This window comes from Sarcophilus harrisii, chromosome 1 (assembly GCF_902635505.1).
Source record: "Sarcophilus harrisii chromosome 1, mSarHar1.11, whole genome shotgun sequence".
Classification (NCBI taxonomy): Eukaryota; Metazoa; Chordata; class Mammalia; order Dasyuromorphia; family Dasyuridae; genus Sarcophilus; species Sarcophilus harrisii.
In genome coordinates this window covers 261,930,660-262,219,017 of record NC_045426.1, presented here as the reverse complement: position 1 = coordinate 262,219,017, position 288,358 = coordinate 261,930,660, and the positions used below count along the sequence as shown (strand labels likewise).

General features: G+C 39.8%; 1 protein-coding gene and 1 long non-coding RNA gene across 4 annotated transcripts; one reads left to right on the top strand and one right to left on the bottom strand.

The window, feature by feature from the left end:
* Nucleotides 1-81,065: 81,065 nt before the first annotated feature.
* ELFN1 (extracellular leucine rich repeat and fibronectin type III domain containing 1) lies at nt 81,066-281,060 on the top strand. 3 transcript variants are annotated; one of them, XM_031941260.1, is made up of 6 exons: nt 81,066-81,642; nt 87,952-88,200; nt 98,248-98,321; nt 163,377-163,439; nt 195,540-195,705; nt 276,183-281,060. In XM_031941260.1, the coding sequence occupies exon 6, from the start codon at nt 276,613-276,615 to the stop codon at nt 279,010-279,012; it is 2,400 nt and encodes a 799-aa protein (XP_031797120.1). In that variant the 5' UTR covers nt 81,066-81,642; nt 87,952-88,200; nt 98,248-98,321; nt 163,377-163,439; nt 195,540-195,705; nt 276,183-276,612; the 3' UTR covers nt 279,013-281,060. The 3 variants fall into 3 exon arrangements, with proteins under 3 accessions (XP_031797120.1, XP_031797119.1, XP_031797121.1); XM_031941259.1 differs by lacking the exon at nt 81,066-81,642 and adding an exon at nt 87,157-87,497; XM_031941261.1 differs by lacking the exons at nt 81,066-81,642; nt 98,248-98,321 and adding an exon at nt 87,157-87,497.
* On the bottom strand, nt 90,081-137,361 carry LOC116419703. Its single transcript, XR_004229992.1, has 3 exons — nt 137,253-137,361; nt 101,207-101,341; nt 90,081-90,538 (listed from the first exon to the last, which is right to left on the bottom strand). It is a non-coding gene; the product is annotated as an uncharacterized LOC116419703 (long non-coding RNA).
* Nucleotides 281,061-288,358: the final 7,298 nt, after the last annotated feature.

Sequence of the window (288,358 nt, the reverse complement as noted above, 5' to 3'; positions counted from 1 at the left end):
TTCAGTCCCTGTCTCCTTTTGAACATGGACTGAATTTGATCAAACCTGTGATGTCCTTGCCAGTGCTTGAACTCAGTAGTGCCCCATTTTTGCTCAGAGAAATACCTTCATTCTAAGCCCTCTTTCTTATTTCCTGGGGGATTTCTGCTTCCTACTTTCCTCTATCGCTAATCAGATACTTGACTTGGGGAACAGCTCTTTCCAACTTCCTTCCATCCTTTCAGAAAGTTTGAAAGGAGAATTATTAGTGACTCTCAGCAAATCACTTAATTTCTGTTTTCCTCAGTTTCTTCAACTGTAAAATGGGGATAATATTTCCCCTACTTCTCAAGGTCATTTTTAGACATTATTTGTAAAGTGCTTAGCACCCCATCTGGAATATAAGTATGCACTTAGTAAATGCTAAGTAGAAAGAAACCTGGAAAATGTATTCCAGTGAATACTGAGGGCTCTCAGACTGTCACTTTCTTAGACAGAGGGGTATCTCCAGAGAAGCACTGCCCAAGGGAGGTGAGTTGTCAGTACCATGGACAGGACTACAGTCTAGAAGAGTAAAGGTAAACTCCAGTGCTACCTTTGAGCAGGTCCTTCTGGTTCCCCTCCCCCACTTTGCTTTCTGAAAGAGCACATTCTATTTAGGAGCTTTCCTCAAGCCTTTCTCCTATCTGTTTTCTATTGCCCCTTCCCCTGTTGACAGTGATACTAATTCTATGATCTTGGGCAATAAAGGTAGAAACTCTAACACCTTAGATCTCTCTAGTATTTTATAGTTCACTAAATCCTTTTACATGTTCTTTTTCAGAAATTCACAACAATCTTTTGCAGTAAGAAGGGCTTGTATTAATAATAATTTTTTATTATTGTTTTGTTGTTATTATCATTATGATTGACAGGAGGCTTAGTCTAATGGATGGCAAAGAAGATGTGGCTTCAAATACTATTTTGGATGAATTTTTTTTTGGAAACCTTAGCATCATAGATTTAGAGCTAAAAGGGACTTTTTGTTGTTCAGTCATTTCAGTTGTGTCTGACTTTTCATGATCCCATTTGAAGTTTTCTTGGCAAAAATACTGGAATAGTTTGCCATTTCCTTCTCCAGTTCATTTTACAAGTGAGGAAAACTGAGGCAAACAAGGTTAAATGATTTACCCAGGGTTACAAAGCTAGGAAGTGTCTAAGTCACATTTGAACTCAGGAGCATCTTCCTAACTCCAGGTCTGGTGCTTACTTCACTAAATAGAGTTGTGCTTATAGCCCAATCAAAGAGTAGTGCTCTTCCTCTCCTCCTCCCTGCTTTAAGGTGGATTTCTCACTTAGTCCTTGCAGAACATTAAGGGACCTGGGCTGGGGGCCAATCTTCCCTGCTGGCCAGCTGTGTTTTCTGGCCCATTGATCTGGTGGGTCCACAGGGAAACAGGAGGGGAATGGTTTCCAGCAGGAAAATGCTATTGGGAAGCTGTAAAACATGGCCAGGGAGCCTTGGTCAAGGGTGAGAGCTAGTGCAGGTGTTCATTTTAATGACATGCTAATTGGGAAATAGGTGACTATTGGCAAGCTCCCTCAGAGGGTGGGGACTCCAGAAGGAAATGTTAACAACAGGAAGGAGAAGGGGAGGAGATGTTGCAAATTCTTTTGCCTTCAGGAAGAAGCAATAAGGGAGATAAAGACCCAAGGGCAGACTTATATGAAGTAAAGAAGGCATAATCAGCCAGGACAATGTGTATACCATGATGTTAACACTTAATAAGCACTTGTTGAGTGACTAAATGAACTTCACTTCAATTCTATTATGCCATATATTATGTATTATAAAGGCAGTTAGTGCAGTAGATAGAGTGCCGGACTTGGAGTCCAGAAGACTCATCTTCCTGAATTCAAATCCAGTCTCAGACACTTACTAGCTGTATGACCCTGGGCCTAGTTCACCTTTTGCCTCAGTTTCTTCATCTGTAAGATAAGCTAGAGGAGAAAATGGCAAACCACTCCAATATCCTTGCCAAGAAAACTTCAAAATGGGTCACAAAGAGTCAGATATGACCAAAATCACTGAACAACAACATGTTATATATTATATTACTTCTATTTTGCAGATGTGGAAGGTTAGATTTAAGGAGGGGAAAGAACTTACCTAATGTCACAGAGCTGAACCAGGTCTCCTGATTCTAAATTCAGGGCTGTTTGCATTTTGTAAGGAGACTACAGATGGGGAAAAGAATAAGCATTTATTAAGAACCTTCTCTGTGCCAGTCACTGTGCTAAGTGCTATACAAATATTTCATCTGAGCTAACAGTGCCAAGCAGTGCAATATATGATAAATGTTGAGTTGATAGAAGGAATAAGAAATGCTACAGGAATTCTGGAGAAGGGATACAGTAAAATACAGCCCTTTTTTGGCACCAATTTCTACACTTGTGAGATAAATCAGAAGATCCGAACTGACCAGTGGTCTGGAGTCCAGTCCCTCTGATTGCTGGTCTCTCTTTTGAGGAAAAAAAATCCTGTTGCTGAATATGGGCTTATACATTTCTGTTTCCAGTTACCAGGAAGGCTGAGGGGCTGGTGGATCACTTGAGTTCTGAAGTTCAGAGCTGCAGTTGGCAAAGCCAATCAGGTGTCTAAACTAAGTCCAAAATGACAAAATTCTAAGAGTAGGCAGGTGGGGAGTGAGGGAGAATCAGGCTCTTTTAGGAGGCTTAAAGATTGGAAAAATGGAGCAGAGCAAAGTTCCCATGCTGATCAGGAGTCAATGAATGACCCCTGTACCTTCACCTTGGTTGAGGTTGGGAGATCCAGTCTTTAAAAAACAAGAAAAGGGTGTGTGTGTGTGTGTGTGTGTGTAAGGAAGATGTCAATGCTTGAGTTTCCTACCTTCCAGAATAGTTCTGAGGAGAGCATTTTGTAGCCTTTAAAACCCCATACGATGTGAGAAGTTAATATTTTGTTTTACAGAACCAGGCCTACCACCTAAAATCAATGTCAATGGAAAAGAATATCACAAAAGGTTAAGCCTAAGTCTAATCTTTCTCTACCAATATTATAAGCTCCTTCAGAGAAGGGAATCATGTCTCATTTTCTTTCTGTGTTCCCAGAACAAAGATGAACATAAATGAATGCGTGTACAATTAACAGAGTGCCTAGTTCTTAGGAGGAGTGTAATAAAAGCTGGCTAATTGATTGAATGAAAGAAAAGGCATTTAGCAAATATGTATTATGTGTCACGTACTGTGTTTAGACTGGGAATCCAAATACAAAAACAAAATCATCCCTTCCTTCAAAAAGTTTACATTCTGATGGGGGAGATGACATGTGTAGGGGAGGGATAACCAAGGATAGAAAGTTTTATTTTGAGAGTTATAGGGATGATGAGTTGACCTATAGGTCAGCCAATTGATACACTCTTCCTAAAATCAATACTAGTATTGATTTAATTACTGGGTCTAGAGCAGGAGGCAGAAAGAGAGGTATATATGGGTAAGGGGCAGAGTAGATGGTAGATTGGGGCCTGCTAGATAACTGCATTGAAGTAAAGCATGATTAGAAAGATAAAATGAGCTCTCTTAGTTTGTACTTTTACTCACCAACCATAGGATCATTGGCTTAGTTCTATAAGGGACCTTACGGAACATTAAGTCTAACCTCCTCATTTGAAAAAGGAGGAAACTGAGGCCTAGAGAGATTACGTTACTTGTTCAGGATCACACAGCTAGTGAGTGTCTGAAGCACGATCTGAACCCAAGATATTCTACTCCAAGTCTGGTATCCTGTCATCTGGGCCGAACTTAGACCCAGGGAAAGAGCTCCAAAGCTGTACTAATTAATTACCCCAGAGAAATAATGATAACAATTCACATTTCTTTTTTTAAAGTTACAAGTATTGCCTTTATTTTTCAATTAAATTTTATTATCAAAAATCCACTTCTCCCTCATTACTTCCTCCCTTATCAATTAAGAATGAAACAACAGCAACAGTAAAAACAACAGAAAGATAAATGTTTTACAAACATATATAGATAAGCAAAAAGAATTCTACATTGACCATGTCTAAAAATAAAATATACATCATGATGAATACAGCCTATCTATGCATATACATGCACTCAGACATATATAGTTACATGGACGTATATAGAGATCTATATAAACATATTGTGTATGTGTATGTGTGTGTATATATATATATATATATATATATATATATTCATTTATCAGTAATCACCTCTCTATGAGAAGTTGGGTAGCATGTTTCATCATTACTCTGACATCATGGTTGATCAATATATTGATAAATAAGCAGTTGTAAATTTTTCATAATTGTTTTTTGCAAGATCTTTCTCATTTCATTAATTATTTTTTCTTTTTTTAATAATAGATTTTTTATTTTCAAAATATATGCAAAGATAGTTTTCAGCATTCACCCTTGCAAAACCTTGTGTTCCAAATTTTTCTTCCTTCCTTTCCCCCACCCCCAGACATCAAATAATCCAATATGTGAACAACTCACATTTCTATAGCACTTTATAGTTTAAAAAATGTTTTCTTCATAGTAAACCCATGAACAGAGTTAAAGCATAGAGCATCTAGGTGGTTTAGCACATAAAATACTGTGCTTGGAATCAGAAAGATACATCTTTATGAATTCAAATCCAGTTTCAGATACTAGCTGCATGACCCTGGGTGTAAGCCACTTCATCCTATTTGCCCCAATTTCCTCATCTATAAAATGAGTCACTCCAGTTACTCAGTCAAGAAAACCCCAAATGGTGTCATGAAGAATCTGAAATAACTAAACAATGATCACAAAAATACATGAACTATTATTTCCATTTTGCAAATAAGGAAAGTGAGTTAAACTGGGAAAGGGGTTTATTCAAAATAATTGCTTTTCAGATATTTTTTGATCTGAATCTTCTGACTTCTGTTATCTCATCTTGACCTAACTCAGTAACAGATCCTACTCTGACGTCTTCCTAGAAAGGACTGTGGCAGACTAAAAAAAGGAATTGACACTAAAAAGACGTTGTTGTTCATTATTTCAGGCACATCTGACTCTTTGTGACCCCGTTTGGGATTTTCTTGGCAAAAATACTGGAATGTTTTGCCATTTCTTTCTCTATTAAGAAGACAGATAGGGACAATAATGTATAAATGGGGAATTTAAGTAACATTTTCCATTATTTTGAGGTTCTTGATTGAAGGTATAGCTGTTGTTCTGGTCAGCACCATGGTGAAGCAGAAAGAATATTCAACCTGACGTCAACTGATCTGGGCTCTGCTACCTGTGTAACCTTAGACAATTTCTTCCCTCCCTGAGCCTCTCTTTCTTTCTCTGTCCAATGGGAGAACTGGTCCAGTTGATCTCTAAGATCCCTTCTTATTTTATTTTTTAAAAATTTTAATAATAGCTTTTCATTTTTCCAAATACATGCAAAAATAGTTTTCAACATTCACCTTTGCAAAACTTATGTTTCAAATTTTTCTCCCCTCTTTCCCTCCTTTTCCTTACCCAACACAGCAAGCAACCCAATAGAGGTTAAACATGTACAGTTCTTTTATACATATTTCCATGTTTATCATACTGTACAAGAAAAATCAGATCAAAAGGGCAAAACAGTGAGAAAATAAAAACCAAGCAAACAAACAAACAACAACAACAAAGTAAAAATACTATGCTTTGATCTACAATCTGTCTTCATAGTTTTCTCTCTGGATACAGATGGTTCTTTCCATCACAAGTCTATTGGAACTGTCTTCAATCACCTCATTGTTGAAAAGTCTGTCACAGCTGATCATCACATAATCTTGTTGTTGCTGTGTATAATGTTTTCTTGGTTCTGCTCACTTCACTTTCCCTTCCAACTTTAAATCCCAGTAAAGTCAAAGAAAAGTACATCTACCCATTATGGTGTTGATCAGCACATCGCCATCTCCTCCAGCAGAATAGGCCCTGAGCAAAATTGAAAAGCAGGCAAAATTTGTTTATCACAACTAAATTTGTTTGTGTCACCTGAAACCCATTTCTCCTAATCCAGCTCCCTCACAACCTCCTCTACTGCCTAAGACCCATAAAACCATCAAGTTCCAGTTTGAAAAGATCACCTAATATTCTCATTTCACTAAAGAGGTGCTGGACTCTAGGAGAAAGAAGGGAGAACTGAGTGCCAGGGGACAACTCTACCAGGATTTGGATCGGGTGATAAATCTAGTCAGAACAGACCTTGAAGAAGGTGACAAGGCAGGGATGGGGTTGGAGAAGCCTATGTATTTTCCCAAAGGCCTTCTGGAAATAGCATCCTTACCTTTGATAATAAAATCAGAAGCAGGGCTATAATGGTGCAAATTTTAGGCCATAAATGGTGGAAGGATTAATGGAAAGGAAAACCAGACAGCTGGAAGTCTCCCCCAAGCAAACCTTGTGGGTGGCCTCCTATTCCATCCAAGAATAAGGCTTGGAATTCAGCTGAAGTCCGTGTTCCCACTTGCCTTTAGCTCTTGTTTCTATTTTTCTGTCCTTTGTAAAATATTCTTAGGTGAAGAATCCGCCATAGTCCCTACAGGCTCCTTGTGATCTAGGAAGCTGCTAATTATTGTTCCAGTTTAGAAACCCACAGGATCACAAGTAATCTACCTGGTCAAGCTTGAACATTCTATGAGTCTGTAACTCAAAGAAAGCTGGGAGGTTTCTCCCAGGGGAGCTGGTGTAGAGAGCTAGGGAAGGGCAAGGACTTGGATAATTTTCATCGGCTTCATTCCTCCTGCCAGATTGTTGATAAAAATGTTGAAAAAAAGGTTTAACCTACCTTTGTGCCATCTCAAAATGGCATAAACCACCCTTGGCCAGCTAGGCTAACAGCTAGATGGCATAGGAGGGAGAGAACTGGACATCGAGTCAGGAAGATCAAAATTCAAATCCAGCTATGGACACTTACTAGCTGTGTAATCCTGGGCAAGTCACTTAATCCTGTTTGACTCAATTTTTTAAATTGAAAAAATGGAAATAATAATACCACATGCTATTATTGTTGTAAAACTCAAAAAATATTTGTAAAATGCCCAGTGCCTAGCACATAGTAAGTGCTTAATAAATGTGTGTTCTGTTCTTCCCCCCTTTTAGCCCTAAGTCACAGGAAAGGCTGTCCTGGGTTTCCAACAGCCCGAGAGGACCCAGCTTGATGAGTTGTCTTCACAGCAAACAGTTACTTTCAGAGCTGACCCAGGGGTATCATTTCTGACTCGGTTTGCCTTCCTCAGGGCTTCCACACTGTATTACTTCTTCCCCATCAACCCGAGTCTTTTGATTTCATTTAATAACTTAAATATCATAGAATATTAGAGCCAGGAGGCTCTTAGGGAACAAACAGTCCAGCTCTCATTTCAGAAAGCAGGAGAGGAAAGCCTAGAAATGGCTTATCCAGAATCACACAGCAATAAGTGGTGGAGGTGATGCTCTGACCCCCTTCTTGACCTTCACTTCTGTGCCATACTCTTGTTTCTGTGCTGGGTCAGAGAAACTCCCCTGGCTGGGGAGACTGGGAGAGGTGTTGTCGAGATAGTGTCGACATGACTTGGCAGCAAAACGCTGAACGACTTTGTAAAGTACATTCTGGTGTGGACTTTTTCCCCCAGACTGAAAGGATTCTGGGCAGTTTCCAGGAGCAAGAGAAATCCTGTGTGTGGCTGGAAAGGGCACATTTGGGGGGCACTGGAAAGGCATCCTTGCCCAAAAGCATCTTCCTCACTGGCTCACCAGTAATGCCAAAAATTCCACCATTAGAGAATAATTCCTTTGGCGATATTGTCTTCTCTTCAGTCTTTAACCATTAACTGACACTAAAATACAAAGAGTGGGAAAAGTCTGGGCCTGGGAGACAGGATCACTGTAGGAAGTTCAGTTCTCCCAGCTGCTGCCTTAGGAAAGTTACTGAAATTCATGACAAAATTAGTTGATCTCTAAAGATCTCCCAGTTCAGACATTCTGTGATAGAATTATAGCTTCAGTGAATCAGACATCTTAGAATGATGTCCTTCAAGAGGGAGACAGCATGGGGGGGGGGGTCACTGAATTTAAACTTATCGGAATTCACAATTTTACCTCATAGCTCAATCCTGGATCTAGAGGTCTGGTTACTGTAACCCCCTTTCTCTTCTTGGAAATTTTTTTCCCTTTATCCTCTGGGGCTACTGGACACATGGGAAGTTCCCCATCCTAAGTCCAAGAAGGCTTTTCTCTTCTATCCCAAAGAACAACCCTGAAACATTCAAGAAATATCCTGATTAACTTATTAGGGGATAGGTTTTTCTTTCTATCCTGAAGAGCATCCTAGAAACAATCAATTTATAGGGGATGGGAAAGGTGGGAAGAGTCTCTGGGACTCCCATGTTCCCCTTAAAGATTCCTATTCTAGGGGAAAGTGAGGAGAAAAGATTACAGTTAAGAGTTCAGTTTCTTGCTTTTTAAGTCCTGGTGAGATCCTTGGGAATGCCACAGAGTTACCTAATGACTGTCTGGGGACCTACCTGGCCCTGCATTCCCAGAGTATACCCATATTCCAGGCTGTTTCCTCTATCCCTTTCCCAGTCAATCTTTTGCTGTCCTTCTCTCCTTCCCTTTAGCCTAAACACCCTTTCCCCCATTTTATAGATGAAGAAACTAAGGTCAGATAATTAAGTGACTTGTCCAGCATTATACAGTTAGAAAATTTCAAACCTATGCAGCCCATATAATTCCTCCTTGTCCACAAAAACTCTCTCTGACACTGTTAAATATGTTGCAATTCAGGTCAAGAATCCAAATCACTCTTCTAATCTACTGGTCTGGTAACTGTCAACAGCAAACAATCCAGTCTTCAAACTGTTAGGAGAATAAATGCTATTTTCTAAATGAACCAAATCTGTGATTTCATTAATCTAAGGAATTTCAAGTGAAGAAATATTCTCTACTAATGCAGATCAACATGTGCTTACGGCTTTAACTCTGAAGTTTAAAATTAACTTTAGAGAGTTACCTGGGCCAGGGGGAATAAGGGGGAAGTGAAACACTGAAAAGGCAAGTAACTTATTGAGGGTCACATATGGATTCCAATCCAAGGCTTCCTAGTCCAGAGATCAGCTCACTAGCCACTTGGCTTTGGCATACTTTATAGGACTGAAACCAAGAGAGGGAAAAGAAGGAAGATACTATGGAGGGAGCTCTATTTGGTATATGAGAAGCCCAACAAGGAGGAAAATGCTATATGCTTCTGTTGTAAGCTGCCTCTCTTCCTGGTCCTCAGTTTACTGTTCTGTAAAGTGAGAGAATTAGATTAACTTCCTAAGATCTGTTCACATTTTTTGATTTAATGATTCTCCCCTAACTAGGAGAAGAGAATTACTAACTTATTTTTAACTAGTAGGAGATACAGGAACTTTGGAAGCAAGACAACAAGAATAATTTGAGAAGGATAAAAGGGGTCCAGCCTTGCCTCTCTCTTTACCATTTTTAGCCTCTCAAGGCTCTAGCAAGAAGAATCTTACTAATCACGACTCACATTTACATAGCATTGTAATGTTCATAAAAAGCCTTTCTTTTTTATTAAAGCTTTTTATTTTCAATCCATAAGCATAGATAATTTTCAACATTCACCTTTGCAAGACAGCATGTTCCAACCCAGTCTCTGTATTTTGGGCAATGTTCTAAGATTATGTTAGAGATAAACTGCTGAACTGCAAACATAGATGAAGTTTCCACACTGGAAATACCTTCAGTTAGATAAAATCACAATTTTGGAACAGAATAAATAACAAATAAAAAACCAAACACATCCACATAACTTATCTTGCAGAATTGTTTTAAGAAAAGTTTTTGTCATAATCACTAGGTGTTTTTGTCCAGGGTTACACAGAGGCAAATCTTGAACCCAGTTCTCCATGCCATGGAAGATGCCCCTATCCATATTCTGTTATTATTGTCCCCATTTTATCTCTGAGAAAATACTCAGAAAAGTTAAATCTGTCCACATAGCTATTCACTGTGTCTGTCAGTATTCAAACCCAAGTCTCCTGACTTTAAATCAATTGCTTTCTACTGCTCCACACAGCCTTTCTAAAAAAGGGAATCTTTCCCCCCCCCCCCTTAGCAGGAAGGGTACCTTGTCCTTCTAGCCTGGGTCATTCTCCATGGACACTGAGGGAGGGATCCATCATTCCATTCCTGACAAATGAGCTGTCCCCTCCTCCTTCCACACAACCATTTTTTCCATGTCTATTACAGAACAATACATTTCACTTTATAGAGTAAGAATAGGACTTTTCTTTCATTAGTGCAGGAAATTCATGACAAAGGCCAAACAATACAGAAGGCTATTGATTCAGGCCAGATATTTGTAGCTCTCTTCCTCCTATTTCTATGATCTTAATTTGCCTTTCCCCATCTCCCGCTTTTCCCTTCTTATTACATTTCTGGGTTTTTTTTCCTTAGGCTCCTGAAATGAACAAAAAAAATTTCCTGGTGATATTTTTTAATAAAAACCATCATTTATGATTATTTTTCTTCCTCACTAAATGTCAACCTCCTCATTTGATTTGTTATAAACCGAGTTGGGTGCACTTTTTGTCGCCGACTCAAAATGGGATTTGAATATGAGAGAAAAATACATTCTAGCTTTGGATGAAATTGTGTTTGAGCAGATGTGCTTCCTTCCATACAGAGAAGTTCCCTGTGGCAGAAGAACCAGTGAGCTAAGACTCTGTGGTGGCTGGTCACTGGTATTACTACCTCCAACTGCTGCCTTCCCCCAGACTGGAACCTGAAGGGACAGCCAATCCCTCAGTCCCCAGACCAGGAGACATGGGAATTGAGCCAAAGATGACCAGGGGCAGAATAACTGCATATCTGAATGAGTCCCTGTTTGGAACCAGGGGACCTGCATTCAAATCTAGACTCAGCCATTTACTAGCTATGTGACTTGGGGCAAATAGGTGATAGAATGGCTAGAGTACTGGGTCCTGAAGTTAGGAAGACTCATGTTTTTATGTTCAAATCCAGCCTGGACAAGCCACTTAACCCTATTTACCTCAATTTTCCCATCTGTAAAATGGGCTGGAGAAGAAAATGGTTAACCACTCCAGTATTTTTGCCAAGAAAGCCCCAAATAGAGTCTGAACAGCAATAGCTATGTGACCTTGTGACCTCCAAAAGTTATCTTATCTCTCTGGATCTCAGTTTCCCTCTTGATAAAATGAGGTGATTGAACCAGAAGATCTCTGAGGTCACTTTTAGTGCTAGATTTTATATTTTATGCTTCCCAGTTCCGCAGGTATTTCTGGTCAGATTCCTCCCTCAAAGCTGACAGTTCTGAGCCTCCCCCACCTAACATAATGTTTCATGGTTGTACTCCAGTAGAGGCTAACAGAAAGGATAATAAAGTTAGAGCTCATTTTTCCATTTCATCTTACAGTTTACCCACTTGTTCCCATACAATGTCTCTATGAGATAAATGATTATTTCCATTTTACAGATGAGAAAACTGAGAGGCAAGTGGTTTGATCAATTCCACAGCTAAGCTAGCAAGTAGATCAAACGCAGGTCTTCTGATAAATCTTCTGAGATTTAGGATGGAGCCTCGACTTCTTTTTCCAGTTCTTTGATTGGTGAAGTGACTGAGCCTCTCTAAGATTCTGTTTCTTCAGGAGTGAGACAGGTAACACTTCTGATGCCTGCAAAATTGGGATTATTGTGAAGGAAGCCTTAAATCATAAAATCTCAGAGCTGGGAGACCCCGGAGGCCATCTGGCGCAACCGCCTCCATTTATAGAATAGGAAACAGAACTCAAAGAATGACTTGTCCAAAGTCACCAGTCAGTCATGGTTCGAATCCAGGGCCTCCCATCTCTATGGCAATAAGCTGTTTTCCACTTTGTAAATTGTGAAGTGATGTGGGAGTAGGAGCTATCCTTCTTCCCCACTTGCAGCCACTCCCTCTCCCTGAGACAGAGGGTCTCCCTAGGGACCGGGTGTCGGGCACCCATCAGGTTGCCTTTGCCTTCTGATGATCCCTGCTTTCCCCACCAGACACAAGGGGCCACGCTCGCTCACAGTGCCTGACATTCCCCTGCCTCCCCACCCCCAGCAGTCCCCAGCTCCCCTCGCTGCAGGCCTGCCAATTACCCCTGGAGAAGACTGATCCATCTTGTGTCTAAACACACTAATGAGGCTCTGTTTTTCATCACGGTGCAAACAGAGAGACCGCTCCTCTGATTAATCTTCCCTCCGTGAGCCTGGAGCCTGCAAACACCTGGGCCTTGTCGAGTCAGTTTCCGGAAACGTGTGTAGGGAGAGAACGCATTTCGTTCCCGCCGGGTCCCCTAAGGACTGGAAGGGCTGGCAGATTCTGTTCCACTGATGGACTGGCCGAGCTTCCATTAGGACTGCCCAAGAGGCAGAAGATGATGGCCTTTTACTGGCCCTATCTGTCCTGCTTGCCTCCTGTCACAAGTCAAGTACGGTTTATGGGGGGAAATGAGGCGATCTGGACAATGTCTCTTTTTTCTTTCTTAAAAAGAATTTAATTCAATTCAATGAGCACTCAATAAGCCCCTACTATGTGGAGTGTAGGGTGCTAGGGTATTGATTCTCTCTGTTCTTACTCTTCTTAACCATGGTTTTATTTCTTTCTTAAAAAGAATTTAATTCAATTCAATGAGCACTCAATAAGCCTATGTGCAGTGTATGGTACTAGGGTACTGATCCTCTCTAATCTTACTCTTCTCAACCATGGTCAGTTAAGCTCCTGCCTCAAGACTAGGGGTTTCCTGAGGGGTCGAGGTTGCCTTTTTCTAACTTGGCTCAAACCTTCATTCCAGTGAGTTCTGCTCCAGTTCCTTTTAGATAGTTAACGTCAATTAGCTTTTATCCCAGGGTATTTACTTTGAAGACATAGCAAAAACAGTGGGACAAACCTTTTCCCTCAATACCTACGGCACATTCTCTGCTATACCACTTTGATATAGGGAGAGGGAGCTCAGACTTAACACATAGTCTTTATCCTACAAGTAAATATCCAAATGTAGCTGGATGTACAGGGAGCCTTTTAATTGCCCACTATTGGGCAACCTATCTAGCTTTGCCTTGGGATGTCAATACTGGACTGGCATTGACTCCACTCCCAAAGTTCCTGGGCACTTACTCTCTTGACTTTTTGAAACTCACATGTTCATAATCATATTAAGGCTCTTTTGCCTAGAACAGGAAAAAATAAATGCAAAGACAAAGATTAGTGCCATATTCACAGTTCACATTTCAGACTCGGATGGGGAAGGCCTGAGACTTCTCATTTTACAGCATCGTCTTAACAGAATGCAAACAGATGGGAAAAAAGATTGACCAAGACAAGAGCCTAACTCTCCTCTTTAGCCCAGAAAGCCTCCCTATCATATCCTATTCTTCCCTCTAATTTCTGAGGATGAAATCTTCTTTGCCCAAGTATCTTTGATCCTGTCTCCTATCACTTCTAGGATCGAATTCCTTCAATCATTTGTTTCTCATTTTCAATTTTTGAAATTTACTAGCCTTTTCTCCCTCACCCTAGGGAGAATATACTCATTTTTTGCTCCAGGCATTTTCTCTGACTGTTCCTCCATGCCTAGAATGCTCTCCCTCCTCAGCTCCCATTTGTTTCAATTAAGCTCAACTCAAGCCCCATATTCTAAGAAAACCTTTCCTAACATCTCTTAATTCCAGTGTTCTCCTCTTCTTTCCTATTTATCCTGTGTATATTTGTTTGCAGGTTGTTTTGCTTTGTATATATTTGTTTGCATGTTGAGTCCTCCACTGGATTGTAAGTTCCTTGAGATCAAGGACTATCTTCTTCTTCTTCTTCTTCTTCTTCTTCTTCTTCTTCTTCTTCTTCTTCTTCTTCTTCTTCTTCTTCTTCTTCTTCTTCTTCTTCTTCTTCTTCTTCTTTCTTCTTCTTCTTCTTCTTTCTTCTTTTTCTTCTTCTTCTTCTTCTTCTTCTTTCTTCTTCTCCTTCTTCTTCTTCTTTCTTCTTCTTCTTTCTTCTTCTTCTTTCTTCTTCTTCTTCTTCTTCTTCTTCTTCTTCTTATTATTATTATTATTATTATTATTATTATTATTATTTTTGCTGAGGCAGTTGGGGTTAAGTGACTTGCCCAGGGCCACACAGCCAGGAAGTGTTAAGTATCTGAGATCAAATTTGAACTCAGGTCCTCCTGACTTCAGGGATGGTGCTCTCTCCACTAGCTGCTCCCAAGCGTTTCACTTTTTAAACAATGCATAGATAATTGTCAACATTCACCCCTGCAAAACCCTGTGTTCAAAACCTCTTTCTCTCTCACCTTCCCCCTCCACCTCCCTCAAACGGCAAGCAATCCAATACATGTCAAACATATGCAATTCCTCTATACATATCTCCACAACTGCCATGCTGCACAAAAAAACTCAGATCAATATGTGTGAAAAAATGTTTGTGGCAGTCCTCTTTGTAGTGGCCAGAAACTGGAAACTGAGCAGATTCCCATCAATTGGAGAATGGCTGAATAAATTGTGCTATATGAATGTTATGGAATATTATTGTTCTCTAAGAAATGACTGATTGACCAGCATTCAGATCATAATGATGATATGTGGGGAAAGGACCCAAAGACAAAACACAATAAACACCATTAGTCCACATGTCCAGTTTTTCTCTCCACACATTTTTTATCTCTACCACACAGATATAACTAATGCAGATAGTGTGATATAGTAGAGAAAGCATTAGATGTAAAGCTAGACCCTTTTGTAGTGGCAAGGAACAGGAAATTGAGTGGATGCCCATCAGCTGGGGAAAAGTTGAATAAGTTGTGATATAGGAATGAAATGGAATATTATTGTTCTATAAAAAATGATGAGCAGGATGATTTCATAAAAGCCTAAAAAGGCTTATATGAACTGATATCAAGTGAAGTGAGCAGAACCAAGAGAACATCATACTTAACAACAATAACATTATTATCAACAATGAGGTGATAATTAAGGCAATTCTAATATTCTCAGGATGGAAAATCCATCTTCATCCAGATAGAGAACTATGAGACTGAATGTGCCTCAAAGCTTAGTGTTTTCACCCTTTTTGTTATTGTTTTTATTTGCTTGGTTTTTTTTTTGCATTTCTTTTGCATTTTTCCCTTTTGATCAGATTTTTCTTGTGCAGCATGACAAATATGGACTATGTTTAGAAAAATTGCATATGTTTAACCTATATTGGATTGCATACTGTCTTTTAAAAAAGGAAGAGGGGAGGAGAGAGGGAGAAAAGTTTGGAACACAAGGTTTTGAATATTGAAAACTATCTTTGCATGTATCTGAAAAAATAAAATACTATTAAATTTTTTTAAAAGAGAGAGAAAACAAATTGGACAAAAGAGATTTAAAACCAGAGAATCTGGGTTCAAATCCAAGCTCAGCTACTTACTACCCCAAGCGATTTTGGGCAAGACATTCAAACTCTCTAGGCTCCACTTTCCACATATGTAAAATGAGGATGTTGAGAAGGAATTCTAAGTCACCTCCTCCCCACTATCTCTAGATCTGTTTCTCTAACCAAATGTATTCTCTCTTTATTCACATTATACCTCCAGATATCAGCCTCTTTCTATATCCATTACTATTCACCATGTATCTTCAGCCTCCTTGCTTCTAGCAGTCCTAAATGTCACCACAGAAATGCCAGTGTAATCAATCGCTTTCTTCCTCAGATACTCCTGGAGTGGTGAGAGCTGTGCAGGGAATATCTCAATCTCCTGACAGTTCTTTTTCTCTCTCCTCCCTGACATGAAGCTGGGAAGGATGGCTTACACACTGGATGAGAGTCAGGATAGAAGAGAATCTTGACAAGTTAGAGCATTGGGCTGAATCTAATAGGATGAAATTCAATAGGGATATGTATAAAGTCTTGCACTTGGGTACAAAAAAATCAAATTCACCAGGACAAGATGGGATAGGCTGGGTTAGACAGCCAGCAGTTGTTTTGAAAAAAAAAAAAAAAGAATGAGAGGACTTTATGGACTTCAAGCTCAAGAGGAGCAAGCAGTGTAATGGGGCAGCCCAGGAAGCTGATGCAGTCTTGGGCTGCCTTAAGAAAAGCACGGCTTCCAGCAATAAAGAATTGACAATGCTGCTGTTCTCCACCCTAGTCAGCATTATTGCTCCTTACCTGAAATATTATGTTCTGTTCTGGACAGAATAAAGAAGGATGTTGACAAGCTAGGGAATGTCCAGAGGAGGCTGGATGATGAAGGAACATTTGTCATAGGAGGATTAGTTGAAGGAGCTAAGCTGAGAGAGTTTGAAAGTTAAAGTGACAGAAGAGAAGACTTGGGGCAAGATGATAGCTATCTTCAAGCATTTGAAAGGTTATCATAATAATATTAATCTATATAATCTAGAATATGTGATTATATATCATAGAATTACTATGTAATATTATAATAATAGATAATATTTACATAACACTTACTATGATAGGACACTGTCCTAAGCACTTTACAATAATTATCTCATTTGATCCTTAAAACAACCCAGGATGTTTATTAAATTATTCCTATTTAACATTTGAGCAAACTGAGGCAGACATAGGTTAAGTAATTTGCCTAGGATCACATAATTAGTAAGTGTCTGAAGTCTCTTGACTCCAAGCCCAATGCTCCATCCATGGCACCACCTTGATGCCCAATATGGGATTAGACGTGCTCTCTTTGGCCCTAGAGAGCAAAACTAGGAGCAACGAATTTCTTCCACTCTTCCCAACCTCAGCTGTCTATTAGCTATGTTAGCTGCTTTTGTATGTGTTTATCTAGCTGAATCTGAGATTGGATCTTAACGTCCTCATTGCCTCTTCTGCTTTGTATTTCTTTCCCTGAACACTTCTGTCATAAGAAATGGACTTTTCAAGTCTGAATACCAGTTTGGGAGTTCAGGCATTCCTGGGTTCCTCAGTCAGTGTTGATTTGCTCTGCTTGAAGGATTCCCTGCAGCTACAAATTCTCAGAGGAAATGGCCACTAATAGAAAAATGAACCACCCATATACAAACCTACTAGAAGAAATGTCTTTTGAATGATTTGCTTAGACCCTGAAGTGCGGAGGTAGAAAGGTGAAATGTGTCCACAGCGATTCTCTAGGCAGGGGTCCTCAAACTACGGCCCACGAGGGCCAGATGCGGCAGCTGAGGGCAATTATCCTCCTCACTCAGGACTATAAAGTTTCTTTATTTAAAGGCCCACAAAACAAAGTTTTTGTTTTACTATAGTCAGGCCCTCCAACAGTCTGAGGGACAGTGAACTGGCCCCCTATTTAAAAAGTTTGAGGACCCCTGCAAGTATTGCATTTCTTTTTTGTTCACTTAATTGTATTTTATTTTTCTAATTACATGTAAAGATGGTTTTCAACATTCATTTTTATAAGATTTTGAGTTCCAATTTTTCTCCCTCTCCTCTTTACTTCCCCCCACTCCAATAGAGCAAATAATTTAATATAGGTTATATATCATTTTAAACATATTTCCATGTTAGTCATGTTATGAAAGAAAAGTCAGAACAAAAGGAAAAACCACAAGAAAAAAGTGAAAATAGTATGCTTTGATCTTCATTCAATCTCAGATTTTTTTTTCCTCCAGATGTGGATGTTATTTTCCATCTCAAGTCTATTGGAATTATATGTGTTACATTGCTTAATGTTTTATGTATGTGGATACTCATATGCTGATATACTCTCTCAGGAGAGTGTGGGAGTTTAGAGTTATTATATTATGTTTTAAGTATTTGTCAATATATGCTTATGAATCTTTTGTGCTTTAAACATTTCTTGAGGAAATAAATAGCTGTCCAATATCTGTTCTAATTTGTACATTGAGTACCTTTCTGGAAGAGGAAGAAAAACCCTACAAGGGGCAGCTAGGTGCCCAGCCCTGAAGTCAGGAGGACCTGAGTTCAAATCTGACCTCAGACACTTAATACCTCCTGGCTGTGTGACTCGGAACAAGTCACTTAACCCCAATTGCCTCAGCAAAAAAAAAAAAAAAAAAAAAAATCAAGGAAAAACCAAAAAGAAATGTTTTTTAAAGAAATCTATTCTGTGATGGGTACATAATGAACAAGAGAGTATAGGAAGAGATGATTTCCCTCTTTCAAGGATCAATTACTGTCTATATGAGTCTGGAAATGGGGTTCCTTAGTGGAAGAAGGTGTCTTAGATCCCTGGTCATGGGCTTTCTGTTCAACTCCCACCTCTCCTATATTTTGTATTGGATATTTCATGTATATTCATGGGCAGAATTCAATGGTACTATCTCTTCCCTCCTTCTGGATACTACCATGCCATTAAAGCATCCTAATCTAGGCTCCTCCCTTCAAACACACATTGTTCTCCCACATACACACACACAGATTGCTCCGTAGCTTGAAATCTTTCCTACTCCCTGAACCAGAATGGGCTATATATATATCAGTAGTGTGTAGCCACTTACATGATATGACTTCCTGTTTCTATCTCTCTCCTTCTAATCCATCCTCCACACAACCAACAAATTAACATTTGTAATACACTCCTCTGTAGGTAACAATTTGTAACATTTTTGTACCCAAGTGCAAACTTTATACACTCCCCTGCTCAAAAATCTTCAATGGCTCCTTATTTCCTCCTGGATAAAATGCAGACTCTTCCAGTGAACCTTACAAGTCCTCCATAAATGGCTCTCTCCTTCCTCTCCAAGTTGTTCATGTTCTTTTCTTCATACACTCTACATTCCAATCAAATGGAACCATTTAGTTATTATCCAAACCCAACATTCCATCATCTGTTTTCTGTTCTTGTACAGACTGTCCCTTATACTTGGAATATGTTCCAACCTCAGCTTCTCTTTTTAGAATCCCTGGTTTTCTTCAAGGCTTGGCTCAAGTGCCACCTTCTACATGGAAAATTATTCTTCATTCCTTCTTTGTGCTCTACTAAAGGGAAATTAAGTGGTTCAGTGGATAGAGTGTAAGACCTGGAGTCAGAAGGACCCACGTTCAAATTGGACCTCAGATCCTGGGCAAGTCACTTAACCTTGTTTGCCTCAGTTTCCCTCACTTGTAAAATGAGCTGGAGAAGGAAATGGCAAACCACTCCAGTGTCTCTGCCAAGAAAATTCCAAAAGGGGTCATGGAGAAGAATCATGTGACTGAAAAAAAATGATATTAACAGCAAATGCTCTCCCTTTTGCTCAAATGACATTATATTATATTTACTTCTTAATAAGCATTTTGTAATCCACCTCCCCAAGAATTTAAACTTGTCAAGGGCAAAAGCCACTTTATTTGTGTCTTTGTATCTCCAGTACCTGGTATTATGTTTATACATAGCATGGAACTTAAATCGGTTTAATTGCAATTGAATTGTTCCCCTTCCTATTGTTTTTGGGATCTTATCCCCCATTTCCATTTCTAGAACCAAGCATTCCCCCTACAACTCAAGCCATAGGACAAATGAACATCTTTCCACCACTGACCTTCTGAACTCTCTGGGATGTCTGTCTTATTCAGTCTTGCCCCGCTTTCCTCTTGAGGTAGAAACACTTTAATCTATTTCTAGATTCCCCCTTATCCAGTCCCAGGCCAGGGTCCTTGTGTCCTGGGACATTTAGGCTCAGAGATTCAATAGCATTGCCAAAGTATTGAGAGACAGGGACCAATCTGACCTTCTGTGACCTGATGTGCTGATGGTTGGAAAGGATACCGGATAGCCTGTCTCTCTAATTACTTGAACGCCCAGAGAAGAAATGAGATCTGGGTAACTTTATTCACTACTTGTCATACACACCAGGAAACCCAAGTCTCAGCACATTGTTTTCTCTTCTGAAACCCTGGATGAATAGACAATAGAGCTAATTAGGAAAGTATATTAGAAAGAATAGGCATTGTTCCCTAGAGAAGGGTCATAGAATCAAAGAATTCAGTTCTGGAAAGAACCTTTCAGGATGTCCAACTCCCTTATATTTAGAAAAGGAAAACTGAATCCTAGAGAAAGGAAGGAGCATCTCCAAGCTCGCAAGGAGTTAGTGGTAGAGCCTGGTACCCAAGTCTTATACTTCCCCAAGCAGGAAGGGCTCTTTGGACACCAAAAGGGCCAAGGCTTTTTCCACAAGCTCAGGTGCAGGGAGGAGATGCACAAAGAGTGATTGTTCTGTCTTCAGCCTTCTCTGCTTAAGAGGCTTCAGTTTGTTCCCTGCTGCCTTTAGGTTACAATTCAAACTCTTTTGTTCTGCAATTAAAGCCCCTCACAGTAAGAGCCCAGCCTGTCTTTCTAGTTGGAAAAGGCATTGATCTTCCTACATACACTCCTCTGTGAGCTCCAGCTAAAGCAGTCTGCCTGCGGTTCCCACACATAGCAGTCCATCTTTTTACTCTTGGCCTCTGCAGCCTGGCCCCCACATCTGGAATGCACTTCCTCATCACCTGCCTCTCTTAGAACCCCTAGTTCTTTTCAAAGCTCAACTCAAAAATGCTAACTCCCACATGGACCATTTTCTGGGTCCCCTCCCCCACATCTCTTCCTCCTTCTCTCTGTTTTTTGTCTTCTTTCTCTCTTCAAAGTGAGAGATAGAGAGACAAAGAGAGATAGAGACAAAGATAGATACATACACATACAAAAATACACAAACATGTGTAGATATATTCCTCTGTCTGTCTGTCTTTCTCATTTGTCTGTCTGTCTCTGTCTTCTTTCCATATTTGAATCTCTTTCTCTTTCTAAATACATACATAGTCCTCTCTCTATATATGTGTGTATATATGTGTATATATAAAATCTTTCTATATTCCTCTTTCTCCCACTCTTCCTTTCTCTCTCTTTATCTCTCCTTCCTTCCCCTCTTTATATATATATATATATATATATATATATATATATTTATATTCTTTTCTTTCTAAGTATGTATCTGTAGATAATAGTATTTTTTCCCTCTCTCTCAATATACATGTGTACATATATATGCCTTTATAGATGATCTCTTTCTATATTATTTTCTTTCTTTTTCTTTCTTCTCTTTTTTCCCCTTTCTCTTCATCTCTATATCTACCTATTCTTTCTATATAATTCTTTCTCCTATTTTTTCTATATTCCAGTCTCTGTATGTATACATTTATATTCCTCTCTCTCTCTCTCTCTCTCTCTCTCTCTCTCTCTCTCTCTCTCTCTATATATATATATATATATATATATATATATATATAGAGAGAGAGAGAGAGAGAGAGAGGGAAAAGAGGGATATATATATATATATTCCCCTCTTTTCATTTTCACTCTGTGTATATATTCCTCTCTCTACATTCTCTTTCTTTATTTTTTCTCTCCCACTCAGTATACATATATATATTTCTTTATGTTCTCTTTCTCTCCCTCCTTTTCTCCCTCCTGTCTCCTTTATCTGTCTCTCTCTGGATTTCTCTCATGTGTTTGTGTGTATGTGTACACACACACACATACACTAATTTAAATGTTCTAATATATCATATCCTATATTTGTTTATCTGTGAATGTTTCCTTATAGTAAAGTGTAAGCATCTTCAAGACAAGGACTGTCTCACTTTTCATGTATCCCCAGCATTTGCTACATAGATTGATTGGTTAACCATGAGCCCCATGGCCCACATGTCCTTGGCACACCATCTGTCTCTTACCAAGATCCAGCCTCCCAGGATAACCTTCGGCACCCCCCCCCTCCTGCCCAACAGATTCCAGGTGAGACTTCTGTGAAATTACTCTGCTTCTCCTTCACGCCACCCACTCCTCCTAACATCAAGCAAAAAACTGGGGCAATGAGAAGCATTTATATAGCACTCTAAAGTCCTGCTCTTTCAGTGTTTTCAGATCTACAAATAATAGATCACAATAACCTCCTAATATTTTAGTACAATATGAGGAAAAGGAAAATCAGTAACTGAAGTGACTTGTCCAAGGTCACACTGTAAATGGCAAAGCTGGCACATTAGCCTGAGTCTTTCAAATTCTGTACCCGGCTCTCTTCTCACTGCATTACACTAAAGCATATTGTAATGGTTTGCTTATGAATTCAAGAAAGAAAGACATGGCTCATATGCTCAGGGAACTCACCTAACCATAATTTATTGATATCCAAACAAAGGATACAGCAAGGACATATGTACTTTTGTCACAGTCACCTGAGTCCCAGGCTTTGTCCTGATTTTGGGATATTCCACAGCACACATGAGGTACAGCTAGGAGCTGGTCAGCTCTGCCCAGCCTGCATTCTAACCCTGAAAAGGCTCACTGCCCTAGTCATTGATCTGGCCTGAATATTTGTACTATTCCTACTACCAAATAGCATTCATATAGAGCTTATTATGTTTCAGGTACTATGCTAAGTGCTGTACAATTAGTACTTCATTTGATCTCTCAACAACTCTGGGAGGTAGGTGCTGTTATTATTCCCCTTTTACAAATGAGGAAACTGAGGCAAAAGGGGCCAAATGACTTTCCCACTTAGATCCAAAATCATATTTAATAAAAAATGTTGATAATAGTTAACATTTACATAGAATTTATTATGTGCAAGTCACTGTGCTTTTTACAATTATTATTTCATCTGATCCTCACAATAATCCTGAGAGGTAGGTATTGTTTTTATCTACAAGTTAAAGTTAAAGAAACTGCTAGTTTCTTACAGCTATAAGTATCTGAGGTTAAATTTGAACTCATATCTTCCTGCCTCCAGGCCTGGTACTCTGTCCATTGCACCATCTATACTTGGCCATGAGTGACTCACTAGTCATTGGCTTATCCTGGATAATGCATCACAATATACACCAAGGTTGATGGTACAATTTTTTTTGCGTGTGCCTGGGATGCATCTATCTCCTTGGCCATTTTTGTTGTCATTCCAGTGAAAGTACAGGCCTGTTCAAATTTTGTCATAAATAAACTAACAAACAAATGAAAACAAACTAACAAACAAATAAAAAATAAGAATGGGTATCTCCTGCCCAGAGAAAATCCTTTGAAAAGCAGAGTTTTCAGCATCTGGTCATTGGCCAGTCACTTGACTAATCTAATCATTGATCCTATAAATCCCAACTCTTGGTGTCTACATATAGTATTAGGTCCAAATACCTTAGCCAAGTTATGTAGCCTTAGATTCTTCCCCAACTTTTTCACCCACTACTTTCCAAACATAAACCTCCTGTCCAGCAGAAAGGGCTCCCAGCCCTACACTTTTGTTTCTCCCATGCTATTCGATGTCCCTGGAAGTTTCTTCCCCATCATTGTCTAACTCTCTCCATCCTTCAAGACTTATTTTAAGTTTTTATTGGAGTTTGTACATATAATGGAAAAAAGGTTGGTTTTGAAGTCAGAGAATTTGTATTCAGATTCTATCTTTGCTATTGTTGTTTAGCTATTTCACTTGTGTCTGACTCTTCATGGTCTTTTGTTGGAGGCTGGAGTAGTTTGCTATTTCCTTCTTCAGTTCATTTTACAGAGAAGAAACTGAGGCAAAAAAGATTAAGTGACCCACCCAGGGTCATACAACTAGTAAATTTCTGAGAGTGGATTTGAATTCAAGTCTTTCTGACCCCAGATCACTCTATCCACCCTATCATTTGCCATCTACTAGCTGTATGAAAAAGTATAGCTTTACCCAGAGACCAAGCCAGCTAACGAATTTCTTCATCTTCTTTGTCTATAGTTTTCTCATTTCTGATTTTCTCATTTTTCCTTTTAAAAAAACAATGAGAGTTGTATGAGATCACACTTAAGGTTCTTGCCAGCTCTTGGTCTATCATCCTCTGATCTTATGATCTTCCCTACTGAATTAAGCCATACCTGATCAGTCTAGCTCCCAGTGAGGGTTCTCTTTTTTTTTTTTTTCCTGAATTCTTGCAGACTCTTCATTTGGCATTTAGAACATGCTACTAGTACTGCAGCAAGGTGACTCGGTGGATAGAGCACTGGTTCTGGCATCAGGAAGAGTGGACTCCCTGAGTTCAAATCCAACCTCAGACATTTACTAGCTGTGTAACCCCAGACAAGTCATTTCAGGTTCCTCACTTTATTTGTCTTATGTGTCTCAGGTTCCTCACCTTTAAAATGAGCTGGAGAAGGGAATGGCAAACCAATATAAGGCAAAAAATCAGCATCCAAGAAAACCCTAAATGAGTCACAAAGAGTCGGACATGACTGAAAATCTATTGAACAACAGCTGGTACTGCTCATTATCACCTTCCGTGAAGTTGTCTTGTCATCTTTGCCATACTAGCAACCATAATCCAACGATAGTGATTCATTTTTCTATAATACTTCAAGGTTCACAAAGCCCTTTCATCCAAGTGCTTTCTGCAGTTAGCAAAGAGGTGCAGTGGATAGAGTGTTGGATTTGTAGGCAGGAAGAGCTGAATTCAAAACTAGTCTTAGACACTTACTAGCCATATGAACCCAGAAAGCTACTTAATCTCTGTCTCAGTTTCCTTAAATATGAAATGTAAAAATAATAGCATTTCCTTCACAGTGTCATTGTGAGATATCTGTAAAAGTGCTTAGCACAGTGTCTGACACACAATAGGCTTAATAAACATTTCATTCCTTCCCCTAATGACCCTATAAGCTATATAATACAATATTTTTGTACAACACAAATACAATACTAATACAATATTTTTTTCTCTCCAGCAACCATTTCCCTTCCAATTTTATTTTTTTTAACTTTTGATTTTTCTTGCTAATATAGTCTTAAAACCCCCATTTGACAGATGAGAAGACTGAGGCAGATGATGGTGAAATGGCTCGTTTAGGGCTATGGAGCCATTAAGTGCCGGGGCCGGGATCCAGTTTCAGCTACTCTGATGGCAAGCTTCTTTCCCCTACCCAAGCTGCCTGGCTTATACTTCTTTGTCTCCCCATATGCAAACTCAGTGGTGCGCGCCTTGGGTAAATGTTTGATGATGGTGATGATAATGCTGATGGTGATGATCCCGGACTGGCTCCCCTTTCCCTTTGGGATATCCTGGTTTCCTTCCAGGCCAGTCTCCGCTCCCCTGCTTCCATTTCTGACCTTCCCGAGGAGAAGATGAAGGTGACCTCGCTGGTGAATGCCTTCCCCTGCCCTCGGGGCCTCCAGATACAAGCCCCTGGAGGTTTTCTGCTGTCTAGGCTCTGTGGCTTTCTGTGTCTTCTGATGGACTGGCATTCAACCTTGTCTTCCCCATGTGTGTGGACAGCGACACCTCCAACATCTGTGGGGATGCAGAGCCTGCATGCCTAATGAGGGCTGCAATCAAAGCCCCGCAACTGAACAAATACGAAGGACAGATGGTCTATCATTACCCATTTTTATTAATTACCGGCTCTACAATCTTTGATTGGTCCATATGGGGGAGGCTCGTCAGACAAGAAGCAGTTTCAGCTATTCAGGAAGAGGGGGAAGAAAAAAGTCCCCTTAATTAAGCATATCCCATTCCTCCTAGATCGCTTTGAGGCTGGTAGATTGTTTTGGTTAAATGAAGTCTCTTGGGTAATGGGCTAAGAGACTGGGTGGGGGCTGGGAGGGAGAAGGCTGGGAGAGAGAAGGAGAAAGGAAATATTTATCTAATGGATGCATAGGGAGATTGGTAGGTCAAAGAAAAGCCCACCTCTGGGCTTGGTGGCCAAGCAATCCAGATGTCAGCATGACCCTACACCAGCACTGGCAGTAGTACTGGGTTCTGTGCTGGGGTCCCTGCTGAAGGTGGGATCTATACCAAGAACCTCTCTCCCCTTTGAGAAGCAGCAGGGCAAGGTGGTACTGGCCCACTATCTCACTGGCTTTGGGGCCAGGAGAAGTGGGTTCAAGTGTACCTTCTAGTAGTGTGACTCAAAACCCATCTGTGCCTTATATCCTTAGCTGCAAAATGGCAATTGGGTGGGACTTGAGAACTTCTGGAGTCTCTTGCATCTTTAAAAGTATGACCCTCTGGGGCAGCTAGGTGGTGCAGTGGATAGAGCAATGGCCCTCAAGTCAGGAGGACCTGAGTCTGGCTTCAGACACTTAACACTGCCTAGCTGTGTGACCCTGGGCAAGTCATTTAACCCCAATTGCCTCAGCAAAACAAAACCAAAAAAACTATGATCCTCTGATCCAGAGCTGTACTGCTAAATGTTTAACAACCATCTCTTGGGGGTAGGGTGGGAATCTATACATTTAAAAATTTAATCCAAATTATTAACTATTTTCTCCACTTTCTTAAATCTAGACAACCAACAAAGCCATAAATCAAGCCCTGATTTGTAGTATTACCAATTGCCAGGTGCGAATATTCATACTGAGCATTCAACAATCAACTTTCAGTGCTTTCACCCTTTATTGGAATCACCAAGAACATAGGTACTTAATTTGTCTTCTGTTGTTTAGTTGTGTCCAAATCTTCATAACCCCACGTGGGGTTTTCTTGGCAGAGATACTGAGATCCAGCTCATTTTATAGATAAGGAAACTGAGGCAAACAGGGTGAAATGACTTGCCCAGGGTTACACAACTAGGAAGTGTCTGAGGACAAATTTGAACACAGGAAGATGAGTCTCCTTGATTCTAATCCCAGTGCTCCATCTACTGTGCTACCTAGCTACCCTTATTCTGTCTTCTATAATCAATCATTTGTTCATTCCTGGACTTGGTTCCCTGATGAGACTGGAAACTTCTTGAGGGCAGACATTATCTTTTCCTATTATCTCTTCTCTTTTCTTCTGACCCAAGCAGAGACACATAGTAGGTGTTCATTCAAATTTTTCCTCTAATTGAGTTCAGCTCTTTTACTCCTATATCTTCTGGGTAGTCTATCATCACACATTTCTAAAATTACTAAATAACATTTCATTCTATTCCATTTAGAGGCAGCATCACACAAGGGGAGAAGAAAAAAGCAACAACAACTGGCTCTCAAATCAAAGGAACTGGATTCAAATTTCATTTGTGGGACTTTGGATAGGTCCCCCAACTTCAGTTTCCTCGTTAATTAAAGTTAGGTTCAATAATATCTGAAGTCTCTTCCAGCTTCAAATCTATCTATCGCTTCCAGCTTCAAATCTATCAAATGATTCTATCATTTAATTCAGATGTAGAACCGCACAATGGGATGGAAAATGCTCTGGGTTTGGAGTCAGGGGATTAGGAATTTGGAACTGAATCTGCAATTTACTCTGTACAACCTTAGACTAATCAATTAGCTTCTCTGGGACTCAGTTTCCTCATCAGATTAAATAATCTCTAAAGAATCTTTCAAGGAAAAGGTATCATTCAATTGAATAGACATTAAATGTCTACTTTATGTGCAAGGCAAAAAGCATATTAGTCAGTACAAGATACAAAGAAAGATGGGGAGTGCTGGGAGGAAGGAGGGAAGTCCAAGAATAGAAATATCTCCACCATAGGGGAAGGATAGATCATGAGAAATGCTCCCACTTGGGGCAGCTAGGTGGCGCCATAGTGCGCAGAGTGTCAAAGAGATTCGGCTTCCTTAGTTCAAATCCAGCCTCAGACACTTACTAGCTGTATGATCCTGGGCAAATTACTTCTTTCAGTTTGCCTCAGTTTCCTCGTCTGTAAAATGAGCTACAGAAGGAAATGACAAACCATTCCAGTATCTTTGCAAAAAAAAAAAAACTACAAATGGAGTCGTGAACAGTTGGACATGATGAAAATGACTAAAAAACAACAAAAGAGACCCCAAGGGTTATAAAAAAGGGTTTCAAAACCCTTGTGTTAAACTTGAAGAAAGACTTTTCCACAAATGTAGACTGGAATTAATGCATCGCAGGCAGCAAGTATGGCATGAGTAAAGGCATGGGAGAGGGAGAAACACAAGACAGGAGGGACAATAGCCCAGTTTGCTGAAAAGCGAAATGTCCTCAGTGTAAGAAATTCTCAGAAAGGAAATGCCATTTTATGGAACATGGTCTCAACAGCTGTGTAAAATTTTTATGTCTGGAGCCCTGAGAAGTTGTATTTGTTCAGAATCGTAATAGTCTTCCTGACTCCAGGACCGAACAAATGAGAGAGAGAAAGAGACAGATAGACAAACAGAAACAGAGAGAGAGAGAGAGAGAGAGAGAGAGAGAGAGAGAGAGAGAGAGACAGACAGACAGGGTCAGAGAGAGACACACAGAGAGAAACAGAGAGAGAGAGAGAGAGAGAGAGAGAGAGAGAGGCAGAGACAGAGAGAGACACAGAGAGAGTTGTCACATCATGTCTAATTCTTCATGACTCCAATATGCCAGAAATACTGGAGTAGTTGTCATTTCTTTCTCTAGTTCATTTCACAGATAAAGAAACTGAGACAAACACAGTTAAGTGACTTACCCAGGGTCACAGTTAATAAGTATCTGAGGCTAGGTTTGAACTCAGGAAGATGAGCCTTCCTGATATCAGTCTGGCACTCTATCCATTGTACCAATCTAGCTGCAGATAGATCAGTCACTAGACAGATAGATGGATGAGTGAGTAAATAAATACATTTGATAACTAGATAAATATTTATCAAACAAATCAAATGTGACAATAATTATAAAGAGCTTAGCCCAGTGTCTGTCACATAATAAGCACCATATAAATGTTAGGTATTATTAACATTAAGCATCTGCTGTGTATTAGACTAAGCCCCAGGGATACAAATAAAAAGAAAGGTAGTTGTTACCCGCAAAAAGTGTATAGTTGAATAGGGGAAACACACATAATAAAGCTGAAAATGGGGGGGGGGGAGAGGGAAGGAGGGCTCAAAGATGCCCAGTGGGGAGGTGCTGGGGACAAGCACCTCTTAAATGGAGGTTTTGGAACTCATGGCTCTGCCCTCTAATCAGAGAAACAGAGGACACTGATGAAATGTCAGCATCGGAGCTGATTTAATCTTGCAGAGGAATGAGATTTCCCAGTGATGTAGTTCCTGGGTCAAGGATATATTATAGAGAAGTCTGAAGTCTGAAAAGCGTCTCAGCTTCTATCCCCTATTGCCTCCATCACTCTGTCTACTATGTCATGCTGGACAAAATTTAGAGAATATGAAACAAGGAAGTATTTAGATGATATGAAATCAAATGAAATACTATGTAAAGTGGTTTGGGAATCTTAATCTGCCATATAAATCCTAGCTAAAATTATCATTTTTCTCATGAGACTGGACAAGTAGGCTAAAGTTAGACAATATAAGGGCCTGAATGTCAGAATCATAAGCTTAAATTTTACTTGATAGGGGATCAGGAGCCCTCCCTACCCCCAATCCTATCATTTCTAAATAGTACAGTTATATGATATTGAGCTTGAAGGAAATTTAGAAATAAGTTTCTCTGCTCTTTTTTTTAACTGATGAAGAAACTGAGGTCCAGAGAGAGCTCATTTTACAGATGAGGAAACTGAGGCAAACAGTGATTTTTCTTTCCCACAATTATACAGAAAATTACTGACAAAGTGAGTCAAGGTTAGATTCTATTGCTTCTCCAGTCCAGTCAGCTTGGTCTTGCTGCCAATGTGGTGCTTTCTCCCCAGACCCCCTCTCTCTGGAGATGCTCACTTATGGGGTCTCTTTAAAGGGGTCTTGCTCACTCCAGCCTCCCCTCCATGACTGCCCAGAAGACTAACCTGGAGGCATCTTGGGAAAGGGACTTAATGTGATTCAGTCTGCGGTGGGGACCTAGGTTTTATGACAGGCTGTCAAGTGGTCAGCAGATAAAACACCAACACGGTATGACAGAAGCAAGATATAAAAAGCCTCTGAGGTTTCTTTTTTATTGACTGGGAATTTTGTGTTTCATGTTCTATTATCTCTCCAACTAAGAGGCTGTACACCAAACAAGAAAAGAATTGAATATGATCATTGGCAGAAAGAAGCAGACACTTGGTAAGTGGCTGACGGGCTGTCACGGACTTAATATTTTACTGAATCTGAGAGATTGGGCCTGGGGGAAATCTTGCAAGGTCATAGCTTCCAACCCCCTGCCTCCATGCAGGACTATGTCCAACAAAGCCAGGTAGGTGAGAATACGACGGACATTTGATGAATCGGTCTCTCACATCTGTTGGATGCTTAAAATATTTCAGAAAATGATTTCTGCTCTCATGGATTCTCACAGCACCCAGGGAGCTAGCTAAGATAGGGATTCCTGTTCCTATTTGTCAGATGAGCAGACTGATGCCCCCAAAAGGAAATCACAATGCACAAAGTCACACAGTCAATGAGTGACAGAAGTGCATGACTGTTTCCTATAAGCTACAGAGACAGAGGAGCTGAGTCCACTTTTGGGAGTTACTATGTGACTCCCTAAGCCTCAGTTTCCATATCTAGAAAATGAGGAGTTTGGATTTGATGGCCCCAAATACCTTCCAACTCTTTTTGTATTCCCAGAATTTAGCGCAGTACCTGGCATATAATAGATGCTTAATAAATGCTTGTTGACTAGATCATCCAAGGCCTAGGGTATGCTGTTGTTTTCAGTCATGTTTGAATTTTTGTGGCTCCATGAACCATATGGCGCATGGAGGGTTTTTTTTTTTTGGCAAAGATATTGGAATGGTTTGCCTTTTTTTTCTCCAGTGGATAAAGGTAAACAGGGGATTAATGACTTGCTAGTAAATATCTAAGGCTGGATTTGAACTCAGGCCTTCCTAAGACTGGGAGCCCAGGGCTTTATCCACTGAGCCACCTTGCTGCCTCCCATGCAAACAGGAGTGGGCCAAAGCCATACAGGTCTTCTAGATTCCAGCTCAGAGCGCTATCCAATGAGCCCTCGAGCTGCCTCCTATGGTGAATTACCAAATCTATGGAAAGTTAGCCAGAATAAAACTCTTTCTACTCCTAGTCCTGGTTCCTCCTAACATACTTCTAACATCAACTAGAATGTTTTAATAGCTTGAAGGTCCAAATCTATGCTAGGTCTTTGAGCTGTACCAAAGAGCCTTGACACTTCTGAATGACAAATGTTTCTTAGCACACTCCCTGACTCATATCACTCACCATACTTGTAATTTTCTAAACTAAAATAATCCCTCCCCGGCTACCATTTACCTGAACACCGATGTCTTCCCCCATATAAAACATGTAAGCTTTGCTTTAGTAGCTGTATCCTCAGTGCTTAGTACATAGGAACTGCTTAAATAATGCTTTTAAATTTCATTCATTTTTTCCATTCATCCATCCATTTATTCACTGATGGTAACATAGATTCTCCATTAGATCTCAGCCTGTGACAGGATCAGATTAGATAGCCTTCTTCTGGGCCCTGGCTAGCTCTTAACTCTCTCAGTTTTGGTCCTTGGAGTTATTCAAAACAACTGTGTGTCACAGAAACTCCCCTCCCTCCATATCTCTCTCTCTCTCTCTCTCTCTCTCTCTCTTTCTCTCTCTCTCTCTCTCTCTCTCTCTCTCTCTCTCTCTCTCTCTCTCTTTTCTCTCTCTCTCCTCCCTCTCTCTCTCTCTCTCTCTTTCTTTTCTCTCTCTCTTCTCTCTCTCTCTCTCTCTCTTTTCTCTCTCTCTCCTCTCTCTCTCTCTCTCTCTTTCTTTTCTCTCTCTCTTTCCTCTCTCTCTCTCTTTCTTTTCTCTCTCTCTTTTCTCTCTCTCTCTCTCTCTCTCTCTCTCTCTCTCTCCCCTCTCTCCCCTCTCTCCCCTCTCTCCTCTCTCTCTCTTTTTTCTCTCTCTCCTCTCTGTCTCTCTCTCTCTTTCTTTTCTTTCTCTCTCTCTTTCTTTTCTCTCTTTCTCCTCTCTCTCTCTCTTCTCTCTGTCTCTGTCTCTCCTCTGTCTCTCTGTCTCTGTCTCTCTCTGTCTCTCTCTCTCTCTCTCTCTCTCTCTCTCTCTCTCTCTCTGTCTCTACTCTGTCCTCTCCCAGAGACAGCATTTCTTCTTCCTTGGATCTTACAGGATCCAAGGCACCAGAGGAAGCCACATACTTTGAGGTCCACTCCCTATGCCACAGCAGCTGATTCCTTTTTGCGCCCCACCCCATCCTCTTCTGGTAAGTAGATGGCTCTCTGTTTCCTACCTCATTGTTTCTGACTAGTTAGAAACCCCTGCCTAGAGTGGCTGGTCAATTTTTCCCTCTCAAGCAGTGCTTCTAGTCAGTCAAATTTCTCATTCCAAGTCTGCTGCTGTTTATATGTGGACAAGTCATTTTCTAGAGAGAAACTCTAGAGAGAGTTTCTTCAGGCAGCTAGATAGGGCAGTGGACAGAGCACTAGGACTGGATTCAGGAAGACTTGAGATGAAATCTACCCTCAGATTCTGTGTGATCCTGGCCAAATTGATTAACTACTATCTACCTCATTTTCCTCACTGTAAAATGGGGATCATAATAATGACACTGGAGTTAAATGAAGCAATGGATAAAGTGGATATTGGATAAAATTTCAATCCTGAAGCCCAGAATACTAATCTAACTGAGTGCAAATCCAGTCTCAGACAATTCCTAGCTGTGTGACCCTGAGTAAGTCACCTAATTGCCTCAGTTTCTTCATCTGTAAAATGAACTAGAGAAGGGAATGGTGAACTACTCTAATATCCTTGCCAAGAAAAATCCCCAAAACAAGGTCACAAAGAATTGGACATGGCTAGAAATGATTTAACAACAAAATTACAAAGAGAGGCAGCATGGTATAGTGGTAAAAAGTCTGCCTTGTGGTCAAGAAAGACTTAAATTCAGGTCTCATCTGTAATATGGAACAACTATGTGCCTCTGGACAACTTAATTAACTTTCAGTGAACAGGCAACTCTCCAAAACTATGCATTGGAAAATGGGTACTACTCTGCACTGATAGAGAGAGTCCCCATGCTGAGAATTCCTTATGTCAATGGAATCCCAGGTTTTGCACTGTTCCCACCCCAAATTGCAAAAGTGTATGGTTATAGTAGATGGTAAACAATCTTTTTTAGTGTTCTGGTAAATGGTTGTCAGGGAATACCTTTGGGGACAATTTGTATATTTGGAGTGTTAAAACAATATATTAATATTTGTTAAAAGGGTTCATCCTAGACAGAAAATTGAGAAATCTGACACATATGAATATATTCTGCTAAGGAATAGAACAGAATTTGATGTTATTTAAATCATTTCTGTTAAATCACCTTGTTGAATCCATCTTAATTTTTTTTTTCTAAATCCTGTTCTTCTCTAACATGGCTATAACCTAGGCTCAACTATTCATTAATTCTCCATTCACTATGTATGCTGTCTCTCAATTATGTTATCCTCTTAATTGAACTCTATCTATAGTCTCCCCTCTCTTCACTTTATCTTTCACTTGTCAGATTAACACTCCTAATTCACCAGGCTGACTTTTCCAGTTCAACAACCTTCAAGGTTCCCAATTTCCTATAGGATAAAATAAGAATCCCTTAGTGTCTGTCTCTGTTTCCTTCTGTTGCTTTCTCTGTCTCTGCTTCTCTCTCTCTGTCTCTCTCTGTCTCTCTCTCTGTCTCTCTCTCTCTCTCTCTCTCTCTCTCTCTGTCTCTGTCTCTCTCTCTCTCTCTCTCTCTCTCTCAGTCTCTCTCTTTCTCCCCACTCCCCAGTTAAGAATTAAGACCTTCCATATCTGGTTCTATTATTGTTTAGTTGTTTTCAGTTCTGTCCAACTCTTGGTGACCCCAGTTTTCTTGGCAGAAATACTGGAATGGTTGCCATTTTCTTTTGCAGCCCATTTTACAGATAAGGAAACTGAGCCAAACAGAGTGAAATGACTTGCCCAGCATCCCACAGCTAAGAAGTATCTGAGGCTGGATTTGAACTCAGGTCTCCCTGACTCCAAGCCTGGCACTTTATCCACTACACCTGACAGTCCTTAATCATTTTCTAGCCTGACTTTATAACCTTATTCCTAAATCACCTTTCTTAGGATCTATTTCCCACTCAGATTAGGCTCAATATCCCATCTTTTCTTTCCATGGTTTTGTCCAGGCCTTTCCCTGATTCTTTCCTAAGAAATTTTCCTGGAACATTTTATCTACATCTCACTTTTATTTCTATTATAGTCCGTAATTTGAGAATAATGGTCTAACTATAGCAACTTATGACTAATGTTGGTCATCCATACTTTAGTATGAATATGAGTCAATCTCATCTGCCATAGGTTTTTCGTTTAAACCCATCCATAAGTGTGAAAGGATTGTCTCTTTTATCTTTGTACCCTCATTACCCAGCTGAGTATTGTGCTTATAGTGGGCTCTTAATAAGTACTTGTTGAATTGAATGTTCGCCATTCTTTAGTAAGCACAATAATATTCCATTATGTTCATATGTGACAATTTGTTCCACCATTTTCCAATCATAAAGCACAGTGTTAGTTTCCAGCTTTCTGTGACTACAAATAGTGTTTCTGTGAATATTTTGATATATATAGGACCTTTCTTTCGTCTTTGACCTCCTTTAATACCCTTGATTATACTGAGTATGAATCCAATAACAAGATTACTGTATCAAAGGATAGGAACATTTTAGTAATTTTTTCCTTATTATTCCGATTTTTTTTCCTAGGATATTTAGACCAATTCACAGCTCTACCAAACAGTGAATCAATTGCTTTTTATTCCGAGAACTAGACAGTTTTTCCTGAGGGCTAGCCTAGAAACGTCTAATCTTTATTTTTTAAGTGCCTACATGCTGACTCCACCAGCTGGACCCAAATATTTGCATCTGTCCATGACAGAGGTCTTTTATGCTGTATGGTCAGCCTACAATTTAGAAATAGGTTATGTTCCAAAAGTTCATTTTTAAATGGCTCATTTGGGACTCTGAATACGTTTTCCCATAGAAACAATGTTAGTATTTATAACAGCTGAGTTCTCAGGCTAGCTCATAAACAACTTATTTAAATTATAATGTGCCCATCGTTTCCTTCAAAATCTAGCTCAAACATCACCTTCAACATACAGTTTTGCCTGATTCCTCCAGAAACTAGTATCTCTCTATCCAAAATGACCTTATATTTATTTTGTTTTTTAAAATAGTTTTTATTGATGTGTTTTATTTTTACTTAGATTTCCCCTATATATCTCACTCTTAGATTTACTTACATGTCTACAAGTTTTCTCCTCCAATAGAATCTAAACTCTTTGAGGTCAATGACTTTCATTTTTGTCTGTGTATCCCCAGCATCTAACATGACAAATGCATAGTAGGTGTTTAGTAAATGTTTATTGAATGGTTGATTATATAATATATTACCAGCTGAGGTCATGGGAATAGGGATATGTGATAATAGACTCAAACTCACACCCAGGAAAGGAAAGAGAACAAGGGGAAAGGAAGGTAGAGGAGGAGAGGGAGTAGTGAAGAAATGTGCTTCTTCTCCCTCCATTATGGTCACTAGGATAGGCCCTAGACAAAAACAAGAAAAGTGTGTCTGTCTCTCTGTCTGTCCAGCTTAAATCTCCAGGGTTCTGCTGCTAATGAAGCCATTGTCTGGGAGTCTCCTCCCAAGTTAACATCTAAAGTGCACTGTGCTTCAAACTTGTCTTATCTGACTTTTCACTGATCCAAATTCTGATTTTTCCAATGTAGTTATCTCAGTTAGGGGCTAACACTCCCAGGGAATTTGATTTGTTGTGAGAGGAAGCCCATTAAACCAAGATAACTTATGGCACAATAATATTCCATTACATTCATATGCCATAATTTGTTTAGCCATTCCCCATTTGATGGGCATCCCTTTAATTTCCAGAGTTTTTTTGCTACTCTGAAACAAGCTGCTATAAATATTTTTGTACACACACATTTTTTGGCCAGTGTGGGAATTTGCTTTGCTTGGCTCTGCATATTTGTTACAAGGATTTTCTTTTTCTTTTCTTTTAAATTGAGGGAGAAGCAGGAGAGAAGAGAAAAAAAAATGCTTGTTATAAGAAATAATGATGATGGTGATAAAAGAAAAAAATCAAGATTATTCTGGAACTAATGGGGTTTGAGGTATGTCACTAGCAACAAACTGCAGACAGTGTAAAACGGGAAGATGAAGGGATGAATTAGGCCCTGGTTTTTAAGAGGGACATTGAAACATTAAAAAGCCCTGGTCAGAACATATTTGACATGTTGTATTAATTTCGGGATGCCAATTTTTTAAAAGGACATTGAGAAGATGGAAACTGTCTATAAAATCACAACCAAAATGGTAAGATCTACATTATCATAAATTTAAAGCTGGAAGAGACACATAGGCCAATGCCATCATTTTCCAGATAAAGAAACTAAGTTCCAGAGACAAGTCTATAGGATAATAGTTTTGAAGCTGAATTCAGAGGCCATTTAGCCCAACTTCCTCATTTTATAGATGACGTTCTAATTGCTAAATGATGTTGAGCCTCAATAAACTTAATAAACTTCAATGGTTTCCTATCATCTCCAAAATCATATATAAATTCCTCTTCTTGGTATTCGAAGTCCTTCATAAGTTAGCCTCCTCCTACCTTCCAGTCTTCTCTATATTACACCCTGCCTAGTACTCTTTTTATACAGAGACTTTAAACTCCTGGTTATTCCACAAATATGACCCTCCATCTCTCAGCTCTGGACATTTTCTCCGGCTGTCTCCCCTGTCTGGAACCCTCTCTCCTCAGCTCTGCCTACTGACTTTCTTGGTTTCCTTTAAGTAAGTCCTTATTAAAATCTCATCTTTTGTGAGAAGCCTTTCTTGATTACTCTTAACTCTAGTGCCTTCCCTCTGCTAATAAAACATTTTTGTATGTATTTGTTTGTCTCTTCTATTAGATTAGTTGAAAGTAGGGGTTGTCCTTTGCTTCTTTTTGTATCCCTTGCACTTAGCACAGTGCCTGGCCCATAGTGAGTAATTAATGTTTGAAGGTGGGAGAAAAGAGAAGATGAGGAGGGTATTGCAATAATTAATAGCTTACATCTCCAGCAATGAGATGAACCAAATCAGTTCCAATGGAGCAGGAATGAACTGAACCAGCTACACCCAGCAAAAGAACTCTGGGAGATGACTATGAACCATTACATATAATTCCCAATCCCTCTATTTTTGTCCACCTGCATTTTTTATTTCCTTCACAGGCTAATTGTATACTATTTCAGAGTCCGACTCTTTTGTACAGCAAAAAAAAAAAAAAAACATGTTTGGACATATATACTTATATTGTACTTTAACATATTTAACATGTATTGGTCAACCTGCCATCTGGGGGAGGGGATGGGGGGGAAAGAGGGGAAAAATTGAAACAAAAAGTTTGGCAATTGTCAATGCTGTAAAATTACCTATGCATATAACTTTTTTTTTATTTAATAGCCTTTTATTTACAGGTTATATGCATGGGTAACTTTACAGCATTAACAATTGCCAAACCTCTTGTTCCAATTTTTCACCTCTTACCCCCCCACCCCCTCCTCTAAATGGCAGGATGACCAGTAGATGTTAAATACATTAACATATAAATTAGATACACAATAAGTATACATGACCAAAACGTTATTTTGCTCTACAAAAAGAATCAGACTCTGAAATATTGTACAATTAGCTTGTGAAGGAAATCAAAAATGCAGGTGGACATAAATATAGGGATTGGGAATTCAATGTAATGGTTTTTAGTCATCTCCCAGAGTTCTTTCTCTGGGTGTAGCTGGTTCAGTTCATTACTGCTCCATTGGAAATGATTTGGTTGATCTCGTTGCTGAGGATGGCCAGGTCCATCAGAACTGGTCATCATATAGTATTGTTGAAGTATATAATGATCTCCTGGTCCTGCTCATTTCACTCAGCATCAGTTCATGTAAGTCTCTCCAGGCCTTTCTGAAATCATCCTGTTGGTCATTTCTTACAGAACAATAATATTCCATAATAGTCATATACCACAATTTATTCAGCCATTCTCCAACTGATGGGCATCCATTCAGTTTCCAGTTTCTAGCCACTACAAAGAGGGCTGCCACAAACATTCATGCACATACAGGTCCCTTTCCCTTCTTTATAATCTCTTTGGGATATAAGCCCAGTAGTAACACTGCTGGATCAAAGGGTACATGCATATAACTTGTAAATAAAAAGCTATAATTAAAAATTAATAATAATTAATAGCTTAGGTTTCTAAGACTTTCTCAGGCTAAGGACAATCAGAATTGTCTTTCATCCACTTGGCCTTTGGTACAAATAGAATTCTGATGGACAACCAGAAAGGATATTCTCTGGTTCAATTTTCAAAAATCTCTTTCACATAGAGCTTGGTATACAGTAGGTGCTTAATTAAACCAAAGTCCCTTCCAACTCTTTAAATGTATCATTCTGGGATCCTGAGGCAGCTAGGTGGATAGAACTCTGGACAAGGAGTCAGGAACTGAATACTATCTTCAGATACTTATTAACTGTGTGACCCAGAGCAAGTCACTTAACTAATATTTGCCTCAGTTTCCTTATCTGTAAAATGCTGATAAAAATAGCACTTACCTCCCAAGGTTGTTGTGAGGCTCAAATAAGAGAATAAATGCACAATGCTTTTTTTTTTTTTTTTTTAAGCAAAAAGGATTCATTGTGATAGCAGTATTCTGGATAAGAGTGTAAAACACAAATTGTAAAACACAGGTTTTTATAGATCTTAAAACCCGAAAGATCTCCCACCTCCACTTCCTGACCTTTCTTCTCATATGCTTTTGCACATACTACACAAATGTTGTTGAGTAGCCCTATGAGGTTGATTACCTAATGGTGAAAGGCTCTAGTTTACACCATATAAGAACTGGTGGAAGGAATGAGTTGGTTAGCCTGAAGAAGGGGGCAAATGATACTTATCTTCAAGTATCTTAAGGGCTGTCATATGGATGGATTACTCATTTTGTTTGATCCTAAGGGTTAGAATTAGGAACAATATAAGCTGCAAAGTGGCCAATTCCAATCAAATATCAGGAAGAAATTTCCTAACAAATACAGCCATTCAGATGTGGAATCATCTGTTTTTCAAGGTAGTGGGTTCCCTGTATCTAAAAGTCTTTAAGTGAGCCTAGATGTCACCAGTCTGGTGTGCTGTAAAAGAGATGCTTATTCAAGTGTGGACTGGACTGGATGGCCTCTGAAGTACTTACCAACTCTGAAATTCTGCAATTTACAGTTACATAATGACCTTGAACTTCATGGTGTATGCAAAGCAGCATTCACCCAGTGGCCTCTCTTCCTGGTACATTGGCCCAGCCCACTGTCCTACCCTGCCTGGAGGCTCAGGACCTGTCTCCTACGCCCTCCAATGTCACACTTCTCCTTTAGATAATACCTGTATACCCAATTATAACCCACAATAACTATATAGGAAGTCTGCCAAGCAAGTCAAAGGGAGACGCCTAGAATGCATGAACAGTGTTTTTGTTTTTTATTCAGGAAGCAAAATGCTTATTCAACAGGAATGGATTCTTATGTCAAGACAGGGGATTCGAAGATTATAATAATAGCTAACATTTATATAGCACTTAAAGGTTTTCAAGGTCTTATAAATATGTTGGCTCATGTGATCTTCACAATTAACCTATGAGATAGGTGCTATTATAATCCCTATTTTACAGAAAGAAAACTGAGGCAGAGTTTAAGTGACTTGCCTAGAGTCACATAGCTGTTGTTTGAGATAAATCTTTCTAATTCCAAGTCCATTTGTCATCCCCGCTGTGCTACCTAACAATCTCCAGATAAAAAATGACTTCTTAAGGTCATTTATACACTAAGGGGGTAAGGATGAGTCATGCATACTTTTAGTCACACTGACACTTACATCTCTTCCTATAGAAATCTTTAATTTGAATTGTATTATTAAAATCTCAGCTCCCCCATAAAGATTTCTCTGTCAGAGTCATTACTAACATGGGGGAGAAATAGGGTTGTGAACCTGAGTACCAGTATCTGGATGGATGTACCACCTCACTGGGGATACCTTGCCTCAGGTACCTCCAGAGATACGAGTACCACCCAAGTATCACCTCCAGAGTCCCAGTTCCATGGACCTCTTTCCTGGGGTCCTTCTTTCCTCCCACAAACTTCCATAAGGACAAGGGCTGGGCGTGGAATGCTTCCTCCTAACTCAACTATAGTCTCAATGGGGCCTTTCTGTGCACCCTCTCTGCTCTGTTCATTATCCATTTTCAATCAAACCTGCCCCCAGTATGGTTTGGGCAAGGTATGGTTCAGCCACCATTGTTGGTTGTCCTTCCTTCTCAAAGAGGACCAATGACATCGGGGAGGGGATGCCATGAAATGCAAGTGAATTGGATTTAAGGAGGGAAGGCTGTGCAAGGTCACCTGCCCCACTTTCCCCTTCAGAACCACCTGGGTCCAGTGGCCAGATGTACATCAGGAGAACCAGAGATGGCCCTGGATGCAGTGGGAGACTCTGGCCATTCTAGCTGAAGTCTTCAACAGGTCTCAGTTATGAGGCAACCCCATTCAGTGACAGTTGTTAACCTGCCTTTCCCCATTTTTACAAAATGAGGGCCTAGCTCAGAGGGACAGCATAGATAAAGCATTGGATCTGGAATCAGGAAGACCTGAGTTTAAATTCAGTTATTTATTAGTTATATGACCCAGGGCAAGTCATTTAATGTGTTTGTCTCAGTAATATGGAATGATAATAATAGCACATACTTTCCAGGGAGGATCAAATGTGATAATATTTGTAAAATAGTTAGTACAGTGCCTTGAACATAGTAGGCATTTAATAAATGCTTATTTCTTTCCTTCCTTTCTTCCTTCTTTCCTTCCTTCCCTCTTTCCTTCCTTCCTTCCTCCTTTCCTCTTTCCCTCCCTCCCTCTCTCCTTTTTTCCTTTCTTCTTTCCTCCCTCCTTTCTATCTTTCCTCTCTTCCTTCTTTCCCTCCATCCTCCCTCTTTCTTTTCCTTCCTTCCTTCCTTCCCTCCTTCCTTCCTTATCTTCTTCCTTTCTTCTCTTTCCTCCTCTTTCTTTCTTCCTTCCTCCTTTCCTCTTTTCCTCCCTTCCTTCTTTTTTCCTTCCTTTCTTTATTCCTTCCCTCCCTCCTTCCTTTCCTCCTTTCTTCCTTCCCTTTCCCTTCCTTTCTCTCCTTTTCTTCTCTCCCTCCCTCTTTCCTTTTCTTCCTTCTCTTTCTCTCCCTTTCTCTCCCTTTCCTCCCTCCTTCTCTCCTTCCCTCCCTCCCTCCTTCCTTTCCTCCTTTCTTCCTTCTCTTTCCCTTCCTTTCTCTCCTTTTCTTCTCTCCCTCCCTCTTTCCTTTTCTTCCTTCTCTTTCTCTCCCTTTCTCTCCCTTTCCTCCCTCTTCCTCTCCTTCCCTTCCTCCCTTTCTCCTTCCCTTCCCTCATCTCTCCCTCCTTTCTTCCTTCTTTTCCTCCTGCTTCCCTTCTATACATATATACATAAACACTATGATTTTTAGTTCATGTAATCCAACTTAATCTCCTATTACCTGAAGTAAATCTCTAAGATTATAAATTGCAAAGAAGATACATGTATTCTTTGGCTAAAAAAAAAAAAAAAAAAAAAAAGGGGAGGGGAGACCCTTACTAGGAACTTTCCATAGAATAAAATCACAGCATTATCTCTACTCCTAGACTAATGGTGGCTGGCTCACTCTCCTAATCTTTCAAAGTTTCCAAGGTCATAGCCATCTCCAATCTCCTTCAGTTAAAAGCAGGAAAGCCTAGAATGAATAGTCAGAAGAAAAATCAGAGATATGCTTTCTGGGCATCAGTAGGTAGGGGTGAGGGGAAGGAAACCATAGGCTTCTCTTCCCTCCTCATCTCCTCCAACACCAGCCAGATGGTGAAGGGCCTTAGATAAGAGACTGGCCCTGGCTGACCTTTCAAATACACCCCAATTCTGGCTATGCAGCAATCCAAAAGGTTCTTAGTGAACCAAACCCAATTACAGAATGTCTGTGCATATTGCAAATCTGGGAGCAGAGCATGGTATCATGCAGTCTCCCCAGCCTCTTTCAGGTGAAGGATGGCATGTTGAACATAATCTCCTTAAGGGCAGACTTCTTTATTTTTGTCTTTATATGCCCAGAATAAATACTTGTTAATTAATTGATTGACTCTGTATGTGGGGAGTGGGACTATGTGTATGTGTGTGTTGTGGGGGGAAGTATTCTCCCTCCAGTGAGACAAATTACATCTTTTCTGTGCCTTAGGAAACTGTCTTCATGAGCTGCTGTGGCAGAAAAAAAGATTCACTTATAACTCCCCTGATGAAGAGCCCCCTAAACCTTAATTAAGCTGTTCATTAAATGATAGAAATGCAGTTTGTCTTTGGGTCGGTACTTCCCAGCTTGGTAAGACCTCCTATAGGCTGCACTCTTTTGGCAAAGATTTCTAGAACCCAGGGTCACCTCCACACCTTAATGAAGCGTCAGAAGAGGACTTCTGTAGAGGAAAGTGCTATAAATACGTGAGTTATTATTATTTTCATGGTTCTTGGCCCACCTCTCACACTTGCTAATGCCCAAGATGAATGATGCAAGAGTGAATATGCACGGAGGGTTGGTTTTATGGGGCTCAGTGATAGGATTATGAACTTGGCAGACACAAGCAGCTATTTTCTTGGACACTTGATAAATCTGGAGACAGTTCCCAGCACAGGTCCTGGATGGTTATAGTTAGAAATGCCAAGAGCCCATGATGTTAGACCCCCTGCCATTCCAAGACACTGAATGCCAATAAAAAGGCAACCAGAACAACCAGATTGGCAGAGCCTGGTGCCACATCCAAGCAACTATGAATATGAGCTGATGCCCAGGCTTTTATTTACAAGCCCCGTGCCAATCAGATTAGGCAAGATTAAGAAGGATCAAGCTGAGAGAGAACTATGGGTACTGTCCTCGGAGGAAATCTAATAAATAAGCCTGCTGGAGTAGAGATAGATACAGCATGACTAAGATATCACTAACTCCACCCCATCATGTAACCTTTACTTCAGCTGTAGTGATCACTCTATGGCTCCCCATACTCTCCTACCTCCCCACCTTTGTTCATATTCTTCTCTATTCCTAGCACATCATCCTCTTCCCCTCTCATAACTAGCTTTACAGCAGAGATTTCTTAATATTGAATCTGTAATTTTGTTTTAAAATTTTTTGTAACTATTGTTGAATGTAACTAACCATCTTTGCAATTCTATGTATTTTATTTTATTCATTTGAAAACATGATTCTGAGAAGGGATCTACAGCCTTCACCAGACTGCCCAGGGGATCCACAGCCAAAAAGATTCAGAAACCCAGTTCTGTGGTCTTTGATCAGCCCACACAGGAAAGTCTGTCAGACAAAGAGTAGATTCAGCTTTTCAGAAAGATGGATAGAAGGCACCTTGATTTAAACCCTATAATCACTTCCTTCTAACACATTTTAAATTTGGGAGATTATTTTATTTAAATAATGTTGTATAGGTAATAGGTTGGAGGCAAGGAGAAAAATATATTCAGATATGGTCCAGAGGAATTTGGTTAGAACCATGAAATGATTCACCTGTGGTTTCTCATTGGAATTGATTCTTCTCTTTTACCTGAAAGCAGTTTTCATTCAAGGAAATTTCCCAAACTCCCCCTGTCTACAGGTACCTGTTTTTCTCTAAGCACCATTTATTTGGAAATGATTCTCAACATAGATACCAAATATATCCTGGAAATGGAATGTAAACTCCTTGAGGGCAGGGATTATTTCATTTATGTATTTGGTTTTGGGGGGTTTGTTTTTGCTTTGGTAACATCAGAGCCTAACACAAAGACCAGAAAATAATAGGTTTAATAAGCATTTGCTGGGTAGAATTTAATTGAATTTGCTAGCTGCATAGGAGAAAATTCCTGCCATTTTAGAAAAAATGTTCATTCATTTTTGTATCTTTGAGGTTCTTCATGTATCAGGTGTTCAGTAATGTTGGATCTATGAATGAATGAATTCCTAGGGCACTTAAAGGCAGCATTGCAGAATTGATAATGACTTTCCCCCACCCCTAATTCCTTCATCTTGCATCCAACGAGATTGTAACTTGCTTAAAGGCAGAGATTTAAAAATCAAACTCTGTGACATAGGGCAAGTAAAATGATCTCCATTAGGAATCTGAAAGAGCTTAAGTTATTTGCCCAAAGCCACATGGTTAAGAGCACAGTTGATATTTGTAGTCCTATGAAAAGATGCTCCAAATCACTATTCATCAGAGAAATGAAAATTAAGACAACGCTGAGGCACCACTACACACCTGTAAGATTGGCTAAAATGATAGGTAAAGATAAAGACGAATACTGGAGGGGATGTGGGAAAACTGGGACACTGATGCATTGTTGGTGGAGTTGTGAACAAATCCAACCATTCTGGAGAGTAATTTGGAACTGTGCTCAAAAAGTTATCAAATTGTGCATACTCTTTGATCCAGCAGTGCTACTACTGGGCTTATATGCCAAAGAGATATTAAAGAAGGGAAAGGGACCTGTATGTGCCAAAATGTTTGTGGAAGCCATCTTTATAGTGGCAAGAAACTGGAAACTGAGTGGATGCCCATCAGTTGGGGAATGGCTGAGTAAATTGTGGTATATGAATGTTATGGAATATTATTGTTCTGTAAGAAACAATCAGCAAGATGATTTCAGAGACTTGGAGAGACTTACATGGACTGATGTTAAGTGAAATAAATGATCAGAACCAGGAGATAGTTATACATGGCAATGAGACTATACGACGATCAATTCTGATAGACATGTCTCTTCAACAGTGAGATGATTCAAACCAGTTCCAATTGCTCAGTAATGAAGAGAGGCATATACACCCAGAGAGAGGACTGTGGGAAATGAATGTGGATCACAACATAGCATTTTCACTCTTTCTGTTGTTGTTTGCTTGCATTTTTGTTTTCCTTCTCAGGTTTTTTTTTCTTTTTAGATCTGTTTTTTCTTGTGCAGCAAGATAACTGTATAAATGTGTATACATATATTGAATTTAACATGAATTTTAACATTTTTAACATGTATTGTACTACCTGCCATCTAAGGGAGGGGGTGGGGGAAGGAGGGGAAAATTTGGAACAGAAGGTTTTGCAAAAGTCAGTATTGAAAAATTATCCATGTTTTGTAAATAAAAAGCTACAATAAAAAAAATAAATAAATAAAAAGAGTACAATTGAAATTAGTAGCAAAAATAATGTATATTAAACATGATGTATGTGACATAATGTATATAAAACACTTTGCATCTGTAAATCACTAATATAAATGTGAGCAATTATTTCACTTGATTTGCATCAGAGAGATATGGCATTGTTATTCCTATTATAAAGATGGGGAAACTGAGGCTGAAGCCAAGTGACTTGCCTGCAGTTAGTAGCAAAGCCAGAATCAGGATCTTCCGATTTCCAAACCAGGGCCTTTTCTACTACATTCTGCCATCTCTGACGCAGGGAGTCTGCTTTGTCACTGCTGGTTGAAAATAACCTTGTGAAGGGCTGTAACTCGTGCTTTCAGGGACCCTGTTACTTGTGGGAAGTCAGGCCCACTGCAGTTTGGTTATCCCCTCCCCCGGTTCTAAATTTTCCCACTGAGTTGAGCTAGATTTTTATTTAACGTGGAAGATTTTTTTAAGGAAGAAAAAAGAGATGGCCTGACTGTTTGATGCAGGAACATTCACTCAAGAAGAGGTGTCCTTTTATTTACTGGTTCTGAAATCAGCAATCTATAAATGTTCAGGGCCCCCAGAGGAATGGTTGCATCAGAAAGGCGCCTGCATGTGGGATGGAATAACTGTCCTTAGTGTTAATGTACCGATTGTCTGGCTGCCTCCAAATCTTCGACCATTGCTATTAGCTGAAGGACTGTTGGATGTCCATAACTCTGTGTCCTTTGAGCTAGAGACAAAGCTGACTCAGGGCCACACACCCTCCCCCACTAAAATGGTAAAATCTCTGACATTGTTTTTTAAGGGTTTCCTCTTTCTGGTACCTCTGGCTTCTGTCTACTTTCCCTTTCTTCACTAGAGATAATGCTCATCTATCAATGGAGCCTGCTTCCAAGACCTTATCTGGTGTTATTCCTCCCAGAAAGGGCTAAAACCAGAATAAGGTGAAAGGGGTTTTGTTTCAGAGTGCTGAGCTGGGGAGAGTCTTGTAAAAGGTGGAGTAGTCTTGTTCCCTGAGATGGTGCATCTTACCATCCCTACCTCCTACTTCCTAACATTAACATGTCTCTGTATGTTGCTTTCCCTTCCTCTAGGGGTGATCTGCTACCCAACTGTCCATCCTAGATAGAAAAAAATACTAGTCATGGCTCTCTTCCCAGGAAAAGATAGGTATTGTGATATACAGTACTAGAAAGCACACTGTTCTGACGATCAGAGAATGTTCTTATCTGTGTTGCTTACTAGCTATGGGATCCTGGTTATCTTGGAGCTTTAGTTTTCTCATCTGTAAAATGGGAAACAATAATATTTGCATTATCTACTTCCTAGAGATCCTATGAAAAAAGTACTTTGCAAAACTTAAAGTTTTCTAGGAATACAATCTGTGATAAATCTATCTGCATTGTGATAGAGGTTCTTGAAGAAACAGTCAACAGGTTTTCACTTAGCAGACACCATGTGTCAGACCCTCTATTGAGGGTCTGACCATGTACTATCTCTGTGAGAGATTCCCAGAAGCACAGGATCTTTAGGAACTTAGAATTAATTTGAAGAGATGTAATGTAGACATATAAAAAGATGATTAATACCATTGAGCTATATATAAGGGGGACAGACCCTCTTTAAGGAGAGTTTGGGGATGGACAGGGTGAATGAAATTTCAAGGGGACTTTAGGAAGGATGTGGAAATTGAACAAGACTATGAAAATTGAGTAGCACATATAGAGAAGAGACAAAAAATTCCCCAGCCTATTTTAATCTTTTGGAATCAAAGAAATAATTCTAAGGGTAAAATTCTCAAGGAACTGAATTTCTGGTTAATGAGGAGATATTTCAAGGCAGGGGAACTTGCTGGTACCCATTCACTCTGTCTATATATTTCTTTGTCTGATCCAGAGCCGATGTAGCCTCTGGCTAAAATACTAATGTCTCTCCTCTACCACAAACTTCTGAAGATTATGAAACATTTCCCAGACATTTTATTAAATCTCCCACCCTCCCATCCTGATAATTTCTCCATAACTTAATGGGTGGCCTAGTACACAGGAAGCAATCCTCTCAGATCCTATAGGAGTTCTATGGCAGAGTTGAGAATAGGACCCAGGAGACCAGAGTCCCAGTCTAATCCATTAGTCACATCCCTTCTCTGCTTATTGGTTTGTGGGTTCGTGCTCTCCAAGGCACCACAGCCAGGAGGAATCTCATGCAGTTCTATTGGATTTCCGTCGCCTGGACAGATGTGGCCAATAAATAGGAATATGTGCTCTTAGGTTTGCATTCAAAATCGATGGGAGGGAGGGTTCGGGGAACTGAATTTGTTTCACATTACAGCCAGCTGGAAGGCAGATCATTCATTAAACAAATGTTTATTTAAAAATAAATTAAAAAACCTACTGAGTTCCGGCATGCAACCAGATGGTAAAAGTAGATCTAGTAGCAGCCTTAGAGTCAGGAGGACTTGAATTCAAATCTGACCTCAGATACTTCCTAGATGTGTTTCCGTAGACACACTTCACCCTTTTTGCTTCAGTCCTCATCTGTAAAATGAGCTGGAGAAGGAAATGTCAAACCAGTCTGATATCTTTGCCAAGAAAACCCCAAATAGGGTCATGAAGATTTGGACAAGACTGAAAAATGGCTTCACAAAGTAAGTGCCATGCTATGTTAAGACTAAGGAGAAATACAAAAATCATTAATATAGGCTCCCTAAACTCCAAGAACATATAATATAACAGGAGAGATAAGACAGGAACACAAACAGCAGCTTATATTGATTGAGGCTTTAAGGTTTTCAGACAATTTCATTATCTTCATGGTTACAACAACACTGTTATCTCCATTTTGACTGATGTGAAATCTGAGGGTCAGAGAAATTTAATCAGTGGAGGTGGTGTTCTAGTCTAGTTTTCTTTTGTAAATTTATTCTTTTTTTGTCTTTTGTTGTTATACTGGGACATACATACTATGCATGTTGTTTTTCTTAGCTATGCTTACTTCATTCTGCATCAAGACAGATAGTTCTTTCCATACTTCTCTGAATTCATCATATGCATCATTTTTTGGAGCACATTACACTCATGTAGCACAATTTGTTTAGCCACTTCCCAATCAAAGGGGATCTACTTCCTGCACACATCCCAAGTGATTTTCTATCACAAAAAGTTCTGCTATAAATATGTTGGTGTATATAGGGACTTTATTCTTATCAATGGCCTCCTTAGGGTAAAATATAATGGAATATCTGGGTCAAAGGGTATCAACATTTTTTGTTTTTATTTACATAATTCCAAATTGCTCTAAAAATGATTGTATTGATTGCCTAATTTTTTTGTTTGTTTTTTTGCTAAGGCAATTAGGGTTAAGTGACTTGCCCAGGGTCACACATCTAGGAAGTATTAAGTATCTGAGGCTGGATTTGAACTCAAGTCATCCTGACTTCAGCACCACTGTTCTATCCACTGTGCCATCTAGATGCCCCTTGCCTAATTCTTTTGATCCCAATTCGAACATCATTTCTCATATACCACATATCCTTCCTAAAGCAAATTGAACTCATCATTGCCTAGAGGCAACTTGAAGTAGTGACTAGAAAGCTGGCCCCAAAATCATTTTGTCTTAGCTCTTACTTTGGACAATTAACAACCTCTTGTACATGTAAGTAATTTTCAAAGATTGTAAATTGTAAAGAAAATTTCCATCTCTGAGTTACGTGAACTGATGCTAAGTAAAACAAGTAGAACCAAGAGGACATTGTACACAGCAACAATAAGATTATGTGATGATCAGTTCTGAGAAGGTAGATCTTTTCAGCAATGAGGTCCTTTGCACCAATTCTTATAGATTTGTGATGGAGAGAGCTATCTGCATCCAGAGAGAGGGCTGTGAAGACTGAGTGTGGATCACAACACAGCATTTTCACCTTTTTTAATGGTTGTTTGCTTACTTGTTTCTTTCTCACTTTTTCCTTTTTGTTCTGATTTTTCTTGTGCAACATGATAAATGTAGAAATATGTATAGAAGAATTGCACATATTTAACAAATATTGAATTACTTGCTGTCTGGGGGAAGGGATGGGGGGGAAGAGAGGGAAAAATTTTTGAAATAGAAGGTTTTGCAAGAATTAATGTTGAAAACTATCTTTGCATGTATTTTGAAAATAAAAAGCTATTCTTCATTTAAAAAAAAGAAAGTTTCCATCTTCATTGTTAGAATTGTTTTGCTCACAGCAAGGAAATCACAGATCCAGTTTTTAAAAAGTATTAACAAAAAAAGTACTAATAAAGTGCTAAAGCGAGATAAGTTAGAAAAGACTTCCAGGAAGAAGTGATATTTGAGCTGAGTAGGAGAGGTGGCATTTTGAGGCGCAAGTGCTCAATGAGTGCCTGAAGTCAGCCTTGATAGATCTACTGAAAAGAGTAGTGAAGATGTCTTAATATCCAACTTACTATTATGCTTTGCCTTGATCCATCACACTGGGGATAGGACTAGAAGGGGCATAGGATCATCAATTTAGATCTAAAAGAGACTTTAAAAGTAATTCATCAAGCTCAACCCCTCATTTTGCAGGTGAGGAACTGAGACCTAGAGAGTTTGAGTAATTTACCGGTCATATAGCTAGTGAAGTCGCTCAAGCAAGATTTGAATTCAGCTCTTCCTGATTTAAGGCCAGCATTCTACCCACTACACTGTTCTGCTCGAGACTCTCCCCTGGAGCAGGAGGGTAACCACAGAGGTGAAAAGAGAAGGGGTCATTCCTGTAATTCTAGAAGGTAGGGTTAGAGATGCCATTCTTCAGACAGGGTTGAAGCTGGGATTTTTGTTGTTGTCCAGTCATTTTCAGTCAATTTCCAGTTCTCTGTGACCCTATTTGGGACTTTCTTGATAGAGATACTGTCATAGTTTGCTGTTTCCTTCTCTAGCTCATTTTACAGATGAAACTGAGGCAAATAGAGTTAAATGGCTTACCTACAGTCACAGAGCTAGTAAGTATCCGAGGCTGGGTTTGAGCTCATGAACATGAGTTTTCCTGGCTCTCCTCCCCGAACTCTATTGACTTTGTCACCCAGCTGCCCAGTAGCTCTCAGTTTCAGTTTCTGATCTCTCAGCCTCAGTTTCCTTCTCTATAAAATGGGAATAATAATAACACCTACCTCCCAGGAGTGTCAGAAGGATCAAATGAGATAATATTTATAAAATGCTTTGCAAATTTTTGTCTGTATTATGATTATTATGAGGATCTGATAGTTGAGCACTCAATAAATTCCTCCAGTCACTTTGCAAGATGTTAAAGTTCCGTTCAGAACTTAGCATTCTATCAACTCCTTTCTCTGGGATTTTGTATTTGCTTTCTTTTTTAAAAAAATTTCCCAATAAATGTCCCTGTTGCAAAATTCTAAACCTGTTTCTCCTAAACTAAGAGGGAAAATCATTTGTCTCCACCTTGCTCAGGACCTTCTCTGTCAATGGGAAGAGGAATTAGATTTGTTCTTCTTGGCCCCAAAAGGCAGAACTAGTAGCAATAGGGAAAAAGCTAGAGGAGGAAACATTAAGCTTGATATAAGGAAAATCTTCCTAATCATTAAGGTTGTACAAAAGTGGAACATGCTAGGTGTGTTCCACATTACTGGAGATCCTTAAATAGAAACAATAATAGGAGCTTCAATAAACATACATAAAGCCTTACTGTGTGCCAGAAACTATGTTAAAGGCCAGGGATATAAAGAATAAAAAAAGAGCTTTGGTTGTTTGTTATGTTTTGTTTTGGACAGGTAGATGGTGCAGAAGATAGAGTCCTGGGCCTGGAGTCAGGAAGATTCATCTTCCTGAATTTAAATCTAGCCTTACACATTTACTAGCTGTGTGAGCCTGGGCAAATCACTTAACCCTCAAGGTTTAACCCTTAAGCCTCAGTTTCCTATCTGTAAAATGAACTGGAGAAGGAAATGGCAAACCACTCCAGTATCTCTGGGTCATGTCATCTACAAAATGATTGAACAACAAAAACATTTTGTTTGATCTGACCTGTGATTTAATCAGCTTACAGGACTTCTAGTGAGAAATTTTCCCTCCCTACTCAGGTTAGCACTTTCTCTGCTCTTTCTAGTCTTAGTGAGTCACCTGAAGCACTGAGAATTACAAAATACAGAACACTGAGAATTACAGAAGAGGGAGAGATTGTTTCATTGTAAGAAATCAAGGAGAGCTTCATGGAAGAGGTGGCATTTGGGGGAAAAAACAGAGACTTCAACAGATAGAGGTGAATAGAACAGAGAACCTCTTCCAAATATGGGACCATTACTAGTCCTGGTCAATTAGCATTTATTAAGTGCCTATTATGTACCAGGACTAGTATGACATTCCCAAGAAGGTAATAAAGGGGATGTGGATTAGAGTAGATGACAAGCTCATATATTCAAAGTTAAGAGCTGGAAGGAAGTATGGAGGCCTAATTTCATGCCTTCATTTTACAAATAAGGAAATTAAGGTGAAATGCTTACTGAGGCTCACTCACTTGCAAAATTTGAACTCAGGAGCTGGACAACTCCCGAACAAGTGCTCTTTCGGTCCTATCCCACCTCTCTTCTATGTTCCAACATTGAGATTCCAAGATTCTATATATCAAGTTAGATAAAATTCTGGACTTGGGCTCAGAAAGACCTGAATTCCCCTGGCATTTCCTAGTTAATGTTACCTTAATCCAAGTCTCCAAGCCTATTTCTCCACTTGCAAAATGGGGAAGAATAATAGCACTTATCATTTCACAAGAGATGAATTATAAATAGATAATGGAAAGTATTTTGCAAACTTGCAAAAGTGCTATTACTCTAATGATGATACCAGGGTAAGTAGAAATTGAGTAAGTAGTTGTTATACAATTATTTTTAGTTGTGTCCATCTCTTCATCATCTGAATTTGAAGTTTTCCTGGCAAAATTGTTTGTCATTTTCTTCTCCAGCTCATTTTACAGATGAGGAAAACTGAGGCAAATGGGGCTAAAGTGACTTGCCCAGGGTCACACAACTAATAAGTACCTGAGGTCAGATTTTAACTCAGGGATTCCAGACTCCAGGACTAGCACTCTTTATTTCCACTGAGCCATCTAGTTACATTGTCAGTTAGTCAATTAGCATTTATTAAGTGCCTATTACATACCAGGAACTGTGCTAAATGCTGGAAATACCGAGAAAGTCATTCATAAATATCTTATTTATCCATCAGCTAGTATTTATTAAGTTCTTATTATGTACCTGGAACTGTGCTAAATGCTGAAGATACCAAGAAAGTCAATTATAGATACCTGTATTTCTATGTGCCTACTAAGTGCCAAGCACTATGTACTAAGTGCTTGAAGAGAAAAATAAAAGCAAAAAGCAGTCTAATCAGAAAAACAACCATGTACAAACTAGATAGAGACAGAATAAATTAGGGGTGTTCTTCAGAGGGAAAACACTAAGATTAAGGAGGACTGGAAAAGCTTTTTGCAGAAAGTGAGACTTTAGCTGGGACTTGGAAAGCTAGGAGGTGGAGATGAGAAAGATAGCATTCCAGGTCTGGTAGATAGCCACTGAAAATTCCCCGTAATGGAGTGTTGAGTTTAAGGAACAGCAAGGAGGTCTTTGTCATTGTATCACTAGAGATTTGGGAGGTATTTGAAGGTTGGAGTCTAAGATGTAAGAAGACTGAAAAGCTAGAAAGGGGCCAGTTTTTAAAGTCTGAAAACCAAACATATTATTTGACATTTTATTCTGGAGTTAACCAAGATTGACATTTGATCCTTGGATGTAACCAAAAATCATTCAGGTTTTTTGAATGGGAGGTAGAGGTAATTGGGATCTGTTTTAGAAACATCATGCTGACATCTGAATGAGGGATGGGTTAAAGAAGGGAAAGACCTGATGGAGGCATTGTGGGAACAGTGCTACAAAATAACAATGAAAACCCTTTCTAGTCTAGAATTTTTGATATTACAAAAACTGTAACAGGAGAATTTGGAAGACTTAAGTTCTCATCCTAGCTTCCTCATTAACTTGCTGTGTGACTTTAGGCAAATCACTGCCTCTCTCTGAGTGGGGAACCTATGTCTTGCCACTGGACCCAGATGGCTCTGGGAAAAAAAAAAAAAACTGAGGCTGATGGCTTTGCACAACCCAATCTCACTTAAATCCAATTCACTTGTGAGTCAGGATATTTTCCTGCTGATGTCATGGGTTCTCTTTGAGAACGAAGGACGAACAACAATCCCCCTCCCTGAGCTTTGATGGCCAGTTCTGTAAAATAATGGACTTAATAACGTTGAAGTTTCTTACCAAGCTTCTATACTTCTACTTGGTCATCCTGGGAGACTGACCCTGTTTCTGAGCCCTCCGTTACTCCCCCACTCTCCCTCCTAGCTGGACTATGGATGGGCTTCCAACTTAACATGCATCTTGTTGTACCAACTTTCCCTCCATCTGCTAATGTTTACTTGGCCACATCCCTAAAATAATATTGCAGTATTGTGTGCAGCAGGCGTGTCCTCCTCTCCTTGTAGAGCGGCTGCCTGTGTGAAGTTAATGAATACTGCTGGTTTAGGGAGCGTTCAGAGATAAGGGTGGTTGTGCGTGTGTTGGGTGAGAGGGGGATGAGGTGGGTGGGGGGCAGTGAGATAGCCCTCATTAACGGGCAGAGAGTCAGGCTGCATTAAGAGGACTATTCTTCCAGCAAAGTCCTCAAATCTAAATAAATGAGGCTCTGGAGCTGTTCCAGGGAGAAGGTTTGTTAGGAGAGGGCTCTTAATTGTGGAGCTTCTTTCCGACCCATCCCTGGTCTAGGTTGGACTCCTCCACACCAAGATGCTATAGCTACTTAGCTCAGAAGGCTAAGAGGTATCCCTATCAAGGTCAAGTTCATCAGTTTGTCTCCCAAGTTACTTTGTGTATCTGTACCCTGGGGAGGCCAAGTAGCATAATGGATAAAGCACTGAGTTAAGAAGACTCGCGTTCCTGAGTCCAAATTTGACCTGACAGTCACTAGCTCTGTGATTTGGGGCAAATCACTTTATCTTGTTTGCCTCAATTTCCTCATATGTAAAATGAGCTGGAGAAGAAAATAACAATTCACTCCATTATCTTTACCAAGAAAACCCCAAATGAGTCAAGTGTGACTGGAAAAAGACTGAACTGAATACACATGGATGTTTAAAGTTCATAGACCCAAGATTAAAAACTCTATCCTAGAGGCAACAAGAAACCACCAAACGTTTTGGGGCAAAGGATAACAAGATCAGATCCATTCATTAGGAAGATTGTTTTGGCAGCTGTTTGCTTGGCCCAAATTTAAAAGTTCTATTAAACAAATACCAAGATCCTACCCCTATTTAACATTTCTTCCTGAGAGAATCACATTATGTACATTGTTTCTATTGTCTCTTTAAAGCTATCTTTATCTTGTCATCTAGGAATAGGGATATAATGAGGGATAGAAATTTATAGTATTAAATTTTTCAATCCTTTTCAAGATGAAAGAAGCATATCTAAAAGCCCACAAAAATCCTAACCATTACATGCCTTTCAATACAGGTCTTCTTCCTTTCTTCCAGATTCTGGGTCAGGTCCCTTTCTGGACAAAGTCTCGAGAGGGGACAAAATTCTTGAGCACCTCTGGTTTTAGGCTCATCGGGATCTGGGGAAAATTAAAGGCAAAGTCTTGCAGGGTGTTGATAAATTAAGACTCCTAATTCTATATTACTGAGAAGTGTAGCTTGAAACCTGTTCAGAAGGAAAAGCATTAGAGTCTATTAGAAGTCGCTTTTAGAATAAAAGATGAGGCTAGAAATGATGTGATCCCAAGAATATCACCTGCATGTTGCTCCCCACATTCAGGAGTTCACCCCATCAAATGGAACCCAGTTTACCTTACCATCTTATAATCACCTCTCACAACTGCATGCAGATGTTTACAATTTGTTACTTGTGTGTCCCATGAAACTTCAGTGTTGGTGCCATACTCACCTAGTGAACTTGGATGGGGGAAAAAAATCACATTTTAATTTTCTCTTCTAACTTAAATTTAGTTTTTCCTTCAATTGTGATTTTTTAAAAGAATTAATTGTAGGGACAGGTAGATGGCTCAATGGATAGAGTACTAGCCCTGAAGTCAGGAGGACCTGAATTCAAATTCAGTCTGAGACATTTAACACTTATTATCTGTATGACCCTGAGTAAGTCATTTAACCCCAGTTGCCTCCAAAAAAGTTAATTGTTTAACATTTTTTTCAAGCAACAAATATTTAAAAAATTAATTGGTCCCTGTTAATATGCCTTTTATTATTCTTCTGAGAAGGGTCACTAGGCTTCACCAGACTGCCAAAAAATCCATGACAGAAAAAGGTTAAGAATAGGGACTAGTCCCCAGTCTCAATAGTTCAATATCTAGAATTATGGTGCTCAGTTTCTTCTTCTATAAAATGAGATGTGAGTAGCTACTTTTTTAAGCTTAAATTTATTTTTTTTTCAGTTAACAAAAATCTGTTCTTTCTCTCTCATCTCATTCCCTATCTTCCCATTGGGGAAAAAAAATCAAAACTCTTGTAACAAATATGCATAGTAAATCAAAACAAATTTCTACATCAGCCGTATCCAAAAACATATGTTTCATTCTGCACCAAGTCCATTATATTTTTCTGTCAGGAAGAGTACAGCATGCTTCATCATCAATCTTCTAAAATTGTGTTGATCAGAGTTCTTGGGACTACTGATTTTTAATTTTTATATTTTTTCAATTATATGTAAAAACATTTTATCATTTAAATTTCAAATTCTTTCCCTCCCAACCTCTTCTCTTACCTCCTTTTTGATGACTAGATGGTTTTTAAAGATTCCCTCCAAGTTCTCTGTCTTTATAATTCTCTGTTACTGAGGGGGCAGCTTTGACTCACTAGGAGTTTAGAATTCATTTCCATGCTGGTTTCTCTCACTATTCCTTGTCTTCTTGATGAGACTGTAAATATTTGAAAGACAGAAATCATAAGCTAGGTCCTGGGTTTAAAATTAAAAGGAATATTACTATGCTGTAAGAAATGATGAGTTGGTTGGCTTTAGAAAAATATAGAAAGACTTGCATGAAAAAATGAAAAATTAAATGAATAGAACTAAAAGAACATCATACATAATAACAGTAATATTTTGTTCAATGAACAACTGTGAACAACCAAGTTCTTCTGAGTATCATAAATACTCAAATTCAAGTACAAAGGACTGATGAAGGAGGACACTATCTACTTCCAGAGAAGTAATGAATAAATAGAAGTAAGTACAGTATGGTTTTACGTATACTTATATGTCAGGGACAAATGATGGTCTCCATTGCAAGGTGAGGAGGGAGACAGTTTAAAACTAAAAAATAATTAAGATAAAGTAAATTAAACTAAAAGGAACTTTATAAGAAACCTAGTCTGCACATATAATTTTCCAGAAGAGGAAACAGACTTAGGAAAATTAACAAGATCATTACAAGTAGGGTTATATAATCATAGGTAGAATCAAATCTAGAGTTAGAAAAGAACAGCAGAAACCGTCTGGTCCAAATCCCAACCATTTTATAGAGAAGGAAATTGAGGCCCCCTAAATTTTGTGATTTCATCTATTAAACTCTTCAAACATTTTAACCTTGATGCATCCAGAAATAATAATAAACCATTATATGAGGAATTTTTCTTTTGTGAACTACTTCCAACATGAAGTACATGTTGATACTTCAATAATATCCTTCTTTGTATTATTTTTACCTGTATTCCAGAAAAACCAGTTTGGAATTCTATTTTTATCTGTATTCTGTCGATAGTACAATGTAGATTCCTAGAGGGCCAACAATATATATATATATATATATATATATATATATATCTTACCCACCACAGGATCTTGCACAGCTTAGATACTTAATAATTATTGAACTGAATTATTTATTGAGACATTCCACAGCTAATATCTTTTTCAAGGATCAAGGAGTCAAGGTTATACCACATAATTTTTGGATATGTAATGGGTGCTTAATAAATGCTTATCAAATAATTAAAATACAAAGAGTGTGTAGATTATTGTTGTTCAATCATTTTTAAGTTGTCTCCAACTATTCATGACCCCATCTGGAGTTTTCTTGGCAAAGACACTGGAGTGATGAGCAAACTGAGGCAAAGAGTGTTAAATGAATTGCCCAGGATCATACAGCTAATAAATGTCTGAGACCAGATTTGAACTCGGGAAAATGGAGTCTTCCTGACTCCAGGCCTGATACTCTGCTCTATCTACTGTATAATGCAGTATGTGTGTGTGTATATATATATATATATATATATATATATATATATATATACTTACATATATAATATACAAACATATATGATATATGTGTGTATATGTATACATAGATATCTTTATTTCTATTTATAATTTTATTTCAATATAATATATTTCCTGTGTATTTTATTTTACACATTTTAAATATTATTAAGAGAAAGGGTCCATAAGTTTTACCAGCTTGCCCAAGGGGTTTATGACACACTCAAAAAAAGAATTAAGAATCCCTGCATTTGGATAACAACGCAACAAAACTCTCAGATGACATACAAGTTCCCTGACGTGGCATCTAGGGCCCTCTACAATCTGGCTCCATCCTATATTTCCAATTTTATGCTACATTGCTCTTTTTTACATGCTCTATACACTGGCCGAATTGGAATGCCAGATGGTTTTCTGACTCGACGTCCTATTTCCCACTTCCATGTATTTGTAGAGATTGCCATTTGTGTTTGAATGGATTTCCTCATTTAAAAAATTTTAAAATCCTTATTTTCCTTCCAAGTCCACCTAGGGCGCACCCCCATCCCAGAGCTGGGTCCTTCCTTTTATCTCTCTTCATTTCCTCAGATTTTCCTAAACATACTTTGCCTGAGTCTGTCCTTTGCCCCCAAATTCTCTATCTTGTATTAGGCTTATTATCTGTGAATATTATGTAGGTGACTGTAGAAGACTGACGTATATTTTTTTTTCATTGTTATATCCCTATCACTGACTTGAATCCCTATCAGTGCCTTGAATATGGGGCACTTGTTATATGTTGAATTGAATATCACTTAGTCAACAAGCACCTAGTATAGGTAAGATACCATACTAAATATGGGAAATACAAATATAAACAAATATAAGCAAAAAGAAAAATAGATAGTCCCTTCCCTTGAAAAGCTTATGTTCTGATGGGAGAAAACAACACATAAAATGAAGCTAAAAAAGGGAAAGGGGTACATGGAGAAAGTCTATAGAGTCAAGAATGGCTCCTAGTGAGGAACTGGACTGGCTGGGGAACATTCTTTAAAATGGAGGTTTGAGAAGGAATTAACCAATCAGAAGAGGGGACTGAGGGGGCAGAGTGAATTTCCAGGGTGAGACAGCTGCTGATGCCTTATAAAGAAAGTCTAAAGAGTTAGTAGGAGAGCCTGGAAAGGAATATTTGTTAAGATACTTCTTAGCGAGGCTATTTTTCGGGATTCCAGATATTGCCTTTTGGTCATATCATTCTAAGCCAAAGGGGAATGTAAAGATTCATGAGTGTTAACAAGCTAACTTCCCCACCCAGGGAACAAATTCTTTTCAATTTTGGGGGGAGGAGGTCACATCACCTCACCGGATAAAACTTGGAGACAAGATTCTTTAAGGTATGAAGTATGATAGGTCCCTGTGGGGAAGGTCCCCCTGTAGGGGGAGAATGAATGCCACAGATACCAGGGGAAGAAAAATCCTTAGCACGAGTTCCTTAAGAGTATGACCATTTATGAGAGAAGGTATAGATCTTGAGTTTGTCTTGTTGAACTGAATGCTTTATTAAGACAATCTACAGCCATGATCCTATTTCAATATTAATTTAAAAAAATAATATTTTAAGTTTCAACTTTTTTCTCCCTCCCCCTTCTCCAAGATGGCAAACAATCTGATATAGGTTATACATGTGCAATCATGTAAACATATTTCCACATTAGTCATGTTGTAAAAGAAAAAAATAGAACAAAAAGGAAAATCTACCCAGAAAACCCCCAAACCAAAATGGAAACAGAATGTTTCGATCTGTATTCAGACTCTAGAGAACTCCAGAGAACATCTCTGGATGTGGATAGAATTTTCCATCATGATTCTTTGGGAATTGTCTTGAATTATTGTATTCTGAGAAGAGCAAAATCAGTCATAGTTGATGATCACACAATGTTGTTGTTACCATGTACAATGTTCTCCGAGTTCTGCCCTCTCAGCATCAGTTCATGTTTTTCCAGGTTTTTCTGAAATCTTCCTGCTTGGCATTTCTTATAGTACAATAGTATTCCATCACAATCATGTACCACAATTTACTCACCCATTCCCCAATTGATGGACATCCCCTCAATTTCTAATTCTTTGCCACACAAAGAGAGCTGCTATCAATATTTTTGTACATGTGGATCCTTTTCCTTTTTTTACGATAGGATCCTTTTTCAAGTCTCCAAGATTCTAGGCTCTATCGTTACTTAATTACATGGCCTTGGGCAAAAAAAATTTCCTTTTCTGGAACTGTTTCCTTCACTTCAAGTGAGGAGAGGGTGAATCAGTCCCTTTTTCATGAGTATGTCTGGTAGGGGCTGGATATTGAGGTGGAACGTGAAGATAATGTGAGAACAGCAGAAGAAAACCTTGGTTTACAATTCTATCCAGGGAGAACGAGTTCTATTTGCCATGCTGCCTGGCTCTCCTCAACCTTGGTTCATCAAACTTTTCTGGAGAACAGCCATCTTATTGAGTCCCTAAGACTCAGCTCTGTTTTGCATTCTGGAAAGGATGTAAAATTTTACTTTTGACCTTTTTTCTCAGGAAGGGATTGTGGGGAGATGAAGGAGAAATAATAGGCAGCCTCTCAGGCACCTATGTTAGGACTGTCTACAGTCTGCTCATCCTTCACTGTCAAAATAGATCCTCCTTTCTCAGTTGGGGCTCCTTGGGAAGAGCTGTTTCATTTACAGAATGGTTTTTACTTGTTCTGGCTCAAAGCTTGGTGTCTATGTGCAGCTACTGATGCTGGAAGGCCCATAGAACAGAGAAACATTTATTGGATTGCTGACTTTCTGGGGGAATCTAGAGCTAAGGCTGAATATCTTCCTCTGGTTTACCATTCATGTCACAAAGGAACATTAAGTCACAGCTTCTTAACCTTTTTTTGCCATGTACCCCTCTGGCAGTCTGGGGAACCCCATGAAGCCCTTTTCAGAATAATTTTGTTTTTTTAATGATTAAAATAAAATATATTATATTATAAAGAAAAACAATTCTATTGAAATAATTATCCAAAAAAAATTTTTAAAGAAGTTTATGGACCCTCGTGTAGAATCCATGTACTAAGTGAAAGAGAAGAGGTGGAAGAGAATGTAGGAAAAAAGGTGGGGTGACTTCTACCTAAAGAAATGAAAACTATCTTCCCATAGCATAGGATCATGAATTTAGAATTAGAAAAAAAAACTCTTTTTTTAAACACTTACTAGTATTTTTCCTATTAAATGTAAAGATAATTTCCAACATTTTTTGTAAGATTTTGAGTTCCACTTTTTTTCCCTCCCTCCTTTCCCTTTCCCCTTTTCAAGAAAGTAAACAATATATTAGAAAAGATCTTATTGGAAAATATTATGGAAGCTGACACTATGTTGAAATTGGTTGGAATTGCCAATTATTATTTGTGTGATCTTGGACAGATTATTTTGTTCTTCTTGGCCTTAGCTTATCTACATTGGTAGAATAAGGAGAATAAAGAGATCAAGGGTCCTTAACTTTCTTTTGTGTCATGAGCAGTCTGGAGAAACCAATGGATCCTTTTTCAGGAGAGTGTGTTGAAATGTTTAATGTAAAATACAGGGGATTATAAAGAGTAGTGAAAATAAAAATCTAATATTTTATCCATGTACCCCTAATGAGTCCATGTACCTCAGATTAAAAATTAGATGACTTCTAAAGTCTCTTTTAGATTATCAGTTGATATCCTTTAAACTCCTTCATTTTCCTAACCAATGAGCAAGCATTCATTAAGGCCCTGTGCTAAACACTGGGGATGCTAATAGAAAGAATTAAATGATCCCAACTTGTAAGAGATAGGTAGGTGGTTCAGTGGATAGAGTGAAGGAACTGGAGTCAGGGCCAGTTTCAAATCAAGCATTAGACATTTACTAGATGGATGACTTTAGGCAAGTCATTTAACCTGTCTGCCTCAGTTTCCTCATCTGTAATATGGGGATAATAATAGCGCTTACCTCCCAGGATTGTTGTGAAGATAAAAGGAAATATTTGCAAAACATTTTGCAAACTTTAAAGTGCCATATAAGCAGTAGTTATTATTAAGTATCTTACATTCCAATAACTAAGACCCAGAGAGGTTAATCTGCCTTAGGTAACACAGCAAAGAGCAAAGCTGGGATTCAAATCTAGTTTTCTTCACTTTATTCTGAAAAGCTGTCATATTCTAGAGGGAATAAGACCTTTTGTAATTTATTTAGCTCCTGAATTAGAAACTCGAACTAAGGAGTAGAGGTCACATCTTTCAGCTCAGTATAAGAAAGGAGTAATGATAAGACCTAACATTTCATTGTCACAGGGACTTCTTCTACCCATTCAGCAACATCTTCTCTGAATTTTTTTTTTTTGAGGGGAAGTCATTTGGGGTTAAGTGACTTGGCCAGGGTCACAAAGCTAGTATGTTGCTGAGAGCAGATTAGAACTCAGGTATTCCTGGTCAGTGTTCTATCCACTCTACCATCCAGCTGCCTCTGCCCTTTCTAATCTAATCTAGCTGCCCAGATTATTGCGTTAAGTGATTTGCCCAGAGAAACACACAGGCATGTAGGATTTTAACTCAGATATTCCTGGCTCTATCGTCTACTCTCCTTAAGTAGAGAAATCCCTATTGCTGAATTTGTTTAAGTAAAGACTGAATGATCACCTGCTGAGTATGTCCTGGATAGAATTTCTCCGGTGGGTATGAGGCTGTACTTGGCTGTCCTTCTGATGCTAAGAGTCTGAGATTCCCCAGAGGACAATTGAGCACTGAATCAGACTCATGAGGTAGAAGCAGGCGATTTCAGTCTTTCCCCTATATGGAGTTAGGAGCTTACTACTAGCCTTTCCTCTGAAGAAGCTTTCTCTGACACCCCAACTTTTATAAAGGGGCACAGTGGCTGGAGTGCTGGGCTTGGAATCGGACTCAAATCTGGCCCCAGACATTTCCTACGTGTGTGACCCTCAGCAAGTCACTTGACCCTGTTTATCTCAATTTCCTCATCTGTAAAATGAGCTGGAAAAAAATAGTAAAGGCTCCAGTATCTCTGCCAAGAAAACCTCAAATAAGGTTATGTGGGATATGCCAGAAGGTCATGGAAATAGGGGAAGCACTGAGGTGTGCAAAAAAAAACAAACAAAAAAAAAAAAACCCTACTCATTGGAGTCTTTAAAAGCTACAATGTGTGTGTGTGTGTGTGTGTGTGTGTGTGTGTGTGTGTGTGTGTTCATGCACTATGGATGTGTGGGTGAACAGAATTCAATTAAGCAGCTGCTGGGGAGAAAGCATGATGTATATTAGAGCAGTAAGCAACAGATTTCTCTGTTTAAATCTCAGTTCTGTTGTTTAAACTGTCTAAACTGTTTGACTTTGGTCAAACCTTTTCTTTTTCAAAATCTTGATTTCCTCATCTATAAAATAAGAATTTTATCTCTAGAGTTGGAAGGACTTCAGGAGGCTATATAATATAGTCCACTAATTTTATAAATGAGAAAACTTAGACATATAGGAGTTAAATGACTTTCCTAATATCATACAGGTAAATAGAATTTGAACTCCAGACCCTTAGCTCCAAAGATAGTGCTCCTTCACCTGAAGGATACCCTTGCTATATCTACCCCCATCTTGCCAAAAGTTTCAAATTCTAGCAGACCAAGAATTTTAACCTATGTGCTCTGATTGTGGATTGTACATGTGCTTGTACTGTGGATACAGAGATGACAGATGACATGGGTTAAAAAACAAATAAACTTTTCTCTGATAATTCTCGTGCAACATTAAGCAAATCACAACCTCAGTTTCCTCATCTGTAATATCAGAAAGGTTTGGATTTTGAAGTCCTTTGTCATTCTCAGCTGATGATATGCCATGAAATCACCCGCTCTGTCTCCTTCTCAACATGTAAGTTATGAGGATTGGATGGAAAAAAAATGGAATTGGAGAGGTAACATAAAAAACAAATGCTATTAGTACCATTAGCTCCTAGCTTCTATCTCCTGGTACTATTAGTATTCTCCTCTCTCCTTAGAAATTCCCTGAACCATTTGTCTAACTCACTTCTTTATCCCATTCACTCCCTAACCCATGTTTACTTAGCTTACATATTGGGCAACATCAACAGAATGTAAGCTCCTTAAGGACAGGAATTGTTTCATTTCTGCCTTTGTATCTCTCCTTAGTGCCTGAGTTCAGTAGTCTCTCTCACATACTAAGTGGTTAATAGATATATTGAATTAAAGATCCTCTTCACTTGGGAACTCAAGGCAGGGCAATTGAAAGAATCCTTTGGCTCACATAACAGGGGTTAATGCCAGGCCCAAGATAGAAATATCCAGCAGGGAAGGAGGTGAGGAGTTCCTCTATTCTGACTCAATCCATTCCCTGAGAGTACACTTTTGTTTCATTCTATTGGGGGAGAGGGAAAAGAAGAAAAATCTTTCTGGATTTCAGTTTCCTCCTCTGGGAAGAGAAAAAGTTAGATCTGATGATGTCTGAAGTTCCTTCTTCAGCTCTAAATCTATGATTTTCTATTCCCATAAGAAGTTCTGAAATGCCCTCAGTGGACAGGAAGAAAAGTCTTGCATACTTGGTTAATAAGTGTGGAGGATAAAAGATGAAATGGTTTAACCCAAAGGTTTAATCTTCTGAGCATGTTGATTTATTAAGCAATGCATGCCAATTGCATGACAAAATGAGATCAGACTTTCTCAACTTAGACCTGAACTCAAATACAGGGGGATACAGGTTTTTTTTTTAACTACACTAACAACAATTAAACAGACAAGGTCAATGAATTAAAAGGAATCAATACAACACTGGTAATCTGATTTCTAGTTGGATGAAAAGAATAGGGACTTTCCAGATTGGGAGGGGAAGAGTAAACAGATGCAGTTGCTAGCATTTATATAGCAGTTTACATATATTAACTTGTTTAATCCTCCCAGTGATCCTGAGAAGGAGATGCTATGGTTTATTTTTACAGATGAGGAAACAGAAGTAGACAGAGGTTAAAGAATTTACCCAGGTTTGCCATGACAAGAGTAAAGGGCAGCTAAATGGTGCAGTGGATAAAGTGCCAGACCGCAAGTCAGGAGGACCTGAGTTCAAATTTGGCCTCAGACACTTAACATTTTCTAGCTGTGTGACCCTGGGCAAGTCACTTAACCCCAATTGTCTCAGTGCAAAAAAAAAAAAAAAAAAGCCATATAACTAGTATTTGAAACAGGATTCTAACTTAGATTCTAAATTGTGCTCTAACCACTTTGCAATAGGACTCCCAAGTATGGAGAGAGAGGATTGAGGGGAAAGGTTCAACTCTGTAAGTCTGGAGAATGTTACTTTACTGCACTTTACATGTAAATCTATGACACAATTAATAAACATTTATTAAGTGCTTACTATGTATCTAGCACTATTTGAAGTATTGCAGATTCAAAGTCAGAAATGAAACAGATCCTTCAGGAGTTAACATTTTATCAGTGGATAATACAAAAGTGATACAAATAGATAAAGCCTGGTTTCGCATTTCTCACTGAGTCACTGTGCAACATTGGAAAACTATGCTTTCTCATCTGGAAAGTTTGGATAACGCATAGGGTTGTCTGGCTCCAAGGGTCAGGAATACCATAGGATTATCATGGTAGAAACCAGTGGTGGGCTAAATGATTGTGGACTCCTCCTGCTCCGCAGGGCAGAAGTAGCAGCTCAATCTGTTTCAGAGACTAGTTGTGTGTTCCTCAGTTCCCTCATTTGCAAGAACTAGATTAGATCACTTGCAAGTCCATTCCATCTGTGATTTTGGAAGAAAAGAACGCTAATGTGGGAGTCGGGAAATATTTTGTTCTAGTACTTCATTCTCTCCAATCCCGCTCCAAACCATCCTCCACTCAGCTGTCAAAGACATTTTTCTCAATGTGCATTTGTGACCATGTTTTCCCTCTCCCCAATAAATTTCAGTGGCTCCCTATTATCTCAAGGACCAAATCTCCATTGAGCATTTGAAGCCTTTCCCTCATGGCCCCCTACCCTGACAGTCTTGACTCCCTCCATGACACTAACCTTCTCCATGTTCTTCCCACACTTCCTGATTTTCTGTACTTGGACTGGTTGTCCCTCGTGCCTGGAATGTTCTCCATCTTCCCTTCAGCTTGCTGGTCTCCTTTATCAGGAGGGCTTCCCAAGGTCTCCACACCCCATTCTGCTGCTTGGTCCGTTCCTTTTGAGAGTACACTCTAGTGCACGGTCTGTGTATCTTACACATGCATGGTTATTTGCTCATTGTCTCCTTTATTAGAACATGAGCTTCTTGAGAACAGCTCTGATTTTTCCTTTTATTCCTTTAAAGTATGCCAGGGATGTAACTCTTAATATAAAACACTTGTCATTGACTCTGTGACCCTCCACACTCTGTAATAACAAAGCACCTGGAGCAGTAGAGAACATTTTGGGAAGAGATTGCTGAGCCTGCCCTGCTTGTCCTGCCATACCTTGGACATGTCCTGTTTTTCCCTTAGTGAGTTTGCAAGAGTCCATCCCTCACCAGCCTCTCTTAGGACAGGGAGAGAGTTCATTTATAAGATCACTAGCCTTACATAATGGATTATGATTATGGCATTTGGAGGAAAATCACTTTTCTCTGGATAAGTTTTATGATTGTACAAAAATCAGACCAAGGATCTGGTCTCAGCTACAGTCAGGGATCTAACCATTAGCCTCCAGGTGGTACAGACTCGAAGTCAAGAAAATGAGAGTTCCACATAGTTATGTGGTCAAGTTACTTAACTACTCTCAGCCTCTGTTTCCTTATCTGTAAAACGGGGATAATAAAAGCACCTACTTCACAGAATTGCTGAGAAGATTAAATGAGTTTATACAGTTATCTCTTTCCCCATCAAGATTTCAATTGCAAGTTGGCATGAGAAGTTAAATGGGTGTTTTAGGGGAATTTTGCAGAAGATGCAGAAAATATACAGAGGCCAGCAATCAACACACACACACACACACACACACACACACACACACACAAATTTAGAAATTCATAAATGCATAAAATATTTGTATAGTATTGATAAAATTAACACATTTTAATTTTTAATAGCATAATAATTCAGACTTCTACTATGTTATCAAGAAGGGAGGGCCAAAAAATTTTACATGGATTTTCCAGATTTCCGGGGTGCCTTGCCCCTCACCCCTTCAGTGTGGGATAATTGTATTTGTAAAGTTCCCTATAAACCTTAACATACGGTGTAAGTTCTTGGTATCATTAGTAGCAGTGGCATTTTCATTTAATTTCCACTGAGCAATCTGAACTTATAGAAAGATACATTTATATATGGATGAATTAATGCATTTAACAGTCATTCAAGAAATATTTATTAAGCGCTACTGTGCTAGACACTGGGAGTGATAAGAATTTAGGCAATTGCTATTCAACTTTGTGATCCCATCTGGGTTTTTTCCCATTGTTTTTGCCATTTCCTTTTCCAGTCCATTTTACAGATAAGGAAACTGAAAAAAAAAAAGTGTTAAGTGACTTGTCTAGGGTCTAATAAGTGTCTGAGGTTAGATTTGAACTCAAGAAGATGACTTTAGGGCTGACACTCTGGGCACTATAGTGTTACCTAGCTGTCCTTGAGAAGTACTGGAGAGAGTTTCAAAAGCAAAGAGCTCTTTGCTATCCAAGAGAGGAAGGTCATTTTGTCTACAGGGAAGGTTTCATAAGGGGGATAGCGAGGGCACTGTGTGCCCACAGAGTGAGGGCTTGAAAGGCTGGAACATGGAGTAATAACAGCTAGCATTTATCCAGTGCTTTGAGGTTTACAAGTGTCATCTCATGGAAGGGATCACTGGGATCAATGGCTAGAAGAATATGGATTTTGTGCAGTAGAATGGAAGCGAGCATGAGTTTCTGGAGTGCCAATTGGTAGAGTTTTTCAGTGCAAAATCAATTTGTTTCCCCACCCAATTCTCCAATATATGGTTCATCTTTCTGTGTTGGTGTTTTTTAAATTTTTAAATAGACTTAATATTTTTTCTACTACTTAAATATTCTGGCTGTTTAAAAACATTTAAAAATACCCCAGGGTCCCAGTCCACTTAAAAGCCTGCAGAATATCATTTTTATTGGCTTTCTAATTAAACTAAGTTTTAGTTGGAATGTACCAAAGTGGATCATAGAAGGGGCAAAGGAATTGGGTCTGTTTCCCTGACTGATGCTTAAGTGTTATTTTCTTTTAATGTCTTTAAAGGGGATCAGGGAGATGAGATATGCATAGCAGAGGGCATAAGGGGATACTAGACAAGTTTGTGTTCCAAATAGTCCCCCCAAAAAAGGAACTATTAATTATTCATCAGATTAGATTATAAACATTATTCACAGAGATTAGAGACCTAATTCTTAGAACAGAATGAATGAATGAATGAAAAAGTATATTTAATCAATTGTACATTAACAATATAATATACACAAACAAAACAGGAAAGAAGATATCAATGGATTGAATGTGGATTTTTTAAATTAAAAAGCCAAAAAATAAAGAAAAAAGGAAATATTAAAGATTAAAAGAAAAATAAATTGAAATAAAAATTATTGAAATATAAATAAAACCTAAACTTGATTTTTTAAAAGATGATATTTATAAGCTTTTAGCCAATTTTATTAAAAATGACAAAAAATAAAATCAACAAAATAACAAATAAAATGAAATCACAACAAAATCAGAAGAAATAAAAAAGAGAACTTAAATTTAGTATGCTCAGTTACATGCTGGGAAAATTGAAAATAAAATTAATAAGGGAATATCTCCAGAAATATAAAATACTAAAACTAACAGAAGATCAAATAGAGATTCCAATGAATTCAACAGCAGAAAAGAAAATTGAACTAGCTATAAAGGAACTTTCAAGGAAAACAGCTCCTGTTCTTGATAAATCCACAGGAAAATTCTAGCAAACTTTTAAAGAAAAATTAAAACCAACACTACAAATCATTCTCAAAAACTGATGTTACTAGGTTACTTTTATGACACAAATATAGTCTTAATATCTAAATTAAGGCGAGATAAAGCATAGAATGAGAACTATAAACAATTATCATTAACGAATATCAATTAAAATTTTTTCAATAAAATCCTGTCAAATAGATTGCAGCAATTTATTCAAGAAATTATGCCTCATGCCCAAGTTAGATTTATACCAATGATGCAAAGATGGTTCACTATTAGGAAAATAATCAACATAATTAATCACATATTTTTCAAAAATCCAAAATTCCATAATTACCTTAATAGATGCAGAAAAAGCCTTTGACAAAATACAACTTTTATTTACACTTAAACATTCTACAAAATATAGGAATAGAAGAATCTTTAAAAAAAAATCTTTAAAAGTGTCTGCTCAAACCAAAAGCAAGCATCATATGCAATAGGGATACTCTAGAATCTTTCCCATTAAATAGAGAAGTAAGACAAGGATATCTAATTTCCATACTATTATTCAATATATCTGGAAATTCTAGAAATTGTAATAAGACAAATCAAAAGGCAAAATAATAAAAAAGCATAAGACAAAAGAAAGTAAACTATAGAGATAAATATAGGGGAGATACTCATTATTTGATATGATGGCTTATTTAGGAAATCCTAGGGAATCAGAAATATTAATTGATATAATAGCTTCAGAAAAGTTGCAAGTTATAGATTAAGCAATCAAAAATCAGTAACATTTCTATACAGTAATAGCGAAATCTAAGAGATGATAATAAAAAGGGAAATCCCATTCCAAAAAAAACCCCTAGAAAACACAAAACTAAAATATATAAAATATAAATTATATCTGGGAATCAGTTTCCTAAAGCACTCAAAATAATTGTATAGGTTCAGTTTATAAAATGTTCCTTAAAGAAACAAAGAACAACTCAAGTAGCTGGAGAAATAATCAATATTTGTGGGTAGTACATATCAATATAATAAAAATGACAATATTACCAAAGTTAGTTTACAATACTATACCAATGAAATTATCAAAGGGATTACTGGCCAATTTTTTCTCTCATTCAACTCTTTGTGACCCCCTTTGGGGTTTTCTTGACAAAGATGCTAGGAAATTTTTCCATTTTATTCTTCAACTCATTCTATAGATGAAGAAAATGAGGCAAACAGGGTTAACTGACTTGCCTAGGGTCACACAAGGAATTAGTATTTGAAGTAATATTTGAACTCAGGTCTTCCTGATTTCACTCCATTTACTGCTCTCCATAGCTGCTCCATCAAAGGAATACTTTAAAGATAAAAATAACAAATTCATTTGAAAAAAAGCATTCACTGAGGTGTTAAGCACTGGGGATGCAAATGGAAAACCAAATCAGTTCCTGTTCACAAAAAGCTTACATTCTTTTAGGGGCAGGTAATACTTATTGGGGAGTAGTAACCAGAGAGGGTTAATTTGTCCAGTAAACACACAGGACACTAAGTCTGGAGCGATAGGGAAACTGAAACAATTTTGCTAAGAGCAGTGATAAACTTGATTTAATCATGGTTCCCAAACTGAGAAGGTATGAGAGGTATACCAGGCAGCTGGTGAAATGGTCTGGAGAAGAAATGGTCTTATATATGGTAGGTGTCTCAAACAACTATTAATTGGGAAGATGGCTCCATGAGGAGATGGCTAGAGGTTCCTGGCATGAAAGGGTTAAGTCATCCCATGCTTGCTTTCTGGCTCATGGTTGCTGTTCCCAGTTGAGAGGAATTTTGGGGCAAAGACCAGTCAAGTCACTTTTCTAAGGTCACAGAGCTGAGGCAGTAGAGTTGGATGCTGGTACCATGTAATTCTTCTCTTCTTTACCCTTAGCTTTCTTTCCAAAGTTCTGGAAAATCATTCTGTTGAGCCATTATAGTGTTCACCACCTTTCCCTTCTTGAATCATTTCCTACAGAGTATGAGAATCAGCCTCTTTCATTTTAAAAAAGCCAAAAAAATTATATGTGGGATCCATTGCCTGCAAATAACAGAGCAAGCAAAACAAAAAGACTTGGAGCCACAATATAACAGTAGGATTACCTACTAATAAGCCATATACAGAAAACAACATGTAAGCAAATAAGCTATCAGTAAGACTAAGCATAGATAACAGAAAAAGGTAAATATTGCACTATGAGCTTCTTTTCCCTTTGCTTTTATAATAAAGATCAGCTTTGGATTTCTAGGACACCTGGGTCTTATGTGGGCGTGGTTTAGTCCAGAGACATCATACATTGACCTGGTGGCCTTGTGTCTCTGGGCAGCATTTTCAAATGAAACCCAAGCCAGATTAAAATGTCATTGAGAAGGGTAGCTAAGTGGAAGAGCATCAGTCCCTGTGGTCAGGAGGACCTGAGTTCAAATTCAGCCTCAGGCACTTGACCCTTACTATGTGACTCTGGGCATGTCACTTAACCCCAATCATCTTCACCCCTCTCCTACTAAAGAAATGTCATGGAGAAAAATGTGTCAAAATAAATGAAAATACAATAAAACATAGATAACATCCCATTTTAGGGAACAGTTATGTAGTATAGTGCATAGAGCACAGGGTTTGGAGTTCAAATCAAATCAGACACTTATTAGCTGTTGTGACCCTAGACAATTCAATTAACCCTGTTTGCCTCAGTTTCCTCATGTGTAAAATGAGCCAGAAAAGGAAATAGCAAGTCATTCCAGTATCTTTACTAAGAAAATACTAAATAGGGTCACGAAGAGTCAGACTGTACCAAAACTACTGAACAACAATAACACTACATTTTAAAACTAAGTTAATATGTGGCCTGAGGGATATGGAGTAGTAGATGCATTTCTATTTGAGTTTGACACTGCAGTTCTAAGCTATTAGTGTCCATTTGTGTGGGTAACCTGCAGGAAATTAAACCCTGAGCTTTGCAGGGATCTGGAACAGAGAGGTTGAGAGGGAAAGCTTGAAAATAAGGACTCTTCTTAGAATCTATCTCTAAGCCCCATTGGCTTTATTTGTGCATGGGTGCACGACTGCAGGGTTGGGGCCCATGATATCTAGATGCATCCAGGGACAGAGCCCAAAATAGTAGAGGCTTCTTTTTGAAAAGATGTTTTATTAGTGTACTTTATTTTCTTAACATCATTATCACTTTTCAACCTTTCCTTATAATAAATCAAGCAAAGCAAACAAATTAACCATTATCTGAAAACGCATGTTTCATTCTGTACCTGTAGTCCATTACCTCTCAAGAAAAAAGTGGAAAATATGTATCACCATCAGTCCTCTGAACTTACTGTATTGTTCATTTCTTTCAGTCCTGTCTAATCTTTGAAATCCCATTTGGAGTTTTCTTGGCAAAGACACTGGAGTGATTTGTCATTTCTTTCTCCAGCTTATTTTATGTATGAGGAAACAGCCATACAGGATTATGTGACTTGCTCAGGATCACACAGCTAGTAAGTGTCTGAAGCTAGATTTAAACTCATGAAGATGAATTATCCTGGTGCTCTATTCACCCTGACTCTTAGATGCCTTTTTATTTTTATGGTCATTATGTAATGTTTTGTATTCCTGCTTATTTAGTTCCATATCCATTCATATGGATGAGAAACTTGCCAAGTTTCTCTTTATTCTTCATATTCATCATTGTGATATTACATTCATATACTACAATTTGTTTAGTCATTTTCCTAGTCATGGGTATCCATTTTCCTTAGAAAGTTTTTTCAAGAAAAGGTACATAAAGTCTCTTTGAGAAATAAATAAAAGTTAAGATGTCTCTACTTTCCTGTAATATATACTGAGTTTAGACTTCCTAAAGCCTGATGAAAAGGACCTTGGACTTGATTTGAAGATGAGTTCAAGTTGAAGCTGTGACACTTATGTGTCACTGTATTGCTACATTTAAATTTTTTTGAGCTTTAACTTCTTTATTTGTAAATTGGAAATAATAACAATATTCATACTATTGACTTCTTAGAGTTACTGTGAAAAGAGTATTTTGTAAGTGCTTAAAAAAGTGCACAAGAACTATAAAGCTGTGAGTTCTCATTACCATCTTCCCTCTTCCCTTCCTTCTCTCCTCTCTGTCCTCTCAATTGATCTTACTGTTACCCCTGAGAAAGCTGCTTGAAGAGAATGTCCTCTCTTCCTCACATTTGTATCCTGGGAACATCAGGTTTAAATGAACACCAAACATATGCAGCCTGGAAGGTGAAAGGATGTTAAGAGGCAAGGGTTGGCAAAGGAGTATGGAATCCAAGAACTTGTGTCCTGGTCATATGGGAAGACTTATGAACTGATATATACAAAGGAATTTCAAATTTGTTTTTTTCCTTAAAAATAAAAATTTTATTCATGTTTTTTGTTCTTACATGACATTTATAACCATTAACTACCTCACCCCTTCCCAATCCCCAGACAGGATCATTCCACATGAGAAAGAAAAACAGTTAAGTAAAGCATCTGAAACAGAAATTTTTTCTGGAACTTTATGTATTATTCTGATCTGGTAGTCTTGCATTTTTCCACTTTGAAGAAGATGTATTTCTTTATCTCTTAAGTATTTTCATTTTTTTCCAGGACTCAAATTCTCCTCAATGATCTTTTAATTTACATTGTAGTTGTATGTTATATTCTCTTGGTTCTGCTGTTTTCCTTCATATCAGTTTATATAAATCTTCCCAAGTTTCTTCATATGTCATTTTTTGTTGCATAATTTTATTCTATAACAGTCATAGACTATACTTTTTTCAGCCATATCGCAATCAATAGACATTTGCTTTGAGTGCTGTTATGAATATTTTAGTATAGAGTAGACGTTTGTTTTTTTTTAAACTTCCTTGGAGTATATGCCCAGAATGGTTATTGCTAAATCCAAATCACTTTTCTTACATAATTCATATGTAAAACCTAGAATAGTTAGACCATTTCACAGCTCTACACAAACATTAGTGTGCTAGTCTACCCACAGCCCTTGCAACATTGACCAAATATCTATCAATTTGCATGGAATTAAGTAAAACCTCCTCATGGATGCTTTACTTTGCATTTCACTTACTCTAAAAGATAAGGAGCATATTTTATGTGGTCACTTATAATTTGCAAATCTGTGAAATCCGTTTGTTTCAGGGATATTTTAGCACCAAGTTGGAGCTATTTCCTTTTCTTCACATCTGGCTGCCTCCCTGAGTCATTGCCCAAGAGCAAGCATTGTGGAATCCCTAAAGCACAGGGTTTGGGGCAGTGGCCCAACTATGTCAATTCTTTGGGATAGCTGGATTTTTGACAGCCTATTAGATTCCTTCTTTGGAAACCAAATGCCAGAGCAAGACTTGTCACCAATTTGTGCCAGGTCTACATATCAGAATCAGTCATAACAGATTCATGAGACAGAATTCAAGAAGTAAGGAGGAGCAGGCCTGAATCAGGAAGTAGGCAGAAATAAATGATGTATCCCACCAAACTGAAACATACAGAAGTCAAGTCACTTGACTAGAATCAGAGAACTATTAATTACCAGAGACTAGATTTGAACTTAGAAAATCATCTGTAAAATAAGGGAATTGGATTAAATAATTTCTAAGTCCCTTCCCAATATTAACATATTAAGAGTCTATGTTTATCTCTGTGTACTTGGTTAGTGCCACAATTACTCTGATCTGGGCTTTAGGTTGTTAAATTCCTTCAACTGAAAGCCCATTTTTCTTTTTCCCTTTGGGTTTAGAAGCCAGTGTTACAATGTCTTAAAATAAATCCCTGGGAAAATTATATCTGTAGTAGATGTTCAATAATAATTTATTAATGATGATAAAGATAAAAGATCTGATGAATTTCTAAATTCCAGGTTTTTGTTTCTTAGTTTTCTTATGAAAAAGTCTTTAGAGATCAATTGTCTAATCTCCATTCTTTCTCCTTGTAGTGATGTCAGTAAGGGAAGTATTCTTTTCATATCAACCTTCTCCCTGCTCATTCATTTCAATCTGCCCCAAGTTCCTCATTCAGATTTTGAGGGTGAAATGTTAATTGGACTCAAGGGAGTGTCAGTTATTCTAATTCTTTCAATGGGCTAAAGTAAGCCTAGAAATATTTTCAAGCCAGAAGCTATAAAGCCATGCCATATGAGAATTGGTAGAAGGAACTGGGAGGTCTTAGCAAGGAGAAGATAAAACTTGGGGGAGAATAAAAATAGCTATCTTCAAGTGCTTGAAGAGATATCATGGAGAAGACAGATTAGATTTAGTTTTCTTGATCTAGGAGGGCAGAATTAAGAGTGAAATCTTCAGAGAGGCAAATCTCAGCTCCACAAAGGGAACTATTTCTTGGTGATGAGAACTCTCTATCACAGTGTGAAGACTGGATGATCATTTGTAACTAATGCTAGAGGAAGAGATTCTGCAAAAGGATGAGGCCCATACAGGATGGATTAGGTCTCTTGAGGTCCCTTCCAATTCAATTCAAGAAGCATTTATTTTCCATTGTACCCAAGGCACTAGATGCTAGAGATGGAAGAACAAAATGAGAAATAATCCTTGCCTTCAAAAAACTTACATTCAACTAGATAATGGGTAAGTGGAAACACAGGTGCAAAAATAAACCAATACAATATAATCTAAAGGGAATAGTGCTAATAACTGAAGTTGGGGTGGGTTGAAGGATCAGGGAAGGGATCAGGGAAGGCTTCCCATAGAAAGTGGCCCTTTAGTTGAGCATTAAAGGAAGCTAAGACTTCTAAGAGATGGAAGTGAAAAGGAAGTGCATTCCAGGTATGTGGGATATTCTCTGCAAAGGCACAAATAATGGAATGTGAATGCCAAGTTTGGGGAATAGCAAGCAGGTCAATTTGGCTGGAATGTAAAGTGCTTGAAGGGAAATAATGTGAATTTGCTACAGACCAGTGACTCAGAGATAGGTCAAGGCAAGAGCACAGAACCATGGATTTAGAGCTGAAGGGGTCCTTAGAGGTCATCTATTCTAATTGCTGTTCAGTCATTTCAGTTTTCTTGGCAAAGATACCGGAGTGCTTTGCCATTTCCTTCTCCAGTGGATCCATTTTGTTAGGCATTCAGAGGTTAAGTGACATGCTGAGGGTTACACAGCTAAGGCGCTTTTTGAACTCGGGTCTTCCCAACTCCTGGGTCCAGTGCTCTATCCACTGAACCACCAGCTACTTCCCTCTATTCTAAACACTGCCCTCCCCCCTTTTACAGATGAAGAAATTAAAGTCAAATAAATTAAGTGGTTTGCTCAAAGTTGTACACGTATAAAGTATCAAAGCTGGAATTTGAATCCAGATCTTCTAACTTCAAATACAACATTCTTTCCACTGATGTGGAAAAGAATTTTTCAGACAGGAGCTCTCTAGGGCAATTCTGTGTTTTTGTTCCTAATTTTGTTCAACTTGGATTTCCCTCTCTGTTCTTTAAATGTTCTCATCCTCATCTATGTTTCAAATAAATGAGGAAAGGAGGATACTTTTTTCTTCCTGCATTTGCACCAGAAGTTTTCTGGGGGAGACTAAGTGTCCCAGAGATCAGAGATCAGACCAAGTCTGGTAGGAAAAAAGAGGACTGATGCAACCCTTTGTTGTAGGGGCCTGGAGCTTCATAAGATGTGATTGTGCACACCCCAGGAATGTTGCTTTCCACTGTCTCTTAAATCCAATTCCCCAAAAAGACCCTGGGCTCCATGGAATAAAGTTGTCCAATTCTTTGCAGAGTGAGCCTGAAGCAAAGCCCTGGATGTTGCCCTGGTTAATGGGTAAGACTATTTTGGGGTGGGTCCATATTCCTGAAGTTTTCTGATCCCTCCACAAAAGTAGGCTTTCTATTCATCTTTTCTGGAGAAATGAGGGGAAATGGGGGAGTGGAACTGAAAGAATAAGTTAAGTTTTTTTCCTTTTTTTTTTCTTATAAAAATGTAAATCGCAGTGACGCAGCTGATGTTTGTTCTCTCTAGAGCATAACTGTCCCTTTCCGTTTCCTTCATTTGGTCCTAAGACTCTGTGTGTGTGTGTGTGTGTGTGTGTGTGTGTGTGTATGTGTGTGTACAAAAAAGATATGGACAAAAATAGATATAGAATGTTAAGAGATTTATTCAGAGTGTACCCAAGTGGGATTCTAGTGACATGAAATAAAAGTGTAGAGTCAAAGAGTTAGAAGTTTGGTCCATGGACCAGAAATAATAAACTCAGTCTAATCAATTTTTCCTCTTTTCTTTTTCTTTTGTGCTCAGAATTAGTTGGTTATGAGGCAATGTTATATAATGGAAAGAGTATTGATTGGATTAAGATTCAGAAAACTTGAGTTCTAGCCCTGCTGCTTCTAATTACTGACTCTGTGACTTTAAACAAAATCCCTTCCTTTCCTTGAGCCTTAGTTTCCCTTAACTCTAGGAAAAAGGAGTTGGTGTAGAAAAGAAACTCAGTATCTTCAGAGATTCATTCCCACCAGAATTGATGTTCCAGTTTTATGACTATTGGTTTTGGCCTCCTGTATTTATTTACTCGCTCAGACACTTTCAGTGTCCAGTCAAATTCAGTCATTTCTGTCATGTCCAATTCTTTGTGATCCCATTTGGGGTTTTCTTGGCAAAGATACTGGAGTGGTTTGCCATTTCCTTCTCCAGTTCATTTTACATATGAGGAAACTGAGGCAAACAATGTGCCCAAGATTACACAGCTAGTAAGCGGCCAGATTTGAACTCAGGAAAATGACACTAGGATTGGCACTCAGTACTTTCCACTATATATTTAAAATAGCAAGAAACCTTAAAACCCATTTAGTTTGATGCCCCTTTGGGCATCAAATTTAGTAGCTTGCTCAGGATCACAAAGTTAATAAATTTGATTGTGAGCTCTTTGAGGGCAGGGATTATCTTTTGCCTCTTTTTATATCCCTAGCACTTAGCACAGATACTTCACATAGTAGACACTTAAAAAATGCTTATTGACACACATTGAGTATATAAGATGGGATTTGAACCCAGATCCTCTGAATACAAAACCAGTGCTCTTTTTCCTATCTTATACTGCTTTTCTGCAAACTAAGCTTTAGTGCCTTCTGCCTCTTCTCCAAATATAACTGCTTGTTAATTTTATAGATGCATTTATTTGTAGATATTGTTTCCCCAGAGAGAATGTAAGCTCAAGGAGGACAGATATCGTTGCTTTTTTGGTTTGCATTCCCAAGGCTTACCACAGAGCTTGGCACATTGTAGGTTCTTAACACATATTTCCTGATTGGTTGATTTGAGATATAATCCAAACCAAATCACATAACCTCAATGAGTTTGTTTTCTTTTTTTTCCCCTTGAGGCAACTGGGGTTAAGTGACTTGCCCAGGGTCACACAGCTAGGAAGTGTTAAGTGTCTGAGAACAAATTTGAACTCAGGTCCTCCTGACTTCAGGGCTGATGCTCTATCCACTATACCACCTAACTGCCCTAGAGCTTGTTTTCTTAATCTATAAAATGGAAATAATACTATACTACCTATCTCACAGGGTGGTAAGAAAAACCACTTTGAAATCCATAGCCTGTTATCTACAAGTGAGCTGGTATTCCAGTGTTGTTGGCAAATCACAGCCAGTGCCTTTAGTCTGTGTAAAAAGAAGGCTCCACAGTTGGGTCTAGGGCTGCAGAAGAGAGGGGTGTGTGAAGGTATATGTGGGGCGTGGGTGTTTGTGTGTATGCCTGTGTCTGTGACAGAGCCTGAGTTTGGGTGCCTGTGTGCCTGCGTAGGAGTTCTCAGTAGATGAGTGTGTGTATCTGTGAGAGAAAAAAAGAGAGAGAGAGAGAGAGACAGTGACAGAGACAGACAGACAGAGGGAGGGAGGGAAGGAGAAGGGAGGGAAACAGCACAGGGAGGGAGAAGGAGCTATCAAGAGTATGCTTTGTTTTACTTAGCTAAGAGAGACGATTATAACCAACCACTCATTCTCACCAGAGCTGCTTAAAGCATCCTTTCTCAGTACTCCGGAAATGGAGAAGCCTACTTTTCAGAGGTTTTTGATGTCAAGCTTAAGGCTGAAGTAGGAAATAAGGTTCAGATATCCACCGGGGAAAAAAAAAGCATATGGCCTCTGGGACATGAATTTTCCCAAATGATAAAGGACTTATAGAAGCAGCCAGCAGTAGGTTTTCCCTCCTTTCAAAGCATAGCAGTAGTAGACTGGCTCCGGGTTCCTGTTCAGCTTATGATATTGAATAAGAAACAGTGCCGATATCTAAAGTATTATATACCCTACACCTCCTGCAGGTACAGTATAGTGCAAACTGTCCTGGGAAATCCCAGACCCTTGCTATTCCTTACTGCAGTGTCTGTCCTATTCCTGTAGGACACTTGGGTCCCTTAAAGGACAAATGTCATTTCTCCCTGCTTCTCCCCATCCTTCAGGCAGCCAGTAAGGCTCCTTGAGTTGAGTCCCATTCAAAAAAAGAGCTTATAGCTAAGCTAAGCAAGTTCTTAGACTGCAGAAAGCTTCCCTGTCTTGCCCTTGCTCCCCAAAACTGGAAACCTAAATAAATATCCCTTTGCCTTCATAGGCCCATCTGACTACTGGAGATATTAGAAATGGAAAAGAAGAAACATTCTTTCCTGCCAAGTGTTCTGAGTCTCCCTTTCCTCTAGACAGCTTTGATGTGAATCTTTTGCTGCTTGCCCATGAAAGAGGGTCTGTTTGTCATAGAGCCTCTAAGATTTCATCTAATTGAAGTAATGAATTCTCCCAATAATGGCTGTGCTTTCTACATATCTGGTCCTCTGTTTCCCCATGAGCTCATTGGTTTCTAGAGAAGGAAGAAATCTACCCCCTCTTGCTCAGGTCCTCTTCCTCCACCTATAGAACCCCAAGTCTGAATTTTTCCTTTCTTCTCTACTGGAAAGACATGTTGGTTTGGCTGAGTTTAATGAATGAGATATGGGAACAGAGATAGAGGGAAAAGGAGAGGAAAGGAAGAGGCAGAGGAGAAAGGAAAGGGAGGGGAAATCAGGGGCTGGGCTAAGGGACAGTGCCCAGAGGAGCTGCAGACTAGGAGGGAGTTTATAGGCTGCGGATGGGGGCTGATTTTATAGGATTGGCTTAATGGGCCAAGAATGCCTTGGCTTGTTCCTTCTAACTGGAAGTGTCAGCTCTGTTTCTCACCTTCCCCTGATTTTAGACCCCCAAAAAATTATCTTCTAAGGGTAAGGAGAGTGAGAACCCTTATCCACCCTTTCCACCCAGCTCCGCAGTCCCCACCTGATCGGGGATCGCTGCTCCCAACTCCCGCGCAGAGCGCAGCTCCAGGACCCGCCGGTTCCGTCCTCAGCGGTGCACAGCTCAAAGGAAAGCCCGGTTTGGGAGGGAAGTTTGCGCGGCCTAGATTTCCCTTGCAGAACCTGGGAGTAAGGGGACCCGGGAAAGCCCAGGAGAAGAAAAATGAAAAAAGAGAAAGAGAAGAAAGGGACGGCGGCGCCAGTCTTTCCCCTGAGCTAGGGGACCTCGGTCGGCGTGTGGAAAAACTGCAGAACCGAGCTCGGGCAGGGTGGGGTGCTCTTGAGCCTGGATTGGATTAAAAAAAAAAAAAAAGTAAAGGAGAGGGGGAAGGGGAAAGGAGGAGGGGGAAATAAATGTCTTTGCCCGGGGTTTGAGGTCTGGATCACTACGTCAGGTGAGATAACTGAAGGTTTCAGAATAAAGTCCTTCTGGTTCGTGGTTTATGTCTCAGTGGGCCCTTGGCCTTGGGACAGCCACTCAAGTCTGGGCATAAGGAATGCGAGGGCATTTTAGAAGGGATCCTCTTGGAGGATTTTTCTCAGAATTTGCCCAGATGCCACACAAAATCCCCCCTACCGCTAGCACGAGGGCAAAGAATCCTAGAAGTGTTCTGTCAGCTCCCCTCCTCGCTTTTTATCTTGATCTGGGCTGCGACGGGTTGGATATAGAGAGGGTATCGTATTAGACGTGAGCTGCTTACAGTGAAGTGAATCAAAAACATTCTCCCTGAAGGGAATACCGGAGGAAATTTCATCCTAGGCGACTAAGAGAAATCTCATAAGCCTTCGAACAAAACCTTCTCGGAGGGGTGAACCCGGTCTACAGACACACATACCTGCCTTAGGCATATGCGGACATATATGTTATAAAGACTTCGAGCCAACTTTTATGGTGTCTCCTCTGGGTAAGGGATGTCTGTGTGTATGTGTCCTCGAGTGCGCGTATACTCGGTCTTGCTTTTGTGTCACACAAACCTTATACGTGCAAATGGGCTTCTACTTTGCCCCAGTCCCCTTCCTCCTCTCAACAATTCCCGAAGTTCCCTCGTATATCCAAAGTAACTGAATCTGGAGTGCGCCCCCAACTAAAAACGAGTCCTGTGTCCCCCTCTTCGTTCACCCTCCCGCCAGCAGTTTGGGAGAAGAGGGGTCCGGGGAAAGAGAGGTGTCTGAGAGGAAGAGACACTCGGGGAAGGGGAGGGGGAGGAGCTCTCTACTTCCCAGCCCACCCTATACCTTCCTCCCTTCCCCCCCGCCACTTCACCATCTTCCTTTTTCCAACTTCATCTCCCAACCCCACCCTTTAAAAAAATATCCTAAACCTAAATCCAGTGGGATGCACTCAAGTCCACTCAAGGTTTGGGAAGCTACACCCCCATCTCCTTCCACGTCCCCCTCCCCCCCCCCCCCCCCCCCCCCCCCTCCCAGCACGGGCTCCTACATTAAACCTTTGATCACGCACAGAAAGAATGTGCTACTATCCCCGCGCTGCCGCTGCCGCCGCCGCTGCCGCCGCGCCGGAGCCCGAACCTGAGCCGGAACCCGCGGGCCCCTCTGGAACGCCGGCGCCGCCTCTCGGAACGCTCGCGCCCGGGGTGGCTCCACGGCTGCCGGACTGGGCTCTCGGCGCACCCGGAGCCGCCTCGTTTGCCTTGGTGGCCGCCACCTCCCCGCGGCTTCCCGGGTCTCTCTTTGGCTCTTGACGCAGTCTGGAGCTGCAGCTGGGTTTCCTCTCTTCTCTCTTCTCCTCTCTCTCCTCTCCCAGTCTCAGGCCAAGCCCAGCCCGGCCCCGGGAGGGGAGGGGGGGGAGGGAGATTTGTCTTGGAGGAACCTGCCACCGGAGCTTGGGGAGGAGGAAGAGGAGGAGGAAGGAGGGGAAGCCGTAGCAGTCACCACAGCCGCCGCCACCTGCCACCTCTGCCCGCTGCCTCTGCTGGGGATCTCAGCGCGCGCTCTCCGGGAGCTGCACCCCACCCCCTCCCATAGCCCGCCCCAGGACACCCCGGGTTCAGGTAGGCGAGAGGGACTGGGGCTGGGACGGGATGGGAGGGGGAGTGTTTTAGGGTGAAGAGGTCCCTTCACTTGCTGCAATGAGGCAGACCAACAGGACCCCACCTCAGAGGAAAGCATCGCTTTGATATAGGAATCGTAAAGGGAGAGCTAGAAAGAATAGGGGACGCCTCTTCGCTACCGTCACCGCCCCCCAATCGCTCAGGACCCTGACTCTTCGTCCCCTAAAGCTTTAGCTTCCGCTCAGCCTTCTTTCTCTCACGTTGCTGCAGCTCTATCCCTTCACTGTGCCCGCTTCCCTTCTCGGTCTCCCTCTCCGGCTCCGGGGCTCCCCCCCTTTGGGGGGGGTGAGTACCCGAAGTTGACGGCTGATGAACTCGAATCAGACCGATTTTCCCCACCAGCGCCCCGAGACCTATCCCCTGAGTCCATGGTACCCCCAGACCCTTCGAGGAACCCTCGGGAGCAGCAGATACCCAAACTTTCAGGGTCCTATGGATCCCCGGACTCGGGGAACTGGGGCGGGGGGGGTGGTGGTAGTGGTGATAGAAGGAGGCGGTACCGGTCTGGAGGGTCTCGGATCTCCTGTTCGCTGTCTCGTCTGTGGAGAATCCGAACCAATCCGGGCTACCTATCTCCTCCCCATTCTCCCACCTCCTCACCCTCCCCTCGTGCTCACACACACACATACACTCATACATATCCTTACCAATTCTCCCCCCCCACACACACACCCTCGTTTAGAGAAGCAAAGATGCTTTGGGATCCAACTACAGGGAAGGATGTGGGGGAGGGATGGAAAGAAGGGGGTAGAAAGGAAGTGGTGCGCCCCCATCCCCATGCACAGATTGGGGGGCGCCTCCTGCGGGATGCAGAAGCTAGCTGCTCTTGGGGGCTTTGAGTCCCAGTATAGGGCATCGTTGGCCCCAAAGGCTGCATCGCCGAAGTGTGAAAAACCAGCACTGGGCTATTAATAGGAGCCTGTGACCTGACTGGCTCCTTCAGGCTGCTTGGGGAAGCCGAGCCGGGCTCTGGTGGCCACAAGCTCCTTCAGTGTTCACCTCTTTCTTTCCTCTCTCACCCCCTCCCAAATTCCTCTAGTCTACCCCACCAATTCTTCCTTTTAACCTTCTCTATTCCCCCACCCTGCACTAGTCCCCACTCTCACTCTCTTCCCCCTTCCCCCATCTTCTTACCTCTTGCTATTCCCCCCTTTCAACTCACTGTCGTTCTCCCAACCCCCAAACTTTTCCTAGCCCTGAACTGGATCAAATAGCGCTTCATTACTCGCTCAGGATCTGCCGTTATGAAGGGGTCCCAATACCCTCTGGGCCTAGCTCAACTCTACTCCCCTGTCCAGGGTACCCTTCGCAGGTCTTTGGTTTACTGGGACTCAGGGATGTGAAGGATTAGGTGAAAGAGAGGGGTGGCCGGTTGGGAGCTGCCGCCACTTCTCTGCTCCGCTACAGCTGTTTGCCCGACCAGCGGGGACGGAAGTTTCTCGCGGACCAATTACTGCCTCCCCTTCCCGTCCCTTGTTCCCTCCACCCACCCTTTCTCACCTCTTGTTCCGTTGGACTCCTGCTACCCAAAGGGTTTGAGGGGCAGATTAGAAGAGAAACTGTTGGGGATTTAGGAGACCTGGGGGGGCGGAGAGGGGAATAAAAAAATCGTGAATGTTGATGAGGGAGCGAAGAGGTTGAGAGGGAGTAAGGGGATAGGAGAAGCTCTTAGGAAGGGGGGTTGTCAGGCAAGCTTTTGGGAATAGAGGGGAGAAGAACCCAGTAGCCTCTGCAATAGACCTAAGGCCTTGGGTCTCCCTCAGGAGGATGGTGCTATCATTGCGCCTTAGGGTATTTATTCCAGTTTTCTCAGCTTTTAAAAATAAATCCCCTGTGTATTGTTGGTGGTTCACTTGTCTGAGCTGCAATCGGTCTTTCCCCCCAAGCTTCCTCTTCCCTAGAGAGCTCTGTCCCCTCTCCTTTACACAAAAGACTGGTATGGTCCTTTCCCCCTGTTGTGGGACGACATTTTAAAAAATTATCTTCTCTACCCCCCCTCTCTTATGTGTGTGAAATTTCTTGGGGCCTAAAGGAGTGTGTGGGTTGCTGGTGCCCCCACCTTCTGCCCTCCCCAAGCATCCCAATGCCATCCTAGTCATCGGAGTTAAGGAGGGACAAATTTTTTCTCCCCTAAGTTTACCTTAGTGGTTAGTAGCAGGAAGGAGGGGGACGGAAGTGTGTATATGGGGGTGTATATAGTTGCTTTAATGTGCCTGACAGATGTGGCTATAGCGCCACCTTCTCTGTAACAGAATTCATGATCAGCATGGAGGATGCCAATTAGGAATACGGGCATGAGGGAGGAGAGGAAAGGGGGATAGGAGAGGCAATGAAGAATTAACATTTTTTAGAAGGTCAGATTGTAATTTTTTGGGTAAGGAAGGGCACTTGGGTTGGAGAGTACTGTCCAGCCAAAAGTAGTTGGTGGAGAGATTGCAAAGACAGAACTGAATCAGATCTCTTTCCTCATATGTATCCCAGTTTGGAGTAGGATCTCTTCCCTGTAAGGCTCCCCCTCCCCAATAATGTTAACTGAAAATAATTAGTTGATTTACTTTGATATCTGCTAGTATCCCTTCTCTTTCTCCAGGGATTCTCTCTATAGGCCCAGAAAAGCCTGTTTATTTTCTCCAGTGACTTTTGGAACTTTTCTGTCTTAAACTAGTGGTCTTTCCCTGGGCAAAGATAACCTTCAGAAGCTCTTTACCCTGCTTCTAGGTGGAGGGTAGAGTGAAAATAAGGCTTTTTTGTTTTCCAAGACTCCTAGAGAGATAGCTTTTCCTTTTGCCTCAGCCCAATACCTAGAGCCTAGGCCTGAATGCTCTGGCTTGCTCTCCTGAAGGCTCTGTCCATTGAAGAGGGAATACAAATCAAAGACTGAGATGGGGCTCAGTAATTAAAGAAGGGCTTTCCTTGCACTTAAAGATACAGATCCAGTGAAATCCTAAAATTCAGATGTCCTTGAGACCTCACCCTTAGTATAACTTCATGATCTGGGTAAAGACATACTCTTGGGTGAACTCTTGACATGAGCTGACCAAGTGCTTCAAAATTTGGGGGAAGGGGACAGGAAAGAGAAGTAAGAACTCTATTCCAATGTTCCAGACAAATAGTAACCCTATATCACTTTCTATTCTATTCTTACTTTTTTTTTTTTTTTTTACTTTGGAAAGTAGAAGAAATAGCAAAAGGGAGGACCCAGCAACTTGAAGGAGGGGAGAGTTCAAAGCAGGTGGAGTTGAGGGTTCTTTGGCTGAAGGAGAGGTTTGAGGAGAACCACAAGACTTCTAAAAGCCCTTTTGAGTCTTTTGTAGTCTGCAGTGGGAGGCCAGGAAGACAAGAAAACTAGGAAGGTCAGCTGTTCACTGTTATAGAAAATTCAATTCCTTTATCAACACTCACCATCCCTTCAGCCCTCCCTCACCCCATTATGACTAAAGCTACCCCAATTTTGGTTCTGCCTCCTTCTGGGAAGTCAATGATCATAGGGCTGGACCCCCAGAGGAGAAAAAAAAAGGATTTTAAAGCTAGTTTCTCTAGAAATATCCACTTTTCCTTGTGTTTTCCCCTTCTCTTTCTTCCTGAGATGGATTTGTTAGGTCAGGTGGGAAGCAGAATGAAACCTCTTAGAGACTTATTAGGCCCTGGAGCCAAGGGAGAAGACCTGTTTCCCAGAAGAGAATTTCCAGTGACTGCCAGTTGGTCTTTCCTTATAACAATTCTTAAGGACCTGCTTTGGACTCTACCTTGAAGGACCCTTCCCTTTGCTAGCAATCAAGTAACAGCTCAAGGAGGGTTGTGAAGGCAAACTATGAGGTTATTTTCACCTTCAGATGTTTAAAAACAACAACAAAAACTGAAGGGCTTATCCATAAGGAACTTATAGATTCTCATTGGTTACCGGGAAAAGATGGTGGGTTTGTGCCATCTTCCTTTTCACGTTGCTCCCCAGTCTATTGACTTTTGGTGGTTTCATTATAATTTCAAGGATATTCTTCCTATTCATTGGAAGCTGAGTTCCTCAGAGTAAAATGGAGGGAGCCTGAGGAAAGATACTATGATTTACCCCTTTCTCAATCCTCCTAGGGATTACTGTTCCAAGATTAATTTTATAAGACAGACCGTCCACTAAATTAGAAAAACTAGCCCCGGGTTGGGGGGGGGGGGGAGAAGGAGTCAGCCTTGACCAACTACTATCCGAACCCAGAACTGATCATATTAGGTGATCTCATCCTGTATTTAGAGAGCTGGAGCAGTCCATGTTTTGGGGATGGGCCAGTCAATACAGGAATTAGTTTTCTTGTGGGGGATTCATTCATATTCTCTCTCTCTTCCTCATACACTATAGGATTTATCTTGATTTGCTGCCTTTGAATTGAGTCAACTCTTTTGTATGCTGCGTGAATTGGCCAGCTGCTTTGTAGAAAGAGGAAGAGAGCGTGCAGTGGGTACAGAGGAAAAGGGGAATCAGTGCTGGTGATAGAAGGAGACAGGAAGGGGGGTGGGGGAGAAAAGCGACACTTACAAAGAAAGCAAAATAGCGCTGACCCAAGACAAGCAGGGGGGAGGGGACAGAGAAGAAGAGGTCGGAAATTGCATCCTTAGCTGCCATAACTAGGGGAGGTTAGGAGTGTGGATTTGGGAAGATAAATGCCCTAGAGCACAGAGTGTAAACTCTTAGGGGGTAGTTTTGTTTATCTCTGTCCCTTTCCGCTCTGCACTCCACCCCCGACTCCCATCGCAAGAACCTCGGAACTTGGTACAGAATTCCAGGTCTCAGCTAATTCGTCGAATAAATCCTGTGGTAGTGGGAGGAGCCCAGGGATGGGAGCAGGTGTGAGGGGGCCTTTGTGCTGAAAACATCTACCTCCCTACCCAATCCTCACCCTCCTGATCCTGAATTTATAAATGTCCGGTAGTCCCAAGAGTCCAATAGGGAGGGAAAGCTCAGAGGATCCCCTGCCTGACATTTAGTAAGCGCTTAATAAATGCTCTGTCATGGAAGAGGAAGGTAGGGGCGTGTGTGTGTATATGTGTGTGTGTGTGAGAGAGAGAGAGAGAGAGAGAGAGAGAGAGAGAGAGAAAGAGAGAGAGAGAGAGAGAGAGAGAGAGAGAGAGAGATCTGGATCAGAGAAGGGAAGAAGTTGGCCAATCAATCCATATATATTGAGGCCCACCACACCCCGGCAGAATCCCATTCTTAGTACCCCTCGATAACCGAAAACAGTTAATTTGTGTTCCCTCTCCCTACCCTCCTCCAAACCCACCAAAATCCCACTGCATCTCACATATTACCTCCCTAAAGAAGCTGCCTTGGGACAAACTGAGAGAATAGCTCAATAAGACAGATTACTTGGTTGCTTACCCTTCCTATTCCTTCCTCCCTCCCCCCTCCTCCAGTGTAAGCAGTCGAGGAGGGATGAGTGGGGGCGGGAGATAGGGGACTGGAGCCCAGAGGAAATCCTCCTTTTAATGCTAATAGATCTTCAGGCCCAACCCTCTCCCCACCCCACCCCCCGTAGTCGCCCCCACAGCTGTGGGACTCGGAGATCGCTCAGTGGATATAGATTGAAGAGAGGAAAGACAGATGTACCGACAGAAAGAGAGGAGAGGAAAGTAGAGAGAATGAGAATTCTCTTTGCCTGACAGGGGAGGGGAGGGGCCGTGCTCTCAGATCGATGGGAGAAGCTGGGGAGGAATTTCAATATCGAGAGCAAAGTTAGAGACTGAAGGACGGGAGAGAGGGAGACGGCGGAGCCGAGGCAGTGGCGGCTCGCAGCTAGCCGGCTCCGCAGGTAAGGAGATAGAACCTGGCTGTGCTGGCACCTTAGAATGCTGAGCGACGGGGACCGAGATGAGAATGGTGGCTGGAGTTAGGGATGGGAGAGAAGGACCGGGATGGGAATAGTGGCTGGCTCTGAGAATGGGAGACGAGGCATTCGGGGCTGAAGCCTAGGAAGAGAAAGCCGATAGCTTAGTCTAAACTCCCTCCACCCCTCTCCCCCATCCCCTTTGCCTTCAGGTGTTGCACCTGGGCATCAGGTACAACGTGCAGCTATTTTTCCTGCCCGGGGCTCAGGGAATGCTAGCTCTGCCACTCTCTCCAGCTCCCTTACCCTTAGCCATTCCTAAAAACTAAGTTCGGAGGAACTTTGCAGCCCCTGGGTGCCCCCTTGGTTTCCGAGCGCCGAGGTGGGAGGGGATGGCCACTCCTCTAGCTAAACAAACAGTCGGGTTTGCTATCCACAGTCACCGACTCGCGTGGGAGCCCTGGGACTGAGCAGCGGCTCTCTTCTCGCCCGCGCCGAGGGAGAAGGAGCGAGTGAGCGAACGCAGGACACGTCGTCCTACTGGGGACTGAGTGACCATCAGCCGCGGGGTACTGGGGGAGACTCCGGAGGCAGGCCCGGAGCGCCCCACCTGTCTAGACTCGACTCGGAGGCTACGAATGCTCTAGGAAAGAAGAGGAGGAGGAAGGAAGCGGTGGCTGTGCTGCGCGTAAGTTTGTTTGCATTCACTTCAGAGGACCGGGCTGGGGGTTGCGGCGGAGGGCATCTGCGCCCTTCCCACGTCACCTCCTCTATTCCTTGGCTGGATGCGTGTCCTTTGACCTCTAACTCTGTGTTGGGTTGGGGCTGGAGGGACAATAGGCTCTGCCTGAGGAGCCAAGAACAAGCTCTCTCTCCCTGCTCTATCCAGCCGGGGGAGGCGATGGTTCTCCGGTCAGTCCCAGGGAGCTAAAACCAATTGCTTTGAGCTAATACTGTCCAAAACTTGGGTCTTCCATTAGAGCTAAGGAGTATTAGCTGCTTGTCAGATTTCCTCCCTGCACCTTAGGGTAGGGAAGAAAATATTAGGGATAGCAGGGGCGCGGTACCCCGGGAAACTAGTTTTAGGTTCTGGCCTCTGAGGGCCAGGAATGGGTGTGTTAGCAACGTTCTCGGCTTAACTCAGGCAAGCCCAATGGAGCTGAAGCTAGCTCAGATTTGTGGGGGAGGAAACCACTCTCTGGGAAACCTCTGGAGCAGAATGGTAGGTACCCAAGAAACCATCTTTGCCTTCCCTCAGCTTCTTTCCGGGACATCCTCGACCACCCCAAAAGGCCAATTTCTAGCCTGGGGGCCCTTGCAACTGGAGTATAAAGAGATCAAAGTTAGTGATTTTGTTGTCTTTCTTAATTCTTTACTTTGGGGTTTATGTTTTACAAACAATACAAGCTCTTTCCTTATAACTTTTCTGTGAAGCAATTAGTGAAAGTATTATCTCCATTTTCCAGATAAAGAAACTGAGCCTAAGAGGATCGATACACTATTCCCTGAGTTATGTAGTAAAATGCCGAAAGGGAACAACAATTGTCTTTTTGACTCCTCCTGCACAATAGTTTCATGTTTGAATTTCATAATATTATTGAGATGTTATCTGTGCTCCATTTGACAGATGGAGAAACTGGGTCTGGAAGAGGTTCAGTCACTGGTCTAAGATCACAGAATAAATTATCGTAGTGAGGGAAGGCCAATAATAGAACTCTGGTGCCTTTACTCCCAGCTCAGTGTTCTTATGTAAGAAGATATATGTTCACCTAGGAAAGCATGAAAACCTCAGTGCTCTTCTAGGCAAGCAAGAAAGGTTATGACAGAGCTATTGCAATAAAGCCCTATTAGCACTCAGCTCATCAATCTCTCCCCCCAGGCATCCTGACTCAAAATTAGGACCCTTTTCAAGTTTAATATATATGTTTGTAATGCAGCTAAATGTAGAATTCAGGATGATACAGCAGCTTGGGAATAAGGAATAAGTAGATTCGTGACTCTGGAAAAGCTCAGCATGGACATGAAGTAAAAGGTATCTCTATCAACAGAAATAGTCTCTAGACTCATAGAGCAAGGCAGAAGTTGGAAAGGGGAGGAGAGATGAGAGTGGAGGAAATTGGAGAAAGGATAGGCCGGCCTTCGATCTTGAAGAACAAAAAGTGGGAAGCAAGAAAGAAGAGGCTTATTTCTACAAGAAAGTCCAGTAATTTTTATAACTATTCCTCAAAGCTGTACATGCAAAAGGAAAAGGACAGACTGACGATCTCAGAATCCCTAGAAGAATCCCTTCTCTAGCTAAGATGATCTCATAGCCTGGAGCCGATGGTCCCACAGGTTTGATTGACTTACGTGCTTTTCCCTTATCACTTTAACATGGAATTTTTGGACCCTGGATGTCCCCAGTGGGTTTGCCTCAGTTCTAAACAGTGAATGAATAAAGAATTAGGTGTAAAAGTGACAGAGATGCAGATTCTAGGTACTTTATTGCAATGTTCAACACTCTCCCCCCTCCCCATAACCTGCTACACACACACACACACACACACACACACACACACACCCCTCAGCTCTTATTGGTGAATTTTTTTCCTCCAACCCTTCTGTGCCAAGGGAATGGAATAGATGCCAGAAATACATTTCAATTCAATAGCATTTTAAGTTCCTACTATGGGAGGCAACATGATGTGGAGGAAATAGCACTGACTTTATGTCCGGGTTCTGGGCTGGCTGTGATCATTCATTATCTTAGGTAAGTTGCTTGCTTTCCTCCTCAAGGCCTCAGTTTTCTCATCTCCAAAACAGAGGGTGCTAGGGAAGATGATCCCGGAGCTCCTTTTTTAGCTCTGAAGCCTCTGCAGGACACTGTGCTCCCCATGTCTCTGTGGTTAACAGCGAATGGAAGCAGAGGAGAGTTTGTTTTTCTGTATGGGTTGTTACAGACGTTATTGGCTTGAGGGAAATTTATCACCATAGTTGCGTAGATTCTTCGTGTCCATATTTCTCTGTAGAAAATGGATGGGCAGATCCTGTAGATACACCAGTAGATGTATATAACTATGTATATATGTATGTATAAATTTGGAGTGGTTAAATGAAATATACCGGTGAATGACAAGCATGCAGATATATCTCAGGGTCCAGGTGACACAGTAATAAATTTCACAGCATGAACCAGAAACAGTCAGTAGTGTTACCAGGGAGCACTGGATAAATTTTATTATGTGTCTTTCAAAGCCCCACCACCACTACCATGTTGTTCTCCCCGAAATATTTCACTTTATTTTCTTTCACTAATTCATGAATTCTCTTGCTGGTTTCCATGGATGCTTCTCCCAACCAAAGAAAGACTCGCTCATTTGCTATCTTGCATTTGAGGCAGTTTGATATAGTTTCTGATAGTTCAATACTAACTCCTAGAAAAAGAATCTCAGAATGGTAAGAGCTGGAAGAAAGCTGCCTTCTCATTTTACAGGTAAGGAAACTGAGGAATATCCTAGATTCTGAACTGAATGGAATTAGGTCTAGTCTTGGGTTCTATTCCCCTAAATCACTGTGTTTTTGAATCCTGCCTCATATACTCATTAGCTGTATAACTCTGAACAAGTCACTTAAACTCTTTGGGCCTCTTTCTTCATCTTTAACAGAAAAGGACTAATTTTGATGGAGCTCTCTCCCCAACTCTAACTCTGTGATCTTCTGATGCTCTTCTGCTTTCAAGAAAAGTCCCTGTCACTTTGGGGTTATTTAGATTGAATTTCAGACAACATGGTTGTAATCTACATTTTTTGTTCTCACCTGAAGTTTTCTCTTGAGAATCTCAGCATACAGTTCAAAACCAGCAAATTTCTAGGTGTCTGGATAAAAGGATCCCAGGTTCTATATAAGCACATAAGATAATAATTCACATACAAAGTGTAGGACAACCTTTATTCCATATGTAAAAACATATGAAAGGACTCACAATAGTCTGTAAATGATCAATCTTTTCCCCTGTCAAAGGCAGGACAAGACTCCAAATCTCCTAACTATCCAGTTCTCTTCCCATTGTACTGTTGGTTAGATAAACAGAATGGCTGAGCTTCTGGAATGTCCCCTTGTTCCTAGTGTTGGACATGATCATGTCCAACATTATCATGAATAGTGAGATGCCAGCTGGCTCTGCTGAATAGAGCAGATACTGTAATTAGAGAGCCATGACAGAGTCCTCTTCATGTGCTATTTTTGTTCATCTACCCTTACGTATACCTGTGTGGCTGGCCCCATACATAGCATTTCTACAGTGGGGAAAAGTATGGAATATCACAGTGGTGACATCAAGAACATAATGGACAACAGTGCATGTTGCCACTGGATTTCTCCTTTCTTTGTACCCTATCTCTGTTTTCCTCTGAACAATTTTCCTTAGTCACTTATTCTACATGTACTCAATGAGAAGAGCCATTTTATCTTTAACTAATTCTAGAACCTTTCTTGACAGGCAGAAGGGAGAGATCTTCATCCTGGGCCAATTAAAACAAAAATATTTGTAAGAACCAATACTTGAAATCCTAGAAGACTTTTTAAAAATTCCTTTTAAAAGAAAGACACATAAAAGATTAAAAAGATACTTTTGAGGTAAAAAAAAATCTTATCTTTACAACGACCTATGAAGAAACAGGGAAAGTGACTTCCCCAAATTACACAGTGAAGTTGGTGATAGAACAAGAACTATGTTCTCAGACACTCAATCCAATCTTTTTCCCCAGTTACTCCACATGACTAGGACTTTTATTGGAGACAGAAGGACACCAGAAGAAAACTATAGAACTAGAAGGAATCATAGAGAGCATCAAAATCCATCAGTTAGGAAATAGGATCAGAGAGTTCAAGTGATTCGACTGGGTCACACAGTAAATGTCTGAATTCAAACCCAAGTTTAGCACTATCCACAATAACAGGACTTCTTAAATTTTTTCCACTCACCATCCTTTTTTGCCCAAGAAATTTTTATGTGATGTAGGTATAGCGGTATAGATAATAGGTATCCAAGTCAAACCTTTACTGATGATAAATCATAATTTTGTGACTCTCTTGTTTAATTATGAGACCCTAAATGGGATCATGACCCACAACTTAAGGAGCTGGACACTATATCATCCTACTTTAGAGGAGAGAAAAATCAGAGGATTCAAACCACTTAAATTCACTACTTTTCTTTGGTTTCTTTTTGGTTATTTCCTAAGAGGGTCTCCTTTTTTCTTCTACTTTCTGTCATTTTGGAAAGGAGGACAGTGTTGTCAGTTAACACACAGGCTGTGTGACATCCAAACGTTATGCTAGTGACAGTACCTTGAATCTCTAGAAAACCTGTCTTTGTAGAATTTCAGAGCCCTTCTACTTCTATTACTAGAAGGATAGAAACCCATTTCTTAAACCTGGCATACCTGGAAGGCAGGAAAAAGCAATGGATAAATTGTAAAGCAAAATGATTGGTGCAGGGCTGGAATATGACTCTTGTGGACTGGTTTACCTCTCAAGCTTCTGACCTAAACTGTTACCTCCCTTTCAACTTCAGTGTTCCAGTCCCATCTCTCATACTCACACCCACCCCAGTTCTTGCATTTCACCTTTCTCCACTGTTTTATGAATCCTCTTTCTGTTTTCCAAGTGGAGGATTCCCACAGCCAGACACTTGGTTGCCAGTTAAGGCTTGCCATTTGATGTTGCTGTATTCCTTTTATAGAAATTATCTACCTTCACCTCTTTACTCCTCCCTTCTTTATACTCATTGCCCCTTAAATGTTCTCATTTTCCACTCTAGAGCCTTTCCTTTGTGAACATCAAGCATGGTTCAGCTGCTTAAAGAAAGTATTCAATCATTTTCAGTCGTGACTCTTCATATCTTTCTTGGCAGAGATACTGGAGTAGTTTGCTATTTCTCTGTTCATTTTACAGATCAGGAAATGGGTTAAACGACTTGTCCAGGGTCACACTGCTGGTAAAACTCAGGAAGATAAGTTTTCCCTGACTCCAACCCTGGTACCCTATTCACTGTGCCACCTAGCTGCTTTATAGTTGAATAATAGCTCTGAATAAATTAAATTAATGTTAAAAGAAATTAGAGGAGGGAGAATTTACCATGTTCAGTATAGTCAGGGAGTAGTGAAGGAGGTAAGATTGGAGCTGGGCCAAGGGATGGGTAGGGTTCAAGTTAAATAGAAGGGAGGGATGAGAAGACCTTTTTAAGCAGAGAACTAAGGGATCAAAGACTCGAGTCAAGATGAGGTTGAATTTTGGAGGATCAGTGGGTAGAGCAGTATGGCTCTGTTAGAAAATGATGGAAGCTGAGTCTGGGGAAAAAGAAAAAGGATTGTGGAAGGCTTTTGTGCTCTACTGTTTTCTTCTCTTCTTATTCTATCTCTTGTTTCTCCTATTCCTTTTTCTGTTACTCCACCCCAGACCAATGGATTAGGCACATGACCAAATTAGATCATTTCTTTCCAGACCCCTTATCTCCAGAAGAGCACTGAATTCCAAGAGTCTCTAAAGGCCTATGGTCAAATCTGCATGGGTTCCTGGCACATCTGGGGGATATGGAAAGGAGCACAATTTCCCTTTACTTACTGAAAAAGGAAAAAGGGAGCTTAGGGTTAAAGACATTATCCATAGTAAGACATCCTTTTGATTTCTTGAATCCAATTTGCCATATTTCTTAAAAAATGAGGGTGAACTAGTGTATGTTGCATGTAATAGCTACTTAAGATTTATTGAATGGATAGATGGATGAATGAATAGGTGGATGGGTAGGTGAGTGGGTGGATAGATGAGAAAATGAATGGATAGATAGGTGAATGGATGGATGGATGAATAGGTAGATGGATAGATAGATGCATGAATGGATAAATAAATGGGTGGATGGATGGATAGAATAGGAAGAATAAGAGGAGACAAGGGGTAGATAGAATGAACTTTGAACTATGAGGGACTGGGAAGTTCCTTATAGATCAGTTAATTAATAAACAATTATTAAATATATACTGTTTGCCAGAAACTATGGCACTATGTGCCAGTTGAGTGTTAGACACTAAGAATAAAAAAAGAGAAATAGCTCTTGCCTTTCAGATTCTTACATTCTATTAGGGGAAATTACGTGAATATATAGACACAAATATGAACTATATCAGAGTCGGGAGGGTTAGATTAGCTGAAGGTGTCAGGAAAAGCCTCCCAGATGGGGCTAAAGCCCAAACTTTGAACAGTTAGAGATTCTAAGAAGCATAAATGAGAGAGTGCAAATTTTAGGAGGGGGGAACAGCCCTTGCAAAGTCAAAAGATGGGTATTGGAATGCCATGTAGGAGGAGTCCAGTGTTTCTTAAGCTAAACTATACTGAATACTAAGAATATAGTTTAATTCTGTTTCATGAATAACTTCTCCCTCTAGTGTACAGCTCTTGAGAATTAAAAGAGCAGGCTTTGGGAATGGGAGAGAAACAGGGAGTTAGAGATAAGGCAAACAAATAGAAAGATTTTTATGTTTCAAGATTTTGAGAAGTCAGAACCTGGGGTAGAAGTATAACATGCAGACCAAGAAAAATTTGCTTGGAGTCAGAAACCAGGAAATACTGGTCTAGTCCCAACCATTTATTTTATAGCAGAAGTTAATGGGACCTATCATTTAACTTACAGATTTAAAGAAGTAACAATCTCTGGATTCTGTCTAGTCCAGACCCATTTAGCATAACTTCTCCCTCCTTCCTTGTTCTATCTGGATTTATAGACCCAAACCATGGGAAACTAATAACTCTCTCACCCCAACCCAAGACTAAATGACCAAGTGTGCTACCAATCAACACGCCTTGACCTCTACTGAACACTTAAAGGAATCAGAAGCCATTAAGGAATCAAGCCTTGGAGGACTGAAAGGAGGGTCATGGTGGAAACCTAGCCATGAAGCTGAACCCCCTTCTGGCCTTGGATCCTATGCAGCTGCTCCTTTGACAGTTGCCTCGTTCCACGATGCTTAAGGCTCTTTGGAAAAGTTCAGATAAATCAGAATTCTGGCACCACTGAGTTGTTAGTGCCTGGGAAATCACTGTCAGGCAGGCTGTTCCCTCATATTTACAGTAAGCTTTTAGTTTTATTTCAAGCAGCATCAAAATGAGGAACCACTTAGTCATTAGCTCCTTCTAGTTAAATATATTAACATGTTCTTATATCCCTCTCCCTCCTTCTTTTCCTCCCTTTCCTTTCCTTCCTCTTCTCTCTCTCTCTCTCTCTCTCTCTCTCTCTCTCTCTCTCTCTCTCTCTCTCTGTCTCTCTCTCTCTGTCTCTCTCTTTGCCTGTTTCTCTCCCTCTCTCTGTATCGCTGTCTGTCTGTCTGTTTCTCTATCACTGTCTGTCTGTCTCTACCCCCCTTTCTTTTCCTCCCTTTCCTTCTCTCTCTCTCTCTCTCTCTCTCTCTGTCTCTGTCTCTGTCTCTCTCTGTTTCTTTATGGCTGTCTGTCTGTCTCTCTCTACCCCCTTTTCTTTTTCTCCCCTTTTCTTTCACATACAAACACACAGGTATGTACCAGGGAGCAGGCATCTATAAGGGGTCAAGGCCCGGGGAAGAAGGCTTCCCTCCCTCCCTCCCTGTCACTCTCCCCAGGCTAATCAAAAGGAATACTTTTCAAGAACAGCACTTTGAGAAAATGTCACTCTGCTGAGTTGGAATTCATCACATAGCCCGCCACAGCAGCTATAATCTTTAATCATCCGGAGCAATCAAAACAAAAAAAAAGCCAAATAGTGTTGCAGGCTATGGCTCAGTGCTGGCTCATGGTGAAATGCCCCGTCACTGCAGTGACGGGAGCTGGAAACTTGGGAGCTAAGAGCTGGGGTTCAGCCAGGACTGTCACCTTCAACTGCCACCCACTCCCTAGATAGATGGTTCTGTAGTAATAATGATGAGGAGCATGAGAGCTCATTTAATATAATGTTTTTCAGTTTACATTGTGCTTCCCTCCCAATATTCCTGTGAAGTAGGGAGTGCTGTACCCATTTTACAGATGGAGAGACAGGCTCATTTCAGGCCAGATTCTGTCCTAGAAGAAGAGTTCTTATCTTCAAGAAGAATTACAGTCTAGTCATAGAAACCAAATGTCACCCCTGCCAATAACAACATGGAACAGAGATTCCTTAAAGACCACTTTCTCCAGGAAGAGTTTTAAAATTGAATTCAAGGTGATTTCCTTCCTTTCCAGTGACTTCAGTCCATCATCCTCCCTTCCTCTCTCTCTCTCCCATCACAACTGAACCATGAACATGAAACCCCATACTTAATGTTAGCTTTTTGAGAGCAAGCATAGTTTTATTGTTGTGCCTGGCACCTAGTAAGCACTTAATACTGCTTGAATTTAAATAGGAATCTAAGTATTCCTGGATGTGGCTTTTGCTGTGGTTTCCTATGAGTTTGTCATATTACCCTGTGAATCCTCATTCTTGGCTCTTCTGAGGATTTCAAAAGTGAAAGAGAGGGGATGCTAGAGATTATCTAGATTCCATTCTTCTCAACCCATAGACCCACACACCCTTGTTGTTACAGAGAAGAATGAGGTTCATGTATAGGTTAGCCACTAACTGGCTGTGTGAATTCACCCTCCCCAACTCTGGGCCTCAGTTGCCTTATCTGTAAAATGAAGGAGTTGAGCTCTTTTGCTAATTAATGTTCATTAATTAGGGTCCCTTCCAGAGCTAACATGAATTACGATGCTATTAGTTATAAAATTATGATTCTATTAATCTTAAGTAACTGTGCCATTTGTATTTTTTGCTGCATGAGGATGAGCTTTTCTGCACTCTGAAAAGGGACAGGCTTAAACTGTGTCATCAGAGTTTTAGGATGGGTCTCTGTCACCCAACTATATCTCTGATCTCATTGATTCAGATCTTCCATCTAATAACATAGATTACAACCCATCTACACTTGCCTATTGTGTGAGATTCTTATCTACATTCTCCCTAAAATTCATTAGTGAAACAATCTGGACACCTTCCCTTCTTTCCTTTCCCTACTGACATTACATGAAAATGAAGTAGGTTCATTTTATTTAATCATGATTTTTTTTAAATAAAAAAGGTTTTATTTATTACTTAAAAAATAAAAAATTGTTCTCACTCTTCAAAGACTTCCTCATCCCTGTGCCAAACCTTTCCTTATAACAAAGTACAGTTGTTTTGCTTAACAAATAAATAAAACTTGTTTTGAGAAATCATTTTCCATAACTGATAATGTATGTCACATTCTGCACCAATGTCCACCACCACTTTTACAAGAGATGGAAAACTTTTAAGTTATGTTTCAAGGAGAATCTTTTGCCAAGTAAGAATTGTTAAATCCTGTTGAAAAGGAGGCATTATGGAATTGCCTTCCAGACTAATTTTTTTGTGATGCATTAACTTTATTATCAACACATTAAATAGACAATACATTTTTTTAAAAGAAACAAATTAAATTTCATTTTTTAAAGACATCATTCTGGAAGCTGGGTCTTAGCTTGACTAAAAACATTCCAGTGGTGGGGGTGTTTCCTGACAAAACAATAAAAGGCTAATTCTTAAGAAACATACATTTGCATGGAGAAACAGATGCTTAGAGTAACCCTGAAGGCTTCATATATAATTGTTATATATTTGTTGATATCTGCACAACTAGCCTTTGACTAGATTGTGAAATCAGAGAATTTGCCTCCAGTCTTCTCTTTCTGCCCTTTGCAGGACCCTTGCTAATATCTTCAAGTCAACAGTGTCCTTCATGCTCTGTTCTTCTTTCTATCAAAATCTGCTCCCAGGTAAGAATTTTATGTCAGTCATTTGTACCTTAATATAAATAAGTTCTCTGTGGTCCCTCTCCTGAGATACCTTTTAGTTTGTGTCATCTCTGAAGGCAGAATGAAAAGCTTCTTGTTTTTTCTTTAGAGAGGTATTTTTGGCTATCTATTCTATCTAGAGACAATTCCTGCACGTGTGAATTTTCTAGAGGGCAAAGACAATCAGAATAGTGCACGGTATCATGAGTTGCTTGGGTCTAATCTGTTTCTGTCACTAATTATGTGAATTTAGGCAAATCTCTTCACCATTATGGGTCCTAGTTTCCATTTTAGTCAAATGACTGATTTCTAAGGTCCCTCTTAGTTCCATCTTCCTTTTTCATTTATTTTGTTAAAAAAAAAAAACACAATCCAAATCTTTATTGAATGAGTATCTCTACTCTGTGCTGAATTAGTTCTGCACAGAGGGGTAGTCACATGAGATAGACCCATGGCATTTCTGCAATGTGATTGTGTAAGTGAAACTAATGGGTAGTGAAGAAACCAGAGGACTCTCACTGAGAACGTTGACCCCTGTTCCCCTTGGTCCTCAGCACTGGCATTTGGGGAAGGTCCTATAAGAGACAGAGCTTTGCTGAAGACTGTTGTAGAGGATACTTTCTGAAGATGCAAAGAGACTGTTCCTATAACCCAGGATCAAAATATGGGTTGTCATTGCTTCACTACATAAGTCTGTTCTAGCTGCATCCATGTATAAGTAGATTTCTGTAAAACAAATCCTATTTTCCTGTTGATATCCATAATAAAAGCAGAGATGCCTTCTTTTGAAGGGAGAAAAAATTGTGTGGAAAAGACTGACTTGAAAACCCAGAGGGTTAGGAATGAAAAAACAAAACAAAACAAAACCTCTTTGGTAGGTTACATCTCGTACTGGGAACATTGCTGTGTCGTCTAGGAATTAGAGTTCCCATCTAGAAGTTTTATCTTTTCTTTGGTATGGGATTCTGGAATGGGTTGTGGGGGTATTGAGGACCTGAGTTCAAATTTCAGCTCTTCCATGTATTACTTGTGTAATGTTGGACTACTCATTTAGGCTCCTTAGTCTTCAGATTCTTCATCTGCCAAAAGAGAGATTTGGACTAGAAGTGCTCTCAGGTTCCTTTTAACTTTTAAGTTAAGATTTTGTGGTCCTTCCAAAACCTCCTACCCTTTCCACTTTTCCAGGACTGTAATAATTATGGATAGCCTCAAACCAATAGAGCTATAAAATTTCTCAATCTAATACATAAATAGTAATAGTAATTATGGATATTCTCAATGTAATAGAGCTATAGAGCTCAATTTAATACATAAATAATAATAGTAATTATGGATAGTCAACCTAATAGAGCTCTATAGAGCTTCTCAATCTAATAAATAAATAGTAGTAGTAATTATGGATCTTCTCAATCTAATAGAGCTATAGAGCTTCTCAACCTAATATATAAATAGTAATAGTAATTATGGATATTCTCAACCTAATAGAACTATAAAGCTCCTCAATCGAATAAATAAATAATAGGGTTTTTCAATCTAATAAGGCTAATAGAGCTGTGTGGCAATATCAGATGCTGTGTATAACATATGATTGTATTTTGGCTTGAGGATTCAGATTCTGTAATGTGAATTAATTGCTTGCTGGTTTTTTCACTTTGGGAAATTCAAAATCCCAGCTACGGTTTCCAGTTATAGAGAATCAGACTTAGATCTGGAAGGGACCTCAACAGCCACCTTGTCCATTTTGCAGATGAGGAAACTGAGGCCCAAAGAGACTAAGTAACCTGACCAAGATCACTTAGAATGAGAGATGCTCATAAAGACTTCGGGGGTTCTTTTCAAGTCTGAGCTCTGGAACCTGAAATTATCCCCACCTGTGCCACTCACTTCCATCCTTGGAGAGAAATCACTAAATGCAATAAGATGATCTCATTTTGGGTTGGTTCTTGGAATTGATATTCCCCCCTTGGGGTAAGGTGGGGAAAATGGGAAGCAGGAAGAAGACTAAAAAGAAAGCCTTCATTTCAGTGTATTTATTTCAATTTTTCCTCATTATGAAGTACTCAGAGAGGCTGAGCGTGTTAGATCTGGAGAACGTGATTACACAAGAGAGAGATTTTTCAGAGAGAAAAAAAAAACCATCAGAAATCCTAATATTGCTACACGAGTTTAAATAAAAAAGTTAGAGATCAAAACATGAGTGGGCTGCAAGCTTGAAAACTTCTCCGCCAAACAGCAGCAGGCGTGAAAAAAAAAAAAAACTGGTGGGAAAACACACACACACACACAAACAGGACAACCCCATGTGTATAGATACAAAGTCACCCCCCCTATACACACACAGAGGGAGAGAGGCCCTGAGAAATGTGGGCCATAAAGGCATTTCTAATTAATATGTCAGTGATTTTGCTTGTGAAGACCTTGGGGGAGGGACCCAGGCTTTAGTGGGGTCAGCAAAGCCCAGCACCTGGTCTCCAAGCTCTGTGAATAATCCACACTGCTTCCCTGGCTGAGAACATGTTGTTTAAACTTAAGAGAGTTACTCTGCTGACATTCCCAGGGGCATCTCAAATGTTCTATGCACCAAAAAGGACTTATGTAGTCAGTCAAGGCACTCATTTCAGTCTGTTGGAGCTGAGCCCTCAGGATTTAATTCAGTCACCCATGCACTGGGATATCATCCAGTTATCACCCATCTTTGCATTCCTATCCTTGTTCTGTAAATGAGAGTTTTGAGAGCTCGAGATTTTCTGCCTTGGGCCTGAAATAGTCTTTATGGCAAGAATTACTCCATGCAGATAGTTAAGAAAAAGAGATGTGGGCTAATCAAGGGAAAAAACATGTCGGGGATGGGGAAAGAACTTGCTTACCTCTCAAGGATCCTCCCTGCTTTTTGTGATTGTGTTTTCTTCACATTCTTTGCTTTTCCAAATCCCCTGCTGAAGCAATCGTAGGTAGAAAGCTGTAGTCTCACCCTTTCATTTAATAGATGGAAAAACTATAACCTAGGAAAGTAATGAGGGTTACTCAGGATTGATCAGGTAGCATCAGAGACAGTTTTTGGACCTGGGTCTTCTGATTCCATTGTGCTACTTTTTTGGCCAGCTCTCATGGTAGAGTTGACTTCTTTGGGATTTGAACCTTTATCCAGATATGTAGGGTTTTTTATATTGAATTGATAATCACCAAAAAAAAAGAATTAATACTGGTCTTTCTGAAGAGAATTCCCAGTTCCCTGTCTATTCTCAGAGTTTGAAGGAGTAAGATAACCATAGATTTAAAATTGGAAAAAGATCTTAACCATTGCATGATAAGAGCTGGAAGGCATCCTAGAAGTTATCCAATTTAATTCCTTTATTTTTATAGGTAAGGAAACTAAGGAGAAGAGTGGTTTACACAAAAGTATATAGTGAGTGAATTGTAGAGCTGGTATTTGAACTCAGGCCCTGTGTTCCAAATATTTCCACTCTATCATCCCACCTCTATGACAATAATAATAATTCAGTCCTTTTATGTTCATGATTTCACTTCATTTTCCCAATAGCTATAAAATACATAGATCAAGGATCAATATTTCTATTTTATCCATCGTGGCATAGTAGATGGACATTCAGCCTCTGAGACCAGGATACCATTTCTATCTCTGACATATTAGTTGATTGACCCTGGGTAAGTTCCAGCATCAGTGTCTGAGGCTATACTCTAAGACAGAGCTTCTTAACCTTTATTTTTTGTCTCATGGTTCTCTTTGGCAGTCTAGTGAATGCTGGGAGAATATTTTTAATTGTATACATGAAAATACGTGGGATTAAAATGGAAACCAAAGATTAGTGAAAATAAAAGTATAATTTTCTCTCATTTAAGTTCACAAACCATCATGGATTCCTCCCGTAGGCTTAGTTCTTCAGTTCTGAAATGGTGAGTTGCAAAAGTGTTGCTATATGTTGGTCAGATGGGGTTTCCTAACTTGAAGTTATGTCTACCAATAAAATAATAGATTCTGCCCACAATGGATCAATGAACTGAAGGAATATTATTGGAATGAATAAATAAATAGTTGACTTATTATAGCATTTAAAAGTCTGCAAGGTAGTTTTAATATCACATTTTATCTTCATAGACCAGGGCCTGAAGTTCCCAGAAGTTAAAGATTTATGTATCTTGTTCTCACGCATCTCATTAATAGCAGAGCCAAAAATGGAAACTCACATCTGTGGACCCCTCAGCCAAGAGTTTTTTGGGTTTTTTAAAAATAATAATAACTTTTTATTTTTCAAAATATATGCAGGAGCCCTTTTGTAGTAGCAAGGAACTGGAAACTGAGTAGAAGCCTATAAGTTGGAGAATGAATAAACTGTGGTATATGGATGTTATTGAGTATTATTGTTCTATAACAAACAATCAGCAGGATTTCAGAAAGGCCTGGAGAGACTTACATGAACTGATGCTGAGTGAAGTGAGCAGAACTGACAGAATATTGTACACAGCAACAAGAAGATTGTGTGATGATCAACTCTATTTGGATGTGACTCTTTTCAACAATGACATGATTCAGGCCAATTCCAATGGACTTGTGATGGAGAGACCTATGTGCACCAAGAAAAAGGACTGTGGGGACTAAATGTGGATCACAATATAGTATTTTCACCTTTTTGTTGTTCTGTTTTTGTTGCTTGCTTTTTGTTTTCTTTATCATTTTTTTCTTTTTTAATCTGATTTTTTTTGTCTAGCACAGTAATTGTGGAAATATGTAGAGAAGAATTGCACATGTTTAACATATATTGGATTACTTGTTGTCTAGGGGAGGGGATGGGAAGAAGGAAGGGAGAAAAAACTGGGATACAAGGTTTTGCAAGTGTGCATGTTGAAAACTATCTCTGTATGTATTTTTCCAGATATAAATCACATTTATTTTTTTAAATAACTTTTTACTTTCAAAATACATGCAAAAGATAGTTTTCAACATTCACCCTTGCAAAACTTTGTGTCCAAATTTTTCTCCTCCTCTTCCCTAGAAAACAAGCAGTAATCCAATGTAGGTTAAACATGCAGTTCTGCTAAACATATTTCCACATTTATTATGCTGCACAAAAAAAATCAGATCAAAAGTGGAAAAATGAGAAAGAAAAAACAAGAAAGCAAACAACAGCAACAAAAAAGGTGAAAACACTATGCTGTGATCCACATTCAGGTTCCATAGTCCTCTCTCTGGATGTAGATGACTCTCTCTATCACAAGTCTAGTGGAACTGATATCCCAGAGTTTTGTTACTGAATTCGGGGGCCTTTGGGTTGGCATTCTGGAGTGAGGAAAGCCTCTAGCCTCCAGCTTTTTAAACTGCTGATTGCAGCCCTTTGTGAGGTCCCATAACTAAATGTGAGGTTGGCAAGATTATGATTTATCATCAGGAAATGTTTGATTTGTATAACTATTTTATTTGCCTATATACTTAGGGTCATGCAAAATTTTCTCAAGGAAAAGGGTCGCAAATGAAAAAAGTTTAAGAAACCCGTAACCTTTTTTTCCTTAAATGATTTCCCCAGCCCCCTAAGGCCAAAGGTACTAGAGAAAAGCCACTGGCAAAGAGTGGAGCAATCAAGAGAAACATGAGTGAGTGGGTTGAGGTTGGGGATAGAAAGAAGAAGGGAAGGAATCCCTCCTTGGGTTCTCCGGGAAAGTATCCCAAATGTGGGAGGTGTTTCTGCCAATCCGGCTGGTGTCTGGTGTCTAGGGAAGCAGAGTTACTGCTCATCTCCCTGTCAGACTTCCTGCACAAGCCACAGCTGACAGCACTGAAGGGGGAGGCAATTTGGGTCAAGTCCCCTGGGGGAGGTAAACACCTCAAAATCAGGCTCATTCCCCTATGTGATTCCTTGTTCTCTCCTGGGATAGCCAGTTTTACCCAATAAAAGTTCCAGGTATTTTTTCCCACCAGACAGCACAGCCCTAAGAGATTAAAGTCTCAATGGGCTTGAGAGAAATGCAAAATTGCCAGAGGAGATTTAACCTGCTCTCCAATTCTATTTAACCTAAGTGACTGTTTGCTATTTAGCTTGAGTAATAGTTTTATTATTTAGACCGAGTAACAAAATTAGTAGTTTGCTGCAACACTGAACAACACTGAGGCCAGAAATGTGCTTACACACACCCATAATTGTCTGCGTATGAGCAGAAAAAGGCCATTTTAGAAGAATTTTCTGCTTTATACTCTGCTGGATTTGAAGTAACAGAGAAGGGGGAGGTGAAGCACGGGATTGTCAGCCAGTGGCATTTAGTGATTCACCCCTCTGCTCCTTTGTCCTGCCCTCCCATTCCATGATTCTCATTTAGAGATCTCCTCTCCCACTACCTGATTCATTAAAGGATTGGGGTGAGCGCCCTGTGACTTACTTAGCTGGTTAAGTGTGGAACTGAAGCTACAAGGTATTAGGGAAGACCCTACAAGTCACATGTTCCCCTCAGGGAGAAGGGAGAATAAACCATTTTCCTCTAGCCCTCTTCCTTTGACAGTGTTTATTTCTGAGGGGGGTATACTTGGAGCTATGGATGTGGGGTTAGGACGGAAAAAGGAGAAGTTCATAGACTGTGTAAGTTTCTTTTCTTCCAAGGTTTAGAAATCCCTTTAAATCAGGGGTTCTAAACCTAGAGTCCATGGATAGATTTAATGAACTTAGATGGGGGAAGAATTACATACTTATTTTTATTAACCTCTATCTAAAATTTAGCATCTCATTCAATTATTAATTTTAAATTTTTCTGAGAAGGGTCCATTGACTTCCCATAGAGTCTAAAAAAAGTCTAAAAACCTCTGTTGTAAAGAATGAACCTGTAGAGGTACCAGGGATGCATATTCCTTGTTTGGCATTTTGCAAAGGTATCAAAATGACTGTCTATTACTTGTGCTTATGAAGTTTTAGGTACTTTTCAAGGCTGCCCTTATTTCTGATAATTGTAACTCACTCCTAATACATTTCTTGGGAATATTTATTTGTAATAGGGAAGTCATATGGCAAAAGGCTGAAGGCATAGGGGAGAGAGATCATGGATCTGTGTATGGAGGGAGCCCTGTGTTTAGACTCTGTTTCTGGCACTTGTTGGTTTTGTGTCCGCTGGCAAGTCACTTAGTTTCTTTAAAAATAATGTGGGGTAGGGGCAGCTAGTTGGTACAATGGATAGAGCATCAGGACCTGAGTTCAAATTTGACCTCAAACACTTAACACTTCCTAGCTGTGTGGCTCTGGGCAAGTCACTTAACCCCAATTGCCTCAGGAAAAAAAAATTTATATATGATAGTATGGCATGAAAACTCTATGAAGGGCTGTATATGATATGGGATAACAGATTTGGTAAGATAGGTTCTAACACTGGAATATGATTCTGGAAGGATATACTTTACTCTAAAGTAACAGGATAGGCAAAAGTTTATGTTATAAATCATATATTAAGATGAACTCAGATGAGAAATAGGAACTGGAATGAGGTGGGGGTGAGAGAAACACTATGGAGAGCATTTGAATGTAGTTTAGTAGGATCAGAAACAGAAAGGGGTACTGTCATTTGGAGACCACTACAAACCACCAGGACAGAAACAGGAAATAGATGAGTAGTCTGAGAAATAAATGACAAGATTGGCACTGAATAGAAATGGGGGCTTCTTAGCCCAGTGTTTACTGGAATTCTTTCTCTGCCCAAAGCAGGGAAGTTAATAATTTCTCAACTCACCATAATAATTTCATGCTTGAATCAAATTTCTTTTTTATTATAGCTTTTTATTTACAAAACATATGCATGGGTAATTTTTCAGCATTGACCTTTGCAAAATCTTCTGTTTCAATTTTTCCCCTCCTTCCCTCCACCTCTTCCCCTAGATGGCAGGTTGACCAATACATGTTAAATATGTTAAAAGTATACCTTAAGTGCAATATATGTATACATATCAGTTATCTTGCTACACAAGAAAAATTGGAAAAATTGTTGTTGTATATAATGAGCTCCTGGTCCTGCTCATTTCACTCAGCATCAGTTCATGTAAGTCTCTCCAAGCCTCTGAAATCATCCTGCTGATCATTTCTTATAGAACAATAATACTTCATAACATTCATATACCACAACTTATTCAGCCATTTTCCAACTGATGGATATCCATTCAATTTCCAGTTTCTGGCCACTACAAACAGGGCTGCCCCAAACATTCTTGCACATACAGGTCCCTTTCCCTTCTTTAGTATCCCTTTGGGATATAAGCCCAGTAGTAGCACTGCTGGATCGAAGGGTATGCACAGCATGATAACTTTTTGAGCATAATTCCAAATTGCTCTCCAGAATGGTTGGATGCATTCACAATTCTACCAACAATGTATCAGTGTCCCAGTTTCTTGAATCAAATTTCACAAAATAAAACTTGAAGAATGATTAAAGGTAATGACTTATACAGGTTCAAAAATTAATTTTAATCAATTAACTGATATTCCTTCATTACCTACTGTGTGCCATGCACTGACAAATTAGGAAAAGTATCATTAGCCACCAGTTGATCTGAAAAAGTTCTCAGGATTTGGGTGTTTCAGTCATGTCTGACTCTTCATCACCCCATTTGGGGGTTTTCTTGGCAAAGATACTGGAGTGGTTTACCATTTTTCCTTCTTCTGCTCATTTTATAGATGAGGAAATGGCAGATTAAATGACTTGTCCAGGCTCACATATCTAGTAAGTGTCCAAGGCCACATTTGAACTCATGAAGATGAGTTAGTGACTCCACGCCCAGTGCTCTACTCACTGAGCCACCTAGCTGCCCATATATATCCAGATGGCTCCATGTATGTCAACAGTATAGGATGGAAACCAAAAAAAAAAAAAAAATAGAATGGAACATTTGGCTGCTCTGAGATCTTATTGTCCATATCTAAGGAGGAGGTGGTAATCTGTTTAGATCCATCCCTGGCCAAACCACATCTGGAATATTGAATTTAGCTTTAAGTACCACATATTAAAAGAGTGAGTAGGGAATAAGATTCTAGAAACAGTGCTTTTATCCATTGGTCTGGCACATGTATTTTTCTTTATCATAAGGGTTTTTTTTTAGACAGATAGGATCATAGAAAGGACCATGGAAGCCATCAAGTTCAATCAGCCCCTTTTACAGGTGAGAAAACTGAGGCGGAAAGAGGTTAAGGAAAAGCTAGAAAGCATCTGAAAGAAGACAGCAAAGCTGATGAGACGTATTGAGAGCATTACATATCATTTGAAGGAGCTTAGAAAAAGGAAAAGTTGATGGGGAGGAGGGATGATAACTCTATGAGGGGCTGTCTTCTGGAACAGAGATGGGATTTCTTCAGTCCAAGGGGCAGATCTAGGTGCAGTGGATAAAGGAAGCAGATGTAGACTTGATAGAAAGAAAAATTTCCAAACAATTGAAGTTGTATAAATAACTACACAAAAGCTATGTAATATATAACATAATATAAATAGCTATGTGATATAAAAGATTGCCGTGGGAGATAGTGGGTTTCTCCTCTGAAAACAGAAGCCAGATGACCACTTGTTGGGTATACTTATTCTAATGTGGATCAGACCTCCAAAATCCCATCTGATTCTGAATATTTGAGCTCATGATACTTGGAGTTCCTACAGAATGCCATAGAAATTTAAGAGATTTGACTAATTTTGACTTCTCTTACTCTATCCCCACCCCCAAAACAGGGCACAATGACAGACTCCCTGAACTTGTAATCATAATACCCAAATTCAAATTCTGACTCTGCTGTTTTCTGTTGGTAGGACTCTGACCAAGTCACCTTAAATCTCCTCATGCCTTAGTTTCCTCATCTGTAAAATGAGGGGCTTGGAAATCATTTGCCTCTAAGGTTCCTTTCAATTCTAGATCTCTGGCTTTTGATCCCCTAATCCTGTGAAGTCTGTTGTTTATTTGTTATGGACTGTTTTCCTTGCCAGATGGATCTGAAGGAAATCCCCAGACTTATGGAGGGTGAAAGATGTTTGGCTCATGGCCTCCTTGTGAGCTGGTGATTGAGTTGGGTTGATTGTATTTTTGAGGAGGGGGTGGGAGGGAGGACTCTAGAGACCTTTCTGACCTTGGGAAGATTTTCTTTGGAACACTGGCATTGATTTCTGGAGATATTCTGAGTGCTAATTCATAGCCCCAGGTCTGACCAGCTGGAAATCAAATCTGTGGGTCAAATACAAACCAGGAAAACAAAGCCCTATTGCTCCCATCCATATTTGGAGTTGAAAGTCAGGATTGTAGCTGGTCACTGAATTGTCAAATCAGCAAACACCCTTCACAATTTTTATATGATTTACCTGGATTATATTCATTTATTTTTTAAGTTTTATTGATGTTCTTTGTTTTTTTTTTTTTTTATCTGCCATTTTCTGATATGCCTCTGGGCCTTTGATAGGAGAGGATTTAGAAGATATCCTCTCTAGCATCATAGATTTAGAGCTTGCAGCCTTGTAAGCCATCATCTTTAAACTCTCTCCCAATTTTACAAATGAGGAAATTGAGTCACAGAATGATTTGAGTGACTTGTCTAGGTTCACACGACTAGTGTCTAAGGCAGGATTTGAATCCAGGCACTCCTGACCCTAATCCAGTGCTCTGTCCAAATCCTGACTTAGACACAGTGACCCTAGCTTTAACCTCTCTCAGTCTCAGTTTTCTCCCGTGTAAATGGGGCAGATTGAACCTGATGGATTCCATGGTCCTTTCTATGATCTTATCTATCCTAAAAACCTTGTGATAAAGAAAAATACATATGCAATACCAATGGAGAAAAGCACTGCTTCTAGCATTTTATACAAAACTTCCTACCCACTGGCCCCCAACCTCTCTATGACTAACCCCAATTTTAAAAATAAAAGCTGAAAATGTTTTTCCTCTGACACACTCCAAATTCAACATAGGGACCTCTTTGGTCCCCATGGCGACCTAGACACCTAGCTTCCTGTATCCAAGCCATGCTCCCTGTAGCCTCAGCAGATCTGGTGATTGACTGATGCAAATTGTGTCCTGGGACAGGGAACCCAGAGAGGTCTGTCAATAAGTTCTCTTTACAGTCGGTGAGAACTTCCTGCCCCATCTCCTGGAGCCTGAGTAGGACACTCAAGTTATCATAGCAGATTGGGGATGGGGGACAGGGATGTGACATCTGGTGTCTGGTTTGAGATGGAAAGGCATGACATCTGGTGTCTGGTTTTAGGATGGGGAGGGGATATGACATCTGGTGTCTGATTCGGGGATATGAAGACATGACATCTGTCTTCACATATTTGAAGAACTATCTTGTAGAGAAGAGATATTGTTCCATGTGGTACTGTAGGGAAGAAACTAGGAACAACAGGTGGAAGCTAATAAAGAAATCAATATTTAGGGAAGGGGACAAGCATTTATTAAGTGCCTACTGGGCCAGCTACTGTGAAGTGCTTGCTTGACAAACATTATCTCATTTTTAGGATCAACAATGTGAGATAGGTTTTACTATTTTATAGTTGAGAGTCTAAGGTTAAGTGACTTTCCCAGGCTCATGCAGCTTATAAGTACCCGAGGACAGATTTGAACTCTCCCAGACTTTAGGCCATTTGGCTGGCCTTCAGTATAATGATTTTTTTAGTTCTATGTTCCTGACCAGTAGAAGAGCCTCACGATAAAATTAGCTGTTTTAAGAAGTCATCACATATCTGCCACTAGAAATCTTGAGGAGCAGACTTGAAACTGATTCCATTGCTATCAGTGGGGCTGGCTGGCCCAAAATAAGGATGTGAAGTCCCTTTGAAGCTCTTCGTGTACCCCATTCAGCAGGAGGGCAATGATTGTCTCCCCCCTTATGGGTCCACTTAGAACAAAATATTACTTCTCCTCAAGAGACTTAAATAGAATAAACAGAAGACTCTTCATGAAATCATAGGTCCATCTCGTTTTTATTGATGAAGGAACTAAAGCCCAGAAACTTTCATGAGATCATAGATTGAGATGAAAAGAATTCTCAGAAATCATCTAGTCCAGGGAAGGAAACAAGAATTTACTAAGCACCTACTATGTATGTCCCAGGCACCATGCTAAGAATAAAGCACTTACAATGGTACTTGCGACTATTGTCATTTCCTTATTCTTGGACTTTGTTCTTCTTGTAATGCAGCCAAAGATGGCATTGACCTCCTTGATTATAATCCACTGGAACCCTCAGATCTTTTTCAGCCAAACTGCTCTCTAGTCTTGCAAATCCAATTTTATGCTAAAGAAGCTAATTTTTTTCTTGAAACCCAAGTATAAGTATTGAATTTCATCTTATTAGATTTAGCCCAGCATTCTAGCCTGTCAAGATCTTTTTGGATCTTGACTGTAATCCAACTATCAGTCCTATCTATACCATTTCCCAAATCATTGATAAAAATGTTAAACAGTGCCAAGGGCCAGCACAGAGCCCCGGGGCACTCTACTGCAGTCCTTTTATATTGAACTATTAATATTAACCCTTTTGTTCTGTGCTTTGTGAATATGTGGTTAGAAGTTCAGTGAGAAAATTTATAAACTAAGCAATATTTACCTCTCAAAAATATTAAATTGTGCATCCAATAAACCAATTTGGGGGGATACGAAAATCAGCTTATTTTTCTGTAATAGCTCTCTTGTCCTCCTTTATCCTGGGAAGTTACCCCATAAACCTAAGTTCCCTGCACCATCTTTCATGGACTTTAGAAATATATTTAAAGCCCTAGTGTTTTGAGGCCAAGTTACTTTGGAAAACACTGATAAAGATGAATAGCATAAATGACCCTAAGAGCTGGGAAGGGCTTTAAAGATTACTTATTTCAATCTCAGTTTTTATTGTATTTTTTTCAATCTTGCCTAGATAGGATTTTTTTTTACATTTGTTTTTAAAACTTGGAGTTCCAGATTCTCCCCTTCCTTCCTCTCTTCCCTCTTCCCCCTCATTGAGAAGGCAAATGTGAAATTATGTAAAATATTTCCATAAAAATCATGTTGTAAAAGAAAACATAGATACCCTTCAAAAAACCTTAAGAAATATGCATTTTTTATTAAAAAATAGCTTTTTATTTTCAAAATATATGCAAAGATTGTTTTCAACATTCACTCTTACAAAAAACCTTGTGTTCCAAAATTTTCTCCTTTCCTTCTCCCCTTCTCCCCTAGAGAGCAAATAATCCAATACATGTACATCACAGTTCTTACTATATGCAATGTTTTCTTGGTTCTGCTCATTTCACTTAACCTCAGTTCATGTAAATCTTTCCAGGCCTCTCTGAAATCATCCTGCTGATTCTTTCTCATAGAACAATAATATTCCATAACATTCATATGCCACAATTTATTCAGTCATTCCCTGATGGACATCCACTCACTTTCTAGTTTCTTTCCATTACAAAAAGGATTGATATAAATATTTTTGCACATGTGGATCTTTTTCCCTTTTTTAAGCTCTCTTTTGGATACAGGCCCAATAGAGACACTGCTGGATGAGAGGGTACACACAGTTTGATAGTCCTTTGGGCATAATTTCAAATTGTTCTACAAAATTGTTGAATCAGTTCACAACTCCACCAACCATGTATCAGTGTCCTAGTTTTCCCATATTCACTCAAACATTTATCATTATCTAGAAAAGTAAAGTTTTTTAAAAGTATGCTATCTGTATTCAGACACAATCAGTTCCTTCTCTGGATATGGTTAATCTCAATTTTTAGATTGGGAAACTGAAGCCTAGAAAGTCTGGGTTGGTGACTCCAGATTTATGGTCCTTACATTATCCCTCTTGGAATTTTGTGGAATTAAAACAGGACAAGCCAATAAGGAATTAGGGAAAGAGGGAGTAAAACAGGAAGAATATTAGAATATTCTAGAGCACTGAGAAATTAATTAATTTGTTGGTGAAGCTCAGGGGTCAAATCTAGGAGGTTAAATAGCTGGGATCAGGATTAGAATCCTTGGCTCAAAGACTAGAGAGTACAATGGAAGGAGCCCTGAATCTCATGTCGAAGGACTCAGGTTCAAATTCTGCTCTGATTTTTACTACTTGTGTGACTTTAAGCAAATCAATTAATATATTTTTTCTTCAAATGATCCAGCTCCAGACACTTATCTAAGTGACCTCAGGCAAATCACTTAACCCCAGGAATACCTCAGTTTTAACAACAATAATACTAAAATAGTCCTCACCTCCAACTATTGTAGTGAGGATCAAATGAGATCATCATCATTATTATTATTATTGTTTTATGAGGCCACTGGGGTTGAGTCATACAGCTAGTAAGTGTTAAGTATCTGAGGGTGGATTTGAACTTAAATCCTCCTGACTCCAGGGGCTGGTGCTCTATTCACTGCACCATCTAGCTCCCTCTAAGGCAATATTTTTATTTTTTTAGGATAATAACTATTCATTTTTCAAAATACATGCAAAAATAGTTTTCAGCATCTGCCCTTGCAAAACCCTGTGTTTCAAAATTTTCTCCCTCCCTCCTCCCCCAGACTAAGTAATCCAATTAGGTTAAACATGTACAATTCTTCTGAGCACATTTCTACATTATCTTGGTGCTCAAAAAAATTGGATGAAAAAGGAAAAAATGAGAAAGAAAAAAACAAGCAAGTAACAACTGCAGCAAAGGTGAAAATACTATGTTGTGATGCAATTCAGGTTCATCACAAGTATATTGGATTTGCCTTGAATCACCTCATTGTTGAAGAGTCAATTCCATCACAGTTGATCATGAGATGATATTTTTAAATTGCTTAGCATAATACCTGGCACATAGTAGGCACTATATAAATGCTAATTCTGAAGTATATCCAGGGAGATCTGTTATCCTCTCCCTGAGAAGTAAAATTCAGAGATATAGTCAGAAAGTCTGGATAACGTAGTACTGTGAACTAAGTACAGTGCCTGGCCCATAGTAGGCACTTAAATGCTAGTTGACTGACTAACTTGACTGGAAGTCAAGATCTAGGTAAGGAGTCTGAAGAATAGTCATGGAGTTCTATAAGGAAATATTTTCCAATATTTCCTAAGTTCTGTCCAAATAAAGAATTCTATGCTATGATAATTGTGGAAATATGTATAAAAGAACTGCACATGTTTAACATATATTGGATTACTTATTGTCTAGAGGAGGGGGTGAGGGAAAGGGAGGGAAAAATTGGAACACAGGGTTTTACAAGGGTGAATGTTGAAAATTATCCATGCATATGTTTTTGAAAATAAAAAGCTTTAATAAATAAAAAGAATTCTATGCTAGGTCTGATCTCTGTTTAATCATTAGCCTCCTGGGTATTCTAGGAGCTCAGCTGAGGTTCAGTGTCCCTTGATTCAAAGATTTCAGCTTTTGTCTCCTCTTCCTGTTCCCCTGATTCTTTCTCAGGGCTGAGACAGGTTGAGTCTAGGAAAGAATGCATTTACAAGGACAGAATAAATACATAAATAATTCAGCAAATGCAGAAGGTCATGAAACATGAAAGTTTCTGACCAGAACAGTCTCTGATCAGCTATATAACTTGCTAAATCTATCCTTTCCTTCTTCAAAGTATGAAGTTTCACTGATGTAGGTGCTCCATCTATTGAGGCAAATCCCAATACCTCCATGCCTCAGTACATTATTCTCATAAATTTCTAGGGGCTGAAATGAATCCATCCCAAAGCCCTTATATGATTTAGCTTTCTGACTGTAGATGAAATTCTCTTGAGTTTGACAAGGTTAGTCCTTGAACAATAAACATAGAGTCCAACTAATTGAGAATAGAAATTGTTTCATTCTTTTTCTGTGTGTTCCTAATGCTTTGACTTTATTGGTAAAAGAAATTCCCTTTAATGACATAGATGAGCAACTCATGTATAATTGAGAGTATTAAGAGAATTGTCTTTTGACTTACCAATGGCTACTCAGTTAATATCTGTCAGAGGCAACACTTGAATTCGGGTCAACCTAAGGTTTCCCCAAGACCAGGCTTCTAGCCAAGACTGCACCCTGTCTTTCAACCTATTCTTTAATCTAAGCTAACTAATAGATTTATTTAATGCTGCAAGATTTTCAAAGCACTTTGTACATATATGAACTCATTCATTCCTTGCAGCAGCAGACTTGTGAGTTATACAGGATTATCCCTCCCCATTTTGCAGATGAAGAAGCAAGGTTGACCTGGAGGCTACAGAGCTAGGAAGTCTGAGGTAGGATTTGAACTTGGGTCTTCTTGACCCCCAAGTCTAGTATTCTACCTATCATCCCATGCTTGTTGCCTCTCCCCATCCTGAATAGCTTTCACTATATTTCTTTAGGCTCAGGAGCTCCTCACAGTTACCAGAATGGCATCTGTTTCCTCTATGATACCCCTAACTGGCTTTGCAATCCACCCAGTTTCAGATGCCCTTGGCTGAGTATACAGGTTAATTTTAAAATCAGTATCACAATCTTGTCAATTCAGAAATAGACACAACTGCCTGGCATTCCACCCACATGGTCCCATGCAAATACTAACTACTGCCTTTTTGACCCAGTTATCAGATCTTTCTTCTTCACCAAAGGGTAGTGGGGGTGGGAAGACAGTTAAAGAAGAAGAAACATTATTTAATTTAAATTCCTTTCCCCCAAAAGGATAAATCATCCCCAAGTGACCCACAAGCCCCAGTTCTTCCTCAGAACCAGCATGAAGAATAGAATTTGACACTGACTCAAAGGCTCTATGAGCCACAGGCTCTCTGGGTACTTCCTGCCCAAGGCCAGAATTGCTCTCCGAGAATGGAAGGGTCTGAGCCAACACAGGGAGGCCATGCCCGAGTAGGGGAGGGATAGGACAGGTAGCAAAGCAGCCACTGACCCCGTAATGTGAGTGGGAATGATTCATTCTGGAAATACTTCCCCTCAGTTACTGTGAACTCATTTGTAGCCCTTGTCATTGCAAATGGCAGGTCCTGAAACTTGCCATTTTTTCCACGCATTGAAACACATCCCCTTTCTTGGCCCAGCTCCACTATCAGTAGTGGCAGTATCTGATAAGCCAAGTTTTCTGAAAAGACGATATGTTTCAGTCAATATAGCCCATGTATAGTTTGGGATATCAGTGTGGCTGTACATGGGCTAGGTAGTCAATTCTGGCCTTGGAAGCCAGGAAAACACACATTTTAGTTCTACCTCGACCATGTCCCCTTGAACAAATCATTTAACCTCAATTCTGAAAGACTGTCATTTGCAGAGATTTATTGGAGAATTTCATCCTGGGGCATTCTCTTTATCAATGAAGTCACAGGTCTAGTCCTTGTCACTATACTGTCACAAATTGTCTGTTCATTCTGTGCCCGCTTAGTAAGCATCCACTACATGCAGAACATTAGGTGCCAGGGAAGATATAGAGATTAAATAAGACATGATGACTTCATGGAGCATACAATCTAGTGGGGGCCAAGACAATAAATAAAACAATTATAATGTCCAATATTATGGTATGTTTATTACAGACTTGCAAGATGAAATGATATTAGACCTTAAACAGTATAACCTTTTCAGTTGCCACTGACTCTCTGTAGAAATCTGAGTAAGTTTTTACTTTTCTAAAGCTCAATTTTCTGTTCCACAGTAAGCATTCGGTGATCTCTAAGGTACTTTCAGCTCTGACATTGAGTCTAGTGCCTAATGGATAAACTCTAGCTAATGGCAGCATTAATTGGCTAATCTTAGCACTAGCTGGAGAGGTCTGGTTAATGATTAAATCTTTGGAAGACCCAACAGGGGGGCTGCTCATTAACTGGTCTGCTAGAGGGGTGCTTACACACTTGAAGTGCTGATAATTGCTGGTCATCAGTGGTGCTAATTGAATGATAACACTGTTGCAAATTTCTGTTTGTTTTTCAAGTTTTAACTTGAGCCAGACCTCTTTGGTTGATATTAAGGGTAGCTAATGTTAATCTCCCTCCTACTGGTTCATCTCTCCTTTGCCATTCTTTTCTCTCCCTTTTCCTTTGTCTGAATTTCTCCCTTGCATCTATATTGCAAAGTTACATTCAAGTGGGACATGTACTTACTATCTGGGTGTTGTGCAAACAGTATATACAGTTGTACAATATTAATCCAGATCTCCTTTGCTCATTGCCTTTGAAATGTCCTTACTCTTTATATTCTAGTCTCTTCTTTTGTGGACCTCCGTTCAAGAAATGGGCTCCTTGGGTGGCATCTATGCCTCTGAATAGTGTATTCATTCATAAAGCTAATGGGAATTTGGAGATGGATGGTTTCCATTCTAACCAATCAGGAAAGGCTTGAAAATAGCCATCACTCACATTAGGGTTATTAATGGTTGTTGGGTAGAGAGAGCAATGTTCATGGAATCATTGAGTCATTAACTTTAGGAGTCAGTTAGACCAACTTATAATTGGACAGCAATCCTCTTCTGTACCATCCTAAAATTGGTACAGAAATCCATACCTGTGCTACCACTGCTAGTCTAGAGACTGGAACTGCAATTTAATTGATATAGAGAACTTCCAGGTGAGGAAAGACCATTTACCAATGCAGGTCAGCACTATCTTGGCTTTATCAGCACAAGCGTAAAGAATAGAATTTGATATTGGCTCCAAGGCACTGTGAGCCAAAGGCTTTCTGCATACTTTCTGCCCAAGGTCAGAATTGCTCTCAGGAATTGGAAAGGTCTGAACCAAGTAGAGAGGCAAAGAGGTAGAATGGGCCAGAGCAAGTGAAGCCAGGTAAATCTTAGTGATTTGCCCATGGTCACAAAATATGTATGTAGCAGAAGTGGGTCATTCTGTGTTTAAGGATAGTTCTGTATATACTCTGTTAAGCTGCCCAAACCACTACCAACAATTCCTTACATTACTGAATGTACACTTTCCCCTCCTTTTAAACATATCTCCATATTTGTCGTGCTATGTAAGAAAAATCAGACCAAAAAGGAGAAAAAACAGCAATAAAGAAAAAGCAAACAGAGATAAAAAAAAAAAATACTGTGTTCATCCGCATTCAGTCTCCATAGTTCTCTCTCTGGATATGCATAGCATCCAACTTTCTGTCCCTAGTCTATTGGAATTGCCTTGAATCACCACATTGTTGAAAAAAGCCAAATCCATCACAGTTTTTCATCCCATAATCTTGTTGTTACTGCATACAATGTTCTGTTGATTCTGCTTAACTTCACTCAGCATCAGTTCATGTAAGTCTTTCCAGGCTTTTCTAAAATCAGTCAGTTCATCACTTCTTATAAAACAGTATTATTCCATTACATTCATATACTATTGAGCCTGAATGTAAACTTCTTGAAGATTGTTATATATCTCCAATCATTAATAATGCCTTGCTTATTTGTTTTTAGATTGTATCTTTGATTTTATCCATGTGGGGTGCTTTTTTTCTTTTCTTTTCTTTTTAAAGACAAGGGTGGGTTAAGTGAATTACCCAGAGTCACACAGCTAGCAAGTCATATTTGAATTGAAGACCTCCTGATGCTAGGGCAGGTGCTTTATCCATTCTGCTGTACCACCTAGCTATCCCCATGTAGGGAGATTTTGATGAGGAAAATCCCTGCACCAATCCAGATTAGCATCTGCTTTGCAATTTAAAAATCTTAGAGAGTTGCCTGGGACACAGAGGTCAAGTGAGTTGCCTGCATTGGCACAGATTGTCTATATTAGAAATGGGACATGAATGCAAACTTTCCTGATTTCAAGGTCAGTTCTTTATCCCCAGCCTAGAGGTGGGCAGCCAGGTGCCTTAGTGGATAGAACACTGGATGTAGAGTCAGGAAATTTAATTTTTATGAGTTCCAATCTGAACTCAGATACTTACTAGCCATGTAGCCCGAGCAAGTCATTTAACTGTTTGCCTCAGTTACTTTGTCTCTAAAAATGAGCTGGAGAAGGAAATGGTAAACCACTCTATTATCTATGTCAAGAATACTCTAAATGGGGTTATGAAGGGTTGGATGAAAAGGGACTCAGCAGCAAAAGCATATAGTAGGGACTTAATAAATGTTTATTGAATTGGATTAACTTTTTATCTGGCTTTATGCCTTTCAAAGCCCTTTTATGTCCATAATTATTTAGGTGACTTTGTACAGTAGGAAATGTTAGTGTTGGAGGACCAGACTTCAAGTCTTTGCTTTGCCCCATAAATTGCTAGTTACTAGTCTCTCAAATAGATGATCAAACTATAGGGTTTCTAGGTTCTCTTTGTAGCTCTACAGATCTATGATCCTGTGCTCCTCTCTCTCCCTTTGTGGACCTCAGTTTCTTCAATTGTAAAATGAGGGAATTGGATTAGGTACCATGAAGTCCCCCCTCTAGATCTATGATCTCATTTTGGTTCTTACAACAACCTGATGAGGTAGGTCAATCAGCTAATACTATTTCCATTTTACAAGGGAGGAAATTGAAGTCCAAGAAGTACAATTGACTTGTGAAACCAACTTCCCTGGTCAATTTTTATCAATGTTATGCTCCTTTGGCTCAGCATTGCTGTTGGCAGTGATACCAAAGAGGGGATAAGGGTCTGTCTCACTAATGGGGCTCCATGGGAATTATTTCTCTTGAATAAATACAACTAGAAATTGTATAGGCAGAGGGGAGCTGGGGATTCTTTACCTACTTAAGGGGAAAAAGGGACTTATGGGAGGGTCTCAGAAACCCTTTGAGTCCAGCATTTGCTGCAGAAGGTATGGCATGGGGACAGCTAGATGGTACAGTGGATAGAGTTCTAGCTCTGGAATCAGGAAGATCTGAGTTCACATCTAACCTCATCTATTTACTAGCTACATAACCTTGTGGTCACTCAACCCTGATTGCTTTCAGACACACATCACACCAAAAAACAAACAAATAAACAAAATCCCCCAGAAGATACAGCAAGGCAAGGTGAAGAGACAGAACAGGAAGGAAAAAGACTGCACTTATTTTATGTCTGGAATGTTTCCCTTTGTGTGGGATAATGGTTTTTATTTGTGCTATCTTTATTGAAAGGTGGGAGACCAGGGAAGGGGAGGTTTTATCAGGGTGAATACTCCAGAAGGTGTCCTTTCATCTTTCTACCTAACTCCATGGAATGTTTTATTAATATCTCTTGAATCCACATAAATAAATAGGATGCCAGGATTCTCTCTAGGGCATTTCTCCAAGCTTCCTGTCTATAATAAGTTATAGAAAAGACAACCTCAGTAAATGATCATTGATGTCATTATCTCATCTTCCTGCCTCACAGTAGTGTGAAGGAAAGTGCCTGTGAAAACGTAAACCATTCTAGAAGGGTGAGCTGGGATTGCTCGGATTGTTTGTTTTATTTTAGTCTAGTATTGCAGCTGCTACCCAAAATATCCTCTGTGAGCAAATTACCACAACCCTGACCTGGGACTCAGTTTCTTCTGTAGAAAGAGATTAGACTAAAGAATCTGCAAGGTCCCTTCCAGATAGAAATCAGGGATCCTAGGATAGGGGTAAGGACTAGACCTGTCATTACACTAAACTAGGGAACAAGTGGAAGAGGAAACTTCCTCTATCAATGCATGTTGGCTAGTAATCTGGAGTTAGGAAGACATGAGTTCAAACACTGCCTTAGTATTTAGTTTCATGACCCTGAGAAAGTAACTCAGCTTCTGCCTTAGTTTCCATAATAATAGCATTTCCTCAAAAGAATGTTATAAGGATTAAGTGAAATGATTTGTAAAGTTCAGTGCTTGGCATGTAGTAGGTGTTATGTGAATGCTTTTCCTCTCCCCTTCCCTCCTTTTTTAGTCTTAGCAAATTGAGAGGTTAAGTTGTACTCCCAGAATAATAACAGCTAACATTTATATTTTGACAGCTAGATAGAATGGATAGAATGCAAGACCTGGGGACTCATCTTTCTGAGTTCAAATCTGGCCTCAGATACTAGTTGTGTGTTTTTGGACAGGTTACTTCCCTTTGTTTGCCTCAGTTTCCTCATTTGTAAAAATGAGCTGCAGAATGAAATGGCAAATCAATATCTTTGCTAAGAAAACCCCAAATGGGGTCACAAAGAGTCAGACATGACTGAGATAGCTGAACAACAAATATTTACATAACTCTATAAGGTTTGTGAAGCCATACGTGTGTGTGTGTATAAAATTTTATTTGAACCTTACAGCAGACCTGTGAAATAGATGCATTCGTTATCCCCACTTAATAGATGGGAATTTAAAGCACTGTCTAGGAGCACCAGAACTGGTCTGTGTCAGGGGTTGAAGCCAGTTCTACACGTCTCAAAGCTCAGCTCTCTGTCCACTACATCATAATGGGACTTGATCCTACAATGTTGTTAGTACAGAATACACACCTGTTTCGCCTCTTGTCAAACAGTGTCTGGAATAATAAGAGTTGACAGTGTAAATACATTGGTTTTATTCACTCAAGGATCTTCTGTTTTATTTTCTCTGTGCTTTACTGCCTTGTCCACAGTGCCCACAAAAGCTGTCCCATCTTTTACCCTCAATCTGTTCTTGCAATTAATAAGGACTGTCTTTTCCAAGAAACCTTTCTAGCTAAGCCATTCTCTGAACCAGTGACCCATTCTTTGAACCAGATGTCCTCCCTCTTTGCCCTAATTCATGGCTCGCTATTCTAATTTTGTAAAAATCTGAATTTTGAAATCATTGCTTGTTAGTCCATCTTACTACTCCCTATTAGACCATAAACTCCCTGAGAGCAGAACAGAAAGTACACCATTTTTTAGTATGTATCCCTACTATGTACTGCAGTTCTAAACCTCCTCTAGCCATAAAACACAAACACAAACACACACACACACACACACACACACACCCCTTTCTGAGGGACCAGGCAGGCTTTCATGTGCCTCCACTAGCGTCTCATAGGGCAGGACAGATGTATTGATAAGTCATTTTCAGCAGAGTAAGCCTTTTCCCCCTTCTTCCCTAGTTTAGTGTAATGACAGGTCTAGTCCTTACCCCTATCCTAGGATCCCTGATTTCTATCTGGAAGGGACCTTGCAGATTCTTTAGTCTAATCTCTTTCTACAGAAGAAACTGAGTCCCAGGTCAGGGTTGTGGTAATTTGCTCACAGAGGATATTTTGGGTAGCAGCTGCAATACTAGACTAAAATAAAACAAACAATCCGAGCAATCCCAGCTCACCCTTCTAGAATGGTTTACGTTTTCACAGGCACTTTCCTTCACACAAATGCATCTATTTCACAGGTCTGCTGTAAGGTTCAAATAAAATTTTATACACACACACACGTATGGCTTCACAAACCTTATAGAGTTATGTAAATATTTGTTGTTCAGCTATCTCAGTCATGTCTGACTCTTTGTGACCCCATTTGGGGTTTTCTTAGCAAAGATATTGATTTGCCATTTCATTCTGCAGCTCATTTTTACAAATGAGGAAACTGAGGCAAACAAAGGGAAGTAACCTGTCCATACTAAAGTCAAATTCTGTTGCAACAGCATGGGATAGAGGTGACTCTCATTTCTCAAAAGCTACCTAAGCTTTTAAAAGAAATTCTAAATATTATCCGAAAATGAGCTTAATCAAGTTGAGAGGGACAGTGTAGCCATAACATGAATTTTTGGTCAAAACCAATGAAACAACAAGAATTTATTAAAAGTCTACTATGTACCAAACACTATGCTAGGTGTTAAGGATGAAAAGACAAAAACTGTAAATATCCCCTTCCTCATCAAATTTACATTCTATTGGAAAGATGTATGTATGTACGTACATACATGAATACACACATATATATGTATGGATGTATATGTCATTGAACATAAATTATATACAAAATTATTCCATCAACTAATAAACATTTATTAAGCACTTATTGTGATAGGCACTATACTTAGAATGAGATTTACCAAAAAAAGGGCAGATAATTCCTGCCTTCAAGGAGTTTTCAATCTATTCAAGCAAAATATATTTAAAACAAATAGGAAATATTTAATAAAGGGATAATATTAGAATTAAAAGGCTTCCTGTAAAACATAGTATTTTACTTGCAACTTTAAGGAAATTAGAAAAGCCAGCAGGTAGAGCTAAGGAAGGAGAATGATCTAGGTATGGGGGACAACCAGAGAAAATGTGTGGAGCAAAGAGTTGGAAGAGTGTCTTATTTATGGAATGGCAAGGAGGCTAGCATTACTGGATTGAATAGTACATGTTGGGGGATTAAGCTATAAGAATACTGAAAAGTTAGAAGAGGGCTAGATTGTGGGGGGTTCTGGATGTCAACCATGAGATTATTTGATTCTGGAAAGCAGTAGGAGCCAAAGGAGTTTATTGAGCAGAAGGGTGATATGGTCCTTTGCTTAAGGAAAATCACTATAGTGGCTGAATTGAGGATAGATTGGAATGAGAAGAAACTTGAGGCAGACAGATCCAGCATCAGGCGAGTACAATCATGAGGAGATGAGTGTCTGCACCAGAAGGATAGCAGCATTAGAAGAAAGAAGGAGGAGTATCCAAGAGACATTGCAAAAATAAAATGAAAAGGGTTCAGAGATACTGAGGAATCAAGGATATTTCCTAGGTTCCAGGCCTATAGAACTGGGAGGCTGCTGTTGCCTTCTATAGTAAGTAGTAAGTAAGGTAGGGGCCAGGGAGAAGAATTTAGGAGGAAAATTTCCTTTTGGACATGTCTTCTGTACATCTAGTTCAGGATGTCTGAAAGGCAATTGGAGATGTAGAGAGGTTGGGACAGGATTAGTGGATTTGAGAATCTTTAGCATAGAAATGATAATTAAATCTACAGACGCTGATAAGATGACCAAATGAAATAATCAGAGGGAGAAGAAAAAAGTGAGCAGGACATAACCTTGAGGGACACGTACGGTTAGAGGGAATGATCTAGAAGAGGATCTTGCAAAGGAAAACAGAGAGGGAAGAATAATATGGACAGGAGATGACCCAAGAGAGAGATTTATTCTGATAACTTAGAAGAGAGTTAACAGGAAGGAGTGATCAATGGTATCAAAAGCTTATGAGAAATCAAGGAAAGTGAGGACTGAATAAAGGCCATTGGATTTGGCAATTAAAAGATCATTGTTGACTTTGGAGAGAGAAGTTTTGGTGGAATGATAACACTGGGAAAGGTTGTAAAGAATAAAGAAGAGAGAGAAAATGGAACCATCAATTGTAGATGGTCTTTTTGAGTTTAAGAAGAGCAAAAGAGATGCAAGGCAAAATTAGCAAAAGTAGAAGGATACAAGGGCCTGTTTGTAGGCAGAATGGAATGAGCCAGTAGAACTCATGGTAAATGGCTTCAATTTTGTTGATGAAATATGAAAAATCTTGGATGAAAGGGTTGGGCAAGAGAAAATTTGAGGAGGGATGAAAAGAATTGCCTGGCAGCAGTGAGGACCCAATTGAGGATGATTAAATATGAAACAAGATTCTTGGCAGAGAAATTGGGGGAGGAAGAACCATGGGAGATTTGAGGATGGATGAAAAGGATTGGCTAAAATTGGAGATTATGAAACAATTTTTTAGTAGATTCAAGAGTGGTGACATGATTTTCTCTATCTTCATTCAGCAGTATAGGGATAACAGTGAAGGCAGCAAATAGAATAGTCCAAGGCTGAGCCTTATCAGGGTATAATCATGAAATGACAAAGGAGCTAGGGATTCAAGAGAGGAAAATAATGTAGTTGTTTGGAGAGAAGCTGTAGGATCTGAGGGGAACAGGAAAGGGTCCCTCCTACATGGGAGGTATCATGAACCCAGGTTTGAAGGAAAGTAGGAATCTACGATATATAAGTCAAAGAGCAATCCAAGTATAGGAAACATCCTGGACAAAACCACAAGGTGGTTTGAGGATATAGAATGTAATGTATGAGTAATAGCTAGTTGAATATCTTAAAAAAGCATAGAGATTTTCTGTCATACACTGGAATCACCGATCATTAAAGAAGTTCTTTTTAATCTCTGATTCGCTAGGCTGTTTGAAAAGAATGACTTTGAAAAATAAAAAAGCTATTAAAAAGAAAGTAAGAAAAGAATGACTTCTTGTTTTCCTCTTGAATTCAGACTGTAGGTCCACCTAACACACATAGGACAAGTCCTAAATGCAGGGAACATTTGGGGGTATTATTCCAAAGAGAATTATTCAGGGTGATTTTTACTCCTGGCCAGAAGGAAAAAGAATAACAGGGACTAGACCAGTTATTTCATTGCAATAAAGAGCTGCTCAGTGAAGATCTCCCTCTACCAATACAAGTCACCATAGATACAGCCAGTGATTTATGATCTTATGAGAGTTGCCTAGAGCACTGGGAATTTTAATAACTTATCCAGAATGATCAGATCAAGGGTGGTACTTGAACCCAGGTATTCCTGGCTTTAAACTCATTTTACAGATAAGGAAACTCAGACAAATAGGGTTAAATGACTTGTCCAGGGTCACACATCTAGTGAGGGTCAGATTGAACTGAGATTAGTCTTCCTGATCCCACTCTGACACCCCTCATACTCCACGTCACTACTCCGTACAGCAGAATTAAAAATAAAACCTCTTATCCAAATGGAAACTAGTTTTTCTGCTTCAATCCTTTTTTCAAAGTCATGAAATCAAATTTGTCAAAGTGTGTGTGACACAAGTACTTTGGAATGCATTTATCATAAGTCATCATAAGTCAGAGGTAACTTGACACTTGGCATTACTGATACTCTTTCAGTTAAATTCACTTGGTTTTTGAAGGTCTCTAAAAGGTTCTCTTAAATTTTGGAACAGTCTGGTTATTTGTCCATATGTATATATATCTGCAAAAAAGACATTTTTCTATTTATGGGCCAAAACATACCTAGGGAGATCCCACTAATTGAAGGAAACTCCTACCATGAAATCTAGTAACCAGGATTTCTTTCTTGATCCAAATGACACCGACGTTTGTAGCTTGGTCCCTTAACCCCAAATGTAAGTAAGCTCCTTGAAGTTATTTTTATTTTTGACTTTGTAGTCATAGTGCCTTGTGGAAGGATGTGCAGAAGTGCATATTTCAGGCTTAATGTTAGAGGAATTGAATCCAATTTTATCCCTTTATTATGAATAAATTGAATCTAAATATTATCCATTTTACAGGGGCTTTGGTTCTGACCACAATTTTCTAAGTATTGTGCTTAGTCAGATAGCATAGCATTGTGGATCCAGAGTGTACCTTCCGAGTCAGAAAGATCTGAATTCAAGTCTCCCCTCTGATACATCCTGGTTATGTGATTCTGGCTAGGACATTTATCATCCTATTGCCCTTAGTCAGCTCTACAAGACTATAAAATGCAAAACAGGTAATGATCTGCATTGGCAGAGAAGGTTCCTCACTTCCTATACTGATGAAATCACATATCCCATTAAAAAAAAATAAAGGTCACTGTGCCCTGAGAAACATCTAGGGAGAAGAAACCAGAATATGTAAAAGTTAAAAAAAATTACCATGTTTATCCCAGAAGATTCATAGGGGCACAATTTTAAATCTGACCCAGAGTTCAGGCTTAGAATAAGAACCAGGTATAAGGCAAAACTGGACCATCTACCCTTCATAAACTCTTTACACATTGATCAAGTTGTTCTGGCCTGTACCCAGAATTCAGCATCACTGTTAATAATAGATAGCATTTATTTAGCTCTTAAAGGTTTCAAAAGTACTTTTCAAATACTATCTCAATTTGGTCTCCATACAACCTCTTGGGAAGTAGATATTATCTCCATTCTACAAATGAGGAAGCAGAGATTAAGTGACTTGACTACCCTCAAATAGCTAGGAAGTGGCTGAACTCAGGAAATTTGAACTCAGATCTTCCTAACTCTATCCACAGATCTTTTGTTGTTATTCAGTCATTTTTTTCACCTATGTCTCTTTGTGACCCCAATTATTGATATTATTGTTGTTGGTCCTTCCTACTCAAAGGACCATAACATTAGGGATGTAATACCATGACATGAATTGGATTTAAGTGAGGGAAGGCTGGGCAAAGTCACCAGCCTCACTTTTGACCCCAGCTAATGTTTTCTTAGCAAAGACGCTAGAGCGGTTTGCCATTCCTTTTACAGATGAAGAAACTGAGGCAAACAGGATTTAAATTACTTTCCCAGGATCATACAGCTTTTAACTATCTGAGTTTAAGATTTTAATTTAAAAAAATGAATCTCCCTGACTTCCTGCTCAGCATTCTACTTTTTACCTAGTTGACCTATCCACCGAGGCTACCTTTCTCAAATCCAGACACTGAGATGAAAAATTGAGTCCACAGCTGTTTTGGGAAGCAAGATCTAGAAATAAGGACAGGAATTCCACTGGTACCTGGACTTAGTGAGAGGACTGGTAAAGAATGTGGAACAAAAGTAAAGGAGATCATAATATTCAGGAAAAAAAGTTTCCCTTATCGTTACAGAAATCCTCCCAGGGTAGTTTCCGCATTCACCACATTATTATTTCTCTGGCATTCCCTCTTATCAATAAGAAGATTTACCTTATGTTTGTAATGCCATATATTTGCATAGTGCATTCCACAAATTATCCAATATGATCTTCCCTTGTAAGGTAAGTAGTGCAAGTATTCTTATTTTTACAGATAAAGGAAACTGAGACATTGAGAGATGAAATGAGAAAGCATGCTCCCTTGGAAACAGCAATGGGATTTGGAGTCAAAGGATCTGGATTAGCATTCTGGCTTTAACACTTAGTACTTGTGTGACCTTGAGCTTTAGTAAGTCAACAATTAATTAAGTACCTACTGTGTGACACTAATACTGTGTTAGGTGATGGTGATACCAACACAAAAATGAATTATTCTTGCCCTCAAGTTATTCACATTCTTTTTAGGAGACTCAACATATGTACTGGCTAAGTACATATTAAACATATAGTGAATATATTAAAATATACTGAATAAATGAAAGATAATTATTTTGTGGAAGGTGGGGGAGGAGAAGACAGGAACATGTAGAGGGAATCAAGCAAGGTATAATGTAAGAGATAGCATTTGAGTTGCGCTTTGAATAAAATAAATGATATTTTAAAAATATTTTTATCCATAATATTCTTTAAATTTCATTATTTCTTCCTTTTAAGCATTTTTTTAAAAATTTGAGTTCCAAGTTCTTTCCCTCTCTCTTTCTCCTCTCCCTTTCCTATTGAGAAAGCAGGCTTATATTAATTATACATGTGTAATCAAGCAAAACATATTTCCATATAAGCCATGTTGCAAAAAATTAAAAATAAAGAAAAGTAAAATGAAAAAAAAAAGTATTTTAGTCTTCATTCAGAATTCATAAGTTCCTTCTGTGGAGGTGAATAGTATTTTCATTAAGAGTCCTTTGGAATTGCCTTGGATTCTTGTCTTCAGAGTAGCTAAATCTTGATCATCCTCAAAATGTCCTTACCGTGTGTAATGTTTTCCTGGTCCTGCTTACTTCACTCTGCATCAATTGAAGTAAAGGATTGAAATTTTATCATCAGTTGAAATAAAGAGAGAGATATAGGAAGAGAGTACATTTCAGGAATTCCAGAAAGGGTAAGTGTGGTAAAAATCTTTGTAAAGATTCCCAAAGATAAGAAATTAGCAATGGAGTGCCATATACATGAAAAACAATAAGGATGCCAGTTTTGCATGAAGGGGAACAATATGTGATGAAGTTGAAAAATTAGGTTTGAAAGGCTTTAAATGCCAATGAAAGGAGTTTGGTTTTGATTGTCCAAAAGATAGGGAACAACTGAAATTTTGGGGGCAGAGAAGGGACATAGGTGTCTGCTTGAGGAATAGCAGTTTGGCAATTCTATGCAGGATGGCCTGGAGAGGGAAGAGATAATGTAGAGACACCAATTAGGAGACTCTATAGCCAATAATCTCAGTGAGAGGGAATGAAGGCCTGAAGTAGATGAGTGGAATGGATATAAGGGATAGCCTGGAGACAGAAGCCACAAGAATTGGCAGTTTGTTGAATATATGGATAAGGGAGACTGAGAAGAAAATAACTTTTAACATGGGAAACATGCACTAGTTCCTGGAAAGATGATAGTCTTTTTGACTTAAATGCTTTGTGCCTCAGTTTCCTCATTTGTAAATGAATTTAGACTAGAAGAGCACTAATAACTTTTCTACCTCTGAGTTTATGAGCCTATGGTTTTCCCACAGTTGAATGGCTAGCAAATGGTAGAAGAGGGATTTTTAACCCCAATTCCAGTTTATCCCCCCCACCTCATTATCTCTCACTAAAATCAGCCCTACTAAGAAGCATGAGCTTTTTCCTTTACTCTCCCTCTACCCCAGTACCCCTCCCTCCACCACCCCCCATGCCAGTTATAATCTTTGAAGAAAGACTCTATGTCTCTCTCTGACATTGGCTCCAAGTCACTGAGAATAAAATATTGCAAATAAGTGTTGCTGTTGTCCAGGAATAGTATGTTGATGAGTCCTCCTATTGAGACCCTTAAATACTATTGATTATCCACTGGGCTTTTAAAGTGACCATTTTATAATAAATAACCCTTTATGCCAGCCCAAGGTGGTATAATTGACAGCATTGTAGTACAGTATCCTGTACATCATAATACACCTGTCCAGGAACATAATGAGACTTTAAAGGGAAATAATTTATAACCTACCAAGTCAGGCAATTTTCCCAGGGTGTCAGTAGAAAGTGAAGAATGTAAGAAGTTCCGTGTTATCATCCATCCCTAAGGAAAACTTGTTGGATGGAACATGGACAACTGATGCTTGGCACTGAAGAGATCTCAGTCATATTGCAAGGTGGCCAAACTATTTTCTCTTCCTGAGTTTTCCTTGCATTTCCCTAGATTCTCTGCCCTGGAGAATAGTGGCATTAGCAAGCTTGGTGGTGATTGAGTAGTGCTAAGATTGAGTTTGACAAAGTAGCTATAAGTGAGTCAGGATTCAACGAGGTGTTGCCTTAGGATGACACAGTGCCCAGAGACACAAATCTAAATCTGCTAATGATGTATCTTTCCAGTCCTGAGCAATAGCCCCTTTTCTAATAGAAATAGTACACCTCAAATCCCTCTACTAACTTCAGCTTCCTATCCCTCCACCCTCTGCCTACCCTAACATGCTATTTACTTATCTTAGTATAAGCTACTCATTAGTGTTTGTTGATTGTTTCATTGACTGCTAGTACTGACTACCCTCAGATTACATTGCAATGTCATAGGCACTTAGGATACACATTTAAGAATAATTAGTCCTTGGCCTATCTAGTGAGAATGATGAAAGGGAGCAATGTAATCTTTAAAAATGAACAGTGAAGATATGATCATTGGCCAAATGGCTAGAGGGGAAGTGATAGTTCAGGAACTGCAGCTGGTATGTTATTGAACAGAAAACTTGGAGGAAGCAGTAGTAAACCCAGAAAGATGTTCTAGAGGAGCCAGGCCCTGAGCTATAACCTAAAGACAAAAGATAAGAGAGCTATAGCATGGGAGTCAGGAAGGGAGTCATTCTGCGTACAAGGATGAACATGGAGAAATTGAAGTGCTAATTGAGGTTGTGAAGTCAATTCAAAAGTCTATCCAGGCTTGTTAATACCAAGACCCTGTATGTTTCACAGAGAAACTCATAAGCTAATTTCCTTCTCTGATGAAATGCTAGACCAGACTTGCTCAGATTGAAGCAAGATATCCTCTCAAGTACAGGATAGTAGAGACCACTATCCATGGTACTGATTCCCCAGGAAGCTGGCTTGGGGCAACCTTTTACAGTCTAGTAAGCACTGTGACCAAACAAGGTGAAGGTGACCCAAGTTTTCCTACTCTCCTTTTTAGATATGTCAGTTTGCCCCCAAAGAATAGAGAGTAGTGGGGACAATACAAATGGGAGAGTAAAGAAGATATGTATCTGTGCACAAATATTCATGTGTATAAGTATTTTTATGTGGTATCTGAGATAGGATTACAAAATAACCTGTTATTTTCATAAGCAAACCAAAATTCATCCATCCAAATCAGTATCTCCTTCAAAGTCAGTATCTCCTTCAAAGTAGTCCCCTTGGGAGGCTATACAGATTCCAGCAGTACTGTGACTAAGATGTTTAGAGCCCTATTCTGGGAACTACTTCAGAGGCTGAAGCACCTTCTTTGAAATGCCCTCTAAAGTGGTCAGTCTTCTCTGTATGATTTAGTTTTGGGGAAACATAAATGTCACTCAGAGCCAAGTCTGGTGAATGATTTTGGTCATCAAGCCCGAGGATTCCACTTGGGAGCAAAAATTACTTGTGACTGGTAAATAATGAGATTGGTTTTCCTGTGTGAGTTGTAACAGAGAAAGGTTACAATTCCCAAATTACAAATTCCCAGGATGATCCCTAAACATAGGGATTTGAGCAAGAAAGAATTCTGACCTACAAAGAGGGCTGTTTTGAAAAGTGCTAATTTAGCCATAGAAGTTCCAGGATATTTGTGAAAAGATAAAGGTCACATTAGTTTATCTCACACCTCATAATTAGTAACTAATGATATCCTATTCTGGGATGTAAGAGAGTTTTCATAAACTTTATCAATAACCTTGTATAATTTTCCTTTTACTCATCCACTTTATATATGAGAAAATTTAGGTCTAGAGATGAGAAGGAACTTGCCCAAAAGCATAATTATCAAGAAGCCTGGGACTGAAACCCTGAATTTGATTTCTCAATTAATGTTCTAGTTAATTCTACTGTGGTTGAGTGATTATAGGTATAGGAAATGCTGGATAGCATGGTGAGAATGATAAGCCTGAAATCAAAAAGATCTGAATTCAAATCTAGCTTCAGTTGCTTGCTAGTTCTGTGACCCTGGATAAGTCACTTAATCCTATTTGCCTTAGTATCTCATTTATAAAATGAGCTGAGAAAGGAAATGGCAAACTACTCCAGTATCTTTGCCAAGAAAATCCCAAATGGTGTTGGGAAGAGTCAGATATGACTGACTGAACAACAACAACAAAATATAGGTAGATTAAGGTCAGGAACAGAGAAGAGCAGGGATTAATTGGTGGCTACTGCTGGGCATAGATCATCTGTGCTAAGGGCAACCAGTGAATTCAATTGTAAATCTGCTCCCCCATATTCTTAGGAGGCACCATCTGCACAAGTACAACCCTTTTTTAAGTGGGAGTCAGAGTGCAGAACTTGAAGAACAAGTCATTTTATTTTCATAACTATATTCAATCCTCTGAATTCTCCATCCATTTTCCACCCTTTGAGAGAAGAATGCCTTCATTTTCTGTTGCCAGATATCACTTGTAGGTACCAAAGCTTACGTACTACCATGTCCATTTTACAGGAAAAGGGGACAGAAAAGGTAAGGGACTTGTTTGGGGTCACACAGTAATCCAAGGCAAGACCAAGAGCAAATTCTCAAATGTCATTCTTTTTGAGGACAGCTGGTAACCCTGAAGCATCATAGATAAGCAAGGAAAGACCAATGGACAAGGAGTCAGGAAACTTAGTTTATATAATTACATCTTGGCCAATAACTTCTATCTGACCAACCTTTAAAAAAATTACTTCACTTCTTAAGGCTTCAGTAGGACTCCAAGGTCTTTCCACTGATTCAAATGATTTGGCCCTTTTCCTTTACCCTTCTCTTTTTATTGGTACCCATCTAGTTCTCATTTAATTATGATTTTTAAGCCAAGTCATCTCATATTTATCTGGATTTATCTAGATTTTCCCATTCTCCTTACACACTCCTTTCAAGCTCAGTGACAGGTTTTTCTGTTCTGACACTTCCCAGCTTCATTGGCTTCCTATTGTTGCTTTCTTATTCTGGTCTTTACTCTACTTCCCTTCACTCCCTCCTAGTACAGCATCCAGAATGCCACATCACCCCATCATACCTATCTACTAAGTTCTCTCACACTTAGGCAGATCAGAGAAAGCAGAACGAGTTTGTAAAAAGAGTTTTTTCAAGAAAGTGACATATGCATTCTCTTTGTGGCAGCTTGAATAGACATGATTAGTGGTGGAGAAAATGACAGTGGTTTTTCCTTAGACTCTTCTTTTGAATGGAACCAGATGTAGCAATACCACCAGGGTGTCTTGAATATGGAGGTCAACATACCCCACACATTGCTCTTGGTGCCTAAATATTCAGACTCCCTCAGATTGCTCACTTCTACTCTTGCAGTCCACATCCTTATTTGGTTTCCTAGATTCTTCCCTGAGTCATCAAGTACATCTCAAATAAATAGAATCTCAAGAGGTAAAAGGTACTTCAATGCTATCTAATCCAATCTGAACCTGAACGATGTCCCTGATATGTGGCCTTTGCTTAAAAACTTGTGACTGGGAACCCACTTGTTCTCTGAATAAGTAGAATAGTATTATAGTATAATCTGTATGAAGGCACTTTGCCTAAATGCTTTTCTCCTCCTACTATACCTCTCTTTTTGTAGAACAGGTTTAGTTTGGATAGATTGTTGTTATTCAGTTGTTTTCAATCATGAAACAGGACCTTTATTTGGGATTTTCTTGACAAAGATGCTGGAGTGCTTTGTCCTTTCCTTTTCCAGCTCATTTTACAGATGAGGAAACTATAGGCAAACAGGGTTCAGTGACTAACGGTCATATAGCTGGTAAGTGTCTGAGGGCAGGATTTGAATTCATGAAGATGAATCTTGCTGATACCCAAGCCACACTTGGACATCGAATTGCCCTTGGATAGTTTGGGTATTCATAGTCTGAATGAGGACAAATGAATCACAATTAACAAAAGAAAATTAACTTTGTCATAACATGGAAAGAACATAGCAGTGATTTAGTTGAGTGTGCTTTCTCTGCCTCTGTGTTGGCCATGCTGGTCTTCTGGTCAGAAGCCTGAGGGAGGATCTGTTGACTTCTCCTAGTGTGATGGCCAGCAGGAAGTTATGTTTCCAGCTAAAGCTTTAGTCTCCCGAGACAATTAACTCTCAAGCACAGTTTCAATAATTTTAAAGGAAAAACTAGCCAAATCTCTGTGTCAGATATTGATGTCACCACATTTTACTTCACTGCCATGCTTCTGAAATGTTTTTTAAACAAGGAATTAAAAAACAAATACCTCAGATTCCATGGTTAGAGACATTTAAAATGCAAATTATCTTGAGAAAAGGAATCCACATTGGGTCTTACATTCATTTGAGTGTGTAGAGGACTGATAGCAGACCCTTTAGTTTGCTAGAGGAAGGAAGAAAGGGGAAGCAGAACCCTGAGCAGAAGGGATTAAAGGGGTAGGAGGGGCTGCTGGACCAAAGACAAATCATGCTACTTTATTCAGTCTTTCTTTCTTGTCACCATTTCCAGTTTTAGTCTCCTCCTTTTAATCAGTTCTTGCACATCCTCATTCCCCACAAGGGGTACCCAATCACTCTCACCCTGGGCTGCTCTTTGCTGCACAAAATACCAGAGCCCATCCAATTTGTATGGTGCCATAATGTACTGGGGAGAAATAAAGGGAGTTGTGTAAATCAGTTAAGCTCCTTTCATCTCCAGAGGGGCTGTCCCAGTCCTGGACTCGGGTTTACCAAGCTGTGTCTAAAGAGCCAGCATGGGGGAGCATAGAGAATGTTTAACTTTGAAAAATGAAACTTCACAGACCATTAGCCCTGGGTGCGGACTGGTGCCTCTAGGGTGTTTGGGGGAAAAAGGGGGAGGTGTGAAGGTATGAAATCAATGAGATATTTAAACTCCAATTCTGTATTCCTGCTCCTGTTGAAGCTTAGCACTGAGCATGTTCCGCACATGTAAACTGAAGAATAAGACAGACAGGACTTGGCTTTTAAATAGGGAAAAAATAGCTTCTAGGCACAAACCCTAAATAGTGTCTCTTACAGGAATACTACATGCATATGTTTGGAATAATGAGACCTTGGATTTATATCTCACCTTCTCTTATAGTGGCTCAGATGTCTGTGTATGTGGGTGACAATATGTGTGGCTACAACAAACATTGATTAAGCTCTTATTGTGTAGAGTGTGGCAGTAGGTGTGAAGGGGTGGGTGGGATAAACTTTAAATAAGAAAAGATCTATGATCTCAAGGTGTTTACTTTTTTTGGGGGGGATGATTACACGGGGAGAAAGTACAGTGGGCTTGCATCTCACCATGGTTACCAAATATCTTGAGGCTTTTTCCTCAGGTTCTTGACTTTGCCCTGACTGGAGTAAATAACAACCCCCAAAATGATTGATTTCATCTGACCTTCCATCAACAGCTGAGCCAAAACTAGGGAGGAGTGACTGGGGCTCTGCTCTGGGGTGCTAAAATTTAAAAAGCACTGACAGCATTAATACTCTTTCAGTAGATAGAAACAACTAAGCTTAGCACCTAGTTAGCAAGATTTTGTTGTTGTTGTTAGCAAGAGTAATTAGTTAAAACAGAAGATAACAGATGGCAGGCTTTTTCTACTCAGCAGGGGCATCTCAGGAGAGTTCCTACCCTGAAACCTTCCTTCTATGGCATCCCTTATAACAGCATCTTATGAATATCTTAGGGTCTCTATTTTGCCATCATGAAGTCATGTCCTGGGTCTTCTCCCACCATGGGTCCCTGGGTCCTGAGGTAGAAGACCTCTTCCTGAACACTATGTCCTCACCTAAATTTGAGAGGGACAGCCAGCCAGAGAATGCATGCACTTTCTAACAGGGTGGGCAAAAACAAAAACAAAAACAAAAAACAAAGACAAGAGATCTTGACTCAGTAGCCTATGAAGATGTGCCCAGGCAGGTATTAAGGAAATGTACTGTCATGGACAGGAGAATAAATCAAGGAGAACATCTTTGAGGAAGAAAGTTCTGAAAAAGGATGCTGCATATACATATATATATATATATATATATATATATATATAGAGAGAGAGAGAGAGAGAGAGAGAGAGAGAGAGAGAGAGAGAGAGAGAGAGAGAGAGAGAGAGAGAGAGAGAGAGAGAGAGAGAGAGAGACAAAGAGAGAGAGAGAAAGTGAGAAAGTTAAGTAAGTAAGTAATGCCCTAGGAGGGAAAAAGTTAGAAGGGGCAGTCAAGTCCCCTCCCCAGTTGTAGAAGACAAACCTCCTCCATTGCCTTGGAGAAAATAGCCCAGTTTTTCCCAAAGCTCTTCTTCCCTTCCTTTCCCCCCACCCCAACTGAAGAAACAGGGCATGCTAGGATCCCAGGAGCCAGGCTGTCCTTACTCCCTGGCCAAGATTTTAGCTCTCATTCATCCTCAGGCTGTCTCTCAGGGGTATTTCAATTAATAGTAATTAACAGTCTCTGGAGCTGTCTAGGATTGTTGGGGATGTATGATTGGGAAGGATCATTTTTCTGATCCCCCACCACTACCCTCACTCCTCAGCATCTTCTAGTTGCCACCACGTCATCATTGTCACCAGGCTCTCTCTCTGCTGCCTGTGTAATAAGTTAAGACAATAAGGGCTCCTACAGGGCTGCTTGGCAGGGAAATGAATCCCAAGGGAGAGTCACAGAGCCTTGTTTACTGGTGGGGAGCTTTCTCTGCCCGCAGGGTCAGGGCTTGACAATTAGGTCCCAAGCCAGGTAAACAAAAAGACCTCAATGTTTAGCAGACTCCATCCCCCGGCTGGACATGAGAACTCATTAAATCTAGACTATCTCTGTTATCACCCACACCTCCTTGCCCCTGCCACAGTGATTCTTAATGCTGTCTCTCTTCATCCTTGGGTTCCTTCCCTCCCCCCCCCCAACACATCCCTGCCCCTGAAGATGCTTAAAGGGAGGAGGGTGGGCGTCCAAGATGTCAGAGAGCTGGGGAGGGAAGGGGGCCCTGAGGCCTATACCATGGGCTCGCTGCAGAGCTCCCCCAGCCCTGTGCTGTAGAGCAAGGCTCATGGAGAGAGACAGCAAAGAAAAATAGGAAGCAATCAGCAGGGGCAGCCACTGTAATAATGCACTAAACATGGAAAATTGCATTACATTAGATTCTTCTGTTTCTCATTGTATAGATGAGATACAGTCATAAACAGGAAATTCATAGGGCCAATGACCCCCTTGCCAGAGTTTGAGCTTTTTTTTGGTTGGATAGGGGGAAGGGGAAGGAAGGAAAAATGCCTTCTAGACTTCAGAGCTTCCCAGGCTAGAATCTATTGAGTCATCTCCTCATCATCTTTTTAGAGAAGCACCATACAGGTCATCCTGTCATTTTTCCACACGGGAGCCCTAGACCTTGGAAGCCCCAGCAAGCTGATTCCTCCACAATCTTTTCTTCTCCTTTCAATTCCCAAGAAGTAACAGGACAGGTTTCCCTCAAAGGAATTTGTAGAGGGCTGTAAAACTAAGAAGGACGTCACTGGGGCAAGAGAAAGGAGTAAATGAAATTAGAAAAGGATCCTAGGGTCAAACAAACCTGAAGAGGAAATCAATATCTCTTTTCTTATGCCTGTCCATTCACATGTATATTCAACTGTACAACTATGTATAGCATATATGTGTATATATGTATATGATATATATATATATATACACATAATTGTTTGGAGACATACCTCTTGATTTGCATGCATGTGTGTACCCACACACATAGTTCTGTGTCTACCTGGGATTCTCATACCCTTTGTTGTCCTTTTGGGGAAGTGATGGCTCTTTGGTTTGGGCGTGGGCTCCTCCCGCCACTAGCCTCCCCCACACCTTTTCAACAACTAGGTCTGTGTGTTTAGAGAAAAAATGATGGATTGCTATTCTCTCTCCTCCCCCTCCCTGCAGTGCTGTAGAAAGGAGCCGGATATTTGATTGTGTGAATATTTAGGTATGTGGTTTGGGAAAGGGAGTGAAGGGGGAGTCATAATAGGAGCGTACACTGTGAACTGTTCATGAGTTCTGTATGGCTCTCCCCCTCTGAGCTGGGTTAAGTGAGAAAACCAGTGGATTAGTAAAAAGAAGATGGCCTTCCTAGCATAGTCAACTCCTGATTATTCACATGTGGATTCTCCATGGCAAAGGCTGACTTACCTCCTCTGCCATCCAGTTGGTTTCCATGCCGACTCCCCACTGCTCTGGGATTGCTATGTGCTTAAGAAATGTAGTTTTGGAGGCACCTAAGGAAAAAAATATATAATAAGGGCAAGTTAAATCTTCTGTTTAAAAGAAATCAAATAGTACATTCCACAATCAGATGTTAAGTGGCTCTGGATTATTTGGGGTTTTTCTAAGCCATGACTCATGGGGAGAGCCATGATTCTGAGCCATGATTCAATTATCCTATTGAGAGGTTTCTTTTTGGGAGCATATATGCAGAAACTAGGGTTGGGGCAATGTCCCCACAAACGGTGTATTTTGTACTGAAATTGACTCAGAGCTCAGGCCACAGAGGACCAAAGCTTGTCTGCTTTCTCCCATGACGCATCGTTCCGTTCCCATTTTTCCAGATGGACAGACTGAGACCCGATACCTTTTTCATAACTCATGTTAATCCACTAAAAAAAATGAATTAAAAATAAACTAAGCTTGTTGGAGTGCCATGCATTAATTACTCATATTCTTATGCCCCCTGATCCATCTCCTCTCATTCTGTTCTACTATAGAAACAAAACAAAACACCCAAAAAGACTATGGCATTGTCATCCTGTGGAAAAACAAAGCACTTCCGGCTCCCAACTTTTAATTCTTTGATTCTTTAGTTTACACTCAAGGAAAAGAAGAGTTCTGTACAGATTGGCTTTCACCCTGGGGAACAGGTGGAAATATCATTTGTCTGAAATGGATTTGCGCTCTTCTGTCTTGTGGTTTTCCTCATTTTCTTTGCCATTTTGGCTAATTATCAAAGACATTTGCGGTGAAACCCAGGCGGACCCAGGCCTTTCCCACCTTAATCCTTCAGCATAGTCAATGGGCTCAGCTGGCAGGGTTCCCATGGTAACGAGCTATGATGTCACAAAGGGAGGATTAAAATGGGGTGGGGAGTTATGGAGGGAGGGGGATGAAATGGGGGCTAGTGGGAAGCTTTGGTTTCACAACTGACCTTACAAAAACATAAGGAAGGACCAACGGAGGAAGTATTCCAAGATTATTCGACAAGTTTTTACTGAGCATTTATTATGTATCCAGCACTGTGCTGGGTTTATAAAAGAAAGAATAAGTGGCTTTGCTACTTATTACCAATATAATTTTAAGCAAGTCATTCTTACCTATTTAGGCTTCAGTTTTCTCATCTATTAAATGGGGAGATGGATCAGATTGAACTCTTAAAATTCCCTTCCAGCTTTGGATCTATGGTCCCAAATATGAGATACAATTGTTCCTTCTATGAAGTTTATGGTGAAACTTTACTTGACAAGATATGAAGTTTAGGAGCTTAGCAAAAAAGTATTCAACTTGATCCCAGGGTGGCAAAATACATAGGATCTTAGTCACTTTACTTTTCTTAACTCTAATTTTTTAATCTACAAAATGAGGGGATTGGACCAGATAGTCTTTTTTTTTTTTTTTTTTTTTTTTGCAATAGAGGTCAAGTGACATCCGAGGCCATATTTGAACTCAGGTCCCTCTTTCTCTAGGGCTAGTTCTCTATTCACTATGCCAGGAATAGATAGTTTTAAGTCTGTACAATCAAGATTAATCAGTGACTCTCTGAAGTCAGAAGGACTCATCTTCCTGAGTTCAAATTCAACCTCAGGCTTACTAGCTATGTGACCCAGGAACTTAACCCGATTTGCCTCAATGTCCTCATCTGCAAAATGAGTTGGAGAAGTAAATGGCATTCCAGTATTTTTTGCCAAGGAAATTCCAAAATGGGATCATGAAAAATTGGACATGAACGAACCAATTGTACAACAAAAATTCCGAAATTAATCTGGTGAAGTGGATAGAGTGCTGAAGTTGGGGGCAGAACTCAGTTTAAATCCAGTTTCTGACACTTAGTGTCTGAGTGATCATAGACAAATCAGTTTCCTCATTTGTAAAGTAAGATGTTGAATTTGATGACATTTAAGGTACCTTCTAATTCTAAATCCATGATTCTAAGTCATTTTAACTTCTTTCTAAGCCTCAGTTTCCTCATCTGTGAAATGGAGATAATAAAAACTACCTCACTTACCCCAAAGTATTGTTTTGAGGTTCAAATGAGATAGATGGATGGATGAATAGATAGGTTGTTCATTTATTAAAGTTATTATGTAATATATTATATTTAATATATGCTTTAACATATTTAATATATATTGGTCTACCTGCCATCTGGGGAAAGAAGTGGGGGGAAGGAGGGAAAAAGTTGGAACAGAAGGTTTTGCAATTGTCAATGCTGAAAAATTACCCATGCATATGTCTTGTAAATAAAAAGCTATAATAAAAAATAAAGTTATTGTGTATAAGATGGGCAACTAGGTGGTTAAGTGGCTAGAGCACTGGGCTTGGAGTCAGAAAGATCTTAGTTGAAATTCAGGTAAATTCAGGATGGTGGAGAAAAGGAAAGGACTTCCCTGAACTCTCCAATTTCCCTTCCATACAACTTTAAATAATGTCTCAATACACTTATTAGTTGTGTGATCTTGGGCAACCTCTAATATGCCTCAGTTCCTTATCTGTAAAATGGGGCCATACTGAAGAAAGAAATAGCAAACTATTCCAGTATCTTTGCTAAAAAACAAACAAAAACTCTAAGGACCATGTCCATGGAGTCACACAGAGTAGGATGTGAACAAAAACAAACAAAAAAAGATTTAAATACTGTGGTAAGTGCTGGGGATACAAATATAAGTAATCAAGAGAGACTGCCCACAAAGAGCTTATATTCTCATGAGAAAAGATAATACTCAAGGGAAGCTAGAAAATGGAAAGGGAATAAATACATGGATACCATGGCTGGAGATGTCCCAGAAGTGTTGTCAAGGTCTGGATTTTGGCAAGATAAGGCCAGAGCTAACTTATCAAAGTCCAGGGTGGTTATGAGGTAGATCGCAATGTTCTGGCTGGGATAGGGTAGAGATGATGGCCAGAATGCAAACCTAATGACTTAGAATTGGCTGGAAAGTGAATGATAATGAAAGAAAAATGTTTTGCAAAGTTTAAAACACTGTATAAATGTCAGTTATTATTATCTTTACATTTCCCAGCTCACACAATCTTCCTTGTTGGCAGTTCAGTTTCTGTTCACATCCAATGTTCGGATGCCAATAATACCCTTGAACTCTCTTGTTCAATGAAACCGTATTTACAAGTTCCTCAGACAAGGACCTCTCATGTTGCTTCCTATTTTACTAGCATCGAGAGCTATACTGCAAGTTTCATAGACTAATTCTAAGCCAATTCTAACCTTCCGAGGAAGAAAAGTTACTTACTATGTGACACATATATTGGTGTGACTTTTAGAACTTTTTTTTACCTCATTAATGTAGATACCTGTCAGTAGTTTGATATATTTTTCTGATGGTTGTTTCTCACCCTACTCCTCCCAAAAAACAACAGTGTTAAGTTTAGTATACTGAAAAATACATACATAACTCTATTCTATCTATTCATTTAACATTTTCAGAGAAACTTGAGAGCATGTTCTGGTCTTCAATCTGGAAGCTTTGATGTGGAACTTTGGCCAAAAAACAGAGACCTGTCTCTCTCTTAAGGTCTAATTCCATGGTTGTGAATCAAACCAAACTTATATTTGGCTTTCATTTTAATTGACATTCCCTAATTCATCATTAAGGGCAGCTAGATGGCACAGTGGATAGAGTGCTAATACTGAAGTCAGGGAAAGACATTTTTCTGGGTTTGAATCTGACCCTAGACACGTAATAGCTGTGTGACCCTAAGTAAGTCACTTATCCCCATTTGCCTCAGGTCTTAATGTAAAATGAACTAGAGAAGAAAATGGAAAAGTGTTCTAGTATGTTTGTCAAGAAAACCCAAAATGGGGTCATGACAAGTCAGATCTGCCTGAAATGATTGAACAACAGCACCTCATCATTAAAGCAGTTAGGAGAGTAGGTATTAGAGAGGAGGAGAATTATATAGAGCTCTAAAAATCAATTCCAAGTACTTCGATATTAGGTGGTTTAGGGAAAGCCAGCTGAGAGAATGTTTGACCTCTTGAAAGTTGACCTTTTAAAATCCCTTTCTCACCCATGGTCCTTGATGATCCTCAGTGTGGTTGGCTAGTTCCACATTTCCATGAAGCCAGTTCACTAAATGGAGATTATGGAAGCAGAGTCTGCAGGGATTTGTGAAATCCTGAATTACCAGAAGGCAAAACATGGTGGAACATGGACATAAGCAGCAACCAAATCATGGTGTAATGCAGTAGTATAGTAATGGGATGTAGTAATGACTTAGAGTGGAAGGAGCATTGGCTTGGGAGTCAGAGGATCTGGATTCAATTCTGCCTCTGCTATTTGCTACTTGTGTGAAATCAGACAAATCCCTGGCAAATCTTAAACTCTCCGAGCCTCAGTTTTGTCATCTTTAAAATGAGAATATCTTTACTAATTGGCCTCTGAAGGCCCTTTAGCTGTAGATTGTTGATCTTATGAATCAACAAAAATATTGTTGTTGCTTATTCATTTTTAGTCATTTCTAATTCTTCTTAAGCCCATTTTAATTTTCTTAGTAAAGATATTGGAGTGATTTGCCATTTCCTTCTCTGGCTCATTTTATAAATAAGGAACCGAGGCAAACAGGGTCAAGTGACTTGTCTAGGGTCACACAGCTAGTAAGGACCTGAGGTCAGATTTAAACTAAGGAAAATTAGTCTTCCTCTTTGTAGGCCCAGCACTATATTTACTATAGCACCTAGCTGCCCATCAACAAAAATATACCCAGTTCCCTCCTTTGGACTGTGTAAGGAAGGGATTGTGTTGATATAGGGTCACACAGAAGAGATATAGGCTCCACAAAGATTTTGTAATGGGGTTGGAGACACAAGACATACATACATACATATTTTTAACAACTTGACCAAAAAAACCCTGAGAACAAAATGATGAATACTGTTCCCTGCCCTAAATCCTTTATTTCTAGATATAATCTCAAAATCATCTTTGAGCTTCTCTTTCATCACGATGTAGTTTGTGAGTTCTTACTGATTCTACTTCTACAATATCTCTTATATTCATTTCCCACTTTCTATGAACACAACTCCATCCAATTCTCATTTCTTCTTGTCTAGACTATTGTAATATTATGCATCATAGGCACTTAATAAATGTTTGCTGAATTGAATATCCTCCTAACAATTCTTCCTGCCTCCCCTGAATAATCCAACAGTGATGCTGTTGCCCGAGTAGTTTTCCGAGTAGAGTAGTTTCTAATGTGCTTTCTTTCAGTGACTGTCTTTTGAAATAAAATAGAAACTCCTGACTTTGGCATTCAGGGCTTTTCTTTGCTTCCAACCCACCTTTCTAGGCATTTCTAGATTTCAAACAAACCAGACTATTTCACTTTTTAGTTGAAATAGACTTCCCCATCTTCACCTAGTGTGCCTTTTTCCTTCAAGGCCCAACTGGTTTGCTACTTTATGAAGTCTTCTGATTACTTCTCCCGTATTCTCAGCTAAAAGTTTTATGTTCTCAAATTTCGCCTCCCATTTTCCATATATCAGGACCTCACTTTTATTTATCCTCCTTTATACATGGGTTTTTCTGCCTATTAGATCAGGAGTTCTTAATCTGGGATCTGTGAACTTGTTTTTTTAAGAAAAAAAGTGATAACCATTAGAACTGATTTCCTTTGAAATCCTTTAAATTTTATGCATTTATAAACATTATTCTGAGAAAGGATCCATATCATACTGCCAAAGGGTCCATGACGAAAGAAAAAAAAAAAGAAGAAAAGAAGAAAGGAAGGAGAGAGGAGAGGGAGGGAGGAACACAAAGAAAGAAGGAAGGAAATTAAAAGAAAGAAAAGTCGGCAGTCTTTCTTATTATACGTTAAACTTTCTGAGAGTAGCAGCATTTGGGTTAAATGTATTTTGTATTTCTTGTAGCCAGCATAGACTCTTGAAAATAGTGGGATTATTCATTAAATTTAAGTGAATTGTTGAGATACCAAAAGGAAGATCCAGTCAATAAGTACTTGGGCCAGCAATTTGGAGTAAAGAGAGATTACTGCAAAATGGGATTTTCAAGAAAGACTTGTTGGAGGAGATAAGACCTCAGCTGAGCCTTACAGTATTGGTAGGTCTCACTACAATTCACTGAAGTAGGTAGGGTACAGGTATCTTTTTAATCCTCATTTTACAAATGAGGTAAATGAATGAGGAAGGGAAAGCTCTTTGGTTGCCATGAGTGTCCCTGGGCAATGGGATAATATTGGAATAAATAGCTATTGGGCTACATTCACCCAAGCTCTGGGGAACAGGATGGTTGTAGGTTTGGGAATAATGATAATAGTGACTCCAGCTTCAACCAAACTTATATTATCTCAGCTTCCATATAGCTCTTACTCATCCCTGTAACTATCTCTCCTCTTGAATCTATACAATAAAATTCTACTCATTCTCTGCATGTCCTCAATAATTGCTCCACAGTCCATCATAAACATCCAGTGACTTGCCACCTAACACTTACTGCCCTGATTACCAACTTAACATCTTGATCACTTTTATAGTGTAGGGGGCAGCTATCAATACAGCTGTATGCCTCTTTTGCCTTCCATGTATAGCTTTCTGCTTTTCAAGTCTGGTGTCCCCATTTCTAACTGACATAAAGAAAAAAAACAACAGGGTTGAGACTAGAAGTTTTAGAAACTGTCCCATAGCTTAGCCCTGAAGAGTTTGGCTTTGTTTGCCTGAAGAAAGCTGATCCAATATATCAAGTTGTCATAATCTCCCTTCTTTGAAATGGGAATTTAGAGACTTCCCTATGCCACTGACCAACCCTTTAATCTTGAGTTAATCTTAGTTCACTAACTACCTTTCTCTGGGCTTCAGTTTTTCTACTTTAATGGGAGAGATTTGAATTTGTTTTCTAAGGACCCTTCCATGACTCTGTGAGGCTAATTCTATTCCATCTCCCCGCTTTAAAAAGATCCCTGTAAAAGGGAGCCATGGAAGCGAAGAGCTTTTCCTCAAATGATTGGAGCACGCAGGTCATGCAGCATGAGGAACTATTGAACCTTAAATGGCATTCCCACCTGGCCACTAGCATACCTCTCCTCTCCAGAGAGGGTCAGTTCCATTGTGGTGAGAAATCCAGACCCACATGGGCTCGCTCCTTCATCCGGCGGCTGCCTCCCCCAGGGCTGGAGAGCACATAAGAGAATCATGGCTTGCTGTTTTAAAGCTTTTAAGGTGGGAATAAATTTAATAAGAACTCTTTATCGCTAGGTCTGCAGAGCCCCATCTGAGCCGCAGGGCAGAGAGGAGCCAGCATGTGAACTACTTCCTACACAGTCATGAAAATCATCAAAATGGAAGGACCCCTGGAGGTCATTTAGTCCATCCCCTGTCTCCAAGCCAAGATTACTCCCAGAACTTTGAGGATGTAGATAAGATTTTTCTTCCTGATTCTTTCTTTTCTTTTCTTTCCTTCTATTTTTCTGTCTCTGGGGACAGAGATTTCACAGCCTTCATCAGTAAATTGTCCCAGTACCTCATGAGCCTGGGCCAAGACATTCTTTATGTCTCACCTAAGTCATTTCTACTGCGACTGCTGAAGCTCGTTTCATTTTGGCAATGGAGAACTATATGGCATCCCTTTACAAACATAAAAATAATAATAACAGTGCCTCATATCTTTATAGGGCTTTATGCTTTTCAAAGCATTTTCCCCATCCATTATTTTGCTCATTCCTTACTATAGCCCAATGAAGTAGGTAGGGTGCAGGTAATTTTTTTTATCCTCATTTTACAAATGAGGAAACTGAGATCCAGAGAGGTCAAGGGATTTGGCCAGAGACACACAGTGAGCCATTGGTTGAGCCAGCCAGGACTGTTGACCACAGACTTGTACTCCTTCTACAACACTCCCAATGATATTACATTTCTTCTCCCCTCTTCCTCCCTACACTAATTCACACACATGCATGATACATTTCTTTTCCTTGAAGAAAATAATTCTCAAATTCTTTTGGTATTTTGCATATATTACAAGCCTTTCTATGATCCCTCTCTTACTGCCTCCCTCTTCCAGCTTAAAGCTTTGTAAACTGGACCCCAAAACAGAAGTCAATCAGCAAATCCTGGCATTTGTCTTCAGATATAGAATTAATGGAAGGAGTCCAAAAATATTAAATAACCCAAGGGGAGAAAAAGAGGGCCAGGGGTGGAAATCATTACTAGGCTTTGACAAGTATGTAAATATTTCATAGGGAGCATTGCAGAGCCTGAGGGCTAGGAGGTCAGAGCTACCTCAAGGAAGCCAGGCCCTTTGTTAACAAGAAATCGAGCCTGCTTGTGTGCACAGGGTGGAAATTAAGCAAATGATATTTGAGCTCCATATTGGCAAACAAGCAGTGCAAGATCGAGGAGCAAGAGGGTCTGGTAATTGAAAGAACGTCTGTACCTCCAGTCCCATCTTGGAGGAAGGCAAGAGCCCAGCTGGAATGGAGCTGGGTATCACGAGGCTCTCAGCTGCTGTTCCCAGTGTGAACCAGGGAAGGGATGCAGATGTGGCCATCTGGCGAATGGGAGCATGTGGTGGCAAGTGAAAGCAAGACCCTGGTATTCTGTCTAGATTCCCAAAGGCAGGAGGGCCCTGTGGCTCCATCCAGAGCACCACTGGCAGAACCTTGCCTCCTGATCTCTGTTCAATGGGATGCACTTGGAAGTCTAAGCAGCATTAATTAGAGGCACAGAAACCACAGACCCTCAACTTTTTGGAGTTGAAAAGGATCTCACAGGTTATGTAGTGCAATCACCCCCCTCATCGCCTCTTGCTTAGTCAGTAAATATCTATTTAAGCACCTACAATGTGCCAGGTATTGTGCTAAGTGCTGAGGGATATAAATATGAAAAAAAGAAAGACAACTCTTCCCTCTCTTGGTGCTTCTAATATAACGAAGGAGAACAAACAAAAGGAAGCTGAAAGGGGAATAAGGTATACATGGAGAAATCAATCAGAAAACTCCTAAAGTAATGCAGCCAGGTGAGAAATGAACTATATGAGCAGAGCACTCACTTCAGATGGAGGTCTATTGCATTATCTTTCTAACTGGTCCTTCTGTCTCATGTCTTTCCCCACTCTCATCTATCCTTACTCAACTGTTTAGATGATTTTTTTTTCTAAATAGGTCTCACCATATCATCCCTTTGTTCAGCTAATTTGATCTAATGAGTCCCTATTACCTCAGAATCAAATATTAACACCTCTGTTTGGCAATTAAAGCTCATCATAACTCAGCCCCCTCCTACCTTTCCAGCCTTCTTCTAATTTACTTCCCTCTTTTTACTACCCTCCATCTCCTCTGTGATTCAGTGTAACACAGACCTATTTGACAGTTCTTTCAAAATGACACTCTTATCTCCTTTCTCCATGCCTTTGTGTTAGCTATTTCCCATATCTGGAATACTTTTCCCCCTTCACCATCTCCTCTTTTCCTTCAAGACTCAGTTTAAAGCTTCTTAAGGAGACCTTTCCCAGTTCCCATAGCTGCTACTGCCCTCTCTAAGAATGCCTTCCATTGACTATGAAGATGTCTGGTATGTACCTACTATACCTTTCTCCAGTAGAATGTAAGCTCTTTGAGAAAAGGAATTCATTTTGCCTTTCCTCCTGTCCTCAGTCTGGAAAATAATAATACTCACCCAGGGGAAGCTAGATAGTGCAGTGGATGGAGGACCCAAGTTCAAATCTAGCCTGATACACTTAACACTAATTAGTTGTGTGACCCTGGGCAAAATCCCAATTGCCTCTCCAAAAACAAAAACAAAATTTGTCCAAATGAGGAAATTACTAACTTCTGAGAGACTTTTGGAAGTTTTTAATTAAGGAAATCTTCAAACTGAAATCTATTCCTACATAACTCCTACTCAGTGATTTTCATTTTATCCTTTAAGGCTAACCAGACAAAGGCTTATTTCTCTTCCAATGTGACAGTCATTCAAACACTTGAAGACAGGTTTCATGTCCTCAAAATGGTCTAGTGGAAAATCTGTTTGAATGCAGGTCAACTTCAATGCTATTTGCCACCATAATGACTTGGGGAAAATTATGTAACCTTCTTGGGGTTCAGTTTTCTTACTGGTAAAATGAAGTGTTGGGTTAAATTATTTCTAAGGTTCTTTCCAGGTCTAAATTGGCCATCCTGTAATCCCCAATTTTTCTCTTCTTCACATTAAGCATTTTGAGTTACTTCAATTAAATAACTGAAGATAAAGTAGAACAGGGTGCTAAGTTTGGCTGTGGTGGAGGAAGGATTAGTCTAATTAATCAACCAAGAGGAATTGATATTTAGGAGCACAGGAATGAAGTAATCTCTGCCCTCAAGGAGTATACATTCTGTTGGGAAGAATATATATATATATATATATATATATATATATATATATATATATATAGTATGTGCATTCATAGAATATACATACTATATAAAAGAATATACAAAATACAGTGTAATTTTAGATGGAGCAGTTGAGTTAGATCACTTATGTCATATAGTGAAACTATAGAATGTTGGGCCCAGATCTGGGCCAATCCTTTTATTTTACAGGTAAGGAAGCTTAGAGGTGGAATGATTTGTTTCAATTTGCACAACCAATAAATGTCAGAGATAGGATGTGAACTCAGGACTTCCCAACTCCCAGTTGTATGTAAGAGAGGGAGAGAAGGAAGGAGAAAGAGAGAGAGGGAGACTTAGAGAGAAAGAGGGAAAGGTTGCAAGAGAAAAAAAAAGAAAGAGAAGGAAGGAGAGAAGAGGGAAAGAAGGAAAGAAAGAGAGAACCAGAGACAGAGGAGAAGGGGAAGAGAGATAAGGAGGGAGAGAGTTAGAAGGACAAAAGGAGGAGAGAAAAGAGTAAAGCGTGCTAGGTTTCAAGGTATGACTGGACTCCTGGATATTTGGACAGTAAGAGAGCGTCCCAATAAATTCCAGAGAATTCATAGATGAACCATAAATTTTTAAAGCATGAGAGGATTTCAGGCAAATATGAGCATGAAACATCTCTGCACATGAAATGTGTCCCAGGGTCCTTGGCTGAGGACCCTACCCTGGCATCTGTCCTTCTCGGGTACCAGTGCTTTTCTACCTAGACTTATTTCTTAGAGCCTTCTATTCCAGAGGCCTCTCAGAAGCAAAGGGACATGATGACCTAGACAAGTAGAGCAACCTAATAAGAATATATTAGGGTAAGTCTCCTTTCCTGTCACTGGAGGAGGGAATGAAATCTGAGGGGAAAGTCTGAATAAAAGACCCTGGGACTCACCTTCTTAAATAGGAAGGGAGGCCTCTCTCTGCTTAGAGGAACTGTTTGGGCTCCTACAGTTTACCAGTAATTTCTGTGTGTTTATTCAGCTTAAACTACCAGTTTGGTTAAAAATAAATTATGGGAAGAGGGAAGCACAACCCACCCCATCAAGCTAAGTGTAGAGGAGTCACTCAACCATTGAAATTGACCAGGAGAGTTGAGTTGCCTCATCTATTGGGTAAACAGGAAAAGTGGTCCCCGGGAGAACAGGGACTGTTCCCCCTCCCCATCCCCTCCCTCATCCCCTGCAACCCACCACTTTCTTTTTCTCCTTGGGACAGATGTTCAACACAATCAGGTTTTTAACTGAGGAATTTTCTCTGTTTGGGGATGATCTTTTTGTATTCTTCCCTGATCGAAGATTCTTAACTTTTTTTTTTTTTTTTTTTTTTGGCAGTCTGGGGAAGCCTTATGGACCTCTTTTCAGAATAATTTTAAAACAAAATAAAATATGTATGATTATGAAGGAAACCAATGATATCGAATAAAGATTTTTTTTCCTATCCAAGTTCATCAGACTTTCCTGAAGCCTAACCTCAGAACCCCTTGGGTGTCTGAAATCCTAGTTAAAAACACTGACCTTCAACACATGCTATGTTTATTTATTTTTTCTGTTTTTTTGTCTCTCCCATGATTTTTCCCTTTTGTTCTGAATTTTCTCTCCCAACATGAGTCATAAAACAATATGTATTAAAAATAAATTAATAAAGAAAAATAAAGAGAAAGGGAAAAAAAGAATACTGACCTAAGCAATTTATCCATTTCTGACAAGCTGAGCACAGTCAAAAGCAGGCAACATATATGTGCATCATATATCTTCATGAGCCTTGAACCACTATTCATGTAAAGATTGATTGAAGGAATTTGGGATATTGAGCCTGGAGAAGAGAAGATTTGGGTTTGAGAAACAGGTGTGTTCAAATATTTGGATGATTATTACAGAGAAGAGAATTCAGATTTGTTCTCTCAGTTTCTCAAACATCAATCTTCATTTCCCATCTCCAAGTGTTTGCACTGGCTGTGTCCAGTGTCTGGAAAGTACTCTCTTATCTCCACCTTATGGAGTCCTTTTCTTTCTTTAAGATGTAATGTGGGCACCATCTTTTTTCATGAAGCCTTTTCTACTCCCTCCCCAACTGAGTGTCTCCCCAACATACTACTATGTATTTTAATACTTGGTTCATATTTCATTTATTCACTTTATAATTGTGCTATACACACACACACACACACACACATATATATATATATATATATATGTTTGAACAAAGTAAAACTTTTACACACATATATCCATTCATCCATCCTCCTTGAGGATAGGGATTGTTTCATTCTTGGAATTTATATCCTAAACACCAAGCACTGTACCTTGTATATGGTAGGCAACAGATTGATTCTGGTTGGCCTCAGAAGGCAAACTAGGAATAATAGGCTGAAACTAAAAACGGACTTTTGGCTGAATATAAGAGAAAACTTCTGAACATTTAGAGATGTCCAAATGGAATGGGTTGGCCTGGGAGGTAGTGAGTTCCTTGGTATTGAAGGTGTTTAAGTGGCCATTTGTCAGGAACGTTGTACAGAGGTAATTCTGTTCAGGTATTAGCTGCACCAGATGCCCTCTCAAGTCCCTTCCAATCCTGAATGTTACCATTCTGCTACACTAAATCAGGAAGCTCACATTTATTGTATTGAGATGTAAAGGCAACCTAGGACTCAGTGAGACTACCAAAATAAAACCCCCATGCCCTGCCCTTCCTTATTACATTTTGGGTTCATTTAGGAGCCCTCGGTTCACTTAGGCTGAGAGATGAGAATGGCTAGGTTGACTCAAGAATATGTGTTATGGAGCAGGGACAAGGTAGTCTCCACTGGTTGGGTGACTCCGTGCACAGGATATCAAACAACCAAGCAGAGTTTCCACAGGTTCAGAGCACTGAGGCATTGCCTTCTTCCTGCCCCAAAGTTGCCAACAGAGCAGATTTCCCCATGCCCCTGTCTGATTGATCTAGGGGTGATTCAGGGAAAACCTTTGCTTACAGCTCAGTTCTTTACCAAATTTGAGTAGTGGCAATATGGACCCCCTCTAGAGAAAGTGCTTCTTATTGCAAGGCCCTCTCCATTTTCCCAGCTTGAACCCAGACCCTTCTGCTCAAAGCAATGATTTGGATATGGTTTGTTGCCTTGGACTCTTAGTCACCAGCTCACCAGGGGATCTTTAAAAGCTGGAGCAATGGACTGGGAGATTGTCAGCCTTCATTAATTCATTCTTCTCTTTATCAAGACTTCAGAGCAGGAAAAAAAAAAGCTTCTTGCATCCAGCCCTACACTTTGCTCATACACAGTGAATTAACTTTTTTTTTTTCTTAAATTAGATAACTATTCCTGGCTCTCTTGAATCACAGAAATGTGGGATTTTAGAACCTATGGAATGTTACTCAGTTTGTTCATCTGTAAAATGAGGGTATTGGATTTGATAATGCAAGTCAGGTGCCATCTCCTCCTTAAAAACCTTTCCTGATCTCTTCCCAACTACCAAGCTAACAATACCCACTTCCTCTTGAAATGCCTTTGTGTTATGATGTATTACACTACATTTATCTGCCGGCATACATGTTGAGATAGCTAGGTGGCAAGACGAATATTTTGGTAAATTTGGATTTAAAAAGACCTGACCTCAGATCCTTCTTCAAATAACAATTAATTCTGTGACCATGAACTAATCAATGTAACCTTGGTCAATCTTAATTTAATTATCTGTAAAATGGGGATGCTAATAGTCCCTGTCTCACAGGCTTATTGTAAGGATCAAATGATGTAACATTTGTAAAGTGCTTTGTAAATCTTTAAATACTTTGAAAATGCTGGTTATGTTATATCTCACCAATAGAACAGAAGTTCCCAGAGTAGAACTATTTGCTTTTATATTGATATCCCCCAAAATGCTCTGCATGTACTAGATCAATCACTCAGTATTTATTTATTAACATTAAATTGGGTTGTTTATTGAACTATTTTAAGAGTATTTTATTTTTCCAATAACATGTAAAGATAGCTTTCCATATTCATTTTTCTAAGATTTTGAATTCCAAATTTTCTTTTCTTCCTCCCTCTCTTATCCCCTTCCTCTCCAAGATAGCAAGCAATCTGATATAGGTTATACGTGTATAATCATTTTATAAACATTTTTCCATATTAGTCATGTTGAAAGAAAAATCACAACAAAAGGGGGAAATCACAAAAAAAGAAAAAGCAAACAAATTTTAAAAGGTGAAAATAGTATGCTTTCATCCACATTCAGTCTCTGGATGTAAATGGCATTTTCCAACCCAAGTCTATTGGAATTATCTTGAATCACTATATTGCTGAGAAGAGCAAAATCCATCTCAGTTCATCATCACATAATCTTGTTGTTGTTGTGTACAATGTTCTCCTGGCTTTGCTCACTTCACTCAGCATCAATTCATGTAAGTCTTTCCAGCTTTTCTGAAATCAGCCTGCTCCATCTCTTAAAGAGCAATAATATTCCATTACATTTGTATAGCATACCTTATTCAGCCATTCTCTAATTGATGGGTATCTTCTCAATTTCCAATTCCTTACTCCCACAAAAAGAACTGCTACAAACATTTTTGCACATGTGGGTCCTCTCCCCTCGTTTATGATCTCTTTGGGATAAAGACCCAATAGAATCACTCAGTAGTTATGAAGCATCTATAATGGCATTGTCAAAGCTTTGAGGATAAAAAGACAAAAAAAAAAAAATGACAACTTCCAGAAGCTAAAATTCTATCCAGAGAGATAATATGTACATATAAGGATATACGAAACAGCCACCTGAATACTAACCAGTATATAATTTTTTTGGGAGGGAGGGAGAAGTCAGTAGCAGATGGGAGGAATCGGTAAAGATGCTTAATAAATGCTTATTATTGTAGGATTTCTCATTTTATATCCTTGTGTATAGATCTAGCTAAGGAAGACAATATTGGGATCACTGAAGTGTTGCCAGCTCTAGGTCTCAAGTGGATGTTGTGATGCTTCTTTTGGCTAGTAAAATGCTACATTATTTGTCAGACACCAGAAATAATTCAGTGATCCCAAAAGAAAGGGGCAAAATGTCTGAGAATCAGATCTCTTCCAATGAGACAAGTTGTCACTGGTCTTGAAGGGATGAAAGGGGAATCTTGACTGGAAGCAGGGAGATGGTTTTGATTACCTCAAGGTATTTTTCTAGTCTAGGAATTCTACTTGTCTGTTGGGGAAGAAAATGGGGACCCAGAGAAAACCCTGACAATCTTCATCTCTTCCTTTGGCCCTGGTAGGTAGGATGAAGGGGATGGTCTGTGTCAAACTGAATCCTTTGATGCCTTGCCAGACATCAGCAATATCCATCCCTTACATGTGTAATTGCTTACTGTATATTTGTTCAATGAATGAATGAGTGAGTGAATAATGCAAAGGAAAGAATACTAGGTTTAGAGTGAAAAGGCTGGATCCAAGTCATGGCTCCAAAAACTTCCAACTATGTGGTAACAACCTCTTGTAGCCTCAGTTTCCCCATTAGTGAAACTAATAATAACAATAACTTGTGCTAATTACTTCCCATATATATTTGGAAGTTTCTTTGTAAACCAGAATTTATCAATTTATTAATAATTCATATCTCCTAATCACATACTGTATATACTTCACTCTGCTAAGCACTGTTGGTTACAAAAATAAAAATTAAAAAATCATTGCCCTTTAAGAGCTTATAGTTTCTCCTGGAGTCCTCAGAAAGCAAAGTGCTCCATAGCTTCTCATGCCCACATAGCCAGATATTTCTATCAGACTCAGAAGAAGGAAGGATAGATGGAAGGATTTCAGAACTGAAGTCCTTGAGTTCCCACTGTTCACCCCTCAGTTCTCCACACAGACTCCACTGGGGGGGGGGGGGCGGTCAAAGCTTGTAGTACTTTCATGATATCCTGTGCACAGCCGTGGAACATGTGAGAGATTCCAGGGCCAGTTAAGAGGTGGAAAAATTAGGGTGTGGGTGACAAAAACAATCTCTTTCCTCTCACCATGAGGATTTCCACCACCTAACTCTCCCTAAGGGCCTCTGCTCTCTCCACACCCTACCCTCCTCAACAATCCCATCTGCCCTCCCCCTCTTCTCTGGCTTGAAACCAAAGTTCCTATAGCCTCCCCCGGAGCCTGGCAAGGAGGGGCATGGCCCCATAGAAAGACCGATTGTCTGATATTTGCACATTAGCTTCCAAGAAGCAAATAACTCAGTTTGGCTCATTCATTTCAAAGCCTTGGATACCTTTTTGCCCCTGTATCCCTTTGGTCAGTCAGTTCACAAACATTTATTAAGCATTCACTATGTGTCAGACACCATGGTAAGTGCAAGGAGTGTTATTGTTGTTACTGTTATTATGGTTGTTTGTCCTTAGTTCTTGAGGAGGAACAGTGACATCACAGGATGATGTCTTGGCTTGCACATGAATTGGATTTAAGGGAGGCAAAGTGGAGTAAAATCATCAGTTTTATTCTTTCTTCCAGAGTCATTGAGGTCAGTGGCAGGAGAAAAGTCAAGAGGGCTGGCGATGGCCCAGTATGCAATGGATGACCTTGGCCTTTCTAAGTTAAGGTCTTTCCCAGGCTTTAGTTTGCTTATTTAATGACGAAATTAGGTCATCTTTTGTCATCCCTCTAAGAATGCAAGTAGAGATTATTGCAGTCTTGTATCCCCCAGCACCTAGTACAGCGCCTGTCTGGCTGCTGTGAGCAACTGGGCGTTGCCTCAGGAGGGTCTCTATTTGGTGAAGTCCCACACAGCCTTTAAAGCTCAGTTCCAATGCCAGGTCCTCCCGGAATCTCAGTCTGTATCAGCTTTGTGCCCCCCAGACCTCAAAAGTTACCTTGTTTTTATATATCTCAAATGCACTCATCTATTTATTTTGTATTAAATATTTATAAAGAAAGGCAAAGACAGCCCCTGCTCTCAAGGTGCTCAGACTAATGGAGGAGACAACGGGCAAACAACTAAATTCTAACGAGCTACATGCATAAATTGGCGATAATCAACAAAAGCAAGGCATTAGAATTCAAGGGGATTGGGAAAGGCTTCCTGTGGATGGATCACTGGATCTTATATTTAGAACTAGAAGGACTTCAGAGTTCATCTTAGTTCAAACCTCTCTCTTTATAGATGAGGAAACCAAAGTCCTAAAAGTGACTTGCTCAAGATCATGCAGGTTACTACAAGAGATTTTGGGTTTTTTGTTTTGTTTTGTTTTGTTTTGTTTTGTGAAGCAAGTAGTGTTAAGTGACTTGCATAAGTTCACACAGTTAGGAAGTGTTAAATGTCTGAAGCTGGATTTAACTTGGATCGTCCTGACTCCAGGGTCAGTGTTCTATCTATTGTACCATTTAGCTGTCTCTAGTAAAGTGATTGAGGCAGGATTTGAATGAGGATCCTTGGACTCCAAATCCAATCAGTTTTCAATATCTCTTCTGCAACCCAGTCCCACTGCTTTACTAACATCTGGGGTTGTGTGTGTGTGTGTGTGTGTGTGTGTGTGTGTGTGATTTCTTTTTATTGTTGAGTCATTTTCAATCTTGCCCAGCTCTTCATGGCCCATTTAGAGTTTTCTTAGAAAAGTCATTGAAGTGGTTTGCCGTTTCCTTTCCTCACTCATTTTACAAGATGAGGAAATGGAGGTAATCACAGTTAAGTGATGTGTCCAGAATCACACAGCTAGTCTGTGTCTGAGACTGGATTTAAATTCAAGAAGATTAGTCTTCTTGACTCCAGACCCAGCACTCTATACAAGGTGTCATAATCCTGGGAAGGTTATTATCAGCATTTTTCAGAAGAAGAAACTGAAGTAAACAGGGTTAAGTGACTTGTTCAGAGTCACATTACTAGTATCTGAGGACAGATTTGAATTCAGGAAGGTGAGTTTTTCTGCCTCCCAGTCACATATCTATCCACTAAGCCACCTAGATGCCCTCCCTTCTTATCTTTTCCTCTTCTCTCTCTTCTCCTCTTTTCCTTTTCTCTCTCTTCTCATAACTACCGCCCTCCTTCAGGCTCTCATCTGGACTAGACAACTGCATTATATCTTTGCCTCAAGATTTTCTCTTCTTGGGGCAGCTGGATGGCGCAGTGGATAGAATACCTGCTCTGGAGTCAAGAGGATCCGAGTTCAAATTTTATCTCAGACACTTAACACTTATTGGCTGTGTGACATTGGTCAAGTCATTTAACCCCAACTGCCTCATTAAAAAAAAAAGAAAGAAAGAAATTCTCTCTTTTCCAAATCATCTATTATAGAGCTGCCAAAATGACTTCCTAGAGTGGAAATCTGACTATATCACTGCAGTGGTCAGTAAACTCCTTTGGTTACCTATTGCCTTTAGGATAATCTCATTTGGTTATATGTTTAAAGTTCTTTACAACCATATACAAACATACATGTATACTATATATGTATGTGTGTATGTATGTATGTATATATACTATGATATATATAGATACACATACATGTGCAATATATATAATATGATCAAACATATCATACATAAATATGTATATATACACATAGTACAGAGACATACATGCATGTACATGAGAGGCAGCCTAGCATAGTGGATAGAGAGCTAACCTGGTAGCCAGGGAGATCTAAATTTGAGCCCCTGTTCGATACCTACTGGAAAAGCAATTTTGAGCAAGTCATTTAACTTACTACTGTTTTACACAGTTCTTTTTTTTCCTTTGCAAGAAAATCAGGGTTAAGTGACTTAGTGAGGATCACACAGTAGTCAGCGTCAAGTATCTAAACTGGATTTGAACTCAGGTCCTCCTGACTCTAGAATTAGTGCTCTAAGCATTGCACCATCTAACTTCCTCAATATGGTTCTTTAATAATAATAGAGAACATTTCTATGGCACTTTGTAGTTTGCCAAAAATTTTACATGTTATTCTATTTAAGCTTCGCAATAACCCTTTGACATCTGTTCTATTATCTTCATTTTTACAGATAAAGAGACTGAGACTTAGCAAGATTAAGGGTATCAGAGCTAGTAAGGGTCTGCAACAAGATTTGATTTCAATTTTTCTTGACTCCCAAACTAACTTTCTTTCTACTGAACTATCTAGCTGCCTTCTAAGACTCTTAAGTTGCAGAGGAGGTGCTAACATACATTGATAGAGAGAGTCTCCTCACCTGGGAGTTCTGTATATCAATAAAGTCACAGTTCTGGTCCCTTTATCTGTATGTATTTATGCATATATGTGTATATATATATATATATATATATATATATATATATATATATATATATACACTGTCTCTCCTGATAGATTGTAAGCTTTTTAAGAGCAAGAATTTTCATTTTTGCTATTGTATCTTTTGCCTAGTATGATACAGTGTGTGTACATGGCAAATAGTTACAAGAGTATTCAAGAGTTACAAGAATATCATTAATATATCAGAAGCAGGTAACTGGCTCAATGGATAAAATCCTGGCCCTGGAGTCAAGAAGGACCTGAGTTCAAATTTGGTCTCAGACACTCACTAGCTATGTATGACTCTGGGCAAGTCACTTAACTCCAGTTGCCTCCAAAAAGAAGCCAGATATCTAAGACGAAATAAAGATGAATGCATTTGAGATATATAAAAACAAGATACCTTTTTAAGGTCTCTGGAGGGTGGGGCACAAGGCTGATCCTGATTGAAAGATTCCTGTAAGAGAGGTAGCATTAGAGTTGAGCTCTAAAGGCTGGGCAGGAATTCAGCAAATGAAGAGAAGAGAGGGGAAATATAGAGAACATAAGATATGTTCTCCTCCCTTGAAACAAGACTCAGTTGCCCACTGTGGGCCAGACAAGTAGTATGATACTGATGAGGATATAAGATTGAAACAATCTGTATTTGCATTCTAATAGGAGTGATGAAAATGTAAAAATATATATCATATTTCAAAAAAGCCTGGAAAGGACTTACATGATGCTAAGTGAAGTGAGCAGGACCAAGAAAATACTGTACATAGTAAGAACAAGATTAGGTGATGATCATTTGGTTCTTTCCAACATTAAGGTGATTCAAGGCAATTCCAATAGCCTTGTGATGGAAAGTGCCATCCGCATTCTGAGAGGGAACTATAGAAACTGAATGTGGATCAAAGCATAGTATTTTCACCCTTTTTGTTGTTGTTTGTTTGTTTGCTTAGTTTTTTCCTTTTCTCATGTTTTTTCTCTTTTGATCTGATTTTTCTTGCACAGCTTGACAAATATGGAAATAAGTATAGAAGAACTGCATATATTTAACCTATATCAGGCTGCTTGCTATCTTGAGGAGGGAGGAGGAAAGGAAGGGAGAAAAATTTGGATCACAAGATTTTGCAAAGGTGAATGTTGAAACAATCTAGGTATATATGTGGAAAAAATAAAATACTATTTAAAATGTTTCAACAGAAAAAAAAATAAAAATTTGATTCAGTGCAAAACAAGTATATACCATAACCATAAAGGTAATAAATACAAGTAAATACAAATATGGAGACAGCTAGATAGCTGTACTGGACCTGGTATCAGTGAAATCTGGCCTCATATACTTACTGGCTATGTTATGCTGGACAAGTTACTCAAACTCTACTTATCTTAATCTACAGAGAAGAAAATAGCAAATCATTTCAGTGTCTTTGTTAAGAAAACAGGGGGACAGTACTGGCATGATATGGTCCACAGACATGGATGAGCAACTGAACAATTTACAAAGAGTTAAATACACAGTGGTTTATGAGGAAAGGTATTAACAGTTGTGGAGTAGGATGAAGAAAGAAAGATTTTATATAGATGTCAGGACCTAAACTTATGAGAGGGGGCAGCTAGATAACACAGTGTTTAGAGCACCAGCCCTGGAATTAGGAGAACCTGAGTTCAAATCTAGCCTCAGATACTTAACACTTACTAGCTGTGTGAGCCTGGGCAAGTCACTTAACCCCCAATTATCTGGTCAAAAAAACAAATAAATAAATAAAAATGAAAATGCAAGCAAATGATATGTGTAAAATTGTACAAAATCATACATTAGTCACATTGCAAAAAGAAAAAAATTAAATGAGAAAATCATAAAATTAAAAAATAAACTGATGAGAGGATTTCTGGGAGGTGGAAGTAAGAAGGAATTGTATTCCAAGCATGGGGGCCAAATTTAAAGATATGAGATAGGTTATTTTGGATAAAAAACAGAGGGTCAGTGTAGTTGTATCACAGTGCAAGAGAAGAAAAAAGCAATGTCCAATAAAGCTGGGAAGATAAATTGGGGCCAGATTCTGTAGGGCTTTAAAAGATAAACAGAAGAGTTTATACTTTATCCTAGAGGCAATAGGATGCCACTGGAGTTGGTTGAGTAAGGGTCACATGGTCAGATCCGTGCTTAAGGAAAATTACTTTGTCAGCGGTGTGTGAGACGGACTGGAGTGGCAAGATACTTGAGGCAGAGAGACCAATTAGGAGGCTTTTGAAATAATCTTGGAGAGAGGTGATGAGGGCCTGAACTAAGAAGGTGACTAGGTGAGTAGAAAGAAGGGGACAGATGTTAGAAAGGTAGAAATGGCAAGATTTGGCAACTAATTGGATATGTGGAGTGAGTAAGAATGAGGAGTTGAGGTTAATGCTGAGATTACAAACTTGAAACACTGGAAAGATGGTCATACCTTTGACAGAAATAGTGAAGTTTGAAAGAGAAGAGGGTTTGGGGGAAAGATAATGAATTCTGTGTTGGACATACTGAGTTTCAGATGTGTCTGGGACATCTAGTCTGAAATAACCTAGGAGGCAGTTGGTGATGCAAGATTGATGCACAAGGGAGAGGGAGCCACTGACGAATTTTTTGAGCAGGGAAATGACAGAACCCATCTTTGTACCCAGCAGATTGATCTGGTAGTGGAGAATGGATTGTAGAAGTGGTAATGAAGGCACCAAAAAACCCTATTAGGGACTAATGGAATAGTTTGAGTGTTGTTCAGTCATTTTTTTCAGTCTGACTCCTCGTGACTCCATTTGGCATCTTCTGGACAGAGATATTGAAGTGGTTTTCCATTTCCTTCTCTAGCTCAATTTACAAATGAGGAAACCAAGGCAGACAGGATGAAGTGACTTTCCCAGAGTCACACAGTTGGGAAATGTCTTAGGCTGGGTTTGAATTCACGAAAATGAGTCTTCTGACTGCAAGCCCAATACTCTGTCCACTGCTTCACCTAACAATAGGTGAGAGTGAATATTTGTGCTGGTAGAGTGGATTGAGAGAACAGATGTGGATCCTGTTGTAGTAACTGAATCAATCCCAACACACCTTGGCTCACCATTTTTCCATACCACAATCCCCATCGCAGGTCATATGTATCCCAAACAATAGTTCTTTGTCCTAGCTCCTTTCCCATCCTATATTGTACCATTGTCTCATGCCCACACCCCACTCCAGGTATCCCAACTTTTCTTCTTCCTATAAATCCTGGAACTCTTCCATGAGAACATTGCTATTTCCTTCCCTCTTCCATGCTCCTTCTATCCAGACTATATCTACACCTGCTCCTCCCCAATGCTCTGGGCACCTGGCCCTTCCCCTTAACAGCTGATATTCCATCTGAATTGGCTTCTTATCCAGAGGATCTGGAACAGCTTTGCCCACACAGATGGGCTCACAACATACACACACCCACAGTTGAATATATATTCAAGACACAAGAATACACAGGCCTCTAAGCAGCTGTTTGTTGTTTTGTTCAGTTGTTATTCAGTCATGTCTGACTCTTCATGACCCTAGTTGGGGCAAAGATATTAGAGTTCCTTGCCATTTCCTTCTCCAGTTCATTTTACAGATGAGGAAACTGAGGCAGATAGGGTTAAGTGACTTCTCTAGGATCACATAGCTAGTAAGTGTCTGAGGCCAGATTTGAACTCAGTTCTTCCTCATTTCAGGCTCTGCACTTTTATCTATTGTACCATGTAGCTAGAAGACCACACACACACACACACACACACTTAACATTGCAAAGTAGATAGTTTGTCTTTTAGAACCCAGTGTCAAGAGTCAGTCTAAGTTCTCTCCTCCTATGCCCTAAACTGTCCATTGTGATTTACCAGCTGATAAAACAGGTCTCTGCTTCAGCTTCAGCTTCATTTTGGGGGGTTCAGAGTCCCATTCTCTCGTGGTCTACTGGGTATCAAGTTTTGCTCATCCCTTGTCAAATAAATTCACAGAAAGATATGTCTCGGTAGCTTAATGGGTTGCCCTTCCCCAGGGCTATTTGAAGTTTAAAAGAGGATGTTTGAACTCCAATAAGAAGGCAATTCAAAGATCTAAGTCTTATATTCCTGCCTTTGAGCAAACTGTCCCTAATTTCTGGAATGCTCTTTTTACTCACTCTCACTTATCTGGCTTCCTTCATGACTCATTTATAGAATGCGAATAATAGAAATACCCATCTCACAGGTTTTTTGTGAGTATTTGTAGAGTTAACATATGCAAAGTACTTTGTACACTTTAATGTCGTTGTTTATTATTCAGTCTTCATGGTCTCATTTGGGGTTTTCTTGGCAAACTGGTTTGCCATTTTCCTCTCCATTCATTTTATAGATGAGAAAAATGAGGCAAACAAAAGTATCTCGCCCAGGGTCACACAAGTAAGTGTTTGAGGCCAGATTTGAAGTCAGGAATAAGATTTTTCCTGATTTCAGATCTAGTACTCTATCAACTGTACCATCTAGCTGCCCCAACATACCTTAAAACACTACATAAATTATTATAATTGTTATTATAGCGTTTATTCAATATTTCCTATGTGTCCAGATATATCCTAACTACTGAGGATACAAATAAAGGCAAATAAGCCAATCTCTGCCCTCACCAAGTTTATGTTCTAAGGCTGGGAAATGGGAGTCTTAGGTTTTAGGTCCAATTCTGTCTCTGATTTTCTGGGCAATCTAGACTAATAAAACAAAACTCTATAAAACAAAGAAGCTTAATCTGGATAGTATTTAAAGTTTCTTCCAGTTTTCAGAGCTATAATTCAATCTGGGGTGAGCTCCCAGATTACCTAACAACCTAGTTCCCCGGATGGGTGGTTAGGAATGTGTATCATTACTATCACTTCTTCTACCTTTGCTATTGTATCCTTCCCCTCACCTTCCCAGGTTAGGTAAGTGAAATCTGACTGCTATTGTCCTCCACATGCTGACTCTGTTTAGGTGGCCCAGAGAGAGCTCCCAGGCTTGACTGAGCCTGCTCCAGGCTGGCTTGACTAACTTTTAGGAAAAAAGAAGCCTGGCTGTGGCCTGGGCACTGGACAGGGTAGTTGAATCAGGTACATTCTGTTCAGGGAGTTCCCTGCAAGCAGCTGTGCTGACTGGAACATGCATGCATGCATTGGGATGATGGATTGAAAGATCTCCAAACTAAAAGTTCCCCTCCCTAGATCTTGGAGATACATGCTAATTCCCCCATAGGCAACATAAAGATACCTAGTAATTGCCACATTAAATATAGATTTAGTGCCTAGCCAGCACCTTGAACATAGCAGACACCCTGGACAATCAGAAGAACTGGCTTTTAGTCCCAATTCTGACACTTACTAACCTTGACTTCAGTTATTCCTTTTTCTGAGTGGTAAATTCTTCATCTGTAAAATGAGGAGGTAGTAAGGAATCATTTCTAAGATCCCTCCTAGATCTCATTTTCTGGGATTATTAAGTTGAATTGGATTCAAAGTCAGAATGCCTGAATTTAAATCCCCTCTATGTTACATGGCCACATGTGTGACTCTCACTCAACAAGACCTTTTACTCCCATGGGCTTCAGTTTGCTGCTCTGTAAATCAGGGATTTATGCAGGATTGCTTTCAGGGTCCCTTCCAACCCCAAATTCTAAGAGCCTAGACCTGATCATCCTAAAAAAAAATTTAGTCTTAATTTAATAACACATTTCTTTAGCACTTTAAAATTTCTATGGGATTTTCTCACAACCTTGAAGGGTCAAGTTGAATCAATAAGCATTTGGTAAGTGTCTATTACTTTCCAGGCATTGTACTAAGAACACAAAATGCAAAGGGAAGCCCTCCCCTGAAAAAGCTTACAATCTAATAGGAGAGACAACATGCAAACAATTATATACTGACAAGCTATAGACAGAATAAAGCACTAGCATTAAGTGGGGAGGATGATGTCAGTGTTAGCTTCTTGCAGAGATGGGATTTTAGCCAAGACTTGAAGGCAGGCAGGGAAGCCAGGAGGCAGAGATGAGGAGGGAGTAAATTCTAGGCATGAGGAACAAACTGAAAATATTTAGCTAAGAGGAGGACCTCGTCTGAGGAATAGCAAGGAGGCCAGTGTCACTAGATTGAAGAAGAGGGATATAAGGTGTACAAGCCTGGAAAATTGGGAAGGGCTCATGTTATGAAGGACTTTTAAAATCGAACTGAGGAATTGCTGCTGAATTAGGTTCTAGATAGTTGTTCTCTCTAGACTTTAGCTTTCATATCTATAAAACAAGAAGGCTTAATTCTGAAGGTAATAGGAAACCACATGACAGTTTATTGAATTGGGAGGCGAGTTGTGACCTGGTCAGAACTGAACATTAGGAAGTTCACTTTGATAGTTATGCACAGGATAAACTGTAGTGGGAATGAAATGAGATAGGGAAATCAACTATAAGGTTAGGTAATTCAAGTATTATTATTATTATCTCTTTTATAGGTGGGAGGCAACAACCTGGTGAATAAAGAATTGGCCTTGGAATCAGGAAGACCTTGATTTGAGGTAGGTGGAAGCATCAGTGAAGACATAATTTTGAAGTCCAGAAAGTCAGGAGCAGGAGGGAAAGTGGTATTACCCAATATATCCTAGCTAGTCAGGACATCTCTCCTGTAGTCCCAACCTGGAGTTACTACTGTTCAGATACAATTTTTGCATTACCAGTGCCCTGGGTTTTTTCCTGCTTGCTTCGTTCACCTTCTTACCCAGTATCTCTTTTCAGGTGGCCAGGGAAGGGAAGCAGCACTCATTCACAAAATGATCCCATCAGGTACAAAGTGTACCAACTGCTTCTCCAGAAATGTATGCTAGGAGTTAGGAGGAAAGAAATCGCAGGAGAGAAAGGGTATGGTCATGTGGTTAGCTGTGGGGATAAGGTATGACTACAGCTGAATGGAGTATGTATAAAGGTTGTTGTTTATTGTTCAGTTGTTTTATTTCTGTTGTATCCAAATTTGAATCTGTGACCTCATTTGGGGTTTTCTTGGCAAAGATATTAGAGTGGTTTGCCATTTCCTCTTCCACTTCATTTTACAGATAAGGAAACTGAGGTAAAGAGGGTTAAGTGACTTGTCTAGGGTCAGAAAGTTAGTAAATTTCTGAGGCTGTATTTGAACTCAGGAAGATGAGTCTTTCCAACTCCAGCCAAGGCTAACAATCTATTCATTGTGCCACCTAGCCACCCCCATGTATAAAGGTATAATACATCACCAATGACTTTGAGTTCTTGTTGCCTACAACCTTGAAGACTTGGGGTGTCAGTATGTCACTGTGTAAGACTGTAGGACAGGGTATTTGAAAAGGGTGAAAAGGACGCAGTATGGAAGTATGAAGTTTATGACCGTGTGAGATTCTATGTTAAGTGAGAGTTAAAAGGAGAAGAGGGAGGGCGAAAGGACAGCCAATTTTTTTTTTCTCTATATCTCCCTAACTTCCCCCTGCCTATTATGTTGTTGTTTTTGTTTTTGTTTTTTTCTATTTACTTCCTTCTGTTGCCTCTTCTTCAATTCAGTTCCATCATCAGGTACCTCTTCTATGTTCAACCTTGTATTTTGGAAATTACAGTGAAGAGCTACAGGGTAGAGATGAATGGGAGAGAGACAAAGCAAGGAAATAGGTTCATAATTTGAGGGTTGAGTTCAGGAATAGTGAATAGTTTAACTTGTTCAGGGTATAAAATGAACTGAAGAAAGGCAGTGGGAGATGTGACTGAAAGGAAGGTTGGAGCCAAGTTGTGGAAGACCTGGAATGCCAGACTAAAGAATTTTGGCTTAATGCAGAAGAAAGTGAAAATATTCAGGGTGGTGGTGGTGTTTTTAATCAGTGAGGTGACATAGTACTGGTATTTAGGGAGTTTAATCTGGTAGTTTTGTGGTTTGGACTAGAGATTGACAGACTAAAGATAGGAAGACCTTTTAGGAAGCCACTGAGCTTGTTCAGATGAGAGACGTTAAGGACTTCATCCATAGCTATAATAGTAAAAATGGAAAAAAGGGCAAGATATGAGAGATTATAAAGGTAGAATGAACAGGACTTTGAAACAACCTGGATAGAAGGGGGAATATGAGGAAGAGTGAAAGACAATTTAGATTTCAAGCCAGTGATAAATATAGTACCATTAGCAGAAACGAAAGGAGGTTGAGTGGTGATGTGGATAGAATGCTGAGTCTGGAGTCCTGAAGACCTGAATGCAAATGTAATCTGTGACACTTTCATGCCATGTGGGCAAGTCATTTAACTTCTGTATGCCTCAGTTTCCTCAATTATAAAATAGGAATAATAAAAGCATCTGCCTCCCAGGGCTGTTATGAGGAACAAATGAGATAATATCTGCAAAGTACTTGGCACAGTGCCTGGCACATATTAGGTGCTATATAAATACTAGTTGTTATTGTTAATAATAATATCTTCAGGAAGCTCCTGAACTTACCAGAAAGACATAATAGACACATGAGATTCATTTACCCATTATGCTAATAGAGGCATGATTTCGATTCAACAAATATTAACATGCAACATTTTGCTAGGTACTAGAGATTTAAAAAAATAATAATAACGCCTGCTCATGAGGAGCTTATGTTCTACTGAATTATTGCCTGCAGAAAAAAAAGGCCCCTAATCATTTATATAACATAGATAAAAGTTGATGGGAAAAGCAGTGAGATTTTAGGTGGGTGATGATTAAAAATAACATACCTCTGAAATCCTAATTGTCCACTGGGTAGCTTACACCATGACCAAATTCACCTCCCTTCCTGACTTTCCTCCTGCCCTGAGGCAGCCTGCAAAGGCTATTTGGCCCATGGTACAGTGTTAAGGAGGTGGCTAGATGGTCCAGTGGATAGAGCACTGCTCCTGGAGTCCAGCCTCAAATGCTTACTAGCTGTGTGACCCTGAACAAGTCATTTTTGCCTCAGTTTTCTCATCTTTAAAATATACTGAAGGAAATGGTAAATCACTCCAGAGTCTTTTCCAGAAAGACCCCAAAAGGGACCACGAAGAGTCAGACATGACTGAACAACATAGTGGAAAGAGTATTAGAAGACTCCTTGTGAGGCTTCCTACCCATATAAACATGGGCAAGTCATTTTATCCCCAGCTTTCTCATCTGTGAAATGAGAGGGTTGAACTAGGTGGCCTCTGAGGTGCTTTTCCAGCTTGAGATCAATGTTCTTATGATTCATAGCTCATGTAGTAACAGGAGGTGGTTAACTTTGGCCACTGGAGCCCAGGAACACTGAATCACTGATGATCTTAGAGGCAGATGAGGGCTGCAGGAGACCTCTCTGTAAAAGCAGGAATGGGCTCTTGTGATCTGGCAAAGAGCCAGAGATAGGGCAAAACCATGAAACTTGGAAATTTCAAACCAGTTCCAGGGACATGACTTGAGGAAGGTGTGGTCACCACAATAAACTAAGCTGGGGTGTGGGTAGGTGAGGTCCCCCAAAACCAGCTCAAGAAAGTCCTGGAACAGGTCAATTAGAAGGTGTGGTCACCCCAAATAGACTAAGCTGGGGTGTGCCTAGGTGGTGTCCCTATAACTAAGGTCTTTTCATATTCACACAAAAGGAATTTTTTTCTTAACTCTCCCTCTATCTCTTTTTGTCTGAATCTCTATCTGGCCACTGGACCCAAAGGCTCTGGAGGGGAAAGTGAGGCAGGTGACTTTGCACAGCCCTCCCTCACTTAAATCCAATGTGCTTGCATGTCATAGCATCACCTCCCCATATCATGATCTTTTTTTTTTAAGAATTAAGGACAATTAAAAAAAGCTGAATTAGGAGTCAAAAGATTTGGGTTCAAATCCTCCCTGTGATGCTTACTAACTATATCATTTTGAATTGTGAACTTCCTGAGTTCAACTAGATAGATTTTGAATTCTCTTCTAGGTATAGGCCCATGATCCTGTGATCTGAATTTGAATTCTGACTCTGCTACTTAATAGCTGTGTGATCTTGGGCAAATCACAATTTCCTTAGAGCTCAACTTTCTCATCTATGATTTTTGGGGTTGAACTAGATCAGCACTTCTTAAACTTTTTCCATTCATGACCCCTTTTCACCCATGAAATTTTTATGTGACCCCCCCAGGCATATAGGTATGTAAAATAGGTCTGCAAATCAAACATTAATTAACAAGATATCATAATTTTGCAACTCCCACATTCAATTGTGAGATGCCATATGGGGTCATGATCCACAGTTTTAGAAGATGGGCACTAGCTGAACTCTGAGGTCTTTTCTCATTCTTGTTTTATGATCCTATGAGTTTTCATGGCTCAGTAAGGTTTCTAAATGCTAGCAGCCTCGAGGATTGAGACCAGTGCTGAGCATTTGTGAGTAAGCATTTAAATTATTTACTTAGTATTTTGTTTTTCCTCAATTACATATAAAAACAATTGTAAACATTCATTTTTAAATTTTGGGTTTCAAATTCTTCCCCTCATTGGGAAGGCAAACTATTTGAGGTAGATTTTGTAGATAAATATTTAAAAGAATATAAGTCTGCTGCATGCTCTAACTTTTCTGGGCTCACTTCTTATCTTGGTGATAGCCCTTTAAACATATACAACAGCAGCATCCTCTGCTCTATTCCACAGTTTTGTCCATAGCCTTGAGTTGTTTTCTGTTCAGGAAAGGAATGGCTGGCTAGAAAGTACAGTTCTTAAGGTCCAAAGAAGCTAAAGTGTAGGCCATAGGGTATTAGGAATGCCGTTGTAATCCTATAATACTAATCCCTCCCCACCAGCCCCAGTTTCTGTCCATTCCTAAGGAAGAGTCCTCCGAATTTCCCAACTTTCCAAATTCCCAATTTCCTATAGAAACCTTGCTAAAGGCCACCAAGGTATACAGGCCCCTCTGAGTTAGGTCACCTCACCTGCTAGCCTTGTGGGTGCCAGGATGCTCACAGACTTTTCCATGCCCCTAGGAGGCTAGAAGAATCTAATATTTTAAACATGGACACAAGTTCTTCTTAAAGCCAAGAGCACACTGTTGTACGACTACCTATGAAGCCGAAATCACTCCCTTGGAATGTTGCATGGAGAGATAGGAACAGGAGTTACATCTGTAATTTCATAGTTATGGGGACTTCAGAGATGGCAAGATTCCCTTTCCCTATCAGGTCGGCACCTTCTCTGCAATTTAGTCTCAGAGATTTGCCTATAGTACTGAGAGGTAAAATAACTTGCCCAGGGTCACACAGTCCTTATGTGTCAGAGATAGGACCTGAGCCCCCTACTTTCTTAAGGTCTTTCTTAAGGTCCCAATATGGAAGCCTTTTATGTTCTTTAAAATTATTGAGGACTTCCCAAAGAGCTTTTGTTTACATGGAATATCTCTATTAATATTTAGCAGATTATAAATTAAAATGCCTTAGTATTATTATGGAAATAATTTTGACTTTCTAGACCTCTGAAAGCATCTTAAGAACCATTCCTCTATAAATTGGTCCCCCAGCAGGTGACTTTGCTTCATACTTTACTAAGAAAATAGAATGTAATTACCAAGGACTTCCTCTTCTCCCTTCTTCAATATCTCAAAAGCCCTTGCTTATCACACTCCATCCACCATTTTCTTCACCTTTACTCCAATCTTTGATGATGATGTAGGTGATCTTCTTCCTTTCCAAGGTGAATTCTTCTTATTCCTTGGACCATGATACCAATACCTTTGGCAGGCACTTTCCTCAATCATCCCCTTCTTCCTTTCTCTAATCTTGAATCTCTTTAGCTCCTAACTCCTCTGGTACCTACAAACATGCCCAGTTCTGCTACATCCTTTAAGAACAAAACAAAGTGAAACAAAACATATTTACTTGACCCTCCATCTGAACTGGTCATTTTGTTTTTCACTGTACATCCTAATTCATTTCCCTTCATCATCTTTTTGTATAGGTTTCGTTCTTTCCTGGAATGCACTCACTCCCTTCTCACATCTTTTAGAATCTTTAGCTCCATTCCAAAGTCCAGCTCATATTGCCTCTTCTACTAGGCTTTCCTTGAAAACACTCCCCTTCCCCCAAATTATATTCTATTTAGCATATCTATATCTATACAGGAGTATGCTGAATTTAGCTCAAATTTGTATTATTAAAATTCCACCTTACATTTACACCTCAGAAGTTGGCAAATACTACAATTCAGGGCTTGATTTATTGCTTTGTTGATTGTCTAGACTTAAGAAACTGATGAAGAAAATGTTAATAGAACAGATTAAATTTAAAAATGAATACTCCTGTCTATTTATTTTGTGTATATTTAATATCTATTTCACAGAATCGTAGATCTAGAACTAGAAGGAACTTTAGATTCCACTTAATCTAACCCATTCATTTTACAGATGAGGAAATTGAGGCCCAGGAAGGTTGTGATTTTCCCAAGCTTATACAGATACATGCATGTGTTTTCAGTCATTTTTCAATCATTTCTGATACTTTGTGATCCCATTTGGGGTTTTCTTGGGAAAGATACTGGGATAGTTTGCCATTTTCTTCTCCAACTCATTTTATAGATAAGGAAACTGAGGCAAACAGAGTGAATGACACAGCTAGTAAATATCTGAGGTCAGATTTGAACTTATTATTATATATTTTACCTCCAATTAAAAGTAACCTTCCTGAGAACAGTGACTCTTTTTGTTTTGTCTTTGCAGTTCCAGCATCTAAGTGACTGGCTCAATAGGCAATTAATAAATGCTTATTGATTGACTCATTGTTTTTACTTGGCCATTTTTCTACATGGATTTCAAAAGTGCCCCACCCCATTTATGATCCTTTAGGTCCAGCACAGTATTTATAATTCCAACATGAGAGTTACTCCTTTGTGTTAAGGTGTCGGGTCTTCAGAAGGCCCCTGTTATAATGCACTTGAGGAGTAACTGGGGAAGTCTCTAGGAATAGGTATAGAGGGAGAGAGGTGGCAGTGGGTGCCAAGGTTAATGCCGTCTTTACAAATGTATGCTTGTGCACACCAGTCTCATGCAAAAAGTACTCTTAACAACCAGGAGGGGAGTGGGTCTTTCCCTTGTACTGGTCCAAGGTCCCAGGATTCTCTGGCCCTATAGGTAATGTAACTGGCATGGTGCCCCCTCCTTGAGTGGTCCATCTTTTGGCCCTCCTTTTCCCTGCTGGCTCTTCTTGCCTGATTTCCCCAGTGTGTCACCTAGAGGCAAAAATCTCCTCTGCTCTCTGAAAAGGTGCTGCCTGAGGCTTTAGGAGTTAAGTCCTGGAGAAACTCAGTCAGGTCCTTTGTTGTGATTATCACAGAAGAGTCTGCCCTTGGCACTGGTTCAGATCCTCCTCTAGTAGTTGAGAAATGTTGTCTTTTCCCTCCGAGGCAGGGATGGGACAGGGATTCCCAGTCATTTCTGGCTTGGGTTTTCACACCCCCTCTTCCCTGGCTACCTGCTGCCCAGACCTGTCACTGAGCTCCAGGCTTGGAAGATTTAGAGAAGATTTAGGACAAAGAAATTCCCTGGCCTATCTCCAGAACAAGGAAATCCTGGATGGGATCGAAGTGCAGGCTTCCCCTATTATTGACCATTCTCCTTTCAGGGCTTGAAGCCTCAGCTTCCTCACCTGTAAAATGGAAATAATAATGGCACCTACTTTACAGGATTGTTGTAAGTATCAATGATATACATAAAAGCACTGTAAGTGCTATAGAAATGCTGGCTATAAGAGAACTGGGAGGAACTTCAGGGGTCATTTCATCCAAATCCCCTCGCTTTGCAGATGAGTGGTAAGCAACAGAATTCTATAAATATCTGAAATTCTATGCTCTTTAGTGGTGCCATTTCCTCTATAGCTTCCCTGAAAGGTGTCATTTAGGCTCTCCTCCTCAACTGTGCTCTGGGAAAGTCTCATCCTGTTCATCACCCTGGACGGACTTTTCTTCCAAAAGTTATACAAATCCATCAATGGAACCCATGATCAGGTCTTCTCTACCCTCTATTACTCACCTTTCAGAGCTATCTTGGGTATGAGTATACCCAAGTAACCTTAGGATTTGGCGGGTGGGAAGAGGATCTTCCCTTGGCTACTGGGGTGTCTTACAAAATCCATATGTGACTTCACTGCAGGAATGGTATTTGAGAAGCTGAAATAGAATAACAATAATAATAACAGCTGGTAGGGTAATGCCCAAGAAACTGAGGCAAGATAGAGATTAGAGAGTATTTAATAATTAAAAGGGAGAGATTTACTGGGACTAAATAGATCCATGGTTTGTTCCCAGCAAACTATTGTCTCCAAGAATCCAGCAAACAATGTGAGTTCTCAATACACACACACACACACACACACACATACATACACGTGGCTCAGACTCACGGGGTAGACTGAGGCAGCTGAGAGTGAGAATGGGACTCTGACAGGGTGGGGTAAGCCTCCGGAGATGGGATGACCTAATGGGGGGAGGAACCCTGGAGATGAGGAGACATCTTGATAAGACAATACTGATATTCTGATATTCTAAAATATAAGATCTTTTATCCTTATCAAATATTCTGATTAAGAGGGAGGGAAGGTTTTGCAGGACTGAGCAGAACAATTATAAACTGAGGCAGAACAATTAAGGAAACTGAGTCAGGACAATAAAAGAGAACTCTGACATACATAACAGTAGTTGCGTAATGTTTTAAGGTTTGCAAAACTCTTTAAACAACCTTGGAAGAAGTAGGTATTATATTATCCCCATTTTGCAGATGAGAAAACTGAAGCAGACATCAGTTAAGTGACTTAACCAGGCTGGAATTGAACTCAGGATTTCTTGACTCATTACTAGCTCATTACTTTATCCACTGGGCTGCCTCTGCCATTAGACTCCTTAGCTTCCTCTGTGGCACAACTCAGGTACCTTCTTCTGGAGGCCTTTCCTGAACCTTCCCCCCGTTATTAATTCTTACACATACACACACAGAGAATTACTTTGCATTACTCTATATTTTGTGTATATTTATCTTTGAAAATGTTGATTACAGGATACCACCTTTCCCATCCCTCCATGTAAGCCGCTTCATGACAGGAATTATTCATTTTTTTGGTCTTTGGTCTTGGCCACATTATTTGTTTGTAAAATCATTTTCAGTCATGCTCAATTCTTTGGGGGGTTTTTGGGCAGAGAAGCTGGAGTGGTTTGCCATTTCCTTCTCCAGCTCATATTGATGAGGAAACAGAGGCAGACAGGGCTGAATGACTTCTCCAGGGTCATACAGCTAGTAAGTGTGTGTGAAATTAGATTTGAACTAGGCAAAATGCATCTTCCTGATTCCAGACTGGTTCTAGCTACCCCAGGAGACATGTTCCTTCCACCTTTCAAATCCTAAGTGAAAAGCTATTTCATGGAAGAGGGATTATTACACTTGCTTTGTTTGGCTCCATAAATCATAAGTTGGAGCAATAGGTAGATTTTTCTAGGAAGATTTCAGCTCAGTTTAAAAACTTCCTGATAATCTGAGTTTTCTTAAAAAGAAAATGGGTAGCTTCTGTGAGATAGTGAGCCCTCAACATATACAACACTCAGACTATATGTTGCTGGCTTCAGGAAAATAATTCGAAGGATGTTGATTCAGATCTCCTTTTCAGAGAGTCACAAATTTTTCCATTAGAAATTCAATTCTTTGTTCTTAATGACTTTTTTTCTCTTATGTCAACAAGTATTTATTAAACACCTACTGTGAGCTAGGTATAATGCTTGAGATAAAAGTACAGAGGATGAAACCATTCCTGTTTGCAGAGAATGTTTCCTACTGATATGATCTATGTTGTGGGGTTTGTCACCAAATGATGACAGCCACCAAAAATTGGCATTCAAGCATGTGAAGAATTCACCATGGCCATTTTCTTTGGCAAAAGGGAGGTTTATTTAGGGGAATAAGTTACAGACAAAATGAAGAGATACAATAGATACTGGGAATGGTAAATATGAAATAAAGTGGGAGAGCATATGAAAGATCTTCAGTGGAATCTAGTAGAAAGGGAGTTCCCCATGAGGTTGGAGCATATCCTTGACTGGCAGACTAAATCCTGAAAGGGATCCAGCGCTCTAAAAGAGATAGTTAGCTGCAAGGAGCAGTTGGGGTTGAGAAGCATAATAGAATTAGGGGAGATACTACTTGGCATGGGGTAGGGTAAGGAGAAAGACACCCGAGGCAGAGTTCTGTGGTGGGCTAGCAGCCATGGATGGCCCATAAATGTATTTTATAAGGAAAATGTAACTTCAGGGACATGACTAGGATTCTTGTTAAGGCATAGCAAGGCGTGGCTGCTCCAGACCTCTGTAGGAGTTTGGCATAACTTGGATTTCAGATTGGACCACCTCCCCAAAGGGTGGGACCTGGGAGCTAAAGTGATCTCTGTCAGAATCTTCTCCCTGCTTGCCTCAGGGATCATATATCATCTATAGTTTCTCCTGGTCCAAAACAATATTCAGAGTCTTCTTACTACTAAAGTTCCAGTTCTTCTAACACTTTGAACCTTTTTGGAGAGGAATATCTTCAGGGAAGTGGGGCATGGATTTGCCAGTTGAATACAACGTCCTCTGGAAATAGGATCAAGTAGAGACAGCTAGTAGGTGGAGGTGCAAAGGCCTCTTTCTGATGGGAAAGAAAAGGGTGGTTGGGGGGTGAGGGGAGATGGGATAGAATGGTGCATATGCTTTTTTTTTTTTTTTAACAAAGCTTTTTATTTTCAAAACATATGCATGGATAATTTTTCAACATTGACCCTTGAAAATCCTTGTGTTCTCAATTTCCCCTCTACCTCCCACCCCTCCTCTAGATGGCAATATATTTTCCAATATATGTTGTACATGTTAAAATATATGTTAAATCCAATATTTATAAACATATTTATACAATTCTCTTGATGGACAAAATGGTGCATAATCTGTCACAATAAAGCCCCTCGTTTTGCCTTGGCATTAGTTTTTCTTTGTCACAGATAAGGAAATCAACAGTGTTGAGGGTGAGGGTGAAGGAAGGTCTAGTGGGAAACTGGATTCAAATCCTATTTCTACAATTTACCCTAGCCTAATCAATTTCCCTCTGGGGGGATATTTTTTCCTGGGTAAAATGAGGAGGTTGGACTAGGTTATCTCTAAGGTCATTTCCAAATCCCATATTGTGGGAGTCCTTAGGACCTGAGTTCGAATCCCAACTCCCTCATCTTGTGTGACCTTAGCCAAGTCACCAAACCGGGACTTAGTCGACTCATTTCCTAAAAAGAATAATGAGGGAGTTGGCTCTCCAAGAACCCCACCACCTCTAGATGTGTGGTCAGACTCCACCCCTTTGCCCCAGAGAGGCAGTCGATGTTCCTTCTTCCATTTCACTCTCCCCTCCACTCCACCCCCAACAATTTAGAATCAACACCATTTTTTGCGAAAGCACCGCCAGACCTGGGGAGCCGGGGAACAGCTGTTCCGCCTAGCTGGGCTGCTGGCATCAGCGCTTTCCTTGGGCTAGCACACCCTCTCCCCACCTCACTAAACAATCATTTAACAAAATATGCAAATGGTATAATTACTGTTATTTGTTTTGCTGATATAAGTGTTTGAAATGCAAATGTCAAGTTTGGTCTCTTTCCCCCTTTTGCCTGGGCATTTGCAATTCGATGAGTTCCTCCAGCCGGCCGGGAAGAAGAGAGGGATGGGGGAGAAGGGGGATGCTTCTCTCGTCTCCCTCTCCCGGCCCTCTCCCTCCCCAAGCTGCCCCCTCCTCTGCCAGGGCTGAATGATGACTGGGCAGGATTACTCACCGTAACTCAGCGCTGCCGCCCGCCGCGGCCAACCTGAGTGGGAAGGCACGACTAATTGCTTCCCCGGCTGGAAAACAAAAGCCAGGCTCGCTCCCGGCTCGCCTGCTGGGGAGGTGTCTGCCACTGGGGGAGGGAGGGAGTCTCCTTCAGCCCAAAACAAGTCTCGGGGGGCTGAGGTTGGGGGCCAAGCGCTGAGTGGGACACGGGGTCAGCCTTCCTCCCCCTCCTATCTGTGTGACCCTGGTAGGTCATTTCAAGACTGAATCTCCCTTGCCATTATCTCTGCGACAAGGTTTTCAGAAGAGATTCCTATAGTCTCTCACTATAAGGAAAAAGGTCTGAGAAAATGCTCCATGGTCTCAGTTACTTCAACTCTGGTTCCCATTCCCCTCCCCACCCCCAATTTTCTCATCAAAAACATATCAGTCTTCCTTAGAATCACAGATTATTAGGGCTGGAAGGGATCTGAGATATTATTTAGTCTGCCCCCTTTATTTATAGAAAGAGAAATCCGAAGATCAGAAAGAGAAAAATGACTTGTTCAGGATCTTATAACTAGAACTAGGATTGAGACCTAAGTGCTGGGACTCTCAGCCTATTGCTTTACTTTCTAAACCAGGAAGCTTCTGCAAGGTGACATCATGGATGCTAAAGGACTCTGGAAAGTTAAAAAACAAACAACTGGTAATTTATGTAGTCTGTTCATTGTTCTTGAGCCTGTGATTTTTATCCATGAGCCTTTTCATTTTCCTTGACTCGTGGACTCTGGGATTTGGGGTGGTGGTGGTGCCAGAAAGGGGCACTCAATATGTGAGTCTTCATTGTCTCTTGAGATAATAATAATAATATTCCTATTATTGGCCTGGCAATAATAGTGACTTGCCCAGATTTATACAGCTAGGAGGGTGTTAAATATCCAAGACCAGATTCTCCTGGCTCCAGCGCTTGTGCTCTAAGCACCTGGTCTTCTAGCTGCCCTGATAATATTGTTTTTTAATCAAGAAGCCATATTTCTGTAACATTTTAGGAGTTTTTAAATGTTTTGTTATTTTTTGGTTTTGTATTCTTGTCATTTTCTAACATCAAACTCCTTCCCCCATAGAGCCCTCTCATATTAAAGAAAGGCAGTTGAAGTGTAAGGACACAGTGACACACACATACCTCGGCCCCTCCACCCCCCTAACTGATAAAAAAATGTGATTCTTCAAGTTTTTATATTGGTTTCCTCACAAGATCTTGTAAAGTAAGTAAAGCAAGCTTTATTATTCCCATTTTACAGATAAGGAAACTGAGATTCTAAAGAGTTAAATAATTTGGCCAGGGTCACCAAACTACTAAATGCCAGGATTTCAAAGGATTAGATTAAGAGCTCTTAAAAAAAATACAGCAAGATTTAAGCTGATCTCTGCATCTTCTAAGTGGCTATTGATCAGAATTTCTCCTTGTTTCTGAGGCAAGGTCTTGTTTTACCAAGGTAAAGGTAGAATTGTACTGTTGTGTTTTCCTTTTCATCTACATTCTTGGCCCTCTCCCATTGTCCATAGGCTGCCCTTCACCCTTAAACCCAATTTCTACATCAGAGAATGGAGGTATTTAAAATACCTTTGGTGGAGTGGCAACATGGTACAGAAGAAATTTCAGGGGATCCTGGATGAAGAACTAGAAGGGATCTTAGAGACATTTCTAATTCAATTTTCTCGTACATTTTTGTTGTTTAATTCTTTTCAATCCTATATGATTCTTCATAACTCCAATTGGGGTTTTCTTGGCAAAAATACTGGAGTGGATTGCCATTTCCTTCTCTAGATCATTTTACAGATCAGGAAACTGAGGAAAATAGGCTGAAGTGACTTGCCCAGGTCACATAGCCACTAACTGTCTGAGACCAGATTTGAACTCATGAAAATGAGTCTTTCTAACTGCAAGCCCAGTACTCTGTACACTATGATGCTTCCTAGTTACTTCTCCCATACAAATCATAGATTTGGATTTGGACCTTAGAGGGTATCTAGTACAACCCTCTCATTTCACAAGTTAGGGAGGGAATGCAGGACTAGAGAGTTAGGGAAGGGTGACTTGCCTGAAATCACACAACTACTCTTTAGCATAACTGGGATTTGAACTCAGATCTTCTGACTTTGTAGGGTGGCTAGATGGCATTATAGACCATAGAGCACCAGGTCTGGAGTCAGAAAGACTCATTTTCCTGAGTGCAAATCTAGCTTCAGATACTTGCTAGCTGTATGTCCCTGGGCAAGTCACTTAACCCTGTGTTCCTGATCTGTAAAATGAGCTAGAGAAGGAAATGGCAAACCATGCTAGTATCTTTGCCATGAAAACCCCAAATGGGTCATGAAAATTGGGCACAACTAAAATGAGTGAATAATCACCACCTTTGACTCTAGTTCTGGTACTCTTTCCATTATACTAATGCAACGATTTCCTTCATAAAATCACAGCTTTAAAGCTGGAAAGGCACTCAGATTAACTAGCCCAACTCTTATTCTATAGATGAGGAAACTGAGGAAAGAAGTTAGGTCAGATTTGAACTCAGGTTTTTTGACTCCATCACATCTCCTTACTCTTTTCCCTAACCCTTTCAGAGCACTAGATTGAAAGGTATAGATCTGAGTTCTGACTGCCCATTTACGTATATACAAATCCTTCCACCATTCTGAGACTCAGTTTTATTCTTTTGTAAGGTGATGGGGTAAGACTACAGGGTAAATCTATTTGCCTCTTTTTTTTAATCCCTTCTCCCTATTCCATGCATTTTCTCTGAGTGTTCCCCATACCTAGAATGCTCTCCCTCCTCATGTCTGCTTACAGGCTGCCTTCTAGTATCAGCTAAATCTCATTTCCGTTGGAAGCTTTTCTCAATTCCTCTTAATTCCAGTCTTTCTTCTCTTAACTATTTCCTATTTATCCTGAATATTGCTTATTTGTTTATATTTGTTGTCTCCCCAATTAGATTGTAAGGTCCTGAGACTGCCTTTTGCTTCTTTTTGAATCCCCAATTCTAAGTAGAACATAGTAGGTGCTTTATAAATATTTCTCAACTGACTTATTAAAGTCCTCTTCCCCATTCCCCGGAATTATTCTTTGTCCCCTCTACACTTAGACTATAGCTCAGATCACACTTAGTACAGTGCTTAGTGCATAGTAGGTGCTTTATAAATATTTCCCAACTGATTGGCTAAAGACTTCTTCCCCATCCCAGGGATTATTCTTTGTCCCCTCTGCACTTAGACTATAGCTCAGATCACATAGGGCCTGTCTTCTGGTTTCTGTGTTGCAGAGGATTAGTTTACAGGCAAGATCATAACTCTAATAATAACTCATACGTGGGTAGCACTTTATACTTTCCAAAGCGTTTTCACATCCATTATTCCATCCACCCTGTGGGGTAGGTAGTGTGGGTATTAGGATCAGCATTTAGTTAATGGATAAGCAGGCTCAGATGAATCGTGGGTCTTTCCCAAGATCACTTCACTTGGTAAATTGGCAGAATCTGAATCTTTTCTACAGAGCATGTTCTTTTCCTAGGAAAGGAGTTAGCTGGTCGTATGGTGTATTAAGTGCTGGGCCAGGAGTCAGGAAGTTGTTCAGTCATTTTTCAGTGACTCCATTTTGGGATTTCTTGGTAAAGACATTAGTGTGATTTGCCATTTTCTTTCCCAGTCTTTTGACAGAGGAGGAAACTGAGGCAGAGTACAGTGACTTGCTTAGTGTCTGAGACCAGATGAATCTTCATGACTCCAGGTCCATCTACTGAGTCACCTAACTGACTCAGGAAAATCTGAGTTTAAATGCAGTTTCAGTTTCAACAACAATTAAAGGGGGGTGATAACTATCTATCTTGAAGGGTTGTTGTAAGAATCAAATAGCATACTATTTGTAAAGCACTTAACATGGTTCCTGGCACAGAGTGGGTGCTTTATAAATGCTTATTGTCTCTCTTCCAGGACATTGGACAAAGTTATGGTCAGATCTTCCTCTTAGCAATATCTTTTTTCACCGATTAAATGGAAAATCAGGCACCAAGAAGCCCTGTCTCATTTCCTCTCCCATGAGCTCCCCAAAGAGACTTTGATTTACGATCTCTATATATATCTGTATTTATGATCAGGAACTTTCTTATGGATAGGGTTAAATTGATTTAAAAAAAAAAGCTACCTGTAAATACAGAGGGACTAACCTAAGCTATCCAAAGCCTTGCAAAGGAATTCCAGCAATACCAGGAAAATCCCTTCTCTCTTATGCTGGTGAGAAATGAGAAATTCTTAAAAAAAAAAAAAAAAAATACAGAGCAAGTCAAGAAACATCTTGGCTTGTATAATCAGAATAGTACATTGTGTGTCTCATGCTTAGATCAAAGGGATTTCCATAGTAGGTCAGAGTGGCAGGCTCTTTGACCCCACTTTCCAGGGAGGGCATTATTGGGATGATTCAAGAGCTTCCCAGCATAAAGAAATCCCTTCTCTTCCAAGGAGTCTCCTCATACTCAGTGGGCCAGCGCCAGGGCTTAACCTTCCCTCAAACCCCAGCATTTATTCTCCCCCTATCTCCGGAGTGGTTTTGGCTAATGTGAACCTGTCCAGATAGTCACACCATGGCACGGTGGAAAGAGTGTTGGCTTTGGAGTCAGGGACCCCTAGTTCAAATCCAGATGCTAGGACTTTCTAGGTAGTCATTTAACCTCTCTGGGCCTTAGTTTCCTGCACAATAAAATGAGGGAGTAGGATTGGATGGTTTTCATCCCTAAATCTGTGATTCTATGAATCACAACAAAAGAAATTTAGCTCCTTTAAAAATATGTTCATGGAGTGGCAGTGGGTAATGTTAACGATGGCAGATTTTGTGTTTCTCTGGTGCCATCAGGGACTGGAAAGTTCTGGAGGGCAGGTATCCAGTTAAGGACATAGTGCCCAGTACAGCAAGACTAAGAGGATCACAGACGTAGTTGGTGAAAATGAAATATGAGCAGCAACATTGCAAGCCAGGGCCTGAGGAGCCAAGAGCTTCTGTATTCCATCCAGCCCTGCGGCTCCTCTCCGTGAGCTTTGTTGGAATGAGGGAGAGAAGGCATTCTCTGAACAAAGGCCCCTCGTGCCAGCTTTGTGCCCCAGGACCATCACTGGCACAGAGGAAAAGGGAGGTCCCTTGCTTTGCTCTTTGACCCTTCCTCACCTCTCCCCTTCTGGTACTCCAATCCAGAGTGGTCTTAAGAGCAGACATGGCTTCCAGGGGTGGAGAGCTGCCTTTGATTCTCCCTCCCACTCCCAGCTTCTCCTACAAGGGGCATTCTGAACCCTGGCTGACACCAGTCCAGGATGCTGTATCACCCCCTGCCTGTCTTATATAGGATCCAGCCCCTGGGTGGGAAGGGAGAGATGGCTCTTATCTTAATTGGACCGACATGAATCTGATGGCCTGAAGCAGATTTTCTAGCCCAGCAGACTCATGTAATTGCAACCACTGGGGGTTTGTCAAGCCTGTAAGCTCGCTCTCTCTCTTTTCTTCCTGCGCCACATCCATCTATCCCCTCTCTGCTACCATCATTCCAGCTTTCTGGTACTCTTCTTTTTTCCTTCCTGTTTTCCTTGTCCCTTCCTCTTTTTCATTTCATTGATTTGTTCCCTTTAGCACCCCACTCCCTTTACCTGATTCCTATCTTTCATTTCTCCCTAGGGCCTTCTAATTTTTTGAACTCTTTGCTTTCTTCCTCTCTCAAATCAAGGCATATTTTGGAGAATCTTGTCAGGTCACTGTGAAAAACCATTACTCATTCCATTTTATAGATGAGAAAATTGAGACTCAGAGGTGGAGGAGGGTTGGAGAAAGATGTCTTTGAGACCCAAGTTGAAATTCCTTCAGTTCCCAACAACTGAGTCTTGACCCTCCCTCGTTTTAAGGGTCCTTAAAAAGGACCTTTTGCCCTTTATAGGACCCTATATAAAAAGGGCCCTATATAAAAAGGCCCTTAATTAAAAAAAAAAAAAAAAAAAAAGAAGGGGGAGGGCAGGGAAAATCTTACCACTAAGGGGACCAAGAGTCAGAAAAGCCTAGGGACTATATTGGAGAAGATATTCCAGTCCTGAAGGCAGAAAGACTTCTTCAAATCAGGTCTCAGACACTTACTACCTATATGACCCTAGGCAAGTCATTTCCCCCAGTGTTTGCATCTCTTTAAAAAAATGAGTTGTGAAATGGCAAACTACTTCAGTAATCTCTGTTCAGAAAACCCCAAATGGGACATGACTGAACAACAAGGATTAGGATTGTATTAGAATGGAAGCTGCTTGAGAGCAGGAACTATTTCACTTTTGTATTTGTACTTTTAGTGCCTAGCCCATGACTTGTCACCTTAAGTGTTTTTTCATTCATTCATTCATCCTTGAGACTAGGAATTGTTTCATTCTTTTATTTGTACTTCCAGTGCCTAGCCCAGTGGCTGTCACCTTAAGTGCCTTTCTGTTCATTCTTTTATTTGTACTTCCAGTGCCTAGCTCAGTGACTGTCAAGTGTTTTTCTATTCATTCATTCGTTCATCCTGGAGACTAGGAATTGTTCCAATTTTTTATTTGTACTTCCAGTGTTTAGTCTAGTACCTGTCATCTAACATGCTTTTCTGTTCATTCATTCAACCTAGGGACTAGCAATCGTTTCATTCTTTTATTTGTATTTCTGGTGCCTCGCCTTGTCCCTGTCACCTTAAGTGCTTTTCTGTTCATTCATTTATTCATCCTAGAGACTAGAAATTGTTGCACTTTTTAATTTGTACTTCCAGTGCCTAGCCCAGTGCCTTAAGTGCTTTTCTGTTTAATCTTTTTATTTGTGTTTAGTCTGTTGCCAGTCATCTAAAGAGCTTTCTATTCATTCGTTCATTCAGCCTAGAGACTAGCAATTTGTTCATTCTTTTATCTGTACCTCCAGGATCTAGCCCAGTACCTGTCACCTTAAGTGCTTTTCTGTTCATTCTTTTATTCATACTTCTACTGCCTAACCTAGTGACTGTCACCTTAAGTGCTTTTCTGTTCATTCATTCATTCATCCTAGAGATTAGGAATTTTTCCATTCTTTCATTTGTACTTCCAATGCTTAGCCTAATGTCTATCACATTTTTTTAAAAAAACTTTTCATTCTTTCATTCATCCTTGAGAGTAGAAATTGTTGCCTTCTCTTATTTGTACCTCCAGTGCCTAGCTCAGAGCCTAAGGAGATAGCATATGTAAAATATTTTGCAAACCTTAAAATGCTATATAAATCCTAGCTACCATTATTATTAGGCACTTAATAAAGGCATGTTCATTTATTAAAGAAATGAACATGAACATGGTAGGGAAAGGAGGTCAGTGAGCTGACCGGCCAGAATGGAATGGAGGATCTTTGAAATAGAAAAGGTTGCAATCCATCTCCTAGCGAACCCTTTCGCCCCAGTGAGCCTTTCTCCATTCCTTCATGAGAAGGTGCAGATTTCCCAAGCTAGGCACGTAGCATCCCTTCTCCCGTCTGCAAATCAGCTTCAGATCCAAGTGCTCTCATTTGATTGGCTTGACGCTCAGCCTTTCCTGGAGGCTTACAGCCCTCCAGCCTATAGAAGCCAGGCAAAGGAGGTTTCCATTCAGGAAGATAATACGGAGCTCTTCCTCCCGCCTCTCCGCCTCCTCACTTGCCTTTGACAGGTTCAAGGCACCATTTAAGTTCGCCCTATTTTTATTTCAATTACCTTTTCATCGCAGGTTCAATGGTATTAGCATATTTAAATTGGACCTATTATTATTCCAATTAGCTGTTAAGTAATTAAGTCTAATTTATTAACATCTTCCCCCCTTCCCTACATATTTTTTGGTTATTTACATCCACTGCTAACTAACAATTTTAGATAATTACGTGTCACTCATTTAGTCTATTTGCACACACTTGTTCACACTGGCAGGTTCGTTTGCTATCGTTACTTTCAGCCTCTCTTTTTTCCAGGATGGGAGTAGCAGTGTCATTGTGGAAGGAGTCCTGAATAATCTAGCTGTCCAAGTACCATCTGAATACTCTGAAATTCTCTTAATTTCTGAGTACTGGATGTAACTACACTGCCTAGTTTCTGGGGTAGTTGTGGAGAAGACATGTTCTCTTCTTTATTATGCAAGAGGCAATGTCACCTAGAGTATCTATAGGACACTGAACTTAGAATCAGAAGTTCTGGATTCAAATCCTGTTCTGAAGTGCTTTTCCGGTGACACTGTGCAAGTTACTCTAGAACTAAATTGCCTCATCTATAAAATGAAGGACATTATACTCAAAGGCCTCAAATTTCCTTTCCAGCTCTAAATCTATGATCTGATAATTATTATGCACATGACTGACATCTCATGTGAGGGTCAAATGAAATAACATATCTAAAATTGCTTTCTTGGTAAAGTTTGATGTAAATATCAGCTATTTTTATTTGAGAAATAGTAGCAAGGGCAAATCTGGGATGAAAGCCATGAGATCAGGACCTGTATTACATCCGCTCAAGTTCTTGCTGGGATAATGGTCTCCCCATCCCCACCCCTATCAAGTTCAAGGATCCCACCTTATCTCTGCTTAGTGATGGAGTCAGGAAGATCTGAATTTGAATCTGGTCTTTGACACTTAGTAACTGTGTGTCCCTAGGCAAGTCAACCTCTGCCTGTCTCAGTTTCATTATCTGTATAATAATAACAGTAGTACATAATACTATATAATAATATTAATGTCAATAACATATTAATAACATTATTAATGATATAATTATATATATTATATATTTATATAGAATATATAATATATATTGTATATAATATATATATTGTACATATATATTATATATACTATATATATTGTATAATTATTATTATAGTACATAACTCCCAGGGATGATGTGAGCATTCAATGAGATAATATTTATCCAGAAATTAAGTGCCTGTAACATAGTAGATGCTTAACAATGATTATTCCTTTACCTTCACCACTGTGGGATAGTCTACTTCCCTTTCTCTTCTAGGACTTCAGCAGTGATCCCTGTACTCTTCATCGAAGCTACTAATGCAACGTATTTCTGACCACCAGACTTGTAGAAAGAGCCCTGAGACTCAGGAAATCAAGATTTTTGTTCAAGTTTTACAAAACTAATTAGTTGTTGTGTGACCTTCGGTAACTCCCTTCACCTTTATGTACCTCATTTTTTAAAAAAAATCTATCAAATAGCAATAATAATGTCAGGTCTCCCTGGATTATTGTGAGAATCAAATGAGGTAAGAGATGTGAACATGCTTTGAAAAAGAACAAAGCATTATATCAATATGAGGGATTATTATTATCTTTGGAAAAAATAGATAAGATGAATGAACACAGACCATTAACAATTTTTTTTTCCTATCTCCCACCTCTCCCTTAATCAAAGAAGCATGCTGGGAAGAGGTGGGCTTCTAAGGAAAGGCAGGAAGATGCATGGTAGCTGAGGAATTCCAGGAAGTTATGACTAATGTAAGGAGGTTGATGGGAGAGACAGGAGTGGGTGGAAAGACAACTAGACAACACAAGGAACTGAGTGCTTGATTTGCAATGGAGGAGATCTGAATATGAATTCTACCTCAGATATTTCCTAACTATGTGGCTCTAGGCAAGCCCCATAATCTTTCAACCTCAATTTCCCAGTATATAAAATGGAGATAACACTTAACTCACAGAATTGTGTGTGTGTGAGAGAGAAAGAATCAAAGAAGATAATATATGTCAAACACTAAAAATTTTAAACTGTAAATTTGAGCTATGTTCACAAATATAGGAAGCTAACTCAAAGAATTGCCCTAACTCAGGCATACAGAAGAAATAGCCAGAGAGTGGGCTGGTTAGGAACTCCCACTGGAAAGCAATACTGAACAGAGAAATTTGTTTTTAATAGCTATATTAAGCACTTTTAAAAAATACTTATCGAAATTATTTCATAGTATCAAAATTACATAAGTTTATTTTTTTTCCTTTGGAAATCTAGGATATGCTAAGAATATTCACAAATTTTATTTCAACATAAACAATGTAATAAGAGAGGGAGGGGGATTCCTCATTTACTTTACTTGGTATAGAAATTTAGAACAAATCTATTATTCAAGAAAGAGAGCCACCATGGAGATCTGTTGGCTTCCATATTTATAAACCCCAAATGTCAATAAATGGGTACCAAATATATGGATTTGGATCCAAGACCCCTTGTGGCTTCTTTCTGGCCATGTAGCCTAATAAAATGGTTTCTAAAGAGAAATGGGGAAATGAAAGGAAGGAAAATATAGTGAATTAAGTCTGACCTCAAATCCAGGAAGAAGAGAATTCTAGTCCTTCCTTGTAAAGCACTTGTATGTAGAACACTAAATTTCCTCTGGTACGTATGTGAGGGATACAAGATTTATATCAATAGTCTTGTCCCCATGGAGTGTGTAGTCTAGTACGAGACAAAACAAAACAGAGCTAACTCCATTTGATATATACCAAGAAGTTGATTGATGAGGAACACAAGATATGTTCCATGCTGCTGAAGAGACTGAGGCTGATGAATCCCTTGATTTCAGATATCATGTACTGTTGTTGGTTTTTCAGATGTCCAAAGTTCCACACTAGTGTATTGAGTCCAGGAATTGGGGGCCACTGGGACTCCCAAAAAGGGCTGAACCAGCTCATGTTGGAAAAAACCAAGCAGATTGAAGTTTTTGTTTTAAAGCTTTTTATTTTCAAAACATGTGCATGGATAATTTTTCAACATTGACCCTTACGTAGCCTTGTGTTTCAGATTATTCCCTCCTTTCCCCCATCCCCTCCCCTAGATGGCAAGCCAGGCCTTTCTGAAATCATCCTGCTGATCCTTTCTTATAGAACAATATTCCATAACATCCATATACCATAATTTATTCAGCCATTCTCCAATTGACGGGCATGCACCCAATTTCCAGTTTCTTGCCACTAGAAAAAGGGCTGCCACAAACATTTTTGTACATACAGGTCCCTTTCTTTCCTTTAAAATCTCTTTGGGATATAAGTCAGTAGTAACACTGCTGGATCAAAGGATATGCATGATTTGATAACTTTTTGAACATAGTTTTTGCTCTCCAGAATGACTGGATCCATTCACAACTCCACCAACAATGTATTAGAGTCCCAATTTTCCCATATCCCTTCCAACATTGATCATTATCTTTTCCTGTTATCTTAGCTACTCTAAGAGGTGTGTAGTGATGCAGATTAAAGTTTTTTTTGGGGGGGCAGGGTTCAGCCATGATTGGCCATTACACTGCCAGCCCAAGCATGATAGGGAGCCCCACTCTCAAAAAAAAGATAAGAAGTACATGGGAGCTCTGAGGGGAAGTTATCCTAAGCAGATGAGATCATAGAAGACTATCTGGAAAAGGTAGCATTTACATTGAGCTTTTAGAATCTAAAGTTTAGAGATTGGGTCTAAATTCAATTTCCCATATCATACATCCAGTGTGGGATAGAGATGAGACTTAAACCCAGATTTTCCTCATTCCTAGTGTTTTATCTCTATCCACTATGCCACTTTTCAAAACATTTTCATATTCATTATTATATTCAGTCTTCAAAACACCATTGGGAGATAATGTTATTATTCCCATTTTATAATTGGGGAAATCAAGGCACAGAGATGTTCAAAATGCCTCATATGGAATTGCATAACTGAATGTGTGGGTCATGAAATTATGATTTGCTTATTGTAAATGTTTGATCTGTACACTCTTTAATATATATCCCTGAGGCATAAAAATTTCTCAGGCAAAAAGGGGTTGTGAGTAGAACAAATTTAAGAAGCCTTGCTATAAAGAAAGGTAAAAATAGTCTCTAGACTCTGTAAGTTTGCAGTTATTTTTAATAACATCTTAATTTAATAACATTAATAATGAATATTATCAATCAGCAAATTTTAGTTAATAAACATTTTAATGCTAGAAAATCCTAGTCTCTTGGGCTGTACCTGTTTGAGAGTTTCCTGGGGAAGAAGATAAGTTAGAATCATAGAATCTCATGCTTGGCAGGGACCTCAGAGATCGTCAATACCTGAATCAGGATCTCATCTACAATATACCTTAGTTACATATAACCAAACAAGCTTTTCCTAGACCTATTGTTAAGGAGACCCAACTATCTCTCAAGGGATCCCATTTCACTTTGAGAAAGCCGTAATTACTAGTAAATTTTTCCTTACATCACTCTTACCTTTGCCTCTCATAAACCTCTTTACTTCCTATTTCTGGTCTCTGGAGCCAAGCAGAACAACACTGATTCTTTTTTTTTTTTTCTTTTTTTCTTTTTTCTTTTTTTACAATGAAGGAATTCGTTATGTGCTCACAAGCTTATCTTTTCTCCAGGTCCTTTTCCCCAGTTCCTTTCACTAAACTGATGGCTTGGTCTCTGGCTTTCTTACCATCTTAATCATCCTTATCAGAATTTTTTTCTGGCTTATCTTTGTTCTTCCCAAACTATGGTGCCCAGAAGTCAACAAAAGACTCAGGTATGATCTGATCACGGTAGAATTTAACAGAATGATCACTTCCCATGTTCTGGATATTGTACTATTATTAAGGCTACCTTGGAATAGCATTAATTTTTTGTGCTGCACTATCACATCACATACAACTTACAACTTCGAATCCACAAAAACTGCCAGAACTTTGTCATGTGAACTATTGACTAGTTATACCACTTCCATTTTATATGTGTAATTTCATTTGGGAATTCCAACAGATGTGCCAATCAACCATCTACACTAAGTTGGGCATTAATATGAGTGAGGACCTGGTACCCAGAAGGGGCAACCCAGTCTAGATTGGAAAATGAGCAGATCAGAGTTCCTGTATCAGTCAGTGTCAGGTTCATGTACTTCCAACTTGGATGAGATGAGTATATTTCTAGTCTTAAAAAGAAAAAATAAATAATGGGCATCCTGCCTTCCTTCTCCCCAAACAAGCTCATTCATAAAGAACTAATGTCACCTCCCCTAGTTTCATGGTCTGTAAGCAGAATTAGACCCTTCTATCTCTTACTGACCCCTTTCCCCTTCTAGAAAAGATTCTAAATATTTTTTATTCTTTTCTTCCACCACCGTCATTAGCCTCACCCACTGTACTTACAGCAGATAAACCAACATCCTATAGTAGCATGACATTTTGGGAAGAATTCTGAATTAAGTCCAGAGACTTGATTTCTTGTCTCTGCATAAAACTTGAGAAGTCACTTCTCTTGTTCTCAGTCATAGTTAAATGATTTCTAAGGTCCTTCCTAGTTCTTATACTCTGTAGTTGTAAAGTTCCTCTATAGAAAGGGCATAATCCTCATCTGTCTACTCCACAAGACCATTGTGGAGATCAAATGAGATTTTAAGATTGTATGGTCAAGACTTAGATTAAGAATGGACTTCAGAGATAATCTAATCTACCTCACTTATTTTTAAAAAAATATTATCACTTATATTTCCCAATATATTTCTCTCCCACTCCTTCACAGAGAGCCATTCATCTTTTAATAGTATTTTATTTTTTCTAATTATTAACAATTATTCCAATTATTATTTTCCAATTTTTAACATTTATTTTTACCAAAAAAGTTCCAATTTTTTCTCCCTCCCTTCCCTCCCCTCTTTCTAAAGTGGAGAGCAGTTTGATATAGGTTATATATATGTGCAGTCATGTAAAACATATTTCTATATTTGTCATGGTTTGCGAAAGAAAAAAAAGATCAAAAGGAACAAACTATGAAAAAAAATAAAGTAAGTGAAAATATTATGCTTTGATCTGCTGAGTCCATCAGTTCTGTCTTTGGATATGGATAGCATTTTCTATCATGAGTCCTTTGGAATTGTCTTAGATCATTATATTGCTGAGAAAAGCTAAGTCATTCATAATAAATCATCACATAATGTTGCTGTTACTATGGATAATTTTCTCCTGGTTCTGCTCATTCAATTATTCATCAGTTCATTTAAATCTTTCCAAGTTTTTCTGAAATCTGCCTGCACATCCTTTCTTATTGCACAATGTATTACATTACAGTCATATACCACAGCTTTTTCAGCCATTCCACAATTGATGGCCATCTCCTTCAATTTCCAATTTTTTTGCCACCACAAAAAGAGCTGCTATAAATATTGTTACACATAGGGGTTCTTTTTTTCCTTTTTTATGATCTCTTTAGTAAACCTAATGGTATTGCTGGATCAAAGGATATGTGCCCTTCGGACAAAGTTTCAAATGGCTCTCCAGTAAGGTTGGATCAGTTCACAACTCCACCAACAATGTATTAGTGTCCTCGTTCACAACTCCACCAACAATGTATTAGTGTCCTCGTTCACAACTCCACCAATAATGTATTAGTGTCTTAGTTTTCTCACATCCTCTCCAATACTGAGAGCCATTCCTTATAACTGAGTAATACAGATACAAAAAAAGCTGATATAGTATGCTATATTCAACAGCTCCCCATCTTTGCAAGGAATTGAAGGAGATGCCTTCTTCTATCTTGATCATTGTAATTTCATAGTATTAGACTTCAATTGTTTTCCAATCCTCCTGGTTTAAAAATAAGGAAATTGAAGCCCAGAGCAGCTAGTGATCTGCCTCAGGTCACTTAGATACTAAGGATCAGAATTGGAATTTAAATTCTGGTCCTTTGGTACTTTTGGTGTTTGGGTTGGATTCCATGCTTTCTGAGGTCTTATCCACTGTGAAATTCTAGGATTCTAAATCCAGTGATCCCTTTGCATTGTAAAAATGCTTTTACAAACTCTTAACTATCTGTACAAACATAAAAAGTTGTTGATATAATTGAGTTCTGTTTGATCTACTCCCTTGAGGAAGCTCCATGGCATTTAATAGGCAGCTAAGAGACCGAGTCAGTACTCATAGAATTTAGATTTAGAACATATTTGGAATGAAATCAAATCCAACCACTTCCTGAGGAAACTGAGGCTCAGAGAGTTTGAGTCATTTTCCCAAGGACAGATTACTGCTAAGAGCTTGAGGTAGACTTCAAACTCAGGACATCCTAGTCCCAAGTCCATCACTCTGCTGTGCTAAGCCATTCAGTGGTAAAGACTCAAAGATACCTTTCCTTCAATGGCAGATAGCATGTCAGACTTCTTGAAGCCCTCCTTGCCTACTCCAGCCCTGGTTGACCTTACTCATCTCAGAATCTTTCTGGTGCTTTCTATTCTGGCCTTTAGTTTAGACTAAAGTAGGATTAGGATCTTGTACATTCAAGACTCGCATCCCTAGTCAGAGGGCAGGTATCCTCTCTTCTTCTTCACACAGGACTGGATGCACAGATGGTCAGCACAAATGTGTTGAGTGAATAGATCATAGAGCATAGATATAGACCATAAAGGAAACTTTGAGCTCTTCCAATCCAACCAAACCCTTTTATTTTACAAATGAGGAAACTGAGGCATGAGTAATTAAGGCAATTGCAAAGAGAACATAGTGTTGAAGGTGGGATTTCAACCCAGTCCTTTTTTTAATAGAACTTTTTAATTAAAGCTTTTTATTTTCAAAACATATATATGGGTAATTTTTAACATTCATCCTTGTAAAACCTTGTGTTCCAAATTTTTCCCTCCCATTCCCCACTCCCTTTTCTAAATGGCAAGTAATCTAATATATGTTAAACATTTGTAATTCTACTATACATATTTTCACAGTTATGCTGCACAAGAAATATCAGATCAAAAAGGGGAAAAATGAGAAAGAAAACAAGATGCAAGCAAATAGCAACAAAAAGAGTGAAAATATTATGTTGTGATCCACACTCAGTTGCCATAATCTTCTCTATATCAACCCAGGTCTTCTTGATTCCTTATCAAATATTCTCTCTACTGCTCTTCCCTTTCTCTAAATAGATTAACAGTGGCAGGAATGAGGTTTCAGCTTTGCACTTGGAATGGCTTTCCCAGTTTTTGCCTCCACAAGTCAGAGCTCATGGGATATTGTCACTCTTTGTGGCAGTTTTCTAATTGCAGAGACATAGGGAGTTATCTCAGTTAATCTCAAGGATTTGGAAGGGAGGGTTGAAAGGAAAGAAATACACTGTAATTTGGAGTTCCCAAGTGTTGCTGCTTAGAAGAAAGTGGTCTTATCCTTTAAAGAGGCAAGGCATCTCTCTCCATGTGACCGTTGACTCTGTGTGAATGCATGTGTCTGTATCTATGTCTATGTGTCATTGTGGACAGCTCTCTTTGTGTATCTATCAGTGCGTTTCCAGATCAACTTGATGAATTTGTAGGGAGGCAAACCCTTTTGGGGGGATTTTGATGATATTTTCCTGTGAAGGATATAGATGTGAAAATGGGTTATCTCATTGGGAGGATGGAGAATGGTCTAGTCAGATCTCATTGAGGATGAATGATAAAATTTTAGTATTTGAGGAAGATTTATTTATTTTTATATTTTTGCTGAGGCCATTTGGGTTAAGTGACTTGCCAGGGTCACACAGCCAGGAAGTGTTAAGTATCTGAGGGCAGATTTGAACTCAACACCTCCTGGCTTCAGGGCTGGTGCTCTATCCACTGTGCCACTTAGCTTCCCTAAGGAAGATTTATTTGGTTCAGGCTCCTGTGAATTAGTAATCCTTTTGTTCTGAGTTTTTGAAGGGGATCTTATAGATTTTCATCCATCTGATTAGAGAGGATTGGGGAGTGATGGAGAAAGAGAAAGGATCAAATGGTTTGTAATCATTTAATTAAAACTGTGAAGTTAAAATTTGTAAATATTTGTAAAATATTTAGCACAGTAGCTGGTACATAGTAGTTGCTTAGTAAATGTTGATTTCCTTCCTACTTAAGAGTCAGCCAGTGTTGTAAGATGGCGTATTGTGAGGGGAGAAGGCTTTTTTATGCATAGACTCTCCACATTTTCTAATCTTTGGTAGCTTTGGGTAGAGATTTATTTCTAAGAGGCATGAATTATCTGTGTGATCATACTCATGTTGCTTTACTTTTCTCCATTTTGATTTATTTTCATTTATTTATTCTGGCAAGGCAATTGGGGTTAAGTGACTTGCTAGGAAATGTTAAGCATCTGAGCCCAGATTTGAACTCGGGTTCTCCTCACTCCAGGCCTAATGCTCTATTCACTGCTCCATCTAGCTGTCCAGTTTCCTCATTTATAAAATGAAAGATTTGGACTAAATGGCTTCTGAGGTCTCTTCCAGTTCTAGATCTATGCTCCTAGTTGTATAAGTTCTCACTTACTTGGCTTGAGAAATGGTAGCAAGAGGCAGCAGTGGGTTCTGTCAATTATATGGCCCCAGGAGAGGACATAACATTATTTTCCAGAGGGAGATGGCAGAGCTTCTGGTTTCAGCCTTTGGAGAGTCAGTATTATATGACTTTTTAGTCAAAGAGATTGCAGTTTGGGTTGGCAAGATTTCTTTAACCTTACCTATCTGGAGGATAGTTTCTGAACTGAAAAATCCAGAAGTGATTAAGTTACAGTATAGAAAAAGAAAAATTGGGCTTTGTATTATCCCTAATACTAAATGTATATTTGCATAGTGTCATTCCAAGGGGCCCTTTTAGCAATCCCCAAACTCATTTCTATTAAGAGGAGAATCCAAGCCTTGCTGCAGGGGTCCTCAAACTTTTTAAATGGGGGCCAGTTCACTGTCCCTCAGACTGTTGGAGGGGAAGATTATAGTAAAAACAAAAACTTTGTTTTGTGGGCCTTTAAAAAAGAAACTTCATAGCCCTGGGTGAGGGGGATAAATGTCCTCAGCTGCCACATCTGGCCTACAGGCCGTAGTTTGAGGACCCCTGCAGTTTGGAGTAATACTCTAGAGCTAAACTAATATTAGACAGAAGAAGATCAATTGTATCTGTGTTGCCATGAGTATTTTATGTTGCTTTATAGTTTCTGTGAAGTTAAATAAATACTGTCCTATACCAGATATGCATTATTACTTTGAGTGCTTGCATAGGGACTCCTTTACTCATATATATGTGGAAAATTAGACACAAATTCCATTTTGAGTTCCCTGTAGGAAGCTCTGGGTAGAACAAAACAAGCCAAAGGGATATGATTTGGGAGAACCTAGTCTATATAAACTCAGAATATTGAGTACTGGGGTATGCATCTAATGTGATGTGTATCTGGATGACTACATTTGTGTATGTGTCTGTGTACAACTGCCTGCCATGTGAATGTATCTGAGTGTGTGTGTGTGTGTGTGTGTGTGTGTGTGTGTGAAAGAGAGAGACAGAGAGAAACAGAGTCACAGCGGGGGCGGGGAGAAAGGGAGAGGAAAGAAGGGAAGGGTGTGTATGTGTATGTCTATGTGTGGGGGGGGGGGGAGAAGGGGAGAGAGACAGAGAGAGGGAGAGAGAAACAGACAAACAGAGACAGAGAGGGGGAGAAAGACAGACAGAGAGACGGAGATAGAGACAGAGAGGGGGGAGAGAAAGAGACAGAGACAGAGAGGGAGAGAGAGAGACAGAGATAGAGACAGAGAGGAGGGAGAGAGAGAAAGAGAGAGAGAGAGAGAGAGAGAGAGAGAGAGAGAAGGGTTAAGAGAGAGACAGAGACAGACAAAGTCACAGAGGTGGGGGAGGAAAGAAGGAAGGGAAAGGAAAGGAAGGAGAGAGGGAAGGGTGTATGTGTATATGTCTGTGTGTGACAGAGACAGACAGAGAAGGGGGAGAGAGGAGAGAGGGAGGGAAGAGGGTGTGTGTATATGTCTGTGTGTGAGAGAGACAGAGACAGATAGGAGGGATGGAGGAAAGAGGGTGTGTGTATATGTCTGTGTGTGTGAGAGAGAGAGACAGAGACAGAGAGGGAGGGATGTGTGTGTGTCTGTGTGTATGGCCTCTGCCAGCTGTAGGTTGTATCTGTGTTTGTTTTTCCCAGTGACTTATCACTGGGAGATGGAGGAGATTTTCCTGGATCTTGTCGAGGAGCCCATCATTAACAGTGATGTCTGCCTTCCCCAAATGTGCACCCGACCCACGTATAAATCAAAGGGTGCGATTGTTCACTTAAAAACTGTGATGCGTTATTGAGCGCCAAACACATCCCTCACCCAAGAGCAGATTGGAAAGAAGAATCATGAGTGTCTCTTCTGTGCCTGCCCCTCCGTCTGACTCCTGTCCCCACATTGTGCATCGCCCCCATCTCTTCTGCCTGACTGGGTTGTTCCCCGTGTGCTGCAGTTCCCCCCACCCTGTGCAAGTGCATCTCAGCCTCCGGCCTGGCACCCCATCAATCATCCTGGTGAAGAGACTTCACCGCACCCCGCTGCCTTCCCCGCTCTTCCTCACTGCTGGGCACAAGCTCTTCCTAGACAGGCCTGTTGTTCCAAGAGAATAGATGCTTCAGATTTTCTAGCTGATCTTTGGGATCTGTTACTAGTTCTAGAAAGATGTTTTTCCTTTACACCTAAGTTTGTTCCTTGTGCCCAGGAAGCCTTGGGTGTCCCTTTCTGTGTCACAGTGGTATTGGAGGAAGGAGAGACTCCTGTTTATCCCATCTTACCTGGAGACGCTGTCTCCCTATTAGAATGATTTCTTTGTGAATTGGGAGGACTGTTTTGCTTTTCTATCCTATCTCCAACGATAAGCATAGTCTTTTGCATATAGTAAGCACTTAATAAATGCTTTTTCATTCATTCTTCTTGAACAAGGACCAAAATATTATATCTGCATCTCTAGAAACTCCCAGGCAGTTTCCTTGTCTGGAAAGCTGAAAAAGAAGGTTCTGTGGGAGAAGGAGCAGGAGGGACAGATTCTCTCCATATACACCTCTGTTTCTCATCTGTCATTGACTTCCTAAGTAGCAAGACCAATCTCTCCTTGACCTGTAACATTTAGCATATATGCCTTTGTAATTGACATTTATCAATAAATCAGCAAACACTCTAGTCATTATTAGTATGGATCATCTTTATATAGTATTTTGTGATTTATAAAGCATTCTCCTCAGAACAGTTCTGAGGTAAGTAGCACACAAGTATTATCATCCCAAATTTACAGAAAAGGAAACTGAGACCCTCAGTTACCCAGAAAGTAGTAGCTTCCAGATCTGCATCTAAAAGTCTGTGTTCTTTCTACTATAACACATTGCCCTCATGTGCTCTGTGCTATGGAAGATAGAATATAATACACAAAAAGCCCTGTCCTCAAGGAACCTGGGCATCTAGGTGGCACTATAGTGCACAGAGCTGACCTGGAGTCAGAAAGACTCATCATTCCAAGTTCAAATCTGGCCCCAGACACTTACTGAGCAAGTCATTTAACCCTGTTTGCCTCAGTTTCCTCATCTGTAAAATGAGCTGAAGAAGGAAATAATAAATCACACTAGTGTCTTTGCTAAGAAAGCCACAAGTGGAATCATAAAAAGTTGGACACAATGAAAACAACTCAACAACAAGGGGTCTACAGTCTAGTTTGTTGTACCCATGAAAAAAGAATGAATGTCACAGACACGAGATGGTAAATAAAAAATGAAAGGCTTTGAAGGAGTTTGCAGAAAGGAAAAAAATCAGTAAAGCTCTATCCCAAAGTTCCCATTGCCACATCTCCTGCTTTTCTCACCTGCAGGGTCTTTCTGATTCCACCTTACTCCACTGATGGATGGGATTTTCAATTGATTAATTCCAGCAGGTGATTGGATCTATCTGGGAGCTGTGTCCTGTTTTCTGACTCTTCCTTTCAAAACTGATCTCCCTGTCAGTCCAAAGGATGGTCTGTTTTAATAACCAGGGTCCCTCTTGGAGGATTGAGCTGTTATCTGCATTGTTTTCTTCCCATCTTCCTTATAGAATATCATTTCAATTTCTCTGCAGATCGAGCATTGGTCCCTGTGTCTCATCTTTCCCCACAAATCCTGAAACCACTGTGTCTGTCAACAGTGAGAGATGAGTAGACACTCTTCATGACGTCAGAGAAAAAATATCCACCAGACTGCTCATTTCAGATGCTCCAAATCATCAGGCAGCCCCCGGCTTCAAGGTAAGAGATAATTTATTTGATCAGTTTTGTTCTCTCTCAGAAAGGGAGAGGGGAAGCTGCCTCTCAAAGAAGTAGTCAGTCTACAAGCAGATGTGGTACAGATGTGCAACAAGTCAAGAGGGAACCAGGATAGACACCTCGACTAGAGCTGAAGGGGTTTGCGTTTGGGGGCAAGTGACAGATAAAAAGCCTATCATTTGTTGAATAAATGGTCAGACAGGGTTCGTGCCCATGACCAAAATGAGGTCATTCTAAAGGGAAATCCCTGAAAACAGGTAGGAATGGACAAAGGCAGAAGGAAGAGGACGTGAAGATTCCATCCTGAAATCCTGACTGGAGAAGCATTGGGGCACCTTGAAAAGGTTTCAGAGAGAAAGAATCTGTTGTCTCTGTTGTCTAAGCCCATTTCTCTCCCCCAGGAAGTCAAGACATAAAATGAATCTGAATCATGGGGGGGGGGGGGAAATTAATTTGGGTGAAAAATAACTTTCTCTTCTAGGTAGCGAAGCAGTATAATGAGTAACATAATGAATGAGACTGGAATCAGGAAGAGCTAAGTTCAAATCTTATTGGCTGTATGAGGTGGGCCCCTCAGCTTCCTCAAGTGTAAAATGGGGATAATAGCAACATGTATCTCATATAGTTGATGTGAAGATCAAATGAAATGATATTTTAAAAGTGCTTAGTACAGTGCCTGGCATATAGTAGGTGCTTAATAAATTCTTGTTTCTCTTCTTCTTTTTATTTTTTTAAGGAACATGCATATTCCAGATCTCATTTTAAAGCAAATATATATAAAATGAATCATAGTTCTGGTGGATTCTGTTACAAAATTAAATGCTTCCATGAAGGGAATAATACCTCCCAAGTGACTAAATTAAGAATTGGGGTGAAGAAGGAGTTTAAGGGTGTCATCCTAGTGGCCCTCCAGATACTTTTATACCAGCAGTATTGCACTTAGTGGGAGCTGTACATTTTGCAGCTGTTTAAATACAGCAAAATAAAGGTCCCCAGACAGAAAGAAATCAGCAGTTGAACTTTATTACTCTCCATCCCTAATTTTTAATTCTATTTTTAGTTGTATTGCCTTTGGATTATGTAGATCTATTCATCTCTCTCTTCTTTCACCCATTCACTCAACCATTTGCACATCTACCCCGCCAACCATTTATCTACCCATTCATCCACCCATCCATTTATTCATTTATCCATCCACCCACCCAGCCATCCATCCATCCACCCATCTATCCATCAATCCATTCACCTATCCAATCATTCATCCATTCTTCTACCTACTTTTCTATCTCTTAGGATGCCTTGGGGGCCCATTTCCTACACTATTTCCTATGAATTGGTAGCTTAGTTGACCTTTCCCTTGCTCTTATGGTCCCTGGTATATCTCTTGGTCTTCTGGCAGCTGATGAACTGGCCCAGGCAATGCAGGCCTTATTCACAACATATCTGAGAGTTATTACCAAGAACTACCACAGATCATAAGGGAACACTTCAGATGGAAAAGGTCATTTGTCTTTGAGTTTCCTCTAAGCCAACAATCCTCAAAAAATACATCCAGAAGATCATTTCAGGGGATCCTTGAGGTCAAAATTGTTATCAGAAAAATACCAAGATATTTTCATTTGTAATATGGTAAATATTTATTGATTCAAGCTACATACACAAAAGCTTTTTTGTGGAGATCATTTTTTAAGAGTATAAAAGATCCTGAGGCCAAAAAAAATTAAGAATAACTGCTGTATACCCCCACAAACTTTCTCCCTACCTAAGGCTCTCCTGACATTTAGCTATGATAATCTTCTTACTTGGAGGAAAAAAGAATACAACTGTGAAAAAGCAGAATGAAAACTAGATCTTAGAGTCAGAAAATCTGTGTTCAAATCCTGTCTTTGACATGTTAGCTTTGGACAAGTTCCCGAACCTCTGCTTTTTTAAATCTCTGTTTTTATAATCTGTAAAATGGGGATGACGATTCTTGTATTACCTCCTTTCCCAAACTCCAATACATTCACATATGTGGATCACTTGGTGCACTACTAAGTGCTATATAAATCAATCCATTGACCAACAAGCATTTATAGAACTCATTTGTTAAGAAGGAATGTTAAAAAATAAATAAGAAACATACAAGTAAAATAGTAAACATTTATTCTGTGCCAGGCACTGGTATGCAGGGACAAAAAAACAAAACAGTCCTTGCCCTCTGAGAGCTTATGTTATTATTGTTAACACTTAGCATTGTTTATAATATCTGCCATAACTAGTTTGTTCCAACAACCTCTGCTGACAGTTGTTGCTATCTAACACATGCCCTTCACTCCAAATATCCTTAAGTTAAAGACGTTGTATTGTGCAACTAGGTAGCGCAGTGGCTAGAGCACCAGGTTTGGAGACAAGAACACTCATCTTCCTCAGTAGTATTTTAATTTTCCAATTACATGTAAAGATTGTTTTCACCATTCACATCTTTAAGATTTGAGTTCTAAATTTTTCTCCCCCCTTATTTTACTTCTCCTCCCACCCCAAACAGCAAGCAACCTGAGATAGGTTTTACATGAACAATCATTTTTAATATATTTCCAGATTAGTCATGTTATAAAAGAAAAATCAGAAACAAAAGGGAAAAACCACAAGAAAGAAAAAGGAAACAAACAAAATAAAGGTGAAGATAGTATGCTTTGATCTGCATTCAGTCTCCATAGTGTTCTGTCTGGATGTAGATGACATTTTTCATCCCAAGAATATTGGAATTGTCTTGAATTACTGCATTGCTGAGAAGAGGTATGTCTCTCATAGTTGATCATCACATAACCTTGTTGTTGCTGTGTACAGTGTTCTGATTCTGCTTACTTGATCATCATTTATATGAACATTAGTTCATATAAATCTCTCCAGGTATTTCTGAAATTACTCTGCTGATTATTTCTTAGAGAGCAATAATATTCCATTACATTCATATACCATAACTCATTCACCGGTTGATAGTCATTCAATTTCCAAACCCTTACCACCACTTCTGCAAACATTTTTGTACATATGGGTCCTTTCCCCTCTTTTATGATCTTTTTGGGGTAGAGACCCAATAGAGACACTGCTGGGTCACAGTTTCCTAGCCCTTTGGATGTAGTTCCAAATTGGTCTCCTATGGCTAGATCAGTTCACAACTCCATCAATCTCTCCAACATTTATCATTATCTTTTTCTGCCATCTTAGCCAGTGAGGTGGTACCTCAGACACTCATCTGGCCTTAGACCTTACTGTCACTATGTGACCTTGGGCAAGTCACTTAATCCTGTTTGCCTCAGTTTCCTCATCTGTAAAATGAGCTGGAAAAAGAAATGGCAAACCATTCCAGTAACTTTGCTAAGAAAACCCCAACTGAAAATAACTCGGCCATAAACCAAAAAGGACCTTTGGCCTCAGTATCTTCTTCAGCAAAACCAGAGTTAAAATCCAGAGGGTGAGACTACATCTCTAAGCTTAGGATACTTTCCAGCTCTCAATCCTAAGAATCTATCACCAAGAGCACAGTAGGAACAAAAATTCAAATTCACCATTTGATATCATGCCCTGCTTCAATCCATTCCATCCTAAACTAGGTCAAGGAACAACTAAAGAACTTTCATTCAAACCAGGGACTGGTTTTCTCTTTTAAGAGCACAAGGAATCAGATGGAGAGAGTGCCTCTACTTAACCTTGTGCACTGGGCCCAATCATGGTCCCTTCTTCCAGGGCTCCCTTAGATTTTAGATAAGCTAGTTGTACTGGTCCCAGAAGATCATGGTGTTATGTAGTCCAGTATGGACAAGGAAAGCGCATTAAACAAAAAAATTCAGAAGGTGTAGGATCCGATCCTTGCTTTTTCTCATTAATTTGTTATGTGATTCTGAGCAAGTTCTTTTACTTCTCTGATACTCAATTTACCCATTTGTAAAAGTAAGAATACAATATAATTCCTGTCCTATCTTCTTCATAGGACTGTGATGAAAAAAAGCAGTTTATAAATCATAATATAGGAGCAGTGGTGATTGTTGTAATACAAGGCAAACCTGGCTACTCAAAACTCTAGTTCTGTCTCTAATAGCCTGCTGAGGTGATAATAGGGAAGGAGTGAGATACACAGCAAAGGGAAGGGGTGCTAGGTCAAAGAGGAATATTCTGCTTGGAGCCACCTGCGCCACTGCAATGGCCCAGTTCCAGTCTGTCTCCCAGCAGATAGAGATTCTCGTCTTGCAGAAGCCCTCTCTAGGAGGCAGAGTCTCCCTTCCTCCAAAGAATGTTGGGAAAGGTCCAGAGGAGAGACCTGGCCGGTAGATACGGGCCCAGACCTCAAGGGGCTCAGGTTTTCAAGGTGACCTGGCTCTATATAGTACTCTCCTTAATGTTAAAAAAGAATTGGCCAGTTAAAGAAACCCAAAGAAAAGCAAGTCCATTGTGTTAAAGAGAATGGTTGCCAGCTCTGGGGGAAGCTCTTGGCAGCAAGACAGACCAGGCTCCCCATTTTGCTGTAAGGGCCTATACCTACTCAACCAGAAGTTCCCTCTCAGGCCATGTGGACATAGGACAGGTAGGTCTTATTTTCATTCAACTCAAAATACAGCATCTTGCCTTTATATATTTGATAAGGATCCTAAAATCATCACTTTAGGGATAGAAGAGGCCTTAGGGGATCACATGGTCCTATTGGATCAATTAATAGGAAGCTGAAGTCAGGAGAATGGAACTGACTAGCTAAGGTCACTTGGGAAGTAACAAAATTTAATCCAGTAGTTCAGCCTCCAAAATCTAGCCTTTCTGTGTTGTTCAATCATTTCAGTTGTGACTAATTCTTCATGACCCCTTTGGGAATTTTCCTGGTAGAAATATCAGACTGGTTCGCCATTTCCTTTTCTAGCTCATTTTACAGATGTAGAAACTAAGGCAAACAGGATTAAATGACTTGCCCAGGATCACATGGCTAATACATGTCCCAAGCCAAATTTGAATTTAGGTCTTCCTAACTGCACTTATCCACTAGCTGCCCCAAAGGTCCTTATAAAAACTTATACCATCTTATATCTATATAGAACTTTAAACATATTTTAATTTTTATTCTAAATTAAATAGTTTATTTTTTCCTAATTACATGTAAAAAGAATTTAACATTTTTTTTTTTTCAGATTTTGAGTTCTAAATTCTCTCTTTCCCCATTGAGAAGGCAAGCAATTTGGTTATATATGTGTAGTCATGCAAAACACATTTTCATATACATATTTTCCAAAGGCCTTTCCCATATATTTATTGTGTCATTTGATTCTCCCAATGACCTTATGATCTGAGGGCAGGTATAAACTACTCCCCCATTTTTGCAGATTAAAAAAAAAATTCTGAAACCCAGGAAAGAGGAGTATTTCTAATGGAAAAACTGAGCCCAGAGCCCACATCTCTTACCTCTGATTCAAGTATGATTACTTCAGCACTACACTTTCTTGCTGGGCAATTGCCAGAAATCCAGAGAGAAAGAGATCTGGGAAGGTAATTTGCCATGAAAACCAAGTTGACCCTGGGGAAGAGCTGCATTTCTGGGGCCCAGAGCTGATTGATCCTTACAACCCCTCAAAAATGATACTTCAGTGAGGATTCAGGGACACTCTTTCCCTGAACCATTTGCCCTTTTTCACTTTAGAACTGGAGGATGCCTGAGAGCCTTCATGCCCCCCTCCCTCCCTGGTACTTTTCAGTCCTAAGGAGGCCCTCAAGAACCTCTTGGCCCCATTCCTTGCCAGCCTCAAGTCCCTCTCTCCTCCCTCCCAGCCCAGAGAGTGGTCAAAGCTTTCCAAACACAGTAGTGATGCCATCTGGGTCACACACATTCAAAGAGACCCTGGAGGGGAGCAATTTGCTCCGCATGGGCTGCCTTATTGTCGGCTTTTTTTCCCAAAGTCTACTTAGTACTTGATTAACCTCCTAGTTGGAAGTTCTCCAGCTAGCCCCTTCTGCTTCTCATCCACTTGCCTTTTCTATTAATTTAGAGGACTTAGAACTTAAAAATTTTTTGGGGGGGGAGCTAAATTATTTTTATATGTAAGTGGGGAAAAATATAAACTATTAAATCTTAGAGATCATACTCCAATCTTTTTATATGACAAAGAAAGAAATTAGCCTCAGAAAAAAGTGACATAACTAAAGTTACATGGCACTTTAATGGTTTAGCTGAGACCAGGAGCCTCCTTTAAAGACTATTTAAAATATTTTAGTTTTTATTAATGTTTTTATTTTTCATTTTTATATTACCTTCAGTCCATCTCTCCCTTGCCCTAGGGATCTACTTCTTTTAACAAAGAATAAAAAGAGAAAGATGGGGAAGCAGTTCAGTGAAACTAACCAACACATTAACTGAGATGGGGTGAGAAATATGGCATATATTGTCATAGTCCCCCACCTCTGCAAAGAAGTACATTTAGAGTTCTTTCCATTGGAGCATGATACATCATGTGTGCCTTTTACCCCAATGGAGTTAGGGTCTTGGATTCTGTTTTGAGTTGGTCTCATCTTCTATGACTCAGTGGCTACAACTCCCTGCCCACTCTTATGTCCTGTCTGTCACTTCCCATCCCAACAAGGGAATCTTGTCTTATCCTCTTTTCCTTCTCCTCTGCCCATCTCCTGATATATTTTGTGCCATGAGTGTATTTGGGGAAAGCCCAACCCACTCCTTAGTGCCCATCTGGACTAGGGTCCCCAAGAAGACCAACTCAGATCTGGGCAACCCTAAGGTTTCAGGTATGCCATGAAACCTCAAGCCCTGTGAGAATTCATAGCATGAAGTGGTTCTGTTTCAGGTCAGCTCTGGGGATGGGGAAGGGGAGTGCCAGCAGCCTTAAGAGGTGGGTAAAATGGCATGTAGGCCAAGGGGGCAGAGCATGGGACAGGGCAAAGGAGCTGGTAGTGGCTCTAACTGGAATCTCCTTAAATAGTCTTCATCTCAATGGAAATCTGCAGAGCAAACAATCCAAGGAAAGATGCTGAATTGGCCAGAAGGAGAAAGACAGAGATACACAGATACATGACATGGTACAGAAGGGTGTATAACAAGAGATGGAGAAAACTCAAAAAGGTAGCTGATAGGTCCAAACCCAGGACCAGGACACAGGGCACGCTCAACCAGTAATGCCCCTCTCAACCCCTAGTAGCAGCAGCTACAGGCTGACAGCACACGCCTAATTAGCCTTCCATTGTCCACAAGGGCTGGTGCATCCTTACTGCTGGGCTCTCCAGTGTCAACTGGGTATCTACGGCAACCGATTCAGCAGTAGGCGAGAGTCACTCATTTCAGCAGTCCTAATGAGCTTGGTGAGAGGACAAAGGAAGCTGAGTGGGAGAGACTGGCACCCTGGTTCAGTTACCCCCACTTCCAGCCACCTAGAAACAGGTCACTTACGGCCAATTCCACAGACCCTGTCCTCAAAAGGTCAAGCAACTATTTCCCAATTTTGAGAAGCAACGTCTTCTGGTTTTAAAAGTTCCCTTCCTCCAGATGCCCCTTCCACATGCCAGGCACAGGATCATTCTGGGGACACGGCCAGTGCAGTCACGACTCAGATTGAGCACAGGGAAGAGTGTGGGAGGATTTGGGGGGAAAGTCCTGTCCTAGAAGCTCTAAAGTTGTCAGAAGTGTTTTTCCTCTGAACTCCAGAGAGGTCAATAAACAGTCATTCACAATGATTCTGAACCCAGGAGGTGAATTGATCCAAGTGTAAAGAGGAAATGAGTCAATGTCCTGCCTGGGGAATACCTAGGTACCATCCATCTTGGTCATGGATGGATGAATGGAAGGAAGCAAGAAAGGAAGGAAAGAAGGATGGATGGATGGATAGCAAAAACGAATGGATGTAGGACTTCCTCATTTCTTATGTTTCCACCATCAAACCTTCCCCACCTCCTCTTATGACAGGCAAAGGAGAAAGCCTATTATTGGCTTCTTGGCCTTGGACCAGGTTGACAGCATGTGGCTAGGGGATAAAAATGATAAAATGGACCATTCTGTTCTATTCAATCTCAAATAATCTATTCCACTATAATCTAGTCTAACACGTAGATAAATATAAGCCTTGAACATTACCCTATCATTAATGAGAGATGTGTGCTTCCATTGGCAATGCATCCCAGGAATATGAATGAAACATGTTGGCCATTCACTTCACAGATGGTTCCACCTGGGTTTTTGCTCCAACCCTACCATAATTGTCCAAAAGTAGGCCATCTCCTGAATATAGGATATGCCTAGAAATGAAATCTTTTGGAAGGAAAAAAAAAAAAACTTAAGTATAAACTGAAAAGTAATATTAATTATAAGTCACAAGTAGGTAGATATACAATAGCATATAAAGTTATTTTTCCTCTCTGTGCCTCAGTCTTAACCTTTGTAAATAGAATTCAAATCCTGCTTTATACATACACGTTAGCCATGTAACTTAGCCTTTCTCATTCTTGGTTTCTTTGTTTATCAAATGAGGGGATTGAGCCTCTAAGGTTGAGCTCTAAATCTATATAGTCCTTGATTTTTAAAATCCCTTCCTAACAATAACAATCCAGGATTCTTTGAATATATCATAATATTTTAATCTATTCCATTCCGTTTTAATCTATTGGCTTGCATAATTATTAGATTTCTTTCCTAACATTGGGTGCTAAGTGGTTCCAGGACAAGAAATAAGAAGACCTGAGTTTAAAACTGGCCCCAGACATGTCCTAGCTGTGTGACCTAAGCAAGTCAATTCACCCTGTCTGCCTCAGTTTCCTCATCTGTAAAATGAGCTGGAAAAGAAAATGGCAAGCAATTCTAGGATCTTTGACAAGATAACCCCAATGGGGTCATGAAGAGTTGGACACACTTGTACTATAACAATAACAAAAACCTAGCACTGCTTAGAGAAGTCTAAATTGTGGTTCCTCCTTTTAAGAGGCAATAATCTTTTATAGTGGCAAGACAATAATGATGATGAGATGGCGATAGTACATATATAGAGTTATATGATTTACAAAACATTCTACATGTTATCTTATGTGATTCTTACATTAACCCTGTGAGGTAGGTGCTATTATTATTATTATTATTATCATTGCCATTTTAAAGATTAAAAAATTGAGGTTCAGAGATATTTAGTAATTTGCCTAAGAGTACACAGCTAGTGTCTGAGACAGGATTTGAATTCAGAACTTCTCCAGTCCAAGTCTAGCACTCTCAATGTGCCACTTAACAGCTCCCTATATACACAAGTGAAACAATCAGACAGGAATCAAATCGATCATGCCACATGACACTACTTATTCCAGCAAGGGCAATTAAGCAGGGGAATCTCTGATTCAGACAGTTAAGTTCAGTGAGCAATCAGGAAGGAGGGAGATCAATGATAATCTCATTCCATTTTTGCATTTCTCAGGAGGCTGCAAGGAAGGAGCAATTGAGGATAGCCAAAGGCTCTGTTAGGAAGGAATGGGTGGAGGTGGAAAAGTTCCTATGTCTAAGTATTTTAGAGTCTCCTAACTTATTTCATTGTGTTTCATCTCTGCCACTACTTGCCATTTTTTTTAAATAGGATTTTATTTTTAAAAATACATATATAGTTTTCAACATTCATTTTTATAAAACTTCGAGTTCCAAATTTTTCTCCCTCCCTCCCTTATCTTCCTCCTTTCCAAAACAGCAATCTGATATAGCTTAAATGTTTGCCACTACTTTCTTTTTTTAAAAAAAAAATATATCATTTTTCCAAATACATGCAAAGATAGTTTTCCACATTCACCTTTGCAAAATCTTGAGTTCCAAATTTTTCTTCCTCCCTCTTTACTTCCCCCTTCCCCAAGACAGAAAGCAGTCCAATATAGGTTAAAACATGTGCAGTTCTTCTAAACATATTTCCATATTTGTCATGTTACTTTGCCACTACTTTCAACCTTAATACTGTCCATCTAAAAAGAAGGCTGTAGCAGCATCCTCCCTTGAATGGGTTCTTACAGCTTCAGGCTGTTTTTACTTCCTATCCCTGCCCTCTAGGTTTACTAGGTGTTTAATTTCTCCTAGCTCTGGGAATCATGATTTCCAAGTCCAATCATGCTTCTCAGTCACTTTCCCTTATTTCTATCCCCATAAGGCTTGAGCCCTTACTTATCTCAGGCTTTGATAGGGGTTCTTCATGTTCAATGCCAGGTAGTGTATAGAGATGAATAATATGAGTCAGTATCCATGCAGGATTCCAGAGGACTTATAAAGAAACACAGTACCTATTTCTTGGTAGGTAATGGACTCAAAGTACAAATTGAGACAGATTTATATATATGGCCAATGTGGGAATTTGTTTTGCTTGACTATATGTGTTGGTAATGGGGATTTTGGTGTTTTTTCTTTGGTTTTTTGCTTCCTCCATGGGGGATAGGAAAGAAATAGAGAGAAAACAAATCTTTATTGGGAAAGAAAAAAAATTTTTTTAAATATCATAGGACATATTTTTTTAGGTCAAAGTGAAAAGGACCTATATTGTTTTCCATCCTTTTTTTTTTTTAATTTTCTTGGCTCAACAAAAGATGACTTCTAGAAGGTGATCAATTTTTAAAGAATAACTGTATATAAAATGGGAAAAAAGCAGTGAGAACGGCTTAATTCAGATTTTTATTTTTTAGTTGTTTTCAGTTATGTCCAACTCTCCATGATCTCATTTGGAGTTTCTTGGAGTGGTTTGCCATTCACTTTCAATTCACTTTACAGATAAAGAAACTGAGGCAGACAAGATGAAGTGACTTGCTCAGAGTCATATAGCTAGTAAGTGTTTGAATCCAGATTTGAACTCAGGAAGATGCTTTTTCCTAATTCCAGGTCTAGCACCACTACACCATTTGGCTTTTTGAAATTCCTTTTCTGTATTTTAAAAACACAGCTCCAAATATGTTGCAAAAACAGTTTTTAGAAGGAAAAATATGAGCCTTCTGCTGTTCTGATGCTTAAAGAGTAAAGGGTCTGAAATGGAGGCAGCTCCGCCCTGGGAATAAGACCAAATGGCATAGGAGAGTTTTTGCCCTTTGGGGAAGTCTGACCTGCCCGAACACAGACTAACCCTGGTGTCACTGGCTTCAGGTCTAAGTTGATTCCCACGCTCAGAAAGCAGCCCCTACCCCTTTTCTTGGTCTTGTCTTGGTCTTGAATGACATATTTTGAGTGGGAATCAGCCTTGGGTTCATTTAATGGTTTGATTATTGATCTAGAGCCAGAAAACATCTTAAAAGATCTTTTAGTCTTTCATTTTACAGATAAGGTCATTAAATCCCTGAGAGTCAAGTAACTTTCTCAAAGTTACACAGGTAAGTAGGTGGGGATTTTTTTTTTTACCTTTTCCTATTGAGTCTCAGATTCTCCCAAAGATCCCTTTCTGATGAGCACTTTAATAATTGGTAGTGCCAAGATTTGAACCCAAGTCATTGGAATCATGCTGAACTACTTCTCTGACCAGGATCCGAGATAAACCCAAAAGCCTGGCACATATAATAAAAATTCACAATTATACTTTAGGCGGCAAAGTGGATAGAATGCTGAGCCTGGAGATAGGAAGACCTGAGTTCAAATGCTGTCTTATATACTTACTAGCTGTGTAATCCTGGGCAAGTCACTTAACTATGTTAGCCTCAGTTTCCTCATCTGTAAAATGACCCGGAGAAGGAAATGGCAGAGCACTCCAATATCTCTGCCTAGAAAACTCCAAAAGGAGGCATGAAAAGTCAGACATGACTGAAAAATGACTGAGCTGGAAACCATAGCCCATAAGGGTGGGTAGAGAAGTATTTTCAAATCCCTACTTAACAGGTGAAGAAACTGAGACTTATAAGGATCACTGATTCACGCCTGTTAAGTATTGGGGCTCAAACCTGTCCCCTGACTCCAAGCCTGACTTTTCTTCTCTCGAATAACAAAACCAGGAACGTTTATATTTGTCACATCTTTGGCTCTAGACCAGCCAGACTAATAGCTTCCTCAGACGTGTTTCGTGGTATGACCTGTGTGAGGGAGCAACGGTGTTCTCAGCCCTGGATTCCCCTTAGCATCCCTTGAACACACACTCCCTAGGGGCCAAAGCTGGAGCTGCCCTGTGCCAAATGGGCCAAGTTTTCTTTCTTTCTTCCCGCTGCCTCTGAGAATGCAGCTTTTCCCTGACCACCTCTCTTCCCAAGTGTGCCTGGAATCTGTGGCCCTCAGAAAATGTCAGGCCCATCCCATGCCCCAACCAAAAGGGCAGATGGTGGGCAGCCACTTGAGAAGACAGCTTTTGGAAACTCACTTCTGTGAGCACGAGACTATTTTTTTCTCCCCAGCAGCCTGGCAATCATGATTTTCCCCTGTAGATCTTTCCCTGCTCACCAGGAGTACCATATACATTCATGGATGGATGGATGGATGGACGGACAGGCAGATATGTAGATGGATGAAGGGACAAAGTCAGATTAGATACATGAATAGACAGATGAGATGAATGGAGTGAGTATTCATTTAAATACTTATTAAGGACATGCATATAAGAGAGTTTTTAACATAAAGGTGTTTACTGCATTTAAATAGGAGAAGTTACAGTTGAGCTAGAAAGTGGAAAAGAGAGGGAATATAATACCCAAGCCAACACAGGAGGCTAAGAGGAGGAAGAGGCACGAGGAGGACAGAGGTAATCTGGACAGAATCAAGGTGTGATTGAGGTAGAGCAAGGCTGGACTCCTTACTGAAATAGGGAGGGAACCTACAATCTGGAAGGTATGAGGGCAGAAGCTTCTCCACGGTGGTCAGGTGAAGAGGAAGCAATATCTAAAGAGTCATTCATTTATTCAATGAATGCTTATTTATTTAAAAAAAAAAACTTTATTTTCAAAACATATGCATAGATAGTTTTCAACATTCACCCTTGCAAAACCTTGTTTTCCAATTTTTTTCCTCCTTCCCCTAGATGGCAAGTAATCCAATATATGTTAAACATGTGCAATTCTTCTATACATATTAAAGAACACTTTTTCAGCACTCGATGTATTACACCTTGGCCTAGGAAAGACAATATAGTTCCTAGCCTCAAGAAACTTACAGGTTTCTAATAGATATTTATTGCTGTTGTGCCTGACTTTTTGCAATCCCATTTAGGGTTCTTAGGTTTGTTGTTGTTGTTGTTGTTGTTGTTGTTGTTGTTGTTGTTGTTGTTGTTGTTGTTGTTGTTGTTGTTTTGGGGGGAAGGGGTTGGCAAAGATCCTGGAATGAATTTTCTTTTCCTTTTCCAGATCATTACAGATCAGGAAACTGAGTCAGGCAGGGTTAAGTAACTTGCCTAGGATCACAATACTAGTAAGTGTCTGAATCAGATTTGAACTCTGGAAGATGAGTTTTCCTGACTCCAGGTTCAGTATTCTATCCACTGCCACCTAATTTCTAATAGGTAGGATATAACACACACACATGCACACCATATAATATGGTTGTGTGTGTTTGTATGGTATGTACATGTGTATAAAATTTATTCATTTTGTATGTTGTATTCTACCTATTATATATGTATTTATGTATAATATATACATTATTTGTCTATTATATGTATCTAAGTAAAATGTATACTGAGACTAACGATCCAGATAAAAGACTAGGAAACTGTAGTCACTTTCAGTTGATCTGAGAGGGACCACATCCAAGAAGGCTTCCTGGGGGAAGTGACTCTTAAGCCAGGCTTTGAACAAAGGAATTTTATCAGTGGAAATGTAGAAGGAATCAGTCCCCTCCCTAGGGGGGAGCTTGCATGAATGCAACAGTAGGGAAAGGCAAGATGGGCTCAGCAACAGCTCAGTTTGCATGGAAGGTGCTCAACTAGAAAGACAATCTGGAAGCAGATTGTGGAGAGTCTTAAAAGTTAAGGTGTTTATATATTATCTTCAGTCACTAAGGAACTTGAATGTGGCTCCTAGAAGATCTCACACCTTGTTCATGATAATAACATTCCCACAATCAGTTTTTCTCTAATGATCCTGTAGACTCCTTTGTGACCAGTATTAATAGTCTTATCTTTTTAGCAATAGTTGTGAAGATAGTGCTTAAAGCTCTGTAGAAATTTGTTGTTGTTGTTGCATTAATTTTTGTACCAAAAAACCAATTAACTCAAAAACAATGCTCCTTCTTCCCCATGCACCCAGCAGGAATAAGATCATTCAGACCCTGGCTTCATTTTACTGTCATCATCATTATTATTAATATGGTCATAATTGTAATGACCAAACTTGGCCCTCCAGAGGACATGTAAAAATGCATTCCCTCCCTTTTTCTTTCTTTCTGAGGCTAGGGGACTGATGAATTATATACTCTCTTGTACTTGCTTGTTAAGTTGGTTAGCTTTACAGATGTGCTTTCCCCCCCTTTTTCTATTTTATTCTTTGTTATAAAGGAAGGAGGATTATATATATTGGGAAATGAAGTTGATATAAAAATAATAAAAATGTTTAAAATAGGAATACTAATAATAACAAGAATAATTCACATTTATATAGCATTTTTAAAAATTCCAATAGTATTTTATTTCTCCAATTACATATAAATAAAGATAGTCTTCAACATTCATTTTTGTAAGATTTGGAGTTCCAAATTGCTTTTCTCCTTCTCTCCCTTACCTCCCCTTTCCCCAAGACAGCAAGCAATCTGATATAGGTTATACATGTACAATCATTTTAAACTTATTTCTATATTAGTCATGTTTTGAAAGAAAAATCAGAACAAAAGGAAAAAACTATGAAAAAGAAAAGCAATCCAAAAGAAAAAAAGGTGAAAATAATATATATACATATAAAATACATTTTTATAAAGCACTTTCCTCATACTTCTCCATGGGAGGGGTGGCTAGTGCACTTGTAATTTTCCCAATTTTACCGATGAGGAAACTGAGGTTGAGTGAGATTAATGTGATTTGCCCATGGTCACACAAATTAGTGTTACCACTGCCTCCTGCAACTGAAGCATTTTGAGACTCCTTTTCATCCTACTGGGATGACTTCCCACTCGAACTAGGACTTTTCTTCAACTGAAGGCAGTTGAAGGTTTTTAATGAAAAAAAAAATACCAAAAACTCACACTTGTAGAGTGCTTTCCATTTTTCACATAGCCTTCACATATGTGAAGTTGTTTCTGTTTTATTGTTGTTGATTAGCTAATTGTTTGCATCAGATTCTTTAACACCCCAGTTTGGAGTCTGTTTTTGGCAAAGATACTAGAGTGATTTATATTTCCTTCTTCAGCTCATTTTACAGATGAAGAAACTGATGCAAACAGGGTTAAGTGACTTGTCCAGAGTCACACAGCTAGTATGTGTCTGAGGTCAGATTTGAATGCAGGTCCTAGCACTCATTACACCACCTAGATCATTACATTTCTTACAACGATCTTAGAAGCAGACATTATTCCAGTTTTATAGATGAGAAAGGGGAGTGATTTGCCAACAAGTTAGTGTCCAGCTCTTCCCATTGTACTGTGCTGACTTTAGGAGACGAGATACCCACCCTCCCTCTCTTTGTTTCTTGCTTTTATTCCCTTTATAAAGAAGGGGAAGGGAACATTAATCCATTCCTGGTACTTACTCTGCAGTCAGCTTCCAATTCCCTCAGCCTAACCCAGCCCTAGCCTCGGCCCTGCTGCAGTAATTGGACTCTTCATATAACAAATCCTAAGAGATAATGTGTCTTTTAATCGTCCAGCCTGAGACAGGGGCTAATATTGGGAGTGGAGCTTCTCTAAGAATAGCCCCTATAAGCTGCTGATAATGAAAAGGGATTAACCCTTCACTGCCCTGAGACTTCAGCCACCTCAGCTTCTCCCTTTCTCTTAACCTGATCCCCTCCTCTCTCTCCTGGTCTTTATCTTTTGTCTTTCCCTCCCTGGGATCATTTCATTCTGTGGTTTACCCAGGGTTTTGCTTGCTCAGGATAGGATTCACCTTACATGTAGGTAGAATCTTTCCTGCCCTTGGAAAAAAGTAAGCTTCTTCCAACATGAAATGGAGTCTTCTACCCTTGCCTCATTCCTCTAAATGTACAATTGAGACATGAAATTCTCACCCTTAGAAATTAATTCCTTTGGCTTGAGATTGGATGTCCTATTATCCTCTCCACCTTTACCTCCTCTAATAAATGCGCTTTTGTTGGTCTCAGTGCTTTCTCTGTGAAGTAAATACATTAAGCTGTCACAGTGAATAGAGTACTGGGTCTGAAATCAGGAAGACTCATCTTCCTAAGTTCAAGTCTGGCTGAGTGACCCTGGGCAAGTCACTTCACCATGTCTGTCTCAGTTTTCCCCATCTGTAAAATGGGTTGGAGAAGAAAATAGCAAATCATTCCAGTAAACCCCAAGAAAACCCAAAAGGGGTCACAAAGAATCACATTAGACTGAAATAACTCAACCCCACAAAATCTTCATCCTACCCACTAGAATAGGGAGAAAAAAAATTAGAGGCTCAATATCCCCTTGATATGGGCAGTGCATTAGAGCATCAGTTTAACTGGAAGTGGCAGAAGTGATTATTCTCTCAAAGAGCATGAAGATGTAGTTGAAGGAACCCCAAGCTAAGAATTAAGAGACCTGAATCTTCATCTTTGGCTCTGCCACCAAATTAGTTGTATGACCTTGGGCAAGATATTTCATTTTTCTGGGTCTGTTTTCTCATCTGTAAAATGAGAGAAGTGGACAAGGTAGATCTCTAAGACCCCTTCTAGGACTAGCATGATATATGATTCTACTCCATGAGCATATTGGGAACCCCAAACGCTTCTAGTGACTTAAGCAAGACAAGAGGAAGTTTTAAGGGAGGCAAGCAGGATAAATATGAAGGGAAGTACTTGATCATTCTGCTCATTCTAGCAGTAACAATTGGGTATAAAATACTTTCCTCCCAGTGATTCTGTGAAGATGCATATTATCATCCCCATTTTATTGATCAGCAAACTAAGATTCAGAAGAATGAAATTTATTATATCTCAAGTATATAATTAATTAATAGAAAAGCCAATAGAATGTTGGCTCCTAGAAAGCAGGGATATACGAATGGATGGATGGAACATTTATTAGGTACTTACTATATGGGCCAAGCAGTATGGATACAAATAATACCCCCTTGCTCTCTAAAAGATATTTTCTCCCTTCAAAAGACTTTACATTCTTATAGGGGGAGATAATTTATGATCAGGAGCTGAAAAGCAATGGCTGTAGATGTATACCTGGCCAATGAAATCTGGGAAAAGTAAGGCATCTCATGAAATATTGGTCCAAACTAGGGAACACTTGTCTAGACAAAAAGCAGAGTGAGAAGGCAATTTAAAATTTTATCTTTGTACCCCGTCTTTGTATCTCTGTCACCTAGTTCATGCCATACGATAGGTGCTTAATAAATGCTTGTTTAATTGAATTGATCCAGGACTCCTGTTCAGGGTTTCTAAATCCACGTTCTCCCTGCCCTCATGAAGCATACAGTTTAGTAACAAGGATCTTCTGTCCTTCCTGCCAAAGCCCTATATCCAGAATATACCTCGTTGCCCCCATCATCCCTCTGCCTTACCCCCAAATTAGACCCTTCTCAGCCCCTATCACAGCTATGCTTTTTGAAGAAATGTGTTATTTATTAGTCCTCAGTGACATTTCAGTCATGGTAGTGTTTCAAGCAATCCAAAAATAAGCTGTCAGCACAGGGAAAAAACAGCCCTGGCTAATTAGCGAAAGGTTACTGCTGGGCTCCTGGAGCCCCAGACCTTTTGAAGTCTTCCTTCACATAGCAGGCTGTGTGCATGTGTGTGCCTGGCTCAGGCTGCTTTGAATTAGCGTCTTAGTTACTAGAATGGCTTCAAAGTGAGCAGTGACCCAACAGGTCGGAGGCAGAACCCTGTACAACAGTCTCCCCCTCCTCCTCCTAAGCTCCTCACACTGAAGGGTACCACAGCTACCTTCCTCAGCTTCAATCCTCCTACCCCCTAAACTCTGAGACCTATTCAGGGAGTCATGGGACCAGAAACCGAGGGAACCTTAGAAGTTATTGAGTTCAATTTCCTCATTTTGCAGAGATGTTAACTGAGGTCCAATGCTTCTTGTCTTATTTTGTATCTGTCACTCGGGTGAGAATGAACCTGGCTAATTGTGATAATCAGTGGAAGGTTAGCTTAAGAGTTAGAGCCTGGTGCTAATGAAGGCAAGGGTCATAGATGTGAGGGATGTGATTCTCTTATGGGCCAGGATTCTTGTTATTGTGTCATGGTCACAGCGAAATCCAACCTTAATGTCAAACAACTCATAAATGCTTGTGTCAAAGAGAGTGTGTGGCTGGCTCAGGGCAGTCCGTTTCCATTATGGAATGTGCAGCTGATAACTTTAAATAAGGATAGCAAATGTTTCAATATTATAGTGTGAATTAGGGTTTTTAATTAAATTTTTAAAAGAAATTTTCTCTTCTTCCTATCTCTTTCCACTACTGAGAAAAGAAAAATAAAATTCTTGTAACAAATATGTATAGTCCAACAAAATAAATTCCCACATTGGCTATGTCCAGAAATGTATGTCTTATTTTGCATTTAAGTCCATCATCTTTCTGTCAGGAGAGTACTCATTAGTACTGTGGAAATGTGATTATAGTCATTATGTTAGTCCAAATTCTGAAGTCTTTCCAAGTTGTTTGTTTTTGCAATGTTGTTATTATTATATACACTGTTTTCCTGGTTCTGCTCACTTTGTTCTACATCAATTCAGGCAAGTTTTCCTAGGTTTCTCTAAAAACCTAATCTTTTGGCCATTTCTTATGGTTCAATAGTGTTCTATAACTTTCATAAGCCATAATTTGTCCAGCCATTTTCCAATTAAGGGGTACCCTTTTAGTTTTCACTTCTTTGCCTTCCCCTGAAAGAGCTGCTATAAATATTTTTGGTCCCTCCCCCCTTTTCTTTTATCTCTTTGGGGTATAGCAAATTGATTTCACACTCTAGGCTAGAAAAGAGCAGGATTGGATGGGGCAAGGGTAGCTTCATAGACAAAGTAGGACAGACTTCCTTCAGGCAGTGAATGGTGTGAGTTATTTGTATTTGCAAAGGCCAGCATTGGTTCAGGTCTTCCATATCTCCTGGGCCCAGAGGCAATAGAGTGATAGGCTGAACTGGAGAGGACACGGCTCCTGTCTTCCAGCACTAGATCCTAGGATGAGAGAATCTAGGTGATGATGGAGAGCCAGTAATTCCTCCCTTTCCCATAACCTTTCTAACCTTCCCCATCAGGACAAACAATCCCTATCATGTTCGGTTCTGTCTCAGTAAGTTTTCCCCACAAAAGTCAGGTGCTATTCTTGGCAGGGCCCTGGTGACCCAGCCTGCCTAAAAGGTGTTTGTCTTCCCTGACTTACTCTTGTGACTAGTGGCTATGGCTGGTGATCTCTTTCCACCTCCTGAATTTGACAATCTGGAAGTATTATGGTCCAGTGAAGAGAACACTGACTCCAGAGCCAGAAAACTAAAGATTGAACCTCACTTTGGATGTTTACTTACCTGAGTGACCTTGATGAGCTGTGACTGTTACTTAATCTTCTGGATCTCCATTTGTTCATCTGTAAAATGAGGGACCTAGACTAGATGACCTTTAAAATCTCTTTTTTTTCCTCTGCATCTGTTATTCTATGAATTGGGGTTGTCATTTTGTCCTGAATTCTAACATTACATCTCTAAGGACTTAAACAAGAAAAAATGGTAAAAGACCAAAGAGGGAAAGAAGGAAGAAGAAAAAATCATTTATTAAGTGCCTACTATGTAAATTCTGGGGATATAAGAGTAAAGTGAGTTATTACTTTCAAGAAGCCCACATTCTAATAGAAGAGAAAACAGATAATGAAAAGTTTCAGCTACAATTCAGATGGAAAGGTCCCCTGGTTTTTAGTGGCAAGGTAGATGATAATGTCCCTTCTTTAATGTAATTTCTCTTTAAAAATTATATCAGTTTCTTATAGTGCCCAATGCTTAGCACAATGCTTGGCACATACTAGCCACTTAATAAATGCTAATTGATTTTGAACTGTTTAATGGTACCAATGACTTTGATAGTGAAGCTTTTTTTTCCTGGGTCTTCAAGTTTGTTTGCTCTTTCCTTCTCTTTCTTCCTTCCCTTTCTCCTCTCCCTTCCTCAGCCTCTTGTCTCTTCTCCTTATTCTACTGTGTTATATCTCTATAAATCAGACCAGATCCCACCTAGATTTCAGTCTCTTTCAGAAGAGCTAAGGAACCTTTAATGAAGGAAGATCAACTATATTCCCCCAACATCTTCTTCCTCCTATTCCCCAAACCCACTAACCAGCTCACTTTCAACCTTTACAACTGTAAGTACCTGAATTGCCTTGAGGAAGGTGATTTTTTTTTCCTCTGAGCCTTAGTTTCCTCCTTTGTAAAATGAGAAATCTACCTGAAGTTTCTTTCAGCTCCAGAATTCTCTTGTTCTGTGAGAGATCAGGATGACAATTGATAGAAAGGGAAACATCGGAAAACCTTGTTTTCAACCCTACTTCTGATACCTCAAGGCTCTGTGATTGTGGACAAATCTCTTTATCTCTAAACTTTAGTTTCTTTCTTTGTAAAATAATGTCGTTCGATTTAATGATCTCTTCTAGTTCTAAATCTGTGGTACTATGAATATTGCATAGCTATCTTTCCTATCTCTGCCTACTAATTAATAACTGTTCCATGCCCCCACCCTTAGTTTCCCCCTCTCTGGCCATGTTATCTGCTCCCTCTCATTGATCTTAGTATCAATATATTTGATGCCTTCTTTCTCTTCTTGATTCCCCAGGATTTCCTTCTCTTTCCCTTTCATTATAGGGTTCCTCTTTCTTTTCTTTCCTGGATATCCCACTTACAAGTTTGTCCCCACATATCTCCATGTCTCACAGTTACACAACCCTCTTGCCCCCTCCCCATCTTGAGGTGGTTCTGTTCCTGGGTGAGTCCATTCCTCCGATCCTTCTCCCTACCCCCACCCTGGTAAGCTATAGCTGTCACTATAAATTCTAAAACTAAAGTGGGTCAGAGAGGCTGGAAGGAGGGAGAGGGCCCTGGAAGGGGAGGCAAGAAGCCAAAAACAGATTGATTGGCAGCTGAATTGGGGGGACCTAAGGGAAGGCAGGGAAGAGGAACAGAGAAGAAAGGAGAGAAGGGGGAAAGGGCTAGGGAGGAGAAACACAGCCTCTGGGAAGAACATTTAAAAGCTTAGGTTTCTGATGATTCTGTTTAGATGCAATAAAGTTCCTGGTCTTCTAATATACATGACAAGAAGGTGGTCCTGTCCCTGGGCCCCAGCGCAGACCTCGAATGGTGAAGGACAAGGAGTAGAAACTTGGAAATCATTCACATATAGGGAAACTGCAGCCAAAAGACCTGGGTTTTGGTCCTAGTCTTTCCCCTCGCTAGTAATGAAACTTGGGGGGGAAATAATTTTACTTCCTCAGGTCTGTGTCCTCTATAAAACGAAGGGATTGAAGGAAACTAGCCCCAAGGTGCCTTTGAGTTCTTAAATTCTATGATTAATAACAAGACCGCCACTGCCACCCCACCCTCCCATCCTGAGAGAGCCATTAGGAGCCTGCCCACTTTGTGCCAAAGGGAGGACAGTTTATGAATTTTAGAAAACAGAGGAAGGAGCAGCAGGGAACTGAACCTCCCTGAGGCTTGGCCTCCACAGCTGTAGTCAGTATAATCAGGAAAAACATGAAGCCTAAAGAGAAATTTTCCTGATATCTTTCTCCCCCTCCCTCTCCCCATCATTAGTAAATTATCTGATAAAAACAGCTATTTCTTCTCTCTCCCTCCTCCTTCATATATATGCATTTACTCACATACATAAACCTGCACGCTCATACTTTTATGTAAGGATACTGTATATACACACATAAAATATACACATACATGTATATATGAGTTATATGTATATATAATGTATATATACCCATTTTATACATATATATATAGGGTCAGATTCCTGTGTGTATTGCATATTTTATATGTGTATATATATGTGTGTGTGTATGTCAGTGTCGTGTGTGCACACAATGCATAATTATATATATGTGTGTATGTGTGTGTGGAGAAAGTTCCCAAAGGCTTAGGGTAGTTTTAAACTTTAATAACTTAAGAAGTATGTTGTTTAGTTATGTCTGACTCTATGTGACTCCACGGACTTTTGTTCATGGGGTTTTCTTGGCAAACATGCCATTTTCTTCTCTAATGTGTCTGCATTTTACAGATGAGGAACTGAAGCAAATAAAGGTTAAATGTCTTGCCCAGAATCATACAGTTACTAAGTATCTGTGGTCAGATTTGAACTCAGGACTTCCTGAAGTCAGGCTCAGTGCTTTTATCCACTGTACCACTTAACTGCTACAAACATACCAAAAAACAAAACCAAACTCCATCATTTGAAAGGTTAATTATTTAAAGTTTTTAAATATTCATATGTTTAGGCAATTTTTGAACTTCATAAATACTTTCATCAGCCGCTACTCAGTGCCTGAAAGAAAGGATTGCATTTGTAATCCTACCCTTCAGATCATCTAAAGAACAAGGGTTTGATGCAAACACACCAGTTTTGACATGATCCCACAAGAAAAAGTCTGACAGTGAGCGATCAGCAGACTGAGAACTGCCTGTATGGCTCCACCAATCTGAGAAAACATCATCCAGAAAACTGACACTCAGGCAATGCATAATGACAGGGTGCTCCTTGTTGTTCAAATGAAAATGGAAAATTTATTCTTGAAAACTCACAGAATTTAAAAAGTAAAAGAAAGGTTAATAATTAAATTAGCAAATGATTTTTTTATTAGAAATTTGTAGCCATTTATACTTCTAAAGTTAAAAGCTTAAAACTACTCTAAGACTTTTAGGACACACTGCATTGTGTGTATGGTGTGTATGTGTGTGTATGTGTGTGTGTGTGTGTAATAGTGGTTTTTATGTTGACTTATCTGTGTGCATATTATTCTTTCCTTCAGTAGAATTTAAGCTTTTTGAGAGAAGGACTATTTCTTTTCTCCTTTGTGTCTATAGTGCATGATGGGAGCTTAACAACAATAATAATAACAAATGGTTGTTACATGAATGAATTAATGGAAAGGTAACTTAGATATACTGCCCACTATATTAGAGAATTCATCTAATGTAGACATTCTTTACCTGAGGAAGTCTGTAATAGATTTCAAGGGGTCTTTGAACTTGAATGGAGAAAAATTACATTTTAATTTTCACTCAGCTTTAATTGAAATTTAGCATTTTCTTCCATTATTTATTCAATTATTTTAAAAATCTTATTCTGAGATAAGATTTAAAATCATGTTGTTAGAAGGGGTTCATAGGTTGTACCTGCTGCTAATGGAATCCAGTAACATACAGAAAGTTTGTATTTTCTCAGGTGAGAAAACAGACCCAGAGGAAGAAAGGGGCTTAGCCCAAGATCACATAATAAGCATGACCTCGATTCTCTTTCTTACTCTCAAGTCTAGTCCCTTATTCTATAGCTTCTCCAGGAAAACATTTAAAGTACAGTAAAAATATAAATTATTATTATTGATATTATTGTTTCACATGCTCTACCATATCCACTGTCTCTTAGATTTCTTGTAGGCAAATAGACACCTGAATGTAATTTTATGAGCAGCAAAAATGTCCTATTCCTCCTTTCCCCATTGAACAAACATCTCCAATATGCACAGTTCAGGGAAAGCCTCCGGTCAGATGGCAAAGCTTTCCTAGCCTTCCTGCCCTTCCCCCTGAGCCCAGTTAAAATGTCATTAGCACATTAGCTGGAATTAGCATCTCAGATTAACCAGTTTGACACTTTGGATTTGGGGTCCTGGAAATGAGTACAAGAAAGGTAAATAACATTTCTTCAATAAGCAAATAAAAGGTGGAATGGGTTGCCCAGTGTAGTAGACTTCCTTCCCACCTCACTGGATGTTTTCAAAGGAAGGCTGGATGGCCATGTGTTGGGATGTTATGAAGGGCACTCCTTCAGGTATGGGTTGGACCAGGTGATTTCAAAAGTCTCTGCTAAGTTGGAACTTCTAAGATCCTAAGCACTATGTAGATAGTATTTTTCCAGGAAGATACTGACCCTGCCCTCAGAGAATTTATATTCTGGTTGCTGAGTGAAGCAACAATATGATAATATTCTAATGATAATGATAGAAGCTAAAATATATATATATATATATGAGTGCTGAAAATTCAGACAAGAGGGTTTCAGAGGGAGATGAATGCACTTTAAGCTGAGGTCTTTGGGATTTCTTGGTTGAGCTGGACCTAGAAGGACAAATGTGGGGAAATGGAAGGTAGGGGAGGATATTACAAGGGGCATAGTGGTGATGGTGGTTGTGCATGGCATGAACCAAGACCCAGAGGTAAAAATAAGTGTGGGAGGATAATTATGATTATGATAGCAATACTAATTCACAGTTATGTAGAACTTCATGCATTTTCCTGGAGAGTCAAGTATTGCATAGGGCATGGACTTGGAATCAGTAAGCCTTGGCTTCAAAACCTACCAGTCATATGGCCCTAGAAACATTATTTAAAGTCTGTGCCTCAGTTTCCTTATCTGTCAAATGAAGGGGTTGGACTTGATGTCCTCTAAGTTGCCTTAAGGCTCTAAATCTGTACAATCCTGTATAAGAAAGTTCTCTCTCATAGTATGATCACCGAGAGCCTTGTCAAGTGGAAGAAAATGGGATAAACTCTTTTTCTCCCTAAGCATGGATATGAGTCTTCTAGGCAGGAATCCCTAACTTATCTGCTTGTATCTCTGCAGGCGTTTCCAATAAAGTGTAACCCAAACATGGGCAAAAGATCAGTTTTTTCAGGGTTTGATCTTTTAGTCCTCCCAGTGTCCAGTCCATCTTCCACTTCCACCAGGTTAAATACCTTCTCCCTCTCTGCCTCCCTTCACTAGCACTCAGTACAGGCCATTTAGTCTTGAACCTGAACATGAGCTTTCAAGGGAAACCTTTTCCAACTGGTCTACCAGGAAAGATACTGAGAACCGAGAAAGAAAGGGACATTTCTTAATTTTAGCCTGAAAACCTGACTTTGAATCCCAGTTCTTATCTTACTAGTAAGTACGATCCGGGACAATCCATTTCATTTCAATGAAGCCTCAGTTTTCTAATCTGTAAAATGGACATGATATTCAGATATTTCTACTTTTTAAGGCTGTTGTAAACCTTTTAAAGATTAATACATAAACTATTTGAAGCATAAAAATGAGAGCAGGTATCTCTGGGAAACCTAAAATTCTTTAAAACCCAGTCTTTAATGGTAGAATTGCAAGCACTGTGACAGGCAATAGAAGTGTTTTAAGTTGTGCAGCCTCTGAACACTTAAAAGGAGACATATGGATGGTCATCAATTCCCAAACACCATCCCTTTACTCCTTTCCCTGGATGTCCCTGGATTCCTTCTGCCACTTGGCCATCTCCATACAGAAATAAATCTCAGCTGACATATCTGAAGATTTCCCCATGTGAGCCACCAGCCAACCTGGAGCCCTTCCCAGATAACTCTCAATTAACCCCCATCCTCACTCAAGCCGTTTCTCTAAGTCCTAAGAGGGGGCAGGGAGCCTTTGCCATCTGACCAGGAACTTCCAGGCACTGGATATGTATTGGAGATATTTGTCCAGTGGATGGGAATGGAGAGGGGAAATTTATACTGCTCATTGCAAGCACTGAAGCCATCTCTTTCCCAAGATTTATGGAAATGGACACAAGCCAGGTCCCAGAAACCCTGCCAGGCCTACATAATGTATTCATTATTACACGGAAGTGAGGAGGAGGAGAATGATGTCTCTGATCTCTTATTTCCCTCCCTGCCTTCATCACCATATATAGCAGTGGCCTAGCAAAGAGGCTGGGGTGATCCATCCCTTGTGATTTCATCATTTTGATGTGAGCATAGAAGCTATATTCCCAGAGCCTTGGAGGACTTGCTTTTCTTTCCTCTACTGTACCAACCATCCTGTTATCCAAGGGTCGTTTTCCTGAATCTTATTCTACATGTCCCCATTAGACTGAAGACTGGCTGTACACAGAGAAAGAAATTATTATCATTCATTCACTCAAAAAAACTTTAATTGCATTTGTTTTCTGGGCAATCTATGTACTATGGTGGATGTAAAAGAGAAGCAAGAAATGGTCCTTATTCTCAACTACTTTTATAATTTAATAGAGAAGATAAGACAAATAGATAAATGATAGAACATATGTGTCATTGAAGATGAACCCCCAAAGTGCTATGAAGACTCAGAGGAATAAAGAATTCACATCCTATTGGGATGGGAAGAAATCAAGGAAAACTTCATAGAATATGTACTTGAGCTAAGCCTTTGAAGATAGGAAGAGTTTTGACAGGTAGAATTAGGGAATGAGGGCATTCAAGGTTTGAACAAAGGTTTAGAGGATAAAAACCCAAAATCTGTTAGGGGTACATTATGTGAACAAACCTATTCAGCTGGAACATAGAGTTTGGAATGGGCATAATGAAAGATAAGATTAGAAAGGTAGACTCAACTTTGATTGGGGACAACTCTGAATGCTAAGCCAGAGAGCCAAGATTTTATTCAACAAGTAACCAGGAACCATTAGTTTCAGAAGGGGAAATCATGACCAGAGTTACTACTCTTACTACTGTTTTGTAAATTGAATTAATCTGTGGAAATACCACTGACCCTGGAGGCAGAGGATGTAGGTTCAAATCTCACTTCTGGTGCTTATATGTGTGACTTATATGGGATGTATAGAGTGTTTAAAGAAGACTAGCCCCTCAGGTGAGAGGGCTTATCCAGTCCTCATTCACCTTTGTGGTTGACCTGACGCTCAACTCTCACCTGTGGCTCCAAGAAACTATAGCATGCACAGCAACCATATCCCATAAACTATCTCAGAAACTGGCCTAAATCAGATTGAGGGTAACTGACAAGCCTCAAACTCATTGGTGAGTTGGGGGATGTCTTTCCCAAGCAGATGAAGATTTCCCTCAGTGGAATAGGTAGTTAAGAACAGTTTGTTCCAATGGTCATGAAGGTGGATGAAGCAAGCACTGTGAAGTTCTTAGAGCTTGGTCATACTTGAAGATGTCTTCCACTGCATCCTGGGCCATTGCCAGTCATCCTGACTTTTGTCTTGTCACTCGACTTCGCTGACTTAAAAGAGCGAGATTGATGATTTTGTGCAATTCTCTCTCACTTAAATCCATTTCATGCACAAGTCAAGATATCACCCCATGATGTCACTGATTCTCTTCAAGAATGAAGGATGAACAACAATAATGTATGACTTCATGCAGGTTACTTCATCTTCTACATGTTTCTTCTTTTATAAAGTAAGAAGGTTGAACTAAATGGCTTTGAACCTAATCTGTGCTGAAATAGAAGGCAGGGATCAGTCTGGAAGAAGTGTGGGCTAGGAAAGAACATCTAAAGTAGTATTATAGCACCAGATAAAAAAGAGGTAGGGGAGAATGGCCATGTCTTAGCATCTGAATAGATACAGAGGAAACGAAAAGAATCATATTTGACTAAGATTTCAAGTCTGGGTAATTAGGAGAATAATGGTGCCATTAACTGAAATAGGAGAAATTAACTTTTGAAGGCATATTTGAAGGTTGACTTTTATGGTTATAGGTAGGATAAGGAAACAGGCTCTTAGCTTCATAGTTGCTGGTAGATATAAGTAATAATAGATAAGGCTCCCAAAAGGAAAGAAGAGAGCAGATAGCACCCTACAAATGTAGGTCCACCATCTGTACTACCCAGAGAAATGGATCATTCATTCACCTGAGGAATATGGTATGAGATGTCATTAAGAAATTACCTTAAAACAAAACTCATCCACTAAAAACCATTACATTGAATTCCCAATCCCTATATTTATGCACACATGCATTTTTGATTTCCTTCACAAGCTAATTGTACAATAATTCAGAGTCTGATTCTTTTTGTACAGCAAAATAATGTTTTGGTCATGTATACTTATTGTGTATCTAAGTTATATTTTAATATATTTAACATCTACTGGTCATCCTGCCATCTAGGGGAGGGGGTGGGGGGGGGGTAAGAGGTGAAAAATTGGAACAAGAGGTTTGGCAATTGTTAATGCTGTAAAGTTACCCATGTATAAATCCTGTAAATAAAAGGCTATTAAATTAAAAAAAAACTCATCCCCTTTCCTTCTAGAACTTCTCTATGTCCATGTAAATAAGACTACCAATGTCTCTTACTGAGCTACACCCTATCTCTTTCCTCCCTGTTACCTCCAATCAGTGCAAGCCACTGAGTCAACCCTGAATCTGAAACCTCAAATGAAATGTTATATAACCAGGATATCATCATTCTTGGACACATTGAGACTTCCTCACATCACTTGGCCAATCTTTTTTCCCCTGAGGGGGATAGTGTTGATGATTATAACTGTGGAATTGTAAAGAGTCTTTCAGTAGAGTCTGACTCTACATGATCCCATTTGAGGTTTTCTTGGCAAAGATACTGGAGTGATGTGCCATTTCTTTCTCCAGCTCATTTTACAGATGAGGAACTGAAGCAAACAGGGTTAAGTGACTTGCCAGGGAGGGGAGGGGTCACACAGTCAGCAAATGTTTACAGCCAGATTTGAACTCTTGAAGATGGGTCTTGCTGACTATAGAATTGGCATTCAACCCACTATGCCTTTTAGATGCCCAAGAACAACAGCTAACATTTATATAGCCCAGGCTTTGTGCTAAGGACTTAGCTAATTTTATCTTCTTTAAGCCTAACAATAACCTTAAGAGGTAAATGCTCTTATTCCCATTTTACAGATGAGTAAACTTGGGCAAACAGGTTAAATGACTTGCTCAAGATCACACAGCTACTACATGTGTCAATACATTTGAACTCAGGTCTTCCTGACTCCCAAGCTTAGCACTCTCTCCACTGTGCCTTATGTTCAAAGCAGGCTAATATTCAATAATCCCCAACCGTCAGGACATGTACTCAATATTCAGTTAATTCTTTTTATTTAAATCAAGTTTTTTCCTTCATATCTGTTGAATACTTAGTATTGTGTTAAGCATTGTGGGTGATACAAAGTATATTCAATAGACACTGACCTTACTCTGAAGAAGTTCATAATCCAGTTGGGGAGACAAAATACACGTAAAATAGCAGCTAACCATCCTAAACAGTATGTGTTAAATTATGTAGGATAGACCTAAGTGCTTTTGGAGTTCAGAGGAGGGAAATTGGTAGGGGTTGGTGCAATCAGTGTCAACCAAAACACAAGAATATCCTCCCTCTTCAGATGTGAAGAGTTTAATTTACGAAGTCAATCACAAAAGATACAATCATGAAATAGAAAGTGTTTTCACACCCTAATTGGGTGTCTTAATTTACATTGGCAATTGAACAGAATCCAGTCCCTCAGTCTATTGTTGGATATTAGCCTGGTTCCAAATATTAACTGTATCAAACACACACATACAGTATATGTGCTCTGTGTTGAATGAGGAGTGCATGTGTGTTAATTGAGGCTAGAGAGGGAGCATAGGTGGACAGATGGCTTGTATTGTGAGTGATTAGAGGTTAGCAAGAGCTCCTTAAATGGGGAGGGGGTTGGAATTTAATAAATCTCACTCTCCATACCTCTTTGCAATCAGTCCTGGTCTTTTTTTCCATGCCTCTTAATAATCCCTGTCTCTCTCCTTAGACCTGCCTTCTCCTTCCCCAAGTTTTAGGGATGGGGAGGGGAGGGAAGGAAAGAGGGAAATAGGACGGGGATGGGGCTGACTAGTGCCAGGTCTCTGAAGCCATGACAAACATCAAAATGAGTCTATGGCTGAGCTCACATGCCATTTCTCCCAACTTGGCCTTTTTAAGCCTAAAACTAGAAGTTCTATTTATAACATATAGCATATGGACTGAGGGATTTTTTTCTTTCTCAAACCTGTAACATGTAAAAATAATAAATTGCATTTATATAGCAATTTCAGATTTACAAAGCACAACAACCTTGGGAAAATAGAGAGCCTAGGTATTATTATCCCAATTTTATAGATGAGAAAGCACAGTCAGCAGGTGTCCTAAACACAATTTGGCCCCTAGTCTTCTGACTTCAAGTCCAGAATTCTTTCTAGTACACCATGATAACATTCCGTATAAGGCACTCACAGAGCCCCACCCAGGATGGCAAAGGAAGCTGATTTCAAACCCAAGAACATCAGTGAGTCTACATAAGCCTTACAAGCCCTTTAACCTTTTCAAAAGCATTTGGCACTGATTCCCTTTTTGGTACTCAAAAGTCTCAATCTTTTTCTGCCTTTCAAGACAAGAGAAATAGTGATTCTAGATTGGAGAGGCTCTCCAAAGGACTACTCTACTATCCTCCTCCTAGGCAGAAAGGTGGTTAACCTCTCCCAAATCATTGAACATCCAAAGAGGAGGAACTTCCAGATTCCATAGGGAATTATCTACAGAGTCTGCTTAGGAACGCAGAGCCAATGTATGAAGCAACCAAGAAAGCAATAATTATCAGGAGCCACAACCAGAGCCTTTCTTACCCTACCCCACACTCCTTAAGAGAAGGGAAAAGTGTTGGGGTTTCTCTCTGGGATAGAGAGGTAACAGACCCTCAGAACAGAAGCTTGGCAAATGTCATTTTCACAGCTCATTTGTTATTCTCCCCATCCCTTTTACTTCTTGCCTGGTCTCTCCAAAAGAAAGGACTATCAGTCCAGGGAAATTGAGCCATTTTACTTAGAGGAGTAAAACTCATCTTGGTTGAGGACAGGCTGGATGGCTTGTTGTTCACTCATTTTTCGGTTCTGTAAGACCTTACAAGACCACATTTTGGGATTCTCTTGGCAAAAATACTGGAGGGGTTTGCCATTTCCTTCTGTAGCCCATTTTACAGAATAGGGAACTGAGGCAAAATTAAGTGATTTGCCCAGGGTCACACAACTAGCAAGTGACTGAGGCTGATTTTAAGCAGAGAAAATTAGTCATTTTGACTTAAAGCTTTATTCCACTCCCTGGACCACCCAATTGCTTTAGAAGGATGACTTAGGCTAGTCAAATAGAAAACAAAAGAGCAAATGCTGAACGTCTAGAGGGGGAGCAAGAGTAAAAGTATAGTAGATTACTGTGGAACTGTCCAGAGTCCTGATGTAGGACCTATTTCACCAATGAAGAGAACTGTCTCTGACTTCTCTCAGAATAGCTTTATTGCCAAGATGGCAAGACAGTGCCACAAGCTGAACCCCAAAAGCATCCAACTTCTTGAAAAGGAAAAGGACTATTATTTTTATGGGATAATTATATAGTGTAAGATTCTTCTAAGGACAGACATTTTCCCAAAACTGGGTGAATGCTACCTAAATTATTCACCTCTTTGAGGCAGAATGAATTCAAAGTATGCAAGTCCTTAAAACCTTTGCCCTGAGGTACATATGGGCTTTCCTACCTTTCCCTAGCTACAACCCTGAAGTTCTTAGTATCACTGTGGAGCCATGCTGTAAGGGCTGCACTCTCAGCGTGTATTTTGCCCTATCTTCTAATATCTCTATTTCTCTTCTCTCCAACTTGCTTATTTTTATTCCTTCCTTAATTAAATATAGATTGTAGTTCTGGGAATAGGGAATTATTATTTATTCACAAGCTCCTTTGACTTAAAAGTGCATGCCAAGTGGGGTTGAACTCCCCCTTGTCTCAGCACAGTTGAGTTGTGAAGGGCTTTTGGAGGCAGAGTTGAGAAATTGAGGGACTAGATTTGATTTTTCTCCTAAACCCCCAGAAGGATTGGGGTGGGGAAGTGGCCTGACAAGGCAGAAAACAGCTGTATAGTACAGTAGGAAAAGAATCGGCTCTACCTGGATTAAAATCTATTTAATAATTGAGCTTCACGTAAAATTAATCTCTCTGACCTCAGTTTCCTCATCTTTGAAATAAGGGGGTTGGACTAGATGTATTTTGAGGTCCCTTCTAGCACTCAATCCATGATCTTATAAATACTTCTTTTAGTTTCCTTGTCTGAATCTTATTTTATATCCCACTTAATTTTTCTGTCTTAGGAAACTGGGTCTGGGAGAACTTTGTTCCCTTGGAAAGTATCTCTTCTGCCCAATTCATACTGAAGTGTGAATGACTGATACCCAATCATTCTGCTGTGTGATCTCACTCACATCTCTTAGCCTCTGATAATTACTACCTCAATAACTTTAGACCAATCACTTGACTCCTCTGAATCTCAGTTTCCTTATTAGTAAAATTAGGAGATTTGATGACATAGTCTCTATCATTCCTTCTTATGAACATGGAATCCAGAGAAGATTGTAAATATATAGCTTTGGCAGGAGAAGATACATTAAGACAACTGGCTGGATTGAATCACAGTGTCCATATAGCCTGGAAAAGTAGACACAACTTGAAAGGCCTTAGTAAGTCCCTAAATATCTCCCCACTAGTCTGTCCCAAATACTTGAAATTCCTACTATTAAAGCTTCATTCGTTTCAAATAAAAAGTCATTCTCTGCTGAAATTTACCCAAGAAGGGCTGAGGCAGAAGCTGTTCTCAGTCGTTAGCACCTCAATGTGAATTGAAAGCATCAGCTCCTTTCTTGGGAAATGAATTTTCATACGATTTAGAGCTGGGGGGAAACTTAGAAATCATCTTGTCTGAACTCCTTATTTTCCAAATGAGAAAGTGAATGTGATTTACTAAAGGTTACACAGCTTCAATACTTTTTCCATTATAGCATTTTGCTAAAGGTTTAAAAGAAGGATTCTTAATCTGAGGTCCATTGATCAAGAATGTCCACAGAAAAATTTCAGGGGGTCTGTGAATTTTGAAAAATTACCTTTTTATTTTCACTTACCTGTAATTCAGATTTAGCATTTGATTCAGTTATGACTTTTTAAAGCCATTTATGTATGAGGGACAGAGACTGCTACCTGCTTTTTTAAAACTTTAAAAAATTTTAGTTTTTGGAAGTTACATTTTGAGTTCTGAGTGGTCTCCTTCCCAACTCCACACTAGAGAAGGGCAATATTTGATAAAGCTATAGATAGATATACATATAATACATACTTCCATATATCTGTTCTTTCTCTGGAGGTGAATAATATCTTCCTTTATAGGTCCTTTGTAGTTGTTCTAAATATTCATATAACTTAGAATAGCTTAGCCATCCACAGTTACTCTATGTATAATATTGCTGTTACTATATGCAATTTTCTCTTGATTATGCTCATTTTACTCTTCATTATTTCATGCAAGTCTTTCCATGTTTTTCTAAAATCAACCTGCTCATCATTTCTTATAGCACAGCAGTATTCCATCACAATTATATACCACAACTTGTTTAGCCATTCCCCAATTAATGGGCACCCTTTCAACTTCCAGTTCTTTGCCAACACAAATAGAGCTGCTATAAATATTTTAGAACACATAGGTTCTTTTTCTTTTTCCCTGGTCTTGTTGGGAAACAGATCTAATAGTCATATTGCTGGATCAAAGAGTCTTCGCAGTTTTATAACTCTTCAACTGCAATTAATTTATTTTTAGAACAGAAGGCCATATATATTTGTATTGATAGTAGTACTTTCACTGTTGTAAAGAATTGGAAATAGAATAGAGTAAGCAAAACCTAAATAAATTATAACTCATTAATGCAATGGAATATCGTCACACCACATGAAAAAATAGCTATAAAGAAAACCGAATCATGGGCTAATATGAACTGAAACAAAGAAAAGTAAATAAAACAATGAAAATAATGTAGACAATGACAGCATGTAAATAGAAAAAAACAACAAATTGAAATTGAAAACTATATTACTATATGATCAAGCTGAGCCCCAAAGAGGAATTGAGATGTACCTCTTTCCCTTCTATTTAAAAGGTTTTGTTTTTGTTGTCTTTCTTTGTTCTCAAAGAGAGCCAAAATGATATCACTCTGTTAGAGTCAAGTTAGTGTGTCTAATGATTGCCAATCAGAACAATATGAGCTTGAAATGCTCTGCCACTGATCGGACACAAATGGTCTCTATGAACATTTGGGATGGTCAGTTGTGATTTTTAGAAAAATCATTCTGCAAAAGGATTCATAGGCTGCACCAGTCTATCAAAGAGGTCCTTTACACACACACACACACACACACACACAAAGTTAAGATCCCTAAATTTGAATGGTATAGGATGACAGATCCAGAAGACAAAATCTTGGCCATGGACAAAACCAGGTCTGATTAGGGGGAGTCTCCCATTCTTTAAGGAAACATTAAGGATTTAGGGGCTTCAAGGCAAGGGATAAGACCTCTAAAATTGGAGGAACCAGTGCAATCAAAGACACTCTTCACTGATTTCTTAGTATTGCCAAGGACAGGCTTTAGGTCAAAAAAATGGTTCTGACTCCAGAAAAAATCAGTTAGGTTTAGGACAAAAAAGCAGCCTCTGCTTCCACCCACTCCCCCTTCAGCTTCCCTCCCACCCCTATCCCACCTCACACTCATCTGCCTCTTGGCCTGCCTCCTATACTCTTCAGGCAGTCACCCACAGCTCCTAGGCTAAGGTGCCCAGGCCTTCAATTCAAATTGAGAAAGCTCTTTCCTCCCTTCCCTGCTGTTTTTCCCTCCCTGGCCCCATGGTATTCAACCAGTCTCAGTGACTAACTAGGGAGTAGCACTCTCTTCCAGATCAATCCCATTCAATGGTCTTTCAGCTATAATTAATGTTTGCTGTGTAATTAGATTGATTTTTTTATGTACTCTGAAAGATGAAGAGAATTTATAGAGTTGGGAGGGGGGTAGGGAAGGGCAGGCACAGCTGCTGAGACTGTAAGATGCAGAAAAGCCTGACATTCAAAGGCTCATACAATTTGGCCTCAGCCCACCTTTCCAACTGCATCTCTCGCTATTCCCCACAGGGTACCCATGACTGCAACCAAAGCTATGTCGGTTATATCCCACAGACATGTTTTGTATATTCCCATGCTCAAGCATGGATTCAAATTTCACTCTGTTCCTTACTAGCAGTATGACTATGAATGAATCACTTTTTTCCTCTTTGCCTCAGTTTTGTCATCTTCAGTAAAATGAAGGAGTTGGATTCAATGGTCTTGAAGATCCTTTCCAGCTTTAAACCTATGAACTCCTAATCACTGTCTTTGCCTACACCATTACCCGTTCTCAGAGTACCTTCCCTTTTTAATACAACTCCTATTCATCTCTTAAGACCAACCCCAATGCCAAGGCTTGCACAAAGCCTTCTCTGAGCACCCCTGTTCATACTGATCCCTCTCTCCCTTCTGAATTCCTACAGCATTGATTGCCTATGATGGCACATTTGGTAGATCCCTCATTTCATCGCAGTTGTGAGTGTATGTCTCAATCCCTCAGTTGCATACAGAGCTCCCAAGGATGACTCTCTTCTACATAAGGAATGTGATGTAATAGGGAAAGAACAGCAGGACATGGATTTTGTGCTGTCGTTCAGTTGTTTTCAGTTGTGTCTGACTCTTCCTGACCTCATTTGGGGTTTTCTTCGTAAAGACATTGTTCTTACCATTTTCTTCTTCTTCTTCTTCTTCTTCTTCTTTTTTTTTTTTTTTTTTTTTTTTTTTTTTTTTTTTTTTTTTTTTTTTTTTAACAAATGAGGGAACGGAGGCAAATAAAGTGAAATGACTTGTCACACAGTTAATAAGTGTTTGAGGCCAGATTTGAATCCAGGAAGATAAATCTTTTCAACTTCAGGCCTAGTACTCTTATCTACTAAGCCATCTAGATGTACCAATAGTTAACTGGTATTTGAAAAATAGATATCAGAACAAGACTGAATAGGGCAGTGTGTGTGATAGTCAACTAGTATTTATTAAGCATCCCTCTGCACCAGGTCCTGTGCTAAGGGATGGGAATACAGAGAAAGGCAAAAGACAGACCCCAATTTCAAAAAGTTCACAGTCTAATGAGGGAGACACCAGAAAACAACTGTGTATAAGCAAGATATTAACAGGATAACTTGAAGGTACTCTCAGAAAAGAGCAATAATAAAAAAGAAAATTGGGAACAGCATCAGAAAGTGGGATTTAAGCTGAAATGGGAAGAAAGCTAAGAGATGGATGTGAGGAAGAGAGTTCCAGGTATCAGGAGAAGAGGAGAGGATTAGTTTGAGGTAGGAAACCAAGGATCTTTGGGACTCCAGTTTAAGGGTAAGTCCAACCAGAGTTAAACCCATTATAATTGAATTCTATCTGGAAGCTTATGGCAGCCAGGTTCTCCAGAGGACCAAGGCCAGATACCCCTGTCTACCTCCCCAATCCTCATCTCCATCTCTGATGTCTCTGCTCATGACAGAGGCCATCCTAGAATTCACCAAAGAAAATACTGTCCAATTTGCTGTAATCTTTCTTCTTCAGTGATTCTTTATTGCCAACTGTGTGTTGCAGTCCCAACCCACTTAAAGAAGACTCAATATGTTGAAAATCTGGATTCACTTAAAGGTTAACTTGGGATTTACAAAAGCATCTTTTGTTTTATGAAGCAATTCACTACAACCATCTATACACAGCTTGAACACATCTAATAAGGTAATCTAGTTCCTGACCAATATTTCTGTGGAGGGCAGGAATAATCATAACAAAAACACCATCACCAAAAACCAAAAATAATCATTTTTATTATTATAATAACTCATACTTGTATAGCACTTTAAGGGGTAAAGGTTGTCATAAAAGGAAACAAATCACTATCAGACGCGATGTTTCCCAACAGTTTGGGAATCACTGCCCCAGCAAAGAAAGCTCAGGACTGGAGATCTGGATTCTGCACTTGGCTGCAGCATTGACTGTGAGCAATAGACTTTTGCAGGATGTTTTCCCTCCTCTTAAATGGCCAGGATAAACCTAATTTCCTTGGTGGTAGATGAGGATGGAGGAAGAAACAATGGTTCATACAAATGAAGAACTTCTGAATTCTATGAGTCCTAGAAACAAAATGTCTTATGAAGTTATAATATCCTCATTGATATTATTATTTCACCTTCACATCCCAGAGAAACTCATTACTATTTAGGACCTATTAAGAAATCTTTTAATTGACTAGAAATCTCCTGGTAGTGTAACCAAAATCTAGGCAGCTTAATGGATAAAGTGGTGGATCAGGAGCTTTTGGATTTAGGTTCATAACCTTCTTCCGATATTTACTAGTTATAGTTCCTTAGATAAGTTGCTTAATTATTCTGTCCCTTAGTTTAGTCATCTATAAAATGAGACTGTTGGACTCAATGTCCTCAGAGTCATTTTCACTTTCCTTCATGCTCTAAATCCAATCAGTTACCAAGTCTTATTGATTCTACTTCCTTAGGATCATCCCAAGCATCCGTCCCACTCTCTCCCCTCATGTAACAATACTCTTACTCAAGCACTCATTTCCTCTCACCTGGGTTATTGTGAGTCTCCTAACTGGTTTTCCCAGCTCCATTTTCTTCCCTCTCCAATCCATCTTCCACACAGCTGCCAAAGTGATATTTAGTAGAGCACAGAAAATCTGACCACATCATTCCCATGCTCAAAAAGTCCCAATAGTTCTCCATCATCTCTAAGATAGTTTACAGACTTTCCTTTAACATTTGGTACCCTTCACAGCCTGACTCCACCTTTGAAGACTTGTACATTTTCTTTCTTAAATTCTGTATTCTAGTTAAATCATCCTATATAACATTCCATCTTCCATTTCCATGACTTTTCATAAGTCATACCTATATGAAGTTCTCTTCACTTTGCCCTCTTGTAGACTTCAGTTCCCTTCGAAATCAGAGTCCAAAATGAGGACTTTTCTGAGAGCCAAGTTGCTAATGTCTCCCAATTTTCTCTCTTCCTCATCCCTCTCTTTTTTATCTCCCCATTCTTTCTCTCCTCTCATCTCTTTCTTCCCCCCTCTTTTTTTCTCCTCTTCCTCCTCCTCCTCTCTTTCTCTATGTACCTATTACTTCATCTGATAAATGTTTGCTTTGTTAGGCCAAGAAGAGCTTTGTTTCATACCATGTCATTATGCCATTAATACCTAACCCAATGCTTAACACATAATAAGTATTTAATAAATATGTGTGGATTGTTTCTGACGATATGGTAGTTCATGATTGGCAAAGACAGAATTCAATAACAGATTCTCTTGATTCCAAATTTAGTACTTTCCCACTGTACCATGCTACCTCACGGAGGTATGAGGAGAATCTATCTGTTGGTGATATAAAATCCCACTTTGTAATTGTTACACAAACCAGACAGTTTTCCAAGCTCTCTCTCATATGTTGGGTTTTAATGAAACCCCAGCAGCTAAGATGATAACACACATATGTGTTCCCCCTTCTTCCCAAGTTTAGCACCTGCTGATACACACATATGTGTGTGTGGGTTTATATGCATAGGTTTGGGGGATGTTTTTACTACTTTAGTGTTGGTTTTTAGCAAATGACTGGTGTGTTGGCCAAGATTTGGTCAGTTATTATGATTCTATCCCAGTACATCTCTTATGACTAATTTCTAAACTAGCCTTAGGTGTGTGCTTAAAATGCTCTGTTAATTCGTTTATGAATCTAAATTTGAAGGCTAATTTCTGATATGTGATCTTAGCAAGAAAATTATTCCTATTAGTATAATTCATCGCAGCTATGGCACAGTATCTAATATAACAATGATATTTGTCATTCTTATGAGAGATAGCAAGGCATAGTGAATTGAGAGCTAGTATCAAAGACATGAAGATCTGGGTTCAAGTTCCATCTGAGACACATGTTAATTGTGTTAGCCAGTACAATCCATATTACTTTTCAGTGCTTTAGACCAAGGGTTTTGGTGGTGGTGTTGTTTTTTTTAACTTTTTTCATTTGCAACCTATTTTTGCCCATGAAATTTTTACATGACTTTAGATATATAGGTATATAAAATATGTATATAAATCAAATATTTACTGATAACAAATCATAATTTCATAACCCCCCACATTCAGTTATGAAACCCCTTATGGGGTCATGATCCACAGTTTAAGAAGTTGGTTTCTAGACAACTTACTAAGTTACAAAATTAGGGCAAGTCTATATTGGTAAAGGGAATTTTATTTCTTTAAAGGCCCCTTTCAATATCACAGTCTTTATCTTTCTATTATTTTTATATGGTGTAAGTCCTTTGAAACTCTGTTCTTGTAGAATCCTAAAATGTTAGAGCAAGAAGTAACCTTACAGACCATCTAGGAAAACTTCCATCATGGAACAGATGATGAAATTGAATCCCAGAAGAATAAAGTGATTTACCTAACATCACACAGCAGGTTTAGTGGGAGAGCCAGTTTTAAAATCCAGGCTTTCTGACTTACCAGTATACCATGAAACACCTTTACAATTGCCCTCCAGATTCATTCATTAGCCCTCAAACACATTGCCTTTTCTCTCCTTCAAGCCCCAGGTGCTCGGCAAACACTGGAGAAAACAGAGTCTTCTTCCAAAAAAGCTCACAGCCAAAAGATCTCTGTAAATGTCAGCATGATAAATCTGGACTGAGCGTATGTCCGGGATTCAGAGACCTTGTGCAAAGGTTAGGACCATTACTCATCATTGGGGCTTGGAAGGCAGAACCCCCAATGCAACCCATTCAAACCTGACCTTAAATCATCAACATCATTGTGAGCTAATGATGGGTGTTTAATCCCATGCAGGCCAGGGCAAAAAGCATTGAGTAGAAAAGAAGGAAATGACACACTCTTAGCTTTCAAAGAACCCCTGGATTGTATATAATGATCACCCTAAATCCAAAAATGGGCAGTTAGAGAACATTGGATGAAGAGTCCAGGTGCAGGAGGGCTGGGCATCCAGTTCACCAAGTAAAGTCCTGTTCACCCCAGCTGACAGAGACTATAATGGCAGCCAAGATTCAGAGCTCAGTCCCCAGGTATGGGATTAATTACTGTCTAGGAAGGGGTCAACTTCACACCTAGAATAATAGGATAATATTTAGAAATGCGCAAAATAAAATACATAAAATTATAAAGAAAGCCAATTATATTGAAATAGTTAACTTATTTTTTTAAAAAGAAAAAGTCACAGACTCTCTTTTAAGAATCCCTTTCCTAGGCTCATGCACTAGTAGAAGTAGGAGTTATCCTAGATATTAGCTACTGATTTAAACAATATAAATCTAGTATTTATAGAGAAATTGAGACCTTGAAAAGTTATGTGATCTGCCCAGATAGCAAAGGAACCAGAGCCGAGCCAAAATTCAGTTTGGTTTTCTGAAGTAGCTAAAGCCCCTTCCATTAAACACTAATGGAGAGTGGGAGCTTCCCCAACAGAAAAGACAAACAAACAAGGATTTGGGGGAAAGAATGCACTTCCCAAACTCATAACTCTTCCTACCTCCCTTCTTTCCCATGTCCTGTTATTAGTTCCTGTCCTGGACTTTTTACTGTTTAATGCCTTAGAGGACCTTGAGCCAATATTTTGAGTCAGGGGGATGGACAAGGAAAGGAGGGGCCTGAAGAAATGTCCCTGGCTTCAGAGTTTTGCCTTGTACTTTACTGGTCAGCAGTGACCTTGAGTCAACAAGCCTGACTAGGTATAATGGAAAAAGAATTGGACCTGCAGACCTAGGTTCAAATTCTGTCACTTCCCAGCTGTGTTTATTTGAGTAAGTTGACTGATTTCTCTGCACTCCAGTGTCCTCAACTATGAATGGGAATGATAATGCTTTTGGTACCAAACTTATGGAGTCATTTCAAGGCCTTCAGTGAGGTCATGTCAAAAAACTTTGCACACCTAAAGGGGCTACCATGTGTGCATCTGCTGTTATTTTTATTATCACCCTTTAAGGTTAAAAAATGGCACTTTTTTGGAGTGAAACAGAAGGGACTCGGGCTACCCCAAGCAAAGAACTTTCCAATCATCACAATATAAGATGCCAGATTAGTCCATTAGTCTTAGAGAAGAAAGAGACTTGGGAAAACATTTAATCCAACCCACTCTTTTAAATTTATTTGTCATTTCACACTGCTCTTCCTCTCAAGAGAACCTTCTCTTTTATCAAAGAAAGTTAAGCAAAACAAACTTACATACTATTCATCTCTCACTACATCTCCTTCATTCTGCATTTCTCTAATATCAATCACATCAGCATCAGCATAGCTGCTGTCCACTGATTTCTAGACTTAATCCTTAATTTTGTAGCAGGATAGAGCCCTGGGAATCTTTTAGTCCTCTCCCCCTCCTCAAGGTCCGGTATGTTTAAAGTATGCTCTCCGGCCTAGGCACTGGGGATGGATGAGATGAGCTCAAAGCCTTCCCAAAGCCCCTCTGATTCTGTCCACCATTAGCACCACCACAACCATTTCCCCAGCTACCCCAAGTTATACTCTTCTCTGGCCCTGCCATAACCCTCTGCCAATGCCTGGGCCAGAAGCCATTGCAGAATGATTTCTCTCCATAACAGAAAACATAGATCATATTTTTTAATTTAAAAAAGATGCCCCATGGAAGTAGAACAGGCTATTAAATATTTTGGTTCATAATTAACAACAAAGCTGGGCCCCAGAGCTCTATGGATGGAAGGAGCTTTGGCCCTAGGTCTGGAAGATTTCTTATCTTCTTTGATAAATAAAATTCAATCCTCCAATAAATATCCACCAATAAAATAAGGAGATTTTAGAAACTGTAGTGGACCCAACATTGACCCTTAAAAGATAAGTTTCTGAACTGTAACTTCCCCATTCTCCCAATACCAGGTTGGTGGAGGAGCTGGTTCTAGAACCCAAGTGTGCTAGTCCACAAGTGAAAGTCCATAGTCTGTGTTGCCACAATGGAAAGGATAGATCCCAGGTCATTCACCCAGTGATTTATTGTGAAGGAAAAGACAAGGGAGGAAGGGGCAAGATTGGTATCCTGAAGCCAGCTGAGGTTTACCTCTGCCCCATTGATTTATGGCATCACAGGGCCTTCTTCCCAAATCCTGGAACCCCTGAGGAACACTATCTGGACATCCTTCCCAGAATCTGGTTAGGGAGTGGGCATGGGACCGGGGGTGTCAGGGTAAGGAAATTTGGGAAGACCAGCTATATCAGGAGTAAAGAACAGGGCTTGGAACCTAGTGATTTGGGACAGAATTTTAGTTTTCTTCCTCCATAAAATGGTTGTGAGGAAGATCCAACAGCCAGACCAACCAGAGATGGGATCCATGACTAATTCCCATTTGATTTCCACTATACACACAGTCCCCCTCTGGGTAGCAGTGGTAGCAGACCACAAGTCCCTCCTCTTTCTCTCATGATCCTGATGGAGAGGTAGGGGAACCTCTAATCACTTGGGATTGGTGGGGGGAGGTGGCAGTGGAAACATGCCCTCCCTGTGAGGTCATCCCCCCTCCCTGGGGATCCTCCATCTGCCCAGCTTTTCCTCTACCCCTTCTCCATCTGGCCATCTCCCGGCCCCCCCTGTTCTCCTGCCAGTCCCAGAAGGTGAGGTCAGAGCCAGCCGAGGTCAGTATTCCTGGACCTCCCCAGCCCCCTGGCGCCTGGATCACAGAGAAGGACCCAGGCAGCCCTTCTAGGCCCTTTCTGCCGAGTCAGCACTGCCCAGTGTGCCAACCCCCCTGGCTTGCCGGGAGCACGAGCCAAGGTTTTATGGATAAATACGAAGAGGGAGAGGCAGCTAGGGGAGGGGGGTGATGGATTGCTTCGGGAGCCGGCAGCAGGGAGCCCACAGTTTTGAGCCCCTCCCACCTCTTTCTTCCTTTCAGCCGGAGCAGTGCCCAGAGCCTGGGGGACAATCTCCCCTGAGTCTCAGTTCCCAACCCAGGGGATAGGGGATCAAACATTTTAAAGATTGCTCATCATCCTTAGAGAGAGTCCCTCTGGGAGATGGAGTGTTTCTGGGGGTTTGGAACTTGGCAAAGAGAAAAGAATAGCTGATGGAGCTTCTCTGATATTCCCAGTTGTCTGGCTGATATCAGCCCGTATAATAACAGTGCTATCAGTTTTAAAATTTAAAAAGAATGTTCCTCATAAACCTCTAAGTAGATAATATCAGTAGTATTATACCCACTTTCCAGGTAAGGGAAAAGAGGCTAAAAATAGATTAAGTGACTTGTTTTTAGCCAAGGTGTCTGGTCCAGGGGAAGGAAAGGGGTAAACATTAATATAGAAGCTTTTACAAAGCTTTTACAAAATAGGTCATTTTGTCTTCACAACAACTCTGTGAGGGAGATGCTATCAATTTCTAATTTAAGTGAGTGTCAGACTGGGTTTGAACTCAGAACTTCCTGACTCCAGGCTCAGCATTCTATCTACCATGCCACAAAATGCTTCCATCCCCTGCATCTTGTCTGGAGAACATCATCCTATTAAGCATGCCCAGAAGAAGAGCAGAGGGCTAGGAAGGGCTATTGAAGCAGTATTCAGGCTATTTTATAGTTGGGCTAAATCCAAATAAGTCTTGAATCCAAGAGCCAAAATCTGGGAACAGTTCATTCAGAAAGCACTTACTGATTCTACTTAAGCATGTATTAACCATCTAGTACATATAATGACTCTGAGTTAGGCCCTGGGGACACAAAAAATATATAGTCCCATGCTCCCCTCGAGGAGTTTATAGTCTTGAATGGAGAGATTTACTTAGATAGTATGATGTCATTGGTAATAAGTTCTCACCCTACAGTGCTGATTACAATCCTTCCTTTCCTGTAGTTCTTGATCTTGTCTTCACTCCACAGAATATCTACCCAATATTCCAGTGGCTTCCTTCTGCTTATCTTGCTGGATCTTTTTTAAAATAGTATTTTATTTTTCCAAATACGTGCAAAGATAGTTTTCAGCATTCATCTTTGCAAAAACAAAAAAACTTTATGTTCCAAATTTTTCTCCCTCTCTCCCCCTCCCCATGATAGCAAGCAATCCAATGTAGGTTAAACATGTTTTGCTATGATCTTTTACCTCTGGCATTGTTCCTCTCTTGTGAACATCTCTCTCTGGGACACACCTCCTTATCTAATCATAAATTTCCAAGATGACTTATAGAAATAATAATCATAATAATAGACGGAGCTTTAAGGTTCTCAAAATGTTTTTTTTAATCTCAGTTCATATTGGCTCCATTTTCCAGATGAAGAAACTCATATCCTACATTGCCTAACATTATATAGCAAATAAATGGCCAGGATTTGAAGAGAGGCTCTCTTACTCTAAATCCATCACTGTTCTCATTGAGGTTAACTTGCCTGTGGCCATACTACTTATAAGTATTAATGATTGCTATTTGTCCCTTCTTCTCAAAGAGGATCAAGATTTAAACAAAAATCTGATGTCAACTCAAGCATTCTGCTCACAATACCATACTCTTTCTAGCATGTGATAAATACTTTAGAGAAGTAGAGAGAACTTTAAGAAATGAAAGCTGATTTCTGACTTGAAGGCTTCGGGAAGGCTTTATGGGGAGGGTAGCATTTCACTTAACACTTATATACTGTTTCTTACACTACATTTCATCCTCATAAGACCCTCACATAGAAATGTGATAAGCAAGATTTTGAATTGGAAGGAACCCTAGAAATAATTTAGTTCAGCTAAATGAGAAAAGGACCTCAGAGAAGTCAATTATTTTATCTAAGGTCTCATAGCCAGTAGCCAAGATTCAAATCTGGTTCTTCAAACTCTGAATTTTATAGTCCTTTTGCTTCCTTATACTCTTTTGACAAATGAATAAACTGATACCTCCAGAGGTCTCAATGAGTATCTAACAAAACAGGTTCTCAGACGCTGGACTTAACTCCCACTGGTCTGCTTTGTTCTCTGCTACTCTGTAGCAGAGGGATGCTGTTGAGAATCAGTGGGTCTTTTCTCTGTCTTCCCTTGCTGCACTTGCCACTTGTTTTTAATGGTTCCTGGCCCTTTCTAATATGTCTCCATTTCAGGATCCGCTGCTGAATTCACCACAGGGGTGTAGGCAGGCCCCTGGAGAAAACACAGAAACATTAGCAGTAAACATGATCTATTGGCAAAACATTGAAGTAGAAAAAAAAAAAGTTATTGATCTATAACTTTTAACCAATTCCCCCATCCAAATAATATTGGCTTGCAGCCTAATTCCCTCCCTCTGGCTGTGTGATGATGCTTGGTAAAGTTCATTCCATCAGCAAAAACCCCAGCCCGGCCCCTGGCCTCAGGGCCAATCGGTGCCTCCCGTTAGGGCTGAGTGATTGAGGAGAGAAACAATATTTTTAGACAGATCCTCCTCCACCTCAGAGCAGCAATGCCTATTATGCAAATTAGGTCATAAGAAGTTTAAAAGTCTGGAACCGTCATATTTCTTTATTTCATTAAGAGCGACGCAAGCTGGAAAGTTAATGTGACAGAATGAAGCCAGTTTCAGGACACAAACACTGATGCCTTCATTGTCCTGGGGAAGCTCAGTGATCCAGGCATTGGGGTGGGGAGGCAAAATGGAGGGAACACGAATGACAACTGTTCAGGCTGCCAGGATCCTGGAGGTCACAGTATTGTCAAATTTCCAGAATTGTAAAAGACCTTTGAGGTCATGTAGTCCAATCCCCTTATTTAGCCATTGAAGTAATTAAAACCCAGAGAAGAATGCTACAAGAGGAAAGATAAGGAGAGCCTGGAATAGGAAATATGATAAGAAGTGGTCTGAGAAGACATGGAAAGGGGATCAGGATAGTCCTCAGAGTAGGTTTGAAATATCCTGGGTTCTGGTAGAGAATAATTTTAAGACTTTGATCAGGTCACTTCTCTGGAGCCTCAGCTTCCTCATCTAAAAAATGAGATCATGTGCCTGTGCAGCCTACATCGTGGTGCTGCTGTGAGAATCAAATGAAATCTTATTTCAATATTTTAATGAATCAGTGATTTCATCAATGAAAAAATCAGTCACCAAAAAACCTACCAGGTGGCAGGCATTGAGATAGTGCTGGGTATATAAGTACACAAGACAGCCAATCTTTGCAAACAAACATTGATTTGTGTACCTCTTGCAATGGTGCAACCCTAAAACTATCAAGGCTTCTCTTCTTGCATGCCTCTTGTCCATGTCCTCCAATCAATCCTTCTGAGGGGATCCATGCTTCAGCCAGCCTCTTGGTAGCTTTCTTCTATGTCAAGAGTTAATCTTTTTGTAGCATAGAAACCTTGGCAGTCTTTTGGTAAAGCTTAGGGACAAACCCCTTCTCAGAAGAATGTTTTCAAATGCATAAAATAAAATCCATAGGTTGTAAGGGAAATCAATTGCAGTGAAATGTAATTGTCTCTCTCTGTTTATATCCATACATATGTAGATATAGATGTTATATTCCAATTCATGGCCCCCAGCTTAAGAGCCCCCACTTTAGGTCTTTTAATATTACATGAATTTTTTTTAAAGTCCTAGAAAACATTCTCTGGGTTCCCCCGTGCACAAGGTCAATCTTTCCATCTATGATTTCTCACTCTTAATACATAGCTACCTGTCCTGCCCTTCCTTCCCCTACACACACACATACATACACACATATGCATGCATATATTTTTACACTATTTCTTATGTGCAGTTCATCATTGTTGCATTAATACCTTGCAAGCTATTTATACTCAGCATGCATCTCTCCATTACTCTTTGAGTGATTTGCTTTTGTTCCTCTGTGGATGTGGTATTCCATGATTCATAATCATATAATATTGCTGGAAAAATATTGGTGATTGTTTTTTAAAAAGCATGGGCTTTTGTTTCAGAGAGATCAGTATGGTTGAAAACCCAGCATAACTTCACAAATGAAATTCATCCTTTTCCTCCCATGCAGTTCTGGAACCCACTCCTTACACATTTATAGTGTCTGTCCAAGATATAAGAACTGATGGACCAGCCCAATGGGCTGCCCAACCAAGTGTAATATCAGACTCTGTACAGCTGGCATTCTCCATCCATTTATTTAGTTTTTTTTCCCTGTGCAGCTTGTTGGACTGAAGAATCTCTAGTGGCTGTGTATTTCTCTTAAGGGTCTGTACAATATCAAATGAGATCACAGTCATAGGAACATCTTGAAAAGTTAAAAGTATTGGGTAAATGTAAGATGTTATTATGACTTTAATACTTCCAAAATCCAGTATTTTTTTTATCAATGTGAGTCTTATTACTACTGATATAGATTGCAACCCCTTTATGACTATATAGGCAAACTTTTGAGAGTTATTCTTGTCAAAAAAAATTAATTCACCACTGCCACCCCCACTACTATTACCTCCTCAGAATATATGCTCACTGAGGCCAGATATTATTTTTTGTTTTGTATTTTGTATTTCTAGCAAATACCTTGCACAAAAGGAACACTAAATAAATGGATGCTGAGACACTTTAGTATTGTGGAAAGAGAATTGGATTTGGTATTAGAGGACATGGGTTTGAATACCAGTTTTTCTACTTACTAACCAAGTCAGCTTGAGCAACCATCCCAGTGAGTCTCAGTTTCCTCATCTGTCAAATGAGGGTGTTAGATCTATGATCTTATATAAGATAAACTTCTCCAACTATCTGGGGCAATTCTGGGGCAACTTTGATTCATTATTCAAAACTTTTCCAGTGAGGTAGTACCTGACAGTTTTCATTCTAGGTCTTTGATTTAAAGAAGCCACAATAATCCCTTTACCACCTGAAACATGCTAAAGCATGTTTAGCAGATAAAAATGTTGTTCTTAATAATCACAATGAAAAGCCACATGAGAATGATACGCAATTAGCCTTGAAGCCCAAAAGATCTAGATTCAAGTCCCATCTCTGATATATATTACCTGTGTGATCTAGCAACTCTAAACCTAGAAACTGTAGAGCAGTTCCCTCTATCAATGAAATCCCAACATCCATTCCCTAAACCTTAAAATATTGATAACAATAACAGTATTTATAATACAGCTGCCTTTCTGGGGACAGAAATCCTGATTCCTCTCTTCCTCCTAATACTTTTGCAGTTCCTATCAACCCCCCCCCCAATCCCTACTCCTGGCCAGGAGCTTCCCAACAACAGGCAGACCATTTTGGCATCTACCTACCATTAAAGGCATAGCCTTCTCTAAGAAAATTAAATCTATGAAAATATATTTATTCAAAAGATGATTTGTGAAGGTGCAGTGGATTATTAATTTGCAAAAAGCTTCTTTTCATAGAATCATAGTTGGAAAGGAATTTTTGTTGTTCATTTTCAGTCAGGTCTGATTGTTCGTGGCCCAATTTGGGGTTTTCTTGGCAAAAATACTGGAGTGATTGCTGTTTCCTTTTTCAGTTCATTTCACAGAAGAGGAAACTGAAGCAAACAGGGTTAAGTGATTTGCCCAGAGTCACACAGCTAAGAAGTGTCTGAGACTCCAGGCCCTAGTCCTCCATTCACTGTGGCACCTGGCTATCCAAAACAAACTTTAGATTCCATCAAATCCAATCCACTTATCTTACAGTTTGAGTAAACTGAGGATTATTTTGATAGCTATTTGGAGAGTGGATTAGAGGAAAGAGACTGGAACCTAAAGACCCATTAAGAGACAATTGTAATAATTCAAGTGAAAAAATGACTAGGAGCCAAACTAGAGTGATGATTATAGAGAAGAAAGGACTGGAGCTAGAGTTTAGATGTTAAAAATTATTTTAAAAAATGAACAGAAATCTGCCACTAAGTAGCCATGTGATTTTGGGCCAACCTCTGACCCTTAAGAAGCCTGGATTTGAAAACTATACAAAGAAACTATACTCACATACTGGATTTCCTATTTCTTATTCATGTGATATTGGACCACTTAACATCTCAAGGCCTCAGTATTAAATGAACATCTAATAGAATTGCACTATATAATCTCTAAGGTCCCTTCCCATACTAAACCTATGATCCTGTGACCTTCTCTGAACTTTAATTTCTTTACCTGTAAAGTAAGGGATTGGACTAGATCTAACTATGGCCCATAGGGCTCTAAGGCAAACTATTTCAAGAGTCAAATCAGCCTTAGCCCATGAGCTAAGAATGACTTTTGCATGTTCAAATAAATTTTGATTATATTTTAAAATTGTAATAATCATTCTTAACTCATGCTACCTGCACCCCTAGGCTAAATAATTTTTGAAGTCCCTTCAAGGTCTAACGTTCTAGGATTAAATGAAAGTGAATATAGAATCTAAGAAATGACAGCAAACTTTCAGATTCAATACATTTCACTTGGGAGCACCTACTGATCTACTCTCTTAATTTATCAAGTACTGAGCATCTACTATGTGCCAAATTCTGTGCCTTGCATGTCAGGGATTGTAAGAAGAAATTTATGGGCATATTTTCTTTTTATATTACCTTTATTTTAAATTACACACCTCCCCTGTTTCCTCCACAGAGTTATTCCTTGTTTAAGCAAAATTAAGAGCACAAAACAAATCCATCAAGCAAGCCTAACCATATAAGCAATCTTACACATCTATAGTCCCCTACTTCTACAAGTTCAGGAAGGAAGTATACTTTAGGGATTACTGAGATAGTATAATATGTCCCCTCCTTCATGATGCTCTGAAGAATACCACAATCCAACTGGAGAGGGAAAATGAGCAGACATAAAACATTAAATTTAAATACTAGGCAGTAGTATAATGTGACGATTTGAATGTTAACAATTGTTCAAAGCTATAGAAACTCAATATATAGTATTCTAAAGACAATAAAAAAGACTTCCTAAAGGATATGGAGTTGGATCTTGATCTTGAAGGATGTGCAAGATTAAGAAGTTGGGATTGAGTGCAGGGAGGGCATTTTATGCAAAAGGATCAGTACAGGCCAAGAAGTAGAGGTGGGAATAAATATGAAAAACATAAAAAGGATTGATCTTTAAAAATTTTAAATAATAGCTTTTTATTTTCAATATATGTGTAAAGATAGTTTTCAACATTCATCCTTGCCAAACCTTGTTTTCCAAATTTTTTTCTCCCTCCCTTTCCCCTCCTCCTCTCCCCTACCCATCCCTTAGACAGCCAAGTAATCTAATATATGGTAAATGTGTAATTCTTCTATACATATTTCCACATTTATCCTGCTGAACTAGGAAATTCAGATAAAAAAGGAAAAAAAATAAAACCAGAAAAAGCAAACAACAAAAAGGTGAAAATACTATGTCGTGATCCATACTCAGTATCCACAGTCCTCTTTCTGGAGGCAAATGGCTCTCTCCATCATAAGTCTATTAGAATTGCCCTGAATCACCTCATTGTTGAAAAAAGTCACGTCCATCAGAATTAATCATCACATAATCTTCTTGTTGCCATGTATAATGTTCTCTTGGTTCTACTTCTTCACTTAGCATCAGTTCATGTAAGTCTCCAGGCCTTTCCGAAATCATCCTGCTGATAATTTCTTATTGAATAATAATATTCCATAACATTCATATATCATAATTTATTCAGCCATTCTCTAACTGATGGGCATCTACTCAGTTTCCAGTTCCTTGCCACTGCAAAAAAGCCTGCTACAAACGTTTTTGCACATGTTCTTTTTCATTTTTAGTGATCTCTTTGAGATACACATCCAATAGGGACACTGCTGAATCAGAACTGTGTGAATACATAGTTTGATAGCCCTTTGGGCATAGGAGAAAGAAATCTTTCCATTAATAAAAGAGGCATTTATTAAGCATTTATTTTCTGCTGTATGCAGAGCACTGGCAATGAAGGAGATACAAAGTTTAGGTAAGATACAGTCTTGGCCCTTCCGTAACTCTGTCTACTGAGATGATGAGATGCTTATACAAAGACTATACTTTAGATAGTAGAAGTATGATTTCCCCCACTGTATAGGTGAGGAGGTTTAGGAATACCTACTGGGTAGGGGAGCTGTCCATTCAGCACCACTCGGTGAACTCCACTCAGTCATTCATTAATTCATATGTTTAGAGAACTTCAGCTAGAAAGGATGTTGGGGATTAACCAATCCAAGGTTTAACCCTTTTGTGTCACAAACCCCTTTAGTACAGACTTCTTCTAGGAACAGTATTTTTTAAAGCATAAAATAAAATATGTAGATTATAGAAACTATATTGAAGTAAAGATGTAATTCTCTACTCATCAAAGTCAAATTCATGTGAGATAAGAGTTCTGTGTAACTTGTTTAACCCATGTGGAGTTACTCAATCCTAACTATGTTAAAAATCTCTCATTTAGTCCAATCTCTCATTTCACAAATCAGGAAAATGGGGTCCAGGCAGTCTCAATGACAAGGTCAACAGGGTTAGAAAGCATCAGAAATGAGATAGGAACCCACGATCATTGGCTATAGAACCAGTTCTGTTTCTGTTGTACTACTACCACTACTTTTCTCTCCTCACCATCCCCCAGATAGTGCCCAGAGAGCTCAGAGGAGGTAGACATGAGCTCCAGCTGGAATGATCAGAGAAAGGTTCCTTTAGGACGTACTGTTTGAGCTGAGCTTTGAAAACTTTTATTGTGGCAACTGATAGACTTGGAAGCAAAGAAGCTGGAATCCAAAATTCAATCATTTCAAGTATCCACAGTGTTTTCACTCATACCATCTTTGAAGTTAGCCCGCACAGGTCCAGAAGTATTAAGGGCAAGAATGGAATTATCACCAGCCTGTGAGTCAAGAGGTCTAAGTTATACTCCTGGTTCTGCTACTAACTCTCTGTGACCTTGGAGCCAATTATTTCTCCTCTCTGAGTCCCTTCTAGCACAAACATGTTATGGCTCTATGTGGAGGAGGAGGAGGAGGACTCACCTGGATCAGGGGCATGTGCACTGTTTCCTTTCACCATAAGCACATACTGTTCTTCTCCTAGACAGGTCCACATTAGGGTGTCAGAATCAGGACAGCACTCGTGATTGCTATGGCCACATGCCCAGATTCTCAGCAGGTTCAACCATATACAAGACTGAAACTGCCATTCTAGGTCTCTAACAGTGAGTACTGGATGAATAGCGAGGGAAGAATGTCTGCCTCCAGGACAAACTAGAGAGCTGCCCCTTCCCTTCTGGATCCCACCTCTGGGGAGGGCAAAATGGCCCACTGGAGAATGGGGAATATGTCCTCTTCCTTTCCTCCCACTGTGGTTTTTTGGATCCTTCTTCTCAATGCAATTACCAAGTCACCTTGGGTTATTGGAAATAGATGGAAAACAAAGGTGAAGAGTTGGAATCCTCTTTAGTGGCTTCATCTAGGGGATGGGGAGGCTGCCAGGCCTTTGATAGAACCCCTGAGCCAGAGCTTATTAAACTGGCAAGGTCTCCCTCAGCAGTAGAATCAGGGGCCAATCCATTAAAGTGAATGAGCCTGCTCCCATTCCTGTCCCTGCTCCTGTCTTCTAGTCCCCCGGTTCCTAGAGCCACCTTCCCCCCCCCCCCTTCTCTCTGCCTATCCTACTGAAGGGACCAGGTTGGTGACCCTACCTGGCACAAGATTGCAGAAATCATAAGCATATATTCCTAGACTGCCACAATGGAAGGGGAAGGGGAAGCAGAATGAAGAACAAGCAAGTAAGTTAGGGGAAAATGGGATCCTTTGCATCTACAAACATATAATTATGGACCTGTATACGCTAATATTTGCACTCTCGCTATTTTGTATGCTTACACATGCAGACTTGCATATATGAGCATGTATACATATGCTGAGATCCACCTGCATTTATGGGCAAGCACATTTGCATCTCCACACCAGCATACACTGATGAAATCAGACCTTGAATATATTGTTGTCCAGATTCTGTGCCGTACTCTGATTGTGTGCCAGACAGACTCATAATACTTGTTCCCACATTGGTACAGGGAAGAAAGAAGGGGTCTCTAAGAGAGCTAGCCATTGCCTCATCCAAGAAAAATAGGAAGGGGCAGGGACGGAAAAGGAAGGAAGAAGGAATGTACTCCAGTCTTGGAGACAAGGCATTCTCAAGGAGCTCTCATGTCTCCCCCCTCCCCAATAGCCCAAGTCTGAAACAGCCTCTGATAACAGTACTTTAGGCCCTGTAATCCCTTCTTTACTTGACTTTGGGTTATTTTGAGCAAGAGATTAGAAGAGATTATTATCTGTATCACCCTAGACTCCCAACTTTCTAGTTATTTCCAGCCTTCTCTCCTCCTCTCCCAAAAGCCCATTCTCCCTCATTGGGATGAGCCAAATATTGTACCCAAATTGAGGTAGTGGAGAGGAGCTGATGAGCTGCAGAGGCACCTCCCCCCTCCCTATTTGGCAGGGGAGAATCTAAAACTGAAAGGGCTTGTAAGAGATGCTCTGTCCAACCCCTTCCTATATCTTCTTATGTAGGAGGACCTGAAAAGTGTGAGAGGCAAAGAGATTTCTACAAGATCACATAAATAGTAATAAAATCTGCCTTAGATACCAAGACCTCTGGCTATAGATCGTATTCTTAAAATTTCTTGCCTGAAGAAGAGAGGGCAGCACTGGCATGATATGCCTCTCTTACAGATACAGAAATGGGAGCAATGGGAGATAATGTCTATACTTGGGTTGGGTATAGCGTCTCTGTCAGAAGAGGAGGGAGTTCCAGGTTCCTGGGCCTAAGTTTCTGTTCTAGGGGCATTAAATGACTTATTCTTCTCCACCCACAAGAAAAGTTAAACCAAATGCATAGATATGTATAGGAGGACTCAGAGCATTGGTAGGTGGGGAATATATGGAACTGAAGACAAGGTACTAGTCAGTCCCTTCACTGTAGATTTGCCTATTTCTGCACCTCATGAGAGCTCCCTGAGTCTAGTGCAGAAATTCACTGAATAACTTCAATAAGGAGAATGACTTCCTAAGTATACTATCTGTATACTTTCCTTTCCTACCCCAACTCACATCTCATGGTTTCATAACTCTAAAGCTGAATCTTAGTTGGTATCTAGTCCAAAATCCTCATTCCCTCCTTTTTTTTAAGTTTTATTGAAGCCTTTTGTTTTGACATCACAATCACATTCATGTTTTCCCTCCAAAAGTGTTTTCCTTTATAACAAAGAAAATTAGTTCAGCAAAACAATTCTCCTAAGTGATTATATCTGATAGTATACAATACAATATTCAGTCCCTCACCCAATTTGCCTATAATTCACCCTTCCAACCAAAAGGAGAGGTACCTTTCCTCTTCTCTAAGGAAAAATTAATCTTTTTATCTTTTAGATGAGGAAACTAAGATTTAAGAGATTTTTTTTTAAGATCAAAGAAGTATTAAGTGGTAAAGCTGATTTTGAACCAGCTTCCTTTGATACCAAAGGATACTTATTTGTTGTTATTACAAAGGTGTTATTCTGATACCATTATTTTTGTACTAGCTGGCTTCCTCTTCCATGATTGATGATAGGTGATACAGTACTGTGTGTGTGAAGAATAGAAAAATGGGCAGTTTGACTGAATGTAGAAAAATGTTTCTTAAAAGTGAAGTCCAGCCAGAGAATTCTGGGAGTCTCTGAAGGTCTACAGATTCAAAATTTGTTTTTATTTCTAATATGGTAAATATCTCTAAATATAACCCATATAAACAAAAACTCTTTAAATCATTCCTTAAGTTTGACAATCACTATTATAGAGTGTGAGAGGGAAAGCAACGTACAGGTGTCCCAAAAGTCTTTGTGTAGTTTTAATGTACCAATATTTTTGGAACCCGTAAGGAGGATCTAGTCTATGAGGGCCTTTAAGACCCAACCAAGCTATATTTTATAACTTAGAGATAATAGGGAGTCTTTGGAGTTTATTGAGTAGGGGAGTGCCACAGACATAAGCTGAACATACTGGATCCTTATAGAGGCCTCCCCCTTCCCCAAACCATCTTTCCCCCCTCCTTAGTGTTCATCACCCCCATATTGGATCCCAGTGCTTCTGTGGCTCCTAGCCTGGGCAGTACCTCTTTCCTGGGTTCTGGCACCCCTGGAACAGTCTATCACTTGCTCAGGGGCTCCCTCAGAGACCAGCAACCTCACCTTATTATGCCTACTTCCTGAGCCCTCCCCCACCTCCCCAGTATCTTCATTGGCTGAGCTTTGCCTCTTCCTTATGCTGGCCCCAAGTCCATCTGCCAGTCTGGAAATGAATAGCGGTCATTAAACAAAGAGAGCCAGCAAAGGGCCGCCCGAGGTGGGAGCACGCCGTTTCTGCCAACAAAAAAATTAAAACTATTTAGACATCCAGCGAGTCATTTATTACTGCAGAGTCTCCCTCCACCTGGGGTTTCAATCTCATTACTGTTTGTCCAAAGCAGATGTTACCCTTTTAGCAGCAGATTATTAACAATAAACTCAACTCCTCCAGGGGGGAGATGGACAAGAGTCTATTTTTTTATTAACATTTTTGTTTAAAGTTTTGAGTTTCAAATTCTATTTCTCCCTCCCTGAAATGGTGAGCAATCAGAAATAGATTATACATATACCGTTATGCAAAACATTTCCATTTTAGTCATTTTGTGCAAGAATATTTGAGTAAAAGAAAAAAATGAAAGATAAAAAGAAAGTGAAAAAATATTATGCTTCAGTCTATATTCAAACAATACCAGTTCATTCTCTGGAGGTGGATAGTATGCTTCATTATTAGTCTTTTGATGCCATCATGCCTAAGATAGTTAAGTCATTCATAGTTCTTTATCAAACAATGTTGCTATTACTATGTATGATGTTCTTGTTCTGTTCACTTCACCATGCATCAGTTCTTGTAAATGTTTCCAGGTTTTTCTGAAATCATCCTGCTTGTCCTTTATCACAATAATATTCCATTTCAGTCATATACCATGGCTTGGGTTTAGTCAGTCTTCAATTGATGAGCATCCCCTCATTTTCTTGTTCTTTGCCACCCCAAAAAGAGGTTCTCTCCATATTTTTGTACAAATAGGTTCTTTTCCCTTTTAAAAAAATCTCTTTGAGATACAGACTTAGCAATGGGATTGCTGGATCAAGGGGTTTGCACAGTTTGGTTGCCCTTTGGACATAATTTCAAATTGCTCTCCAGAATAATTGGATCAGTTCACAACTCCATCAGTAGTGCCTCATTGTCTCAGTTGTCCCACATCCCCTCCAAAATCCAACATTTTGCTTTTTTGTCATATTTGTCAGTCTGATAGGTGTAAGGTGGTACCTCAGAGTTGCTTTAATTTGCATTTCAACAAGAGATTAAGATTAGCTTCTTTCTTGTTTATTTGGACTTTGAGGGGTTTTTCCCCACAAATAGTAGTCTCACTCCTATGGAGCCCTGTTTACTTAAATCTCAGACCTGACGTGAGGGGCAGCAGAGGAAGAAGAGAAAAGGTTATTGAGCCTCTTCTATTGATCTCTTATCTTCTGGGCTTCCCCAACTTGGAAGGACTTCTGGATCAGTTCATTCATGACTAGAATTGGGTTTGGGAACCCATGTGTGACCTTGACCAAAGTAATTTCCCCTTTCCAGACCTCAATTTCTTAATATGTCAAGTTGAATGGGTTGAACTGGAAATGCTTTTCTGCTTTTGATACTATGAGATGAAAGGGAAATAAAACCACTTTGGGGAGAAAAGTATAGGCTTTGGGTATTAAGAGATGAAATAAAATAGATTAGTAGAGGTTTCATTCTGGTCTCCAGAAAAGTACTGATCAAAAGTGATCAACCAGGGCCATCAACAAAGAGCTGCAAATGAATTGTTTTGTTTTGTTTTTTTTAACTGTCTTTGCTTCTCAGTTATTTTTTTCCCCTGATGTCTTTGTTTAGCATGCCCTAAGCTGCCCTTCTCTTAAATGATAAACCCGGGATAAGGTTGTGTGGTATCATGGGTGGAGTGCAGGACATGGAATCAGCAAGAATAGGGTCAGAATCTCTCCTTAAGCATCTAGCTAGCTGGTTGAACATGGGCAGATCACCTGTCTAAGCCTCAGCTTCACTATCTAGAAAATTAAAACAGTGACCTTCTATTTCACAGGATTTCTAAGAATCAAATGAGATAATACGCATCAAATACCTTAACATAAATATCAGCCATCACGATTTTCAGAAGGCTTACCCTTTTAAGCTCTAGCTCTTTAAGGAAAAAAAAAAAAAAGATGTATCATTGTAAAATGTATTACAAGTTTAAAACTCAGTTATGGTCTTTGAAAAAATAGATTAAAAAAAAAACCCAACTTCCCCCCCTCTCACTATAACAGTGAGGGACAATTGGATAGAATATTGTACATATTGTCAGACCCAGTCAATCTCTGTGTTAGATGCTTTGGATTATATGGGGGATGGAGAATATATTTTTAGGAATTATTCTGTTGTAAAGACAAAAAGGATCAAGAAAATTTGGGGGAGGGAAAAAGAAAATGGCCTGTGATTTCATTGCTATGAGAATTTCAGGAGAACTCTCTCAACCAGTGCAGATCTGTTTCTGCCTGTAATTTCTGTCTTAGGGACAGTTTCTAAGATTTGAACTCAGGTCTTCCAGATTCAAGTGACTTGCCCACTGTGGGTTAGAAGAAGCATTTGAAATGAGCTTTTCCTGATTCTGAGACTGGCCTTCTAGCTGGGTGTTGACTCCATGTTATTCTGCTTTTCAAAGCTTATAAAAATAAACTGAAATGTATCACAATTTTCTTACTGGGACCCTGCAGTGGAAATCATGCTAGACTGGATTCTGGATACTTAGGTTCCTGCTTTCTTCCTATGCTGACAAACCAAATAGCTATGGGCAAGGCCAGAGTTCATAACATTTAGAGGTGATCAAATCCAACCTCTTTATTTTACAAATAAGGAAACTGAGCTCTAGAGAAATGGATGAACTTGTCTACACTCAGATAAGTAAGTCATAATGGCAGGATTTGAACTCGAGTTTCCTGACTTCCACTCCTTTGGTTCCTGCGTTATAGTATTGTCACTTTAATACTGTAAGACCTTTTTTTCTTCTGTAAAATGGAAACATTTGATCTTAGTCTGAATGACTTGATTGACCTATTCAACAAAGCTGTTGTGAAGCTCATATGAGATACTGCCTGTAATAATAACATGTTAGAATGGAGGAAGTGGTATATAGACATAAGTGATTATTCAAAGGATCATAGGCTTGGGATGAGAGAACTATGGAGACTGAATGTGGATCAAAACATATTATTTTCACATTTTTGTTGTTATTGTTTGTTTGCTTGTTTTTTTTTTCTTTCTCGTGTTTTTTCCACTTTTGATCTGATTTTTCTTGTGCCATCATGACAAATGTGGAAATATATTTAGAAGGATTTCACATGTTTAATCTATATTGGATTGCTTGCTGTCTTGGAGAGGAGGAAGAAGAGGCGAGAGAGAAAAATTTGGAACACAAGGTTTTGCAAAGGTAAATGTTGAACTACCTTTGCATGTATTTAAAAAAATAAAATATTATTAAAATATTTTTAAATAAGGCCCAGGTTGGGAAAGGAACTTTATTCAAGGTTTTTTGACCTCCCAGTCCAAAATTCTTCTCACCATTCAACATTGCTCCCCTCAAAAGATTGATATCAGGAGTGCAATTAATATAACATGTAATATAATGTATCATTAAAATTAATTAGGACAGTCAAATGGCACAGTGGCTAGGACACCAGACCTGGAGTCAGGAAAACCTGATCTCAGACATTTCACTCAGGTCACTGTGTGACTGTGGACAAGTCACTTAACCCTGTTTACTTAAGTTTCCTTATCTGAAAATGAGTTAGATAACTCCAATATCTTTACCAAGAAAATTGCAAATAAGGTCATGAAGAGTCAAATAACTGAAATGACTGAACAACAAAATTATTAATATAGTTAATATTCATATAGTAAAGGCATATGATTATTAGTATACTAATAATAGTATGCTGAAGTTTAGTAAGTGTCTTAGGGAGATCATTAGGAATCTCAAGTGACTGTACTTTTATATCTACAGTGAATGAGGTGAGAGGGGGCTGTTTGCTTTCACACTAAAGAGCCCTAAATGGCTTTTTTATTTCTTCATCTGCTTTTTATAGTCTTCCTGTGCCTTCTTTTGATGCCAGGTTTTTACCAGTTACTTCTCTGTGCTATTAGCATATCTGCCTATAGAACTTTTATTTCTACTTTTAAATGAACTAGAAAAATAAATAATCAAGCTTCTTACAACTGTTTGTAAAGTAAGAGTAAACAGAATCAGTTAAAGCCCTTTAAGAGTCTTGTGAATAAAGTGCATATTTTGAAAGAAGCATTTATTAAGCACCTATTATGTGCCAGATTCTGTGCTAAGCACTTTACAAATACATTTGATTCTCATAACCGTGAAAGGTAGGTGCTATTATTGTCTCCATTTAAAAACTGAGGAAACTGAGAGGAACAAATGGTAGAACATGTTTGAGGCCAAATTTGAACTCCAGTCATCTGATTTCAAGCCCAACATTCTATCCTCTATACTACATAGCTGCTTCTTGTTAATTTATGGGCTTTATGAAGTCTGTTAAAGCTGCTCAAAAGCCTATTTTATTTCCTTCCCAATTCTTGTGTTTTATTTGCCTATTGCCAAATTTAGGATAGTTTTGATGTTGCTGTCTGTCATTTTAAGTCTTGCAAAGGACATATGTATTATTCCATCTAATCATAGCAATAGTACAATTAATAATAGAAATTTATTTTTCTTTCCTCTTGGTTCAATGACTCTCTCAGGCCCCAGACTTCCAGATAGCCAGTGCTTATTCTTAGGATTTGTGGGTGTTCAGGGAACCTGCCAATCTGATCTTGAATTTTGTGGAAAGATGTGGCCACTTAAAAACTTCCAGGACAATTCCACCCTTCCTTCTAGGGGAAGGGACATTTGTAGATTCTAGAGAACTACAACTGTGACTCCAAAAATCATTTAGTCTGACTCTTCCATTTTGCAGATGAGGAAACTAAGGCTCAGGGAAGAGATTGTCTAATGTTATTAACACAGCTACCACCCAGTGACAGAGCCATGCTTTGAACCCAGGCTTTCTGATCTGAGGAGGGAACTTGAAAGGCTAAGTCTAAATCCTTTGGTTTACAGATGGGGAAGCTGAGGTCCAGGGAAGTGAATTGACATATGTAAAGTCACACAGGGAATAAATAGGTAAGCCAGATTCTGTCCAATATGGCAGCCTTCCACCCATCATCTAATCTATCCTCCTTACTTTACAGACTGGGAAACTGAGGACCAGAAAGAGGAAATAATTTTCCTAAAGTCACTTGGTAAATTAGTGGTATGATGTTCCTGATTCCTTAAGGAGTAGAGAATGTGGATCAAAATTAATTCTCTGGCATCTCCTGCTGGCAGTCAGTCCCAGGAGAGTGCCCAAGAATAGCCAACCAAGCCTGGGTCAACTTGGCTCATGGAAGAGAAAGCCTACCTCCTTACTACTTTTTCCTTCTACAGCTCAGGACAGTAACCCACCAAAGTCCACAATTGCTATTATCAAGTCATAGAGACAGAGGGAAAGGAAGATCTAGGGAGTCCCAAGGAGAAACAGGGATGTCATCCAATGACCCTTGTTTATTATGGTCATTCATTCATGTTCCTGAACCACCTTCTGAGTGTTCACCCCTGTGCTGGATTATGTAGGAGGACAAGGGAATCAAGGAAGGAAACAACATTTATTAAGTACCTATTATATCCCAGATAATAATAACAATAGTTAATATTTACCTAGCACTTACTTTGTACCAGATACTATGCTAAATACTTTGCAATTATTACACCATTTAATCCTCACAACAACTCTGGGAGAGAAGGGATTTTCAATTGAGGAAATTGAGGCAGTCAGGGGTTAAATGACTTGTCCAGAATCACACAGCTAGTACATGTCAGAGGGTGGATTTGAATTCCAGTTTTCCTCACTCCAGGCCATGTTCTATTGTGCTACTGGTGGAGGGGACAAAAGGATTCAGAGACACATTAAGCATTATTCCCACCCAAAAGATCCTGACAATTCTGAACAGAAAAACTCCTGTCTCTGTCACTCAACATCTCTTCTCATCTTTCCTCATCTGTATCATAAGGTGGTTGAACTATATGGTTCTGAAGGTCTTTTCCAACTCTAAATCCAGTAAAAATTATGATGCAATAGAAGGGAGCCAACATTTCTAAAGTATTATTGTTAATTAAGTGTTATACATCTACTGGTCATCCTGCCATTTAGGGGAGGGGGTGGGGGGGGTGGGGTAAGAGGTGAAAAATTGGAACAAGAGGTTTGGCAATTGTTAATGCTGTAAAGTTACCCATGTATATATATCCTGTAAATTAAAGGCTATTAAATAAAAAAAAAAAAATAAAAAAAAAAAATAATTAAGTGTTATAGCATTTCAGAAGAAGGAGAGTTCCCTGAAGGCCAAGGCTGTCTTTTAGGATGAGATGAAGGAAAGAGGGGGTTCTGGTTTGGCAAGAGAAAGGGTGAGGAGAACCCAAGAAACAAAGACTGAGAGTCAAGCACCCCCAGAGGAAGAAAGGGTTAGCAAGGTAGGTGAAAGATGCACCAAGATGGATGCACAGGAGTCGAGCAATGAGGGATCCTGAATAAGAAGCTGAGAAGTTTGGATCTGATGCATTGGTCGATGAACTCATCATAAACTTGTGAGCTGAGGAGTGCCATAATCAAACTCCTTTTAGGATTTTTAGCTTGGGCACTCCTGCCAAGAATTGAGCAGGAAAAGGTAACGAGCACTTATTTAGCACATACAGTGTGTCAGGTATACAAATATAAGCAAAAAGACAGTAAGCCTTGCCCACGGTGTTTTTTATTGTGTTGGGGAAGACAACATACAATTTTTTAAAAAGGAAGCTGAGAAGTCTGAGGTATATGTTGAAATCTGAAAAGTTGGAACAGAAGTGGGAGGGGAATGAAGCTTGGCTGGCCTGGCCAACATGAGCCCCCCACCCCCAGCTCACCAATGGGAGAATTTCATTTAACAGATGGGTATTTCAGAATGAGGAGACCCCAGGTACTGAGGAAGGTTCCAGGAGAAAACTGCAGCAGAGACATGATGATGATGTCCATAAAGTTAGAAGCAGATTCAGGAAGAGAAAAAAAAAAAAAAGCCAACCTGAAAAACAGTAATGGCACCTCTTGGTCTCTTTCTACTATTCAATTTTGAGGTTTTCTTAGAGAGTATCTATTGTCATTTGAAAGCAGGTGTTTCAATATTCCTGCACGATTACTCAAATCATTTCCTAAATATCACAGTCAAGGTGTGAGTTTATATTCACAGGCACCTAAGTCAAATTGGAATAATCCCTGGCCCACTGCCCCTCACCATATAGGTTTCCCCAAGCATTATATGGAGGGTCTTTCTTGGCCCTATCCATGATTATCATCTCAGTGACTCTTTGTTATTTGTGTCTGAGGCCAAGTGAGGTTAAGCAATTTGCCAAGGTCACACAACAAATTGGAACCAGGATCAGGGATAGATTCCCACACTGGAACCTCAAGACGTCCTGGACCCTAGATGCTCAGCATAGGATACAATCTTCCTCTGATTTTCCTCAACTGCCCTATCTCTTTAAAACAGAGACAGACATACCCAGCTCCCACATCAAAACAATTTTTTATGAAGTTTCCAGAGGGGAAAAAAAAATCTATTCCAAATCATTATTTCTTTTTCCTCCTAATTTAAACCATCTCAGGGCAAATGAGTTGCAAACGTCAATATTCTTGATATAAACTCAGCTGGCCTTCTGCCATACCAAGGAGTGTTATTGGGACCTCCACAATCACCAACAGTAAATCCAAATGTTAACAAGCAGACACACATCCATTATGTTGGTCCTGGGGAAAGAAATATATGGGAGAAAAGATGCACACTCTTTGGTCTGAACTAAATATATAGCTTGCCTCTGTAAGATACTTGGCAGATGGAATAGAACTATCACCCATATCATTCAAGATGAGCCCAGCACTTCAGCCAAACCACTCTCCCCTCATTTGTTCTTTATGTGTCTTATCATCCATTACTTCTCTGTCTGAGTTCATATCCCTCCCTCTGCCTGGAATGTTTTCTCCTCATCTTTCCCTATTGAAATCTGGCCTAATCCTTAAATACAGCTCAAATGACACTTCCTCCAGGAAAACCATCCTTGCTTTTCATCCAGGAGGGATCCCACCCTGCTTATAAATCCCATGGTACTGTGTTCCTCTGTTTTACACTTAATCATGTGCTATTTTGTTGAAAAAAAATTGACCATTTTTTTCTTCTTCTAAAATCTAGATTCACAGTTTCATTGGCATAAGGAACTCTTCCCAGATGGCCATGTTCTCTATAACTTCTAAATTTGTTGCTTGGGGGATTGAACATTTAAGTGACTTACTTGGGGTCACACAATTATTATGGGGTCAATGGTAGGATTTGAATCTAGGTCTCCCTAACTCCAACTTCCACTCCATCTACTATTTTACTTCCCTTCTGCTATAATTATTTATCATTTTAACATTAATAAGCATCTATAGAGCTCTTTAAAGTTTGCAAAATGCTTTACAAATTTATCTCATTTGATTCTCCCAACAACCCTGGGAGATAGATGGATGGTGGTGTTGTTATTCTCGTTTTATAGATGAGGAAATTGAGAGTTAAGTGACTTGCTCAGGATCACAAAACTAGTTAAGTATCTGAGTCTGGATTTGAACTTAGGCATTCCTGACTCCAAAACCAATTCTCCAGCCACTGTGCTCCCCAGATACCTTGGAAAAAATAAAATTAGGAGGTAGTTATGGACTAGGAGTTAGCAACATGCCAACAAGCATGTGCTGTAGCCTCCATCTCCAAATGGGTATTCCATCCTTGACTCTTTCGACTGATGGGTATTCACCCTATAGAGCCTACACCCAAACCCACTCTGCTGTTCCCTGACTACCTTCATGTCATTCCACTCTACCCTTCTCCACCTTCTCTTCCCTACCTCAGAGAAGAGTAATCACATTAACAATGCTGTTCCTTCATGGCTCTCTTCAACAATGAGATGATTCAAACCAGTTCTACTTGTGCAGTAATGAAGAGAGCCAACTACACCCAGAGAGAGAACCATGGGAAGAGTGTGGAACACAACATAGCTTTCTCACTCTCTCTGTTGTTATTTGCTTGCATTTTGTTTTCTTTCTCAGTTTTTTTTCCTTCCATCTTAATCTGATTTTTCTTGTACAGCAAGATAACTGTATAAATATGTATACATATATTGGATTTAACACGTACTTTAACATATTTAACATGTATTGGACTACCTGCCAGCTAGGGGAGAGGATAGGGGGAAGGAGGGGAAAATTGGAACAAAAGGTTTTGCAAGGGTCAATGTTGGAAAAATTACCCATGCATATGCTTTGTAAATAAAAAGCTTTAATTAAAAAAAAATGTGGTTCCTTGAAAAGATATAATAATTAATTGCCAAATGACTTCAAATACCATCCTCCCTACTTGTACTGCCTACTCCTACTAGAATGTAACCTCTTTGAGGGCAGAATCTGTCTTGTTTTTTACATCTGTATTCCTAGCACTAGCACCTTACTTTATATGTAATAAGTGTTTAATGTATGCTTTTTCACTCATTCCTAGCTGCTTGACCTTAAAGAAATCATTTAGCTTCTCAATATCAGTTTCCCCATTTGTAAAATGCAGATAATAGTACTTGCTCTAATTGATATCAGAGTTGTGCTGTATAAGCTATTTATATATCTGAAAGTGCTATAAAAATATGAATTATGATTATAGCTGTGGGTGCGTGTGTGTATGAGTGTGTATGGTATGATCACTTAAAAAACTGTGACAGGCTAGGGAGCAGGTACTCTGTACCTTTGCTTCCCCTATTGCACTTAGTTATTATACCACAAAGCTGAAGATGTGGTCAATAATTGAATGAAAATGAATGATTGAATGGTGTTGTTTACTAAATTTTAAATTAGGTGAAATGTTTTAATTCAGTTCTCCTCACCAAAGCTGCTATTAGGGGTTAGGCAGAGTGGCTGCTACCCAGATATGATAGACACAATAAGAAATGCCTTTTGATTTTTGTTAAATGCCAGATTTTTTAAATGACAGAAAATCTTGATCTCCATGACATTATTGTGTGATTTGTTAAGTCCCATGTGTTGGGGTAAGGTCTCAAAGCCTTCAAAGCACATGTACATACAGAAGGTATCATTTTTTTTTTTCCTCTAATGAATGTCAATGCAAACATTTTCTTTTTAAAAATTTTCAATAGTAGTTTATTTTTCCAAATACATGTAAAAATTAGTTTTCAACATTCATTTTTGTAAGACTTTGTGTTCCAGATCTTTCTCTCTTCCCTCCCCAAGACAGCAAGTAATGTGATATAAGTTAAATATGTACAATTCTTTTAAACATTTTTCCATGTTTGTCATGTTGTGCAAGAAAAATCAGACCAAACAGGAAAAACCATGAGAAGGAAAACAAACCTCCCCCCCAAAAAAAATTGGACCCATATCCAGTCTCTATAGTTTTCTCCCTGGATGTGGATGGCATTTTCTATGAAAGTATGATTTTCAAATACAGAAGCACACTTGTTTAACCTCATTTTTGATGCTGAGATGCCTCTGTTTTACTAATAATTTGTTATGTGATCTTGGAAAAATCACCTAACATCACTAAAGTTATTTCTCATTGCCTTCATTTTCACTCATCTGTCCTTTGAAGAAGATGCTTGCCATCATTTTGAAATATTCTGTAATTCCATAAGGAGAGAAAGGAAGGAAGGAAGGAAAGAAGGAAGAAAGGAAGGAAAGAGAGAAAAAGAGAGAGAAGGAAGGAAACAAGAATTTATTAAGCACTTAATATATTCTAGGCATTGTGCTAACTGCCTTGTAAATATTACCTCCTTTTATCCTCATAACAACCATGGAAACTAGATGCTATTATTATTCCCATTTTATAGTTGAGGAGACTGAAACAGACAAAGGTTAAGTCTTAAACTCAATCCTCCCCAATTCTAGTTTGATTCTCTATCCACTGTATCACCTAGTCACCAAAGCCCATGCTAAAAATATATTGATAAATAATATCAATTGATTAGCATATAACAAACTAGTCTCAGAAGCAGGAAAACGTAGGTTCAAGTCCTGATTCTGATGCCTATTAGCTATATGACCCTGACCTGATTCATCCCTTGATATCTCAGGCAAGTCTCAAAGATTAAAAATTACAAATAAATTTGCCTCTCTGGACAGAGTTTGTTTATCCATATATATTAATGGAGTCACAGATCTGGACCAAAATTCGAGGGTAGATAAGTAGATAGGAAAATATAGGGAGGAAGGGAGGAAGAGGGGATTGGGTAGGAATGGATAGGGATGTGTGTGTATGTGTGTATATAGATGATTCATTAGTAAATTATTAATCCAGAATTTACCAGGAGAAAGTCTAAAGAAGGTTTAAGTGATTGAGACCATTTGGCAAAATGCAAAGAGCTCTAGATTTAGAAGTCCTGAATTCTAATCTTGATACTGACACTTTCTAGTTGCATTAGGAAATTCTAATCTTGATACTGACACTTTCTAGTTGCATTAGGAAAGAACTTGGTATAATGGTTAGAGTCCTAGATTTGTTTCTGAAGAAGACTTGAGTTTGGAAACTACCTCTAACCTTTGAGAAACCACTGAGTCAATTTACTTCCATGAACCTCAGCAACTGATTTTTGAGGCATTTTAGGACTGCAATTGTTTTTCATCTTCCCACCCTATTCAGCTGTTGAACTTTAGCAAATAATTTTCTAAGCCTCAGTTTCCGTTTCCATAAAATGACATTAATAATAGTTACACTCTGGCTCTCCCCAGGGTTTCTTTAAGGGAAGCCTTTGACAAACTTAAATTGCTTTAGAAATTTAAGTGGTTATTAGCATCGATATTATTTACACCAAGATTATTATTATTTATACTGGATTTTGGTTTTTCAGCAGGCTTTGCTCTTGAGAGATCAATATTGAATTGCCATATTTCTGAGCCTGAAGGGAAAGGTGGAGGACGGGGAAGGGCCTCTGAGGAATTCTAGCAGAAGCCTGGAGATTCTTCACAGACTTATTTACATATAGACCAGATAAAGGAAATTGAAGCAACAAAAAAAAAATGTGTTCAGATAAAAGGGAAAGGCTAAGGGAAAACAGCACTGCTGGGAAAGATTATTAATAACCATGTCTTCTTCTTCTGAGGAAGGTTCTTAGCCTTGACTTTGCTTCCTCTGTCAATCCTGAATTCCATCCACCCCCTTCCCAATCTGAGTTGACCTTGTCTCCAACTAATTAGTGATCAGCATTAGAGCTAATGTCCCATTGCCTGAGTCCTAATGCCTGGATATCTTTTTTAGCCTCCCAGGGAGCTCCCAGTAAAGGGAGGGGACCCTGGCACCTAGGAGTGAGTCACAGGGAGGGCTCCTTCTGGGTGGGAGGTCAGTCCAGCCTTCAGGCAACCCAGACTAGTAATGCTTATAGTAGTTTGCATTTATATAGCATTTTGAGATATGCAGATCATTTAATGCAATCTCTCACTTGAATTTCACAACAGCTCTGAGAAAAGTAGATGTGATAATTACCTCTGTTTTATAGATTTAGGAAACTGAGGCTGAAAGAGGTTAGATCATTTGCTCAGGGTCACCCAGCTATTAATGGTCTGAGGCAAAATTCTTCCAGCATTACACCACCTAGTGGAAAGATATGGGAAGAAGAAACTATCGCTGAGGACTGAGGCTTGTACCTCAGTTTCCTCTTAAGGAAAATTATGGGCCTGGACTAGAAGGTCTCAAACTACAAACCAAAATAGGGGCCTCGAGTGAGCTTAGCATCGGTGAACCTCAGTTTCCTTATCTTTCAAATAGGACTGGCTCTATCTGTCAGATGAATACTGCCTCTGTAAAGAGATGAGTTGCCAAGCCATAGGGAAGACTTCAGCATTACTAAGCATTTACTGACCATTTTGGTGCTGTCTTTTCAGATTATTTACAGAAAAGAAATAGCCCAGCTGGATTTTCACACTGGGTGCCTCTTAGCTCATTTTTCTCTCCCTCCCCCAACTTCTTCCTCTGCCTGATTAAACTTATCTCACCAAGTAAGGGTTTATAACTGACCCCACCTTGTTATTCCATCACTTACTAAGGTGCCTCATGGGGAGAAACAGGGAAGACTTAGGGAGGAGGAAGAAGAGAGAGACAGAACTCTATGGAGAAATGAATATAGATAAAAAGGGAAGGGGGTGGGGGGTGGGGGAAGGAAACACCCTGAGTGCCAGCATATAGAAGGATGAGCTAATAAGCAAAAAAAAGGGAAGACATTGTGATTTTAGGGGGAAAGACAGGAGAAATGATGGTGTGGCATCTATTACTGGAACCTAATAGAAAAAGCAAATCTTGCCTCTGACTTGAAGCAGTGTCAGGCACTCAAGTTCAAATCCTGCCTGGGACATTCATTAGCTAGGCAACCCTGGAGAAAAACACAGCTTCCTCAGCCTCAGTTGCCTCATTTATATGAACTAGATTAGCCTCAAAGGTCTCTGAGGTCCCTGCCACCTTCAAATCTATGATTTTATGGATTAATGTTTCCATAATCTCCCTTCCCATTATTCAATTGATTTCTCAAACAAATTCCCCCTTCATAGGCACAGATTATACTTAGAGCAGTTCTTCATGGTTTGCTTGTTTTTTAATGTCATAGACTACTTTGGCAGTTTAATGAAGCTCAGGGACCCCTTCTCAGAAGAATGTTTATACTGCACAAAATACATAGGATTACAAAGGATAGCAGTCATAATTATTGAAACAGATGTCATTCCCCCTCCTCCCCCCTGTCCCAATGGATTTTAAAATCCATTCATGTGAGAACTCCTAATTTAAAGAATAGCTAAAGGTACAATCTTATTATCATTGAAGTTATTATTATTGGGAAAGTAAAAGTTCCTGGGTTCAAGCCCCAGCTCTGCCATTAACTAGCTATATGATTTTGAAGAACTTTTTTCTTTTTTAACTTTTTGTAGGTCTTTGCTTTTGTCATCTGTAAAAATGATGGGATGGACTGGATGATTTCCAAGCTTCCTTCTGTCCTATCAAAATGCCATCTATGTGTTTGCAAAAAATTCTCCTTAGCAGAGACCAGTGTCTGGTCTCAATAAAATTCCACCTGTGTGGATATAGAACCCAAATTTTTTGGCATAAAATGTCAGAACTGGGAGGGACCTTAGAGATCAATTGGTCTAAACCCCCACTCCCTACCCCCATTTTGGAGGATAATATTGAGATCCAGAGATGGAGGCATAAGCTCAAAGAACAATGACAGAAAGTCTTCCTCCTTCCCCAGCCAGTACTGTCTCCATTATACCACAATCATGTCTTCCTCCAATGAACCTCTATAAAGAGCCCCTGCTATGTGCCATGTTCAGGGTAGTAGAGGTGGTGGGAGGTCTATAAAGAAGACAAGAACAACTCTAAGATCCCTGAATCTAACCTCAGTCTTAGTAAGGATAGAGTTAGCTGGGGATCCAGTAGACAGGGCTCTGGTCCTGGAGTTAGGAAGACCTGAGTTCAAATACAGCCTCAGATGCTTATTAGTGATGTGACCCTGGGCATGCAATATCACCCTCTTTGCCTCAGTTTCCTCATCTATAAAATAAGCTAGAGAAGGAAATGGCAAACCACGCCTGTATCTCTGTCAAGAAGACCAACTTACTACACTGTCCAGGTGAAAGATGAGGGCCTGAATTACAGCTGTACTAGTAGAATAGAGAGAAGAGAATGAATGTGAAAAATATGATGGTGGTAGACTCAACAGGGCTTGGTAACTGGATGTGAGGGGTTAGAGAAGAGTAAAAAGTGCCTCCAGGGTTATAAGCTAAGTGACTCAAGGATGATGATGCTATCAGTACAGATAGGGGAGTGAGAAATTGACGAGTTCAGTTTAGGACATGTTGGATTTGAGGTGTGAGAGGAACATCTAGGTGGAGCTGTGCAGCAGGCAGTTGTCAATTCAAGAGAAGAACTCAGCAGAGATTGCACTCGATCTATAGATTTGGAAGTCATCTGCATAAAGGTGATAATTGAAGCCATAGGAGTGGATGAGATCACCATAAGAGAACATTTAAAGAAGGAAAAGGAAGGGCAGAAACCAGATCCTTTGGGAACCACTTATTAAGGATAGGGGCAGTGATGAAAGAAGAGGAGGCAAGAGAAGAGAGACAAACTGGTGAGAAACCAATTCTCTGGGAGGATTCTCACTTTTCTAGTCATGTTCTTGATTTATAATCCACTCCCAACAGCTTCAGGGAAGGACTGCTTATTATTCATTTCCTCCTATTAAATTCAGTCTTATTTGCCTATCCTAAGAGTCTTAGTCCCTCTGACCACTAGAAGACATTTGGGGCTTGAGGGAAATCAGATCAAGGATGTGTCTCTGTGTCTGTCTGTCTCTCTGTCTTTCTCTGTTTTTCTCCCTCCCTTCCTCTTTCCTTCCCCGCCCCCTTATCTTTGGACTTAATTTTCATTTGTTTATATTTGTTTAGGATCTCTTTATCTCTCCCCTCTTCTCTACTCCTATTATCACAACACTGGTCCTATTACAGCAACCCCCAACTACTCTTTTATCTTCCTATTCTCCCCATTCTTCCCAGATCCGTGAGGTTAATTTCTTTGTCTCTCTCTCCCCTGCCCCCTACTTAAGACCCTGGAAGGATCTTTCTTCTCCCATCCTTATAAGGAGGATGAGCCCCTTGGCTCTGGCTTCTACTGTCCCCTTCACACAAACTTCTGCTTCATATTTTGCAAAAGCAAATATCTGGCAAATTGCTGGCTTTAATGAGCTGGAATTAAACCTGGCTCTTGCTAAGAGGCATTTTTTTTTAAACTTTTGCCTGCTGGAAAGAAATCAACTAACATATGCAGCATGTGTAGCAGTGGAGGAAAATGGAATGTGAAAAGGGAGGGAGCAGCAGACTTGTTTAATTCTATATAACAAGCCCATTCTTTGTTCTTCCTTGCCCATAAACATAATTGTTGTTGTTATTTTTATCATCATCATCAGGGGAGAAGCTGCAATGGGTCCAAGAAGACCTGGGTTCAAATATTGCTTTTAAATACATAGTAGTTATGTGACACAGTAGTCAAATAGACAGCCACTGGCAACATCTCTGAGTGAGACAAGAACTAGATTAAAATGTAATTGGGAAATATTTAACAAAATAAATAAAGTTAATATGTGGCCTGCAGGGATCTTTATGTACAGGTTAGCAGGCTCCCCTTCTATTAGAGTTTGACATCACTGTCCTAAGTTGTATCTTTAAGTGCCTCTTAGGCACTAGATGCCTCTAAAACTGAGTGGTGGAGAAAGGGTCCATCTTCATTGGCAGAGCAAGTTTCCTCTTCCAGGAGTTTCTTATACTTGAAATCACCAGTTCAACTCCTCTTCCTCCCTTCTCTTTTTCTTTCCCTTTCTTTTTTTCCTTCCTCCGTTTCCTCTAGTTCCATTTTTAGCAGTACTACTACTACTAGTAGTAGTAGTAGTAATAGGCAACATTTATATAGCACTTACTATGTGCCAGATACTGTGCTAAACAAGTTATAATTATTATCTCATTGGATCCTCACCACATTCCTGAGTGGTTATTTCCATATAACGGATGAGAAAACTGAAATAAACAGGATTAAGTGACTTGCCCAGAGTCACACAGCTGGTAAGTGTTAGAGACAGGATTTGAACTTGGGTCTTCCTGATTCTAGGCTTGGTGCTTCTTGTAATGATGATGATGACTGTGATTAAGAAAAAAATATGGAAGTGGATAGAGAGCCAGCCTTAAAGCAAGGAAGATGTGGGAACAAGTCCTGTCTCCCACACATGCTGCCTTTAGCACCTTGAACAAATCTTTTTACCTATTTGCCTCAGTTTCCTTATCTGTAATATGTGCATAATAATAATACCAACCTCCCAAAGTTATAGTGAGGATCAAATGAGGTGATAATTGTAAAACCCTTAGCACTATATCTGACACACAGGAAGCATTATCTAAATGTTAGCTATCATCATCATTATTATTATGGCTGTGTACTCTGGGAGAATAATTTAACCTGTCAGTACTGTAGGCAAAGTTGCCAGATAATACAGTCCATGGGCTATATGAGACCCCCCAACATTTCAAGTGCAGCCTTAACCAGTTTAAAATGTAATTGGGAAATATTTAACAAAATAAATTAATAAAAAAATAAATATATGGATTTTCTAAGTCAATATGTGGCCTGCAGCAATCCATATGTATGGTTTAGTGGCCCTTAACTTTAACGGTACTGATCAGGGCAAATCTTTATGAGTGTAAGCTCGAGAGCAGAGATGGATCTCAATGGGAGAGGGAAGAGGAGAAATTCCCTAGGCTGATGAAATTGTGGGTCTGGTCTACTAAGAGCTTTCTTTCAACTTCCTTAGAGCAGTTTAAAGTGTTTGCTTTGGTTCTGTTGTTATTGTAAGAGCTGAAATGGGTCACCAAGGTTTGAGACACTATGAGAACCATCCCACATTTTGTTTTCTCTAACTACATCTGGCTCCAGTTCCACTTCTTACCACTTCCATTCACTCATCCCCTCAGCTCCCACAACACTGCTGTTTAAATTTGCTGTCTTATACAGTCTGCCTTGTATCTTCACTGCCTTGTAAGCTCACACAGAGTTCTCTGGGAGGTACTCTCTTCTCTCCAAGTACTACAGAAAATAATGTTCTATGTCTTACATAGGGGATATGTCCTAGCCTTTCATCATCTGAGTCATCCTCATTTGAATGCTCTTCATCATAAAAAAATAATTTTTTTTCCAATTAACAAGCATCTATTTTTTTCTCCCTCCCACCTCTCCTGTACTGAAAAAGAAAACCAAAATCCTTGTAACAAATATTCATGGCCAACTGAAAAAAATTCTCACATTATCCTAAATGCAAAAATGTGTCTCATTTCTTCATCTAAAATGCATGTCCTCCTCTCTGTCAGGAAGTGAGTAGCATTCTCTAGCACTGGTCTTTTGGAATGCTGATTGTTCAGTGCTTTGACCTACAGCTTTCAAAGTTGTTTGTCTTTATGATATTGTCATTGTATACATTATTTCCCTGGTTCTGCTCATTTCACTCTATGTCAGATCATACAAGTTTTCCCAGATCTCTTACAGCATGACAGTACTTATTCTTACACATTCTTAGAGCATATTTATATGCCATAGTATGTTCAGCCACCTTAGTGATGCCCCTCTAAGATGCATTGAGTAGAATTAAACACTGTATTTCACTTGTTTTCTGACTATGGCAGAGTATAGTACTCTTACTTCTCATTTTCAATCAATCATAATCAACTAACAGGCACTTTAGGAGGAACCATAATAGGAACTAGACTTTTACGTACAAAATGGGACATTCCCTGCCTTTAAGGAGTTTACATTTCTACTGGGAAGAGTTAGCATTTTTACAAATAAATAAATATTTACAAACTACATACAAAGTCACTCAAGAAAGGTATTTTGAAGAAAGTGGGTAACACTTGAGTTGATTTTCAGAGGGTTGTGGGCATCCCGTTCCAAGTAAGAGAGGGCAGTTTATGCAATGGTCTGGAGATAGAGTATGTAATTTTGTGAAACCAGGAGTTGCAAATAAGCCAGTTCAGTTGGAATATAGTAGAAATGAGGAGGAGTAATGTGTAATCAGGAAAGGCAGGCTAAAGCCAGATTGCAAAAGTCTTTAAATAACAAATGGAAGAGTTTGTATTTTTTATTTTACAGTCAATAAGAAGGTACTTGGAACTTCTTTCATAGGAGAATGGCATGGTCAGAACTGTAGATTGGAACTATGAGTGTCTCAATTGTGGATTGGAAGATGGATTGGAAAGGGTAACATATTGGATACAGGGATACTAATTAGCAGGCTATTGCAGTAGTCTAAGCAAGAGTGGATAAAGGCCTGAAATAAGGTATTTGGGATGTTGCTATAGAGAAGGAGATAGAGGTGAGAAATTGGGAGGAGAAAGAATCAACAAGACTCAGCATCTATTTGTATATAGAGGGGTGAGTAAGAATGAAATGTTGAGCATAACACTGAAGTTGTAAACTAAGGTCATTGGAAAAATGATGGTGCCCTGGACAGATATAGGGAAATCAGGAAGAGTAGGCAGAAAGATAATGAGTTCCAGACACCATGCCTCTCTTAATGATAATGTTCTGAACACTGTGCCACTTTTAATTCAGTCTAAAATGACATTAACTTTTTTTTAATTATCACACCACATTGTTGGATAATACTGAGCTTGCAAGTCCATTAAAAACCCTAAGATCTTTTCCAGAAAAACTGCTATCTGTTATCTTTTTCTTGTGAAATTGATTTTTTGACCCCAGCTTTAACACTTTACATTTACACTGTTCAATTTCACCTTATTAAACAAAACCCATAATTCTAGTCCACAGAGATCTTTTGGGATCCTTTCTCTTGTCATTCCAAAATGCTAGCCATTCCTACCAGTTTTATATAATATACAAATCTGAGAGAGACCAAAGGTCTATAGATTACACAGAACCTGTATTTTAGGAACACTTTGATAAAAGAATTGAGAGGCATGACAAGAACCAAATACTAGCGTGCAAAACTAAGTAAACTATATTTTAACAGACAGGAAAATGTGTTGTTATTGATGTGGGAATTATCCTTGGATCAGCTATCTATATAAAGACAGATCATCAACTTGTCAGAGCTAACATCAGAATTAGTAAAAAGCAAGAATAATAACAAAAAGATACTATACAAAACTGTAACAACTCAGTCTTGAACTATTTAAGTAATTGACCATCAGAAATGAGAACTGAGAAACAGAAATGACAATGACATCAATTATTACTAATTTTATGCAGAGTTTACCTAATGTAAATGATTTCCCACAATAAGGAAATTTTTAAAAAGGACTTTAGTTAGCAAATGTCTGACTTACTTGAAAATGAAAAAAAGATTGTTGCCAAAGACTTCACCAAGCTATAATATAAACTCATTTGTAAAATTTTATAAAAAAGAGGGACAGATAATTTTGAGAATCAACATTCCCTAAAACAGAGAAAAGCAGTGGGGGATAAAACAAATTTGCAGAAAACTTGTAAGATATCCAACTAAGCAGTCATTACAAGGGCATTTAATGAATGAAAATGAAGAGAGGATGAAAGAGGCCAACAAATAGCAGAAAATAGAAAAGATCTGTAAACATGATAAGTTTTTCTCCATAATGAAACTATCACCAAGTGTGATAGAGTCATACTTGGACCCTACTGACCAGCACTTAGAATTGAGGTAAAAATGATAATAAGAGTACAAAAATGGGAAAATCAACCATATTGAATGATATGTATATGCAGAGATTCATGTTGGGGGTAACCAATTGTGAGGACATTAAAAGAAGATTATATATATATATATATATCTTTCAGGGGGAAAGTTATCAAAGATATGGGGAAAATCTTTGATTTTCCATCTATATCAAATCTTTGAATATTATAATAGGTCAATTTAAAGCATCCTTGATTTGGGGGGGATTAATAGAAATAACACTGAACAATGGATGAGGAATATAAGATTTCTTGGTGTTTGTTTTTTGTGTGCAACCAAAAAGATCATTTGATTCAGTAAATGAAAACACTACTTTAAAGGCCCCTTTTTTCAGCGAGATGTCTCCCATCTATACATCAAAATCATTCAAGATTCTTTGAAAGATATAACAATAGAAATAACCATATTAAACAACCTATGATTGTGAACATCAGGTGAGACATAAAATAGGAAGAGAGATGTGTGTTCCCCACTGATGGAAGACCCAATGCAGAGTCCAAATTGGACCAGACCAGAACTTCTTAAACTTTTTCTACTTGCTATCCCTTTTCAACTAAGGAATTTTTTACATGACCCTAGGTGTATAGGTAGATAAGTATAGAAATCAAACATTTACTGATAATAAATCCTAATTTTGCAACCCCCCACATTCAGTTTTGAGATCCCATATAGGGTCATAAACCACCATTTAAGAAGCTGGGCACTAGAGTAATAGCAATATCACAGGAGAGAAAAGGGGTTTTGTTGCAAAGGTAAAATCAACAAGTCTTGGCAACAGCTTGAATATGGAGGGGCAAGAAATAGTGAGGAGTTGAGGATGACATGAAGGTGGCAAATTTATGAGACAAAAGCGACAAGAGTCATTCAAAATAGGTATGAATGGATCACAATCTATATAACCTAGGGGAACTTTCAAATCAAGGGAAAGATTTTAGTCTTTGTCCAAGTCATTAATTAAAAATATCAAACAGACCAAAGGAGTGCAGGATCTTTTTCTCTTCAGATCCTTAAATGAAGGCGTACATGCATCCCCATAATGTTCCTTCCCAATGTACTTTTTCCCCCTATCATTAGATATTTAACACCTCTTACATGATAGGCACTGAGGGAGATTAACATAGTAACAAGATCCATATTTATAGGATACTTACAGAATTAAAATACTAATATTTATCTGACAGATGTTATTGTGTGATGTTAGTCAAATCTCACTTTATATTTGCTTTTTTTAAAATTGATATATTTTGTTTTTACAGTATCTTCATTGTGACCTTAACATTTATGATATTTGTAATCTTGTTTCCACAGATCTTACTTTCCCCTATGTTATTTTGTCAAATTTCCTATTTTTACAGATTCAATTAATGACATTCAGCAAGGTACACCTGTATTCATCTCTAAGGAGATGGCTTAATGTAATTCATTCCTGAGAACAGAAGGATGGGTTAGATGACCTTGAAGCCTGTTTCAGACTCTGATAAAACTAAAGAATATAAGGACCCTATCATACATTCATGAACCTCAGGCTTCTATTTTTAAGTCTTATTGATGCTTTATGCTTTTACAGTACATAAATTTCTGGATATTACCCTTTTCCTCTACCCCCAAAGTCTTTCCTTTCCAATGTTGTTTAACAAAAAAAAGCTAAACAAAACCAACCAATGCATCATTCCATCTGACATTCTGTTTCCATAATACCCAACCTCTTCAACAAAACTGGAAAAACCAGTCTACTTGTTTCTTCTCAAAGGACAAGCTTGCTCATTTATAATTATACAACAATAAGTTTAGGGGTTTTTTTGTTTGTTTCTACATGTATATTGTAGTCATTTTGTATGTTGTTACCTGTTATTGACTTAGCATAGCTGGCATATAGTAGATGCAATATAAATATTTATCCCTCTCCTTTCCCTGCATACTCCAGTCCATATCAGTTCATTTAAGTGTTACCATGATTCTCTGAACTTCTTACATTCATTGTTTCTTACAGTGCAATGATATTTATGTACCATAGTGATATGTGCTACAGATGATGAGCCATACATTTACATTGTTTCCAGTTATTTGCTACCACAAGAAAAAAATGTTACTATAAATATTTTGACATATGGGGGACTTTTATCTCTTTAACCTCCTACCCATAGTAAGTGGTTAAAAAAAGCTTTTTGATTCATCAGTTCTTTGGAAAATATACCTGATAGGAGAAGGGTATCCTAAAAGTATGTGCATTTTAGTAATTTTTTCACAACTCTACCATTCCTCAGAACACTTCTTTTTTCACAGCCTCTGTATATTAATTATTTCTGGTTTTATTATGTTTGTCAATTTTATAGGTAAAAAAGTGAAATCTCAAAGTTGTTTCAATTTGCATTTCTTTTTATTATTAGTGATATGATGACATCTTTATATAATTGCTAATAGTTTTTTTCATTCTTTTGAGAATTGATCATTTATCCATTGATCTTGTATATTTGACTCTTAGTCTTATTTATGTGAATTCCTTATGTATCTTGGATATCAGATCCTTATTCAAGATATTTGATACAAACAGTTTTCCAATCAAATTCTTCTTTCTTCTGCTAGCTGCATTGACTTTGTTCATGCAAAAACTTTCCCATTTCATATAAATAGTCTATTTTCTGATTGGGATCTCTTCTGTTTAAAAGTTCTCCCCTTAGATATAGTAGTGAGAGGTATTTCCATTTTTTCCAAATTAAAAATAAATTACATGACCTTTCTTATTTAAATGGTTTATTCACTTGGAACTAATTGGAGTATATGGTATAAGAGATCATCCTCCTAAATAGCATTCATCCCATAATTATTTTCTTCAGGATAGAAATCACATGACATATCTCACTGCTTGGATATATATAAGGAGCCAATAAATTCAACCACTGTCAGGGAGACAGACATTAAAGTTCTAATCCCAGTTTTGTTATGGATTATTATGAGATATTTATATAGAAATTTTAAATTTAAAAAGCATTTTCCATACATCATATTATTTGATCTTCATGACAACCCTGTAATAATTACAATTAGGACTATAACAATTTTACAGATGAAAAAACTGAGACTTATAAATTTCCCCCCCGTCTTTCTGTCCAGGTGGTCTATAATATAATAATACCAATATTACTTCTGTTTGTTCCTCAAATGCTTCCTGCCATGTTTATCTTCTCCTCCTATTACTGCATTTCCCCAAACATCTTTTTAATATACAATATTTTTCTCTATCCCCATCCTCTTTTTGCTCAACCCATCCTGTTTCTTTTATCCAGAGTTTACCCTACCAGAGTCTTAGTGCAGGTCTGGATTTTATGCTATTGAACCCCCAAGATGAAGACTCAGTCTGATTTCTCACCTTGCATTAGAATTTCTAGGTTCTCTTACTTGTTAATCATGCTTTGTTCATAGATATCTGAGTCCATTTGTTTTATTGATGGTTCCTTTCAAGTAACTAGATGATGAAATATAGATAGAAGGTTCTATCTGAAGTAAAGAAGATGTGAGTTCAGATCCAGCTTCAGGATTTATTAGCTGTGTTACCTGGAAAGTCATATAAACTCTGTCTGCTTCAGTTTCCTTGTCTGTAAGATGAGGGTAATAATAGCATCTATCTTCCCAGGGTTGTTGTGAGATTTAAATGGAATAATTATTGCAAAATGCTTAGCAGAATGTCTGGCAAAGAATGGACTATTAATAAATGCTTTTCCCTCTCTTAGGTTTTGAATCCTATGAATTTCTGAGTGTCTCTATTATTTTCTCTTTCTACATTGTAGCTGTCTTCTATGGCAAGAAGCTTAATGGAGACATAAGCAATAGTCTTTCTTCCTTTTCCAGTTTAAAATTAATGATTTGAAGTCAAACAGGTAGTAAATGCTGGGAATGGGATTTGAACTTAGACTTTTTCTAATTTCAGATCCAACATTCCATCTACCATACAATGGATACACTTGTACATTGTAGAAGCCATTCAGCCTCTCAGGGTCTATATTTACTCATCTGTGTAATAGTAATGTTTTCCCTGCATCAGAAGATAACTAATGATGTAAAGAATTGATAGTTGTTGTGCATGTCCAATTGAATAAAGTAATAAGAGGCTCCCCCTACCCTTTTACCACCACCACCTATTATATTCTCTCCCACCACTCTACAATCAATTCTTTCACTGTTCTAGGCTCAACCAAACAAACCATATATAGCTTCATGACATGCTTCATGACATATCATCCCATCCTTCTATTGGATTTTTCTATTCCGTATTTCATGAGTAGTTTAGTTCAGCTCAATAGATGTTTATTAAGCCCCTTCTTTTGTACAAGGAGCTGGGACCATACAGTGAATATGTCTGGATTTGGATTCAGGAATATGTCAGGATTCAAAATTTAAATCCTTAGCTATGTGATCCTGGGCAAATCACTTAACCTCTGTCTGCCTCAGCTTTCTGAAGTGTAAAATGGAGCTAATAATATCTTATCAAAGCTTGAGTGAGGTAATATTTACAAAGTACTTCACGAATCTTAAAATGCTATATATATGTGAGCTCCTATTATTCTTAGCACTCTACAATTTCCACCCATTGTTTTCTTTGTTCAGCCCTCATGGACCATGGTGAATAAAACTAATCCTTCTTCTACATGACATTACTACAGTGCTTGAAGACAACATTGACATTCCTCTAAATCTTCTCTTTCTTTAAGCTTAAGTTCTTAAAACCTTTCGCCACTGCCTGGTCTCCAATCTTTTTACCATGCCCTCTTGTGGTTGCATTGTAGTTTATCAATAAATGGTAAATGTAAAGTTGTTTATAAATGTGGCCTCAATATTATTACTATTGATGACGTTAACATGATAAAAATATGAAAATCTGTTAACAGTCTAGGATTTAATTTGCCTCAGTTTCCTCCTCTGCAAATCTGGCGGCCTCTAAGATTTCTTCTAGTTTTAATTCTGTGATCCTTTTAAGGGTAGGGAATGTGACCATTGTTTATCTGTCTACCTACCAGCACTTAACACAGAACTGGGTTCTCAGTAGACATTAAATATATATATATATATATATATATATATATATATATATATATATATTCATTGGCCGGCTGATTAACAGACGTGTAATTCTACCTATTCTTTATTTCAGGAGAAGCAACTGACACAAAGAAGAGCTGAGGGGGGAGAGCCAGGAAGCTGGGCAGATGGAGGAAGAAGTTCAAGCTGAGCTGAACATGGGCATCAGCAGGAAGACAAGAAGTGGTAGAAAATAACTGAAGACTTCCTTCCCCACCGAGCCCTGCCGTCCTCAGCCCAGTCTGAGACCATGCCTGAAGGGACAGGACATCCCTGAGCTTCCCACCTCTCCCCCCTCCCCTGGCTTCTGCCCACCCCCGTTCCCACAGGTCGGACAGAGAGCCATACTTCTCTCGCCCCTTACCACACCTTGTCAGCCTTGGGACCATGCAGGAAGTGGCCATTTAAATTCAGAGCTCCTCCCAGCTGCGGGCCCCCACTCCCCCAGCTCTTCCCCTTTCTAGCAGCCTCACTGGGAATCAGCCTGGGGGTGGCACTTCCAGATGGCAGGCTGCAGGTGGGGGGTGCTGTGCGTGTGTGTGGCGGCCGCGTCCCTCCTGTACGCCGGTGGGCTGGTGCAGGCCGACTGCTGGCTCATCGAAGGCGACAAGGGCTTCGTGTGGCTGGCCATCTGCAGCCAGAACCAGCCCCCTTATGAATCCATCCCCCAGCAGATCAACAACACCATAGTGGACCTGAGACTCAACGAGAACAAGATCAAGAGCGTTCAGTACGCCTCCCTCAGCCGGTTTGGGAACCTGACGTACCTCAACTTGACCAAGAATGAAATCACCTACATCGAGGATGGGGCCTTCTCGGGTCAGTTCAACCTGCAGGTGCTACAGCTGGGCTACAACCGCCTGCGGAACCTCACCGAGGGCATTCTGCGCGGCCTGAGCAAGTTGGAGTACCTCTACCTCCAGGCCAATCTCATCGAGACGGTCACCCCCACTGCCTTCTGGGAGTGCCCCAACATCATGAACATTGACTTGTCCATGAACCGCATCCAGCGCCTGGACAGCGGCACCTTCACGGGGCTGACCAAGCTCTCCATCTGCGAGCTCTACAGCAACCCCTTCTACTGCTCCTGCGAGCTGCTGGGCTTCCTGAAGTGGCTGGCGGACTTCACCAACATGACACGCACCTACGACCGGATGCAGTGCGAGTCGCCGCCCGACTACTCCGGCTACTTCCTGCTCGGCCAAGGCCGGACCAGCTACCGGAACGCGCTGAGCATGCTGTCCAGCCTCTGCACCGACGGCTCCTACACCGTGGGGTCCCGCTTCGTCCCCGCCCGCTACCCGCCCACGACCCCGCCCCCGGAGGGCCCCTGCGCCGAGGACGACTGCTTCTCGGGGGATGGCACCACGCCCCTCGTGGCCTTCCACACCCCCGCCACCAAGTCCGAGATGCGGCCCAACATCTGGGTCAAGCACCTGACCCACAACTCGGCCACGCTCGGCGTGCAGCTGCCCTCCCCCTTCAGGAAGATGTACGTCCTGGCACAGTTTGAAAATGGCTTCTCCTCGGACATCACCAACCTGCACAAAGAGAGGGAGGAGATCGAGCTGTCCAACCTCATCACCCACACCAACTACACCTACTGCGTGGTCTCCCTGGGCCACCCGCTGCGCTACAACCACACCTGCCTCACCATCTGCCCCACGAAGCCCCCGCCCTCGCCCGGGCCCGTGCCCAGCTCCTCCACCGCCACCCACTACATCATGACCATTCTCGGCTGCCTCTTCGGGATGGTGATCGTCCTTGGAGCCGTCTACTACTGCCTGCGCAAGCGGAGGCAGCAGGAGGAAAAGCACAAGAAGACAGTGGGGGGCATGAAGAAGACCATCATCGAGCTCAAGTATGGGCCCGAGCTGGAGACACCGGGCATTGCCCAGCTGTCCCAGGGGCCCATGCTAGGGGGCGAGGCCGTGACACGCATCCCCTACCTTCCCTCTGCGGGAGAGGTGGAGCAGTACAAGCTCATAGAAAGCAGCGAGACCCCCAAGACCACTAAAGGCAACTACATGGAAGTTCGGACGGGAGAGCAGCAGGAGAGGCGAGACTGTGAGCTGGCCCTGGCGCCGGACAGTCAGAGTTCGGTGGCCGAGATCTCCACCATCGCCAAGGAGGTGGACAAGGTCAACCAGATCATCAACAACTGCATCGATGCCCTCAAGTCCGAGTCTACCTCCTTCCAGGGAGTCAAGTCCGGAGCAGTGTCCACGGCTGAGCCCCAGTTAGTTCTCCTGTCGGAACAGATTCCCAGCAAGCATGGATTCCTGTCCCCCGTGTACAAAGACAGCTACAGCCACTCCCTGCAGAGGCACCACAGCATGGAGGGCCCCCCCAAGCGCTCCAGCACCTCATCCAGCGGCTCCGTCCGAAGCCCCCGCTCCTTCCGCTCCGAGGGCTCCTCCGCCCACAAGTCGGAGGCGAAGTACATCGAGAAGACGTCGCCCACCGCCGACACCATCCTCACTGTGACACCGGCGGCCGCCATCCTCCGGGCCGAGGCCGAGAAGATCCGGCAGTATGGCGAGCACCGCCACTCGTACCCGGGCTCTCACCAGGGGGAGCAGGCGCCTCCCCACGACAGCCTGGGCGGCCGCAAGCCTTCCATCCTGGAACCTCTGACCAGACCCCGTCCCCGGGACCTGGCCTACTCCCAGCTCTCTCCCCAGTACCACAACCTGAGTTACTCCTCCAGCCCCGAGTACACCTGCAAACCCTCTCAGAGCATCTGGGAGCGCTTCAAACTGAACCGTAAGCGCCATAAAGATGAGGAGGAATACATGGCGGCCGGCCATGCCCTGCGCAAAAAGGTCCAGTTTGCCAAAGATGAGGATCTCCATGACATCTTAGACTACTGGAAGGGTGTGTCCGCACAGCACAAGTCCTGAGGCCTCCTCTGTCCTCCCCACACTCCTCCCTTTCCCCTTCCTCTAGCCTCCCCTCTGCCTTCTAAAACTCGTGATGCTCATTGGACCAAAAGGAACCGAAATCCACAGCAGCTATTTTTAACCCAGAGACTGTCTTTAAAAACAAAACACATACACACATACACACAATTTTAAAAAAAGGATCATCCCCCCTCATTTCCCCCAACACCCTGATCCCCAGCGGGTGGCAGGAGAAGGGAGGGGAGGGGTGATTGAGACAACAACAAGAACAACAAAATAAAGAAAATATGATGGATGGTAACATAATATATCCAGAGATGATCTCACCTTTGGGCAGTATCGCACCGAATCTGAACATGCACACACATGACATACATACACACATACACAAGGGACTTCAGAAAACTGTGGCTCAGGGGTGGGGGTAGGTGGGAAGCTTTCATTTTCTCTCTCTTTTTTTTTTTAAAGAAAAAAAAGTACTTTAAAAAAGATATAAAAATAGTGAGTGCGAGGGGGAGAGGTTCACGATCTGGCCAGTCTGTCTGCTGTTGCATCGCATGATTTCTCAGTCTGTGGTTTTTTTGTGGATTCTCTGTGTCCAGTCTGTCTCCATTGTTCTCCTCCTCCCTCTCCCAGAGTCAACCAAATGGGAAAAACAAATAGGAAAGGAGGATGGGAAGCCTGGCAGAGCAGCAGATGTTGGGGGAGGGCCTCAAGTGAAGGGGCTGGGGAATCTTTCAGGTGGGACTCTGAGGTCAGCTGAGAAGTAACATCTGTTGGCATTTTGGGGGAGAGAGGAGGGCATGGCCAGGGCCAAGAGCTTGTGGCTAGAAGCCAGCCCCAGCTCCTGTTTGGCCTAACCCTACCCCACATTGTAATCTGTAGTTGTTCTATTGTACAGAGAAAAAAAATATTTCTATATTTGCAATGTTTGCTGTAAAACATGAAAGAGAAAAAGTACATCTACTTAAAAAAAAAAAAAAAACACAGAGAAAACCTACCTGTTTGTACCAGGTTTTAATCATGGATTTTTGGAAAAAGGTCTTTTTTTCCCTATTTGTTGGGGGAAGGGTGGGGGTTCATTATTTGGGGGTGAGGTTGGTGATGGGAAATGGAAATGAGCCAGAGTTTTCTTCCTTTTCGTTTTAGGGAACGTGAGAGAATCTGTGTGTGGGTGAGGAAATGTATGATGTGGGGTAAGAGCAGGGAAAATCAGGCAGGAGAATGTCCGTGTGATTTTTGAGAGAATATACTTCAGAATGTGAGTGAGTGTGAGGTCTAGAGATGTGAGATGGAAAGTAAGTGAAGGCATGAGTGTGAATGTGGGTGGGCGAGGACTGGTGTGAGAAGGAATGGGTGTGAAAGCCAGAGAGAAAGGAGTCTGTTGGGGGAGGGTGTGTCAGAGAATTGGAGGAGGGGCTGATATGGTGGCCCTTGCCAGGGTTCTTTACCTCTGGACTGAAAGAGCCTAAGCTAGGCCAATGCCAGAAGGAAGGAGTGTTAATCAGTTAAGAACCCTGCCTTCTTTTATCTCCACCCCTAAAAATGCCTGGGCATCCCTCACAGGCTACAGTTTCCAAACCTCTAGAACCTGCCTAACTTGGATGATGATAGCAAAGATCAGGGGAGTGACTGGCAGAAAATTCTGTTCTGATGAGGCCCTAGAAATGATCAGGAGATCAATTGGAAGCCCCGTGTAAGGTTTGGGTATTTCCCAAGGAGGCAGCACCTCCAGATGCCCCAAGCTGATAACAGTTCTGGTGACAGGGAAGAGGAAGGGGAGAGCGGGATGGCAGCTTACTGTATCCCCATCTCCACCCTGACTCGCTCCAATAGCACTTTAAAGATCACTTAGGACTGCAAGAGACATTAGAGGTCATCTACTGTCAGCTTCTTATACTGTGATTCGTGACCCCATGTACATCTTGTAACTGAATGTGGGGCCGTGAAGTTATGATTTATTATCAATAAATGTTTGATTTGTGTATCAACTTTATATACCTGTACACCCAGGGTCATGTAAAAATTTCTTGGGAGAAAAGGGATTATGAGTGGAAAAAGTTTTTAAGAAGCCCTGGTCTATCTAATCTATTACCAATAAGAAAACTCCATTTTCCAAAACATCATTTTGTTTATTTTGGTGCTGCAAAAATCACACAGAGGCGGAGATAAGATTTGAATCCAGATCTCTGAGTCCTGTTGGAACCTGAATCTGTTCTGCTAAGCTGGAGCCTTGCTTAATTTGCATTATTTTCACCAAGACTCCTCTCTTAATTTTGATCTGTTAGCCATCATCTAAGCTATCCATTCTCCCACCTCCAGGTAACACTACCCTGAAAGCATTTTAGAATGATAGACCTGAAGATCTTCCCTGAATATCTCTGGGTACAAGGTCAAGCAGGGTCATGTATGTCTGAGACAGATAAATATTTGCTGTGAGCCATACTAAGCACTCAGACAAATACACTCACCAAAGACCATCCCTGCTCTCAAGGAGGGAATTTTAATGGGGGCCACACTACGCAGAAAGGGAAAAGTGGGCAACAAGATAAATATTTGTCTTCCACGCCTGCATATTCCAGAGAAAGGACATAAACTTTGGTCTTCTCCCTCAAAGTCCAAAACTATTATATGACAATACACAAAGAATCCTCAGTCTAACTCAAAAGGAAGAGGAGGTGAAAAGGAAAAGATGAAAAAAAGCTCCTCTTCTGAGTCTCTTTGGCTCACCTCACTAGTGGAGGGGATCAGGCCCTTCAGAGTAGCATTACCCTCATTGGAAGATGTCACCTAAAAGGTCTGCAGAATACCTAGATCCCTTGGAAAAACACATTCGGGTGTCTGGTCCCTCAGGATTCAAAACTTTGTTCGAGTCCAACCAGTGGAGGCAAGCACAAACAGTGTTTGGGGTTGGAAGGGCTCCACCAGGTCTTGCTTAGCCTCCAAAAGGAAAAAGATCTCCCAGCTGACTCAGTCTACAAGTTAGCATTAACATGACCCTCTTCAGTATCCATCCACATACACTGAAAAGCCAAACTTCTGCCCTATGGCCAGTAGGAAGAAGATGTGAACTAGCAGAAGGTATTGAGAATGGAGAAAATGGTCAGGGAGAGGAAAGAGAGAGTCCTATGCAATAAATAAGTATTAAGTACCACCTGTATAACTGCCAGACCTAGGACTGGGAATATAAAGATGAGTGAAACAGTCTCTGCTTTCAAGAAGTTTACATCCAGGGGAGGCAACATGCACATATGCATCTATATAAAAGAGATGGACTTATTTCAGGATTGGGCTCCAGGAGATACAGGTTTAGGTAGGAGTAGTAATGGAATATCATTCCTTGCAATCTTCCCAGCCACTATGCTAGCAGCTAGCATCCTCAGGGACCCCCAGCTGCCTGGGCAACTAGTGCAGATGATCCAAGAAGCCACCTGAAGTCCAATTCTCCTCTCACTCCTTATCAAGGGGTCTCAAGCTGGAGAAAGTTGAGCTGCTGAAATATTTAGCCACAGTCTTTCACCCTTAAATGTCCTTAAAGATCAGAAACTTGCTCACCTTTCTTCCCAGGGTCTCTTTTGTTTAACAAGCAGGTTGGGCAGGGGGGATAAGAGGGCAGATGACAACAGTATTTACAACAGGCTTTTAAGTTTAATTCACATCATTAACACTTTTCCCATCACTTTAAGTTTAAAAAAAATCAATGAAATAATAAATCAACCCTCGATTTGTAGTGTTTGCTGACAGAGGTGTAAATGCTCATTCTGAAAATTTAGTGATTCAGTCTTCAGGTATGAGCTGGCTCCAGCTGGTAACTGTACAACCCCTATCCCTCCCTTCCCCCACCCCCACCCCCATGGTTTCCTCAAATCTATCTTATGTGTATCCTCTCTCTGCTGGAGTCTGAAGCTCGTCACAGATTACCAGATCTCCATCTGGAAAGACTAGTTCCCTTCTTTTATGGATGAGCAAACTGAAGCCCAGGGAAGTTATGCTTTGCCCCAGGTCCCTGGGATAGAAAGCATCGGGGTATGTTTTGGACCTGGATCTGCTAACTCTAGACCCAGGATATCAAACTAATTCCTACAATGTAGCTTCTCTCCTTCACACACTACAGTAACTAGCCGGCTGTTACTCCTCCTACACGACACAAATCATAAAACAGTAACAAGCAACATGGCTGCAGAGGGGAAAGGATCACACAATTTAGAGCTGGGAAGAGCCCTGAAGATCAAATGTGATCAGAGGGGGAGAAAATGACTTGCTCAAAATCATACGGGTATATACAGTAGCAGAGGGAAAAGACAGCTGGAGGAAAGCACTCTCTACAGACAGACAGACAATAGTTAGCATTTGTATACCTAGCACTTTAAGATTTGCAAATCTTAATTATTTATCATATCAATTCATCCTCACCATGACTCTGGGAAGTATGAACTTGTATCCCTATTTTGCAGACTAAGAAATTGAGGTAAATAAAAATGAAGTGACTTACCCAATGTCACACAGTCGGCCAGTGTCTGGGTCACATTTGAACTCAGTCTTCCGGATTCTTGGTCCTACTGTGCCACCTGAGAGGTATTCTATAAGAAATAAATATTCTATCAGAATTAGATAAATTATTGTATTAAAGACACGTAGATGATAGAAAAGAATGCATATGTATGTATAGATGTATACTTGCTATGTGCTATGTGTTGGTATACAAACACATTATACATATCATACAGATAGAGACTAGACCTGTGATTTTATTGATATGGAGAACTCTCTGGATGATTTCATTTTCTATACTAATTCAGGACCAGTTCAAACTTGTCTCAGACATTTACTTGCTGGGTGATCCTGGGCAAGTCACATAACCCTGTATGCCTCAGTTTCCTCATTTGTCAAATGACCTGAAGAAAGAAATGGCAAACTGCTCCAGTATCTTTGCCAAGAAAACCCCAAATGGAAATCATGAAGAGTTGGGCGTGACAAACAACATCAATATCTAAATACACATGTGTCTGAAATGTGCATACACATAATATACACACACAACTTAGATCAGCGTCAGGTAAACCCATGGCTTGGGGCCCAAGAGAGTTTCTCCAAAGGAAATAATTAAGGGAAAGCCCTTCCTCAGAATCCCCCATTCCCATGCCTCTGGGAATCAGAGGTATAAAGAAAGAGCCTTGCCCAGAATCACACAGTGGTGTCTGAGGTCAGATTTGAATCCAAGTTTTATGGACTTTAAGTTCAGCAAATGAACAGCTAGATGAATAGCTTCTTATGGGAAATGGTTAGAGTAGCATTTATTTCCCAGATTGATTCCCCAAAATATATGCCCAGCGCAACCCTTCCACCCCTGCCCATACCTGCTTATTCTATTCAGTGGATAACTGAATTATTAATTAGAACTAGAATGTTCAGGATAGTGGACACATTTTCTCTACAGGGAAAAAGTGATTAGGAAAGAAGTTGGAGGGGCTATGGAGTGCTTGGATAAGAAGGAGGAAAAGCCAGAATTAACAGTGATGAGGCTGTTTCTGTCTCCCTCTCTCCAAGTGAGGGGAAGCATGGAGTGAGACACTAAGATGCTTTGCACCCTCCTGTTCTCTCCATCAAGTCTTATTATCAGTCACTGGCACAGTAAAATGAATAAATCCCCTCCCAGGGGAAAAGTCAGGGAAATCATTTTGGAAGATGATATGAAAGCCCTCCTTCTCTGGGAAAGACATTTCATGTACTAGCTACCACAAGTCACAGAATCATAGATAAAATTGGAACTAGCCTGACCCTCTCATTATTTTACAGAGGAGGAAACTGAGACCCAGGAAGGCTAACCAGCTTGATTCACTTCACATAGGTATTAAATAGTCATATCCTCTGACTTGAGAACCAATGCTCTCTCCCTGTGTCCCTGTTGGCCCTGTCACTTGCCTGTAAAGCTGTTCAACCAGTCAGTTCCCTGTGTGAACTTGGATGGCAATCTCCCTCATTTATCAATCTCCCTCAGTTTCCTCATTTATAAAAAAGAAAAGTTGGACTGGATGGCCTCTAAAGTCCCTTCCAACTTGAAATCTCTGATCCCATTATATTCCTATGTGCCTATGAGTTTTTCTCTTATGATCCTAAGCATTAACTCTGTGGGAAGGCAATGTGGGCAGGGGGAGAAGTACAAGGGATGATGGTTGCTTCCCCTGAGGAGTTTGCAGTCCAGCTGGAGAGACAAGGTTAGCAAGATAGAAAACACTGCAGAGTCTCAGAATTGGGAGGGAACTCAGAAGTTTTCTGTTGCAGGCAATAACTCCCGTATTAACACATTGGACAAGTAGCCAACTTCATTATACATATTCCTCCACTGGAGTCCTCCTCTGACGCCTTACTCTAATGAAGAGATGCTCTTCTAGATGGTGCAGCCCGTGCACAGAATCAGAAAGACCCAACTTCAGATTCAGTCTCAGATATTTCCTAACCATGTGATCCTGGATAAGTCACTGTGTTTACCTCTTTTTCCTTATCTCTAAAAACCTTTCCAGGGTTGTTGTGAGGATCAATGAGCTAATAATTGGCTTATCACAGTGCCTAGCATATAAATGTTAGCTATATAAATATAAATAAATAATGGCAGTGTATAAATGTTAGCTATCATTGAAGGCCACAGCACTCTCTGGCAGGCTCCACCAAGTCACAAAGTACAAGACAAATGATGCCTTAGCAAGTTTCTAAGACAGCAGATAAATGGAAGATCTACAGGCCTAGGGAACCAGAGAAAGATTATGGGAAGAGGTAAATCTGAAGGATGGGGAAGTTTTGAATAGATGGGAGAAATGAGGGAAGGCATTCTCAGCAGAGGGAATAGCATAAACAAAAATCTGGAGGTGGGGGAAAATATGATTCAAACAACTGTCAAGATAAAGTCTTATTGACCTGGAATGAAATTTGTATTGGGGAGTAACAAGAGATAAAATTAAGATAGGTAGGTGGGGTCTTCATTATTAGAGTTTTGAATGACAAGTAGAGGAATCAGGATGACACTAAAAGTAGCTGTTTTTGTAAATTCTTGAGCAGGGAGATGATATGGAGAAAGAATTGTTTTAGGAAGCTTAATCTGATCACCTTGGAATGAACTTTCTTACAGAAAGAGAGAGGAATATGTATGTCTAGCTTCCCAATACTAGCCTAAGCCTTGTTTTGTGTTACTTCAAAGCATTCCAGACTTAAAAGTGAAGGAAGAGATGTAAATTGTGTGGTAAATCTTAAAATGTCATATAATGTTAGCTATGTATTTTTTAAAGGGGTGTGAGAAACCATGTTGTCTGATCTTCCCTCCAGGTGCAAAAATCCATTCCCTGAGCTATGTCCTCTGAGGCACATATCCAGATTCTGGACCTTCCTAGTAACAGGGAACACTCTTTCTTGAGTAGCTCAGTATCAACAGCTCTGATAATAATAACTAGCTTACATATAGCACTTTGATGCTTGCAAAGCATCTTACAAATATGTTATCCTTACCACAACCCTGGGAGGGTTGGTGCCATCATTATCCCCATTTTACAGATGAGGATAGCATTGACAGCTTAATAATAATAGCATCCCTAAAGAGCTTTAAAGTACTTTACAAATATTTATTTCATTTGACCCTCACAGCAATTTGGGGAGGGGTGTGCTATTATCCATATTTACAGAAGAGGAAACTGAGATGGAGAGAAGGTTAAATGACTTACTCAGAGTCACACAACTAGTTAAGCATCTGAGGTAAAATTCAAACTCATATCTTTCTGACTTCTGGCTCAGTGTGCCACCTAACTCTTATTTTTAGGGCTTAATTCCTTTTATTGAGCCAAAATCTGATTCCTTGCAACTGTAATACCCCATTGGTCCTAATCTTGTCTTCTGGGGCAAAAACAGCTTTCTTTCACATAGCATTTCTTCAAATAGATGAAAAGAAGTTTCATATCCTTCACTCTAATCCTCCCTTTTCCAGGCTCACTCTTTCACTTATTTCTTATATGATACAGTTTCAAGATCCCTCACTAAGATTTGTCTTCCTCTGCCCATTGATGTTTCTCTTAAAATGTGTTGTCTAAAACTGAACTGAACATTATGCCCTAAATAAAAGCTGATAAGGACTGAGAACAGCATGGTAGACTATCCCTCCTTTTGACTAAGACAGTACTACTGACATAGCCCAAGATTGGACTGATTCTTCTGGTGCATCATCCTGTTATGCTGATCATATTTGTCCAGTCATGACAATCTTACTTGTGACTGACTAATATGGAAAGATTCTTTTTCAAAAGAAATGATATCTAACCAAGCTCTCTACTTGGATGGAGCATTAAAAAAAAAAAAAAAAAACTGAAATGTTGAAGTTCTCTCAATAGGAAAGGGAATGATGTTATTCTCCTTACAGGAACTAGTTTCCATTTCCTATATTATTCTCCTGCCCACTCCTGAAGGGTAAATAAATGCAGAGGGTAGTGGTGCTAAGTAGTTTTTCAGTTATATCAGACTTCCATTTAAGGTTTTATTGGCAGAGATACTGGAGCAGTTTATCATTTCTTTCTTCAGCTCATTTTACAGATGAGGAAACAGAGGCAAACAGAATAAAGTGACTTGTCCAGGACTGGATTTGACTCAGGAGCACAAGTCTTTCTGACTCTACTCCCTGTTCTCTATCACTGCCTACCCAGAGTAGGAGTCCCTTAAACTAGAGGGGGTATACAGGGTGAGTCTTGGGGGAGAGCAGCCAAGAGGATCAAGTCTCCCAGCCCAGATTCTTTCCCCATTCCCTCCCCTCCTCTTCTCTCTTCCGCAACACAGAATAGAGAGAAAGCAGCATTCTTGGCTTCAAGCCCTGGGCTGGTCCAGGCCAGCTTGGAAGGGAAGGCAAATCAATGAGGGTGATTGAAGATGCTGCTGGTTTTGAGCTGCTATTTTTAGCAGCAGCCTTCTGAACCAGAGTTTGGAAACCAGAGTCGGAATGTATTTACATTTCTGAGTGCTCATCAGAGTGAAGGATGACAGGGAAGGGAAAACAACCCTATCCTTGTTCTGCTAGCCAGTGGGACTGAATTGGGGTTGAGGGGGGAAAGCTGGGGCAGGATCAGAAGTAAATGGTTCGATCATAGCTGGGGCAAAGGCTCCAATGGGCCTCTACCTTGGAAGACACCAAGCTTTGGTCCCCAAGGATTCACCCATCACAGTTTTTCCTCATGGGAGAAAGGTCCACGTCTGCCACCGTACAGCCTTCTATGAGGCAGGGAGAGGACCTGGTGCCCTTTCTAGGTTTCCCGACCCCTTGGGCATCTCAAGCTCTTGTCCCTCCTCTCAGCTGGGGAGGTCACTGGCCAGCTTTCCT

Coding starts and splice junctions, on each gene's coding strand:
- ELFN1 (XM_031941260.1), top strand. CDS start 276,613: ATGGCAGGCTGCAGGTGGGGGGTGCTGTGCGTGTGTGTGGCGGCCGCG.